Genomic DNA, 219,165 nt, shown 5'->3' on the forward strand with positions numbered 1-219,165 from the left:
TATATATACAATGGAATATTACTCAGCTCTAAAAAGGGATGAGATGGAGCTATATGTAATGAGGTTGATAGACCTAGGGTCTGTCATACAGAGTGAAGTAAGTCAGAAAGAGAAGGACAAGTATTGTATGCTAACTCATATATATGGAATCTAAAAATGGTACTGATGAACTCAGTGACAAGACAAGAAGAAGGACGCAGATGCAGAGAATGGACTGGAGAACTTGAGGTTTTGGAGTGCGGGAGGTGAAGAGGAAGCTGAGACGAAGTGAGAGAGTAGCATAGACATATATATACTACCAACTGTAAAATAGATAGCCATTGGGAAGTTGCTGTATAATAAAGGGAGTTCTACTCGAGGATGGATGATGCCTTAGAGGACTGGGTCAGGGAGTGTGAGGGGAGTCGAGGGAGGTAGGGAATACAGGGATATGTGTATAAAAACAGTTGATTGAACTTGGTGTACCTCAAAAAAATAATAAATAAAAATAAATAAATAAAAAATGAAATAAAATACAGGTGACTATAAAGTCTGGGAATCCTGACAATGTTTTCAAAATAGGTGGAATCTCCTTGATAGTTTCATCTAATGCAAACATGCACATTTATGCCATGGAAATTGGACACACATATCATCTGAGGCAACATATGACAGATGCACGTGCAATTACCAGGGGGAATGCTGCTGTACTGCACATTGTTTATTGCAGTTTTGCACAGTTTATTGAACAATGAATTGCTCATGAGGGACAATCACATTCACACATCACAATAAACTATCATGGAAATTTGTCTATGTTTTCAGTTTTTAAGTTTGTTCAACTTAAATTCAAAGGACTGAATAACAATCAGTCTAATACTGTTAAGATAGTCAACTTGAAAAGGAAATAATACACTTTGTAAATACTTCCCATGTGGAATTTTTCCTGATTGGTCCCATTTTGTTATGATCATGAAACGTACCTGCATAGCTTTCACTACAAACAAATACCCCCCAATAGAACACTATAGGGCACCCATGACCACATTCCATCATGGTGTCATTCAGTGGTAATTGCAAGGAAGATTGTAAGGAATTAAGGTAGAAACTTAGTTATAACGTTGTAAATCATGGAGAATACAAGAAGGGGATGTTTTTTGTTGTTGAAATAAATAGGCCAAAAGAGCCCTCATGTCTTCTCTGCTTCTCTTAGAGGAAGGATCATGATACTGTTATCCTAATGGATAATCTGACTTAACCAATGATAAACAGTTGACAGCCATCATTAAAGTAGCTTTTAACAAGGCAAGGAAAACTAGTTGTTATGAGCAATGAGAAATACGCATGTAGTATCAGGAAAGCTCCCCTTTGGAAAGGGCAGATTCTACAATGTGAGGAGTATGATGGTGAATGTACACTTTGTGTATGTTAATGTGCACTTTGATCAAGGAATCTTCCTAAATAGCTCATCACTTTAAGCTATGTTACCTAGACATTAAGATTTTGACATATCATGGAAATATGTATAATACCATTTGAGGGCCTTACCACAGAGGACAAAAAAGGAATATTTCCAGATATATGATTCATTTGAAACATCTTCACATACTTTAAGCCTGTTTCATTTAAAAACAAAGCAAAACCCACACATCTGACCCAAGCTGTGATGTGCAATACAATGTGTCAGTTGCACAGCCCCCTGGGAGGTGGGTGAGACCCAACATGCCTTTTTGCTGGTTTATTTTATTCCTAGAGCCCATTTGCTGCCGGCCTTTACCTTGTTTCCAAAGTAAAGAAAAATACCATCTTGAGGTCAGATAGTTTCCCCAAGGAAATAAAAACAGTATAATAGTGACACCTTCTGACTGGAAGAGGACTAAAATGGCACAAATAAGATATATTCTCCCATTAGAGGTTGGCAGCATTTTACTCATATTTAAAGTTTGTATTCTCTAAGGCCTGGGTCAGAGCTCAAGCTAATGAAGACCTGGGGAGGAAAGACCTTTTCAGGTCTGCACTTGGAATGCTGTAATTCTTCGGTTCAGAGGCAAGGGTTAGAAAAGGACAAAGTTTCATGAGCACTTCTCCAAACAAAGAACCCCGTTTGGGGCAAAGCTGACAATGTCTGGGGGCCTTGGAGTTCTGGGGCATCAGGGAACGGTCACTGGTCCTTCTCTTGTGTAGCCAGTGTGTTAAGTGACATCAGACCTACCATGAAGGACCTATCAATGGGTGTTTACTCATAACCTACAGAATGCCTGTGACGTCTCTGCGGGTGGTCACAGGGAGAGGTCTCCGTGGGATGATCTAGAGGTCTCTGGGTGAGATGACTCAGTGTGTGTGTGAGGAGATGCCTGTGTGGGTTGAGTGTGAGTATGTGGGGGGTCCCTGGGTGGGGTCAGAGTGTGGATCTGTCAGAGGGTCTCTGTGGGGTGAGTGTGGGTCTGTAGGAGGTCCCCCTGTGGGGTCACGGTGACACACTCAGAGATCACTGTGTGGATTCCCTGTGGGTCTGCAGAAGGCAGCTGGGTAAGTTCAGTGTGTGTCTGTCAGAGGTTGTGTGTGGGGTCACTGTGTTTATGTCTGTTATCCTGTCTAGGGTCGGTGTGGGTCAGTGGGTGGTCCCTGTGTGGGTAAGAGAGGGTCTGAGGATCATCTCTGTGTGGGGTCAGTGTTGGGTGGTGAGAGGTCCATGTGGGGGTTAAGTGTGGGTCTATCACAGTTTCTATGTGGGGTCAATGTGGGTCTGTGGGAGGTTGCCGGGGGGGGTCAGTGTGGGCCCCTGTGTGGGGACTTAGTGGGGGGCCCTCCATTGATGGCCTTACTGCCCCTCATGGCAGGAGAAGAGCAAAGGGACTTGCCCCTTGCTGTTCCTTGCTGTTCTGTCAGGTCCCTTCTCTGTCACTTCCCCTGACAGATACCATAGGGGTCCAGCTCCCCCCACCCCAGTCCTCCCCTCTTGGTGCCCCTGAGAGGACCAGGCAGCAGCCAGGCTTAGGGTTTCTGCTCTGTGCTAGCCTCTACTGAGCTCTGGAGGGCGCTCTGTGCCCTGGGTCCCACCCCTCCCAGGGGCCCTGGCTGTGCCCCCACTGCTGTGCCCACCCTGGAGGATGGGGCCCAGAGAGGGGACCTGGCTCCAGGGAGAAACTGCAGCAGGAGCAGACCTCTGTCCAGTGCCCCCCCAAACCCAGGTCCTGGTCCTCCATGTTTGGGTCCTGACAGGCATGGGGGCAGGGCCATTAATGCTGCCCCTGGATCAGGGCCCCTCCTGGAGCAGGACTCTCCCCCTCGGGACTGACTGGTGCACAGAGGCCCGCATCTCTCTAGAGAATTGCTCCTATCTACCCACTTTCCCACGTGGATGGGGCCATGGAGGAAAGCTGACAGCACCCTCATTCCCTACAGGTCACTTCCCGGCCTCTGGGTGACACAGCCTGTCTGCTGGCCTCTTTCCTCGCTGGGCTCTGGGGTGAGCAACGCTGCTAGCAGGTGAGATGTGCTATGACCCCAGCACAGTCCCTGGGCCTGTGATGTCCCACCTGTCCCCTGGGATCTCCAGATAGCCTCCACCTGTCTGGGCTCTGGGAGCTGGAGTGGGGGAGACTCTGGGGTGGAGCCACCAGGCCCGAACTTCTTTCCTCTGAGCCTGTAGATGGTGGTGGGACCCCAGGGGCTTCTTGGTCACTGCACCACTTATGGGCACCCCTGCCACTTGCCTTCTTCCCCTGCATCCCACCCTAGGGGCACATGTCAGACAGTGAGGTGACTGCACACACAGCCACGCCCCTGCTCAGCCCCCAGGCGGGAAGTGGGTGCTGTGAACAGCGCTCTCTTCTCCTCCGGAGTAGGGATAGACCGGCCCTTGGGGGCCTGTATACTCCTCACCTCACACCCTCAGCGCTGGGACTGCATGGTCCCCATCCTCCCCACTGCTCCAGGGAGAGAGAGGCAGAGGGAGGGTGACATTCCCGGCCCATCTCAATCCCAGCTCCATGGGGAGAGGAGGGGCTTTCAGGGCAGACATCAGCTATCCCCACTGAGACATGGGGGCAGGGTTTCTCCCACCACTGGACTTGGGGTCAGCACTGCCCCCAAACTCCCCTCCTTGTTCTGACAGATGAACTTGTCTCTGACACTTTCTGGAGCCTGAGGGCCATGTCAGCCTCTGCAAAGCCCTCCCCTAGCAGCCACACAAGTTCAAGGTAGAGAGAGAGCAGGAGAGGACTGAGCCAGATCCTGAGAGGGGAGGTCATTAGGGTTAGTTCACCTTGACACATCCTGAATGCTGTTACTTGTTTTTGTAGTGCTGCTATGATAGATACTTAAGGTACAGTTAGGGAATTGGCGTGAGGCTTAGTATTCCATGCTGGGCTCAAATTCCCTCCCATCCCACCTGGAAGCCAAAGCAGGCACCTGGGAAGAGTGGACCCTGATCCCATCCCCTCCCCCCAGCGGGGAACAGACAGAGGTCACCATGTCTCATGAGAAAGAACATGTATTTCAGGAAACAATAAAGATTGTGCTGGGAAGAACCCATTAGCACAGAGAGGATGTGCTAACATGAGAGAACAAAGCCTTTTTCTGCACGGTATGCATTTTTTTTGGAGAAGCATTTTCCTACCAGGAAAGCTGTGACAGGCATGTTCTGTTTGAGCAGAAGAGGTGTATTTGTCAAGGATACAGTGCCCTGGACAGTACATGGGATGGCCTGGGACACGTGCCGCTCTTGCTCCATGCTGGCAGGCCCTCCCACGGGGGGGACCTGGCTCCCTGGGTGGGAAGGCCCACTTGCTCTCCCTGGGACGGGTCCACTCCCTCTTTTGAGGACAGCTGTGGCCCATGGGGGTAGCTTGGTGTTCATGGGCTCTGTCTCTCATCACTCTCCTTTGCTCTTGCCAGGAGAGAAACCTATGGTAGCAGGAGTGTGGACCTAATCGGTCCCAGAGTTCCCCTTTGCACCAATGTAACTGGGAGGCATGAAGTCCATGGTGAAGTGCCACCGTCTCCCCTGCCATCTGTCCAACAGCTGTCATGAGAGCCTGGGCCTCAGCAGCCCTGCTGTCCTTAGACAACCTGCTTTTGACGGGTGCCTGGCTCTGGGCAGCGGCTGCTGCAGGCTTGCCCTTTTGCAGGGGTGCATCTGGTCCTTTGCCTTGACTGGGGAACATCCACTGCAGAAGGTGCTTAATCCTTTGTCTGAAGTGGCTTTCTGAAGGAACCTGGCCGTTCTTCATGATTAACTGGTGGAAGTTGCTTCCTAGGGACTCTGCGGATTCCTTTTTCTGGCCAGGGTGGATCATCCCATGGGCCCGGTAGGCCCTTCGTTCTGCCGACCCCTTTTTTGTGCCGTCCTAGTTTGGGCTTCCTCTAATTCTCTATCCCATTAATGGGGGCAGATTTCCTGCTCTGGTTTTTATGTTGGGGCTGCCGTCTCAGGTCCTCCTGCTGCCCCTGGCTGCTCTCTCCACTGGTTGTAAGAGCAGAGACTATCTGGGAAATGGACATGTCTTCACTGGAGCAGGTCTGGGAACAGGACCGAGTTTCCTGAGAAGCCAAGATGTCTGCGGCAGTGAATATGTTTGAGCACCAGTCTTTGAGAACCATGTCTGTGGCACAGTTGTGAAGCAGCATGCTGGTGGCCCAGCCTGGGGCTTGTTTCTGCTGGTCTGTGAACCCTTGGACCTCAAGTTTATGAAACGGTGCCTCAGAGTATGAATTCTCTGGATTTGAGCCAAAAATCTTTATATTTGATGAGAGGCTTATATTGGCCCTTGGAGATCGTGAGCTCCTCAAATCCTTAATGATTTGGGATTTGATGAGTGTACTCAGTCCAAAGGTGACTTTAGAAGCAGGGTCCCCCTCCATGGAGGGCCTCTTGGGCCCTGGCAGATTGGGACCCTGCATCGAGATCCACCACAGTCACGCTAGAGCAAGAGTCTGGGGAGGCCTGTCCCCCAGCCTCCTCCTGTGGCTCCTTCCTGGCCATTGCTGCACGTGCACTGGGCTCCAGGCTGCCTTTGTCAGCCCCCACAACAAACCCATCATGCCAGATTCTGCCCACAAAGTTGTAGGAGGGGGTCTGAGATAGTGGCTTCTCCTCCTGTTGAGTCACAGGGGCCTCTGAGGGTTTATGGACGTTGCCAGGTGGAGGTCCTCCCAGGCCCACCTGGGTTTCCTCACTTGCCTGTGAGGGGACAGGGAAGGGACTCTCCCGGGGGGGGACTGCCTCTATTGTTATCACTTTCTCTCCCAGTTGGGGCTGAGGAGGTTTTTCTAAGTCCTCAGTTAACCGGGCTGTTGAGTGGTCCACAGATTCCAGTGTGGCCCCTGGAAGGGGTATGGGGTGAGCCTTTTCCAACTTCAAGGTACATATGAACTTGAGGACCTTGAGGGTTAGGCTCCACCTGTGCCTCACCCAAACTTTACAATATGTGCTTCCAGCTCCTGTTGCATATAAGGACTGAGGACAAGAGACCCGTGGGAGGTGTCCATGGAGGCTCCGCCATCCTGAGAGGACTCTTCTGTTTGCTTATGAGCATGTGACTCTCCAAGAAAGTCTAAGACATGGGAGGCAGCAAGCTCCGGATGGTGGACATGCATACGGATCTGACTCTCCTGGGTCTGCTCTGCCTTCCTGCCCACAGGGCCTCCCGAGCCTTCTTCTGGAGGCGTCCTGCCTGGGCCCAATTCTCTTTCTGACTCAGGCTTCACTCTTGGAACCTTTTCTGGGGGGCTGGCTGAGGCCATGTACAGATCTTTTAGGATCCTCCCCACACTCTACCCTACAGCCTGGTTCAGGTCTTTCCCTCCCGGGATCCTTGCTGGGCACCTGGCCCCCATCTTCTGTGCATCCTGGCTGCTTTTGCCTGTGCCTGCCAAGGGCCTTGAGGGCTCCTTTTTGTCCTGTGCCTGACAAGGCTTTGGGAATTCATCCTGAGGCTGCATCAGTGTCTGAGATGCTTGAATTCTGTGAGGCAGGCCACTTTGTTGCTGCATGAACCTTTTTGAAGTGTGGTGCTCCAATTTCTCCCGAACCTCAGGGCTGATCAAATCCCCAGGAAGGACGGAGATAGAATTCTGGGCCTGGGAAGACCTGCTGTTCTGGGGAAGGTTGGGAGTGATTTGGCTAAAGACTTCCTGAGATCTTTTCACCATAGAAGGTAAAGTTCTCCCACTTTCTATTTTCTTTTTCAAGAAGTGATTTTCCAGATCATGAAATGTTTTGGGGAAGCAAGATTGTGCCTTATTTTGAACGGTAGGGCAAGATATGTCACGGGACCCAATCTGAGGTTGAGACAAAAATGGACTGATTGGGAAACAGAGTGTGAGATGGGCAGTGGTCTCCAACTGAGCCACAGGTGTGAGCTGACACTGAGGCATGGTTGGCATCAAGGGTTGGGGTCGGGCCTCGGTTTCCATGTGAGCCTGAGGTGGTGGTTGACATTGGGGAATTGTTGGAGTCAAAGATTGAGATGGAGCCTGGGCACCAGGGTGGTTCAAGGGCTGAGCCAATGACAGTCGTGATGTTACTTTATCTTGAAAATGGAATGGTACTGCATTAGTGTCTTCATTGAAAGCAACAGAGCGTAACTCTAGAGGGGAACCAGCTACCGTGGCTGTAGCCACCAGAGACTCGCTGTGCAGAAAGGGGAGACCCCAGAAGAGCTGGATGCATGTCTTCTGTAGATGGTCCCCCAAAGGGTCAGGGTATGGGGGCTTCCTGGGACCAAGCAGCTGTTCTGGTTTGCTGTTTATGCTCCAGAAGTGTCCTGCTTGTCACCCAGAGATTTGATGCTCTTCCCCAAAGAATTAAGGTGGTAGCCTGACTCCTCCTCCTTTTCCTTCTCCTTCCAAAGCTTCAGTTCCAACCTCTTGCTGATGAGTATCTCCAGCAGCTTGTGCACCTCTGGGTTGGCAAAAGAGAGGCTACCAGGCTCTCCCTGCCTGTTTGTGGGGTCTCTCAAAAAAGAGGCCTCTGGTGGGTGGTGGGGAAGGTGCTCTTGCCAGGACTCGAAGTGTGTCAAGGTGGCAGGGCTCCAGGATTTTGCAGCCACCTGCCCCCGAGATGGGGCTGAAGTGGGACAGCTTGAACGGACAAGGCCTGAGATGGCCGGTCTTGGAGGGGAGTGTGGAGATGAGGTGGGTGGGATGGTGCCCAGGGGGAGTGTTGTGGAGTCACCCCGAGTGAGGCTCAGCATGGAGCCTGGTGGGGGTGGGGCAGAGGAGGCTGTGGGAAGTGGAGGGCAGGGCCCTGCATCTGGGGGGCATGGCGGGGAAGGGGAAAGAGCCAGTGGCCGGGGTGAAAGGCCATCCAGGGGAAGGAAAGACTCAGGTGGATGAGAGGTTCTCAGGGATAAGTGTTTATGAACAGAACCTGAGGAGGTCACTGAGCCTAGAGAAAGAGTGGAGGCCCGAGGTAGAGGCCACTCAGTCAGAGGAGCTGTCTCTCCCCTGCATGGCTGGTGGGCTGCAGTGGCCGCTGCTTTGCACACCTTGCTGGGATTCTTGACAGGAGAGCTGTTGAAAGCGGCCCTTGTCCGGGAGCCTCCCCATGTGGCTGCAGGAGACACGAGGCACAAGCTGCAGCCAGGAGGGCTGGGCCGGCCAGGCAGGGGTGGACACCTTCAGCCCACCGCCCTCCAGGGCCCCCATGCTGACTTCACAGTGCTCCTGCGGTCCCTATCCCCAGGGCTTTAGCCATACCCTGCCCCCAGGGCTCCCCTCCCAGCTCAGCCCCAGGCTGCCTGCAGCCCTGGGTGACATCATAGGCTCTGGGAGGAAGAAGAACCCAGGAGAGGAGGAGAAGATTCTTTACCTTTGCAGAAGTGCCATGAGGTCCAGAAGCGCCTCGAACTCCTCCAGCTCCTCCAGGCAATCTCTGCAAGCTGGAAATCAGCAGACTGGGTCATGGTGGGGAAGGCAGGCGCCTAGGGGTCTTAACAGGAGGCTGAGTGCAGGGTCCCTTTAGGGGACACCATTGGGAGTTTGGAGGCCAACCACCAGCTTCCAGGTCCATATGGTCCCTGACAGTGATGGCCAAGCTCATGAAAGGATTTCTCATTTACAAAGTGCTTCCTTATCCATTACCCCTTGCTGCGCTCACATCCTCACTGTGGGAGAGAGTGGGCAGGGCTCACCTCACGGAGGTATCTCGGTAAAGCTACGCAACTTGTCCGTGGTCAGACCTGGAGGTCCCACCTCCCAGTCCAGGAGCTTTGGGTCCATTGCAGCCCACATGCCTCTGCTGGGCCTCACCCTTTTCCAGGCCCCTCGTGGCTTCACTCTGCACCTGAAATCTGGGATGTATCTGGGTTCTGCTCTCCTTCCCAGGAGCCTCCCTGGGGTTCTGTTTCCTGAGGGACAGGCCCTGCCACTGGAGCCCATAGAGCTGGGCCCTCAGGGCCGGGAGAGGTGGGCACACGCTCGGGGCACACAGGGCTGAACGGCAGAACTTCCCTTTCAAAGATCCATTTTTCTTTCTGTGCCTGCTTCTCACCCTCAGCTCAATTTGATGCTGCGAGAGAGAAAAAAATGAGGACCTGGGACCCTATTCTCACTGTGCCCTGTCTAAAGAAGCATCAGACACTCTGTCCATATATAGTATGACTTTCTACATTTAACTAATAGAGTTCCATATTTTTTGTTTCCTTTCACTCATTTTTAAAGCAGATAAAAATATTGTCTGTTTTCCTCTTTGAAGAACATAAAGAAGGATTTTCAAAGTGAGATTCACCCTGGATTTCTTTCATCACTGTTCATCTGCTCAAGAAGCACACATTCTCAGACCTATGGGCTCATCTCATTACCAAAACAACAGTTCGTGTACCCATCGCCCAGTGAGGCCCAACAATACCAGAGCATTGCAGTTCGGAACAGAGAAAGTTTTACTACAGTGCCATGCAAGGTGGGTGGCTCATGCCTGAAAAACCCCAAACTCCCTGAAAGCTTTCAGCAAAGCCTACTTACAAGAAAAGTGAGGGAGGGATGTGGTTAGTGGTTGCAGACTTCTTGGTGTCAGATCCTTTGTTGTTAAACTCAGGTCATGGTCAGGTAAGATGTTCCTATAAATCTCCAACAGACAAATGGTATTCTCTGTTCTGACAAGAAAGGGCAAGGTCCCAAGGCACAACTCTCAGCCTCCAAGGTCCAGGTCCTGGCTGGAGAGGCAGATCTCAGTTGGCAGCTCCCTCAGGGCCAGGTCCCCACAACCTACCCCCTGTCACTGCTGAGGGAGCTGGGTACCCAGGACCCAACTGTCCCTCAGGTTCCTCAGGCCACCCAAATGGCGGGGTCAGATCCTGCAGCTTGGGTGTCAGGCAGACAGCCGCTGCCATCAGGTCACAGAGGCGGGGAGAGGGGAGAGGTTCCCTGTCGCCTCCAGGCCTGGGCCTGGCCAGGGGGGTGGCTTTGGCAAGGGCTCTGGAGCCCTGCTGGACACAACACCCAGCCTGTTTGCTGGGCAGCCCAGCTCACCTCGCAGGTGGCCGGGTGAGCTATAGGGCCCGGGTGGAGCAGGCCGCGGTCTCCTCTTACCTCGCTCTCCCCCTGAAGACCACCTCCCTGGGGACCATTGGCTGAATCTGCCAAGTAACAGCTGTTCATTGAGAGTTGCTTGCTGGGGGAGGGGCCCACTATGGCACTGAGCAGTGGCTGAGCAGGACCTCTAACAAGCTCTAACCCTCCTGCATTAATAGTCTCCCAGCAACCATTGCCTGGTACCTGGGTGCAGGGGAACAGGGAGCAGCAATGGCCAGGGCTAAGGGCTGCCCATGCAGTGCTCTGTTACAATGTGAGCTCCATCAGGTCGGTCTCTGCTTCTGGAAGCCAGGGCCCCCCTCCAGCCCCCGCACGAGGCTCTCATGGCCTCAGCACTGCCAGCAGATCAGCCCTCATCCAAGACCCCTGTTCGTGGCTGGTGACCCAGTGCTCAGGGGCCTGTCCTCTGGCTGAGATTGAACTCAGTGTCCAGTCCTGGGCCTCTGGTCACTGAGTTTGGGACTTGCCCTGGAGTCCTCGGCCACACCTGGACAAATGGTCTGAGATTTTTGGATGGAAATCCTAGTGTTTCCTCTGTCCCTGCCCAGGCTGGCTTGTCCATAGAGGGGAGATGTTCTGTTCTTTCTTGACAATAGGTGTCCTATTCTTTCCCATCACAGGAGTCTCTCTAGTTGATTCAGAGAAGTGGAAATAATAATAGAAAAGAAGAGGGAGTCATGTGCTCGTGGTCCTGGGACAAATGTTCCTAACCTTCCTGATGTTTCCATGTTTCCTAGGAGGTGGTAGGGAGGTAGGGAGGGAAGGTAGGGAAGTAACAGGAAAAAGAGCCCCAGTCCACACAGCAAGGCAAGGATGATGTCAGTTGCCCAAGAAGTGGAACTAGAGTTCATCCAAGTATCAAAAGTGCTTTTCAGGGAAAAGAGAAGATTCTCCATCCTGTGAATCACACTGCTGCTCTCAGGCAACTGAGCACAGCGTGTATACTTGGGGACTAAAGTCCTAGGCCCACATCACAGAGCTGTGGTCTGGTCACAAAGGGCTCCTGAGGGTGGGGAGGGAGTATTAGAGGAGAAGCCTGGACCCTGGCCCCTCCCCAACCTTCCAGCCCCACAGCTCCATTCATCTACCTTCTCTGAGCCTTCCCCAACTACCTCCTCATCCTGCTAGACATAGACTTAGTTAAGCTTTGATTCATTCCACCTGGAACTCAGATAATACTTGGTTCCTTTGAGATTTCTACTTGACCCCCATCAATACCTTTTACAATTCTGGAGTTGTCCCTGGAATTTCAGTGAATCCCAGGAATTTGTATTCACAGGATGCCCTTGTCTGTAGCTCTAAGGTTTACACAAAGTGTGTTTCTGCATTGCATTAGCCCAGACACAGAATTTAAACTTCTCGCATACTTCTTTAGCTATGTGAGTTTCAAAATATTTAAGAAATTAAAAAAATTAATTTTCACTCTATTCAGCTGCAGGGACTTAAACGTTAAATCAATAGTTATTCAAATTTTTCAAAGCTATGAAATATAAATCATATTGAAATAGTGAAACCTCCAGAGTAAATTTTTCATGTTTGCAGCATCCTTGCTTCTGAAATCAATAAACTGGACAAAAACTTTTGGAACATTCTGTACAGATAAACACATCTTTTAACAAATGATTCCAGCATTTTCAAATCTAGGAAGGAAGTTTTTTGTTTTTGTTTTTGTTTTTTCAGTTCAGAAGTCTTCCTTCAGTAATTGCTGTAAGTTGGACTTCTAGCAGCCAATTCTCCCGGTCTTTGTTTATCTGGGAATATTTTTATTTTGCTTTCTTTTTTGGAGGATAGGATTTCTAGACATTGAATCCTTGATTGACAGTTTTATTTCTTTCAGCTCTCTGAATATGTCACCTCACAGCCTTCCCTCTACTGTTTCTGATTGGAAGTCAGTGACTAATCTTACTGTGGTCCCCTCATACATGGAGAAAGTTTCTCTCTTGCCATTTTCAAGATTTTTCCTTGGATTTTCCACACTTTGACTCTGATGTGTCTTAAAGTGGATCTGCTTGCTTTCATTTTACTAGAGGTATTCACTAAATCTGTAATGTTTCCCATCAAATTTGGTAAGTTTTCAGCCATTATGCCTACAGTTATTTTTTTTTCCTCTCCTTTCTCTCCCTTGTTTCTGAGACTCACTCCACACATGCTGTTGTACTTAATGGGGGCCATAACTCACACTCCTCCAAATCTTTTGTCTTTGTTTTTACATTAAAATCTATTAATCCACCTTCAAGTTTACGGATTCTTCCTTCTTCCATCTCAAATATACTGTTGAACCCCTCTAACCAATTTTTCATTTTCTTTATTGTAGTTTTCAATTTCAGAATTTATATTTGCGTTCTTATTTCACAATTTGTAGCTCTTTATTGAGTTTCTCTGTTGACTTATATTTTCATCTAATTCTTCAAACATGGCTCCCTTAGTTCTTTTGTAGTTATAGTTATTTTTAATACTTTTATCTTTTGGCCTAACACTGGAATTATAATTGATATACTATATGAGTTTTAAGGGATATGTTATATAAATGCCTTACTCACCACCGTTACAACATCAGAGTACTCTGAATTTAACTGTATACTTACCTGTCCCAGGGAGTTGTTTTATACTTTGGTATATTTTCCTTTTACTAGTTAGCATCTCTTCATTTCAGCTTGTAGAGCTCCCTTGAATATTTCTTGTAAGACTGATCGAGTGGTGATGAACTCCTTCAGCTTTTGCTTCTCTGGAAAACTCTCTCTTCCCTTCCAGTTCTGAAGGACAAATTTGCTGGGTATTATTTCTTTGATAAACTTTCTGTCCCCTTCTCTGCCTCTTCTCCTGGGACCACTATATTGCATATTGTTGATCCACTCGACGGTGTCCCTTAAGGCTGCTTTGAATTCTTTGTTTGAAAAATACAATATCTGAGAATACTTAAAGACAATTTCTATTGTTTTATTTTCACCCTAGTATGAACACATTTTTATGTTTCTTTTCACGTCTTATAACTTACTATTGAACACTAGACTTGAAATTATATACCATAGATATCTCTGCCCAAATAATTTATTTCTTTTTATTTTTATGTATTGAATTCCAGGCATAACCCATCTTTCTTTTTTCTTTTTTTAGAGTTCCATCCATTTTTTTCCTTTTTTTCTTCCAGTTTTATTGGGATATAGTTGACATACAGCACTGTATAAGTTTAAGCTGTACAACATAATGGTTTGATTTACATACATCATGAAATGATGACCATAAATTTTAGTGACCATCCATCACCTCATATATTATAGATAATAACTAAACAAATAGATAATTTTTTCCTTTGTGACGAGAACTCAAGACTACTCTCTCTCTTTTTTAAAATAAATTTATTTATTTATTTATTTATTTATTGACTGCTTTGGGTCTTCGTTATTGCGCACAGGCTTTCTCTAGTCGCAGTGAGCATGGGCTACTCTTCGTTGCAGTGCGCGGGCTTCTTTTTGCGGGGGCTTCTCTTGCTGCAGAGCATGGGCTCTAGGCTTGCAGGCTTCAGTGGTTGTGGCACATGGGCTCAATAGTTGTGGCTCACGGGCTCTAGAGTACATGTTCAGTAGTTTTGGTGCATGGGCTTAGTTGCTCCACAGCATGTGGGATCTTCGTGGAGCCTGGAGCGGGCATTGGACCTGTGTCCCCTGCATTGGCAAGTGGATTCTTAACCACAGTGCCACCAGGGAAGTCCCTCTTAAGACTGCTCTCTTAATAACTTTCATATACAATATGCAGCAGTGTTAATTATATTTATCATATTATAATTACATCCATACTACTTACTTATCTTGTAACTGGAAGTTTGTACCTATTAACTGCCTTCATCCAACTCCCCCTCCACCCACTGCCCACCTCTGGTAATTGCAAATCTGATCTCTTTTTCTATGAGATTTTAATGTTTGTTTCTTGAAGTATGAGTTGACCTGAACACTATGTTAGTTCCTGTTACACGAAACAGTGTTTTGATACATCTGCATATTTCAAAATGATCTCAATGATAAGTCTAGTTACAACCTGTCACCATACAGAGATATCACCTAGTTATTAACTGTATTCCCCCCAGTGTACATTTCATACCTATGACTTTTTTTTTGCAACTGGAAGTTTGTACCCTCACCTAGTTCTCCCCTTTCCCAACCCTCTTCCCCTCTGGCAACCAGCTCTTTGTTCTCTGTACCTATAACCGTGTTTCTATTTTGTGATGTTTGTTTTTTAGATTCCATGTATAAATGAGAGCATAAACTATTGTCTTTCTCTCTTTGACTTATTTCACTTAGCATAATACCCCCTAGGTCCATCCATGTTGTTGCAATATGTGTGGAATTGCAATATATATATATATATATATACACATACCACAACTTCTTTATTCATTCATCTATTGGTGGGCACTTAGGTTGCTTCCATATCTCAGCTATTGTAAATACTGCTGCAATGAACATAGAGGTGCACATAACTTTTTGAATTAGTGTTTTTTGTTTTCTTCAGGTAAATGCCCAGGAATGAAATTGCTGGATCATATGGTAGTTATGTTTTAAATTTTTTGAGGAATCTCCATACCCTTCTGCATAGTGGCTGCACTGATTGACATTACAATTTACGTTGTTTGATAGAATTCCCTGTGAAGCCATCTGGTCCTGGACTTTTGTTTCATGGGAGTGTTTTGATTACTATTTCAATTACACTACTAGTGATCAGTGTGTTCAAGTTGTCCCTTTCTTCCTGATTCAGTCTTGGAAGATTGTATGTTTCTAGAAATTTATCCATTTTTTCTCACCGTCTGATTTGTTGGCACATAGCTGTTTGTAGTATTGTCTAGGATATTTTAAGCTCTGTGATATCGGTTATAATTTCTCTTCTTTCATTTCTTATTTTGTTCATTTGTGTCCTTTCTCGTTTTTTCTTGATGAGCCTGGCATATGAGTTATGTGTATCTTTACAAAAACCTAGCTCTTAATTTCCTTGATCTTTTCTATCAAATTTTTGGTCTCTCTCATTTCTTTCCTCTCTGATCTTTATTTTTAACTTTTTTTTTCTCTCTAATGTCCATAAAGGGTAGGATAGGTTGTTTATTTGACATTTTTCTTGTTTCTTGAGAAGGCCTGAATTCCTATAATCTTCCCTCTAAATACTGCCTTTGCTGCGTCCCATAGGTTTTGGGAGGTTTGGCCTTATTTACATTTGTCTCAAGTTATTTTCTGATTTCCTCTTTGATTTCTTCATTGACCCGTTGGTTTCAAAGTAGCGTGTTGTTTAGTCTCCATGTGTTTGTTTTTTCTATTTTTTCTTGTAATTAATTTCTAGTTGTATACTGCTATGGTAAAAAAAAGATATAATTTCAATCTTGAAATTGAAATCTTGTGCACTTGAAAAGAATGTTCTGCTGTTTTGGATGGAATGTTCTACAGCTATCAAGTCCAGGTGGTATATGTGGTTTAAGACCACAATTTCCCTACTGATTTTCTGTCTGAATTATCTGTCCATTCATGTGAGTGGGGTGTTAAAGTCCTCTGCTGTTATTCCATTACTATCAATTTCTTTTTCTATGTCCGTTAATATTTGCTGTATATATTTAGGTCCTCTTATGTTCGGTGCATGTATGTTAACAAATGCTATATCCTCTTTTAGTATTGATCTTTTTATCATTATATAATACAATTATTTGGCTTTTGTTTCAGACTTTATTTTAAAGGCTATTTTGATTCTTCTGTTTGATGTGAGTATTGCAACCCCAGCTTTCCTGTTGTTTCCATTTGCATGAAACATTTTTTCCATCTCTTTAGCTCTGAAGTAAGTCAACGGCAAGCAGCATATAGATCGGTCTTTTTTGAAATACAGGCACCCTAAATCTTTTGATTGGAACATTTACTCTATTTACATTTAAAATGATTATTAATAGGTACGTACTTATTGTGATTTTATTACTTGTTTTCTGGTCGTTTTGTAAATCTTCTCTGTTCTTTTCTTTTTCTTTGAGCTTCTTCACTGTGATTTGATCATTTTCTTTAATGGGATACTTGCATTCCTTTTTCTCTGGTTTTTGTGTCTACTGTCAGTTTTTGATTTGTAATTGCTATGGAATTACCATGTTCACCTATACCTACATCTTCCTGTTTTAATCTGGTAGTCATTTAAGTTCAAATACATTCTAAAAGATCTGCATTATTTTCCTTCCCTCCCCTGGTTTGTTTTGTTCCTTTACTATATGATTTATGTAAAGAAAAGTGTTAATCCATGATAATATTTGTGAAAATATTAAACTTTCTTTTAATGATATTGCTTGAAATAGTTATTCCATTAGATGCACAGCAGTGAATTTATAATTCAGTCATTGTTTCTAGTTTTAGATTTTATGTATACAAAAGAGCAGTTATTCATCAATTTGATCTCTGTAGTTACTCTCTTATACAGTTATTAATAGCTATAATTAATATATATAATTCTATTAATATATTAATATGTTAACATTAAAACAATGTTCTATATATATTAACACATTGACATATATTAACATATTATATACTAATAATATATCAATTATATATTTATTAACATATCAACAGCCAATAATAATCACTATATTAATAATTAATTATTAATAATTACTAAATTAATTATATATAATTAATAATATTATATTATTAAAATTATTAATATATATTAAATTTATATGTAAATATATGTTATATATACATTAAAATTAAATATATTAATACATGATATATTATTATTATAAATATAATGTATATTTTTATATATTAATCATATATAATAATTTATATATTAATAATAGTAATTATATATGATAATAATATAATAAAATATATTATATTATATATAGATAACTAATAATATGTGAAATATATAATATAATATATATTCTATAACTATATAATTGTAATTATATAATTATATAATTACAATTATAATTAATAGGTATAAAAGCTTAATAATTCCCTTAACATTTTGTGGGGAACAATTTTAGATTCATAGAAAAGTTGCACAGATAGTACAAAGTGTTCCCTTCATGCAGTTACCCCTAAAGTTAGCATCTTTCATAGCTAGGGTACATTTGTCAAAACTATGAAATTAACCTTGGTGCAATGTTGTTAAGTAAAGTATAGGTTTTATTTAGGTTTCACAATTTTTTCACTGATGTCCTTTTTCTGTTTCAGGATTCTATCCAGTACACCACAATATATTTAGTCACCATATTTCTTTAGCCTCCTCTGATCTGTAACATTGTTCCAGTCTTTCCTTTTTTTCTCATAAACTTTAGACTCCACCTTGAAGAGTACTAATGACGTATTTTGTAGAAAGTCCTTAAATTTGGGTTTGCATGGTACTTTATTATGATTATATTTGAGTTATGAGCTTGGCAGAAGAATTCCACAGAAGTATAGTCCCCTTTTAATCACACATGAGGAATACGTGATAGCAACATGCCATTGCTGGTGATGTTAACTTTGATCATTTGGGTAAGCTTTCTCCCACCAAGTTTCTCCACTGTAAATTTGCTATTTTCCTCTTTCCATACTCTCTGGAATTGAGTTACTAAGTCAAACCTACACATAAGGGGAAGGGAATTAAATTCCATCTCCTAGACATAGGAATATCCATCCATTATTTGGAATCCTTTTTTAAGGAAAATTGGCCCCTTCTCACACGTTGAACTCTAACCATCTCATTGTGACATATTTAAAATTAGGCTTAGGGCTGGACTTAGGCTTAGAGTTAGGTATGTGTTTGAAGTTAAGGTTATGGTTAAGGTTAAGATAAGGTCTGAGGCTAAACCTAGCGCTAGGATAGAAGCCAATGTTAGGGTTAAGGTTAACATTAGTGTTATTGGTAGCGCTGGGACTAGGGCTAGAGTTAGGGTTATTTGAACCTCAAGTTTGGAAGTTCAAGATCTAGATCTATATGGCTGACCAGTTTTGTTTTGTTTTTTTTTTGGGGGGGGGTACACCAGGTTCAATCATCTGTTTTTATACACATATCCCCGTATTCCCTCCCTTCCTTGACTCCCCCCTCCTCGAGTCCCCCCCACCCTCCCCGCCCCAGTCCTCTAAGGCATCTTCCATCCGCGAGTTGGAATCCCTTTGTTATACAACAACTTCCCACTGACTATTTTACAGTTGGTAGTATATATATGTCTGTGCTACTCTCTCACTTCGTCTCATGGCTGACCAGTTTTTGAGGTACACCAGACTCACTCAGTTCTATTTATATATATATCACCATATCCCCTTCCTCCCATGACTCCCTCCCTCCCTCCCCATCCCGGCCCTCTAAGTCATCATCCATCATCAAGTTGATCTCACTTTCTTATATAGCAACTTCCCAATGGCTATCTAATTTACAGTTGGTAGTATATATATGTCTATGCTACTTTATCACTTCATCCCAGCTTCCCCTTCACCCCCTCCCCCCCCCAAACTCATGTCCTCCAGTCCATTCTCTGCATCTGCATCCTTATTCTTGTCTTGTCACTGGGTTCATCACTACCATTTTTTTTCTTTTTTTTAGATTCCGTATATATGAGTTAGCAAGCAATGTTTGTTTTTCTCTTTCTGGCTTACTTTACTCTGTGTGACAGACTCTAGGTCTATCCACCTCATTACATAGAGCTCCATCTCATTCTCTTTTATAGCTGAGTAATATTCCATTGTGTATATATGACACATCTTCTTCATCCATTCATTTGTTGATGGGCATTTAAGCTGCTTCCATGTCCTGGCTATTGTAAATAGTGCTGCAATGAACATTATGGTAGATGTTTCTTTTTGGATTATGGTTTTCTCTGGGTATATGCCCAATAGTGGGATTACTGGGTCATATGGTAGTTCTATTTTTATTTTTTTAAGGAATCTCCAAACTGTTTTCCATAGTGGCTGTGCCAACTTACATTCCCACCAACAGTGCAAGAGAGTTCCCTTTTCTCCACATCCTCTCTAGCATTTTTTGTTTCTAGATTTTTGATGATGGTCATTCTGACCGGTGTGAGGTGATACCTCAAGTGACTTTGACTTGCATTTCTCTGATGATTAGTGATGTTGAGCATCTGTTCATGTGTTTGTTGGCCATCTGTATGTCTTCTTTGGAGAAATGTCTATTTAGGTCTTCTGCCCATTTGTGGATTGGGTTATTTGCTTTTTTGGTATTAAGCTGCATGAGCTGCTTGTATATTTTGGAGGTTAATCCTTTGTCCGTTGCTTCGATGGCAACCGTTTTCTCCCATTCTGAGGGTTGCCTTCTTGTCTTGTTTATGGTTTCTTTGGCTGTGCAAAAGATTTCAAGTTTCCTGAGGTCCCATTTGTTTATTCTTGATTTTATTTCTGTTATTCTAGGAGGTGGGTCAAAGAGGATCTTGCTTTGATGGATGTCATAGAGTGTTCTGCCTATGTTTTCCTCTAGGAGTTTGATAGTGTCTGGCCTTCCATGTAGGTCTTTAATCCATTTGGAGTTTATTTTTGTGTATGGTGTTACGAAGTGTTCTAATTGCATTCTTTTCCATGTAGCTGCCCAATATTCCCAGCACCACTTATTGAAGAGGCTGTCTTTTTTCCATTATATATTCTTGCCTCCTTTGTCAAAGATAAGGTGCCCATATGTGTTTGGGGTTACCTCTGAGATGTCTATTCTGTTCCATTGATCTTCCTTTCTATTTTTCTGCCAATACCATACACTCTTGTTCACTATGGACTTGTAGTATAGTTTGAAGTCAGGAAGCCTAATTCCACCAACTCCATCTTTCCTTCTCAAGATCGCTTTGGCTATTTGGGGTCTGTTGCATTTCCATACAAATCATAAGATTTCCTGCTCTAGTTCTGTGAAAAATGCCATTGGTAATTTGATCAGGATTGCATTGAATCTGTAAATTGCTTTGGGTAGTACAGTCATTTTCACGATGTTGATTCTTCCAATCCAGAACATGTTATGTCCCTCCATCTGTTTGTGTCATCTTTGATTTCTTTCACCAATGTCTTAAAGATTTCTGCATACAGATCTTTTGCCTTCTTAGGCAGGTTTATTCCTAGGTATTTTATTCTTTTTGTTGCAATGGTGAATGGGAGAGTTTCCTTAATTTCTCTTTCTGCTCTTTTGTTGTTAGTGTGTAGTAGTGCAAGAGATTTCTGCGCATTAATTTTCTATCCTGCTACTTTATTAAACTCATCAATTAGTGCTAGCAGTTTTCTGGTGGAGTCTTTCGGGTTTTCTATGTAAAATATAATGTCACCTGCAAAGAGTGACAGTTTTACTTCTTTTCCAATTTGGATTCCTTTTATTTCTTTTTCTTCTCTGATTGTTGTGGCTAAAACTTCCAAAATTATGTTGAATAATAATGGTGAGAGTGGACACCCTTGTCTTGTTCCTGTTCTTAGAGGGAATTCTTTCAGTTTTTCCCCATTTAGAATGATGTTGGATTTTGGTTTCTCATATATAGCTTTCATTATTTTGAGGTAATTTCCTTCTATGCCCAATTTCTGGAGAGTTTTTATCATAAATGGATGTTGAATTTTGTCAAAAGCTTTTTCTGCATCTATTGAGATGATCATATGTTTTTTATCCTTCAATTTGTTGATATGATGTATCACATTGATTGATTTGTGTATACTGAAGAATCCTTGCATCCCAGGGATAAACCCCACTTGATCATGGTGTATGATCTTTTTAATGTGCTTTTGGATTCTGTTAGCTAGTATTTTGTTGAGGACTTTTGCATCTATATTCATCAGTGGTATTGGTCTGTAATTTTCTTTTTTTGTGACATCTTTGCCTGGTTTTGGTATCAGGGTGATGGTGGCTTCATAGAATGAGTTTGGGGGTGTTCCTCCTTCTGCTATACTCTGGAAGAATTTGAGAAGGATAGGTGTTAGCTCTTCTCTAAATGTTTGATAGAATTCGCCCATGATTCCATCTGGCCCTGGGCTTTTTTTTGTTGGGAGATTGTTAATCACAGCCTCAATTTCCGTACTTGTCATTGGTCTGTTCATAGTTTATATTTCTTCCTGGTTCAGTCTTGGAAGATTGTATTTTTCTAAGAATGTATCCATTTCTTCCAGGTTATCCAATTTATTGTCATATAGTTGCTTGTAGTAGTCTCTCATGATGTTTTGTATTTCTGCAGTGTCTGTTACTTCTCTCTTTTCATTTCTAATTCTGTTGATTTGCATCTTCTCCCTTTTTTACTTGATAAGTCTGGCTAATGGTTTATCAATTTTGTTTATCTTCTCAAAGAAACACATTTTAGTTTCATTAATTTTTGCTATTTGTTTCCTTCCATTATTTTTCATTTATTTCTGATCTGATCTTTACAATTTCTTTCCTTCTGCTCACTTTGGGGTTTCTTTATTCTTCTTTCTCTGATTGTTTTAGGTGTAAGGTTAGGTTGTTTATTTGATATTTTTCTTGTTTCTTAAGGTAGAACTGTATTGCTATAAACTTCCCTCTTAGAACTGCTTTTGCTGCATCCCATAGGTTTTGGGTTGTTGTGTTTTCACTGTCATTTGTTTCTAGATATTTTTTGATTTCCTCCTTGATTTCTTTAATGATTTCTTGGTTGTTTAATAGTGAATTGTTTAGCCTCCATGTGTTTGTATTTTTTGCAGTTTTTTCCTGTCATTGATATCTAGTCTCATGGTGTTGTGGTCTGAGAAGATGCATGATATAATTTCAATTTTCTTGAATTTGCCTAGGTTTGATTTGTGACCCAAGAAGTGATCTCTCCTAGAAAATGTTGTGTGTGCACTTGAGAAGAAAGTGTATTCTGTCATTTTTGGATGGAATATGCTATAAATATCCATTAAGTTGAGATGGTCTAATGTGTCATTTAAAGCTTGTGTGTCTTTATTTTCTGTTTGGATGATCTGTCCATTGATGTACGTGGGGTGTTCAAGTCTCCCACTGTTATTGTGTTACTGTCGATTTCCCATTTTATGGCTGTTAGCATTCGCCTTATGTATTGAGGTGTTCCTGTGTTGGGTGCATAGATATTTTCCATTGTGATAAGTTCTTCTTGCATGGATCCCTTGATCATTATGTAGTGTCCTTCCTTGTCTCTTGTAATAGTCTTTACTTTAAAGTCTAATTTGTCTGATATGAGTAGTGCTATGCCAGCTTTCTTTTGGCTTCCATTTGCATGGAATATCTTTTTCCATCCCTTTACTTTCAGTCTATATGTGTTGCTTGGTCTGAAGTGGGTTTCTTGTAGGCAGCATATAGAAGGGTCTTGTTTTTGTATCCATTCAGCCAGTCTGTGTCTTTTGGTTGGAGCATTTCATCCATTTACATTTAAGGTGATTATTGACATGTGTGTTCCTATTACCATTTTCTTAATTGTTTTGGGTTTTTATTTGTAAGTGTTTTCCTTCTCTTGTGTTTCCTACTTAGAGAAGTTCCTTTAGCACTTGCTGTAAGGCTGGTTTGGTGGTGCTGAATTCTCTTAACTTTTGCTTGTCTGGAAAGCTTTTGATATCTCCGTTGAATCTGAATGAGATTCTTGCTGGGTAGAGTCTTCTTGGCTGTAGGTTTTTCTCTTTCAGGACTTTCAGTATATCCTGCCATTATCTTCTGTCCTGCAGAGTTTCTGCATAAAGGTCGGCTGTTATCCTTATGGGTTTTCCCTTATATGTTATTTGTTCCTTTTCTCTTGCTGCTCTTAATATTTTTTCTTTGTGTTTAATTGTCATTAGTTTGATTAATATGCGATTCGGTGTATTTCTCTTTGGGTTTGTTCTGTGTGGGACTCTCTGTTCTTCTTGCACTTGGTTAACTATTTCCTTTCCCACATTAGGGAAGTTTTCCACTATAACCTCTTCAAATATTTTCTCAGACCCTTTCTTTTGTTATTCTTCTTCTGGGATGCCTATGATTCAAATGTTGTTGGGCTTAATGTTATCACTGAGGTCTCTGAGACTGTCTTATATTCTTTTTATTCTTTTTTTCTTGTTCCTGCTCTGTGACAGTATCTTCCCCCATTCTATCTTCCAACTCACTTATTCTTCTGCCTCAGTTATTCTGCTGTTTATACCATCTAGAGTGTTTTTAATTTGTTATTTTGTTTTGCATTGCTGTTTGTTTGTTCTTTAGTTTTTTTGAGTCCTTATTAACTGTTTCTTTTGTTTTCTGTATTTTGTTATCAGGATTTTATATCATTTTTACTATCATTACTCTGAATTCTTTTTCAGGCATTATTCCTCTTTCCTGTTCATTTATTTCGTCTTGTGGATTCTTTTCCTGCTCCTTTGCCTGCATGGTGTTTCTTTGTTATCTCATGGTAGTCCAAACTTCAGGGCTTGCTTGTCCTGGCAATAGAATTGTTTAGAGAAGACTGTCCAAGCCCCAGACTAATGGCAGAGTGTTGAGTCATACAAATACTAAGTCTAGGAAACCCATGCATGTATAAGACACACAAATACTGAATCCAATAGAACATAAGGCACTAGAAAGACCTGACAGTAGAACCCCAGTATGCTATCAGACATTCAAAGAAGAAACCAACTGAAATTCTAAACCAGAACAGAACAAAACAGAAACAAAAGAAAAAACAAACAAACAAACAAACAAATAACACCACACAAACACAAATCCAGAGAGATACTGAAAGCTAGGATCAAATATAAAGAAGAGCTAGAGTACCACCAGACAGACTGGAGATTCTCAGAATGAAAATAGACAATTATATTAAGAACTAAGATAAAGACAAAAACCTAATAATAAATACCAAGACAGTGTGTCATCTGGAGATTAAAGCAAGGAGACTGAACACATCAATAATGTTGCTTATAAGTATGTTAAGATAAAATAAACTAAAAAAAGATAGAAGACAGGGCAACAGAAGAGCATATTGTGACTGGAAATATGAAAATAAAAAGAAAGAAATAGCAATGTATGAAAGAGAGAGATGAAAGAAGGTAGGAGAGATTTACAGTCTGCACTACAGAAAACAGCTAGAGATAGAAATATATAAAAAGCCTAAAAATAAAAATAGAATAAAAAATAGAATAAAAAATTTTTTATAAAACTTGTAGATCCCTTAAGACTAAGATCATAATTAATTAAGAAGAAAAAAAAAGACAAATAGAACTGACCCCAGAATGGACCAGAATAGCATTAATGGCCCAGAATGGACCCAGAATAGCATTAATACTAATATTTCTGTTTCCTTGTGGTCTCATCTGTAAGTGTCCTTCTACCCATCTTGGGTTTTTGTATTATTCTGTGACCAGCAGAGCTTCCTTTATTGTTTGTCTGTAAGCGCTGGTGTGTGGGAAGAGAGAGGGTACAATAGTGGTTCCTTCCCCTGGGAGTGAGTGAGCAGTGGCACACTGTCTGGGTCACGGCGGTTCAGTTGGACATGGAGGTGCCTGTTGCAGAGGGACGCTGGTGGCTCAGGTGTAAACAGAATGTCTCAGAGTTGGGCCTCTCTCGGCTTTTTTGCTCTCAGCTGCCGGGGCTCTAAGCCAGCCCCTCTCGGGGGCCTGAGGGCCTTTGTTATCCCTGAGTGCCTCAGCTTGGCCCACAGCGGTCCTTACTCCGCCTGTTGCAGGCGCCAAGAGAGAAAGGCTAGGCCCGCGGCCCCTCCCCTCAGCCCGTGAGCCAGGAGCATCCAGCTGCCACCATGGCCCTGCAGCTCTCCGGGGCAGGCACTTCTCACTGTGGACCTCTTCCTTCCTGTCCCCTCAGTCCGTATACCCACTGCCAACAATATTTCTCACCCTGAACCAGTTCTCCAGTTCCCACACTCCCACTCCCAGACCCCCTGTTCAGCTGTGAATCAATGTCTCAGTCCAGGAACACTGAGCCGTGTTGCAGACCCTCCATGTGTTTCTCACTCCCTCCTGTCTGCCACAGCTCAGCCGCTTCACCTTCTTTGAGCCATTGTAGATGCCTCCCTACTGGTTATGTCGGGATCCTTGCAGTCCTTTCTTGTGTCCGAGGTCATCTGCTGGTGTTCAGTTGGTTCTCTGTGGGAATTATTGCATCTTTTGGTGCATTCCCAATGCATCTGTGGAGAGGGATGCATTCCACATCCCTCTGCTTCACCGCCATCTTTTATTCCTATGTCAGGTTTAATGTTTGCTCTTTCTCTGCAAATTTTAATTTTTGCCTTTTTATATGCCTTTTAACATTTTTTTCTTGATAGCTGGACATGACTTACTGGGTAAGAGGAACTGCTCTAAATAGTCCATTTGTAATGTGATGGTAAGTTGTGGGAGGAGGGGAGGTGTTCTATAGTCTTATGATGAGGTCTCAGTCTTTCTCTGAGCCTTTGTTTCTGCTGTGAATTTCACAAGTGTTTCTCAGGGTTTTTACTCCCCCTTAACTGGGAAAGGATAAATAGAGTGAGCTGGAATAGGGTTATTTCCCTTCCTTTGGATCAGTCAGGCTGGTAATACCCCAGAAGTTCAGGCTCTGGTTAACTGATTTCTTCTAAGGGCAGAGCAGAATGCTGTGGTGTATTTTAAAATGTTTCCTTCTCCACCTCTCCCTCCTATTCTCTGGGCCAGAAACACAATGCTTTCCCCCAGTATTTACCATGAGAACCTGTTCAAGCTCCTGGTGGTAAATCTCATGAAAGTGTGAGGACCCTCCTAAGACTGGGTCTTCCTGCGGTTTTTAACTCTCAAAGTTGTTCATGCTGAGCTTCCAGCAATTCATCGACTACAATTCAGTGCTTCCTCTCCCAGCACTGGTTCCTAGGGCAGTTTCTGCTCATGAGTATCTGCTCCCATAAGCTGTGACTTCCTGTATTTATCTGTCTGTGTCTCCAATCTTGAAGGTAGCAATTTGTTTTCCCATCTCTTATGGATCCAAGAACAGTTTTTGAGTTTTCAGCCTCTTCAGCTTTTTACTTGTTAGGATGGAGCTCCTTACATGCAGAAGTAGAAACTGGAATTTTAGTTTGTTCCTTTTTAACCTATGAGTGGTGCTTTTGGTATAGAGTAACAGTTTACCTATTGAAGAACATCTGGATTAATTCCAGTTTTGGCTCTTACAAATAAAACTGCTATGAACATTCATGTACAGGGGTTTGTGTGAATATAAGTTCTCATTTCTCTGGGATAAACATCCAAGAGTGTAATTGCATGTTCAGTTTTATAAGAAAGTGCCAAACTGTTTTCCAGAGTAACAGTAATCTTTAACGTATGTGTGTGTATTTATTATAAAATGATCAGCTACCTAAGTACATCCATCACCACACAGTAAATTTTTTCTTGTGATGAGAACGTTTAAGCTTTACTCTCTTAGCGACTTTCAGATATACAACAAAGTATTATTAACAGTTGTCATCATGCTCTACATTACATCCCCATGACTTTTTATTTATTTTATAACTGGAGTTTGTACCTTCTGACCACCTTTACCCATTGTTTTGCCACCCCTACCTCTGAAAACCACCAACCTGATGATGATATATGATCCTTTTAATGTATGGCTGAATTCAGTTTGCTAATATTTTGTTGAGGATTTTTGCATCTATGTTTATCAACAGGGTTATTGGCTTGTAATTTGTTTCTTCTTGTGGCATCCTTGTATGGTTTTGGTAACAGGGTAATGCTGCCCTTATAAAATGAGTTTGGAAGTGGTGTCTCCTCTTCTATTTTTTTTTTTTTTTGGAAGAGTTTGAGAAGGATTTGTATTCTTCAAGTGTTTTGTAGAATTCACCAGTGAAGTCACCTGGTCCTGAATTTTTGTTTGTTGTATAATCTCTATATTTGGAGTGTTTAATCCATTCATACTACATGTAACTGATATAGTGGAAATTATGTTTGCCACTTTGCTATTTATTTTCCTTTTTAAAAGAATATTTATTTATTTATTTATTTATTTATTTATTTACTTTTGGCTTGCATCAGGTGTTAGTTGTGGCATACAGGATCTTTTCATTGTGGCATGTGGGTTCTTCATTGTAGGTGTGTGGGCTTCTCTCTAGCTGTGGTGTGCAGGCAGCAGAGTGTGTTGGTTCTGTAGTTGCAGCACACAGGCCCTCTAGCTGTGGCATGCGGGATCAGCTGCCCTGCAGCCTGTGGGATCTTAGTTCCCTGACCAGGGATGGAACCTGTGTCCCCTGCATTGGAAGGCAGATTCTTGACCGCTGGACCACCAGGGAAGTCCTGCTAGTTATTTTCTATAAGCCTTATGTCTCTTTTGTTCTTCTTTTCTTTCTTTCTTTTTTTTAAGAACTTTTATTGAGGTATAGTTAACATACAATAAACTGCATATATTTAGAGTGTACAGTTTGGTATCCCAATCTCCCAATTCATTCCCCCTCAACCCTCCCTGCTTTCCCCACTTGGTGTCCAAATGTTTGTTCTCTACATCTGGGTCTCTATTTCTGCCTTGCAAACTGGTTGATTTGTAACATTTTTCTATATTCCGCATGTATGTGCTAATATACGATATTTGGTTTTCTCTTTCTGAGTCACTTCACTCTGTATGACACTCTCTAGGTCCATGCATGTCTCTACAAATGTCTCAGTTTCATTCCTTTTTAAGGCTGAGTAATATTCCATTGTGTATATGTACCACATCTTTTTTATCCATTCATCTGTTGATGGACATTTAGGTAGCTTCCATGCCCTGGCTATTGTAAATAGTGCTGTAATGAACTTTGGAGTGCATGTGTCTTTTTGAATTATGGTGTTCTCTGGGTATATGCCCAGCAGTGGGATTGCTGGGTCATAAGGTAACTCTATTTTCAGTTTTTTAAGGAACCTCCATACTGTTCTCCATAGTGGCTGTACCAATTTACATTCCCACCAACAGTGCAAGAGCATTCCCTCTTCTCCACTCTCTCTCCAGCATTTACTGTTTGTAGATTTTATGATGATGCCCATTCTGACCAGTGTGAGATGATACCTCATTGTAGCTTTGATTTGCATTTCTCTAATGCTTAGTGATGTTGAGCAGCTTTTCATGTGCCTCTTGGCCATCCATATGTCTTCTTTGGAGAAATGCCTATTTAGGTCTTCTGCCCATGTTTTGATTGTGTTGTTTGTTTCTTTGATATTGAGCTGGATGAAATATTTATATATTTTGGAGATTAATCCCTTGTCTGTTGATTTGGTTGCAAACATTTTCTCCCATTCTGAGGGTTGTCTTTTCGTCTTGCTTGTAAGTTCCTTTGCTGTGCAGAAGCTTTGAAGTTTCATTAGGTCCCACTTATTTATTTTTGTCTTTTTTCCATTACTCTAGGGGGTGGATCTTGCTCTGATTTATGTTGAAGAGTGTTCTTCTTGTGTTTTCCTCTAGGAATTTTATAGCGTCTGCCCTTACATTTAGGTCTTTAATCCATTTGGAGTTTATTTTTGTGTATAGTGTTAGGGAGTATTCTAATTTCATTCTTTTCTATGTAGCTGTCCAGTTTTCCCAACACCACTTATTGAAGAGGCTGCCTTTTCTCCATTGTATATCCTTGCCTCCTTTGTCATAGATTAGTTGACCTTAGTTTATCTCTGGGCTTTCTATCCTGTTCCACTGATCTATATTTCCATGTTTTTGCCAGACCATACTGTCTTGATCAATGTAGCCTTGTAGTATAGTTTGAAGTCAGGAAGCCTGATTCCACCAACTCTGTCTTTCCTTCTCAAGATTGCTTTGGCTCTTTGGGGTCTTTTTGCATTTCCATACAAATCATAAAATTTCTTGTTCTAGTTCTGTGAAAAATGGCATTGGTAATTTGATAAGGATTGCATTGAATCTGTAAATTGCTTTTGGTAGTATAGTCATTTCCACAATGTTGATTCTTCCCATCCAAGAACATGGTATATTTCTCCATCTGTTTGTGTCACCTTTGATTTCTTTCATTAGTGTCTTGTAGTTTTCTGAGTACAGGTCTTTTACCTCCTTAGTTAGGTTTATTCCTAGGTATTTTACTCTTTTTGTTGCAATGGTGAATGGGATTGTTTCCTTAATTTCTCTTTCTGATCTTTCATTGTTAGTGTATAGAAATGCAAGGTATTTCTGTGTGTTTATTTTATATCCTGCAACTTTACCAAATTCATTGATTATCTCAAGTAGTTTTCTGGTGGCATCTTTAGGATTTTCTATGTATAGTACCATGTCATCTGCGAACAGTGACAGTTTTACTTCTTCTTTTCCAATTGGGATTCCTTTTATTTCTTTTTCTTCTCTGATTGCTGTGGTAAGGACTTCCAAAATTATGCTGAATAGTAGTGGTGAGAGTGGACATCCTTGTCTTGTTCCTGATCTTAGAGGGAATGCTTTCAGTTTTTCACCATTGAAAATGATGTTTGCTGTGGGTTTGCATTCTTTCTTTACTAATTTTAAAAACAGGATTTTACAGTTTACCATTTTAATCCCAGTGTTGATTTTTAAACAATTTTTGTTATTTGCTTAGTGGTTGGTTGCTCTATGGATTGCAACATGCATCTTAATTTATACAACAATCCACTTCATGTTAATGCTAACTTAATTTCAACAGAATGTAGAAACTTTACTCCAGCTTAGCTTCATTTCTGTCCTCCTCCTTTGTGCTATTGTCAGCATATTACATTCATATATGTTATAAGCCAAATGACGATGTTATAATTATTGTTTTATATCCCATGGATTTTAGCTCTTAAATATCTCCTGAATCCATTCACACCTCTGTATCCATTCACATCTCCACTACTACTGTTTTTCTCTCTCAACTGATCTCCCCACATTCATTCTCCTCATTCCAGCCAGGTGTATCCACTTAAAATGCAAATCTGGCTAAGTTGTTCCCATCTTAAAACACTTTCATTACCACTCATGGTGGTTTTCAAACCAGTTGCAAATTCTTTGATACATTTTTCATGACCTCTCCCTTGAATCTAGGTGGGCTTGTAACTACTTCAAACAATATATATGGCAGACATGATGCCTTGTGTTTTAAAGGCTGCATCTTCAAAGACCATTGGCCTTGTTCCTGGGAACACTCTTCTTAAGTCATGAGCAACCATATAAGCTGATTGTGCTGGAGAGTCCATTGGTAGTCACCCTGGTTGACAGTCTCATATGACATTATTAGTTTCAAGTATCTGAAGCAGAGTACATTAAACTATACTGAAATAGTTATAAAATACTGTAAAAATTATATTCCAGTGGATAAGCAAAACTAAGACCTTAGATCAGAAAGATAAATCAAAACATGAAAATAGTCCCTTCTATATGAGACTGACACCTCTTAGAGAAGATCAAATGCCTTTGCCTGATGCCTCTGGAAAAATCTATTAAGAAGCATTCTATTCAGCCTTACTGTGCTGAACAAATATCCTCTTTTGACATTTATTTTTTCCAGCTTTATGGACATATAACATTGTATAAGTTTAAGATGTATTGCATGATAACTTGATATATGTAAATAATGTAAAATTATTACCATGATAAAGTTAGTTAACACATCCATCACCTCACATAGTTAATTTATGTGTGTGGTGAGAACTTTTAAGATCTACTCTATTAGCAACTTTTAAGTACACAATAAAGTATTGTTAAGTATAATCACCATGCTATACATTAGATCCCCAGAATTTATTCATCTTATAACTGGAAGTTTGTACCCTCTGACTCCCTTCACATATTCCACCCCCCCATACTCCCTCCACTCCTGGTAACCACAAATCTGGGGGTTTTTTGTTTGTTTTTTGAGTTCTTTTTGTTTTATTCTGTTTTTGTTTGTTTTTAGATTCCACATATAAGTGAGGTCATATAGTTTTTGTCTTTCTCTGTGTAACTTACTTCACTAAGCCTAATGCCCTCAAGATCCATCCATGTTGTCCCAAATGGCAGAATTTCCTTCTTTTTTATGGCTGAGTAGTATTCCATTGTACATATGTACCACTGCATCTTTATCCATTCATCCATTGAAAAACGCTTAGGTTAATGCTGCAATGAACATGAGGGTGCAGCTATCTCTTCAAGACAGTGATCTCATTTCCTTTATTTTTTATAAAGATTTTTTAAAATTAATTAATTTATTTATTTATTTAATTGGCTGTGTTGGGTCTTTTTTGCTGTGCGTGGGCTTTCCTTAGTTGTGGTGAGTGGGGGCTATTCTTGGTTGTGGTGCATGGGCTCCTCATTGATGTGGCTTCTCTTTTTGCAGAGCATGGGCTCTAGGCACATGGCCTTCAGTAGTTGCAGCACATGGGCTCAATAGTTGTGGCTCACAGGCTCTAAAGTGCAGGCTCAATAGTTGTGGCACATGGGCTTAGTTGCTCCGTGGCATGTGGGATCTTCCTAGAGCAGGGATCAAACCCGTGTCCCCTGCATTGGCAGGTGAATTCTAAACCACTGCACCACCTAGGAAGCCCTCATTTACTTTAGATACATACCTTGAAGTGGGGTTGCTGGATGGTATGGTAGCTCTATTTTTAATTTACAAAGGAAGCTTCATATAGTTTTTCACAGTGGCTGTATCAATTTACATTTCCACCAACAGTGCAAGAGGGTTTTCTTTTCTCCACATCCTTATCAACATTTGTAATCACCTGCCTTGTTGATAATAGCCATTCTAACAGGTGTGGGGTGATAGCTCATGGTGGGTTTTTTTGTTTTGTTTTGTTTTTACCTTGAAGGTTAAGTTTCAGATTAATTTAAAGAAGTAGTGACAGAATCATGATTTCAGTGAAAACCAACACAAATTTTACCTTAAAAACAGTTTAGAAATACCAAGTCAGGAAAGCATGTAAAATTCAGAGTGTTAAAAAATGCAAGAGTGGTTGTGCAAACAGATAGATCCCTCAGAAGAAGGTGGATTTGAAGATACTGAACTCAACCAAAGGAATTAGAAGCTGAAAGAGAGGCTTCTCTGAATTAACAGACTGATTCTCTCATTTTATAGATGAGACAAGTGGGCAGACATTAACTGCTGAAGCTCACTCAGCTGGATTAGGGACGCACATAGATATAATTCCCAGTGCACTGTATCTAAAATACAAGGAGATAACTATGCAGAACACATTAAGCCCACTATTTAAACAAAACATATCAAGACTAATACACATAGTAGGGGTGAAATTGTTAGTACAGCACAGCAGCACATCTCACGTATTTAAGAGATTAAATGGAAAGAAATAAGCTCTTAAAGATTTTAATGCTTACTGTTGATAAACACAGTCAATTTTCCATCTAATTTTCTGATGTAAAGCAAAATGTACTCACTTTAAAAATTGCATTTTTCAGCTTCTTCTATACTTTTTTGGCCTACGTTTCAAAATTGAACACAGTATTTTTAAGGTAAACAGTATGATGTTATATATATATTTTTAATTGCATGTTTAGGAATAAAGAAAATCTAAATTTCAGTAACATACTGTTATTTATAAAATGAAATGCTCTCTCTTGAAATATGCTTTTTGCTGGGAAAAAAAATAAAACAGACAAAATGGCTCTACACAAAGTAAAAACTAACTTTGGTAGATTTCAGTGTAGGACAGTCCCAAACAAGCATATTTTTCCTTATTCTCCCAGAGCTGCGCATCTCCTGAGTTAAGATTTTTAAAATATTTTAATTGAGACAATTATGTTGACATTTGTTTCTCATTCCACTTCATCTTCAGTCAAGCTCTGAGCATTTATAATTCTCTAATTGCTAGAAGCTTAGTCAGAAGCATCTGGAACACTGGTGGAGTTGTGAGCCACACACATCAGTAACTGCTATTTGTCAGATGGTCTGTACCTTTCTCATATTCACCTTGGGCTAGTAACGCTTCACCAAGCTGTGTTTCTTGGAGGAAAAAATTCTGAACAGCTTCAGCATCTTTAAGGTCAGGTAACTGGGAAAGCCTGGCTCTCTCTTTGGCAGACGTTTATTTCCTTCTTCATTCTCACAGCCTGTTCTTCAAGTTGGGGTCACTCTGTCTTTTGAAGTCAAAGTAAATGTAGTACCTGATGAAAAGGGTCCCGCCTGAGATGGTGCTGTTCTGGCCCACTGTCTTCTCTCTGTGGGGGAGTGGGGTGGTGGCAGTGGGGTCCCCAAAAAAAGCGTTTGGCCTAGAACCTTCAGCACAAGGTCAGCACCTTCAGATCTGCTGCCCACTGTGAAGGACACGGGAAAAAGCCCCATGGTGGTTTTGATTGGTATTTCCCTGATGATTAGTGATGTCAGCCACCTTTTCATGTACTTTCTGGCCAAGACGTCTGTGGGTCTTCTTTGGAAAAATGTCTAATCAAATACTCTGCCCATTTTTAAATCAGATTTGGGGTTTCTAATTTTTATTTTTTTAAATGTGTTTTGCTTCATCTTTTTAAAAAATATGTATTTATGTATTTATTTATTTGGTTGCACCAGGTCTTAGTTGCAGCAGGCAGGCTTCTTAGTTGTGGTGTGCATGGGGGATCTAGTTCCCTGACCAGGGATTGAACCTGGGTCCCCCTGCATTGGGAGCATGTAGTCTTAACCACTGTGCCACCTGGGGTTTTTTAGTGTGATGTAGACCCACTTGTTAATTTTTGCTTTTGTTACCATACCCAAAAAATTCATTTCCAAGACTAATGACAAGGAGCTTTCCCATTTCCTTCTAGGTGTTTTATGGTTTCGTGTTTTATATTCAAATCTTCAATGTAATTTGAGTTAATTTTTATAAGTCCTATAAGGGAGGGAGGGGTCCAGTTTCATTCTTTTGTGTGTGAATATCCAGTTTTCCCAACACCATTTATTGAAGAGACTATCCTTTCCCCATTGTATATCCTTGGCTCCTTAATTTCTGGGCTCTTGAATCTGTTCCATTGGTCTATGTGTTAGTTTTTATGCCAATGTTATACTGCTTTGTAAATTACTATAGCTTTGTAGTATAGTTTGAAATCAATAATTATAGTGCCTCCAGCTTTGTTCTTTCTCAGGATTACTTTGGCTACTTGAGGTCTTTGGTAGTTCCATACAAATTTTAGGATGGTTTGTTCTATCATTGTGAAAAATGCCTTAGAATTTTGATTGGGAATGCATCAAATCTGTAGATTGCTTTGATGGTATGGACATTTTAACAACACTAATTCTTCTGACCCATGAACATGGGATAACTTTCCATTTATTTGTGTTTTCTTCAATTTCTTTCACCTAAGTCTTATAGTTTTAATTGTGCAGATGTCACTTCCTTAGTAAAATTTATTTCTAAGTATTTGATTGTTTTTGATGCTATTGTGAATGGGATTTTATTTCTTTCCTTTTCAAATAGTTTGTCATTATTGTTTAGAAATGCAACTAAATTTTTGCATTGATTTTGTATCCTGCAACTGTGCTGAATTTTTTTGTTAGTTCTAACAGTTTTTTCTTTCTTTTTTTGGTTGAGTCTTTGGGATTTTCTATATTAAGATCATGTTATTTATAAAGACAGTTTTACTTCTTCCTTTCCAATATAGATGTCTTGTCTTTTCTGATTGCTCTAGCTAGGAATTTCAGTACAATATTCAAAAGGAGTGGTGAGGGTGGACACACTTGTGATGTTTCTAACCTTAGAAGAGAAACTTTCAACATTTTATCATTGAATAATGTTTGCTGTGGGATTGGGCTTGGGCTTGTTATATATGGCTTTTTTTATATTGAGGTTCATTCTTCCTATACCCAATTTGTTGAGAGCTTTTTTTTTCCCCATGAAGAGATGTTGAATTTTCTCAAGTTCTGTTTCTGCACCTATTGAAATGAACATATGATTTTATCTTTTATTCTATTTATGTATCACATTGATTGCTTTGTGTATGTTGAAAAGTCCTTGCATCCCAGGGATAAATCCCACTTGATCATGGTGAATGATCCTTTTAATGCACTGCTAAATTTGGTTTACTAGTATCTTGTTGAGAATTTTTGCATCTATATTTATCAGGGATATTGACCTATAGTTTTCTTTTCTAGTAGTATCCTTATTTGGCTTTGGTATCAGGATAATGTTGGCCTTGTAAAATAAGTTTGGAAGTGTTCTCTCCTCTTTGATATTTTGGTAGAATTTGAGAATCATTGGTGTTAATTCTTTAAATATTTGATAACCAATTAAGTCATCTAGTCCTGGGCTTTTCTTCATTGGTAGAGTTTTGACTTCTGATTCAATATCCTTCTAGTAGTTGCTCTCTTCAGATTTTCTATTTCTTTCTAATGCAGTCTTGGTAATTTGTAATGTTTCTAAGACTATTTCCATTTTTTTCTAGGTTGTCCAGTTTGTTGACAAATGGTTTTTCAGAGTAGCCTCTTATGATTTTTTGTAATTCTGTGATATTAGTTGTAATGTCTCCTTTTTCATTTATAACTTTATTGATTTGGGTCTTTTCTCTTTTTTCCTTGGTTAGTCTAGGTAAGTGTTTGTCAATTTCATTTATCTTTTCAAAGAAACAACTCTCAGTTTGATTAACATTTTCTATTGTTTTTCTGTTCTCTATTTCATTTACTTCTACTCTAATCTTTATTATGTTCTCCCTTCTGCTAACCTTGGGATTAATTTCTTACTTTTTTTTCTAGCTCTTTGCGGTATAATGTTTGGTTGTTTTCTTGAGATTTTCCTCCCTCGATGTGCGTGTTTATAGCTATAAACTTTCCTCCAGAAGTGCTTTTGCTGCATCCCATAAGTTTTGGTACTGTGTCTCCATTTCATTTGTCTCAAGATGTTTTAAAATTTCTCTTTCGGTTTCTTCTTTAATCAACTGGCTATTCAGGAGTGTGTTGGAACAAATATCTTTTCAGCTTTGTCTGCTCTAATACTTTCACAGAACTTTTGTAAAGATTAAGTGAATAATGACTGAATGTAGAAAATGCCAAATGGAAGCTGCTTTTTGTAATCATCATCATCACTCACTGTACCCATCAAAGTTAAGCTTAGCTTGGGTCTGTTCAGTGACAGGTATTTCAGAAGATGCTGGAACAGTCAGGAGTGATGCATAGAGACAGAGCATCAGGAGTTGCTTTTTTTCCCCCCATTAGGGTCCCTGTCCTAGTCATCCTGTGCCCCTATTCCTTAGAGCAATGCCTAACACATACTGAACCCTCAATAACAGAGTCAAGTGAATAAATGACTGAGTGAGTTCCCTGGGAAGGGTTGAATCACTATAGCATTACGGGTAGTTTCTTGGGAGCCCACGTACTCTGATAATAGCTAAGGAGTCTAGGGGACATTTATGTTTGCAGGGCTATTCAGTTGGTTTTGCAACCTGTTGGCCTCCATGGAATGATTATGAAAGTGTTTTTCTTTCTGGGATTGGGGAGTTGACTTTTTTCCCCTGGAGGTTTTCTTTTATCTGAAAATTACCAGAGACAGCCCCACCTTTTGCCCAGCCTGTGCTCTTCATCTTTAGGTAAACTGGTAAGATGTTCAAGGATTTCTTTTTCCTGGGGAGCCCATACTTCCTGGGCAATGCAATGGGTTGGAGTCATTTTCTCCCTAGTCCCCTTCTTCAGTATGGGAATAATCTAATTTTTCCTTGAATTGCTGTTGTTAGGTTCACTTTTCCCCACAAAATTATGAGAGCTTATCAGTGCTACACAAAGAATAAGGGGAGAACATGGGATTCACATCCAACTGAAAGATGAAGTATATTCATTCATCCAGTATTCAAGCAAATGGTGTCAGAGAACCTAATTAAAACTAATTTAAAAAAATGATAATAAATTAGCTGAATTTTGGTCAATTCTGAGGGAAAGAATATTTCCTTTCTTGTTTTTAACTGCAGGAAAGTAGATTCTAAGTCTATTTAGACAAAAGGCTTTTGGATTCTTATATAATTACAAAGCAATAGCCATACAACAGAAAATTCACAAGCAATTTTGGTATTTAAGTATCCTTGCTTACATCCTAATGTCTCAATTTTGAAACCAGCAATTGGCCAGACTTAGAACTCCCCTAAGTGGACTTTTGACAGCTTGGCACACTGGTAGAAAAACCAGATGAGAAAATGGAAGATTCAAGTGCTCTTACATGATAGACAAGGACAATGCTTTCTTCTAGAATCACCATAGTCAGAAAAGAAAATAGATGAGTGTACTTTTTATGTTATTAACACTCTTCCCTTTTACTCTTTTTAGGTACTATATACATTTAATACGAAATCATGACTGATGCTAAATACAGGTAAGAACAATGAAAATTTAGAAGTACAACTTTGTAGTGTCTGAATATTACTGCTTAAGAATTTTGATATGCAGATATTTAAAAATGCCCATCTTCACAAAATTCCTTTTTTAAAAAAAAATTTTTGAGAGTAAAAGTTCTTTGTTGTACAGCAGAAACAAGCACAACATTGTAAAGCAATTATACTCCAATAAAGATGTATTAAATTTAAAAATTAATTAATTAATTAATTAAAAGAAAAAAGAAAAAGAGTAAAGGCTCCAACAGAACCTAGCAATGCTCTGCATTGGCCCTAACTTTGAAAACTGCTGTCTAACCACTGCCATCTAGTGGTCAGTGTACTGTAGAACACAATGACTAATCATTACGCTCTTTTGAGACAAGGAACAGCTTTAAAAAAAAATGGTCATGACAGTTAAAGCAACTATAAATGTATAATCCATAAACAAAATCAAAATTGCTGCTATAACGAAGTACTCTAATACATCTAATGCGTTTTAGTATCTTGTAATACAATTATCTTTACATGCTCACATACTTGAGCATTCTAAATGACTCAATTTATTGAAGTTAATCTCAGGCGGAGGTGAAACAATTCATACTTAAGAATGAAGGGACTAATAACCTCCATAGCATTCACCTCCAGCCCCCCAAATCTCATGGGGTTTTTCATAACATTTTTTTCAAGTGATGTACCTTTTTTTTTTTAAGCTCTTTATTGGAATATAATTGCTTTACCCTCTTCTACCAGCTTATGAAGTACACCGAAGTGAATCAGCTGTATTTACACATATATCTCCATACCCCTTCCCTCCCGCGACTCCCCCCTACCCTCCCCGTCCCAGCCCTCTAAGTCATCACCCATCATCGAGTTGATTTCCCTTTGTTATACAGCAACTTCTCACTAGCTATCTATTTTACAGTTGGTAATATATATATGTCTATGCTACTCTCTCACCTCATCCCAGCTTCCCCTCACCAAAGCCCCCCCCCCAACCCTGTGTCCTCCAGTCCATTCTCTGCATCTGCATCTTTATTCTTGTCCTGTTACTGGGTTCATCAGTACCATTTTTTTTAATTCCATATTAATGAGTTACCATACAATATTTGTTTTTCTTTCTCTGGCTTACTTCATTCTGTATGACAGACTCTAGGTATATCCACCTCATTACATAGAGATCCATTTCATTCCTTTTTATTATTTATTTATTTATTTATTTGGGGGTACACCAAGTTCAATCATCTGTTTTTATACACATATCCCCGTATTCCCTACCTCCCTTGGCTCCCCGCCAACCTCCCTGTCCCAGTCCTCTAAGACATCATCCATCCTCGAGTTGAACTCCCTTTGTTCTACAGCAACTTCGCACTGGCTATCTATTTTACAGTTGGTAGTATATATATGTCTATGCTACTCTCTCACTTCATCTCAGCTTCCTCTTCACACCCTGCCCCCACAAACCTCAAGTTCTCCAGTCCATTCTCTGCATCTGCGTCCTTCTTCTTGTCTTGTCACTGAGTTCATCAATACCATTTTTAGATTCCGTACATGTGAGTTAGCATACAATATTTGTCTTTCTCTTTCTGACTTACTTCACTCTGTATGACAGACTCTAGTAGGTCTATCCACCTCATTGCATAGAGCTCAATCTCATCCCTTTTTAGAGCTGAGTAATATTCCATTGTATATATATGCCACATCTTATTCATCCATTCATTTGATGATGGGCATTTCGGTTGCTTCCATGTCCTGGCTATTGTAAATAGTGCTGCAATAAACATTATGGTACATGTTTCTTTTGGGATTATGGTTTTCTTTGGGTATATGCCCAGGAGTGGGATTACTGGATCATATGGTAGTTCTATTTTTATTTTATTAAGGAACTTCCAAACTGTTTTCCATAGCAACTGTACCAACTTACATTCCCACCAACAGTGCAGGAGAGTTCCCTTTTCTCCACATCGTCTCCAACATTTGTTTTTTCCAGGTTTGTGATGATGGCCATTCTGATCGGTATGAGGTGATACTTCACTGTGGCTTTGACTTGCATTTCTCCGATGCCTAGTGATGTTGAGCATCTTTTCATGTGTTTGTTACCCATCTGTTTGTCTTCTTTGGAGAAATGTCTATTTAGGTCTTCAGCCCATTTGTGGATTGGGTTATTTGCTTTTTTGGTATGAAGCTGCATGAGCTGCTTCTATATTTTGGAGGTTAATCTTTGGCCGTTGCTTCGTTGGCAACTATTTTCTCCCATTCTGAGGGTTGCCTTCTTGTCTTGTTTATGGTTTCTTTGGCTGTGCAAAAGATTTTGTTTCCTGAGGTCCCATTTGTTTATTCTTGATTTTATTTCCATGATTCTAGGAGGTGGGTCAAAGAGGATCTTGCTTTGATGGATGTCATAGAGTGTTCTGCCTATGTTTTCCTCTAGGAGTTTGATAGTGTCTGGCCTTCCATGTAGGTCTTTAATCCATTTGGAGTTTATTTTTGTGTATGGTGTTACGAAGTGTTCTAATTGCATTCTTTTCCATGTAGCTGCCCAATTTTCCCAGCACCACTTATTGAAGAGGCTGTCTTTTTTCCATTATATATTCTTGCCTCCTTTGTCAAAGATAAGCTGCCCATATGTGTTTGGGGTTACCTCTGAGATGTCTATTCTGTTCCATTGATCTTCCTTTCTATTTTTGTGCCAGTACCATACTGTCTTGATCACTATGGCCTTGTAGTATAGCTTGAAGTCAGGAAGCCTGATTCCACCAACTCCATTTTTCCTTCTCAAGATTGCTTTGGCTATTCGGGGTCTTCTGCATTTCCATACAAATCGTAAGATTTCTTGCTCTAGTTCTGTGAAAAATGCCATTGGTAATTTGATCGGGATTGCATTGAATCTGTAAATTGCTTTGGGTAGTACAGTCATTTTCACGATGTTGATTCTTCCAATCCAGAACATGGTATGTCCCTCCATCTGTTTGTGTCATCTTTGATTTCTTCCATCAGTGTCTTAAAGTTTTCTGCATACAGATATTTTGCCTCTTTAGGCAGGTTTATTCCTAGGTGTTTTATTCTTTTTGTTGCAATGGTTAATGGGAGAGTTTCCTTAATTTCTCTTTCTGCTCTTGCATTGTTAGTGTATAGGAATGCAAGAGATTTCTGTGCATTAATTTTGTATCCTGCTACTTTACTAAACTCATCAATTAGTGCTAGCAGTTTTCTACTAGAGTCTTTAGGGTTTTCTATATATAATATCATGTCATCTGTAAAGAGTGAAAATTTTGCTTCTTCTTTTCCAATTTGGATTCCTTTTATTTCTTTTTCTTCTCTGATTGCTGTGGCTAAAACTTCCAAAACCATGTTGAATAATAATGGTGAGAGTGGACACCCTTGTCTTGTTCCTGTTCTTAGAGGGAATTCTTTCAGTTTTTCCCCATTGAGAACGATGTTGGCTTTTGGTTTCTCACATATGGCTTTTATTATGTTGAGGTAATTTTCTTCTATGCCCATTTTCTGGAGAGCTTTTATCATAAATGGTGTTGAATATTGTCAAAAGCTTTTTCTGCATCTATTGAGATGATCATATGTTTTTTATCCTTCAATTTGTTGATATGATGTATCATGTTGATTGATTTGCATATATTGAAGAATCCTTGCATCCCAGGGATAAACCCCACTTGATCATGGTGTATGATTTTTTTAATGTGCTTTTGGATTCTGTTAGCTAGTATTTTGTTGAGGATTTTTGCATCTATATTCATCAGTGGTATTGGTCTGTAATTTTCTTTTTTTGTGACATCTTTGCCTGGTTTTGGTATCAGGGTGATGGTGGCTTCATAGAATGAGTTTGGGGGTGTTCCTCCTTCTGCTATATTTTGCAAGAGTTTGAGAAGGATAGGTGTTAGCTCTTCTTGAAATGTTTGATAGAACTCGCCTGTGAATCCCTCTGGCCCTGGGCTTTTGTGTGTTGGGAGATTTTTAATCACTGCCTCAATTTCCGTACTTGTCATTGGTCTGTTCATAGTTTCTATTTCTTCCTGGTTCAGTCTTGGAAGATTGTATTTTTCTAAGACTATCCATTTCTTCCAGGTTATGCAATTTATTGTCATATAGTTGCTTGTAGTAGTCTCTCATGATCTTTTGTATTTCTGAGGTGTCTGTTGTGACTTCTCCTTTTTCATTTCTAATTCTGTTGATTTGCATCTTCTCCCTTTTTTTTCTTGCTGAGTCTGGCTAATGCTTTATCAATTTATTTATCTTCTCAAAGAACCAGTTTTTAGTTTTATTAATTTTTGCTATTGCTTCCGTCTTTTCTTTTTCATTTATTTCTGCCCTGATCTTTATGATTTCTTTCCTTCTGCTCACTTTGGGATTTCTTTCTTCTTCTTTTTCTAATTGTTTTAGGTGTAAGGTTAGGTTGTTTATTCGATATTTTTCTTGTTTCTTAAGGTAGGACTGTATTGTGATAAACCTCCCTCTTAGAACTGCTTTTGCTGCATCCCATAGGTTTTGGGTTGTTGTGTATTCATTGTCGTTTGTTTCTAGATATTTTTTGATTTCCTCTTTGATTTCTTTAATGATGTCTTGGTTGTTTAATCGTGAATTATTTAGCCTCCATGTGTTTGTATTTTTTGCAGTTGTTTTTCCCTGTAATTGATATCTAGTCTCATGGTGTTGTGGTCTGAGAGGATGCTTGATATGATTTCAATTTTCTTGAATTTGCTGAGGTTTGATTTATCACCCAAGATGTGATCTATCCTAGAAAATGTTCCGTGTGCACTTGAGAAGAAAGTGTATTCTGTCAGTTTTGCATGGAATGTCCTATAAATATCAATGAAGTCGAGATGGTCTAATGTGTCATTTAAAGCTTGTGTGTCTTTATTTATTTTCTGTTTGGATGATCTGTCCATTGATGTAAGTGGGGTGTTCAAGTCTCCCACTATTATTGTGTTACTGTTGATTTTCCCTTTTATGGCTGTTAGCATTAGCCTTATGTATTGAGGTGCTCCTATGTTGGGGGCATAGATATTTACCATTGTGATATGTTCTTCTTGCATGGATCCCTTGATCATTATACAGTGTCCTTCCTTGTCTCTTGTAATAGTCTTTACTTTAAAGTCTAATTTGTCTGATATGAGTATTTCTACTCCAGTTATCTTTTGACTTCCATTTACATGGAATATCTTTTTCCATCCCTTTACTTTCAGTCTATATGTGTTGCTTGGTCTGAAGTGGGTTTCTTGTAGGCAGCATATAGAAGGGTCTTGTTTTTGTATCCATTCAGCCAGTCTGTGTCTTTTGGTTGGAGCATTTCATCCATTTACATTTAAGGTGATTATTGACACATGTGTTCCTATTACCATTTTCTTAATTGTTTTGGGTTTTTATTTGTAAGTGTTTTCCTTTTCTTGTGTTTCCTACTTAGAGAAGTTCTTTTAGCACTTGTTGTAAGGCTGGTTTGATGGTGCTGAATTCTCTTAACTTTTGCTTGTCTGGAAAGCATTTGATTTCTCCATCGAATATGAATGAGATTCTTGCTGGGTAGATTCTTCTTGGCTGTAGGTTTTTCTCTTTCAGGACTTTCAGTATATCCTGCCATTCCCTTCTGGCCTGCAGAGTTTCTGTAGAAAGGTCAGCTCTCATCCTTATGGGTTTCCCCTTATATGTTGTTTGTTGCTTTTCTCTTGCTGCTTTCAATATTTTTTCTTTGTGTTTAATTGTCGTTAGTTTGGTTAATATGTGTCTTGGTGTATTTCTCCTTGGGTTTATTCTGTATGGGACTCTCTGTGCTTCTTGGACTTGGTTAATTATTTCCTTTCCCATGTTGGGGAAGTTTTCCACTATAACCTCTTGAAATATTTTCTCAGACCCTTTCTTTTGTTCTTCTTCTTCTGGGGTGCCTATAATTCAAATGTTGGTACACTTAATGTTATCACTGAGGTCTTGGAGACTGTCCTCTATTCTTTTTATTCTATTTTTTTTTTCCTGCTCTGTGGCACTTATTTCCCCCATTCTATCTTCCAACTCACTTATTCGTTCTTCTGCCTCAGTCATTCTGCTGGTTATAGCACCTAGAGTATTTTTAATTTCAGTTATTTTCTTATCCATTGCTGTTTGTTTTTCTGAGTTCTTATGAACTGTTCTTGTATTTTATTTTGTTATCAAGATTTTGTATCATTTTTACTATCATCACTCTGAATTCTTTTACAGGCATTTTTCCTATTTCCTCTTGATTTATTTGGTCTTGTGTGTTTTTTTCCTGCTCCTTTGCCTGCATGGTGTTTCTTTGTTTCCTCATGGTTGTCCAAACTTTTGGGGTTGCTTGTCCCATTGATAGAGGTGTTTATAGAAGACTGTCCAAGCCTCAGACTAATGTCCGAGTGTTGGGTTAAACAAATACTAAGACTAGAAAACACATACATGTATAAGACACACAATTACTGAATCCATTAGGACATAAGTCTCTGGAAAGACCTGACAGAAGAACCCAAATATGTTATCAGATATTCAAAGAGAAACCCAACAGAAATTGACAACCCCAACAGAACAAAACAGAAACAAAAGCAAAAACAAACAAACAAACAAATACCACCTTACACATACAAAGATTAATCCAGGGAGATTTTGTAAGCTAGGATCAAATATATAAAAGAGCTAGAGTACCACCAGACAGAATGGAGATTCTCAGAATGAAATTAGACAGTTGTACTAAGAACTAAGATAAAGACAGAAACCTAATATTAAATACCAAGGCAATGCATCATCTGGAGAATAGAGCAAGGAATCTGAGCAGATCGATAGTGTTGCTTATAAGTATGTTAAGATAAAATAAACTAAAAATGGATGGAGACAGGGGAACAGAAGAGCATAGTGTGATTGGAAATATACCTATAAAGAGAAAGGAAGAGAAATGTATGAAAGATAGGGATGAAAGGAATGTATGAGAGATATATTGTCCGTACTACCAAAAACTTAGCTAGAAATAGAAGTATATAAAAAGGCAAAAAAATAAAAATAGAATAAAAAATAGAAATAAAAAATGTTATAAAACTTATAGATCCCTTAGGACTAAGATCGTAATTAATAAAGGAAAAAAAATCCAGAACTGATCCCAGAATGGACCAGTTCAATAGAATTGATATTAAGATTCCTGTTTCCTTAGAGTCTCAGCTGTAAGTGTCCTTCTACTCACCTTGGGTTTTTTTATATTATTCTGTGACCAGCAGAGCTTCTTTTATTGTTCGTCTGTAAGCATTGGTGTGTGGGGAGGGAAAAGGTAGAATAGTGGCTCCTTCCCCTGGGAGTGAGTGAGCAGTGGTGCACTGTTGTTTCAGTCAGGCTTGGAGGTGCCTGTTGCAGAAGGATGCTGGTGGCTCAGGGTAAACAGAAAGTCTCAGAGTTGGGCCTCTCTCGGGTTTTTTTTTTTTTTTTTTTCTCGGCAATCTCCCTGTTACCGGTGTTCCAAGGAGTTTTAAGCTAGCCCAACCTGAGGGCCTGAGGGTAATTGTTATCCCTGAGCGCCTTAGGTGGCCCACAGGGTGTCTCTCCACTTCCTGCTGCAGGCACAGAAAGAGAGAGAGGCTATGCCTGCAGCTCCTCCTCTCCACCTATGTGCCTGCAGCATCCAGCTGTCATCATGGCTGGGCAGATCTCAGGGGCAGGCACTACTCGCTGGGGCCCTTTTCCCTCCTGTCCTCTCGGTCCGTCACCTTTCTGGCAACAATTTTTCTCACCCTGAACCAGCTCTCTGGTCCTGATGCTCCCACTCTGGGACCCACTGTTCAGCTGTGAATCGATGTCTCATTCCGGGAATGCTGAGCTGCAGTGCGGACCCTCCGTATGTTTCTCACTCCCTCCCTTCTGCCACAGCTCTGCAGTTTCACCCTCTTTGAGCCATAGTAGATGCCTCCCTGCCAGTTATGTTGGGATCCTTGTGGTCCTTTCTGGTGTCCAAGGCCCTCTGGTGGTGTTCAGTTGGTTCTCTGTGAGAATTATTGCGTCTTTTGGTGCATTCTCAGTGCATCTGTGGAGAGGGATGCATTGTACGTCCCTCTATTTTGCCGTGATCTTTTTCTCCCCTTTCATTCCTTTTTATAGCAGAGTAATATTCCACTGTATGTACATGCCACATCTTCTTTATCCACTCATTTGTTAATGGGCATTTAAGTTGCTTCCATGTCCTGGATACTGTAAATAGTGCTGCAATAAACATTATGGTACATGTTTATTTTTGGATTATGGTTTTCTCTGGGTATTTGCCCAGAATTCGGATTGCTGGATCATATGGTAGTTCTAATTTTTAGTTTTTTAAGGAACCTCTAAACTGTTTTGCATAGTGGCTGTACCAACTTACATTCCCACCAGCAGTGCAGGAGGGTTCCCTCTTCTCCACACCCTCTCCAACATTTATTTTTTCTAGATTTTTTAATGATGGCCATTCTGACTGGTGTGAGGTGATACCTCATTGTGGTTTTGTCTTGCATTTCTCTGATGATCAGTGATGTTGACCATCTTTTCATGTGGTTGTTGACCATCTGTATGTCTTCTTTGGAGAAATGTCTATTTAGGTCTTCTGCCCATTTGTGGATTGGGTTATTTGCTTTTTTGGTATTAAGCTACATGAGCTGCTTGTATATTTTGGAAGTTAATCCTTTGTCCATTGCTTCGTTGGCAACTGTTTTCTCCCATTCTGAGGGTTGCCTTCTAGTCTTGTTTATGGTTTCTTTATCTGTGCAAAAGATTTTAAGTTTCATTGGGTCCCATTTGTTTATTCCTGATTTTATTTCCATTATTTTAGGAGGTGGGTCAAAGAGGATCTTGCTTTGATGGATGTCATAGAGTGTTCTGCCTATGTTTTCCTCTAGGAGTTTGATAGTGTCTGGCCTTCCATGTAGGTCTTTAATCCATTTGGAGTTTATTTTTGTGTCTGGTGTGAGGAAATGTTCTAATTGCATTCTTTTCCATGTAGCTGTCCAATTTTCCCAGCACCACTTATTGAAGAGGCTGTCTTTTTTCCATTGTATATTCTTGCCTCCTTTGTCAAAAACATATGTGCTTGGGTTTACCTCTGAGTTCTCTATTCTATTCCATTGATCTTCCTTTCTATTTTTGTGCCAGTACCATACTGTCTTAACCACTGTGGCCTTGTAGTTTAGTTTCAAGTTTGGAAGCCTGATTCCACCAACTCCATCTTTCCTTCTCAAGATTGCCCTGGCTATTCAGGGTTTTTTTTGTTTCCATACAAATCATAAGATTTCTTGTTCTAGTCCTGTGAAAAATGCCATTGGTAATTTGATAGGGATTGCGTTGAATCTGTATCCTGGAAAGTGTTCCATGTGCACTTGAGAAGAAAGTGTATTTTGTAGTTTTTGGATGGAATGTCCTATAAATATCAATGAAGTCAAGATGGTCTAATGTGTCATTTAAAGCTTGTGTGTCTTTATTTATTTTCCATTTGTGTGATCTGTCCATGATGTAAGTGGTGTGTTAAAGTCTCCTACTATTATTGTGTTACTGTCAATTTCCCCTTTTTTTGCTGTTAGCATTTGCCTTATGTATTGAGGTGCTCCTATGTTGTAGGCATAGATATTTACCTTTGTGATATGTTCTTCTTGGATGGATCCCTTGATCATTATGTAGTGTCCTTCCTTGTCTCTTGTAATAGTCTTTGAAGTATAAGCTGTCTGATATGAGTATTGCTACTCCAGCTTTCTTTTGACTTCCATTTGCATGGAATATCATTTTCCATCCCTTTACTTTCAGTCTATATGTATCCCTTGGTCTGAAGTGGGTTTCTTGTAGGCAGCATATAGAAGGGTCTTGTTTTTGTATCCATTCAGCCAGTCTGTGTCTTTTGGTTGGAGCATTTCATCCATTTACATTTAACGTGATTATTGACATGTGTGTTCCTATTACCATTTTCTTCATTGCTTTGGGTTTGTTTTGTGGGTGTTTTCCTTTCCTTGTGTTTCCTACTTAGAAAAGTTCCTTTAGCAATTGTTGTAAGGCTGATTTGGTGGTGCTGAATTCTCTTAACTTTTGCTTTTCTGTAAAGCTTTTGATTTCTCCATTGAATCTGAATGAGGTTCTTGCTGGGTAGAGTATTCTTGGCTGTAGGTTTCTCACTTTTAGGACTTTCAGTATATCCTTCCATTCCCTCTGGCCTGTAGAGCTTCTGCAGAAAGATCAGCTGTTATTCTTATGGGTTTTCCCTTATATGTTGTTTGTTGCTTTTCTCTTGCTGCTTTTAACAGTTTTTCTTTGTGTTTAATTGTCATTAGTTTGATTAATATGTGCCTCAGTGTGTTTCTCCTTGGGTTTATTCTGTATGAGACTCTCTGCGCTTCTTGGATTTGGTTCATTATTTCCTTTCCCATGTTGGGGAAGTTTTCCACTATAACCTCTTGAAATATTTTCTCAGACCCTTTCTTTTGTTCTTCTTCTGGGATGCCTATGATTTGAATGTTGGTGCACTTAATGTTGTCACCAAGGTCTCGGAGACTGTCTTCCATTCTTTTGCTTCCTTTTTCTGTTTCCTGTTCTGTGGCAGTTATTTCCCTCATTCTATCTTCCAACTCACTTATTCATTCTTCTACCTCAGTTATTCTGCTTTCTATACCATCTAGAGTGCTTTTAATTTCTGTTATTTTGCTGTGCATTAGTGTTTGTTTGCTCTTTAGTTCTTCTGAGTCCTTATTAACTGTTTCTTGTATTTTCTATATTTTGTTATCAAGATTTTGTATCATCTTTACTATCATTACTCTGAATTCTTTTTCAGGTAATTTTCCTATTTCCTCTTCATTTATTTGGTGTTGTGGGTTTTTTCCTGCTCCTTTGCCTGCATGATGTTTCTTTGTCTTCTCATAGTAATCCAAACTTCTGAGGTTGCTTGTCCCAGCAATAATGGGGTTTCATGAAGACTGTCGAAGCCCCAGACTAATAGCAGAGTGTTGAGTCAAACAAATACTAAGTCAAGGAAAGACACACATGCATAAGACACACAAATACTGAATCCAATAGAACATAAGGCACTAGAAAGACCTGACAGAAGATCCACATTATGCAATCACACAAAGAGAAAACCAACAGAAATTCAAAACCAAAACAGAACAAAATAAAAACAAACAAACAAAGAAAAAAACAAACAAAATAACGCCACATACACAAACACAAATCCAGTGAAATTTTGAAAGCTAACATCAAAAATAAAAAACAGCAAGAGTACCACCAGTCAGACTGAATATTCTCAGAATGAAATCAGACAATTATACTTAGTACTAAGATTAAGACAAAACTTAATAATAAAAACCAAAGCAGTGTGTCATCTGGAGAATAAAAAAGCAAGGAAACAGAGCAGATCGATAATATTGCTTATAAGTATATTAAGATAAAATAAACTAAAAACGGATAGAAGACAGTGCAAGAGAAGAGCATAGTGTGACTGGAAATATGAAAAGAAAAAAAAGAAATAGAAATGTATAAAAGAGATGAAAAGAGGGTAGGAGAGATGCAGTCATCACTACAAATCTTAGCTAGAAATAGAAATATATAAAAAGGCTAAAAATAAAAATAGAATAAAAAATATTATCAAATGTGTAGATCCCTTAGGACTCAGATCCTAATTAAAAAAAACAAAAACAAGCAAACAAAAAAACTAAAACTGACCCCAGAATGGACCAGATCAATAGCATTAATACTAATATTTCTGTTTCCTTGGGGCCTCAGCTGTAAGTGTCCTTCTACCCGCCTTGGGCTTTTTGTATTATTCTGCAACCAGCAGAGCTTCCTTTATCATTTGTCTGTAAGTGCTGGTGTATGGGGAGAAAGAGGGTACAATAGTGTCTCCTTCCCCTGGGAGTGAGTGAACAGTGGTGCCCTGCCTGGATCATGGCAGCATGGACGGCTCAGGCCGAGAGAGTGACTCCAACCATGGCTCCTCCCCTCTGCTACAACTCTGCCAGGGTGTACTGCCTGGGTTACGGTGGCTCAGTCAGCCATGGCGGTGTCTGTTGCAGAGGGATGCCGGCGGCTCAGGTGTAAACAGAATGTCTCCAGAGCTGTGCCACTCTGCAGGCTTTTGGCTCTTGGCTGCAGGCACTCTAGGCCAGTCCCACCTGGGGGCCTTTGTTATCCCTGAGTACATTAGCTAGGCCCACAAGGATCCTTCCTTTGTCTGTCGCAGGTACTGAGAGAGAGGCTACACCCACAGCTCCTCCCCGCTGCTTGTGAGTCAGCGGTATTGAGCCACCACTATGGCTGCACAGCTTTCTGCAGTAGACCCTCTCCACTGTGGATTTCTTCTCTACTGTCCTCTCAGTCCGTCTCCCCACTGTCAACAATGTTTCTCACCCTGAAACAGTTCTCTGGTTCCCACATTCCAGCTCCCAGACTCCCTGTTCAGCTTTGAATTGACGTCTCAGTCTGGACACACTGAGCTGTGGTGTGGACCCTCCATGTGTTTCTCACTCTTTCCCATTTGCCACAGCTCAGCCACTTCACCCTCTTTGAACAGTCCTAAATGTCTCCCCCTGACCCAGGGAAGTTCCCAGGTGGAGAAGTGGTTTCCCCATCAGATAAGGGACGTTTCCTCAAATTCAGCAATCTCCCCTCTGTTTCAGATCCCCCCACCCCAGGGTGTGGGACCCATCCCTTTCCTTTCTTCTCCTCCTCTTTCTTTTTTTCTTCCCCTCTGTCAGGATCTTTGCAGTCTTTTCTGGTGTCTGAGGTCATTTGCTGGTGTTCAGCTGGTTCTGTGTGGGGATTTTTGTGTCTTTTAGTGTATTCCTGATGCATCTGTGGAGAGGGATGCATTCCACATCCTTCTACTTTGCCGTCATCTTTCTTCCCCCTATGTTCCTTTTAAAATTTTAGAAAATGTAAGCCTTTTTATTCTTCTTACCCCAAATGACCAAAATATAAAAATCAAGTTATTGGAACTAAAACCATAACAGCCAGTATTAGATACCCAAGTATTTTAGTTTTCCAAAGACCTACATGTGCAGTTGGGGCCATGAGAGAGTCATTGCAGAGAAGCTCACAGCTCAGGACACCCCAATGCAGGTGTGCTGATAGTAGGAGTGAATTGTGAGATAGGAGATTTCTGGGCCCAACATTAAGGAAGATCAGGTAAACACATAAAAATTAAAAATAAAAAGAAAGGAGGAAAAAGAAGAAGGTTTCAAACACAAGCAAGCTAGAAAGCGATAGGGAGACCTAGTCAAGATGCTCACTCCTTCTGCCTCAATCACAGAACTGAGAAAGAAAAAAGAAAACATAGAAAGAGATCCAAGCTCCATAGTTTTGCATGAGAAACAATATAGGGTACTGTCTCTCAGAGCCGGGATACAGCATTAACCCATCTTTGCAACTCTGAGAGCTGCCGGTGGGAGATAATGGGATAATGCTGCCACCAGGTGACACGACTATGCTTCCATTGCACTGGAAGATGAGACTGCCACCTGTCCTCCTTGTGCCATGAGGCAGGAGACAAATGGGTTGTGCTGCCAATGGGGGAAAGGAGAGCCCACGGGGTTCTCTGAGGTGTCTCTTAGTGCTCCATGCCTAGTAGAAAGGTTAGTGGATAATTACAGATTACAGCTACAAAATAAACAAACAAACAAACAAACATAAATAAATAATAAAAGGCACAACTGCTGAGGGTGCAGATTCTTTAGTACTGAAGATCTTGGTCACCTGTCAGGTAGAAAACCCCAATGAGCTGAAGTTCTAGTGAAGGTCAAAGAAATATGGAATGGGTAGAAGCAGAAGTTATAAATGCTAGGAAGCCCATGTGACCAGTCACAGAAAAGAGGACAGAACAGCTGAATATGTCATCTCCTTCCTTTTGCTGGTATGTGTCTATATAGAGAGAGTAAGCATTTTCTTTTCTTTCCCTCCTTATTTTATACAAGTTTTATTGGAGGCTAATTATACCTTTTTGTAAGAGAATTTTCAAATGGGACTCTGATTGATTAGGGGGAGTAATCTACATAGCCCAGTGAAAGGGAACTGTTAAGACTTTGTGTCTCCTAATTTTGTGGAGAGGGTGGGTACATCATTTGCAAATAATATAGTTACATCGCATTAAATACAAAAATGGAGTTGGTTAGTGGTCACATAGGAGCACACACAGGTGTAGCAGGTATATTGAAGGTGCCAATGATTCAGTTATTGACTCTCAGTTCCAACTAGCACTTTAGTTGGCATACCCCCTCTGTTTTTGCCAGCTGGCTGTTAGCTGTGCCAATGAAGGATGCTAGAAGGAAACTGCAGACTGAAGAAGAAGAGGGGCCAACTACTCCTTCCTATGCTCTTCTCATTTCTCACAGCTTCATTCCAACAGTTTCTTTACCCTGACAGTGGCAGTTCCTTCCCATAGCAGCAGCTGAACCCAGCTTGCAGTTTTCCCATCATGTTCAGAACCCCAGGTACACTGTGCCAGCCCCATATGCTGCCCCACAGGCCTAGAAACACCACTGCTGATCATTTGGCAATCCCTCTTTGGAAATCTGAGACCCAACCACACCAGGACCCTTCCCAAAGATTCTGTTTTCATAATTCAAACTTGTACTCTTTGTTCCTTTAGCCTGGGGAAACAACAGTTGTTACTCCCATGATACTTGAAACAGCAGTTCTCAAACTGTGGTCCCAGGGTCAGCAACATCAGCATCTCCTGGGAACTGGTTAGAAATGCAGATTCCCAAGCACTGCCCAACCAGCTGAGTCAGGGGCTCAGGTGGTGTGAGCAGCAATGTGTTTAACAAGCACTCCAATTGACCCTGACACATGCTGAAATTTGAGAGCCTGAGAACGACTGCCCACTGCTTTAGAGTTCTCACTTCACTCTTTTGGTTGCCTGGGTAACAGTATAGTTAAATATTCCTTATATTAAATTCCATTTAAATAACTGGTGTGGGGGACCCTAATACTGTAGCATTCTACCAAATGTTTAAAGCAGTTATCAACACTAATCCTTCTTAAACTCTTCCAAAAAATAGAAGAGAAGGGAATATTTCCCAATTCATTTCTATGAGGCCAGGATTACTGAAGCCAGAGAGAGATGTCACAAGAAAACAGCAATATTCCTTATGAATATTGGACCCTTCTTTGTCTTACACTGGCCTGGTTCTGGGGTAGGATGAGAAGCATGACCTCACCTTTTACTGACCTGCCTGCTCATTCCAATCCAGGGCCAGCTCTTCCAGGGCTGCAGCCTGCTTTTCCACCAGGTGTCATCAGGATTGTGCTTTGCTCTGGAGTAACCTGAGTCACCTAAAACAAAACAAAACAAAACAAAACATGCTGTCTCAGCCTGTGCAGTTGTGAACACCCAGATGTTAGGCAGATCAGTGTCTCTAGTCCTGTACAGTTTAAAGTTCCTAATAAGATTTAACCCTTTCACCCTGAAATAAATGTATTAGTGGTGATTTGGAGTTTTGTGGGGAGTCTCTTATTTTTATGAGCATAGATATCTGCTGGATCTTTCTCAGTCCTTTGTGGTTGTGTGAGAAGGGGCTGTAAGGGGCAGCCTGGCCTGGACATGAGAAGTGCCTGGGCTTGGTGTAGATTGGCCAGGCAGGGTGGGGTGGGGGAGCTGATGGTGGCTCATGTTGTTGGGCAGTTTTCTGAATTAGGCTGAGATGCCAGTTCACAGAGCAACAGCTAGTGCATAGGTCTCTTCTCAGGGAGACAGGCCCTTTAAAGGTCCTCCCAGCTTCAGAAAGTGTTCCACCTAAACCCCAGCTGTCCTTTCAGAACCGTTAGCAGGTGACATTGTTGGGTTTTACATAGTCCGTTGGTCACAGCAGAAGGGTAGACTAGGCTCCCTCTGTTGAAGCACCAAGCTTGGCCTTCTCTGGAAAAGCCAAAGCTCCCTTCATTTGCTTCTGCCCAACATTTGCTTTTGCCTATAAATAGGCGAAACTTAGAAATGGAAAATACTGGCCCCTGAAGACCATGAGCTTCCAGCTGATGGGGTTTTCATACCAGTTGAGGGCCAGCTGGCTTCCCCAAGTGTTTCTCTGCCCTTGCTCTAGGGGAGCTAGCTTTGGAGCGCTGGTTTGGGACTTTGGTGATACTTCCTCACAGATATAGGCTGGATCACGCCCAGGGAAGGCCCTGGGATGCTTTTGCAGAACTGGTTTTCCCCAGTGGCCTAGGAACAGTTGCCCTAGTTTACCTCATGTATCCTTGTTCCCCAGGAACACAGGGTGTGCCTGTGCAGGTAGCCTGTAAATGTACGTTGGTGGGGGTCACTAAGATGTCACACTCAATCCAGATGGCTGAAGTGGCAGGGAGGGAAAGCACATGGTACGGTGAGCAGGCTAGGCCTCGCTGACACCAGTTCTGTAGAGGAGGAAGGCCCCAGAGAGGCGTATCTGCCACCTGGCACCTGACATTTCTCTAGCCCCGTGTGGTTTCCCATGGCACTAACTGCTGCCCTAGGGTAACTGTTCTTCCCAATGCTCCACTCTCAAGTCCTGTTTTTCCACTTCTTGTGGTCCCCCAGATTCAGGAGTCTAAGCTGAGCTGGTCCTGAAGAGCCCCTCTCTCTGACAGCCACCTCCTCCTAGGTGTTTGGAGAAGCCACCAAGGTAAAGAGCCAGCCTGGGTGGGCCTGTCGAGTCACTCTGAGGAGAGGCAGTGCCATTCCCAGGTGATACCCTGGGATTTCTGAATTTCAGGGTCTTGACTGCATTTCCCAGGTTATATTCCACTCAGAAACAGCAAGAAAATCAGCTTTGATGCTCTGTCTTGGTTTTTAGTTGAGCAGAGTACAGGTTTCATTCCTAACCATTTTCAGTTCAGTATCCAGGTACATGTGTTATGTATGGTAAATGCTCCCTTTGTTTCCTGGACCTTTCATTCTTTGAGGGCTGAAGCCTCATCTGCACCCCCCCACCCCCCCCCAGCACCTGGCATGTTTCCTCTCAGTCCTAGAAACTAGAGTTACAAGGTCCCTATCTGAGAAAGGAGATTGGGTTGAATCAGAGGGGGGCAGGGAGGGATGGAGGGTTTGTGGGGTAAGGCGTGGGGAGCTGAGCTGTCAGCAAAGGGAGGGCTGACAGGAGTGGGAATGACCTTGTGGGGAGCCAGTCACCTCCCTCCCCTCCTAGAAAACCTAGAAAACTTAATCCCAGTGGATAAAGCTGGAAAGTCCTCTGACAGGACTTTTGGGACCTCTGTGATGAAGCCGAGGTGGCAGTGGTGGTCTGTGCAGGGCCCTACTGCAGCCCTTGTTGCTGTGCCAGTGCCCAGATGCCTGGCAGTCATGCAGCAGAGTGCAGGAGCAGACCTGCCCCACTCTGGTCCCCGAGGCCTCAGAGCACCAGCCCCCTGCCCTCCTTTTGGACATGCCCTCCCATTCTCATTGCTTCCCTGCCCATTTCCCACAGCCCTGCCTAAAATGGGGTACCATGTCTTGGCTTCTATTTCCCCCCCAAAATTTCCAAAGAGATCCCTGCTGCTGGTCTTAGATAGATTTTCTCATATGACAGTTTCCTTGAGGGCTGGACATAGGTGTTCTTGCTTTGCAGGAGGCCAGCAGGTCCCACCCCAAAACTGAGAAAGATGAGTTAGGGCCTCCACAGTCTGGCTCTGCCCAGAGACTACCTCACCTGACCACCTCATAGGACTTGGGACTAGCTTGAAAAGACAGGCTCACAAAGGGAGGGGCACCCTTCCCCCCTCAGGAAGGCAAGCAGGGTCAGCATCTGAAAATCAACTAATGGAATACATTCTGTCCATAGAAGGAACAAAACCACATGATCATCTCAATAGAGAGAGGAATAAAATTCAACATCCCTTCATGATGAAAACATTCAGAAACCTAAAGAGAGAAGAACGTTCTCTCCACCTGAATAAATGGCATCTATGAAAAACCCATAATTAATATTATACCAAATGGTGAAACACCATTCCCCCCCTGTACCCCCACGCCACAAGGTCAGGAACAAGAAAAGGCTCTGCTCTTTCCATTACTCAACATTGCACTGGAGGGTCTAGCCAGGGCAATTAGGCAAGAAAATGAAATATTATCTGGGTTAGAAAGGCAGAAGCAAAACTGTCTCTGAAGATGATGTGATCTTGTGTTGAAAAACCTAAGGAATCCACTAAAAATACTGTTATGACTAATAAATGAATTCACCAAGGTTGTGGGATATAAAATTGATGTACAAAAGTCAATTGTATTTCCATACACTTGCAATCAAACTGAAAATGAAATTAATGAAACAATTTCATCTACAGTAGTATAAAAATTAATAAAATACTTATGAACAAATTTAGCAAAAGAATTACAAAACATATTTTGAAAACTATAATACATTGTTGAAAGAAAGTAAAGAAGACCTAAATAAGTGGAACGATACCCCATGTTCATGGGTCGGCAGCCTTAACATTGTTAAAATGGTGGGTCACATAATCCCTATCAAGATCTCAGCTGACTTCTCTGCAGAAATCTGACAAGCTGATCCTAAAATTTATATGGAAATTCTAGGGACCTAGAATAGCCTAAACAACCTTGAAAAAAAAAGTTGGAGGACTTGCATTTCCCAGTTTCAAAACTTGTTACAGTGCTACAGTAATCAAGATGGTGTGGTATTAACATAAAGATAGATACATAATCAATGGAATGTGATTGAAAGTCCAGAAATAAACATTCACATTTTAATTCACACAATTAACTATAAAACTCTTAAAAATAGGCATAAATCTTCTTGACCTCAGATTAGACAATGGTTTCTTAGACATAACACCAAAAGCACAAGCAACAACAAAACAATAATAATAAGTTGGAAGTCATCAAAGTTAACAGCTTTTGTGTTTGAAGGATATCATCAAGAAAAACTGAAAAGACAACACATAGAATGAGAGAATATGTTTGCAAATCATATATCTGATAAAGGGGCTGTATCTAGAATATGTAAAGAACTCCTACAACTCAATAAAGAAAAGACACATACCCCAATTAAAAAATGGGCAAAAGACTTGAGTAGATATTTCTCCAAAGAAGATAAACAGATGACCACTAGGCACATGGAAGGATGCTCAACGTCATTAGCCATCAGGGAAATGAAAGTCAAAACCACAGCAAGATGCTACTTCTCACTCACTAGAATGACTATAATCAAAGAAGACAGACAATAACAAGTGTTGGTAATGTGGAGAAATTGAAACCCTTGTTGGTTGTTTGTGGGAATGTAAAATGGTGCAGCCACTTTGGAAAGTGGTCTGGCAGTTCCTGAAAAAGTTAAACATAGAGTTACTATGTAACCAGAGTTGCCATATGATACCACTCATAGTATGTACCCCAAAGAAATGAAGACATATGGCCACACAAAAACTTCTCATGAATGTTTATAGCAGCATTATTTATAATAGTCAAAATGTTGGAAACAACCCGGGCCCACCAATTGATGAATGGATAAATAAAATATATTCCATACCAAGGAATATTACTTGGTAATAAAAAGGAATGAAGTACTGTTTCATACCACAACATGGATGAACCTTGAACATACTATGCTAAGTGAAAGAAGCCAGACAAAAAAGGCCACATATATTATATGATTCTATTTATACAAAATGGCAGAATAGACAAATCCATAGAGACAATAGATTAGCTGTTGCTTAGGGTGGGGGCTGTGGAGTGGAGGGAAAATGGGAAGTGACTGCTGACGGGTATGGGGTTTCTGTTTGGGGTGATAAAATTGTTAAAAAATTGTGATGGCTGCACAACCCTGTGAATGTACTAAAAACCACTGAGCGGTATACTTTAAGTGGATGAATTTATGTTATAGGAGTTATACCTTAAAAGAGATACATTATATCACACACGCAGCACTCAGCCCTGGACTGATTTGGATGCTTCCTGTTTAACTGCCCCTCCCCACCAGCCCCAGCTGCATCCCAAGCTGCCCTCATCACCTACCATTGCTAACCCTACACACACACTTGTGCTTTCCCGCCCCACAGTGCTTCGGGACAATCCTGTGCTTCCCTGGGGGGTATCTGGGACTCAAGGGTCCTTTCTCAGGACTCCTCTAAGCATCACGGTTTGGCAAAGCCATGCCTAACATACATTTCTGACCTTGTGTCCCGGCTGGGTGTGGGCAGTAGCGCCCCTGTGAGTAGGTTGTATGCCACTCCTTGATTCTGGATCATCAACCCAGAAAGGCTCCACTGGTCACTCACAGAGCTGGGAGGGTCAGCCCAGCACCCTTGGCCTCACCTTGGACCTATCCCCTTCCCACCAGCGACCTGAAGATTTGGGGGTGGGTTAGGAAGGAAAGGAAAAGTGCCTCAAAGAACTAAATGGAGTGTTTGGGGGATCGGGGGTGTGAAGGAGAGGGAACAGTTGCCATGGGTCCGTAGGGGAAGAGGTGAGCCTCTCAGGGCCCCCCTCAAAGAGCCCTCCCTTGCCCCTCGACCCCTCACAAGCACGGAGACTGGTCCTCTTACACAGGCTTTTACTCAGGAGTCAGGGGCTGCCTCCCTTCTCTGGTCCCTGACTGCCCCACCCACAGAAGGCCTCTTGGATGGGGCTTGTCCTTCATCCGCCTCACAACATGGCCTTCCAGCTAAGCAGGCAAGTTGGGGGGGGGGCACTCAGGGAGAACCATTACCTTGCCTAGGCAGACAACCAAAGGCCAGACAGGCAGGGACCCACCCAGGGTCCTCACCCATCCCCCACCCCCAGACTGAGATGGGAGGAGCAGGAGGGGTCCAGACACATGTGCAGTCAGTGGGCAGCAACCTGAGCTCTCAGCAGCCAGGCCCCGTGCTCCCAGGGACGTGTGTGGATGAGACATGTGCCCTGCAGCCTTTCCCTTCCAGAGAGACTTCAGCCAAGAAACGTCTTGTTTTGGGGGCTGGGGACAGGGTGGGGGGGATGGCAGGAGGACAGCTGACCTCTTCACCCTGGGAAGGCAGGAAGCACTCCTGGAAACAGCCCCAGACTCCAATGGCTCAAGGAAGAGGCCAGGGGACTGGAAGGGGCAGAGGGGTTCTTGGGAAGCCCTGAGATCTGTCTGTGGAAGAGCAGGACCACAGGACAACTGGAGAGTGGGCACATGAGGCCACAGGAACACTGCTCAGAACAATGTGCAGCTGGCTGAGGGGTGGACCTCCCCGAAGGCAGAGGCACAGTTGGGGCAGTGCCATGGGTTGGCCCTGTCGAGGCCTCCTGAGGGCACAAGGCCTCTGGCCTGGAGTCTGGCTAGGATGAAGGGAGCTGCTGGGCCACAGAGAGGACCTTCCAGGAAACTGTGGTCTCTTATTGGAGAAAGGCAATCCACAGTGGGCATGAGGTCAGGAGATTCCAGTCAGCACCAGGGGAGGCAGTAGTAGCAGCAGTCCCAAGAGGAGGCCTCAGACGTACCCAGGGCTCACGTTCAACCCTGACTTGATGCAATGCTTTCCAGGGCCCTCTGCACCTGCAGGAAGGGAGAGGCTTTGCCTCAGCCTGGAGACAGCTCTACTTGGCCTCCCACCCACCCTTCTAGGCATGCACATGGGGGCCCAGCAGCCAGGGAGGAAGCTCCCACTCGGAGGGTGCATGCCCTGCCCTGCCCATACCATCTATGCTAGAGGTAAGGTGCTGACATTCTGGAGCCAGGAAGGAAGGTAGGATGGGCACTACAGGCCTTACCTGGCAAGGAGGACTGCAGGGCCAGGGTACGCCCACCCATGGCATTAGCGGTGGCAGAGGCATTGGGGGAGCTGGACAGGGACGTGGAGGAGGTGTGCCCCTTGTGCTTCAGTGTGGCCTGTGGCTCACATGGCTTCTCCTGGGCTGGAAAAACTGAGGCCAAGATCTCACTGAAATGAGGCAACTCGGCCTCAGCCTCACCCTCCTCCTGGGAGTGGGGTGGTGGCTCTCATGTCCCCGTCAGGGACATCTTGGGATGCAGAGTACTCTCTGGGCTCCTGGAGGGCATTCTTGTACTGCTGGCCTCTTTGTCTGCTGATTTGGGGGTAGGATCATGGGTTGATTTGAGGAGGGTAGCTGGCTCATCCAAGGAGAGCAGGCCATGAATTGCCAAAAAGGAAGGGAGGTGCTGCCCCTGTTGCCATGGAAGTGGAGTCTTCTGTTACTAAGGAAGATGGGGCCTTGCTTTCTACATCAGGTAGAGCCTTTGTTGCCAGGGAGCCTGAGACCTCTGTTACCAATAGGATGGAGGTTCCGTTGCTGAGGAAGAAGTGATCACCTCTATGGGTCCTCAGTTACCAGGTAAAGCAAATCCTGTGCCTCTTCTGGGCCTCTGATGGGTTTTGATAAGAGGGACAAGGCCTGGCATTAGTGCTGCAAGCAAGACCTGCATCCCTTATCCCACCACAATCAAAGTGAGGTGACCAAATGTCCTACAAAGACACACAAACACACATGCACACACCCTCTCCAATGAACATCCCTCACTAATAATACATGTTATTTCTTGTGACTGACATTTGACCCTCCATCCACCTCCTTGTCCAAGTCTTCCCATCTCTACACAAACTTTTTCGAGGGATTTCTGCCACCGGATTCCTGTTCCTAACCACCCATCAAGTTGCAGGCTCAGCCATTGGAGTCCCACTGACCACACATCTGGCCACGACCCCCACCTCCACCCCCAACCCCCATGCTCAGGAGCCCCCAACTCTCCTCCACCTTCCGCTTGGTGGGTAGAAAGCTGGTAACTTGGAGTGCCAGGGCGCCAAAGGTGGTGTACAAGGAGGGCAAAGTGGGCAAAGCGGGCTTTGGAACCTGGGTGGGGTGGGGCTGCTGAGGGTTCCCCCCCAGCCCATGCACAGCTCTGGAGCCACGGAAGGCTCTAGACTATACAGTAGGCATCTCCTGCCTCCCCCTCTTTCCCCCACCCCACCCCACCCCGGACTCACTACACGGAGTTTTCACAGCTGTAGCCCAAGGGACATTGGGAGCATGGAGTCCCCTCCTGGTAAGGCCTCTGCCCCTTCACATTCCACCTGCAGGAGGTGAGGAGGATGCTTGGGGGAGGAGTGGTCCCTGCCAACCCCTGTCCCTATTCCTCATACACACACCTAGTCCAGAAGCACTCCCAGGGTCTTACTTGCCCTAAACTAACTTGCTGGGCCAATGAGAGCAGACTTCCGTGGGCACCCTCACAGCTCCCCCAAGGGTATAGGGTATGGACCCAGATTGGCCCCCTTCCTCTTTCTTAGACTGTGTCCAGCTCAGCCCACCCCTTGGCTCTGCCCACCCCCTTGCCCCAGGGCTCCCTCCCCACTCATGGGGGCTCATGGTTGCAAACCAGCAAGTGGATATTGGTCTCCTCAACACCCTGGAGCTTCTCACAGAAGTGGGCACCACAGCCAATCCTCTCTGTCTTGGCCTGGACCACCTGAAGGAGGGCAAACCCAACAGTTTAGCCTGGGCAAGATGGCTCCTAGCTAGTGCCTCTCTACATCAGTGAGTGAGGAGAGAAGGAAACTTATATGTAAATCCAAGTTCCTGAGGATACACAGCTTCAGGACAAAACTCTGAACAGGGGGTTTGGGGGGAAATTTGTCCCAAGCAGCCTACTCTCCTCTACCGACCACACACACTATTTCACAGGACTCCCTCTGAAAAACTTCCCCTTTGGTAGACCCTAATGAATTCTTCCTGTGGGCTCTTCCTACAGGCTCCTGCATTTTAAACAAGGGATGTAAGAAAGGAATGAATCTCAAATGATAGACTCTTAAACATCAGCAACAAGCAAAGGCCAAGGAAGGGAACAGGAGGAGCTATTTGGGAAGTAAAACTTCCCCCAAAATCACAAGTAAGCAGAGACCTGACCTGCCGTTTCTAAGTGTGGGTCTCCTAACCAGTAGGAGTTCTGTCTTAAGTACAAATTTTAAAAAGTCAAAACAACTTTTGCACACTGCCAATGGCTGGGACAAGTCAATGCAGCCTCCCTTTGCTATTTCTAGGCCCAGTCTGCCCAGGAGTCACTCAAACTGAGGCCAGTTTTTTGTTGTGAGATCAGGCTTTCACTGTTAATTCTGCACAACTCCCCAGGATTGGGGTCTTGATGCTTGAATCAGCTGAGGATTCCCTTTGATAACCCCACCTCCCCAGTGCATGGGAGGGAGGAAATCCACAACTGGGAATGCTTGTAGAGGAAACCCTGACTGCCATAGAAGCAAGGTGCCACTGTTGAGTGACATGCAGGGGGTGGAGCCAACATCACAGCCTCTCTCTCCCCGTGCACTGGCCCCCTGCCCTGCCAGGTGTTAAGAAAAACCCCCACCAGGGTTGGTCTTCTTGCGCCTGCTGCCAGACACCAAGAAAAGCCCCCAACAGGGCTGACCTTCTTGCACTGGCTGCCAGGTGGTAGGGCCTAATGTCTTGTGCCTGTGGCCGCTGGCTTTCCCATGCACCTATCACCACCAGGGCCTCTGAGGCCCAGGCAGTTGTGCCACCTCTGCTCCCTGTCCTCACTGGGGCAGACCCAAGTGCTCCGGGGCAGCCTTGGGAGCAGACTCCTGTGGGTGGCCCACATGCAGAGGTGGGGATAAAACCACAGTCACGCCCCAGGGTTGGGGCGACTAAGCAAGAGGAACAAAAATCTTTCTGAGCAGCTGCACAAGCCAGATTAAATTCCCGCAATTGGCTTGGTAAACTCTGCATCTATGGAATACATGAATGGACAATGATTGTTCCCACAAATGAAACTGGTCTAGCTCTAGCAGCTGTGGACCTTGGGGACTAGCAGACACAGGAGTTGGGCCAGATAAGGGTCAGAGGTGCCCCTACAGTGCCCACAGAGGGACCAGAGACCTACCTAGAGGTTTCAGAGGGCCTCCTGGGGAGGCAGAAGATGGCGGGGACTCATGGTGGGGGCAAGGACACTGACAGCTGAGGCCATAGGAAATATTATTATTACTATGTTTTTAATGTTTTGTTCTGTTCTTTTTTTATAGTTTTTTTAAATTTTATTTATTCTTTAAAACATTTAAAATATATTTTTCATTTTCTACCTTTTTGTTATTTTCTCCTTGTTTTTTTCTTTCCTTCATTTTGTCTTTACCATTTTTACCTTTATTTGTGCTTATTTTTTAAAAACTGTTTTTGCATGCTGTTTTATTTCCTTCACTTTTTCCTTCAGTTTCATTCTTCTTTTGTTTTGTTTTTTATCTTTTGGTTTTGTTGATTTTCTTTTTAACTGTTTGATTTCGTTTTGGGGTTCTTTTGTTTCTCTGGTTGTTCTCTTGGGTTTTGTTTTCTCTGTTTTTGTTTTTCCTTTTTTGTATGTAGGTTTCTTTGTTTTTTGTTTTTGTTTGGTTTTGCTTTTACCATTTCTCTGGGGTTTTTTTCTTTTGTTTTTAATTGATGTTATTGCTGTTTGGTTGTTATTGTCTGCTGTTGTGGGTTTTTTTGTCTGTTTTCATCCTGCCCCTGTTTTCCCCCTTCTGTTTCTTTTTCCTCCCTTATTCTGCTGAGCTATGTGGCTTGAGGGATCTTGGTTCCCAGGCTGGGGGTCGGGCCTGAGCTGCTGGGGTGGGACCACCAAGTCCAGGATGCTGGAAAGCCAGAGAATTCTGGGCCAGAGAGAATATTTAACAGCAAGAGCTCTCTCAGAGGTCTCCATTTCAACTCCAAAACCCAGCTCCATACAGCTGCCTGCAGGCTCCAGTGCTGGATGCCTCATGCCACATAACAAACAAGACAGGAAAACAGCCCCACCCATCAGCAGACAGGCTACCCAAAGTTGTACTAAGCCCACAGACACCTCAAAACACACCACCTGCTGTAGCCCTGCTCATCAAAGGGAAAAGATGCAGCTCTATCCACCAGAACGCAGATACCAGTCCCCCCACCAGGAAGCCTACACAAGCCACTGGACCAACCTCACCCCCTGGGGGCAGACCCCAGTAGCATAAAGAACTATGACACTGTAGTCTGAGGGAAGGAGACCCCAAACACAGTAAGTTAGACAAAACGAGATGACAGAGAAATATCTTGCAGACGAAGGAGCAAGATTAAAAACCCACAGAGGAAATAGGTAAACTACCTGAAAAAGAATTCAGAGTAATGATAGTAAAGATGATCCAAAATCTTGAGAACAGAATGGAAAAACTACAAGAAACATTTAACAAGGACCTAGAAGAACTAAAGAACAAACAAAGAAACAGTGATGAACAACATAACTGAAATTAAAAATACAGTAGAAGGAATCAATAGCAGAATTACTGAGTCATAGGAATGGATAAGTGAGCTAGAAGATAGAATGGTGGAAATAATTGCCATGGAGCAGAATGAAAAAAAAAAAAAAAAAGAATAGAAAGAACTGAGGACAGTCTCAGAGACCTCTGGGACAACTTTAAGTGCACAAACATTTGAATTATAGGGGTCCCAGAAAATGAAGAGAAAGAGTAAGGGTCTGAGAAAATATTTGAAGAGATTATAGTCAAAAACTTCCCTAACATGGGAAAAGAAAATAGTCAATCATGTCCAGGAAGTGCAGAGTCACACATAGGATAAACCCAAGGAAAAATACATCAAGACACTTATTAATCAAACTAACAAAAATTAAATACAAAGAATAAATATTAAAAGCATCAAGGGAAATACAACAAATAACATACAAGGGAATCCCCTGAAGGTTATCAGTTCATATTGCAGCAGAAACTCTGCAGGCCAGAAAGGAGTGGGAGGATATATTTAAAGTGATGAAAGGGAAAAACCTGCAGCCAAGATTGCTCTACCTAGCAAGGATCTCATTCAGATTTGATGGAGAAGTCAAAAGGTTTACAGATGAGCAAAAGTGAAGAGAATTCAGCACCACTAAACCAGCTTTACAACAAATGCCAAAGGAACTTCTCTAGGTGGAAAACAAGAGACAAAAAAAGACCTACAAAAACAAACCCAAAACAATTAAGAAAATGGTAATAGAAAAATACATATTGATAATTACCTTAAGTATAAATGGATTAAATGCTCCAACCAAAAAGACAGAGACTGGCTGAATGGATACAAAAACAAGATCCTTACATGTGCTGTCTACAAGAAATCCACTTCAGACCAAAGGACACATAATAGATTAAAAGTAAGGGGATGGAAAAAGATATTCCATGCAAATGGAAGTCAAAAGAAAGCTGGAGTGGCAATACGCATATCAGACAAATTAGACTTTAAAGTAAAGACTATTACAAGAGACAAGAAAGGACATTACATAAAGATCAAGGGATCAATCCAAGAAGAAATAACAATTACAAATATATACACACCCAATATAGGAGCACCTCAATACATAAGGTAAATGCTAACAACTATAAAAGAGGACACTGACAGTACCACAATAACAGTGGGGGACTCTAACAGCGCTTTACAACAATAGACAAATCATCCAGACAGAAATTAATAAGGAAACACAAACCTTAAATGATACATTAGATCAGATAGATATAATTGATATTTATAGGACATTTCATCTGAAAGCAGCAGAATATACTTTCTTCTCAAGTGCACACAGAATATTCTCCAGGATAGATCACATCTTGGGACACAAATCATGTCTTGGTAAATTTAAGAAAATTGAAATCATTATCAAGCACCTTTTCTGACCACAACACTATGAGATTAGAAATCAATTATAGGAAAAAACTGTAAAAAAACACAAACACATGGATGCTAAATAATATGCTACTAAATAACCAAGAAATCACTGAAGAAATCAAAGAGGAAATAAAAACATATCTAGAAACAAATGACAATGAAAACACGACGACCCAAAACCTGTGGGATGCAGCGAAAGCAGTTCTAAGAGGGAAGTTTATAGCAATACAATGCTATCCCAAGAAACAAAAAATCTCAAATCAACAAGCTAAAGCAACTAGAGAAAGAAAAACAAACAAAACCCAAAGTTAGTAGAAGGAAAGAAATCATAAATATCAAAGCAGAAATAAATGAAATAGAAACAAAGAAAACAACAGCAAAGATCAATGAAATTAAAAGCTGGTTTTTTGAGAAGATAACGAAAATAGAAAAACCTTTAGCCAGACTCATCAGGAGAAAGAGGGAGAGGGATCAAATCAATAAAATTAGAAATGAAAAAGAAGTTACAACTGACACTGCAGAAATACAAAGCATCATAAGAGACTACTAGAAGCAATTATATACCAATAAATGGACAATCTGGAAGAAATGGACAAATTCTTAGAAAGGTATAACCTTCCAAGACTGAACCAGGAAGAAATATAAAATATGAACAGACCAATCACAAGTAATGAAATTGAATCTGTCATTAAAAATCTTCCAACAAACAAAACTCCAGGGCCAGATAGCTTCACAGGCAAATTCTATCAAACATTTAGAGAAGAGCTAACACCCATCCTTCTCAAACTCTTCCAAAAAATTGCAGAGGAAGGAACACTATCAAGATCATTCTACAAGGCCACCATCACCCTGATACCTAAACCAGACAAAGATATCACAAAAAAAGAAAGTTACAGGCCAATATCACTGATGAACATAGATGCAAAAACTCTCAACATAATACTAGCAAACTGAATGCAACAACACACTAAAACATCATACACCATGATCAAGTGGGATTTATTCCAGGGATGCAAGGATTCTTCAATATATGGAAATCAATCAATGTGATACATCATATTAACAAAGTGAAGAATAGAAACCATATGATCATCTCCACAGTTGCAGGAAAAGCTTTCAACAAAATCCAACACACATTTATGATGAAAGTTGGCATAGAGGTAACCTACCTCAACATAATAAAGGCCATATACAACAAACACACAGCAAACATTCTCAATGGTGAAAAACTGGAAGCATTCCCTCTAAGATCAGGAACAAGACAAGCATGTCCACTCTTACCACTACTATTCAACATAGTTTTGGAAGTCCTTGCCACAGCAATCAGAGAAGAAAAAGAAATAAAAGGAATCCAAATTGGAAAAGAAGAAGTAACACTGTCACTGTTCGCAGATGACATGATACTATACATAGAAAATCCTAAAGATGCCACCAGAAAACTACTTGAGCTAATAATGAATTTGGTAAAGTTGCAGGATATAAAATTAACACACAGAAATCTCTTGCATTTCTATACACTAACAGTGAAAGATCAGAAAGAGAAATTAAGGAAACAATCCCATTTACCATTGCAACAAAAAGAATACTTAGGAATAAACCTACCTAAGGAGGCAAAAGACCTGTACTCAGAAAACTATAAGACACTGATGAAAGTGTCTTATGAAAGACACACAAACAGATGTAGAGATATACTATGTTCTTGGGTTGGAAGAATCAATATTGTGAAAATGACTATCCTACCCAAAGAAATCTACAGACTCAATGCAATCCCTAGCAAATTACCAATGGCATTTTTCACAGAACTAGAACAAAAAAGTTTACAATTTGTATAGAGACACAAAAGACCTTCAATAGCAAAAGCAATCTTGAAGAAAAAATATTGAGCTGGATGAATCAGGCTCCCTGACTTCAGAGTATAATACTGGGCTACAGTAATCAAGACAGTACGGTCCTGGCACAAAAACAGAAATATAGCTCAATGGTACAGGTTAGAAAGCCCAGAAATAAACCCGTACACCTATGGTCACCTAATCTATGACAAAGGAGGCCAGAATATACAATAGAGCAAAGACAGCCTCTTCAATAAGTGATGCTGGGAAAACTGGACAGCTACATGTAAAGGAATGAAGTTAAAACACTTCCTAATGCCATACACAAAACTAAATTCAAAATGGATTAAAGACCTAAATGTAAGACCAGACACTATAAAACTCTTAGAGGAAAACATAAGCAGAACACTCTTTGACATAATTCACAGCAAGGTCTTTCTGACCCACCTCCTAGAGTAATGAAATAAAACCAAAAGTAAACAAATGAGATCTAATTAAACTTCAAAGCTTTGTACAGCAAAGGAAACCATAAACAAGATGAAAAGACAACCTCATAATGGGAGAAAATACTTGCAAATGAAGCAACTGACAAGGGATTAATCTGCAAATAATACAAACAGCTAAGGCAACTCAGTATCAAAAAAACAACCCAATCAAAAAATGGGCAGAAGACCTAAATAGGCATTTCCCCAAAGAGGACATACAGAGGGCCAACAAATGCATGAAAAGCTGCACAACATCACTAATCATTAGAGAAATGCAAGTCAAACCACAATGAGGTATCACCTCACGTCAGTCAGAATGGCCATCATCCAAAAATCCACAAACAATAAATGCTGGAGAGGGTGCAGAGAAAAGGAAACCCTCTTGCACTATTGATGGGAATGTAAATTGGTACAGCCACTATGGAGAACAGTATGGAGGGTCCTTAAAAAACTAAAAATAGAACTACCATATGAATCAGCAATCCTACTACTGGGCTTATACCCAAAGAAAATAATAAATCAAAAATACACATGCACCTAAATGTTCACTGCAGCACTATTCACAATACTCATGACATGGAAACAACCTAAATGTCCATCAACAGAGGAATGGATAAAGATGTGGGGGAAAAAAAAAGGTGTGGCACATATATACAATGGAATATTACTCAGCCATTAAAAGGAATGAAATTGTGCCATTTGCAGCGATGTGGATGGACCTAGAGACTGTCATACAGAGTGAAGTCAGAAAGAGAAAAACAAATATTGTATATTAACACATATATGTGAAATCTATAAAAATGGTACAGATGAACTGGTTTGCAAGGCAGAAATAGAGACACAGATGTAGAGAACAAATGTATGGACACTAAGAGGGGAGAGTGAGGGGTGCAGGGGTGGGATGAATTGGGAGATTGGGATTGACATATATACCCGATTGATGCTATGTATAAAATAGATAACTAATGAGAACCTACTGCATAGCACAGGGAACTCTACTCAATGCTGTGGTTACCTAAATGGGAAGGAAATCCAAAAAAGAGGAGATATCTGTATACGTATTGCTGATTCACTTTGCTGTAGAGTAGAACACAATACTGTAAAGCAACTACACTCCAATGAAAAAATTTTTAAAAACGCTCACTGAAACATAAAACAGAATAAAAACCCAAAAAAACAAAAACCACAGAAAACACAAAAAACCACGAGATACCACTGTAAACCCACTAGAAGGTCTATAAAGAACAAAACAGAAAATAACAAGTATTTGCAAGGATATACAGAAATTGAAACCTTCCTACATTACTGATGGGAATGTAAAATGTACAGCTGCTGTGTCAGTTCCTCAAATGTTTAAACTTAGTTACTACATGACGTAGCAACTCTACATGCTGCTACATATCCAGGAGGACGTGTTCACATAAAAACTTGGGCAAGAATGTTCATAGCAGCATTATTCATAATAATCTAAAAGTGAAAACTATCCAAATGCCAGCTGACATTAGATACATTGCCAATTGATAAATGAATAAAGAAAATGTGGTATATGCACACAATGGAATATTAAGCCTTAAAAAGTAATAAAATTTGACACATGCTATAACATGGATGAATCTTGAAACATGCTATGTGAAAGAAGCCAGACACACATATTGTATGGTTCCATTTATATGAAATGTCCAAAACAGCAAATCTATAGACACAGACAGAAAGTGTATTACTGGTTTCCAGGGGATGAGGATGGGGGAATTGGGAGTGACTGCCAATGGGTATGGGGTTTCTCTTTTGGGATGATGGAAATGTTCTGAAATTACATAGTGCTAACAGCTGTACAACCTTGTGAATAAACTAGAAACCACAGAATTGTACACTTTGGAATGGTTAAAATGGTGAATTTTATCTCAATTTTAAAAATCTACCTAATTAAAAAATTGACATTTATTATACTGGGTAAAGAAACTACAATTTTGATAAGCAGTGGTAAAGAACAAAGACTCCATGAGAGCAACTTTTAAAAATTGTGGCAAAATATACCTAACATAAAATGGATCATTTTAACCATTTTAAAGTAGTTCAGTGGCATTGAGTATATTTACACTGTTGTGCAACCATCCTCACCATCCATCTCCAGAACTTTTCTTGCAAAATTGAAACTACCTGTTAAATAACCTCCCACTACCCTCTCCCCCTACTGCTGACAACCACTATTCTACTTTCTGTATCAATTTGACTAGATATTTCATGTAAGTGGAATCATACCGTACTTGTGACTGCCTTATTTCACTTAGCATAACATCTTCAAGGTTCATCCACGTTATATCGTGTCAGAATTTCCTTCCTTTTAAAGGCTGGATAATATTCCATTTATGTATAATATATTCCATATTTTCTTTATCCATTCATCCAACAATGAGCACTTGGTTTGCTTCCACCTTCTGGCTGCTGTGAATAACACTAATAAATATGGGTGTACAAGTATCTATATCACTGCTTTTCTTAAAAAAATAAAAATCGCTGTGCTCTCTTTTTGAAGAGAAATTCTGAAATGAAACTTCTTTTGAAACTACACATATCTTTTGCATGAGCTTAAGGACTAAACTTATTTTAGTTGAAAATCACCCAACAGAGAACCCAAAGATCCATGGTACTGTTTGCTTTAAAGGAACACAAAAGACATAACAGTATCCATTGCAAATTTATTATGCATTAGGAAGCTTAACTTAAAAACCAACAGCATAGTAAAAAGATATGTTATCTTTGTTCATAGCAGAACAGGTTTCAAAATATATTTTCTTTTAAATGTGTTCAGTCAGTACACAATCCTTTATAAAAGTTGTATATATATTTTTTGTCAATACCTTTATTACATTTATAAATACAAGATTTACACAGCACCCCAACAAAAAAAATTAAAACTCCTTATGAATATCTACATATATTTCATACCTATAAAACTTTCAAAGGAGTGCTATGTTAAAGATAGGCCCTAGTTAATGGTCCACCTCCTGGTGCAGCAAAATACATGTAAATCTGTAAAGTTTTCTTTGTCCATAAAACAGCTCAAAAAATTAGCAAGACACTTATTTTGAAACTGAGCTTCTTAAACCATCATATTTTAGAAATGAATCTGCTGTGCATATTCCCATGAGACTCAAATGGCAGACAAACAGATGCAAATAAAGTCTGACTGAAGACACGTCTACGTAGAGCAGTTAAGGCAGGGGTGTGATGAGTGAGAAACATGGAACAACAGGCACAGGAGACAGGGGCGGGAGTACACAGCACTAATGCGTCACATGAGCCTCAGCCTGGATATAAACCCCACTGGTACTCAGTTACTACCTCTCATCCTCACTTAGGAATGCTTACACACTGTGGAAAACCTTATCATAAGCACCCTCCAATTTCTACGTTGCCACCAGAATGCTTGATGTGTTTTTCTTCTGTAAAATAACCTTGGATGTAATCAAGACTTCAGGTCCAGGAATCTGAATTGTTAGTCCTTCATGATTTAAATTTATTAAAAAATTTTTCTTCACCTGGTAAAGGTTATCACTAATCAATATTATTACTGTCCAGAGGTGTATATGCTTAATTTCATTCTAGCCAAGAATAGAAGGAGAGTAAGACTAGATTTTTGCTTGACCTTTGAAAAAAGGTAAAAGATCCCTGATACTGAGTGACTCTTGGAGTGGCCACTTATAAACACCTATGGGCTAAACGGGCACAGTTCAGAGAAACAGGAGGGAGGAAAATATGGGATTCTTTAAGTCAAATTTTGCCAGAGATGGCAGTTGTACTACAATCTTGCACCTTCTACTGAAAACGGCATGATCACTTCTACTCTGCAGTTATTAGAGTCATTCTTTCTACCAGAGATGACTTTTTCTATCTGAGTTTCAAAGTGTGAACTCCAGATAACTTTGAGAGTTGCATACTATTTGCAAAAAAGTATTTCAAATCTTTTGTTCTAACGTATGAACAGAGAGAAAAAGAATGGTAGAAAGGAAGAGGAGGAAGAAGGGGAGGGAGACAGAGGGATGGAGGTGGTTACATCCCAAGCGCAGCCCTGAAGGAGTCCACTTGTATCTCCCCTCCAGCACCATGAAGTCTCTATGTGGAGTGGCTCCCCCATGGCTCTCAGAGATGGCGTCTACAGAACCCTCTTCTGCAGAGTCATAGCTCAGGGCACTGGTTCCCAGGCTCCTCAAAGGAAGAGGACTCCCAGATGCTTCCGTCCCGCAGCAGCGGCTCAACGTCCTCATCATTGCCTCGTGCTGCAGGGTTGGTCAGGCTGCTGCTGCTGCTATGGTTTTGAATTCCACGGCCTTTACTGTATTCAGGGATGAATAAGGCAACCAGAAAAGACATGAGAACTATACACGCCCCAAATAAAAACGGTGGGCCTGGGATGGCAGCTCCCTGTGGGTGTGGGAAACAAATGATGAAGAACTTGGTTAGTCTTTCAAATCAAAATTAGTCCTGGGTGACCGCCCCCCCCCCCCAAAAAAAAAAAAACACACCACTGAAAACTGAGTTATTTTCTCATAAGCAAATGTTCACTAAGTGTCACAGCAAATTCTAACAAAGCCTGGTGTCTGGAATACAATGGAGGGCAATTAATCAATGCTTTGTGTACCACTTTCCAACAGCTTAATCAAATACATAAGCAAAACTGTGTATCTCTAATCCTGCCCTGTGACCTGGAATCACACACTCTGTACATGAACATTAATTCCAGTTTTATACAGAAATCTATATTAATATAGCTTGGAAGGAGGGAAATAATAGCAAATAAATAGTGGAAAAAGCACTCTTGCTCAATTTCTAGCTGGAATTATAGGTCATTTCATCCTTTATTTGGCCTGAGCTTCACCAGAGGACAGCATTCTGATCAGAGTAATTATATAGGTGAAAACGGAATCTAAACAAAGTTAAGACAAATCTTTTATGTAAGATATTAAATCACTGAAATGATCCCTCCCTAATTCCAAGAAGCAATGAACATAGCGGTTATTACTGTGAAATACAATAGTAGTATAAATATAAGAACACTTTTCAAATTTAAGGTCAGAAGATTTTGCTATAATCGACACAACTGCTGTTATAAAACTAGACTTATTATCAAATTACCTGCAGGGCAGCAGGGTTAGAATTCAACTGTGGTTCCAACTCAGTCAGCTCCACGTGGAACATGTAGAATATGAAGCCATACAGGGCTGGCCCCAGGCCATTACACAGTCCTCTTATTCCAGTTATGATACCCTGGGCAACACCTAAGTCAGAAAAAAGAGATGGGAGCCAGTCTTCTCAGAAAAGTATCTCAAGAGTGGAGACTTAAAAGCACTTTTTTTTATAAACTACAAAATAATTGCTTCAGCTGGACTGAGTAGTCTGGGCTGTGGAAAGTAGATTTTAGGGACTTTACCCATCATATTTTCCTTCATTGCACGAATGTTTCCTTTGTTTCCTATGTCCTTTGAATGCTGTCTTCACTCCCTGCCCTGAGATCTATAAGGACAGGAAACGACAGTAATGTTTCTAAAATCCTTATGAGGCTGAATCCCCCCTAACAGCAGATCTTCCTATAAACAGGGAATAAAAAAACGAAAAATTTTTATATTCTCCATTTATAGGCAATTTCCACTCTTCTGTGGATTGAGATTTTCCTCTTCTACTCATTTAATGGTACTTTTACAATAAAAATCTGCCCTTTGCCTCTTGTATCCCTGCCCATGTGTGAGTCCACTGTGGTCCCAATGTTGTGTGCTCCCAGCACCTTCAGATTCTGTTCCGCAGTGACCTCCATACTCCAGCTCCATCTCCGCATACATCTGCACTGAAAAACCCCAGAGGTGCCAGTTTCTAGATATCTCTGCTATCTAATGTGGCAGGTAAATAATCAGCTTGAATCATGAGATGGATACTTCTGTAAGTCAAAAATGGTCAAATATAATTCAACCTAATACAGTGTGTTCTAATAAGTTTATATGCTGACATTTAGAAACACCTATATCAATACATGTGAGCATAAAAAAGCCAAAGAAAATTCATGCCCTGAGAGACAGGATAGTGTCTCTTAGATGCCAAGGCAATGCTCATCCTTCACAGACAGCTCATGCCTTTACTTCCATAACAACACCTCCCCAAGGATGCACATTCAGCTAAGTTACCATAACCAGGGTAACACACCAAATTTTCAGTCTCCAAATGATACTGCTATATTTAAAATAGATAACCAAGGACCTACTGTTTAAAAAAAAAAAAAAAGATTAAAAAAAAGTAGATATGAATAAGATGGCTAATTTCTGATGTGGAAAAATAGGTGTAATAAATAAACTATCTAATCTAATTTTTTATCGAAACTTTTTAAAGATCTCTAAGGCATTAAAATTTTTTCCTTCTAAAATTCACTACTTCCTGAATTACAGTCAGGCAAGCCATTAAGTGATGGAGAAGGGCAAGGATTAATTTTGGCAGCAGGAACTGCCTGACAGGGAAGCCAGAGGCACAAGGAAGAGAAGAGTCTAAACAGAGTGCTACTCAACACAGGCATCTTAATTTTGTCTCTCACTCTGCATACAATTATCAAGAACTACTCAGATTTACGTTTTCTTTATCTGCTCAAAGAATCATTTCCTAAATTGAGTAATGGACTTTGAGTGATTCCAAATTAAAAAAATTTCGGTGATCACATTGATTAAATAAAGAACTCACTGTTTTACTAACTAGCCTATCATTATCAGCAGACTATCATTATCAGCAGACATCTGTTAAAATACGATTATAGTCCAGTAAATTCTGATGCTAACACATAAAAGAGGAATCAAAACTGAAGAGAGAAAGCGGATGGTTGTATTTCTAACTCTTAGTATTCTGACCTGCTGAGTCCAGATTTCAAAAATATGAGTATAAGATCAAAGAAGGAAGGAAAACAGAATTTTCCTATCTGCCAAAGAAAACAGGTATGATTGCTGAGCAGGGACCACATGGCTATAACCTCTTCTCTGCGGATGTGGATGGAGAGAGGCTCAGAGTTGCTCATGCTTCTGGCAGGTGTGTCTCTGCTGAAGGGGAAACCAGTGAGGGGCAGTGACCTCACCTTGCTGATCTGACTCTGCATTCCGAGAGACGAGGGCACTGATCGCTGGAAATGTGATGCTGGACATGGCAGCCACAGTCCCTGCTGCCCACATCATCCTGCAAAGACAGGACAGGCTATAGTCAGGGGACAGGCCAGCCCCAATGCACTTGCTGTTCGGAGTACAAGCAATGGCAAAAACACAAAATGCTTTCCGTTTTCTTGTGTTAAGTTGTACTTATTTCTTTCCTCTTTAAAAATGCATTTTTTTTTTTTTAACCTAGAAGGTTATACATCACACTGTTAACACTAATCACTTCACGGGCTGGGAAAGTTTTATTTCTTTATTTTACCTGTCAAAATCTGTTCTTCTTCCTGGTTTCCCTATTACCATCTTTAGATGCAAGCTCAATGAATGCAAAAGGATTTCTTGCTTCTATAAATACCACATTTCCCCCACCAATTTTCCATTTTTTTCTTTGTACTTCTCAAAGGCTCACCTCCATACTGCTCTGAGCTGCTCAGTTTTCTATCCCTTGATAAAGTGTTGTGTGCCCCCAAGAGAAAAAAGTTGGTGGCATACAACACTTCAGAGACCTGAAGTTCAGGATGACATCCTGCAGACTTCCAAGCCTGCTTCCTGTAGATCTTTGCCTTTTTCTCAATGAAAGGGACCTATGTGTGTGTCAGTATCAAGCGTGAGGAAAGCGAGGCCCCAACTGGGCTTAAAACCTGCTTGGCCAGACTGTCTTGGGGATGACATGCACATCCTTACTTAGAGGGAAAAACCATTAGGTCAACAGAATCTTTCTAAGGTAGCATGAGTTTAACTGAATCATCTACTGAACCAAAGTTCATAGGACTGAAATTAAGATTTTCAAGAATAAGAAGAATCAATCACTGGACCACCTAAAGCATTTCTAGTTCTTCTAAATTGTGTCATCCATTTATGATTGCAAAATGGGGACCAACTCAAATGAAAATATGAACTCTAGTATTCGGTAACCAGGCACATGGGGAGACTTGTCCCACAACAAAACAGCATTTAACATTCTTTTCATTTCCTCTTATTCCACAGGACTTAATCTGACCTTCCTTCCTATTAATGGGAATCTAATATGTCAGGAGTAATAGCTGCCTCAGGGTATACAAAGTTTTGGAGGAGATCTTAGTGTTCACCTAACTCATATGCTATATATTATAAAGGTTACGTCACTGTCCAAAGTCACTCAGCTAATTACAGCAGTAAATCCCACCATAATCAGTCATTTTTTCCTTTTCTTGTTTTGTTTTTGACTATAATGTGCTTTCTCCAAAAACTGGCAAATGTGTTTAAAAATTAGGTATAAAACTTTTTTTTGAGGGTCGGAGGAAGAGATACACACATTCAATTAAGTAACAACTCACTGAAAGCCTGCTGAGGTAAAAGCAATCTATCCAAATAATCCTAAATTACTTAGCTCTACCCTTCCCCAAATTAAGTCTAAACAGTTTTTGAAATGTTGAATACACTTTGCCAGTAAAATAACTCCTGCCTCTTTCCACCACACTTGACTAATTTGAGCTCCTCTGAAAGATACATCTGTAGTAGCTCATGAGAATCCATGGGAGAGGCTTACCATGCCTGAGATCCAAAACCGTACCAGGCTAACTGGAACATCTGGAAGCCCAAACCAAGGAGAATGGTGTTCTTATTCCCTAGGGATCTCATCAGGATGGTGAGAAAGACTGTCTGCAAAGCAAAGGGGACAATCCTGAGAAATGATATGAACACAGAGATTTGATGCAAGCTCTGTGGGGAAGCCCATCAATGTTGACCAAGAACTTCAAATGGTAGACTGCCTGACCTGAGACCTTGGAGACCATGCAGTACCGACATAGCTCTAAACAGATGAAGCTTCAGGGACTTCCCAGACCTGGGCTCAGGGCCTTCAGCTCCCACCCCAGAAACCTATCATCTGGTGCTTAGTACTTCCCAAAAGGTCACTGCAACTGTTCAACAGTTGTGAAGAGATTACTGTGATTGAGAAGAACATGCCTCTGTCTCTCTGGAGAAATGACAATCATTTAACCATCAGTGAATAACAAACCCCTGTGGAACATTTACAGAATATATAGGATTTTGGTGGGGTTAACAGTTTCACAAAGTTGGACTGATACAAATGTGATTTTAACAAATATATACTCTGCTAAAAAATTAGGTGAGATAGTCTGGAAAGGAATAGGATAAAAGATGAATCTGGGCTGACTAAAGAGTTAATATAAAAAACAAACCAAAAACATAAGCAACTTGAAAGCTTAACATAATTTACATTTGCTGATACAGTTAAAAAAAATAAAAGGCCTTTGGCACGATGCATTCCTATGAGCCTCGCCAATTCCAATAATTGGGCAAAACAATTCTGCAGGCTTCTCATTTCTCTTTGAGAGAAAGTGATCACAGGAGAGTGCTCTACCTGACCTACCATGATTTACAGCAGCACATGGCTGTTTCAGGGAAACAGCCTTTCAACAGTCCCATATGATATAGTGAATGCACCCAAGCATATCAATGAATTAATTTAAGCACATATGCTCTGCCTTTTGTGGTCCTATATTTATAATAGATGGGGAAACATTTAATAAATACTTTTTACTCACTGCATATATCCTAATGTACTGACTTACCACATTTCTTCAGTCCCGGGAAAAGCAAGGACTGTAATAGTTACAAGTTTCGATTTCTGCTTTTCACTTTCATTACTTTTGTTTTTGTGTGTCTGTGTGTCCCCATCTCTCTCTCTCTTTTTTTTAAGAACTTTTATTGAGATACAGTTAACACATAATAAATTACATACATTTAGAATGTACTATTTGGTATCCCAATCTCCCAATTCATTCCCCCTCAACCCTCCCTGCTTTCCCCACTTGGTGTCCATATGTTTGTTCTCTACATGTGTAACTCTATTTCTGCCTTGCAAACTGGTTGATTTGTTAACACTTTTCTATACTCTGCATATGTATTAATATATGATATTTGTTTTTTTCTTTCTGACTCACTTCACTCTGTATGACAGTCTCTAGGTCCATCCATGTCTCTACAAATGTCCCAGTTTCGCTGCTTTTTACAGCTGAGTAATATTCCACTGTAAATATGTACCACATCTTCTTTACCCATTCATCTGTTGATGGACATTTAGGTTGCTTCCATGTGCTGGCTATTGTAAACAGTACTGCAATGAACACTGGAATGCATGTATCTTTTTGAATTACGGTGTTCTCTGGGTATATGCCCAGGAGAGGGATTGAGGGGTCATATGGTAGTTCTATTTTTAGTTTTGCAAGGAACCTCCATACTGTTCTCCATAGTGGCTGTATCAATTTACATTCCCACCAACAGAGCAGGACGATTCCCTTTTCTCCACACCTTCTCCAGCATTTATTGTTTGTAGATTTTCTGATGATGCCCATTCTAACTGGTGTGAGGTGATACCTCATTGTAGTTTTGATTTGCATTCCTCTAATAACTAGTGATGTTGAGCAGCTTTTCATGTGCCTCTTGGCCATCCGTACGTCTTCTTTGGAGAAATGCCTATTTAGGTCGTCTGCCCTTGTTTGGATTGGGTTGTTTGTTTTTTTGATATTGAGCTGGATGAAATGTTTATATATTTTGGAGATTAATCCTTTCTCTGTTGATTTGGTTGCAGATATTGTCTCCCATTTTGAGGGCTGTCTTTTCATCTTGCATATAAGTTTCTTTGCTGTGCAGAAGCTTTGAAGTTTCATTAGGTCCCACTTATTTATTTTTGTTTTTATTTCCATTACACGAGGGGGTGAATCAAAAAAGATCTTGCTGTTATTTACCTCGAAGAGTGTTCTTCCTATGTTTTCCTCCAGGAGTTTTATAGTGTCTGGCCTTACATTTAGGTCTTTAATCCATTTGGAGTTTATTTTTGTGTATAGTGTTAGGAAGTGTTCTAATTTCATTCTTTTACATGTAGCTGTCTAATTTTCCCAGCACCACTTATTGAAGAGGCTGCCTTTTCTCCATTGTATATCCTTGGCTGCTTTGTCATAGATTAGTTGACCATAGTTTATCACTGGGCTTTCTATCCTGTTCCATTGATCTATATTTCTGTTTTTGTACCAGTACCATACTGTCTTGATCACTGTAGTCCTGTAGTATAGTTTGAAGTCAAGAAGCCTGATTCCATCAACTCCATCTTTCCTTCTCAAGATTGCTTTGTCTATTCGGGGTCTTTTGCATTTCCATACAAATCGTAAAATTTCTTGTTCTAGTTCTGTGAAAAATGGCATTGGTAATTTGATAGGGATTGCATTGAATCTGTAAATTGCTTCAGTAGTATAGTCATTTTCACAATGTTGATTCTTCCAATCCAAGAACATGTTTGTGTTGTCTTTGATTTCTTTCATTAGTGTCTAATAGATTTCTGAGTACAGGTCTTTTACCTCCTTGCTTAGATTTATTCCTAGATACTTTATTTTTTGTGTTGCAATGGTAAATGGGATTGTTTCCTTAATTTCTCTTTCTGATCTTTCACTGTTAGTGTATAGAAATGCAAGTGATATCTGTGTGTTAATTTTGGATCCTGCAACTTTACCAAATTCATTATTAGCTCAAGTAGTTTTCTGGTGGCATCTTTAGGATTTTCTATGTATAGTATCATGTCATCTGCAAACAGTGACAGTGTTACTTCTTCTTTCCCAATTGGGATTCCTTTTATTTCTTTTTCTTCTCTGATTGCTGTGGCAAGGACTTCCAAAACTATGTTGAATAGTAGTGGCAAGAGTGGACATCCTTGTCTTGTTCCTGATCTTAGAGGGAATGCTACCAGTTTTTCAACATTGAGAATGATGTTTGCTGTGGGTTTGTCATACATGGCCTTTATTATGTTGAGGTAGGTTCCCTCTATGCCCACCATCTGGAGAGTTTTTATCATAAATGGGTGTTGAATTTTGTGAAAAGCTTTTTCTGCATCTATTGAGATGATCATGTGGTTTTTATCCTTCAATTTGTTAATATAATGTATCACACTGATTGATTTGCATATATTGAAGAATTCTTGCATTCCAGGGATAAACCCCACTTGATCATGGTGGATGATCCTTCTAATGTGTTGTTGGATTCTGCTGACTAGTATCTTGTTGAGCATTTTGGCATCTACATTCATCAATGATACTGGTCTCTAATTTTCTTCTTTTGCAGTATCTTTGTCTGGTTTTGGTATCAGGGTGATGGTGATCTCATAAAATGAGTTTGGGAGTGTTCCTTCCTCTGAAATTTTTTGGAAGAGTTTGAGAAGCATGCATGTTAGCTCTTCTGTAAATGTTTGATAAAATTCACCTGTAAATCCATCTGGTCCTGGACTTTTGTTTGTTGGGAGATTTTTAATGACAGATTCAATTTCATTACTTGTGATTGGTCTGTTCATATTTTCTATTTCTTTCTGATTCAGTCTTGGAAGGTTATATCTTTCCAAGAAACTGTCCATTTCATCCAGGTTGTCCATTTTATTCGCACATAGTTGCTTGTAGTAGTTGCTTATGGTGCTCTTTATTTCTGTGGTGTCTGTTGTAACTTCTCCTGTTGCATTTCTAATTTTATTGATTTGAGTCCTCTCCCTCTTTTTCTTCATGCGTCCTGCTAGAGCTTTATAAATTTTATTTATCTTCTCAAAGAACCAGCTTTTAGTTTTATTGATTTTTGCTACTGTTTTCTTTGTTTCTATTTCATTTATTTCTGCTCTGATCTTTATGATTTCACTGCATCTCCTAACTTTGGGTTTTGTTTGCTCTTTGTTCTCTAGTTTCTTTAGGTGTAAGGTTAGATTGTTTATTTGGGATTTTTCTTGTTTCTTGAGGTAGGATTGCATTGCTATAAACTTCCCTCTTAGAACTGCCTTTGCTGCATCCCATAGGTTTTGGATCATTGTGTTTTCATTGTCATTTGTCTCTAGGTATTTTTTGATTTCCTCTTTGATTTCTTTGGTGATCTCTTGGTTATTTAGTTGCAAATTGTTTAGCCTGCATGTGTTTGTGTTTTTTACAGTTCTTTTCCTGTAATTGATTTCTATTCTCATAGCGTTGTGGTCAGAAAAGATGCTTGATATGATTTCAATTTTCTTGAATTTACCACGGCTTGATTTATGACTGAAAATGTGATCTATCCTGGAGAATGTCCCATGTGCACTTGAGAAGAATGTGTAATCTGCTGTTTTTGGATGTAATGTCCTGTAGATATCTATTAAATCCAGCTGATTTATTGTGTCATTTAAAGCTTGTGTTTCCTTATTAATTTTCTGTCTGGATGATCTGTCCATTGGTGTAAGTGGGGTGTTAAAGCCCCACACTATTATTGTGTTACTGTCGAGTTCCTCTTTCATATTTGTTAGCATTGGCCTTATGTATTGAGGTGCTCCTATACTGGGTGCATATATATTTATAATTGTTATCTCTCCTTCTTGGGTTGATCCCTTGATCTTTATGTAGTGTCCTTTCCTGTCTCTTGTAACATTTGTTATTTTAAAGTCTATTTTATCTGATATGAGTATTGCTACTCTAGCTTTCTTTTAATTTCCATTTACATGGAATATCTTTTTCCATCCCCTCACTTTCAGTCTGTATGTGTGCCTAGGTCTGAGGTGGGTCTCCTGTAGAAAGCATATATATGGGTCTTGTTTTTGTATCCATTCAGCCAGTCTGTGTCTTTTGGTTGGGGCATTTAGTCCATTTACATTCAAGGTAATTATCGATATGTATGTTCCTATTACCATTTTCTTAATAGTTTTGTTTGTTTTTGAAGGTCCTTTTTTTCTCTTATGTTTCCCACTCAGAGAAGTCCCTTTAGCATTTGTTGTAGGGCTGGTTTGGTGGTACGGAATTCTCTTAGCTGTTGCTTGTCTGTAAAGCTTTTGATTTCTCTGTCGAATCTGAATGAGATCCTTGCTGGGTAGAGTATTCTTGGCTGCAGGTTCTTCCCTTTCATCACTTTAAATATATCATGCCACTCTCTTCTGGCTTGCAGAGTTTCTGCTGAGAAATCCGCTGTTAACCTGATGGGAGTTCCCTTGTATGCTACTTGTCATTTTTCCCTTGTTTTTAATAACTTTTCTCTGTCTTTAATTTTTGTCAGTTTGACTACTATATGTCTTGGCATGTTTCTCCTTGGGTTTATCCTGCCTGGGACTCTCTGCGCTTCCTGGACATGGGTAGCTTTTTCCTTTCCCATGGTAGGAAAATTTTCTACTATAATCTCTTCCAATATTTTCTCGGGTTGTTTCTCTCTCTTTTCTCCTTCTGGGACCCCTATAATGTGAATGTTGGTGTGTTTAACGTTGTCCCAGCAGTCTCTTAGGCTGTCTTCAGTCCTTTTCATTCTTTTTTCTTTATTCTTTTCTGCATCAGTGATTATCACCATTCTGTCTTCCAGCTCACTTATTCGCCTTTCTGCCTCAGTTAATCTGCTATTGGTTCCTTCTAGTGTATTTCTCATTTCAGTTATTGTATTGCATATCTCTGTTTGTTTGTTCTTTAATTCTTCTAGGTCTTTGGTAAACTTCTCTTGCAACTTTCGATCTTTGCATCCAGTCTTTTTTCAAAGTCCTGGATCATCTTCACTATCATTATTCTGAATTCTTTTTCTGTAAGGGTGCCTTTCTCCTCTTTATTTTGCTGTTTTATCTTGTGCCTTCCTCTGGTACAAAGTCTTTTGCCTCTTCATTTTCTCTACCTTTCTGTGGTTGTGGTTTTCAGTTCCACAAGATGAAATAGTGCCGATACTGCTTGATTCTGCTGTCTGCCCTCTTGTGGAGGAAGCTATCTAGGAGGCTCCTGCGTGCTTCCTGATGGGAGGGACTGATGGTGGGTTGGGCTGGGTGGGCAGAGCTCAGTAAGACTTTAATCCGATTTGGTGGGCGGAGCTCAGTGACACTTTAATCTGCTTGTCTGACAATGGGTAGGGCTGTGTTCCCACCTTGTGTGATGTTTGGCCTGAGGCCACCCAGCACTGGAGCTTACAGGCTCTTTGGTGCAGCTAATGGCAGACTCTGAGAGGGCTCATGCCAATGAGCACTTCCCAGAACTCCTGCCGCCAGTGCCCGTCTCCTCGGTGAGCCACAGCTGCCCCCCACCTCTGCAGGCAACACTCCAACACCAGCAGGTAGGTCTGGTTCAGTCTCCTGTGGGGTCACTGCTCCTTCCCCCTGGGTCCTGGTGAGCACACTTTTTTGTGTGCCCTCCAAGAGTGGAGTCTGCGTTTCCCCCAGTCCTGTGGAGGTCCTGCAGTCAAATCCTGCTGGCTTTCAAAGTCTGATTCTCTGGGGATTCCTCCTCCCGTTGCTGGACCCCCAGGTTAGGAAGCCTGACTTGGGGCTCAGAACCCTCACTTTGGTGGGTGGACTTCTGTGGTATAACTGTTCTCCAGTTTGTGAGTCACCCACCCAGCATTTATGGGATTTGATTTTAACGCAATTGCACCCCTCCTACTGTCTCACTGTGGCTTCTCCTTTGTCGCTCATTACTTTTCAATATTAAAATAATACTGAAACATTCTTCTGGTTAATTTTGCAATACTGGAGTTAGACTGTGGTTGGTGGTTGTAAAAGCAACTTTTCATCTGCTGAATTTACCCATTAGAGGTAACAACATGTATTCTACAAAGTATTGAAAAGTTGTATTAAATTCCTCCTAATTCACAACCTTAAGATTCTATTAAAAATGGAATAATTCCATGGTCTGTATCCATGTCAGTTTACTGGGTCTGATATTGTACCACAGCTACACAAGATGTTACCATAGCAGGGGAGGAGAGGAACTGAGGTAGGGGTGCAGGAGATCTCCATGAATATTTCTTTGGAGCTTATGAATCTACAATTATTTCAGATTGAAAGCATTAGGAAAAAAAAAAGGGAGATGGGTAAAATAACACTCACCTGAGCCACAACAGACAGAATTCCTACCATAGCTATGAATGCTGCGATTTTGACAGATCCAAAACCTATGACCTGTGGAAATGAAAACACTCTGTAATATAGATACTATAGAAATAAGGAATGTTGTCCCATTAAAGCCATAGAATACAATAGTTGAGGAAAGTTCATAAAACCTTGACACTGGCAAATTTAGGCAGTGCTGAAAGTTGAACCTATTTAACCAGTAATTAATATCTAAATCTGTCATAAGAAATCATTATAAGAGGCACAACTTAATTTAACAAATATTAAATATTAAGATAATATTTTCTATTATTTTCACATCCATCCCCATCTGCAACCCACCAAGAGACAAATATAACTTTATCAAGCATTAGAGAGAACATAAAGAAAATGATCTGATTTTTGATGCTGTAAACAGAATATGTTCAGTAGCAAAGTCAGTGGTTCTCAGCTCTGGCTGCACATTAAAATCACGTTGGCAACAGAGAAGGGGAGAGGAGAAAAGGGGAGAGGGGGAGAGACGAGATGCTGGAACCCACTTGAGACGAATTAAATCAGACTCTCTAGGCCCAGACTCAGGTATGTTTTACAAAGCTTCCATGGGGATTCTAATGAGTGGCCAGAGTTCACTGGCAATGATTCCTAAGCCTCTGAATCTTAAGAGCAGCTCTGAAATGCCTACAACTTTCAAGTTTTAAATTTCAAGTTTTTAATTTGCCCTAGCTACTGAAATTTTATAAAAGTCAGGAAAAAAAAGTTTAAAAATTATTGTATATAATCTTCATATTTCATAAATGACTGTCTTGCTTCAAGTTACACAACTAGCTAATGAAAGTGTTAGAGCGGGAACCTCTGGTTCCCAAACCAGTACTGCTGACATTAACAATATCCTATTACTCTCTAATCAAATGCAATTTTAAAAAATTGGAATCTATCTCAGTCTAATTTGTAAATAAATATTTTTTAATTGAAGTATAGTTGATTTACGTGTCAATTTCCACTGTACAGCAAAGTGACTCAGTTATACATATTATACATTCTTTTTATATTCTTTTCCATTGTGGTTTATCCCAGGACATTGAATGTAGTTTCCTGTGCTATAGGGTAGGACCTCGTTGTCCATCCATTCTATATGTAATAATTTGCATCTACTAACCCCAGACTCCCAGTCCATCCCTCTCCCAACCCCCATAAATATATTTTAAAACAGCTTTATTGAGATAGAATTAAAATACCATACAATTTACTCAAGTGTACAATTCAGTGGTTTTCGTATATTCACAGAGTTGGGAAATGACCAGCAAGACCGATTTTAGGAGATCTCATCTCTGCTCAAAGAGACATGGTACCCTGTTAGGAGCCCTAGTCCCCCAGCCTACCCCACCATCCAACCAGTACCCTACTTCCTATCTCTATGGATTTATTTATTCTGAGCATTTCACACAATTGGAATCATACTATATACAGTTCTGGCTTTTTTCACGTAGAATAATGTTTTCAAAGTTCACCCATGCTGTAGTGTGTATCAGTGCTTTGTTGCTTTTAATTGCCAAATAATACCATGCCATTGCATAGACATATCACATTTGCTGGTCCATTTCATCAGTTAGTAGGCCTTGGGGTTGTTTCCATTTCTTGGCTACTATGAACAACAATCTGTGTAAGAGTTTCTGTATAGATATGTTTTCCATTCTCTTGGCTTTATACCTAGAAACAGATTTGCTGGGAACTCTGTGTTTAACACTTTGAGGAACCATCAGACTCTTCCCCACAGTGGCTACCATTTTACATCCCCACCAGCATGTAAGAGGGTTCTCACAACTTAGCAGGTGCGAAGTGTGGTTTTGATTTGCATGTCCTTGATGGCTAATGATGTGAAACATCTTTTCATGTGCTTATTGTCCATTTGTATATCTTCCTTGGAGAAATATGTATTAAAAAATCCTTTGCCTACTTTTTTAGTTATCTGTCTTTTTATTGTTGAGTAAAGTTCTACATATATACTGGATACAAGCTCCTTATCAAATATGTGATTTACAAATAAACACGATTTTAACTAAAACATATGTGTGTGTGTTAATTATATGCGAGCTCTAAAAAGTGAGCATAAATACAAAATAACAGAATGATTCTGGTTTGTTGTTAACTGTTGTTGCTGATGGTGTTATAAGCACATGTATAGAAAAAAGCGTAGAAAAGAAAATATTCACAGTTGTTAATTATCTGTGTGAAGGAAAGAGACATGGTTTTTCACTTTCTTCCTTGGGTTTTCCCATTTTTCCTACATTATTTTCTACATTAAATGCAAATTTAATGTAATTTAATGTATGCACATATAATTTTCTACATTAAGCACACTATCTCACCACTCTTTCTGCTAAATCTCCAGTAGCCACCCACCAAAAATGGAACTGCTTGAAAACAAGTTTTAAACATGCCACCATATAAAATATTATAGTCTCATGCTCTCACGAAAACTATGAGAATGGCGAATTTAACAAATTTTATTTAAAAGTATCTCTAAAAATTGAGGAATTTATCTTAGGAGGGGGCTTGCTCTGACACAGTGGAGTAAACCATTAGGAGAAAGACTTCCAGTGAAACCAGTGGAAGACCAAGGCAGGACTGCAATGGAGGCAACAGAGTTTCACAGCAGCCCCAGAGACCTGAGACAACTGCTGGAAAAGGGATCTATTTTTTTATTTTAATTGCCATGCCAATTGCCTTTTGCAGAGAACAAAGTAAATTTTTAAAGAGAGAAAAACCAGAAGAGAGAAAAGCTTATTTCGGTTACTGTCTGTGAGCCACCTTGAAGTCTACAGTGGTGCTCAGCTACAGCCTACTGCAGATAGTGAAGCAAGCTGGCTATGATCAGACCCAGGGGTCAGAGCACTTCTGAAAGAAACTTTACCTATCTGTGAAATTTAATGGGTATTACTAAAGATTTAATAAATTCTGTTTCTACTAATTCTCTTTCTGTGTATTTCTCAAGGAAATTTTTTCCACAGTAAACATTTTATTGTATTTTTAAAACATTATTGCACTAAAGGTCTCCTGACTACTAATTCTATGTCAGCATCTACATTTGTAACTAGAAGCAAGTTAACACATTTTTTTCCTCTACAGTGTTTTCCCACAAAATACCTCTAGACAGATCCCAATCTTTGATTTTCCTCATGTTCCAAAGGTACTAGGCACTCACTACTCACCTGCCTGAGATAGAGAAAAAAACTTGAATACTGTCCAGCTTCAGGAAGGTATGAAAGAAAAACAGTGATGGAGATTAGTAAGACGGTAGAATCTTTTCCAACTTTCTTCAGTGACTAGGAATAAGCAGAAACAGAACCATATAAAAAGCAAATAGATACTGATGTCACTGATATTCTGGGATACTGGCTTTACTGTTTTGATCTATTAAGGTGGATATAACAAACGATGACTGGATTATAAAAGGAACTGAGCCTTAACATTAAATCTATCATGATCTCTCTAAGGAGGTTACAAGTCCTAATTTCAGAGGTATATGTTTCAAATATTACAGCTTTCTTTCTCTTTTTTAAAAAGAAAATTTGCTCATCTTTGTTAATAATACTGGTTCACATCCTGAAACAGACCCTGAATGTCCTATGAACAGACTCTGAAAACACATTGCCCTGGAAGCTTTTAAGAAAATCTCCTCTCTCTCATTCATAATACAACTCCTTTAAAGTCATAAACAGTGCAGTGTTTTCATTCCACATAAATTTATTCTTTGAAATATTAGTATTAAATTTGCTTGTAAAATTGGTAGACAAATATACTCCAGCCATGGGGTCAGTGACAAGATTCTCTAACCAGTAACAACTTTTTGAATGTTACAACCTTATCCAAAACCCTTATACTCCTCTCTACAAAGCACGTTTGAGTAGACCAAAGGTGCACCAAAAGTTGTCTACAGAGTGTACAGTTCTGCAGTGCATTCTATGTCATCATAACTGTAACCTTCATATAATTAGAAGCAAAAGCAGCTAATGTCTACTGGGATCTTGCTATACACCAGACACTACATTGGTTAATTTACACACGTTCACTGCAATCCTCACAACAGCCCTGAAAAGTAAGTTATGAGAGTTCCACTTCATACAGGAGCTTCTGTTTGTAGCTTGACCACTACATGACAAGGTGGAAGGTCTGACTTCACTCCTGGTTTCCTTCTCTACACACCTACTTCTTGATATCTGACATTACAGCATAAACAGTATGAGAAGGGTCCCCAGGTCATACACTGAGGGAGTTTTTTTGAAAAGAATTTCTCATGTGTTAGTATTCTTACACTTATTTTTCCTAAAAGATAAACTTAAGGGAAAAAAGCAAAAATCAAATCTCTGGTTATTTTTTTCCACACATATTTTCTTCAAGAACAATTTCAAACCAGAGAAGGGGGGAGAGAAGATTCTTCTTCCCAGCACCTTTTCTAGTTGTTAATGGGATTTCCCCCCATGCCAAAAAAAAAAAAAAAACCCCAAAACCAAAACAAACAAAAACAAACAAACAAAAAAAAACCCAAAGCAAAACAAACCAAAAACCAAAAAAAAAAAAAAACCCACCAAAAAACCAGGAAAAAACCCAAAAAATGAGAGAGAGAGAGAGAGAGAGAGAGAGAGAGAGAGAGAGAACAAAGAGTCCATTCAGTCTGCAAAAGACAAGTTCAAAGCCTCTGTTCAAAGTTTCTAACAACTTAGAAAAAAAAAACTTTGGTCAATCCAAATGCATTTAGCCTTTCTGAATTTAAGTGAATGAAAACAACCACTTCAAATGGCCACTTCATTTATTTTTTTAAAAAAGCATGAAAACAACTATGCAAAAAGAAAAAAACCTTCCTTCCCAAGTCTCTGTCAGGGATAAACTAGACATTTCTTGTCTCTTCCCTTGAGATAACCACCTGTTTGACTTAAGGAGTATCAATTCTGTATATTCCTTGGTGCAGTCTACCTCAGTCCCTTATTTGCAATTAAATTTTTTCTATTTTTACTGGAAGAAAAAAATAGATCAACAACTGCTACAATGCTTGAGGCTGCAGGAATGTTCTCTTATTTGCATGGCTTAGAAAGATATATAGGAAAGTAAATGTTTTCATGTTTTTATTTACCGCAAAAGGGTCTGCTTGTTTCCAAGAAATACGAGCTTCCCAGGAGAGAGGTCTCATTTTCTCCGGCAAAGATTCTGGAACAGCCAGTAAGATGAAGCAGATGTCCAGGAGAGCCACCACTGTGGCCACCAGCACAACAAGGCTGTCTCCATAACTAGCGGAGAGGTATGCTCCGATGGCTGGGCTGATGACCAGACTGGCTGCAAATGTGGCTGAGACCTACGGAAAAAGCACACTCTCACCCAGGGTCCCATCTGCTGCAGTTGCACATCTACATTCCTGTTCCCATCCAGGTTCCCAGAGGTGCATACCTAAAGCCATCCTTCCTTCCCTGGCTTTAAAAAGACAAAAGGATTGTGTTGCATACAACTTTTAAGAATGAAAAAGAATGAAAGTAATTTTAAGAATTTGTTCACAAGCTATTAACTAATTGCAGTTATTCTAGAAAGCTACAAGAATAAAAAAATAATCATTTATTAGAAATAAAAATTGTAAAACCTTCCCCATAAGTAAAACATACACGTTTTAATCTTTAATTGGGGAATAAGGATGTAGAGAGAAAGGTATGAAAAAAATTTCTGCAGGGTTGATGATAAAATGTACAAAATTACTCGGAGACTCGGCTTGATTTCATCTTCTAAAAACATGTAGTGTTTCACCATTTCATTAGCACTGAGAGGGGGAAAAATCCCTAGTAGTCTTTTAGAAAAAGCTATAACAACAAAGAATTCAAAAAAATTTGCTGCGTGAAACGTCAAAGCTTTTTAACTGGAGAAATCCCTGAGCTAGGGATTTTTGTCATGCTGTCACCCCCAACCTCCAGCTAATACCAGAGACCACTGAGTCAACGGATCACACCTGCAACTTGAATCCATGTGAAGTTTCTTCACAATGCTTTCCGAGAAGTATGTAGAAATGTAATCTGAATGTTCAGAAGCTTAAATGGGCAGTCTCCAAATTATAACCAGACTAAGTGTCAAAAGCACACTTATAATAAGTTGGTTATCTAAACTTCTAATGGATTTTAATAGAAACTAAAGAAATAATTATGTATGATTGAAATTATGACTCCTGGGTAGCCAATAACATTCTTCCTTCATCCTTCACCGCCTAAATGAATGTAAAAATACAACGTATAGGAAATTAGTATCATACTAAAAATATTATGACAGCTAAAAGTAAAAACAATTCTGGAGGAAAAAGGGGGGTATAGAGAATTCCAGTTTGGGGAACAGGAATTCCCTGTTTCAGTATTTATTGAGCATCTACTATGTGCCAGACAAATAGGAGGACAGAGCTCCTGCCCTTCAGGTTTTTTCATGTTATTTAAGAAGATCAAGGCAGTCACCTAACTTTACATTATAAATTGCAATGACATGCAAACAGCTATGGAAGCACTGCTGCAGCATCCTCAGGTGCTAATTCTAACAACATCATATCTGCACAAAGTGAGTCACTCACTCATTTACTGTTAAAAGTTTTCCATTACTTAATTCTTATCAAATTATTGGATGTAAATGGAGAAGACATTCTACAACTCAGTGTACAGAGAAACACTAGATGTCTTAAGTTCACACAGATGAGCAAGAACTAGAAGCCATTTTCCAATCTCTCAAATTAATCTTTCTCACTAAAATGCAGTCAGACTTAGAGTTAATTTCAGCTAAAACTGCTTTTATAATTCCACACAATTCCAAGTGTAAATCTAAAGATCATGGAGAGTATACAGAAGAAAACAGTCATATATTTCATTAATGACAAAGACATTTCTAATTCTACTCTCATAATTCTATTCTAGCCTATTGGATATTTCCTAAGATAAAGACTGTTCAATAACTCAAGATTTGGTCATTAAGAACAATGGAGTTAAATTATCATCTATATATCAATAACTTAATATATGAATACAGCTGACACATCAGTTTTGAATAGAAAAAGACTACCTTCTCCTAAGCTCCCCCACAAATTTGAAGGGGATATGGTAACTATTTCAGATATAAAGAAGGAAAAGAAGGATAAAGAATGTTTTATTATGAGATTAATGCTCATTATTAATAAACGATGCATTCCAAACCATGGTAAGCTTTTAAATTCATCTTTCCCATCCATGTGATGTATCCTGCAACATTGCTCTGAGGAAGAAGTGTTCAATTTTCTGGTATTTCCATAATTCAAATATTTGTAAACTGCCATGGAGAAATTACCAAAGGCAGGAATCTTGAGGAGAATCTTTAAATAAGAGTCATAACTTGACTTAGATGGTACTGTGAGGCAAACGCCCTAAGACCCAGAGGGGCAGGCCTAGCTCCTCCTCCTAACACAGCCCAATTTGGTTAGGTCCTACCAGGCTCAGGATTTCCTCCTTCCATCTCTCCCTCTACTCATGCCCACCTATTATAACCTCGTCTTCCTCCCTCCATTCCCTAGTGGTACACTGAAGCAGGTTCAGCCCTTGAAGATCAGTTTAATTTCCTCCAGTATGCACAAGGTAAAACATAATTATTATATACATGTAGTCATAGTGAGAAACAATAGGAATTTAGTGGGAAAAATCTGTTATTAAAATATATAAAAATGAATATTCTGGGAGCCAATTTAATCTTATGGAATATGGAAATGAAAGTAAAAAGGTTAGTCACTGAATTTCAAATATCAGAAGTGGACAGGGAGCTGCAGTGGTTTCCTAACTGTTCTATTTGATCAGCTACATTTCGAACAGCTGGTGCTCAATAAATACTTGCTTTCTGAGAATCTATGGCCCCATGAAATTCTATGTAAAATGCTGCATCTTTCTTAAAGCTTAAGTCTACTTGCTTAGTTTGTGTATTTATCTAAAATCCCTCTTTGATTTAACAGTCAATATGACGCTGGTAAATAAATTTAAAAGATGACTTCACCAAAAGTTTCTCAATGAGCATTAACTTAAATTCATTAGTGCAGCCACTGAAAGAACTGCCACTTTTCTTGGTTTACTGGAGGAGTTTTAGTAAAGAAGATGTGCATGTACATTCTTTAACAGATCACAAAATGCTCCTTAGAATTTCGGCTAGACTTCACTGACAATCCTGTAGTTAACCGGCAATAAGTCCTCCTATCTGTAAGGCAGCCTGCAACCTTTCTTTCTTTTACTTTTTTCAGGTTTGTCATCTCAACATCTGACATGTAGAAGTAAACGTAAAGGTTAGTTACTGGCCAAATCCTGAGTCCTGTGGCCACGTCCAGGCAGCCTCACATGCTGGCTGAGGGCACGCCTCAGTAGGGCACTCCTCTCACCACCTTCTCTGAACCTACCTATGAACAGGCATGATTATAACTGCCATTTCACAGATGAAGAACTGAACTAGAGATAAGGGAGCTAAGTCATGATCACTTTGGTTCCAGAACTCTCTCTCTGAAATCTTTCCTTAAGTACTACTGCTTAGCACAACAGTTTTGTGAGGGGTTTTTCTGGTGGAAGCAAGGAACAAAAGTCTAATGAAATTGGAGGGAAATGAGTGTTTCCTGCAATGCTGAGAAAAGCTGCACAAGTGTGATAAATGAGGCTTCTGGCACCCTTCAACTCTGCTGACCAGCCCTTAAGAGCTCACCTTGAACACCCTGCCTTCTTTAAAGCCTTCCTGCCTGCCTCTCCCTTTGTCCTCCGCCACAGCACTCTGGAGATGCCTGTTTTAGGACATGACAGGAGAACCATTCAGGGGAGGAGGGAAGAAGGAAAGAAGGAGAGAGCAAGTAGTAGCTAGATGGCAAGTGGCGGCGAAGGAGAAGGTTTTAAACTACTGACGTCTAAAGCCAACAAAGTAAAAACTGCTGTTGCGTTTTGTGGAACAGCAGTAACTGACTTATATGTCCACCACTGACCCATACAATCCTTCATTCAGTCATCACTGAATGACGACGTACTACCTTCCAGGAAGTGGGATCTAAAAGAAAGAGTAAGACTCAGCAGAGAAGTAACCTGAGTACCTGGCATTCAATCTCCCTCCAACCATTCAACAACCCAGTCAGATCACCTTTCTTCTTCCATCTTCTTACTGTGAACACTTCAAACACAAGAAAGTTGAGAGAAGAGCACGATGCACACTGACGGGGTGCAGAATAAGCCGCCCCAACACGTGCCACTCTGGCATGTGGACTGTTTTGAGCTGAAGGCAGTTAAGACCCAGGAGACTCAGGAAAAGCTTTTTACCTTTCCCTTAACAGCCTGAAAGAATTTCGATAGGAGGCCTATACCAGGAAGAGAGCAAATACTACAGATAACTTTTTACATCATAAAGACTTGGAATGGCAAACACTTATTTACCAGATATGTGCTCTCACCTTCCTGTGAATTGTCTTCCTCCCTTTGAAGCCCCAGACCCCTACCCTCTTTCTCCTTAGCTCTGGATGGTATATAAACCTCAACTGCCTGACTGTCCTTGAGTCGTTCACATCTTTGTGGAACTCCCATACATACGAAATTAAATTTGTTTTTCTCCTGTTGATCTGTCTTATGTCAATTTAAGTATTATGACAGCCAAAAAACCTAAAAAAGAAAGAAGGGAAAAGTTTTCCTGTCCATACTCACATACCACAGAGGTTCACACACTGAACACATGCCCACAAATGCTCACCCGTCATCTTTTCCCCGTGGACCACTAAGTAATTCTGAGTTGTGACACTCTGACCCAAATGGCTTCAGCCTGCTGTCTTCTACAGGTCTTTCCTCTCCTACATAATCATAATGCCATTATCTTGCCTAAGAAAATTAGAAATTATTGTCTAATACTCAATTATCCAAAAAAGTCTCCTATAACTTTTGTTATACACTCAATAATTATTTACTGAATGAATGCAGTCCTTTTTCTATAGTATGATGTCACAAATAAGTGCCTTAGTCACACAACAGGCACTACAATAACAATGGATTAACATGGCTGAGGTTCTATCACCTTTCCAATTCTAATTAGGTGCACAGAGACCTATGATCATAGCAGCTGTTTACTGTTCATGGTTCCTCAAGAGATTAGCTAACAAGGAACAAATCAAACCAACTTTAAAAAAACTTTGCAACTGACAATTCACACATTCTGCCAATATTCCAACACTAAAACCAGAGAATAAGTTACTAGCAATTTCTATCTTGCTATTTTTAACTTCACATAAGTCTCCTTTTTACTTCAATGGCTTTGGATTTTCTTTTACATAAATCAATATTTAACACTATTTTAATAAAATCTCACTTTCCAGTGAATTTTTAGTAGAATGTTCATTATCTCTCTGGTTAAAAGCATAATCTATTATCTTACCCATCCATAAGCAGTACTTCGCTCATGCTCCTGAGTGACATCAGCTACATAGGCAAATATCACAGAGAAAGTGACTGAGAAGACGCCAGATATGGAGATCATTGCAAAATACCACCTATAAAAAGACAATTTTAAGCACCCATGAGAGACATAGTGTACACACACTTTTATAACCAAAGCCAAAAATAGCATGTAAAGATTATAAACCAAAAAATAAATTTTAAAAAATACATGTATATTTAAAGATATAAAGGACAACTAATAAAATTATAATCAACATGCAGAGAAGTAGAAACATACTAATTTTGTCATTGCTCAAGGGGTGTCAGTATATGCAGTTTAAAAACATGAAAGAGTAAGGGTATGCAGTAAAGTTATAGTTTTAAAGGTAGCCAGAACAGAAATTAAAACTTTCTAAATTTCCTAGCTTTAGCTAAGAAAAGTACATATACACAAAAGCAGAAAGCATTTTAAAAATTAATGTAATTAAGACAAAAAATTTCTATCCTATACATAGATGCTTAAAAAAATCTAGTTAAAATATTAGCAAACACAATCTCAAAGAACAAAAAGTAGGGTCTAATTCTAGGATGTAAGGATGTTTCAATATTAGAAACCTATTAATATAATTCATCATCGTGACAGGTCTAAGGAGAAAATTCAAATGATCTCCACCGATGCAAAAGGCATCAAATAAAATTTGACATTCACCCTTGATTTTAAAAAAGAAAATCCCGAAATAAAATAGGAACAAGTATTTTTCAACCCAAAAGCAAGCTCAACACTCAATGATGAAACACATTTCCTTTACATACATGTGGAAGACAGGTCCATGATCATCACTTTTATTTAACATTATTTATTAATCTACACAAGTAGCAGAAGCAGCAGCATGAAAACTGGAAGTGAAGAGGTGAAATCATTTAAAGATCTAAAGAAAAAAATTTTAAGGTATTGAGAGGACATTAAAAAAAAATCCTAATTCAGAAAAATATGACTTGTTCTTGGACAGAAAGACTCGATACAAAAAAAGCATTTTATAAAAATTCATCTGGTAGGAAATAAAATGATTAATTATAGGTACCCAACACATTTAGAACATGACAAATGTTGACATAAAATTCCTATCAGATAATCAAATGAGAGTATTTTCACATAAGCACCCCCTCAATCTATTCATTGCATTAAAAACAAACAAACAAAAAGCCTGAAAAACTAAAACACAAAAAACCCTTCCATTCTAAAGTGTGTTCTTCACATAGGAATAGCATCTCAGCAACAGGAAATTTGGCCAAAATACCATCCTCCGTACTCCAGAAAAACTAAGTACAGCTCAGGTGCAAATTCCAAGCCATTTTTATTAACTAAATAGCCGTGGTTACATGCTAACTATTCCCTTTCTATTTACTGTGGAAAAAATGAGATCAAATTAAAACTCACATTATGATTCAGAATAGGCTATTGGCCTTAATACAGTATACACGAAAGTGATCCTGCGTTTTGATATAAACTATGCTCATGTCAGTGCCCTAGAGCAATGAGCTGACAAAAACAACACATTTGCAAAGTCAAAACGAGCCATAGTTGAGTGAGTATAGTAATGTCTGCCCCCCACCCCCGCCCCATTCTTGTAACCTACCTCACGGCAACAAAAGCTGCTCTTACAGAGATCTTTTCTTTCTATTTCTTCATCTTAGACTTAATTTTGTAATGTCTTCATTTCCTCATTTATAAAATGGGCATGATGGCAACTGCCTACTAGCTTTCAGTATTACAGAAGAGTTCAAATGAAAACACAGGTACAACTGCTTTGTAAAGATTAGAAAGCACACTGTCCACATGTGACCCAAAACAGACAGTCATGATGGAGGATCTAGCCACTCACCACGGACTGACCCTCATCAGTGGAATCGGAAAGCAGGTGAAGAAGACGGTGGCGAGGAGAAAGGGCTTCCTTCCCCACACATCAGACAGCGCGCCTATGAGTGGTGCACTCAGAAAAGACAGCAGGCCCTGGAGATGAAAGCAGAAGCAAAAGTCAGATTTATAATGTGATCCCCCAATTACTTGTAATTCTTATTTTCTAAATGCATTTCTAAGTGCTCCAATTCTTTTTAGTGGCTCCAAAACAGAGTAATTTAAAACATTCAGTACAGCCTGTCATTAAAAAAAATCCTAATAAAATTTTTAAGTGTGCGGTTTGAGAGAGAAGAAAGGGATAAGGGCTTGTTTTCTGGTAGAAGCTGGAAAAGAGAGGTGATGTGAAATATGTATACCCACAGTTGGCCTGTAACATGAAAACACACCACGGCTATGGGAAGAAGCCAGACATTTAACTCATTTTAATAAGTATTACAGCGTATCTATCATGTGCAAAGCTCTGAACTAACTGGTGAAATGAAGACACCTTCTGCTCTCAATGGAGTAAGCTAATAGGGATAGCAGGATGGGGACACATATACTAAATGTCCATAAGAAAAGTAGATTTTCGGGGCTTCCTAGGTGGCGCAGTGGTTAAGAATCCGCTTGCCAATGCAGGGGACACGGGTTCAATCCCTGCTCCAGGAAGATCCCACATGCCGCGGAGCAACTAAGCCCGTGTGCCAATTAAAAAAAAAAAAAAAAAAAAAAAAGAAAAGTAGATTTTCATCCCATCAAAGTTAAAGTTCCATTTGCCTGGTGAACTTAGGACAGAGATAATGTGTGTTGCACAAGAGTTGAGGCTAAGGGGAAGCAAGAACACCACACATAAGCAAAGGAAGTAAAGAAACTCAAATTTACCACTTCCTCACAATTTGCCACTCACTCTGCTGGCTGGCCACTTCCATGTCAAATTTCTTTTTGACATCAGGGCCCTCTGAGGTGGCCACAGGCCTGCCTCTCAGACCTGTTGGTGCCACTGTTCTTTTACATGCTCTGTCTGCAACGTGGCCACCACCACCTACATTATGAACAGCTTTTCAATCTCTTTTCTGTGCTCTGTGCCTACAGCCAAATACACTTCCCTGCTTGGACATTTAACATGCACACTGCTCCCTATAATCCTGACCGAACACACCCACCCTTCTCACCTTGGCTAAGAAGCTGTCCAAAGCTTTTCCACTATCCCTCCACTTGCCAAGGCGATTTTTCAGACTATGCTCTTGTAATAATTTCTCTTTATCCATCCCCTGCTGTGTGACACACTTCAGCATTTCTGGCCTAGATTTAAATAAAACCACCTTCTAACTGCCTCCTGCCCCTGGTCCTACTTCCTTCCAATCTGTCTTCCACATACCCCCAAGAGCAACCTTGATGAGCTGCAGACTTCAGTTCTTTGATTCCCTTGTTTAAAACTCTCCACTGTGCAGAGCTGAAATTCTTCAGCAGATATTTATAGGTGAAATAATAAGTGTCTGAGCTTTGCTTTTAAATACTACAAATAAAAACGAGTGATGGAAGGCTAGGATAGATGAGACAAGAGGGGGGAATGCTGATAAATAATGAAAACTAGGTGATGAGTACAGGGGCGTTTATTACATTATTTTCTCCTTCTGTGTATCTGAATTTTCATAATACGTTAAAAAAAATTCCTCAGCATAGCATACAGACAGAATCTTCCAAAATCTAGCAACTAACACACATCCTATGCTCTGGCTATATGCAATACTTCATAGTTTTCTGAACACATACAATACCATATTCCTTTGTGCCAATGGGCATTTGCAAAGTCCCTTGCTGTGCCTGTACGCATTTCCCACACTTGGACCTGGTAAACTAGTAGTCATTCTTCTTAGCTCTGGGCAAGGAGTACCTCTTCCTCTATGTATTTTCTTAGCTACTCAAATAGAATTAATCACAGTGGTTTTTGAGGAGTACACCCCTCCCCGCTCCCGGTACATATCTCTCCTATTGTAATGGTAACACTCTATTACAATTACTTGTTATTTGTCTATCTTCTCAATTACATTAGAAATTGAGATTAAGGTCAGAACGGTTTCTTTTCTTCTCTGTACTCTTCGTGCCTATAACAGGGTCTGATAAAAAGCGCTTTCAAAGAAGTTTGGTAAACTGAATAGAACTTTTAAGAGCAAATCAACTCACAGTAGTTTCCAAGGTCACACAGCTGAGAAGAAAAAGAATAGGATTCTAATCTCCTATCAACCACCAGTAAACCTAGAGCCAATGGACCAAGGGACAGGTAAACTGAAGTAAGGGGAGGTGAGAGGAAGAGTCAATGCAGGGCAAGCAAGTTGAGGAGAAAAGCATCTTGACTCCTCTGAAATAAAATATTAATCCATACCCAGGCATCAATCCTTGTAATTTATAAGCCACAGTGAATTTCCAGGGCATTCAGTTTGTTCTTGCATCAAGAGAGTTAAACCACTGCAGAAGCAGGGCTTAAATTCTCGGCTTGCAACTTATCAGTTTCATAAATTTCAGGAAACAAAATCTTTTACGTTGCTTTAAAATTCTCCAAAAATATCAAATACCTGAGTTCTTAGGTAGTATAGAACTGGTCAAGAAGAATATGTAAAGAAATTTAGAGGACAAGGCAGTAGAAGTAACAGCCACCACAAAAACAGTAACAAAAACTCCAAACACAAAGAACTCTGGAAAAGTTTTTGGACAGTCTGATTTTAGATTTCATACAATGCTTTAAGATATGGAACGCATGCCATTTAAACAAAAGATATGAGAAGACCAAGCACTAAAGTTTTATTTAAAATAATGCAGCTTTTGGACTTCCCTGGTGGAGCAATGGTTGAGAATCTGCCTGCCAATGCAGGGGACACAGGTTTGATCCCTGGTCTGGGAAGATCCACATGCCACAGAGCAGCTAAGCCCACGAGCCACAACTACTGAGGCCATGTGCTGCAACTACTGAACCCGCAAGCTCTAGGGCCTGCGTGCCACAACTACTGAGCCCACTCGCCTAAAGCCCATTCTATGCAACAAGAGAAGCCACTGCAATGAGAAGCCAGCACACTGCAATGAAGAGTAGCCCCTGCTCACCACAACTAGAGAAAGCTTATGCTCAGCAATGAAGACCCATTTGCAGCTAAAATAAAATAAAATAAAGGTAAAGTTAGATAAAGCAGCTTTTACAGATAAAAGATACTGCTATCTAGATTCTGGATTTAAGTTGTAATTTAATCTATTCATTAAATAACTATTATTTAAATCAAATTCTCAGTGACAACAGATACTGAAAATATCCTCTGAGAGAACCTATATTTTTATTAAGATGCTAAAATACAATCTAATAAATACTTGCCTGGAAAACATGTATTTCTTAAAAAAATAAAAGACTTTCTTCTATCCCAGACTTATTTCTTCACTACCCAATCTAGCCCTAGATTCTATCAGCCACACTATCAGAACAGTAGACTGAGAAGGATATGTGTACCTTGATTAGGCAAGTACTTCATCAGTCCTAAAGATGCAGAGCACAATCTGCAAATGAAAACAAAATCTTTAAAAATTAAAACCAGACATCAAAGCCCTAGCCTTTAACACATATACGGTTGATTCTCATTATTCACACCGGTTATGTTCTACAAGTTTCCCAGGAACACTGAATTAGAGAATATGAAACCACTGCTGCTAGAGGAAACACAAGGTTGGGTTCCCACAAGCCTCTGGTCACACAGTTCCATTAACTGATCAATACATAACCTTGATTTATGTGTGTTTCTGTTTAACAATGCCTTATTTAATATGTATATTGTTGACTTATTAACACTGAAGTCTCAGCCAACAGCACTAAAGCCCATGTCTGAATGAGGCTTATCTAACACAGTATTTCCTCCATAAGGTACGTCAAGGGCCCCCTGCACTTGGAAATAGCTGACAACACTTTTGGCACTATACTTGGGGCCATTTTAGAGAAATCGTTAACAAAAGGAACAAAAATGCAAAATATATGGCACTAAATGGACTGCAAAAAGGACATGTTTACAGTATGAGACTGAATTAAGAGCAAATGTCACCTTGTTTAACCTCAGCTGGAAACACCTAGTCGGGCAACTCAAATTCCCTCCTTATGCCACACATGAATGCACACAAAAGCACTCTGTTGAGCTGGGGTTACAAATATATTCAGCAAGCAAGCAGATCTGCAAACATGAAATCCTTGAATAATGAGGACCGAGGGTCCTAAGCCATGCTATCATGTCCCAACGAGTACTGGATAAAACATGGTGTATAGAAGTCTAGGTGTGGATGACAAAATTAACCAACAATTAATACATCACTTCTGTAAATTAGCTTCCCAGTCCAACAGGTTTTTAAGGTGGCATAATTAATTGGCCAATTATTCTGACATGGCCTTACAGGCTCTAATTTGACAAAAGAGCAATTAAAGCTTATTGTTCAATTAAATGCAACTATCCAATATACTTTTTAAAGGATACAAAGAATGGCAGATCCAACTCATCTGAAGCAAAAGTACATGAATTTTATACTTTATAGCCATCATGAAAGTTTTAAGCATAAGGTTTCCTTAACATATGGAATTGTTATATTTGACTAAAATAATTGGGTCAATACCCTTAAAGTTTTAAAACTAAAAATGTTCTTTTGGTTTTCCTTCAAATATTTTAATGAACTTTGCAACTGAGTATGAGGGAGCAATGGTACCAACGAAGAATAAAATGAAGTTATTTACTTCGGAACATTTTCATTTTTCCATGAAAAAGCTCGCATCTTATGACAACTTTATAAGCCACAAGAAACCTGCAACACATAGACAAGGTTACTCCAAAATCATATTCATTCACTTTGATTTTTCATACAGTATTTTACTAGTAATGACCTTTATCTTTCGTTTCTTTAAAGGAGATCAAAGAGAAAATTTCACACTAATTGAACTGTGGTTTTTATTATATAACTGACAAATGAAAATCTTTTCACATAAAAACAGTACTAAAACAGGGGTCACCTTTCAGACTAAGGACCCACTAAGACCCTGCACAGTACAGAGCTTCCCTGCCCCCAGGGTGCATAAAAATCAGTTTAACCAGTTTAACAGGGCAAATGAGAAATACGACACACAAAGCGACTTTAGTTCACTTGAAGTCCAGGAAAGGGCATTTGTGAAGCATGAGGAAGGTCAAAGAATAGCTGGTAATCCTGAGACTTCAAGAAAAAAACAAATATGTGCAAGAGGGCTAGAGTGTTTTCTTCTTTTTTTAATTTAATTTTACTTATTTCTTTATTATTTTTGGGGGGGTACACCAAGTTCAATCATCTGTTTTTATATACATATCCCCATATTTCCTCCCTCGACTCCCCGCCACCCTCCCTGTTCCTGTCCCTAAGGCATCATCCATCCTCGAGTTGAATTCCCTTTGTTATACAGCAACTTCCCAATGGCTATCTATTTTACAGTTGGTAGTATATATGTCTATGCTACTCTCTCACTTCATCTCAGCTTCCCCTTCACTCCCCACCCACCCAAACCTCGAGTTCTCCAGTGCATTCTCTGCATCTGCATCCTTGTTCTTGTCTTGCCACTGAGTTCATCAATACCATTTTTAGATTCCGTATATGTGAGTTAGCATACAATATTTGTCTTTCTCTTTCTGACTTCACTCTCTATGACAGACTCTAGGTCTACCCACCTCATTACATATAGCTCCATCTCATCCCTTTTTAGAGCTGAGTAATATTCTATTGTATATATATATGCCACATCTTCTTTATCCATTCATTTGTTGATGGGCATTTAGGTTGCTTCCATGTTCTGGCTATTGGAAATAGTGCTGCAATAAACATTATGGTACATGTTTCTTTTGGGATTATGGTTTTCTTTGGGTATATGCCCAGGAGTGGGATTACTGGATCATATGGTAGTTCTATTTTTAGTTTTTTAAAGAACCTCCAAATTGTTTTCCATAGTGGCTGTACCAACTTACAATCCCACCAACAGTGCAGGAGAGTTCCCTTTTCTCCACACCCTCTCCAACATTTGTTGTTTCCAGATTTTGTGATGATGGCCATTCTGATCGGTGTGAGGTGATACCTCATTGTTGCTTTGACTTGCATTTCTCTGATGATTAGTGATGTTGAGCATCTTTTCATGTGTTTGTTGGCCATCTGTATGTCTTCTTTGGAGAAATGTCTCTTTAGGTCTTCTGCCCCTTTGTGGATTGGGTTATTTGCTTTTTTGGTATTAAGCTGCATGAGCTGCTTGTATATTTTGGAGGTTAATCCTTTGTCCGTTCTTTCATAGGCAACTATTTTTTCCCATTCTGAGGGCTGCCTTCTAGTCTTGTTTATGGTTTCTCTTGCTGTGCAAAAGCTTTTAAGTTTCATGAGATCCCATTTGTTTATTCTTGATTTTATTTCCATGATTCTAGGAGGTGGGTCAAAGAGGATCTTGCTTTGATGGATGTCATAGAGTGTTCTGCCTATGTTTTCCTCTAGGAGTTTGATAGTGCCTGGCCTTCCATGTAGGTCTTTAATCCATTTGGAGTTTATTTTTGTGTATAGTGTTAGGAAGTGTTCTAATTGCATTCTTTTCCATGTAGCTGCCCAATTTTCCCAGCACCACTTATTGAAGAGGCTGTCTTTTTTCCATTGTATATTCGTGCCTCCTTTGTCAAAGGTAAGGTGCCCATATGTGTTTGGGCTTACTTCTGAGTTCTCTATTCTATTCCATTGATCTTCCTTTCTATTTTTGTGCCAGTACCATGCTGTCTTGATCACTATGGCCTTGTAGTATAGCTTGAAGTCAGGAAGCCTGATTCCACCAACTCCATTTTTCCTTCTCAAGATTGCTTTGGCTATTCGGGGTCTTTTGTGTTTCCACACAAATCGTAAGATTTCTTGCTCTAGTTCTGTGAAAAATGCCATTGGTAATTTGATCGGGATTGCATTGAATCTGTAAATTGCTTTGGGTAGTACAGTCATTTTCACGATGTTGATTCTTCCAATCTAGGAACATGGTATGTCCCTCCATCTGTTTGTGTCGTCTTTGATTTCTTTCATCAGTGTCTTAAAGTTTTCTGCATACAGATCTTTTGCCTTCTTAGGCAGGTTTATTCCTAGGTATTTTATTCTTTTTGTTGCAATGGTGAATGGGAGAGTTTCCTTAATTTCTCTTTCTGCTCTTCTGTTGTTAGTGTATAGGAATGCAAGAGATTTCTGTGCATTAATTTTCTATCCCGCTACTTTATTAAACTCATCAATTAGTGCTAGCAGTTTTCTGGTAGTTTTTCGGGTTTTCTATATACAATATCATGTCATCTGCAAAGAGTGAAAATTTTACTTCTTCTTTTCCGATTTGGATTCCTTTTATTTCTTTTTCTTCTCTGATTGCTGTGCTAAAACTTCCAAAACCATGTTGAATAATAATGGTGAGAGTGGACACCCTTGTCTTGTTCCTGGTCTTAGAGGGAATTCTTTCAGTTTTTCCCCATTCAGAACGATGCTGGCTTTTGGTTTCTCATATATGGCTTTTATTATGTTGAGGTAATTTCCTTCTATGCCCATTTTCTGGAGAGCTTTTATCATAAGTGGATGCTGAACTTCGTCAAAAGCTTTTTCTGCATCTTTTGAGATTATCGTATGGTTTTTATCCTTCAATTTGTTGATATGATGTATCACGTTGATTGATTTGCGTATATTGAAGAATTCTTGCACCCAAGGGATAAACCCCACTTGATCATACTGTATGATTTTTTTAATGTGCTGTTGGATTCTGTTAGCTAGTATTTTGTTGAGGATTTTTGCATCTATATTCATCAGTGATACTGGCCTGTAATTTTCTCTTTTTGTGACATCTTTGCCTGGTTTTGGTATCAGGGTGACGGTGGCCTCGTACAATGAGTTTGGGAGTGTTCCTCCTTCTGCAATGTTTTGGAAGAGTTTGAGAAGGATAGGTGTTAACTCTTCTTGAAATGTTTGATAGAATTTGCCTGTGAATCCATCTGGCCCTGGGCTTTTGTGTGTTGGGAGATTTTTAATCACTGCCTTAATTTCCTCACTTGTCATTGGTCTGTTCATAGTTTCTGTTACTTCCTGGTTCAGTCTTGGAAGATTGTCTTTTTCTAAGACTATCCATTTCTTCCAGGTTATCCAATTTATTGGCATATAGTTGCCTGTAGTAGTCTCTCACGATCTTTTGTATTTCTGAGGTGTCTGTTGTTACTTCTCCCTTTTCATTTCTAATTCTGTTGATTTGCATCTTCTCCCTTTTTTTCTTGATGAGTCTGGCTAATGCTTCATCAATTTGTTTATCTTCTCAAAGAACCAGCTTTTAGTTTTATTAATTTTTGCTATTGCTTCCTTCCTTTCTTTTTCATTTATTTCTGCTCTGATCTTTATGATTTCTTTCCTTCTGCTCACTTTGGGGTTTCTTTGTTCTTCTTTTTCTAATTGTTTTAGGTGTAAGGTTAGGTTGTTTATTCGATAATTTTCTTGTTTCTTAAGGTAGGACTGTATTGCAATAAACTTCCCTCTTAGAACTGCTTTTACTGCATCCCATAGGTTTTGGGTTGTTGTGTTTTCATTGTCGTTTGTTTCTAGATATTTTTTGATTTCCTCTTTGATTTCTCTAATGATGTCTTGGTTGTTTAATCGTGAATTATTTAGCCTCCATGTGTTTGTATTTTTTGCAGTTTTTTTTCCCTGTAATGGATATCTAGTCTCATGGCGTTGTGGTCTGAGAAGATGCTTGATATGATTTCAATTTTCTTGAATTTGCTGAGGTTTGATTTGTGACCCAAGATGTGATCTATCCTGGAAAATGTTCCGTGTGCACTTGAGAAGAAAGTGTATTCTGTCGGTTTTGGATGGAATGTCCTATAAATATCAATGAAGTCGAGATGGTCTAATGTGTCATTTAAAGCTTGTGTGTCTTTATTTATTTTCTGTTTGGATGATCTGTCCATTGATGTAAGTGGGGTGTTCAAGTCTTCCACTGTTATTGTGTTACTGTCGATTTCCCCTTTCATGGCTGTTAGCATTTGCCTTATGTATTGAGGTTCACCTATGTTGGGGGCATAGATATTTACCATTGTGATATGTTCTTCTTTGATGGATCCCTTGATCATTATGGAGTGTCCTTCCTTGTCTCTTGTAACAGTTTTTACTTTAAAGTCTAATTTGTCTGATATGAGTATTGCTACTCCAGTTATCTTTTGACTTCCATTTGCATGGAATATCTTTTTCCATCCCTTTACTTTCAGTCTATATGTATCCCTTGGTCTGAAGTGGGTTTCTTGTAGGCAGCATATAGAAGGGTCTTGTTTTTGTATCCATTCACCAGTCTGTGTCTTTTGGTTGGAGCATTTCATCCATTTACATTTAAGGTGATGATTGACATGTGTGTTCCAATTACCATTTTCTTAATTGTTTTGGGTTTGTATTTATAAGTGTTTTCCTTTTCTTGTGTTTCCTACTTAGAGAAGTTCCTTTAGCACTTGTTGTAAGGCTGGTTTGGTGGTGCTGAATTCTCTTAACTTTTGCTTGTCTGGAAAGCTTTCTCCATCAAATCTGAATGAGATTCTTGCTGGGTAGTCTTCTTGGCTGTAGGTTCCTCTCTTTCAGGGCTTTCAGTATATCCTGTCGTTCCCTTCTGGCCTGCAGAGTTTCTGTAGAAAGGTCAGCTGTTATCCTTATGGGTTTTCCCTTATATGTTATTTGTTGCTTTTCTCTTGCTGCTTTCAACATTTTTTCTTTGTGTTTAATTGTCGTTAGTTTGGTTAATATGTGTCTTGGTGTATTTCTCCTTAGGTTTATTCTGTATGGGACTCTCTGTGCTTCTTGGACTTGGTTAATTATTTCCTTTCCCGTGTTGGGGAAGTTTTCGACTATAACCTCTTGAAATATTTTCTCAGACCCTTTCTTGTTTTCTTCTTCTTCTGGGATGCCTATAATTCGAATGTTGGTATGCTTAATGTTATCACTGAGGTCTCTAAGACTTTCTTGTATTCTTTTTATTGTTTTTTCTTTTTCCGCTCTGTGGCAGTTATTTCCCCCATTCTATCTTCCAACTCACTTATTCGTTCCTCTGCCTCAGTCATTCTGCTGGTTATAGCATCTAGAGTATTTTTAATTTCAGTTATTTTCGTATCCATTGCTGTTTGTTTTTCTGAGTTCTTATGAACTGTTTCTTGTACTTTATTTTGTTATTGAGATTTTGTATCATTTTTACTATCATTACTCTGAATTCTTTTTCAGGCATTTTTCCTATTTCCTCCTCATTTGTTTGGTCTTGTGGGTTTTTTTCCTGCTCTTTTGCCTGCATGGTGTTTCTTTGTTTCCTCATGGTTGTCCAAACTTTGGGGGTTGCTTGTCCTTGCAATAGAGGTGTTTATAGAAGACTGTCCAAGCCTCAGACTAATGTCCGAACGTTGGGTTAAACAAATACTGAGTCTAGGAAACACATACATGTATAAGACACACAATTACTGAATCCATTAGGACATATGTCTCTGGAAAGACCTGACAAAAGAACCACAGTATGCTCTCAGATATTCAAAGAGAAACCCAACAGAAATTGACAACTGAAACAGAACAAATCAGAAACAAAGGAAAAACAAACAAATAACACCTTACACATACAAATACTAACCCAGGGAGATTTTGTAAGCTAAGATCAAATATAAAAAAGAGCTAGAGTACCACCAGACAGAATGGAGATTCTCAGAATGAAATTAAACAATTGTACTAAGAACTAAGATAAAGACAAAAACCTAATATTAAATACCAAGGCAGTGCATCATCTGGAGAATAGAGCAAGGAGTTTGAGCAGACCGATAGTGTTGTGTATAAGTATGTTAAGATAAAATAAACTAAAAATGTATGGAAGAAAGGGGAACAGAAGAGCGTAGTGTGATTGGAAATATGCAAATAAAAGGAAAGGAATAGAAATGTATAAAAGATAGGGATGAAAGGAAGGTATGAGAGATATATTGTCTATACTACCAAAAACTTAGCTAGAAATAGAAGTATATAAAAAGGCAAAAAATAAATGAAAATAGAATAAAAAATAGAAATAAAAAAATTCTGTTATAAAATTTGTAGATCCCTTAGGACTAAGCTCATAATTAAGAAAGGAAAAAAAGAAATCCAGAACTGATCCCAGAATGGACCAGTTCAATAGGATTGATATTAATATTTCTGTTTCCTTAGAGTCTCAGCTGTAAGTGTCCTTCTACTCGCCTTGGGTTTTTTTGCATTATTCTTTGACCAGCAGAGCTTCCTTTATTATTGTTTTGTAAGCATTGGTGTGTGGGGAGGGAGAGGGTACAATAGTGGCTCTTTTCCCTGGGAGTGAGTGAGCAGTGGCGCACTGTTGTTTCAGTCGGGCTTGGAGGTGCCTGTTGCACAGGGACACTGGTGGCTCAGGTGTAAACAGAAAGTCTCAGAGTTGGGCCTCTCTCGGGTTTTTTGTTTGTTTGTTTTTCTCGGGAGTCTCCCTGCTGCCAGAGTTCCAAGGCGTTTTAATCTAGCCCCGCCCGAGTGCCTGAGGGTAGTTGTTATCCCTGAGCTCCTTAGGTGGCCCACAGGGCATCTCTCCACTGCCTGTTGCAGAGGCACCGAAAGAGAGAGAGAGGCTATGGCCACAGGTCCTCCCCCCAGCCCGTAAGCCTGCAGCATCCAGCTGTCATCATGGCAGGGCAGCTCTCAGGGGCGGGCACTCCTCGCCGCGGACCTCTTCCCTCCTGTCCTCTCGGTCCATCACCTTTCTGGCAACAGTTTCTCTCACCCTCAACCAGCTCTCTGGTTCCCAAGCTCCCACTCCCAGACCCTCTGTTCCGTTGTGAATCAACGTCTTACTCCGGGAACGCTGAGCTGCACTGCGGACCCTCCGTATGCTTCTCACTCCCTCCCGTTTGCCACAGCTCCACCGCTTCACCCACTTTGAGCCATCGCAGATGCCTCCCTACCGGTTATGTCAGGATCCTTGCAGTCCTTTCTGGTGTCCAAGGCTGTCTGCTGGTGTTCAGTTTGTTTTTTCTGTGGGAATTATTGCGTTTTTTGGTGCATTCCCAATGCATCTGTGGTGAGTGATGCATTCCACGTCCCTCTACTTCGCCGCCATCTTTTTTTCCTCTCAATAAGACACACTATCATTTGAAATTTGACTTTCAGTCAGTTGTCTTTCTTTTCACGGGAAAAAACATTTCATACACAGCACCAACTTCAGATTCCTCCACAAACTAGTGTGAAAGATGATGGAAACTTGCATGGCATTTCTTACAGGTTGGCTATTCTGTTCCATAGGTCTTCTTACTCTCTGGGGTCCCAGAGTCAAAGAGAAGCTTCTTTGGGGGACATGCAACTCTTGAGGCAGAAGGAAAACAGCAGAATCTTTATTTTTCCTGCTTCGTACTTCATCTGGTTTCACTCGCCCATAGGGTGCCACACGCAGAAGCCTCACCACCTACCCTTCAAACCAGAATCCCTCAGGCAAAATGTAGAGTGTTTTTTTTTTTGATCATGGGAGAAAGAGGATGGACATAGGGAAGATTCACTCAAAGCAGATACAAAAGCATATGAAACTGCAATTAGGGACATTGGTTCAAGATGGCGGACTAGAAGGATGTGCGCTTACTCCCTCTTGCAAGAGCACCAGAATCACAACTAACTGCTGAACAATCATTAACAGGAAGACACTGGAACTCACCAAGGGGGATGAACCACACTCAAAGACAAAGGAGAAGCTGCAATGAGACTGCAGGAGGGGCACAATCATGATAAAATCAAATCCCATAACTGCAGGGTGGGCGGCTCACAAACTGGAGAACAGTTATACCACAGAAGTCCACCCACTAAAGTGAGGGTTCTGAGCCCTACGTCAGGCTTTCCAACCTGGGGGTTTGGCAACAGGAGGAGGAACCCAAGAGAATCAGACTTTGAAAGCCAGTGAGATTTGATTGCAGGACCTCCACAGGACTGGGGGAAACAGACTCCACTCTTGGAGGGCACACAAAAAGTAGTATGCACACCAGGACCCAGGAGGATGGAGCAGTGACCCCCATAGGAGACAGAACCAGACCAACCTGGCAGTGTTGGAGGGTCTCCTGCAGAGGTGGGGGGGTGGCTGTGGCTCACTGTGGGGACAAGGACACTGGCAGCAGAAGTTCTAGGAAGTACTCATTGGCTTGAGCCCTCCTGGAGTCCATCATTAGCCCCACCAAAGAGCCTGTAAGCTCCAGTGCTGGGTCGCCTCAGGCCAAATAACCAACAGGGAGGGAACTCAGCCCTACCTATTAGCAGACATGCAGATTAAAGTTTTAAAGTTTTACTGAGCTCTACCCACCAGATCAACACCCACATCTACCCACCACCAGTCCCTCCCATCAGGAAGCTTCCACAAGCCTCTTAGATAGCCTCACTTACCACAGGGCAGACAGCAGTAGCAAGAAGAACTATAATTCTACAGCCTGAAGATGAAAACCACAGCCACAGAAAGACAGAGAAAATGGAAAGATAGAGGAGTTTGTACCAGATGAGGGAACAAAGAACAAACAGAGATAAACAATACAATAACTGACATTAAAAATACAGTAGAAGGGAGAAGAATCAAGATGGCGGAGCAGGAGGACGTGTGCTCACTCCCTCTTGCAAGAGCACCGGAATTAAAACTAACTGATGAACAACCATCGACAGAAAGACACTGGAACTCACCAAAAAAACCGACCCCACATCCAGAGACAAAGAAGAAGCTGCAATGAGATGGTAGGAGGGGCGCAATCGCGTTAAAATCAAATCCCATAAATGCTGGGTGGGTGACTCACAAGCTGGAGAACAGTTATACCGCAGAAGTCCTGAGGGTTCTGAGCCCCACATCAGGCTTCCTAACCTGGTGGTCCAGAAACAGGAGAAGGAAACCCCAGAGAATCAGACTTTGAAAGCCAGCGGGATTTGATTGCAGGACCTCCACAGGACTGGGGGAAACGGAGACTCCACTCTTGCAGGGCACACAAAAAAGTGTGCTCACCAGGACTCAGAGGGAAGGAGCAGTGACCCCATAGGAGACTGAATCAGACCCACATGCTGGTGTTTGAGGGTTGCCTGCAGAGGTGGGGGGCAGCTGTGGCTCACCGAGAAGACAGGGGAACTAGCAGCAGGGGTTCTGAGAAGAGCTCATTGGCATGAGACCTTCCAGAGTCCACCATTAGCTAGCTCCACCAAAGAGCCTGTAAGCTCCAGGGCTGGGTTGCCTCAGGCCAAACGACCACCAGGGTGGGAACACAGCCCCACCCACTGGCAGACAAGCAGATTAAAGTGTCACTGAGCTCCACCCACCCAGCCAAACCCACCATCAGTCCCTCCCATCAGGAAGCACCCACAAGCCTCCTAGACAGCTTCCTTCACAAGAGGGAAGACAGCAGAATCAAGCAGTATCAGCACTATTTCATCTTGTGGAACTGAAAATCACAGCCACAGAAAGACAGAGAAAATGGAAAGGCTAAAGACTTTGTACCAGTTGAAGGGACAAGATAAAACCCCAGAAAAACAACTAAATGAAGAGGAGATAGGAACTCTTCCGGAAAAATTCAGAATAATGATGGTGAAGATGATCCAGGACTTTGAAAAAAGATTGGAGGCAAAGATCGAAAAGTTGCAAGAGAAGTTTACCAAAGACCTAGAAGAATTAAAGAACAAACAAACAGAGATATGCAACACAATAACTGAAATGAAAAATACACTGGAAGGAACCAATAGCAGATTAACTGAGGCAGAAGGACAACTAAGTGACCTGGAAGACAGAATGGTGATAATCACGGATGCAGAAAAGAATAAAGAAAAAAGAATGAAAAGGACTGAAGACAGCCTAAGAGACCTCTGGGACAATGTTAAACACACCAACATTCGCATTATAGGGGTCCCAGAAGGAGATGAGAGAGAGAAAGGACCTGAGAAAATACTGGAAGAGATTATACTTGAAAACTTCCCTAACATGGGAAAGGAAATAGCTACCCAAGTCCAGGAAGCACAGAGAGTCCCAGGCAGGATAAACCCAAGGAGAAACATGCCAAGACATACAGTAGTCAAACTGACAAAAATTAAAGACAGAGAAAAGTTTTTAAAAGCAACAAGGGAAAAATGACAAATAATATACAAGGGAACTCCCATCAGGTTAACAGCTGATTTCTCAGTAGAAACTCTGCAAGCCAGAAGGGAGTGGCACGATATATTTAAAGTGATGGCAGGAAAGAACCTACAACCAAGAATACTCTACCCAGCAAGGATCTCATTCAGATTCGACAGAGAAATCAAAAGCTTTACAGACAAGCAACAGCTAAGAGAATTCCGTACCAAAAAACCAGCCCTACAACAAATGCTAAAGGAACTTCTCTAAGCGGGAAACATAAGAGAAGGAAAAGACCTACTGAAACAAACCAAAAAACAATTAAGAAAATGGTAATAGGAACACAGATATCAATAATCACCTTGAATGTAAATGGACTAAATGCACCAACCAAAAGACACAGACTGGCTGAATGCGTACAAAACAAGACCCTTCTATATGCTGCCTACAAGAAACCCACTTCAGACCAAGCCACACATACAGACTGAAAGTGAGGGGATGGAAAAAGATATTCCATGCAAATTGAAATCAAAAGAAAGCTGGAGTAGTGATACTCATATCAGATTAAATAGACTTTAAAATAACAAATGTTACAAGAGACAAGAAAGGACACTACATAAAGATTGAGGGATCAATCCAAGAAGAAGAGATAACAATTATAAATATACACACACCCAATATAGGAGCACCTCAATACATAAGGCAAATGCTAACAAATATGAAAGCGGAAATCGACAGTAACACAATCATAGTGGGGGACTTTAACACCCCACTTACACCAATGGACAGATCATCCAGACAGAAAATTAATAAGGAAACACAAGCTTTAAATGACACAATAAATCAGCTGGATTTAATAGATATCTACAGGACATTACATCCAAAAACAGCAGATTACACATTCTTCTCAAGTGCACATGGGACATTCTCCAGGATAGATCACATTTTCAGTCATAAATCAAGCCGTGGTAAATTCAAGAAAATTGAAATCATATCAAGCATCTTTTCTGACCACAACGCTATGAGAATAGAAATCAATTACAGGAAAAGAACTGTAAAAAACACAAACACATGCAGGCTAAACAATTTGCAACTAAATAACCAAGAGATCACCAAAGAAATCAAAGAGGAAATCAAAAAATACCTAGAGACAAATGACAATGAAAACACAATGATCCAAAACCTATGGGATGCAGCAAAGGCAGTTCTAAGAGGGAAGTTTATAGCGATACAATCCTACCTCAAGAAACAAGGAAAATCCCAAATAAACAATCTAACCTTACACCTAAAGAAACTAGAGAAAGGAGAGCAAACACAATCCCAAGGTAGTAGATGGAGACAAATCATAAAGATCAGAGCAGAAATAAATGAAATAGAGACACAGAAAGCAAGAGCAAAAATCAATAAAACTAAAAGCTGGTTCTTTGAGAAGATAAAATTGATAAAGCTCTAGCAAGGCTCATCAAGACAAGAGAGGGAGAGGACTCAAATCAATAAAATTAGAAATGAAACAGGAGAAGTTATAACAGACACCGCAAAAATAAGAAGCACCATAAGAGAGTACTACAAGCAACTATATGCCAATAAAATGGACAACCTGGATGAAATGGACAGATTGTTAGAAAAGTATAACCTTCCAAGACTGAATCAGGAAGAAATAGAAAATATGAACAGACCAATCACAAGTAATGAAATTAAAACTGTGATTAAAAATCTCCCAACAAACCAAAGTCCAGGACCAGATGGATTCACAGGTGAATTTTATCAAACATTTACAGAAGAGCTAACACCCATCCTTCTCAAACTCTTCCTAAACATTGCAGAGGAAGGAACACTCCCAAACTCATTTTATGAAGCCACCATCACCCTGATACCAAAACCAGGCAAAGATACCACAAAAAAAGAAAACTACAGACCAATATCACTGATGAATATAGATGCAAAAATCCTCAACAAAATACTAGCCAACAGAATCCAACAACACATTAGAAGGATCATCCACCATGATCAAGTGGGGTTTATCCCTGGAATGCAAGGATTCTTCAATATGTGCAAATTAATCAATATGATACACCACATTAACAAATTGAAGGATAAAAATCACATGATCATCTCAATAGATGCAGAAAAAGCTTTTCACAAAATTCAACACCCATTTATGATAAAAACTCTCCAGAAGGTGGGCATAGAGGGAACCTACCTCAACATAAATAAAGGCCACATATGACAAACCCACAGGAAACATCATTCTCAATGTTGAAAAACTGGTAGCATTCCCTCTAAGATCAGGAACAAGACAAGGATGTCCACTCTCACCACTACTATTCAACATAGTTTTGGAAGTCCTGCCACAGCATTCAGAGAAGAAAAACAAATAAAAGGAATCCCAACTGGGAAAGAAGAAGTAACACTGTCACTGTTCGCAGATGACATGATACTATACATAGAAAATCCTAAAGGTGCCACCACAAAACTACTCGAGCTAATGAATGAATCTGGTAAATTTGCAGGATACAAAATTAACACACAGAAATCTCTTGTATTTCTATACACCAACAATGAAAGATCAGAAAGAGAAATTAAAGAAACAATCCCATTCACCATTTCAACACAAAGAAGAAAATACCTAGGAATAAACCTAACCAAGGAGGTAAGAGACCTGGACTCAGAAAACTATAAGACACTCATGAAAGAAATCAAAGAAGACACAAACAGATGGAGGGACATACCATGTTCTTGGATGGGAAGAATCAACATTGTGAAAATGACTATACTACTGAAAGCAATTTACAGATTCAATGCAATCCCTATCAAATTACCAATGCCATTTTTTCACAGAACTAGAACAAGAAATTTTACGATTTGTATGGAAATGCAAAAGACCCCGAATAGACAAAGCAATCTTGAGAAGGAAAGATGGAGTTGGGGGAATCAGGCTTCCTGATTTCAGGCTATACTACAAGGCTACAGTGATCAAGAAAGTATGGTGCTGGCACAAAAACAGAAATACAGATCAGTGGAACAGGATAGAAAGCCCAGAGATAAACTACGGTCAACTAATCTATGACAAAGCAGCCAAGGATATACAATGGAGAAAAGGCAGTCTCTTCAATAAGTGGTGCTGGGAAAATTAGACAGCTACATGTAAAAGAATGAAATTAGAACACTTCCTAACACTATACACAAAAATAAACTCCAAATGGATTAAAGACCTAAATGTAAGGCCAGACACTATAAAACTCCTGGAGGAAAACATAGGAAGAACACTCTTCGAGGTAAATAACAGCAATATCTTTTTTAATCCACCCCCTAGAATAATGGAAATAAAAACAAAAATAAATAAGTGAGACCTAATGAAACTTCAAAGCTTCTGCACAGCAAAGGAAACTACAAGCAAGATGAAAAGACAACCCTCAGAATGGGAAAATATATTTGCAAATGAATCAACAGACAAAGGGTGAATCTCCAAAATATATAAACAGTTCATCCAGCTCAACATCAAAAAAATAAACAACCCAATCAAAAAATGGGCAGAAGACCTAAACAGGCATTTCTCCAAAGACATACGGATGGCCAAGAAGCATATGAAAAGCTGCTCAACATCACTAATTATTAGAGAAATGCAAATCAAAATGACAATGAGGTATCACCTCACACCAGTGAGAATGGGCATCATCAGAAAATCTACACACAGTAAATGCTGGAGAGGGTGTGGAGAAAAAGGAACGCTCTTGCATTGCTGGTGGGAATGTAAATTGATACAGCCACTGTGGAAAACAATATGGAGGTTCTTTGCAAAACTAAAAATAGAACTACCATATGACCCAGCAATCCCATTACTGGGCATATACCCAGAGAACACCATAATTCAAAAAGACACATGCACTCCAATGTTTATTGCAGCACTATTTACAATAGCCAGGACATGGAAGCAACCTAAATGTCCATCAACAGATGAATGGATAAAGAAGATGTGGTACATACATACAATGGAATATTACTCAGCTGTAAAAAGCAAGGAAACTGGGACATTTTTAGAGACATGGATGGACCTAGAGACTGTCATACAGAGTGAAGTGAGTCAGAAAGAGAAAAACAAATATTGTATATTAACACATATATGTGGACTATAGAAAAATGGTGGAAATCAACCAGTTTGCAAGGCAGAAATAGAGACACAGATGTAGAGAACAAACATATGGACACCAAAGGGGAAAGCAGGGAGGGTTGGGGGTGGGAACGAATTGGGAGACTGGGATACCAAATTGTACACTCTAAATATATGCAGTTTATTGTAAAAAATAAACAAATAAAAAGTTTAAAAAAATACAGTAGAAGGAATTAACAGCAGAATAACCGAGGCAGAAGAGCGGATAAGTGACCTGAAGACAGAATGGTGGAAATCACTGCTGCAGAATAGAATAAGGAAAAAGAATGAAAAGAAATGAAGACACCCTAAGAGACCTCTAGGACCACAGTAAGCGCACCAACATTTACAGTATAGGGGTCCCAGAAGGAGAAGAAAGAGAGAAAGGACACGAGAAAATATTTGAAGAGATTTTAGTCCAAAAGTTTCCTAACATGGGAAAGGAAACAGTCAAGTCCAGGAAGCACAGAGAGTTCCAGGCAGGATAAACCCAAGGAGAAACACTCTGAGATACCTATTAATCAAATGAACAAAAACTAAATTCATGGAAAAAATATTAAAAGCAGCAAGGGAGGGAAAAGCAACAAATAACATACAAGGGAACTCCCATAAGGTTAACAGCTGATTTCTCAGCAGAAACTCTGCAATCCAGTACAGAGTGGAACAATGTATTTAAAGTGATGAAAGGGAAGAAACTAAAACTAAAAGTACTCTAACCAGCAAGGATCTCATTCAGATTCGACAGAGAAATCAAGAGCTTTACAGACAAGCAACAGCTAAGAGCATTAAGCACCTCCAAATCAGCCCTACAACAAATGCTAAAGGAACTTCTCTAAGTGATAAACACCAGAAGGACATACAAAAAGAAACCCCAAACAATTAAGGCAATGGTAATAGGAACATACATATTGGAACATACATTTTGGATGGATTAAATGCTCCAGCCAAAAGACACAGACTGGCTGAATGGATACAGAAACAAGATCCATATATATGCTGTCTACAAGAGACCCACTTCAGATCTAGGGACACATACAGACTGAAAGTGAGGGGATGGTAAAAGATATTCCATGCAAATGGAAATCAAAAGAAAGCTGTAGTAGCAATACTCATATCAGATTAAATAGACTTTAAAATAAAAAATGTTGCAAGAGACAAGAAAGGATATAATGATCAAGGGATCAATCCAAGAAGAAGAGATAACAATTATAAATATATATACACCCAATATAGGAGCACCTCAATACGTAAGGCAAATGCTAACAACTATAAAAGAGGAAACTGACAGTAATGCAATAATAGTGGGGGACTTTAACACCCCACTTACATCAATGGACAAATCATCTAGACAGAAAATTAATAATGAAACACAAGATTTAAATGATGCAATAAACCAGATAGATTTAATTGATATTCATAGGACATTCCATCCGAAAACAACAGAATACACTTTCTTCTCAAGTGCACATGGAACATTCTCTAGGATATATCACATCTTTGGTCACAAATCAAGCCTCAGTAAATGTAAGAAAACTGAAATTGTATCAAGCATCTTTTCTGACCACAACGTTATGAGATTAGAAATAAATTACAGGAGAAAAACTCTAAAAAACACAAACACATGGAGGCTAAACAATACACTAAGAGATCACTGAAGAAATAAAAGAGGAAATTAAAAAAATCTACAGACAAATGACAACGAAAACACAACGATCCAAAACCTATGGGATGTAGCAAAAGCAGTTTTAAGAGGGAAGGTTATAGCAATACAATCCGACCTCAAGAAACAAGGAAAATCCCAAATAAACAATCTAACATTACATCTAAAGAAACTAGAGAAAGAAGAACAAGGAAAACACAAAGTTAGTAGGAAAGAAATCATAAAGTACAGAGCAGAATAAATAAAATAGAAACAAATAAAACAATAGGAAAGATCACTAAAACTAAAAGCTGGTTCTTTGAGAAGACAAAATTGATAAACCTTTAGCAAGACTCATCAAGAAAAAGAGAGGACTCAAATCAATAAAATTAGAAATGAAATAGAAGTTACAATAGACAGCACAGAAATAAAAAGCATCATAAGAAACTGCTACAAGCAAGTATATGCCAATAAAATGGACAACTTGGAAGAAATGGACAAATTTTTAGAAAGGTATAACCTTCCAAGACTGAATCAGGAAGAAATAGAAAATATGAACAGACCAATCACAAGTAATGAAATTGAAACTGTGACTAAAAATCCTCCAACAAACAAAAACCCATGGCCAGGTGGCTTCACAGGCGAATTCCATCAAACATTCAGAGAAGAGCTAACACCCATCCTTTTCAAACTCTTCCAAAAAATTGCAGAGGAAGGAACACTCCCAAACTCATTCTATGAGGCCACCATCACCCTGATACCAATACCAGAGAAAGAAACTCCAAAAAAAAAAAAAAAAAAAAGGAAATTAGAGACCAATATCACTGATGAATATAGATGCAAAAATCCTCAGCAAAATACTAGCAAACAGAATACAACAACATGTTAACAGGATCATACACCATGATTAAGTGGGATTTATCCCTGGAATGCAAGAATTCCTCAATATACACAATCAATGTGATATACCATATTCACAAATTGAAGGATAAAAGCCATATGATCATCTTGATAAATGCAGAAAAAGCTTTTGACAAAATTCAACACCCATTTATGATAAAAGCTCTGCAGAAAGTGGACGTGGAGGGAATCTACGTCAACAGAATAAAGTCCATATACGACAAACCCACAGCCAACATCATTCTCAAGGGTGAAAAACTGAAAGCATTTCCCCTAAGACTAGGAACAAGACAAGGAGGTCCACTCTCGCCTCTACTATTCAACACAGTTTTGGAAGTCCTTGCAACAGCAATCAGAGAAGAATAAAAATTCAAAGGAATCCAAATTGGAAAAGAAGAAGTAAAACTGTCACTGTTTGGAGATGACATAATACTATACATAAAAAATCCTAAAGATGCCACCAGAAAACTACTAGAGCTAATCAGTGAATTTGGTAAAGCAGCAGGATACTAAATTAATGCACAGAATCTCTTGCATTCCTATACACTAACAACAGAAGATCAGAAAAAGAAATTAAGGGAACACTCCCATTTATCATTGCAACAAGAATAAAATACCTAGGAATGAACCTACCTAAGGAGACAACAGACCAATATGCAGAAAACTGTAAGACACTGATGAAAGAAATCAAAGATGGCACAAAAAGATGGCAAGATATACCATGTTCTTGGATTGGAAGAATCAATATTGTGAGAATGACTATCCTACCCAAAGCAATCTACAGATTTAATGCAATCCCTATCAAATTACCAATGGCATTTTTCACAGAACTAGAACAAAAAATCCTAAAATTTGTATGGAGACACAAAAGACCCCAAAGAGCCAAAGCAATCTTGAGAAAGAAAAACGGAACTGGAGGAATCAGACTCCCTGACTTCAGACTGTACTACGAAGCTACAGTAATCAAGACAATATTGTACTGGCACAAAAACAGAAATATAGATCAATGGAACAGGACAGAAAGCCCAGAGATAAAGCCACGCACGTATGGTCACGTTATCTTTGACAAAGGAAGCCAGAACATACAATGGACAAACAGTCTCTTCAATAGGTGATGCTGGGAAAATTGGACAGCTACATGTAGAAAAATGAAATTAGAACACTCCCTAACATCATACACAAAAATAAACTCAAAATGGATAAAGACCTAAATGTAAGGCCTGACACTATAAAATTCTTAGAGGAAAACATAGGCAGAACACTCTATTACATAAATCACAGCAAGGTATTTCTTGACCTACCTCCTACAGTAACAGAAATAAAATAAAAAATTAACAAATGGACCGAATGAAACCTAAAAGCTTTTACACAGCATAGGAAACAAGATGAAAACCCCCAGAATCACAGAAAATATTTGCAAGTGAATCAACAAAGGATTAATGTCCAAAATATATAAACACTTCATGCTGCTCAATATCAAAAAAGAAACAACCCAATCAAAAGATGGGTGGAAGACCTATACAGAAATTTCTCCAAAGAAGACATACAGATGGCCAAGAGGCATATGAAAAGCTGCTCAACATCACTAATTATTGGAGAAATGCAAATCAAAACTACAACAAGGTATCATCTCACACCGGTCAGAATGGCCATCATCAGAAAATCTACATACAACAGAAACTAAAAAACAGAATTATCATATGACCCAGCAATCCCCTACTGGGCATATACCCAGAGAAAACCATAATTCAAAGACACATGCACCCCAATGTTCATTGCAGCACTATTTACAATAGGACATGGAAGCAACCTAAATACCCATTGACAGATGAATGGATAAAGGTGTGGTACATATATACAATGGAATATGACTCAGCCATAAAAAGGAACGAAATTGGGACATCTGTAGAGACATGGATGGACCCAGAGACTGTCATACAGAATGAGGTCAGAAAGAGAAAAACAAGTATCGTATATTATATATGTGGAATCTAGAAAAATGATACAGGTCAACCGGTTTTCAAGGCAGAAACAGAGACACAGATGTAGAGAACAAACATGTGGACACCAAAGGGGAGAGTGGGGGGGAGTGGGGATGAACTGGGAGATTGGGATTGCCATTTATATATTAATATGTATAAAACAGATGACTAATTAAAAAATATCAAACTGTAGACTTTAAATATATGCAGTTTATTGTATGTCAAAAAAAGTGCAATTAAATTCAGTTAAAATATAAAGAAACAGACTGTTTTCACAGAATTTCCCTTAATCTTAGAAGTAGTAGGGCCATTACTTCAAATTGAGTCCAAGAAAGAATAACAGCTAGCATTCCTATATGCCAAACGGTTGTATGCCTTTCACACAAATGTCTTACCTTGTGAGATGGGTACTATTAGGGTAACTAATTAGCTTAAGGCTCAGGGCTCTTGAGCAGTAGAAGCAGGATTCAGCTCAGGTGTGAGGTGTCTCTAGGACCTAAGACTAACGCATGGCCCATAATTCAAACCAATTATCACACGATTTTCTTTACTGACATTTTAGTTTCCATCCTGAAGCACATAAAGTACTAGGCTTATCTACTTGTGAATTCTCTTAAACATGTTTTAATAAATAGATGAATCAGCGGTCTGTTATAAAAAAAAAAAAACTATTCAAAATTTGTCATCGCTCTCAAGTATGTTTTAACAATTTTACTTAGAGATAATTAAAAGGATAGTCTTTATCCAAGTTCCTGTCCAAATTCAGAAAGCAAGAATTACTGTGTGTGTGTGTGTGTGTGTATGAAAAGCACTTCAGTACTTAGTAATCCTAAAGAGTAGCTAGCTATAAGACTACTTTAAAGGTATCTTGGTTTTTAATTCTTAAAACCAGCAGCCAACAGTTCCTCTGTGTGCTTATGCTATGCACTGCTTCATGATTTAATTCATTAAATAGCAAAATGAGACAGTTCAGCAACAATTCCTAGGATTAGAGAAACTCTTGCTATGTTGAATGTCCCTGGATGAGTGTTCTGGCAGAGGATCTACATGGCCAGCTCCTTGATCAGACTTGACCGTCGAGTATAGACTAAAAAGAAGCACTGCATGTAAACCTCCACGGCCAAGCCCTGGGATGGACTGCTGGGTCTTCTACTTTTCCCCTTTCCAACCCCTTGCTGTGATGTCAAAGCTAGACAAGATTAAAGCTGCATGCTATAGAGCCAACTTCTTCATAGCAATCGATCCAGGTATAAATCAACCCTGGGCATCTGGCCCACTTGGTTTTAATTAGTTTGGAACACTGATGAAGATATCTAGTTTTGTAAGAAATATAAAACATGCTAAAGAAGGAAGCTCCAAGAAGTTTCAAGGTAGACATTGGGCAATCAGACCAGCTAGTCTTCATGAAGAAAATGATTACAGTCACTCGGTCTGCTCAGGTTAACCAGCAGTAACACCTAGACTTCATCTACTAAGTCAAAGCACAGCATCTCAGTCTGGTTATACTTCCAATGAAGAGTAGCCAAAACTATTGGGTTGTACAAAAGGTTTGTTCATTTTTTTCTGTAAGATGGTTCTAATAGCACTTAGTTGTTTTTAACTTCACTCAAAATGATTTTGTTAGATTGTATGTGATAGCTGCCATATCAGCATGCATTTAAAAAAAGACATCAAAATTGGTGAATTTCTGTGTAGCCATTTTAATATTGAAGACGGAAGAAAAAAGGCAACATTTTCAGCATATTATGCTTTAATATTTCAAGAAAGGTAAAAACACAACTGAAATGCAAAAAAAGATTTGTGCAGTATACGGAGAAGGTGCTGTGACTGATCGAAGGTGTCAAAAGTGTTTTGCAAAGTTTTGTGCTGAAGATTTCTCACTGGACGATGTTCCACGGTTAGGTAGACTAGTTGAAGTTGACAGTGATCAAACTGAGACGTTAATTGAGAACAATCAATGTTATACCACGTGGAAGATGGCTGACATACTCAAAATAGCCAGATCAAGCACTGAAAATCACTTGCACCAGCTTGGTTACGTTAATCACTTTGATGTTTGGGTTCCACTAAGTTAAGCAAAAAAACCTTCCTGACCACATTTCCACATGTGATTCTCTACTTATACATAATGAAAACGTTCCAATTTTAAAACAAATTGTGATAGGAGATGAAAAGTGGATACTGCACAATAACGTGAGATGAAAGAGATCACGGGGCAAGTGAAATGAACCACCACCAACCACATCAAAGGCCAGTCTTCATCCAAACAAGATGATGTTGTGTATATGGTGGGACTGGAAGGGAGTCCTCTACTATGAGCTCCTTCTGGAAAACCAAACTATTAATTCCAACAAGTACTGCTTCCAAGTAGACCAAACTGAAAGCAGCACTTGATGAAAAGCGTCCAGAATTAGTCAACAGAAAACATATAATCTGCCAATAGGATAACGCAGGACTGCATGTTTCTTTGATGACCAAGCAAAAACTGTTACAGCTTGGCTGGGAAGTTCTGATTCATCTGCTGTATTCACCAGACACTGCAGCTTCAGATTTCCATTTATTCAGGCCTTTACAAAATTCTTTTAGTGGAAAAAATTTCAATTCCCTGGAAGACTGTAAAATGCACCTGGAACAGTTCTTTGCGCAAAAAGATAAAAAGTTTTGGGAAGATGGAATTATGAAGTTGCCTGAAAAATGGCAGAAGGTAGTAGAACAAAAGGGTGAATATGTTGTTCAATAAAGTTCTTGGTGAAAATGAAAAATGTGTCGTTTATTTTTACTTAAAAACCAAAGGCACTTTTTGACCAACCCATATTTAGTGTTTAAATTTATGTGTCAGTTTGGCTAGGCTATAGCACCGAGTTATTTAATCAAACACTAGTGTGGGTGTTGCTGTGAAGGTATTTTGTAGATGTGGTCTAACATCTACAATCAGTTGGCTTTAAAGTAAAAGGTATTACTCTCAATAATAGGGGAGTCTCATTTAATCAGCTGAAGGCCTTAGAGCAAAATCTGAGGTTTCCAGTAGAAGAATTCTACCTCAGGACTGTAGCATCAACTCCTGCCTGAGTTTCCAGCCTGCCCTACATTATTTCAGACTTGCCAGTCCCACAATAATGTGAGCCAATTCTTTAAAATAAACCACTTTATATATATTCTATTGGTCTTGTTTCTCTGGAGAACACTAACACAACTTCTTATTGCCAGTCACATAACTTATTGCCAGTCACATAACAAGGTCTGCCACGTTTCAATTTCATAAAAATGAAAACGGCTATTGAAAAATGTCTGGATAGCAGGATTTTCAAAATCTGAGAAGAGGGATCAAATGTGAGTTTTTCCCTTAATAACTGTTAAGATGAACAGGTACTAAACTAACAGTCATTAAAATGAGGGGATTATCATAAAATAAATACATCATTTAAAAATAAAGAATTAAACAACCCTCAATAGAAAAATAAAGAACTTGAAAGCACTTCATAAAAGTAGCCAGCAAATAATGTAAAAATACCCAACCTCACTTGTAATCAAAGAAATACAAATAAAATCACAGTGAGACATCATTTTCTAGCTATCAGACTGGTGAAGATCTGAAAAGTAATACTTGTATTAGAGCATGGTGAAACAGATACACACACCGCTGATGGGAGTGTGAAATGGCACAATTGCTCTAGTAGATAATGTGGTACTACATAATCAAAATCTTTTAAAATGCTCAAACTTCTCTACTTACTAGTTATACCTTAACAACTCTTTTTAAGGAAACAATAAAAAATACAAACATTTATTTTTAAAAATTTGTTACAGAATTATCTTCAATAGTTTGAAATTAGAAACCATTTATACAAGGAAATGGATAAATTATGGTATATCCATACAGTGGAATAGTAAATGTGTACAACCATTTCAAACACAGGCAGTTCTTGCTTTGCATGGTAGTAGAGGACTGAAAAAAACGTGCAGGCTGAAACCGTGTAAAGTGATTTTAATCAATGGAAAAAACTGATTTATTCTACGACCTTTAGAAATTTTTGTCAGGACACTGAAAATTCTTTTACTATCAATTATACATGTTTAGGGAAATGAAAGACATAGTAAAACTACCAACAGTATTTATTTAGTACACTGTAATTTAAAACATTAAGAATTAAAATGTTTTCTTTGTAAAAAACTTATCAAAAGTCACTTGAACAGTGCTTGTCTTCTTTGTAAGTCATATAATGTGTGATGCACAGTATCTTCTATGCATTGGAAAATTGTCATATGCATTTCTAAGTCTGGATCAGCTTTCAACATTTTATCCTTTGTGCTTTCAATGTCATGCGATGTCATCTCTGAGAGCTCTTTTAATGTGAAGCTTTTTGCTGCCATCACTTCCTCTGGGACACCTTTACCCTTTTCATCACAACCATTTTCTTCATTTATGCTGATAAGTTTATCTTCACTAAGTTCCTTTGGCTACACATCTAGAGTCTCTCCAACCAGCTGGTTCTTCTCTAATTCCTCTGAGGTTCTATATGAATCTCACTTCCAGCTTTACTGTTACTGAAATGCAAGTCCATGTGCCTGATGCACAGTGAGGCCAAACACCACCATAATATTGGCGTTTGGAACAGAGAAAGGTTTATTGCAGGGCCATGCAAGGAGATGGGTGGCTCATGCCTTAACAACCCCAAACTCCCCCAAAACTTTGAACAAAGTCCTTTTATAGGAAAGGTGGGGAGGGGCCTGGTTAGTTGTTGCAAACTTCTTGGTGTCAGATCCTTTGTTCTTAAGGTCAGGTCACGGTCAGGTAAAAATGTTCCTGTAAATCTCCATCAAACAAATGCTATGCTTTGTTCTGACAGGAAAGGGCAAGGTCCCAAGCACAACTTTCACCCTCTGAGGTCCAGGCCTGGCTAAGAGAAAGGGGTCCCTGTATGGAGTGGGAGAGGAAGGAGGGCGGTTATCCTGCCCCAGACCGTTCGTCCAGCACCCAGTCTGGGTCCTCCTGCCAGTGCCCAGGCCTGGCTGAAGAGGCAGACCTCAGCTGGCGGCTCCCTCAGGGCCACGTTCCCAGCCCGTGCCCCCCTGTCACCAGAGGGAGCCAGGCGCCCAGGACCCAACTGGCCCTCAGGTTCCTCAGGCTGCCCAAATGACAGGGGCCAGGTCCCCCAGACTGCATCCCATGCAGACTGCTACTGCCATTAGATCACAGAGGCAGGGACTGCAAAGAGGTTCACCACCACCTCAGGTCCAGTGGGCGGTCTTGGCAAGGGCTCTGGACCCCTGAAGGACACATTCCAGCTTGTTACATGCCCCCCACCCCAGCTCACCCACCAGCCCAAGGCCGGGTGAGCTGGAGGGCTCCAGGGAGAAGGCTGGGATCCGCCTCTTACGTCACTCTCCGGCTAACCACCACCACTCTACCAACTGTTCGGTCAATGGCCCTCTAAGGGTCCTTCATTGACAGTTGCTCACTTGGGGGCAGGGTCCAGTGCAGCACTGACCAATGGCTGAGTGGGACCTCTTAGGTCACTCTAACCCTTCTGCATTAATAGTCTCCCAGCAACCGCTGCCTGGTAACGGGGTGCAGGGTAACAGCGCGCAGCGACAGCCAGTGCTAAGGGCTGCGCACTGCCGGCTCTATTATATTATCTATTTATTTCTTTACTGCATTCTCATCCTTGTTGGCCAATTCCTTCTTCTTCTTTTTTTTTTTTTTACTTTTCTGTTTTATTTTTATCACATACTACAAAACACACTGCATGTTACACAATGCACCGCATAACCTTCTAGCAGGCGCAGACGAGCAGAATTGAGTTATTTTTCATCAATCAGGAAAATGCTTCCTTAATCAATGTTCTCCAAACCCTCTGACACATGGTAACGATTAACTCCAGAGATGCACTTATCTCTTTCCATCAAATTCCACTGATATGAATGATAGGCGACCCTCTTTTCCTTGCCCCCGTTAATGAACCTGTGGAGGCGTGCAGTGGCCATTCCCGGGATCCAATTCCTTCTTTTGATGATCTGTTTTTATAAACTGTCATATGGGTTTATCAGTGGATCAAGGAGGCAACACAACTGCTCGTTTTGCTGTATGGGTGTGAACTAGGAGATGGACAGTGACTGGTCACCAACACTGCAGAATGTCGTGACTGGTTATGATGTGCACCTTTGTTTATGTAGTGTTCTGTAGACTGAGGAGTTAGCAGCAGTTTGTATTTTATGCAGCTACACACAGTTTAATATACCATGGTAACAGAACTCTGAACTGTGCTGTTGGGAGACTCAGGTTAACTGACCTGTGGTAACTGAAATTTGTGCATAATGGAACATGCAAAGAGATGGCTGCCTGTATTTCGTGTACTTTTAATGTCATGGGGAAATTACTATCATATAATTAGTGACTGCTGACACAGGAAAAAAAAAGATATACAGTTATAGTCTCTGTGTATGCTGGATCTTGATTATATAAAAATGCATAGAAAAAGACTGGAAAGAAATGTGAATTCAACGATATTTACTTAGTGCCTATCATGTGCCAAGAACTATTCTAGGTGCTTGGGACAGCAGTGAGCAAAGTGGACAAAAATCCACGTCTTTAAGAAACGTCCCATCTAAAAGAGGAGGGGCCATAACACAAAATAACAAGATAAAGATAAAGCAAAATATACAGCATGTCAGAGGTGAGATAATGCTTTGAAGAAAAAGCAGAGAAGGGGGATTTGGGGTGATGAGAATTGGATACATTATTTGAGATGGCAGTCAGTGAAGGCTTCACTTAAAAATGACACCTGGGTGAGGAGCTGAGGGTTAGGGAGTGAAGCCTGACAAAATCTGGAAAAAGCAAGCAGAAAAAAACAGTACTGCAAAGCCCTCAGGCAAGCACTGGCTGAGGAAGTTGCGGCTGGAGTGAGGTCAGCAGGAAGTAGAGGAGAGAACAGGGATGCTGCCAAAGGAGAAAACGGGGTGTTGGTGGGGTTGGTTAAGAAGAGTGCCACAAACTGGCTTATATTTTATCACCATCTCTACTGAAAGGGGACCAGGTAGTATTTTGATTACAGTTCTATTTTGAAGGTAGAATCACAGAATTTGCTGATGGCTTGGGTTTGGGATATGGAAGAGAAAGAAGAATGACTCTAGGAATTTGGGGGTGAGCAAGAATGGCATAACCAATAACTGATACGAGGAAGACTTGTGAGTTGGTCAGGCTCGAGGGAAAGATCTGGATCTTAGTTTTGGAGCTGTTAACTTCAAGATACTTATTAGGCAAGGAAATAGAGATGTCAATTAGGCAACTGGTTATACATTTCTGAAATTCCCACCCAAGGTCTAGGAAGGTATTTATTTGGGAGTTGAAAGTGATAAGTCTCAAAATATCATCAAGGGAGTAAGTGTAGAGATAAAAGAGACTGCTGTCCATGGCTTGAGCCACTCATCTGTAAGAAATCTAGGAGATAAGGAACATAAATTACTTGACAGAAATAGGGTTAAGAAAGAAGTTAATTTGAAAACAATTTAAAAAAACTCAAGTTGTCACATGACCCAGCAATTCTACTCCTAGGTGTGTACCTAGGATGAAGTGACAATATATATCCACATAAAAACCTGTACACAAATGTTCACAGCAACATCATTCACAATAACCAAAAACTAGAAACAACCTCAAATGTCTATCAACTGATAAATGGATAAACTGTGGTATATACATACAGTAAAATATTATTTGGCTATAAAAAGAGTGAAGTACTAACACGTGCTACAACACAGGTGAACCTTGAAAACATTTATAAGTGAGGGAAGAAGCCAGTCACAAAAGACCATATTGTATGATTCCATTTACATGAAATGTTAAGAACAGACAAATCTATTGAGACAGAAAACAGATTTGTGCTTGTTTAATGCTGAAAATGGGGGAAGTGAGGAGTGATTACTAATGGGTAAAGGATTTCTTTCTGGAGCAATGAAAACGTTCTAAAATTGACTGTGTGCTGATGGCTGCACAACTCTCTGACTATATTAAAAACCACTTATTCAAGTGTACATTTGTGCACTTTAAATGGATGACCTGCAGGGTAGGTGAATTCTATCTCAATAAAGCTGCTGCAATAACCAAAACCAAAACCAAGCAAACAAAACACTCCAGAACTAAAACTGGAGAATTCACAGAACAGGACTGGTTCCTCTCTCTCCTTTACTGACGCTCACCCCTAACCTAAACCTCCTCTTCCATGCAATATGACAGTAAACTTCCAAAGCAGAAGTTAACTGTAGAAAATCTACAAAGATGAACAAAACACATAAAGAAGAAAATTAAAAATCATCCATAAATACACATAATTCAAACTTCAGGGGACTCCTTTTTTAATCATTTTCCCACTGCTTATTTACATTTATTTTGGTCAAAACAAAACAGAAACCATACCGTAGAGCTGTACATCCTTTTGGTTTCACACATTACTTGGTGTTCTCCAAAAACATGTTCTTTATATGCCTGTACTACATTACATGGCTACACCACAACATACATACTCTTTTAATTTTAAGGCATTTAAAAACTTTCCATGTTTACTATTACAAATAGCCCTTTACCCGAATCTCTAAATAACTTCATTTGACAAGAACAACTTTCTAGAAATGGAGTTACTTTGTTAAAATATGTGAATATTTTCAACTCTTAAAATACTGCCTTCCAGAAAAGCTATACCAATTTATCCTGTCATCTACAGTGCATGACTGAACTAATTCTTCTCGTCAGTTTAAAATTTTTTACCAATGTGTATCTAGAAATATTACTTCATTTAATTCGGGGCTTACTGCTTATTAGTGATAAACTTATTTTCACACTGACATCTTTGGTAAACTGCCAGCTCACATCCTTCTTTGCCCTTCTGGGATATCAGTCATTCTCCCATGGCATTACTTGGAGAGTGCTTTTACGTATTCCTCCTTCTATTACAAATAGTATTTTGTCATTTGTATTTCAAGTTTGATGATGGTGGCTTTGACTTATCTAAGTTAAAATATCGATGTAAAATGACTCAATCTTTTCCTTTATGAATTCTTTTTCTAAAAAAAGAAAATCTTTCCCCAAACTGGTAAGAAAAATGGCCACCAAGATTTCCTTCTAATATTTTTGCTTTTTACATACTTTTCTTTGCAACATTTACTAGGTATTTAGCACATGAATGAATGTACTACTCAAATAGTGTTACAAATACTAGCTCATTTAATCCTCATAATCACCCTAACTAGAGATCTTTTATCCTCCTCATTACTTCATAATGAAGGGGAGAGTAAATTATATGACTAAGGTGACACAGTTAATAAGATGCAGAACAGAGACTTAAAGCTAAAGCAATCTAAAGCCATATTCACTCCACTGTGCTCATATCCATACTAAGATATCTTAATAGAGTTATGCTTCACTATAGGGTTCTCTCATTATATCCCCACCCCAGAGACAACAGCCAACTATTAAAATATTGGGTTGGCCAAAAAGTTCGTTTGGGTTTTTCCATAAGATGTTACGGAAAAACCCAAATGAACTTTTTGGCTAACCCAATATATAACTCCTTATTTAAATTCAATAAGTTGAGGGACTTCCCTGGTGGTCTAGTGGTTGAGAATCCATCTTCCAATGCAGGGAATGCAGGTTCAATCCATGGTCAGGGAACTAAGATTCCACATGCCACGGGGCAATTAAGCCCTCATGCTGTAACTACTGAGCATGTGAGCCACAACTAGAGAGCATGCATGCTGCAAACTACAAAGCCCACATGCTCTGGAGCCTGCACAACACAACTAGAAAGAGAAGCCCACATGCTGCAATGAAAGCCCATGCACCACAACTTAAGATCCCATGTGCCACAACTAAAACCCAACAAGCCAAAAATAAACAAATAAATATTTTTTAAAAGTTCAATAAACTGAAGTTCAATAGTTGTTCAAGTTAATAAGTTCTTGTCCACACTCTTGAATCAATCCAAATACTTTCTGTTCTATGTTTTTTTAGAATATTGTAGGTATCTCTAAGTGAAAGTGTAATAAGCATGCCACTTGGCTTCAAGGTGCAGACCTAGTTGGTTTTATTTTGCAGAACCAGACCAAAACACATTTTATTAGCTCCACAAGACAAAAGAAAAAGATCTATGGAGCAACTGCCACAAGAATCTACTGTAAGGATAAACTTATATTGTATTTTTAATCAATGCTCTCATTTCATTTTTCTTTTTATCACGTAGATAAAAACTGCTCACAAACTAGTGCTTAAATGAACACACACAAGATTCTTGATAATATTCCTCTCCTCAATGAATATTAAAAACTTCTTGTTTTACTTTATTTAAATTGCCCTGATTTACTTATGTTATTATTGTAAGCATTCTCAAAATTCTTTTGAAAACAGGCAAAGAATAAATAGTATTCATCACAATTAATGCTGCTCAAAGCTATGAATTCAGCAAATTCCTATGGCTGAATTCAGCAAACTGCTAGGGCAGGGGTCCCCAGCTGCCAGGCCGCAAAGGTCCATGGCCTGTTAGGAACTGGGCCACACAGCAGGAGGTGAATGGTGGGCAAGCAAAGCTTCATCTACCGCTTCACTCCCCATCTCTCACATCCCTCCCTGCCCCTACCACCCCAAGTCTGTGGAAAAATTGTCTTCCATGAAACTGGTCCCTGGTGCCAAAAAGATTGGGGACCATTGTACTCGGGTATAATTTTAAGTGTGTTATTCAGCACAAAGTGAAAGTATGTAGACTGCTATTACCTTAGTTGAAAAGGAAAAAGGAAAATTAAATGCCATACCTATATACTTTACTACAAATTGGCACTGGAACATAAAATTATATTTTAACCCCTTATTTATAAGCTTTTCTGACAAATATCACATTAAAATTTAAACAATGAATTAAGGCTAATTAAGTCAAGTAGTCAAGAGAAAGTTGTGGCTAGAATACCAGCCTTGCCAAAAGACTACACATCCAACTAAATCTTGACGACTCCTTCTTCTTCAATCTCAAAGTCTATCTCAAAAGAAGATATTAATACTTTCCCATTTTATTCTTTTGCTAGAGCAAATAAAAGTTCACATAATTATACCCTTCATATACTGCTCTGTACATGTTAATAAAAATAAGGTACTGTTTTTACCAGTGCCTTATGGATGTGGCTTCTATTTTATTTTGGCTTTGATATTCCAGCTAAAAATTTGATTTACAAAATTTACAGATGGTAACTGTTTCCCTAAGTCCCATTTAAACTTCCAGAGTTAAAATACTAAGGATTCCTGGCTTTGGTTCATTGTGAAACACACAAAAATTGTTCCTTACCTTTACGCCTTGAATGAGACCATTCATGAGAAATGTGTGTTGAGGAAACGTTTCATGTAGAACCTACAAAAAGCAAACAAATATCAAGACAAATTCAAAAGCAAATTAAAGGGAAAGATTTCTGCCTCTGTTAATGACAGGCTAGGTAAATAAAATAAACCCTGGAATTGAAAAATTTTTTAAGCAACAATGAAATATGGAAAATGTCCTAAAAGTATGAAAAAGTAACAAGATACTGAGCCATAAATCTAAATTAAGCAATAACCTAAAAAGGTACACCCAGCATTCAGTTGCTTTTGCTACAAAAGGATTTGTAGCAAAAATAAATTGTTAAATTGCCTACCCCCTCAACCACCAAAAATTTTAAGTATGTACAACAAAGTTATACAAACTCTGCTATGAACATGCAGCCCAGCTTAATGTCACCTAGGAAGTCCAGGAGACGTCAAGCATTAAATTTGGATCACAGTGATCAAGACTGGTAGCACCTCCAGGTGTCTAGAAGAAAAAAATCTAAAATCATTTCTGAAAAGGCTATCCCCTAGGCTTCAAATCAACCAAACATGTATTTTTTTCAAATCTAATGACTAGCAAAGGTAATCAGATACAAAAGTAAACAAGACATCAGGAACAAGAGAAGAGCCACAAACAAGCAAACAAAACTACAAAGCAGAAAGACTCTCAAAGACCTCACATTTTGGGATTTCTCAACACAGACTTTAAATTAGCATGCTTACTTTGTTGCAAGATATATAAAATAGGCTTGAAACTCTGTAGTAGATTAAAAGAACAAAAAGAAATTCTAGAACAGAAAATATACATTAACTTTAAATTAGAAACTCAATGCATATGTTTAACAAGATTAAACACAGTTTAAGAGAGAATAACTGAATCGAAAAGCAGGTCAAAAGAAGTCACCCAGAGCGCAGTATAGAGACAAGAAGACAGAATATAAGATAGAAAATAAGAGACACAGAGGGTCCAATAAGAAAGTCAGACAATTAAATCTGTCCAATAAGGAGAGTGAGGCAGAGACCATATTTCAGAATCCAATGAGAATGTACTAGAACCAATGACAGACATCAATGCAGAGATTAAAGCAGCCTAACAAATGTTAAGCAGTATTAAAAAAAATCCACATACATAATCAAATTAGAATTACAGAGAACCAAAGAAAAATTCCTAAAAACAGCCAGAGAAATACAGACAGACTGCCTTCAAAGGAACAACAGTTAGACTGTTTCAAAATAGTAACAACTGAACCCAGACAAGGAGCATGCTCTTCTATCATCAATATAATGAGAAAAAGAATAAAATGCCAACCTAAAATTCTATACCCAGTTAAAATGTCCCTTGAGGACAAAGGCAAACATACACATTTTTTGACCTATCAAAACCTAGTTTACTAACTTACAGTAATGATTTTACTAACTTATAGACTCCAACAAATAAAATATAAAAAATATACTTCCAGGAAAAGGAAAATAATCCAGATGTAATTAAGGTTCAAGATGCAAGATAAAGAGCAAAGAAAACAGAAAATATAAATGAACAGGGATGCTACAGAACAAAAATAATGGGTCATAGGTTTTATTTTCAATTATACAGAATTAAAATATTTAATGATATTAGCATAAATGAGGTAAATGACTATAAAGTGTTAAACTCATTCACCTCGTTATTATCCTAGATGAGAGAAAAGATATTAATATTAGACTTTAATAAGTTTCTATGTAATTCCACAGTAACCACAAAAATGACAGGAAAAGAGTAGAATACTTCTAATATAATAGGAGGAAAATCAGCCTAACTATTCAATGCAAAAGAAGGCAAAAAGGAACAAAATGGCAACTTGGAACATGTACCAAAATAATGAAGTAACTGAATTCATGCAGACTTAATACACCAGTTAAAAGGCAAAAAAGTGTACTCTAAAGCCAAATTTTAGACAGAATCTGAACCACAGGATTTGGAACCACAGGATCTCTTAGACATGGCTGGTAGAAATCTAAATTAGTATAATCACTTTGAAAAACAATTTAGCAAAATCTGGTTAAACTGAACTTTCACATAATTACAATCCAGAAAAGTCACCAAAGAAAATCAAGCACGTGAACACCAGGACATGTACAAGAATGTTTATAGCAGCACTGTATACATAATGAAAAAACTGGAAACAAATGCTCACCACCAGGAGAACAGAAAGATAACTTGTGTTAAAAGCGCACAATAGAAAAAACAAAACAAACCAAAAAAAGAAAGCCTGAGAAGACAACATGAACATTATACGTCATATCCTTTTCATAAGTTCAAAAATAACCAGAATTAAATAATATAGATATATCTGTGTGTTTATATATATAAAATAATGTGAGCTAAAACTAGAAAATAATCAAGTAAATGATAAATAAAAAATTCAAAACTATGGTTACTTTTGTGGTGGAGGTAGGGAAAGAGGCAAAGAGGACACAGACAGAAATAAATTGTTGGATTATGCATGGGTTCACAGGTATTCAACACATCCTGAAAAATTATATTATAGAAATAAATCTTAAAAACAATATAAGGAGGCTAAAACGTAAAATAAGGGGGAATGAATGTGTCATTTCATGAATGAAACAATGAAATCTGTGTCATGAACGAAGAGTTATGATTAATCTAATTCTATGCACCTGAAGTCCTACGAATTATAAAAAGGGGGGCAGGAAAGACCTACTGTCTTCTAACTTTAGACAGTTATCTCCACAGATTTTTCAAAAAATGATATTAAAATTAAAATTAAATTAAAATTATTTCCAATCTATCTCCTAACATATAATTTTTAAGGTTCAGAAAAAATTTGTCATCTAAGCTAGTGGCATTTGAACTCTACTTGTTGTGCTGAAAAAATAGAAAAGCAAATGAAGGATACCAAATATCTACAGTGGAAAATCATCAAAGTTTTCAGAAAAATCTTCCTTAAATAACAAATTTCATAGGATACAGAGATAAAGAAATTTTCTTTAAAGGAATACAAATCAATATCAGAACTGTTTATTTGTCATAGTACCAAGAAATATGGTAAAATAGCAAAACACAAGAGTCAGTATATTTTAAAAAACATTTCTCTGATCTTGGGTGTGCCAGTTATTTATCCATTGTCTTTTAGCCCCACTTTTTCCCTATTATACTCTGTCAGGCCAAGGCTGAGAGCTTACAGATATTTTTCAAACTTCCCTTACCCATGGGTTTCCTCACAGTTTCTGCTAGTGGGAAACAACAGAGTTGGGTTAGTTCTGGTGAACACGAAACCAATAACTCCAGAGCTGCCTTCACTCTGTCAAAGGGGCAGCAAAGCTGCTCCTCTGCTGCACCCAGCTTCATCCTCACTATCCAGACCTCTGACCTCCTCTCAAACAATTCTACACTCAACACAATCCAAACATGCATTCACTTATGCAGGTGATGCAATCTAGGAATAAGAGATAACCTTTTTAATCTGGCAAAACTATATCCATATATGAATGACAAAACATGGGTTTATTGAGCTGCACATTAAAATAAATAGATCTAACGGAATTTCTGGCAGTTTCTGAGTAACAGAGCCATGACACAGGGAGTTCCTCTAAAAATTTTCAATCTGTGCTTTTTAAAACTTTTCTACTTTTTCCCATTTAAAAAAAGACAAAGAAATAGTGAAGTTTTATTAAAGAAAAGTAAAACAATTTTTAAGTATGGAGATGACATTCAGAAGCCTCTCAAATGACTTATGACTTAAAACTTATGTTTAATAAGAAACATCTGACAAAATTCAACATCCATTCATGGTAAAAACCCTTATGAAAGTGGGTACAGAGGGAACATATCTCAACATAAGAAAAGCTATTTATGATAAACTGACAGCCAACATAATACTCAAAGGTGAAAGGCTGAAAGCCTTCCTGCTAAAATCAGGACCAAGAGAAGGATGCCCAACCTCATCACTTTTCAATTGAGATAGTATTGGAAGTTATTGTCTTTTACTTGTTACCATAACAAAGTAAACCTAGTGATAAGGCTTTCTCTAGTTGTAGCAAGTGGGGGCTACTCTTCATTGTGACACGAGGGCTTCTCATTGCAGTGGCTTCTCTTGTTGAGGAGCACGGGCTCTAGGCACATGGGCTTCAGTAGTTGCAGCACACAGGCTCAGTAGTTATGGCTCAAGGGCTCTAGAGCACAGGCTCAGTAATTGTGGCACATGGGCTTAGTTGTTCTGCAGCATGTGGGATCTTCCCGGAGCAGGGATTGAACCCATGTCCCCTGCACTGGCAGCAGGATTCTTAACCACTGCACCATCAGGGAACTCCTTGCCTTAATTCTTGAGAAGGAATAGAGTAAATATAAAATACAATGGCATTTACTTATCACTTAAATAAAAACTTTAGAAACTTTAGAGAACTGAATTGACTTCCAGTATAATGAAGCTAATAAATACCTGCGTGTGTATGTATATACACATACACACACATTATATTCAAACATATAGACACACATAGAGCTGTTCTTCTCCCCTTCCACATAAAGTGTCATTGATATGACAGAAAATATATGAAACTAATCTACAGCATTCACTATTTACTTAGAAGAACAGTGAAACACTTCTGGATGATATAGAGCAGATGGGAAAACACTGACAATGAACCCTAAATGAGCTGAATAAATAGTTACATGTTGAGGTGAAGAAGATCTCTGAAGTAAATTTTTCAGAATAGGTGCGGGGTGGGGGGAAACACACAGAACTGGAGGAGAAGGAAGAACATCCATTACTGAATAGGTTATTAAAAAGTTACAAAATAAGCCCCTGGTATCTTGCTCTCAAAGCTGCTGACCTCTATATTTGTCCCCAAGATAACAATCACAGGCATAGTTCTCTGAAGTGGGACTTGAAAATGGGATACTTGCAGAATTGAATAGGTGTGGGATTCAAAACTTATAGTTTCCCAGGTCACTTATGGCTGCCAAGAGTGGCATAAAGCCCTACAATTGCGCTCAAGACACTACTTCAGCACTATAAAGGAAACCCCAGAGCACCCACACTCTCAGAGCTGTTGCAAGCAGTGCTTGCATTTGGTGCCAAAGAACAGGGATTTCCACCTGGGCCGAAGGACAACACTCTAGCCACCTGAGGTGTCTAGACCATGGGTGGCAAACTGGCAAACTGATGTGTTTTTTGACTCATAATGGATTTTCCAAAATAAGTTGGTTGTCAATGGGTAAATTTCAGGAAATTTCACCAAACTCCATATGATTTTCTAGCATTTCATAGAAAGTGAGAAGATTTCAAAACATGGGACCTGAACTTCCATGTCACAGATTTGCTAAGTAGATAGTGGCTGCCACCTTGGAAAGAGCATGTGTTCCACTGAGAACATCAACCCATTCTTACCCTCACATTTACAACACTTGCGTAGGCCCAGAAGACATCTGTTCTCACAATCCCTGACCTATCCCCTCATTTGTAAATATAAACATATATAAAATTCAACAAAAGAATTTGAGGAAAACCACTGGAAGGCACAAAAAAGAACAGAGAAAGGAAAAGATAATCTACCTCATTGCCAAATAACCAAATTGTGGTAGGAAATAGAAGAAAGCTTTAAAATAAGTGTCCTCCAGAAGATTCAAGAGGATGCCACATGCATGAAAAACATGTTGCACAAGGACCGGCACCAAATAAAGCAAAGCAAAACAAAGCAAGTAAGGAAAGTCTTCAAGAATTGATTACAGAAAATAATACAGAAAGAGGAAGAAGAGCACCAGAATGGAAATATATCAGGGTAAATCTAACTGAATATTGAGTGTATAAAATATAACAATGTATTATATTGTTAAAATATAGAATTTAATTGCACAATAATGAAAGAGGTAGAAGAGAAACATCTCTCTCAATAGATGACAGAACAGGTAGACAAAAACTTCAGTGATTATATAAAAGGCATCAAACATAATTAACTCAAAATAGTTAACATATATAAAACACTATTTCAACCATAGAATACTTGTTCTCTTCAGATCATACAGAACATTTATCAGAATTAACCATACACCAGGATATAAAGCAAACTTCAACAAATTTCAAAGAACTGAAACAATTCATCACAATAGGTTCTCTGATAACACAAGCCAGAAAAATCCCCAAATGTTTAGAAATTAAACAATACACTTCCAATAATCCATGATTCAAAGAAGTTATAAGAAATATGAGAAAAAAGAATGAACCAAATGGTAATAAAGATATAACAAATCAAACCTCATAAGTTACAGCTATATTAATGCTTGACAGGAATTTAACGTTTTAAATACATATAACTGAAAACCAAAAAAGGGCTGAAATCAATGTTCTAAGCTTCTTTATAAAGATGCTAGAAAAAGAACAGCAAATTCAACCCAAAGAAATAAGGAAATGAGGTAATTAAAAAAAATCAATGAAATAAAACCCAAACATTCAACATTAGAAATCAACAAAGCCAAAAATAACTTCTTTGAAAACTGAGTAAAACTAATAAACTATTAATAAGATTAGCCAAGGAAAAAAACGCAAATTACTAATATCAAGAATGAAGATTATAGGGACTTTCCTGGTGGTGCAGTGGTTAAGAATATTGCCTGCCAATGCAGGGGACATGGGTTCGATCCCTGGTCCAGGAAGATCCCACATGCTATAGAACAACTAAGCCTGTGCACCACAACTACTGAGCTTGCACTCTGGAGCCTGCCTGCCACAACTACTGTGCCAGCTACTGTGCCAGCGTGCCACAATTACTGAAACCAGCATGCCTAGAGACCATGCTCCAAAACAAGAGAAGCCACTGCAATGGAAGCCTGCACACTGCAAAGAAGAGTAGCCCCTGCTCTCCAAAACTAGAGAAAGCCTGCATGTAGCAACAAAAACCCAATGCAGCCAAAATAAATAAATGAAGATTAAATTTTAAAAAAATTTAAAAAAAAGAAAGAAGATTACGTACAGCAAAGGAAACCATTAACAAAATGAAAAGGCAACCTAATAACTGGGAGAAAATATGTATCTGATAATAGGTTAATATCTAAAATATATAAAGAACTCATACTACTCAACAGCAAAAAACAGAACAAACAGTTCGATTAAAAAATGGGCAGAAGATATACTGATGGCCAACAGGTACATAAAAGATGCTTAGTATCACTAATCATCAGGGAAAGGCAAATCAAAACCACAATGAGATGTATCATCTAACATCTGTTAGAATGGTTATTATCAAAAAGACAAGAAATAACAAGTGTTGGTGAGGATGTAGGAAAAGGGGAACCCTTGTGCACTGCTGGTGAGAATGTAAATTGGTGCAGCAACTACCAGAGAACAGTATGGAGGTTCCTCAAAAAATTTAAAAAATAACTACCATACAATCCACTTCTGGGTATTTATCTAAAGAAAATAAAAACAGTAATTTGAAAAGATATAGGCACCTCTATGTTCATCATGTCATTATTTACAGTGGGCAAAATATATAAGCAATTGAAATGTTCATCAATGGATGCATGGATGAAGAAGATGTCAGGGGGTCTGTGTGTACACATATACATGAATACTACTCGGCTGTGAAAAAAGAATTCAATCTTGCCATTGGTGACAACATGGAAGGAACTTGAGGACATTATGCTAAGTGAAATAAGTCAGACAGTGAAAGACAAGTAGTGTATAATCTCACTTATATGTAGAATCTAAAAAAACAAAAACAAAAAACCAAGCTCATAGATTGGTGGCTGCCAGAGGCAAGGGGGTAGGGAATAGGCAAATTAGTGAAGGGGGGTCAAAAGGTACAAAAGTCCTATTATAAAACAAATAAATCATGGACCTTGAGATTGGCGTACACAGTGAAGTAAGTCAGAAAGAGAAAGACAAATATCATATGATATCGCTTATATGTGGAATCAAAAAAATGGTACAGATGAACTTATCTGCAAAGCAGAAACAGAGACACAGATGTAGAGAACAAACATATAGATACCAAGGGGAGAAGTGGGGGGAGAGGGGGTGGGATGAATTGGGAGACTGAGATTGACATATATACACTAACATGTATAAAATAGGTAACTAATGAGAACCTACTGTATAGCACAGAGAACTCTATTCAATGTTCTGTGGTGACCTAAATGGGAAGGAAATCCAAAAAAGAGGGGATATATGTATACGTATTGCTGATTCACTTTGCTGTACAGCAGAAACTAACACAACATTGTAAAGCAACTATATTCCAATAAAAATTAATTAAAAAAAATAAAAACACACACACACACAAAAACCCAAAACAAATAACAGAGATGTTGTGTACAGCATACTGCTTACAGTTAGTAATGCCACACTGCATATTTGAAAGCTGCTAAGTGGGTATATCTTTTTTTTTTTTTTTAAATAAGTTTATTTACTTGCTGTGTTGGGTGTTTGTTGCTGTGCATGGGCTTTCTCTACTTGCAGAGAGTGGGGGCTACTCTTCATTGTGGTGCATGGGGTTCTCAATGCAGTGGCTTCTCCTGTTGTGGAGCATGGGCTCTAGGTGTGCGGACTCAGTAGTTATGGCTCACGGGCTTAGTTGCTCCTTGGCATGTGGGATCTTCCCGGACCAGGGATCGAACCTGTGTCCCCTGCATTGGCAGGTGGATTCTAAACCACTGTGCCACCAGGGAAGTCCCTAAGTGGGTATATCTTAAAATTAAGTTCTCATCACACACATACAAAATTTGTTAACTATGTACAGGAGATGGAAGTTAACTAGATTTACTGTGGTGATCATTTTGCAGTATATATGAACATCAAATCATTATGTTGTAAACCTGAAACTAATGTTATACGTCAATTAGACCTCAATGAAAAAAAAAAGAAAACATATTATGAACATTTTGCCAATAAAGCAGACTCTTATACATTTAGTAAAAAAATTCTTTGAAAAACACAACTCACCAAAACAGACACTAGAAGAAATATAGTCACATCTCATTATTAAATGGTATTAAAAATCTTTGCTAAAATAAACGAAAGAACAAAAAACTTCATCCTCAGCAAATTCTTCCAAAACTTTAAAGAAGAAATAACAGCAATCTCACTCAAATTTTCCCAGAGAATGAGGAGATCCTTTCCAAATTAATTTTAATAAGGCCAACAAAACCTTACTACTAAAACATAATGAGGACATTACAAGAAATTTACACTCCAATCTCTATTGTGACCATAGAAGCAAAGACACAAACAAAACACTAGTAAATCATATCCAGTGATATTTTTAAAAATTAAACATTTCTCACAATATTTGAGGGGAATTTATGACAAGAATACAAGAGTGGCTTAATACTCAAAAATCAACATAACTGACCACATTACCAGAATAAAGGGGAAAATCTAATTATTATCTGGTTATATGCAGAAATTTCATTGGATAAAATTTTACAGCCATTCATGACAACAATAAGCAAAATAGGAACAGAGGGGAATATCCTTTCTCTGATAAAGAGTGCCTATAAAAACAATCTACAGCAAACATCATACTTAGTCATCAATTTCAGATTGCCTTCCACCAGAGATCATTTATGAGATAAGGAAACTTGCTATGACTGCTTCTATTCAACTTTGTACTGTTACAAGAGACATGGAAGGACACTACATAATCAATTCAAGAAGATATAAAAACTGTAAATATCTATGCACCCACATAGGAGCACCTCAATACATAAGGCAAATGCTAACAGCAATAAAAAGGGAAATCAATAGTAACACAACAGTAGAAGACTTTAACACCCCACTTTCACCAATGGACAGATCATCCAAACATAAAATAAATAAGAAAACACAAGCTTTAAATGAGACATTAGACCATCTTGAGTTAATTGATATTTATAGGACATTCCATCCAAAAAGGACAGAATACACTTTCTTCTCAAGTGCACACAGAACATTCTCCAGGACTGAACACATCGTGGGGTAAAAGTCAAGCCTCAGTAAATTCAAAAAAATTGAAATCGTATCAAGCATCTTCTCTGACTACAACACCATAAGACTAGATAGGAATTACAGGAAAAAAACTGTAAAAAATATAAACACGAGGAGGCTAAACAATACGCTATTAAACAACCCAGAAGTCACTGCAGAAATCAAAGAGGAAATCCAAAAATATCTAGAAACAAATGACAATGAAAACATGACAACCCAAAACCTATAAGATGCAGCAAAAGGAGTTCTATGAGGGAAGTTTATAGCAATAAAATCCTACCTCAAGAAACAAGAAAAATATCGAATAAACAAGCTAACCTTACACCTAAAACAATCAGAGAAAGAACAAAAAAAACCCCAAAGTGAGCAGAAGGAAAGAAATCATAAACATCAGATCAGAAATAAATGAAAAAGAAAGGAAGGAAACAATAGCAAAGATCAATGAAACTAAAAGCTGGTTCTTTGAGAAGACAGAGAAAATTGATAAACCATTAGTCAGACTCATCAGAAGAAAAAAGGCAAAAGACGCAAAGCAACAGAATTAGAAATGAAAAAGGAATACGGGGATATGTGTATAAAAACAGATGATTGAACCTGGTGTACCCCCCCAAAAAAATTTAAAAAAATAAAAAAATAAATGAAAAAGGAGAAGTAACAATGAACACTGCAGAAATACAAAAGATCATGAGAGACTACTACAAGCACTATAGGCAAATAAATTAGGAAACGTGGAAGAAATGAATTCTTAGAAAAGTACAATCTTCCAAGACTGCACCAGGAAGAAATAGAAATTATGAACAGACCAATCACAAGTAATGAAATTAAGACTGTGATTAAAAATCTCCAACAAACAAAAGCCCAGGACCAGATGGCTTCACAGGCGATTTTCTATCAAACATTTAGAGAAGGGCTAACACCTAACCTTCTCAAACTCTTCCAAAATAAAGCAGAAGGAGGAACACTCCCAAACTCATTCTACAAGGCCACCATTACCCTGATACCAAAACCAGGCAAAGATGTCACAAAAAAAGAAAATTACAGACCAATATCACAGATGAATATAGATGTAAAAATCCTCAACAAAGTGCCAGCTAACAGAATCCAACAGCACATTAAAAAGATCATCCACCATGATCAAGTGGGGTTTATCCCTGCAATGCAAGGATTCTTAAATATGTGCTAATCAATCATATTAACAGACTGAAAGATAAAAACCATATGATCATCTCAATAGATGCAGAGAAAGCTTTTGACAAAGTTCAACATTCATTTATGATAAACACTCTCCAGAAAGTGGGCAGAGAAGAAAGTTACTTCAACATGATAAAAGCCATATATGACAAACCAACAGCCAACATCATTCTAAATGGTGAAAAACTGAATGCATTCCCTCTAAGAACAGGAACAAGACAAAGATGCCCACTCTCACCATTATTATTCAACATAGTTTTGGAAGTTTTAGCCACAGCAATCAGAGAAGAAAATGAAATAAAAGGAATCCCAACTGGAAATGAAGAAGTAAAAGAGTCACTCTTTGCAGATGACATGGTACACATAGAAAACCCTAAAGATGCTACCAGAAAACTGCTAGCACTAATTGATGAATTTAGTAAAGTAGCAGGATACAAAATTAATGCACAGAAATCTCTTGCATTTCTATACACTAACAACAAAAGAGCAGAAAGAGATATTAAGGAAACACTCCAACTCACTGATGCAACAAAAAGAATAAAATACCTAGGAATAAACCTGCCTGAGGAGGCAAAAGATCTGTATGCAGAAAACTATAAGACACTGATGAAAGAAATCAAAGATGATACAAACAGAGAGACATACCATGTTCTTGGATTGGAAGAATCAACATTGTGAAAATGATGATTCTACCCAAAGCAATTTACACATTCAGCACAATCCCTATCAAATTACCAATGGCATTTTTCACAGAACTAGAACAAGAAATTTTAAGATTTGTATGGAAATGCAAAAGACCCCGAATAGCCAAAGCAATCTTGAGAAGGAAAGATGGAGCTGGAGGAATCAGTCTCCCTAACTTTAAACTATACTACAAGGTGGCATTGATCAAGACAGTATGGTACTGGTACAGAAACAGAAACACAGATCAATGGAACAGAATAGAGAGCCCAGAGAGAAATCCACGCACATATAGGCACCTTATCTTTGACAAAGGAGGCAAGAATATACAATGGAAAAAAGAAAGCCTCTTCAATAAGTAGTGCTGGGAAAATTGGGCAGCTACATCTAAAAGAATGAAATTAGAACACTTCCTGACACCATATACAAAAATAAATTCAAAATGGATTAAAGACCTACAGGTAAGTCCAGACGCTATAAAACTCTTAAGAGGAAAACACAGGCAGCACACTCTATGACATACATCAAAGTAAGATTCTTTTTGACCCACCTCCTAGAATAACGGAAATAAAATCAAGAATAAACAAATGGGACCTAATAAAACTGAAAAGCTTTTGCACAGCAAAAGAAACCATAAACAAGACAAGAAGACAACCCTCAGAATGGGAGAAAACACTTGCCTACGAAGCAACTGACAAAGGATTAACCTCCAAAATATACAAGCAGCTTATGCAGCTGAATACCAAAAAAGCAAATAACCCAACGGGTGGAAGACCTAAATAGACACTTCTCCAAAGAAGGCATGCAGATGGTTAACAAACCCATGAAAAGATGCTCAACATCACTAAATCATTAGAGAAATGCAAGTCAAAGCTACAATGAGGTACCATCTCACACTGGTCAGAATGGCCATTATCAAAAAAACTAGAAACAATAAATGCTGGAGAGGGTGTGAAGAAAAGGGAACCCTCCTGCACTGTTGGTTGGAATGTGAGTTGGTACAGCCACTGTGGAAAACAGTTTGGAGGTTCCTTAAAAAACTAAAAATGGAAGTACCATATGACCCAGCAATCCCACTCCTGGGCATATACCTGAGAAAACCATAATCCAAAAAGAAACATGTATCATACTGTTCATTGCAGCGCTATTTACAATAGCCAGGACATGGAATCATCCTAAATGCCCATCAACAGATGAATGGATAAAGAAGATGTGGCACATATATACAATGGAATATTACTCAGCCATAAAAAGGAATGAAATTGAACTATATGTCATGAGGTGGATAGACCTAGAGTCTGTCATACAGAGTGAAGTAAGCCAGAAAGAGAAAAACAAATACCATATGCTAACTCATATATAGAGAATCTAAAAAAAATGGTACTAATGAACCCAGTGACAGGGCAAGCATAAAGACACAGATGTAGAGAATGGACTTGAGGAAACAGGGTGGGGTGGGGGGGCAGGCAAAGGGGAAGGTGGGACGAAGCGAGAGAGTAGCACTGACATATATACACCACCAAATATAATATAGATAGCTCGTGGGAAGTTCCTCTATAACATAGAGAGAGAAACTTGATAATGGATGATGACTTAGAGGGCAAGGATAGGGAGGCTGGGGATATGGGGATATATGTATAAATACAGCTGATTCACTTTGGTGTACCTCAAAAATTGGCACAACAGTGTAAAGCAACTATATTCCAATAAAAAGCTGTAAAAAAAAAACAAAAAACAAACATTGTACTGGATGCCATAATCAATGCAACAAAGAAAGAAAATAAAATAAAAAGGATTGGAATGAGTTAAAAACTGTCATTATTCACAAAAGATATGAATGTGTAGAAAACCTATGGATAAACCATAAGGATTAATAAGTGAATATAGCAAAGTTACTAGACAAAAGGTCAAGACCCAGAAGCAAACTGTTTTATGTACCATCAACCAACAAATAGAAAATTAAACCTTTAAAACCACATTATTTATAATAGCATCAATACCCAAATACTCAGGAATAAACAGCGAAAAATTCATTCACTGACAAATGTAAAACATTATTCAGAGAAAGTTCTAAAGACTGGATAAAAGCAGAATATACCACATAGATCAGAAGACTCAATAGTGTAAATATGTCAGTTCTCCCTCAATTAATCTACAGTAATGCAATTACAATCAAAATTCCCAGCAAGTAATACTGTGAATATTGAAAAGCTGATTACAAAATGTATATGGCTATAGAAAAGACCTACAGTAGCCAAGGCACTCTTGAAACAGAAGTTACATAAGATATCAAAATACTGCTATAGAAATCCACACAGCATAGTACAATACAAAGAAAGATACTGCTACAGAAGTTACATAACATATTAAGATACTGCTACAGAAATCCACACAGCATACATAAATACAATACAAAGCCTAGAAATAAATCCACATGAATATGACTGCCTGCTTTAGGACAAAGCTGACACAGCCAGTGGGAAAAGAAACATTTTTTAAATAAATGATGCTGGTTCAACTATACATTAATATGAACCAAAATGAATCTTGACCCCTATCAAATACAATGATTCTTTTTCTAGATGTATGGTAGATCTATGTGTGAAAAATAAACCAATAAAGCTTTGGGGAAGAAGCAAATTTCTTAAACAAGATTTTAAGAAAGCAACTAAACATAAGAAAACATCAGTAACTATGTAAAGATTATGAACTTCTATTCATCAAAGACTATTAAGAGTGAAAAGGCAATTCAAAAGGAGGGGAAAAAAGACACCATCAATAAATACATGTGTGTTCAAAAACACACAGACATACGTACATGTAAAAAAAGAACTTGTATCCAGAATATAAAGAAATGCTACAAATATTAAGGACAGACAACCCAATTATTTACAATGGGTGAAACATTTGAGCTGACACTTCACAAAGATATTCACATAGCAAATAAATATACATAAAGGGGATTAACTTTATTGATCATTAGGAAGGTGCAAATTAAGCCCACACTGTACCCATCAGAATAACTAGATGAAATACCAACTGTGGGTGAAGATGTACAGCCTGGCTTGTTGGAGGTGCATTGATTCAACCACTCTGGAAAACTTTTGGCAGTATATACCCAAATTGAACAAAACCCTACAATTTTACTCCTAGGTATATATTACAAGAAACAAGAAAAAAAATGTATACATATTCACCAAAAGGCATATATAAAAAACATCACAAAAGCAACAGTTTAATAGGCAAATACAGGAAACCCAAATGTCCATCAACAATAGAATGGATTTCAGTGGTATGTAAAAATGATTCAAAGGACTCAGAAAGTGTTATACTCACAGTTACAATTACAGCAAAAGGATATAGTTCAGAACTGCAAACTCACTACTCTCACCTGAAGTTCAGTAGCTTAATAAATAAATGCTTCTCAGTTTGTTACGTGCCTTTGGTTGAATTCCAGAGCACGGAAATGGTTGTTTTTGACTGTTCTGTCCACCTTTATTAGGACATCAAAAGTCAAAAGGCTGACAGTAACTTTTAGGGGAAAAAAAATGAACTTTGCCTCCAAGATCTGTGAAACATTATCAAGTGTAATGAGAGTCCCAAAAGGAAAGGAGAGAAAGGGCAACAAAAATATTTGAAAAACTAATGGCCCAAAACGTCCCCAATTTTTTTTCATAAATTTATTCATTTATTTTATTTATTTATTGGCTGTGTTAGGTCTTCGTTGCTGCACACGGGCTTTCTCTAGCTGCTGTGAGCAGGGGCTACTCTTCACTGTGGTGCGTGGGTTCCTCATTGTAGTGGCTTCTCTTGTTGTGGAGCCCGGCCCTAGGCATGTGGGCTTCAATAGTTGTGGCTCACGGGCTCTAGAGCACAGGCTCAATAGTTGTGGCACACGGGCTTAGTTGCTCTGTGGCATGTGGAATCTTCCTGGAGCAGGGCTGGAACCCGTGTCTCCCGCTTTGGCAGGCGGATTCTTAACCACTGCGCCACCTAGGAAGTCCAGAACTTCCCAAATTTGATAAAAAAAAATATTAATCTACAGACCCCAGAAGCTAAACAAACTCCAAGTAAAAGTAATACAAAAAGGGAATTCCCTGGCTGTGCAGTGGTTAGCGCTCTGAGCTTTCACTGCCAAGGGTAAAGGTTCAATCCCTGGTCAGAAACTAAGATCCCACAAACTGCGGGACATGCTCCCCCACTTCCCCCCTGCAAATCAAAAAGAAAAAACAAAAAAAGATCCGCACCTAGACACATTATAGTATAGTTAAATGGTTGAAAGACAAAGAGAAAATCTTTAAAGCAGCAAGAAAAAGGAAATGAATTACCACTTATAGCAGGGACTGACAAACTTACTCCATAAAGGAATATACAGGACCCACAGTAAATATGTTAGGCAAGATGGTCTGTGCTGGAACTACTCAACTCTGCCATTGTAGAACAAAAGTTGTCACATTCAATGGGCATTGCTGTGGTCCAACAAAATTTTACGTTTGAATTTCATATAATTTTCATGTGTTACCAAATACCTTCTTCTGATATTATCTAAGCATTTAAGAATGTAAAAAACATTCTTAGTGCACAGACCACATAAAACCAGGCATGGGCCAGATAAGGCCTATGGGCCAGTCTGCAGACCCCCTGACATCAAGAGAATAACAATACTTACTAACAGCTGCCTTCCCATCAGATACAATGGACACCAGACAATATAATGATGTATTAAAAGGGCTTAAAACTCTATACAAAACCATAATGCACACTAAATATTTTATACACCAAATTTTAAGACAGAGACCCCAGCAACAGTTACCTTGTATTTCTATGACAACTCTTCTTATAATTGAATTAATTAGGTAAGTTGGAAATCAGCATTGTTTTTTTTATTTCAAACAATCACAAGTTTATAGACATAAAAGCATGCAACAGATTACAACATACAACACACAATAATAGGACAGAAATAAATGCCAAACAAAGGTCACTGTGTCTGATTAGCTAATACTCATTATATCATAACAATCAGCTGTGTAAAAGAACAAAGATTTAACATACTGTCATCAGATATTATAGACAATTTTAGTGAATGCTACTTATTTTAATAATTATATGACACATAAGAGGGTGGGTTCTGGGTACTTTACTCAAAACAGCATTAGGAAACTGTCAAAACCATAAAATGAGACTGCAACATCTTATGAACCCAGAAAGCAAACAGTGTCCATGTGACTATAGTTAGAACTTACTTCCTTTTCATGTGGAGAGCAAATCATGCCTCAAAGTGCCTGTGTATTATGCCAAAAATGCCCAACAAACAGCCCTCTCCATTCCCTCCACCTCAACTTCCAAGAGGAAACGCTGATTAAAGCAAAGGAAGCAGAAGCACTGGACTGTGGAGCAAATGAGGGGCTGATGAGATAGAATACGTTTGTTAAATGAACACATATTTTGAGAGTAAGTAAGAAGGGACAGGAAAACTGATTGTGGCAGGAAACTGTTTCAAGAGCATTTGTTGGATTATTAGGTCACCACACAGAGAGAAGATGGGGGTAGCAGGGAATATTGAGTCCTTGAATCTCTAACCAGGATTCCATGAAGGGGAGCTTACAAAAGAAAACCTGCAAATTGCGAAAACAAAATTCTTCACTCACATGAACTAATATTAAGTACATCTTTATTGAAATAAGTGCTCTATTTAAATATATGAAGACTTTTAAGTAAATTTAATCAGATTATTTTATTTACATTAAAATGAAATCAGCACACATTTTGACTAGAGGGTAGAATATCAGGCAGGGATGTTAAGACAAGAGAGGGGTCATTTTTACGTACGAACAACTAGTAGTACTAGTAGAAGGTTAAATAAGGCCACTATGTAAGGACATCTTTGCACTTTTGCTTCAGTGTATTAGGAGTGGAGACCTTTCTGATGGTGCTTAACTAACAAATTAAAGTTATAATCTAGGACATGGCCACATGAGACAGGCAACACATCTCACAGAGAAAATGACTAAGAAGAAGTAAATTGTTCTATACTACTTCAAACAGAGGGTCTTAATGAATGCTACCAGGATGCAGAGATAGTCAAATTGGACAAAATATGAATATGCATATGCTGTTCTATATCTCCAAATCCTGCTCTCAAGACTGTTTTTCTTGCTTTGGATACAGGACAGAGTGCTGTCCATTAGCTACAGCAAGGGGGAAAAAACGAGAACACACATGAACCATCATCCTTAAGTTACACCAAGGTGGGTGATAGAATCGAGTTTCCAAGAACTGGAAATTGGATAATAGTAAACCCAAGCATAAAGGAAGAGAATAACAAACTCCAGCTGTCACAAAATAAACCCTATATTTGTCCCTTCCTTATCAAACAACCTAACATTATCACTTCTCTGTCCAACCAGAAAAGGCAGAGAGTGGAGGGTATATGCCAGAGAAAATCTTTCTTTTCAAGAGGAGGAATAAAGCAGTCTCCCCACATCAAAAAAGAAACAGAGTTATCTGTGGCATAAAGTCTGGGGGAGATAGGAAAGTAAATGATATTTAGCTTAATTTAGCAACACCAAGAGTTTAGACAAAGAATAAGCACATCTACTAACTCTGCAACACTTCCTCTATGACATTGTAGAGTGATGCTAGCAACTCTGTACTCCTCACATAAATGTTCATTTTAACCAAATCTTTGCAAGCAACACAACTGCTCAGAAACTGCAAAGAGGCAGTAGAGCAGCATTTTAGCTGGCTTCTAAGATTGCATTCCAGCCAGGGTCTAACAGGGACACAGAAACCATAAGAAAATTATCTGCTCTGGGAAGTAGGAAGGTGCTTTAGTTCCTGGGGCATATTAATCAATTAATTAAATTTAAAAGGGATCTTATAATCTGGTCTAGGATCAAAAAAGCCCAAGGATTTTAACTGTCCAGAAGGAGGTTTCAGAATTTCTTACAGGGTATCAAAAACACTAAGGTATTCTTCATTTCAATTTGAATTCTTACCAAATAAAGAATGATTACAGGATTACTTCTACATTGAGCAGCTGGTTGCATCAGAAAACTACTATTTTGAAACTCTTAACTTTGCAACCTAAAGAAATTGTGGGGAAAAAAAATCAGAGAATTAGGGCCAAAAATTAAAAAATAATTAAAAATTATTATTATAACACAGTTTGTTAAAATGAGTGGCCTGGTGTGTCTATATTTATACTAAAAATATGTCTTGGAGAAGCAGTCACTGGAGGATGCATATGTGTGTGCCTGCAACACATACATTTGTCAAAGAAAATACACATTGAGCATCAACTCTGTCCCAGGCAGCTCTAGGCACTAGGACACAGTGATGAACATGGCAGGCAGATCTCATGAGACTTAAAATGGGGACCACTTCTCCCCCATTAACTAGTGACCAACTACCTTCAGCAGTAAAGCATTATGAAGAAAAAGGCAATACAATGAAAAAGAATAAAACAGAGGATTAAAAACACAGGCAGTTTTTAATCTGACTGTTCCATGCAAGATATAATCTGAAATGTGCCAAAAGAATTAAAAAACTTTAATAAGTGTATAGCAAAGCCATACTTAAGGTGAACAGCCAGCCTCTAAAGTTCTCTATTTTCTAAACCTAATTTAGGAACAAAGTTTATCTGAATCCAAAGGGATTCTCTGGTAAAGCAAAATGGTGACTGGGATGGGTTAACCAACAATGATTTTTAAAAAACAATTTAGGACTTCCTAGGTGGCGCAGTGGTAAAGAATCCGCCTGCCAATGCAGGGGACGTGGGTTCGAGCCCTGCCCTGGAAAGATTCCACATACCACGGAGCAACTAAGCCCATGCACCTAAAAAATAAATAAGTAAATAAATAAATAAAAATAAAAAACAATTTAAGACAACTGAACTGTAAGGCCAATTAAAAAATACTTTTATTAAAACTAAGTGTTAAGTAGTTACTAGGCACCTAAAATCTGCACCCTAATTTTTTCTTCAGCATCTCCCTTCCCTCTAACCACACTACATATCAAACATCCATGTCCTTGCTAAGAAATTCAATGGTCTCCCTAAAGAAACGCTGTAGGGCAGCTACCAAAAATGGAAATTGGGACATTCTTACATTCATCACTGTCACTATTACACAGTACTTACCAATTTCCTATTACTATGTTCTAAGTCAAAGGCCATTATACCATACAAAGTAAGTTACAAACCTCAACAAAGCTTTGCAATTATTTCCTCTAGGACTTCTTAAAGATTTTCCTAAATATGCAGACTGTAGTTTATTCACAGCACTCCTAAGATTTTGGTTCAATGGGAGCAGCCCTGCTACCCAGGAATATTTAATAAGCGAGTATTTTGTTGCAGGTGGTCCACAGTCTACACAGTGGAAACAACCCAAAGGTAAACAGTCTTAAATTATTGTCAAGAGCTACTCTCAAACACTACCTAGAAATATAGCTCTGGGGACATATACTTAAGAATGTCTCTATTCTTATAAATGAGTACCTAGTTCAGCAATACTTACAGTTAACATTGGAGTTGTCAGTAGGCCCCATGCAAAGAATTCAAGGAAGATGACAACAGCTGCATGGTATACACTTGGTCGGCCAAAGCCTTGTAGCTAAAAAAGGAAGAAAATTATTATGAAAAATAGTAAACAGCTATAAAAAAACCCATTATTCTAAAATGGTACCTCACACATACACACACACACAAACTGTATAAAATAAACTTAGGACCTATCTATATTATTTAAGATAAGACTTCATTCTGTGGTATTCCTGATTTCATTTTCCCTAATCCCGGAAGGTGCCAAGATTATAAACTTTCTACTTGTCACATCAATGCAAATCACTGTAACTTTGGTAGAAAATCAACTGGATCTTAAAGAGACAGGGGTTCCAGGAGCTAAATACTCTGTCTGAACACACTAATTATGTGTTCCTTAGCAATCTGGCCTAAGTGTGAAATGTCCCTTGCTACATGAGAGAGGTAGCCAGGGGGTCATATGCTCAAGAGCTTCAGGGGCAGCACAGGTGATTTCAAATGATAGGAGGTGGGGGAAGAACAATAAGGACTAGGTCAAATCTGAAAACACACTTTGATTCCTCAAGGTATTAAAATCCAGCTTTCTGTTTCTGTTTTGTTTTAAAACTGTACCTATTCTGCTAGTTTTCTGCAGTTTATAACTTCTGGAGATAAAAGCTAAAAGTCCACTCAATTTAATGTTCTTTGACTCTGTGACAATGGTTATTACAAGATCAAGTGCTTTACTAGCATTTTGTAACAACTGGAAGTGATACTTACAAAAGACTTTGTAAAATCCCCATTATTCTTAAGCTTTTATTTTTAAGACTTCAATAGGTAAAAGCACATCTGCATGGTTTAATTAGAATCTAATCATGAGGAAATGATCAAATTCAGACTGTGGGACATTATGCAAGACAACTGGCCTGGTCTCCCTAAAAATGTCAATGTCATAAAAGACCAAAGTAAAGGTAGGAGACTTGTACAGATTAAAGGAGACAATAGTCTTAAAAACCAAATGGAGGATCCTTGACTAGATCCTAGATAAAAAGGAGATGAGGAAAAAATCTAAATATGTACTATATATTAGATAATCATTTGGCACTGAGACAGGAAGGGGGCAGAGAACAACCTTTAAAAGAATGACATAGCCCAAGGACATAATAAACTGGTTAGAACCAGCTAGGCTCAAGATAGCTGACAAGTCAACTTTCATTAGACCTGGAGCCTCAGTAACACATCAGCACGCTAAGTGACATACCCACAGGCTCCTGGCCTGACAGTTCCTAGGCGACCATAAAAGGTCAACAAGTGGGCAGTGGCCCAATTCCTAGAAATCCCCACCCCTTCCTGAAATAGCCAGAATAATCCTCCCACTCATTGGCCTATGAAATTACCCACTCTTACAAAAACTGACTATCCCGTACCCTGGTGCCTTGCTCACCTTCAAGATGGCCCACAGTTTGTCTGTGGAGTGTATTTCTCCCTGAATAAACCTTCTCTCACTTTACTATGTCTCGCTCTTGAATTCTTTCCCGTGAGAAGCCAAGAACCCACACTTGGAGGCCATCCCAGGAACTCCCCTGAGGCCTTGGACGTGACCATCTTCTAGTGCCCCACTCTCGTTTTTGCAACAGCATTAACGTTACGGCAACTCACTGTCAAATGATTTGGCAAAAAAAAAAAAAAAAGGCACATACATACTTTCTAAAGCAAATGTCACAAAATTTAATTTTGTTAATTGCTGAATTTAGATGAAGGGAATGAATATTCATTTCACTATTCTTTTAACTTTTTGTAGTTCTGAAATTTTTCAAAACAGGCCAAGAACAATTGTTATTAAAAATCCAAAGTCGTAAATTTCTAGATTTTTGCAATGTCTAATAAGTAGTTTCAATGTCATTCAATAAGACATTTGCAACACAGAAAGCATCTTACAAAATTTAAAAGAAAAAGAAGAACCAATTAAGCATCTGTCAACTATAAATTGGAACTTGCCATCTGCCTGTACAAGAATTAAATCAATTTGAGCTGCTGTAGCTACTCACCTTCCACATTGCCTGAAGGGAATTCAGGGTGGAGACCAGGAATGAGGCACTCTGTGCTTTGGAGGATGGGTGGAACAGGTCTTTAAATAGTTAGATGTTTTCAGGAGCTGATTTTATGAGCCCAACCCTTGCATCCCCTCATATCTAGAAAAGCACTAAATCCCTACACCGTGAAGTCTGCTCCTCGTGACTAGCAGAAACCCCCTACAAAAATATATGTTTGGTTACATGTACTTCTCCTTTACCAAGAATACACTTAATCTCCCCCCACCACCTCTTTGGAACAGTTTCTCAGAGCTACCTGGGATGCTGTCTCCTGGGTTGCAGTCCTAATTTTGCCCCAAATAAACTCAACTCACAACTCTTACCTTGTGCATTTCTTTTAAGTCGACACATCAAACAATCAAAAAAAAGACTTTTAATATAACACAACCTTCAAATCAGGTTTTGAAACAGGAGGGAAGGGAACAGGGAACAACCTTTAAAAGAATGACATAGCCTTGGATACAACATAAACCGGTTAGAAACCAACTGGTTAGGTCTAAGATGGAGGGAGATTCGACTTCCACTAGACCTTGAGCCTCATTATACGCTCATTATAATACATTAGCACGTTAAATGTGACAGTTCCGAGGCCAACCACAAAAGGCCTAAAAGTGAGTGGTGGTCCAATTTCTGGAAATCCCCATCACTTCCCCAAAATAGTGGGAATAATCTTCCCCCTCATTAGCCTCTGAAATTACCCAGCCCATAAAAGCTAACCATGCCATATTTCAGGGCCTCTGGCCTGCTGAGATGGCCCCCATTCTACCTGTGGAGGGTGTTCTTTCCTAGTGTCTCTTTCACTTTCTGAGACAACCCCATGCCCTGTGGCCACTCTCACCTTTTGAGACAACTGTATTCTGTCTATGGAATGTATATCTCTCTAAATAAATCCATTTCTTACCTATCACTTTGTCTCCCACTGAATTCTTTCTGTGATGAGACATAAAGAACCTGAGCATCATTAAATCCTGAGACCAAGTGTGTGATCTCAATTAAAAGACAGTGCATTTAAGTCCCAATCTGTGTTCTGGCTGGGTTCAACCCAGCCTGTGGGTTCAAGTCCCATCTGAGTCGTGCACTTTCAGTTTCATCAGTCTTTTCTCCATAGACTAGAGAATGGAAATGGTAGCAACTCATCAGCCTCTGCCTGTGATGAGATCTTCTGCATCAGTTGCCACTTGGAGTCAGAAACCCTGCCATTATAATTGTGCCAATTACAGAGTAGCTTTCCATCCTAGCTCCTTCACCACCTGCAGGGCAGCCACAGCAACCATTTAAGTGTAAATCAGCTGTTACTCCTCTGCTCCCCTCCCTGGCCCCTACTGCACTCAGCCACACATCTAACAGGTCCTGGTCCTACACCTCCCTATTCCCTTGTTATGCTCTATTGATTTCTAGAAGATGTCTAACAAACTTCATTTTTGTTTACTACCTACCTCCCCTGGAATGGGAATGTAAATGCCACAAAGGAAAAGGATTTTTTGTCTGTTCTGTTCAGAGGTGTATCCCAAATAGCCCTTCTCTCTATATAACAAGCACTCAACAAAAAACACATGAGATGGAAGAAGGCACTCTTCTGAGACTAATGTCTTTTCTGTCGTCTTTCAAACAGCAAAGCCCATAACATAGAACAAAATGACACATATTGCTCAAAGAAATAGTATGGGGGGAGAAAAAGAAGAACCACATACTACATTACTATATAGTATATAGTCCACATATTGGTTTTGGGTAAGAAATATTAACCAGGAGGAGAAAGATGCTGGTGAAGTAGTGGGATGTGGAATGCAACCCTCTCCACAGATGCATTGGGAGTGCACCAAAAGACACAATAATTCCCACAGAGAACCAACTGAACACCAACAGACAACCTCGGACACCAAAAGGAACTGCAAGGATCCCAACATAACCGGTAGGGAGGCATATACAACAACTCAAAGAGGGTGAAGCGGCTGAGCTGTGGCAGATGGGAGGGAGTGAGAAACACATGGAGGGTCCGCACCATGGCTCAGTGTTCCCGGACTGAGACGTCAGTTCACAGCTGAACAGGGGGTCTGGGAGCGGGAGCATGGGAACCAGAGAACTGGTTCAGGGTGAGAAACATTTTTGGCAGTAGGGAGACAGACAGAGAGGACAGGAGGGAAGAGGTCCACAGTGAGGAGTGTCTGCCCCGGAGAGCTGCAGGGCCATGATGGCAGCTGGATGCTCCTGGCTCACAGGCTGGGGGTAGGAGCCACAGGCATAGCATCTCTCTCTCTCAGCGCCTGCAACAGGCAGAGGAAGGACCTCTGTGGGGCCAAGCTAAGGCACTCAGGGATAACAAAGGCCCTGGGGTGGGACTGGCTTAGAGTGCCGGCAGCAGAAAGCAAAAAGCCCAGAGAGAGGCCCAACTCTGAGACATTCTGTTTATACCTGAGCCACCGGCATCCCTCTGCAACAGGCACCTCCACGCCCAACTGAACCACCATGACCCAGAGAGTGTGCCACTGCTCACTCACTCCCAGGGGAAGGAGCCACTACTGTACCCTCTCCCTCCCAACAAAGAAACACCATGAAGGCAAAGGAGGAGGAAAAAAACCCCACAAGACCAAATAAATGAAGAGGAAATAGGAAAAATGCCTGAAAAAGAATTCAGAGTAATGATAGTAAAGATGCTCCCAAATCTCAATAACAAAACACATAAAACACAAGAAACAGTTAATAAGGACTCAAAAGAACTAAAGAACAAATGAACAGCAATGCAAAACAAAATAACTGAAATTAAAAACACTCTTGATGGTATAAACAGCAGAATAACTAAGGCAGAAGGATGAATAAGTGAGCTGGAAGACAGAAGGGGGGAAAAACTGCCATAGAGCAGGGAAAAGAAAAAAGAATAAAAAGAATAGAAGACAGTCTCAGACACCTCATTGATAACATTAAGCGCACCAACATTTGAATCACAAGCATCCCAGAAGTAGAAGAAAAAAAGAAAGGGTCTGAGAAAATATATGAAGAGGTTGTAGTGGAAAACTTCCCCAACATGGGAAAGGAAATGATTAACCAAGTGCAAGAAGCACAGAGAGTCCCATACAGAACAAACCCAAAGAGAAATACACCAAGGCACATATTAATCAAACTAACGACAATTAAACACACACACAAAAATATTACAAACAGCAAGAGAAAAGCAACAAATAACATGTAAGGGAGAACCCATAAGGATAACAGCTGACCTTTCTGCAGAAACTCTGCAGGACAGAAGATAATGGTAGGATATACTGAAAGTCCTGAAAGAGAAAAACCTACAGCCAAGAAGAATCTACCCAGCAAGAATCTCATTCAGATTCAACGGAGATATCAAAAGCTTTCCAGACAAGCAAAAGTTAAGACAATTCAGCACCTCCAAACCAACCTTACAACAATTGCTTAAGGAACTTCTCTAAGTAGGAAACACAAGAGAAGGAAAACACCTACAAAAACAAACCCAAAACAATTAAGAAAATGGTAATAGGAACACACATGTCAATCATCACCTTAAATGTAAATGGATGAAATGCTCCAACCAAAAGACACAGACTGGCTGAATGGATACAAAAACAAGACCCTTCTATATGTTGCCTACAAGAAACCCACTCCAGACCAAGCAATATATATAGACTGAAAATAAAGGGATGGAAAAAGATATTCCATGCAAATGGAAGTCAAAAGAAAGCTGGAGTAGCAATACTCATATCAGACAAATTAGACTTTAAAGTAAAGACTATTACAAGGGACAAGGAAGGACACTACATAATGATCAAGGGATCCATCCAAGAACATATCACAATGGTAAATATCTATGCCCCCAACATAGGAGAATCTCAATACATAAGGCAAATGTTAACAGCCATAAAAGGGGAAATCAACAGTAACACAATAATAGTGGGAGACTTGAACACCCCACTTACATCAATGGACAGATCATCCAAACAGAAAATAAATAAAGACACACAAGCTTTAAATGACACATTAGACCATCTCGACTTCATGGATATTTATAGCACATTCCATCCAAAAATGACAGAATACACTTTCTTCTCAAGTGCACACAGAACATTTTCCAGGATAGATCACATCTTGGGTCACAAATCAAACCTCAGTAAATTCAAGAAAACTGAAACCATCTCAAGCATCATCTCTGGCCACAACACCATGAGACTAGATATCAGTTACAGGAAAAAAACTGCAAAAAAGACAAACACATGGAGGCTAAACAATACACTATTAAATAACCCAGAAATCACTAAACAAACCAATGAGGAAATCAAAAAATATCTAGAAACAACTGACAATGAAAACACAACAACCCAAAACCCATGGGATGCAGCAAAAGCAGTTCTAAGAGGGAAGTTTATAGCAATGCAATCCTACCTCAAGAAACAAGGAAAATATTGAATAAACAACCTAATCTTACACCTAAAACAATTAGAAAAAGAAGAACAAAGAAACCCCAAAGTGAGCAGAAGGAAAGAAATTGTAAAGATCAGATCAGAAATAAATGAAAAAGAAAAGAAGGAAACAATAGCAAAGAGCAATAAAACTAAAAGCTGGTTCTTTGAGAAGATAAACAAAATTGATAAACCATTAGCCAGACTCATCAGGAAAAAAGGGAGAAGATGCAAATCAACAGAATTAGAAATGAAAAGGGAGAAGTAACAGACACTGCAGAAATACAAAAGATCATGAGAGACTACTACAAGCAACTATATGCCAAACAATTGGATAACCTGGAAGAAATGGATACATTCTTAGAAAAACACAATCTTCCAAGACTGAACCAGGAAGAAATAGAAACTATGAACAGACCAATGACAAATACAGAAATTGAGGCAGTGATTAAAAATCTCCCAACCCACAAAAGCCCAGGGCCAGATGGATTCACAGGCGATTTTCTATCAAACATTTCAAGAAGAGCTAATACCTATCCTTCTCAAACTCGTCCAAAATAAAGCAGAAGGAGGAACACTCCCAAACTCATTGTACGAGGCCACCGTCACCCTGATACCAAAACCAGGCAAAGATGTCACAAAAAGAGAAAATTACAGGCCAGTATCACTGATGAATATAGATGCAAAGGTCCTCAACAAAATACTAGCTAACAGAATACAACAGCACATTAAAAAAAATCACACACCATGATCAAGTGGGGTTTATCCCTGGGATGCAAGGATTCTTCAATATATGAAAATCAATCAACATGATACATTATATTAACAAACAAAAGGATAAAAAACATATGATCATCTCAACAGATGCAGAAACAGCTTTTGACAAATTTCAACATCTATTTATGATAAAAACTCTCCAGAAAATGGGCATAGAAAGAAATTACCTCAACATAATAAAAGCCGTATCTGAGAAACCAAAAGCCAACATCATTCTAAATGTTGAAAAACTGAAAGAATTCTCTCTTAGGACAGGAACAAGACAAGGATGTCCACTCTTACCATTATTATTCAACATGGTTTTGGACATTTTAGCCACAGCAATCACAGAAGAAAAAGAAATAAAACGAATCCAAATTGGAAAAGAAGAAGCAAAATGTCACTCTTTGCAGATGACATAATATTATACATAGAAAACTCGAAAGACTCTACCAGAAAACTGCTAGCACTAATTGATTAGTTTAATAAAGTAGCAGGATAGAAAATTAATGTGCAGAAATCTCTTGCACTCCTATACACTAACAATGAAAGAGCAAAAAGAGAAATTAAGGAAACTCTCCCATTTACCATTGCAACAAAAAGAATAAAATACCTAGGAATAAACCTGCCTAAGAAGGCAAAAGATCTGTATGCAGAAATCTTTAAGACATTGGTGAAAGAAATCAAAGATGACACAAACAGATGGAGGGACATACCATGTTCCTGGACTGGAAGAATCAACATAGTGAAAATGAATGTACTACCCAAAGCAATTTACAGATTCAACGCAATCCCTATCAAATTACCAGCGGCATTTTTCACAGAACTAGAGCAAGAAATCTTACAATTTGTGTGGAAACACAAAAGACTCCAAATAGCCAAAGCAATCTTGAGAAGGAAAGATGGAGTTGGTGGAATTAGGCTTCCTGGCTTCAAACTATACTACAGGGCCATTGTGATGAAGACAGTATGCTACTGGCACAAAAGTAGAAAAGAAGATCAATGGAACCGAATAGAGAACTCAGAGTTAAGCCCAAGCACATATGGGCAACTTATCTTTGACAAAGGAGGCAAGAATATACAATGGAAAAAAAGACAGCCTCTTCAATAAGCGGTGCTGGGAAAACAGAACACTTCCTAACACCAGACACAAAGATAAACTCAAAATAGATGAGAGACCTAAATGTAAGGCCAGACACTATAAAACTCCTAGAGGAAAACATATGCAGAACACTCTATGACATCCATCCAAGCAAGATCCTTTGTGACCTACCTCCTAGAATCATGGAAATAAAATCAAGAATAAACAAATGGGACCTCATGAATCTGAATAGCTTTTGCACAGTGAAAGAAACCATAAACAAGACAAGAAGGCAACCCTCAGAAATGGGAATAAATAGTTGCCAAAGAAGCAACGGACAAAGGATTAATCTCCAAAATATACAAGCAGCTCATGAAGCTTAATACCAAAAAAGCAAATAACCCAATCCACAAATGGATGCAAGAGCTAAATAGACATTTCTCCAAAGAAGACATACAGATGGCCAACAAACACATGAAGATGCTCAGCATCACTAATCATCAGAGAAATGCAAGTCAAAGCCACTTGAGGTATCACCTCACACCGATCAGAATGGCCATCATCACAAAATCTAGAAACAACAAATGTTGGAGAGGGTGTGGAGAAAAGGGAACTCTCCTGCACTGTTGGTGGGAATGTAAGTTGGTACAGCCACTATGGAAAACCGTTTGGAGGTTCCTTAAAAAACTAAAAATAGAACTACCATATGATCTGGTAATCCCACTACTGGGCATATACCCAGGAAAACCATAATCCAAAAAGAAACATGTGCCATAATGTTTATTGCAGCATTATTTACAATAACCAGGACATGGAAACAACCTAAATTCTCATCAACAAATAAATGGATAAAGAAGATGTGGCATATATATACAATGGAATATTACTCAGCTATAAAAAGGAATGAGATGGAGCTCTATGTAATGAGGTGGATAGACCTAGAGTCTGTCACACAGAGTGAAGTAAGCCAGAAAGTGAAAAACAAATATTTTATGCTAACTCATATATACGGAATGTATAAAAAAATTAAAAAATGGTACTGATAAACCCAATGCCAAGACAAGAATAAAGATGCAGATGCAGAGAATGGACTGGAGGACAGCGAGGTTGGGAGGGGTGGGGGTGAAGGGGAAGCTGGGACGAAGTGAGAGAGTAGCATAGACATATATATACTACCAACTGTAAACTAGATTGCCAGTGGGAAGTTGCTGTAGAACAAAGGGAGATCAACTCAATGAAGGATGATGCCTTAGAGGGCTGGGACGGGGAGGGTAGGGGGGAGTCGAGGGAGGGAGGGAATGTGGGGATAGGTGTATACATACAGCTGATTGACTTTGGTGTACCTCAAAAACTGGTACAAGAGTCTAAAGCAATTATATTCCAAAAAAAAAAAGAAAGAAAGAATGAAATATTAAGCAAAAGCAATATGTGGACTTTGGGTTTTGACTCTGAGAAAAAAAAAAACCTAAGTTAATTGTGAAATGAAATTCATATTTTATGCCAAGAGAAGAAAAGTTTAAACCTAAAAACTTTCCTCTGCCCTTTGGCCTCTTCTTTCTCCCCACTGTGAACTGTGTAACTGCATTCTGCATCAGCCAAACCTTTCCCATCAGTAGAAATTTCCCCTCAACCATAAAGAACAACATTCTCCTAAGACAACTCCTTAAAGATAACACTCTTTCTTGATAAGGGGTCACTTGGCACTCAGATGTGCATTATATAAACTGCCAAGAATGTCATTTGATGTACAGCCCTCTTGTCTCAAAAAAGCTTAACACAACTGTCTTGACTTCTGACGGGCCAAACAGTTCTCAGAGCTTTCTGAGGTGCTCTTTCAGGTTATACTCCTAAAATTTGGCTCAAACAAAATTTTCCATTTCTTTCTTAGATCGACTGGTTAATTTTTAATCAACATAATCAGGCAAATTTGAAAATGGAAAAGGTATTAAATGATACTCAACACTTGTACTCGTAATAAGGTACTGAAGATTTTTAAAGAAATCCTCACACCTTAGCATCACATATTAATGTATTAAATTTTGAAATGAGAAGATATCTGTAATCTGTTTTAAAATCTACAGCATGAAAACAAAAGCAGAAGTGGTGCCAAAAATAAATTTTATAAAAGTAAACAGCTTATATGCACTTACTAATAATTTCCAAATTATTTGGGTGGAAATTCTGATAGTTACCCCACACTGAGAAGAAACTGCTCTCAAACTGTGCGTGAATATGCCAACAAATAGCCTAACTGTTCCTTTTAAATCATTCATTTTATTTATCAAGCATCATGCACACAAGAATAAAACAAAGAAAAAACAAACAACCTCTGAAAACCGCTCAGGGCCACCCTATTTCTCATTCGCAATTTCCGTGGTTTAGTGCTTCTTCCCCAGGCAAGCTCTATTTATGAAGGCCACTGGAAGAGAGATCTGCGTGGCTGCAATACTGATTAAACATACAAACAGGTACACACTTTACTGTGTGTGTACATCATGATATAATTACACTATCTTTAACACCTTGCCAAAAATAGACAATCCACTTTTTACTCAAACATTAAAGCTTACATCTGCCAGTTAGAAATTGTTTAAATTAACAAACATCTTTCTAAAATGCAAACCCTTTCTTTCACCTCTACATAAACTACTTTAATTGAATTACCATTCATCCCTAGCAAATACCAACATGCACGACAGCCAGGCCTTGGTATGGTGGGAACTTTGTGTGAGGAACTGAATATGAGATCGTGACAAAAATAAATCTGCTCTCCTTCCAGTTCTTCCTAAGCTCTTAGTGGCTAGTGTGCTGATGAAAAAAGTGTCACAGGCTTCTCCTTTAAATTATGAGCTAATTAGAAAGTATTTATCAAAACTTAACCAATTATTTCCAGTTGAACATTACCTAGTGCAGCATCTCTGGATCAGTCCAACATCTCCCCTCTCCATTTCGCCTCTTTAGAAATCAGTATGGAACATGTTGAGATGTTAAGAAGCAGAGGATGAAGTGTGTGACAATGTTGTTACACACCCACATTACCATCTCTCCCACAGATAATGACCCTACCTTGACTCCTCTTCATTGCCCCCTCCAAATCTTTCCTGACACTACACTCAGAGTGATCATTCTAAAACACAAATTTCATCCTAGTGCTCCTGTAGAAGACTGCAAAAATTGAGCTACAGATTCCTCCCATTTCGGTACACAAAATCTTTTTACAACATGACTATCCTGTCAGTTCCATCAAAAGGTAGAGTCTATTTCTCCACTTCCCCACATATGGGGTCACTTAACAACTTGATCTAACAACAGATATCAGGTAAAGTAACAACACAGACTTCTGACATAGGCCTCCAGAGGCCTTCAAGACCACATGAAGAAATCCAATCTAGGCATAGGAGGATAAGAGAGTATGAGGCCTTTCAGACCAACCAGTGAACAGCCACTGCCAAATGCCTGATACACAGGCAAGGCCAGTTGAGATCATCCAACTCCAATCAAGCCTGCAGATGACTGAAGAACTTATGAGTAACTCCAAAAAAATTCAGTGAAGGAACCCCACACTGAGCTTAGCCCAAACTGCTAACCCAAAGGATACTTGTTTTAAGTCACTAAATTTAGGGGTAGTACCTTATGTAGCAAATAGTAACTGATACAACCCCCAACCCCTTGCCCTCATAACTAATTTTAAACTTTTAACACTATTTTTGAGTCTCTTTTGTAGCTCTCCAATCTCATTCTTAGTCCAAACATAACTCAATGAAAAATGTATGAGATTAAAGAATAACCTTCACCACAAACATCACTTTCCACGATTTTATTTTAGAGTAGATTGCGTAGTCACTGTATATATGATAGACATTTGTGATTATAAAGAGCAACCACAAATGTCTGAGAAATCATTTTTTGAATGCTAGACTACAAAAAAACCCTAATAGTTCACAGTATCAGTGGTGTTGGGAGGCAGGGGAATGTGGGTGACATGTTAATGATGACATCTTAGTGACTTAAAATATAAGCATGTGAAACATGCTATAACATGAATGAACCTTGAGGACACGATACTAAGTGAAATAAAACAGTCACAAAAAGACAAATACTTTATGAGTCCACTTATATGAGGTATCTAGAGCAGTCGAATGCACAGAAACAAAACAGAGAACGGTGGATGCTGATGCCAGAGGCTGGGGAGGGAGAAAGAGAAAATTGTTGTTCAATGAGTATACAATTGTTTTGTAAGATGAAAATATCTTCTTGTTTAACACTGCAAATGTACTTCATACTACTGAATCATACACTTAAAATTTACCATCTTAATCACTTTTACATTATGTGTATTTTTCCACAATTAAAGAAAATGTATATATATACATTTACGTATATATGCATGTGGAATATTCAAAATCACCTGAGGGACACCAAAAGAGCATTCTTCACCTTTAGAGAAAATATCTTCAAAAGCAGCTGAAATAGAAGGAAAGGAAGCCTGTGTGATTAAAGATGATGAGGCATCCATATGCATTAAGACCTATTTCTTTCGAACATAAACCTCAGACAGAAAGAGCCAAGGGATGTAAAAAGACATTCCATGCAAATGGAAATCAAAAGAAAGCTGGAGTAGCAATACTCATATCAGATAAAACAGACTTTAAAATAACGACTGTTATAAGAGACAAGGAAGGACTACATAAGGATCAAGGGATCAATCCAAGAAGAAGATATAACAATTGTAAATATCTATGCACTCAACATAGGAGCACCTCAATACATAAGCAAATGCTAACAGCCATAAAAAGGGAAATCAACAGTAACACAACAATAGTAGGGGACTTTAACACCCCCCCTTATAACAATGGACAGATTATCCAAACAGAAAATAAATAAGGAAACAGAAGCTCTAAATGGCACATTAGACCAGACAGACTTAATTGATATTTATAGGACATTCTATCCAAAAACTACAAAATACACTTTCTTCTCAAGTGCACACAGAACATTCTCCAGGAGAGATCACATCTCAGGCTGCAAATCAGCCTCGGTAAATTTAAGAAAATTGAAACTGTATCAAGCATCTTTTCCAACAACAACACTATTACAGGAAACTGTAAAAAACACAAACAGATGGAGACTACACAATATGCTACTAAATAACCAAGAGATCGCGGAAGAAATCAGAGGAAATCAAAAAATACCTAGAGACAAATGACAATGAAAACACAATGATCCAAAACCTATGGGATGCAACAAAAGCCACTCTAAGAGGGAAATTTATAGCAATACAATCTTACCTCAAGAAAAAGAAAAATCTCAAATACACAACCTAATTTTATAACTAAAGCAATTAGAGAAAGAACAAAAATCCCCTCAAAGTTAGCAGAAGGAAAGAAATTATAAAGATCAGAGTAGGGGGGACTTCCTAGGTGGTGCAGTGGTTAAGAATCCACCTGCCAAAGCAGGGGACATGGGTTCGAGCCATGTTCCAGAAAGATCCCACACGCCTCTGAGCAGCTAAGCCAGTGTGCCACAAATATTGAGCCTGCTCTCTACAACCCGCAAGGCACAAGTAGTGAGCCCACACACCACAACCACTGAAGCCCGTGCACCTAGAGTCTGTGCTCTGCAACAAGAGAAGCTGCCACAATCATAAGCCCACACACCATAATGAAGAGTAGCCCCCGCTCGCTGCAACTAAGAAAAGCCTGTGAGCAGCAATGAAGACCCAACACAGCCAATAAATAAATAAATAAATAAATAAACAAATAAACAAACATAAAAAAAAAGATCAGAGCAGAAATAAATGAAATAGAAGCAAAGAAAACAACAGTAAAGATCAATACAACTAAAAGCCGGTTCTTTGAGAAGATAAACAAAATTGATAAACATTTAGCCAGACTCATCAAGAAAAAGAGGGAGAACACTCAAATCAATAAAATTAGAAATGAAACAGGAGAAGTATAGACACCACAGAAATAAAAAGCATCATAAGAGACTATACAAGCAACTATATGCCAATTAAATGGACAACTTGGAAGAAGCAAATTCTTAGAAAAGTATATACTTCCAAGACTGAAACAGGAAGAAACAGAAAATAAGAACAGACTAATCACAAGTAATGAAATTGAAACTGTCATTAAAAATCTTCCAACGGGGTGGCACCAAGATGGCAGCGTGGGAAGACACGGAGGTCATGTCTCCCCACAAATAGATCAGTTGCCAGAGGCTGGTGGGGGACCTGAGGCCCAAGGAGACTGTTGGAACCCCAGAGCAACTGGGTAGGACCTGGAGGAAGTCAGGGGGGCAGTGAAGGGGAAGCCGGATGGAACCAGCGCCCCTGGGGGGTGGCTGGCCAAGGGGGGAGGCTCCTGCCTGGAAAGACCCCTGGGGTCTGGGGAGATCACGAAACCACATCTGGGTTTCTGCCACCCAGGAGGCCAAGAGGCCTGCTGAGCTCCTGGGCCTGGAAGCCTGCTGGGTTCCCCAGTGGGGTCCTCCACCCTCCAAGGCCCCCTCCAGGCTGCCTGGGTCCTGGGGGTGTGGGAGGGAGGAGGAGAGAGGAGGTGGAGAGGCGGACTTGTGGGGGTGGGGGCTTTGAGATCAGGGGATGGAGAAGCGACAGGGCGTTTCGCCTGCCTTCTTGGCCAGGAAGGCCAACTGGGCTCCCAGGCCTGGTCCTTCACTCTCCAGGCCCTGCTCCAGCACGTGGGTCCTGGGGGCATGGGGGGGAGGGGGAATGCAGGGAAGGAGAGAGGCAGAAAGCGGGGGTGGGAAGGGATTTCTCCACATCAGAAGAATATGGGAGGTACCCCCAGGGATTTCTTCCAGGTGGTTCCTCCAACTTCCAAGGCCCCTCCAGGCCGTTGGTCCTAGGAGTACAGGAGGGAAGCGGGGGGGAGGGGGGGTGAGGCAGAAGGGGTGAGGGATCCTCTGCGATCAGAGAATCTAGGGAGGAGTGGAAGGCATTTCCGCTGCCCACTGGCCCAGGAAGCCTGCTGGCCTCCCAGGCCTGGTCTCCAACTCAACAGGGTCCCCTCCCAGACTCGTTGGTCCCAGGGACGTAGGAGTGTGGCAGGGGAAGAGGAAGAGAGGCAGGAGAGGTGCAGAGGATCTTTCCCCTGCCCACTTGGGCCCGGAAGGCCTACTGGGCTCCCAAGTCTGGTCCCTCGGTCTCTGGGGCCCTCTCAGGCTGAGTGGGTCATACAGGTGTGGGAGGGAGGGAGCAAAGGGGAAAAGTAAGAGAGGCAGATAGTGGTTGTAGGGACCTTGCAGGACCAGAGGACTGGGGGGACACTGAGGGAAATCTCCCTACCCACTTGGCATTGGGAGGCCTGTTGTGCTGCCAGGCCTGGTCTTTGGTCCTCCAGGGGCCCCTCTAGGTCTCACTGGTCCTAGGGGTGTAAGAGGAAAGCAGGGGAGAAGACGAGAGGTGGGCAGGGGAGGGGGCCTTCTAGGATTGGAGGATTAAGGGAGGCAGAGAAAGTATTTCCCCTGCCCACTAGCCCTGGGAAACCTGCTAGGCTCATGGACCTGGTCTTTCACACTCTAGGGCCCTGTCCAGCTGCTTGGGACCTAGGAGAGTGGGGGGGGTGGGGGTGGGAAGAGAGGTAGACAGGGACCCTACAAGACTGGGAGATCCGGGGAAGTGTCACAGGCATTACCCTAACCCAGCTGGCCCTAGGAAGCCTGTTGGACGTCAGAGTCTGTTCTCCTGCCTTCCAGTGCCCCCCCGCCCCGCCCAGCTGTGAGGGTCCTAGGGAAATAGGAGGGAGGGAACGGGGAAGAAGAGAACCCAAGAGAGAGAGACCCTCCGAGACTGGAGGACTAGAGGAAGTGCCTAGCATTTCTCCCACCAACTCGGGCCCAGGGAGCCTGCTGGGTACCTGGACCTGGTCCTTTGCCCCCAAGACCAGAGGCATTCCTGGGGCCCTCTGCCTCACTGGGCCTAAGCCCCATCCCCCACCACCCCCAAAGCCTTTTCTAAGCGTAGGCCCTGCCCACTGCCTAACCACCCCCACCCCCACCTTCGTCTAAGCCCCCTCTCCACAGCCAAGGCCTTCTCTGGCTTTTTTTTTCCTTTTTTCTTTTTCCCACCGCCTCATTTCACCTATTGCAGTTGTTTTACCTTCCAGTTGTTGCCCCATCTTTTTTTTTTTTTTTTGTGAAGAATAATGTTCGCTTTATTAAAAACATAATCCAGCAAAGGAAGCAGAGACAACCACACTCACTTGTCCACCCTGGTCAGACAGGGGAGGTGGCAGGGCTAGTGTCAGGATCCTCACCTCCTCAATAATCCTTGTTTTTGTCAGTAATGGAAAATTGGAGTGTCACTCATTGGGGAGACAGAGCCATCATGGAGGTTGGCTTCTTGTTGTCTTTGCTAAAGTAACTACTGTGGGTCACGTTTCCCAATCATCTTGTTTCTACACTCACAGCCCCTTTTCGTGGCCCATCCCCATTCCTACATTTAATCACATACATCTCAGTGAGAACACTAGGGCTTTATTACAAATGGAGTTGACCCCTTAGGAACCCCTCTCCAATCTTTCTTTTCTACCCTCTTCCTCTCAATACATCCCTCCAGGACAGCTCACTAGGCTATTAGGGAAGAGGAATTTGGGGAGAGTGAAAAGGAGTAGCGCTTTCTCTGAAGTCCTCTGGAACAACCATTGAGTCCTCCTGGCTCCAGCTGAGAATCTTCTGGTGGAAAAGGTGTGAGACTTAGCTCTTATCTTCAAGGTCCTCCATGTCTACATCCTGGGGGGGTTTTGTCTTCTTTTTCGATTTGGGCTGTGGTTCACTAATCCTGGCTGGCTTGGAGGGGGCTTCCACTTCCATGGCTGCTTTCTCTTTCTGGGCAAGCCGGATCTGCTGGAGGAGTTTTCTGCACTTCTTCCCAGACAGAGTAATGTTGGCACGTGCACTGGACGCCCGCTTCTTGAGGTGGTGCCGAGTGATCAGCCCTTCGTCTATCACAGCCCCGACCACCCGATGCTTCAGTCGCCGCTCCTGGTTCAACACACGCCGTCGCTTGAACAGCTTCTTCTTCAGCTCCGTCCGCGGTCGGTTGATCTTTCCACCCGGAGCACCCATGGCCGCGCTGCGAGGCGGTCCGCCCCATCTATTTTTTAAAAACTGTTTCTAACACATCTTTTAGTTCCCTATTCTTATCACATATTTATCTTGCTATTATTCTGCTGTTCTCCTACTTTTTTTTTTTTTCCTGCCCCACATGGCTTGTAGGATCTTGATTCACAAGCCCAGGGTCAGGCCTGAGCTCCTGAGGTGGGAGTTCTGAATCCAAAACATTGGATTAACAGGGAAGCCCAGTCCCCAGGGAATAATCATCAGAGTGAGGTCTCCCAGAGGTTCTCACCTCAACACCAAGACCCAGCTATACTCAACAGCCTACAAACTCCAGTGTTTGAAACCTCAGGCTAAATACCCAGTGGGACAGGAACACAATCCCACTCATTCAAGGGACGGGGTGGGGGGATGATATGACAAAAAAATATGTCATAGATGAAGGAACAAGGTAAAAACACACAAGACCAAATAAATGAAGAAGAAATAGGAAAAATGCCTGGAAAAGAATTCAAAGTAATGATAGTAAAGATGATCCCAAATCTCGATGACAAAATAGAGAAAATACAAGAATCAGTTAAAAAGGACTCAGAAGAACTAAAGAGCAAACAAACAGTAATGGACAACAAAATAACCGAAATTAAAAATACCATAGATGGTACAAACAGCAGAATAACTGAGGCAGAAGAACGAGTAAGTGAGTTGGAAGATAGAATGGAGGATATAAATGCCAGAGCAGGAAAAAGAAAAAAAGAATAAAAAGAATGGAAAACAGTCTCAGAGAACTTGGTGACAACATTAAGCACACCAACATTCAAATCATAGGCATCCCAGTAGAAGAAACAAAGGAAGCGTCTGAGAAAATATTTAAAGAGGTTATAGTGAAAAACTTCCCCAACATGGGAAAGGAAATAATCAATCAAGTCCAAAAAGCGTAGAGAGTCCCATACAGAATAAACCCAAGGAGAAATACACCAAGGCACATATTAATCAAACTACCGACAATTAAACACACACACAAAATATTACAAACAACAAGAGAAAAGCAGCAAATAACATATAAGTGAAAACCCATAAGGATAACAGCTGACCTTTCTACAGAAACTCTGCCCAGGCCAGAAGGGAATGTCAGGATATACTCAAAGTCTTGAAAGAGAAAAACCTACAGCCAAGAATACTCTACCCAGCAAGAATCTCATTCAGATTCGATGGAGAAATCAAAAGCATTCCAGACAAGCAAAAGTTAAGACAATTCAGCACCTCCAAACCAGCCTTACAACAATTGCTTAAGGAACTTCTCTAAGTAGGAAACACAAGAGAAGGAAAACACCTACAAAAACAAACCCAAAACAATTAAGAAAATGATAATAGGAATACACATGTCAATCATCACCTTAAATGTAAATGGATTAAATGCTCCAACCAAAAGACACCAACTGGCTGAATGGATACTAAAACAAGACCCTTACATATGCTGTCTATGAGAAACCCACTTTAGACCAAGTGATTTATAAGAGACTGAAAGTAAAGGGATGGAAAAAGATATTCCACACAAATGGAAGTCAAAAGAAAGCCAGAGCAGCAATACTCATATCAGACAAATTAGACTTTAAAGTAAAGACTATTAAAAGAGACAAGGAAGGGGACTTCCTAGGTGGCGCAGTGGGTAAGAATCTGCCTGCCAATTCAGGGGACACAGGTTTGAGCCTGGCCCCAGGAAGATCCCACATGCCATGGAGCAAATAAGCCCCTGCATCACAACTATTGAGCCTGCACTCTAGAGCCCATGAGCCACAACTACTGAGCCCATGTGCCCCAACTACTGAAGCCCATGCACCTAGAGCCTGTACTCTGCAACAAGAAAGGCCACTGCAATGAGAAGCCCACGCACCACAAAGAAGAGCAGCCCCTGCTCACCGCAACTAGAGAAAGCCTGTGTGCAGCAACGAAGACCCAACACAGCCAATAAAATAAATAAGTAAATAAATTTATTAAAAAAAAGAGAGAGAGAGAGAGACAAGAAAGGACACTATATAATGATCAAGGGATCCATCCAAGAAGAACACATCACAATGGAAAATATCTATGCACCCAACATAGGAGCACCTCAATACATAAGGCAAATGCTAACAGCCATAAGAGGGGACATCAACAGCAACACAATAATAGCAGGAGACTTTAACAACCCACTTACATCAATGGAGAGATGAACCAAAGAGAAAATAAATAAGGACAAACAAGCTTTAAATGACACATTAGACCATCTCGACTTAAATGATATTTATAGGACATTCCATCCAAAAACAACATAATACACTTTCTTCTCAAGTGCACACGGAACATTCTCCAAGATAGATCACATCTTGGGTCACAAATCAAGCTTCGGGAAATTCAAGAAAATTGAGATCGTATCAAGCATTTTCTCTGACCACAACACCATGAGACCTGATATCAATTACAGGAAAAAAACTGTAAAAAATACAAACACATGAAGGCTAAGCAATACGCTACTAAACAACCAAGAAATCAACTGAAGAAATCAAAGAGGAAACCAAAAAATATCTAGAAACAACTGACAATGAAAACACAACAACCCAAAACCCATGGGATGCAGCAAAAGCAGTTCTATGAGGGAAGTTTATAGCAATGCAATCCTACCTCAAGAAACAAGAAGACTATCAAACAAACAACCTAATCTCACACCTAAAGCAATTAGAGAAAGAAGAACAACAACAACAAAAAAAACTCAAAGTGAGCAGAAGGAAAGAAATCATAAAGATCAGAGCAGAAATAAATGAAAAAGAAAGGAAGGAAACCATAGCAAAGAGCAATGAAACTAAAAGCTGGTTCTTTGAGAAGATAAACAAAATTGATAAACCATTAGCCAGACTCATCAAGAAAAAAGGGGGGGAAGATGCAAATCAACAGAATTAGAAATGAAAAAGAAGTAAAAACTGACACTGCAGAAATACAAAAGATCATGAGAGCATACTACAAGCAACTATAGGCAAATAAACTGGATAATCTGGAAGAAATGGATAATGGATTTTTAGAAAAGTACAATCTTCCAAGACTGAACTAGGAAAAAATAGAAAATAGGAACAGACCAACCACAAGCACTGAAATCGACTGTGATTAAAAGTCTCCCAACAAACAAAAGCCCAGGCCATCAGATGGATTCACAGGCGATTTTCTATCAAACATTTAGAGAAGAACTAATACCTAACCTTCTCAAACTCTTCCAAAATAAAGCAGAAGGAGGAACACTCTAAAACTCATTCTACAAGGCCACCATCACCCTGATACCAAAACCAGGCAAAGATGTCACAAAAAAAGAAAATTACAGACCAATATCACTGATGAATATAGATGCAAAAATCCTCAACAAAATACTAGCTAACAGAATCCAACAGTGCACTGAAAAGATCATATACCATGATCAAGAGGGATTTACCCCTGGAATGCAAGGATCCTTCAATATATGCAAATCAAACAATGTGATACAGCATACCAACAAACTGAAGGATAAAAACCATATGACCATCTCAATAGATGCAGAAACAGCTTCTGACAAATTTCAACATCCATTTATGATAAAACCTCTCCAGAAAATGGGCATAGAAAGAGATTACCTCAACATAATAAAAGCCATATCTGAGAAACCAAAAGTCAACATTGTTCTAAATGGTGAAAAACTGAAAGTATTCCCTCTAAGAACAGGAACAAGACAAGGGTGCCCACTCAACATTATTATTCAACATAGTTTTGGAAGTTTCAGCCACAACAATCAGAGAAGAAAATGAAATAAAAGGAATCCAAATTGGAAAAGAAGAAGTAAAACAGTCAGCTTTTGCAGATGACATGATATTACACATAGAAGACCCTAAAGATGCTACCAGAAAACTGCTAGCACTAATCAATCAATTTAGTAAATTAGCAGGATACAAAATTAATGCACAGAAATCTCTTGCATTCCTATACACTAACAATGAAAGAGCAGCAAGAGAAATTAAGGAAAGTCTCTGATTTACCATTGCAACAAAAAGAATAAAATACCTAGCAATAAACCTGCCTAAGGAAAAAAAAAGACCTGTATGCAGAAAAGCATAAGACACTGATGAAAGAAATCAAAGACGATACAAATAGAAGGAAAAACATACCATGTTCTTGGATTGAAAGAATCAACACTGTGAAAATGACTATACTACTGAAAACAATTTACAGATTCAATGCAACCCCTATTAAATTACCAACGACATTTTTCACAGAACTAGAAGAAGAAATCCTATGATTGCTATTCAGCCAAAGCAATCTTGAGAAGGAAAGACAGAGTTGGTGGAATTAGGCTTCCTGACTTCAAACTATATGACAAGGCTACAGTGATCAAGACAGTATGGTACTGGCACAAAAACAGAAAGGTAGATCAATGGAACAGAATAGAGAAGCCAGAGATAAACCCACACACATATGGGCACCTTATCTGTGACAAAGGAGTCAAGAATATACAATGGAAAAAAGAGAGCTTCTTCAATAAGTGGTGCTCGGAAAATTGGACAGCTACATGTAAAAGAATGAAATTAGAACACTTCCTAACACCATACAAAAGAAGAAACTCAAAATGGATTAAAGATCTAAATGTAAGGCCAGACATTATAAAACTCCTAGAGGAAAACATAGGCAGAACACTCATGACATATATCAAAGCAAGATCCTTTTTGACCCACCTCCTGGAATGATGGAAATAAAATCAAGAATAAACAAATGGTTCCACCTCTGAATATGATTCTCTCTTATTTTGTCTCTTCCATTAAAAATACAAACATTAAAAAAAAAAAGAATAAACAAATGGGATCTCATGAAACTTAAAAGCTTTGCACAGCAAAAGAAACCATAAACAACACAAGAAGACAACCCTCAGAATGGGAGAAAATACTTGCCAATGAAGCAACGGACAAAGGATTAATCTCCAAAATATACAAGCAGCTCATGCAGCTTAATACCAAGAAAGCAAATAACCCAATCCACAAATGGGCAGAAGACCTAAACAGACACTTCTCTAAAGAAGACATGCAGATGGCTAAGAGGCACATGAAAAGATGCTCAACATCACTACTCATTAGAGAAATACAAGTCAAAACCACAATGAGGTATCACCTTACACCAGTCAGAATGGCCATCATCAAAAAATCTAGAAATCATAAATGTTGGAGAGGGTGTGAAGAAAAGAGAACTTTCCTGCACTGTTGGTGGGAATGTAAGCTAGTACAGGCACTATGGAAAAGTCTGCAAGTACCTTACAAAGCTAAAAAAGGAACTATCATATGACCCAGTAATCCCACTCCTGGGCATATACCCAGAGAAAACCATAATCCAAAAAGAAACATGTACATATTGTTCATTGCAGCAATGTTTACAATAGCAAGGACATGGAAGCAACCTAAATGCCCATCAACAAATGGATGGATAAAGAAGGTGTGGCACATATGTACAATGCAATATTACTCAGCCATAAAAATGAATGAAACTCAACTATACATAATGAGGTGGATAGACCTAGAGACTGTCATACAGAGAGACATAAGCCAGAAAGAGAAAAACAAATACCATATGTTAAGTCATATATATGGAATCTAAAAAAATAGTACTGATGAACCCAGTGACAAGGCAACAATAAAGATGCAGATGGAGAGAATGGACTTGAGGACACGGGGTTGGATGGGGGGAACGGGAAGCTGGGACAAAGTGAGAGAGTAGCATGGCCACAGATACACTACCAAATGTAAAATAGGTAGCTAGTGGGAAGTTGCTATATAATAAAGGGAGATCAAGTTGATGATGGGTGCTGCTTTAGAGGGCCAGGACAGGGAGGGTGGGAGGGTATTGTGGGAGGGAGGGGATATGGGTATATATGTATAAATACAGCTGATTCAGTTTGGTGTACCTCAAAAACTGGTACAAGAGTGTAAAGCAATTATATTCCAATGAAGAGCTTTAAAAAAAAATATTTTAAAGAGGGGAAAAATAAAATCTTCCAAGAAACAGAAGTCCAGAACCAGATGGCTTCACAGGTGAATTCTATCACACATTTAGAGAAGAGCTCACACCCATCCTTCTCAAACTCTTCCAAAAAATTGCAGAGGAAGGAACATTCCCAAGTTCATTCTACAAGGCCACCATCACCCAGATATCAAAACCAGACAGAGCACTCACAAAAAAAGAAAGTTACAGGCCATTATCACTGATGAACATAGACGCAAAAACCCTCAACAAAATACTAGCAAACTGAATCCAACAATACATTAAAAGGATCATACACCATAATCAAGTGGGATGTATCCCAGGGATGCAAGGGTTCTTCAATATACACAAATTAATCAATGTGATACAACATATTAACAAATTGAAGGATAAAAACCATATGAACCTTTGATTCCTGCCCTCAGGTGTGCAAGAGGAGCATGTTTCTTTCCAATAAAGACCAATACATCATGTCAAAATAAAGAAATAACAATATAAAAAAGCATGATCATCTCAATAGATGCAGAAAAAGCTTTCGACAAATTCAGCACCCGTTTATGATAAAAACTCTCCAGAAAAGTGGACACTGACGGGACCTACCACAACATAATAAAAGCCATCTATGACAAATCCAAAGCAAACATCCTTCTCAATGGTGGAAAACCAAAAGTATTTCCTCTAAGATCAGGAACAAGACATGGGTGTCCACTCTCACCACTACTATTCAACATAGTTTTGGAAGTTCTAGGCAGAGCAATCAGCGAAGAAAAAGAAATAAAAGGAATCCAAATTGGAAAAGAGAAGTAAAACTGTCACTGTTTGCAGATGACATGATACTATACATAGAAAATCCTAAAGATGCCACCAGAAAACTACCAGAGCTAATCAATCAATTTAGTAAATTAGCAGGATACAAAATTAATGCACAGAAATCTCTTGCATTCCTATACACTAACAATGAAAGATCAGAAAGTGAGATTAAGGAAACAATCCCATTCACCACTGCAACAAAAAGAATAAAATACCTACCAGGGAAAAACCTACCTAAGAGGATAAAAGACCTGTACTCAGAAAACTATAAGACACTGCTCAAAGAAATCAAAGATGACCCAAATAGATTAAGAGATACACCATGTTTTTGGATTGGAAGAGTCAATGTTGTGAAAATGACTATACTATCCAAAGCAATCTACAGATTCAATGCAATCCCTATCAAATTACCAATAGAATTTTTCACAGAACTAGAACAAAAAAGTTTATAGTTAGTATGGAAACAAAGAAACAATCTTGAGAAAAAAATATTGAGCTGGAAGAATCAGGCTCCCTGACTTCAGACTATATACTACAGGGCTATAGTAATCAAGACAGTATGGTACAAAAACAGAAATACAGATCAATGGAACAGAATAAAAAGCCCAGAGATAAACCCATGCACCCATGGTACCTAATCTATGACAAAAAAGGCCAGAATATACAGTGGAGCAAAGACAGCCTCTTCAATAAGTGGTGCTGGGAAAACTGGACAGCTACATGTAAAAGAATGAAATTAGAACACCCCCTAACACCATACACAAAATAAATTCAAAATAGATTAAAGACCTAAATGTAAGGCCAGACACTATAAAACTCTTAGAGAAATACATAGGAAGAACACTCTTTGACATAAATCACAGGAAGATCTTTCTTGACCCACCTCCTAGAGTACTGGAAATAAAAACAAAAATAAACAAATGAGACCTAATGACACTTAAAAGCTTTTGCACAGCAAAGGAAACCATAAACAAGACGAAAATACAGCCCTCAGAATGGGAGAAAATATTTGCAAATGAATTAACAAAGGATTATTCTCCAAAATATACAAACAGCTCATGCAGCTCAATATCAAAAAAACCCAAACAAACCAATCCAAAAATGGGCAGAAGACCTAAACAGACACTTCTCCAAAGAAGACATGCAGATGGCTAAGAGGCACATGAAACGATGCTCAACATCACTAACTATTAGAGAAACACAAATCAAAACTACAGTGAAGTATCACTGCACACCAGTAGGAATGGCCTTCATCAAAAAAAATCTAAAAATAATAAATGCTGGAGAGGGTGGGGAGAAAAGGGAATCCTCCTGCACTCTTGGTGGGAATGTAAATTGATACAGCCACTATGGAGAATAGTATGGAAGTTCTTTAAAAAACTAAAAATAGAACTACCATGTGACCCAGAAATCTCACTACCAGGAATACACACAGAGAAAACTATAATTCAAAAAGACACATGCACCCCAATGTTCACTGCAGTGCTATTTACAACAGCCAGGTCATGGAAGCAACCTAAACGTCCATCAACAGATGAATGGATAAAGATGTGGTACATATACACAATGGAATATTACTCAGCCATAAAAAGGAATGAAATTGGGACATTTGTAGCAACATGGATGGACCTAGAGACTGTCATACAGAGTGAAGTAAGTCAGAAAGAGAAAAATATTGTATATCAACGCATATATGCAGAGTCTAGAAAAATGGTATAAATGAACCGGCCTGCACAGCAGAAATAACAAACATACGGACACCAAGGTGGGAAAGGGAGGGAAGGATGAATGAGGAGATTGGGACTGACATATATACACTACTATGTATAAAACAGGTAACTAAATGAGAACCTGCTGTATAGCACAGGGAATTCTACTTAGTGTTCTGTGGTGACGTAAATGTGAAGGAAATCCAAAATAGAGGGGATATATGTATACATATGGCTGATTCACTTCGCTGTACAGTAGCAACTAACACAATGTTGTAAAACAACTATATCCCAACTGAAAAAAAAAAAAAAAAAGAAAAGAAAAGAAAAAGAAAGAGCCAAGCATACCTGTAGGTCTAGACTTGTCTTTGAGCTTCCTCTCTTACATGGGATGCTCCAGGGTGCTAAATGCATGGATATATTTTTTAATTTAGTGATGATTTTCCTAGTATATTGAAAGTTAGCTTAAAGGTAAATAAAAAGCATGGTCCATAGCATTCTGTTTAAAAAACTGTATACAACCCACCATAGGAAACAGTGAGTACTGATTTTTGTTTTTTTATGTGAGGAATTAACATCGCATTGCTTAATTAAGAAGGAAAACAGCTTCTCATCGCAGCTCTCTTAATTAAGCCTACTGTGATTCTCTCCTAAAGAGACATGGCTAGAGGTTTAACATCACTGGATATAGTACACAAGTTTGTACCTAATCATCAAAACAAGACAGTGCAAAAGAAGTACTTCCTGGATTTCTCTCAAAGTAGGACTCAGCAACTAACCAATGAATCACTGCACATATATTTCTATAAGTTAGCTGATGAGCTTAAATACAAAGAACCAAAATATCAAATACATGAAAGGCAGTATTAAGGGAACTACTTACTTGGACTTACATTTCTCTTCCACCTAATGTTTTACATAACAGTAGAGACTAATGAGTTTATTATCTTTCTGCATTTCTTTTTATAGAATATACATACTTGAAAACAGTACAACTGTTACATGAACATATGAAAGTCATATAACCTTAAAGTAAAGGAATACACTCCCCATAGGCAATCACAATGCTAGAAATCTGTCATATATTTTTATGCACGTACAGGGAAAAACATTCTTTTACATAAATGGTAACCGAATGTACACACTACCTTTTTTTAACCTTGATCTATCTCTTTCCATGTCACTGTATACAAATCCTCATTCTTTGTAATAGCTACATGGTATTCCATTGTGTCAATATACCATTATCTTAACCATTCCATATTGATGGATATCAGTGGAGTTTCTACTTTTTTAATGTTGCAATTAATAATTTTTATTTTAAAACTTTTTATTTTGAGATAATTTTAAACCTACAGAAAGTTGTAAAACCAGTAGAGTTCTTGTATATCCCTTACCACCTTGCCCAAATGTTAACATCTTAAATAACTATTGTACAATTACTCAAAGCTGGAAACTAATATTACTGTACTACTTTAGCTAATCTACAAATCTTATTTGAATTCACTGTTTTCCCCACTAATTTTTTCTTTTTCCTAATTTAGGACCTAATTCAGGATTTCACATTGCATTCAGTTCTCATGTTTCATTAGGCTTTTCCAATCATAGATGATATCTAAGATTTTTTTTTATTTTCATGACCTTGACACTTTTGAGGAGTACTGATATATACTTTACCAGTTGTTTTGTAGAATGTCCTTTAATTTGAATTTGTCTAATGTCATCTCACAATTAGGTTGGTGATATTCATTAAAATAATTTTATTGAGGTAAAATTTATATCCCAAAAAATTCACCATTTTTAAGTATACAATTCAGTGGTTTTTCATATATTCACAAAGTTCTAAAACTATCACCCAAAAAGAAATCCCATATCCATTAGAAGTCACTTCCCAATTTCCCCTCACCCCATCCCTGGGTAGACACTAATCTACCTTCTGTCTCTATGGATTTGCCTATTCTAGAATCATATATAAATAGAATTCGCAAATGGAATCACACAACATGTGGCTTATTGTGTCTTGCTGCTTCCATTCAGAATAATATTTCAAAGTTCATCCATGTCCATTATTCAATTCTATGGCTAAATAATATTCCATTGTGTGGTTATATTGCATTTTGTTTATTCATTCATCAGTTTAATAGACATGAGTTTTTTTCTACCTTTGGCTATTATGAATAAAGCTGCTATCAATGCTGATGTACAAGTTTTTGTAGAAACAGATTTCTAATTCCCTTGGCTATATACCAAGGAATGGAATTGTTGGGACAATTAATATCCTTTTATATATATAAATGTACAGCATTCTAGGACAAATCCCTAGAAGTGGAATTGTAGGGCCAAATGTTATGCACACTTTAAATTAAAATCAATAAGAACCAATTGTAAACAAAAAAAACCACTTCAACTTACATGAGCTAATCAACTAATATCTCTAACATATAAAATGCTTCTAAAAAAAAAAAATCAAGAAGAAAAAAGACTAACAACCCAATAGTAAGATGAGCAAAAGATATGAACAAACAGTTCATAGAATAAGGTATCAAATAGCCCTTCAACAACTTCATTTGTAATAAGAAAAATGCAAAATTGAGCTTTACTCAGATAATTTCTCACTTTAGGAACAGCGAAACTTCCAAAGTTTGACAATATTCTCTTACACAGCTAATCAGATGAAAACGGTACAATGTGACAACATTTAGCAAAATTACTTACATATTTATCCTCCAAAGCAACATTCCCACTTTAGTGATTTGTCCCAAAGACAAAATGGTAAAAATATGAGGTTTCATATGCACAAGGCTTTGGGAACACTTTAATAGAGCTTCCCCGCCCCTCCACCCCCCTGCAAGGGACTCAGTTCATTCAGTAAAGCACTGACAGAATAGACTACAGTAAATCCACACACTAGAGTATTATGCAGTAGTAAAAAGGAGATGTCTACACATTGCTTTGGAGCAATGATCAGAATATGTTACTAAGTAAAAAAAGCAAGGCACACAATACTGTTCAGAGTACAGTACTTTTTAACCTAAAAGAAGATCAAATAATATGAATACCTATACACACACATATATTTGCTTATATTAAAAAACAAAACACAGATGGAGGGAAAAATAAGCATCCAAAGAAAAGCAGTTACATACAGGAGGAAGAAGGGAGAGAAATGGAGGTGGACAGAGACGGAAGCAAGATTTCATACCTTATTTTATACATTTGACTTTGAAACCATGTAAACGCTTTAGCTAATTCTAAAACAAAATTAAGTCCAAATGGAAGAAATCAATCTGTGTATCAAGGTGTTGTTTAGTTGCTTTAAGACACAGAATTTGAATGCACATCCTTAAAGACTATATTCTAAGGGTCAAAAAATCTTAAAATGCTTTAAAGTAATCACGTTGGTACTAACGACATAGTTTTTATTTCCTGAAACTTTCAAATGTAACTAGCAGAATATACTAAATAAGTTACTATGCTATTGTCTCTAGGAACCAAGATTTTCACTTTAAGAGAAAAAGATACAAACATAAAATCAAAGAAGTAAAAACCTGAAATCCTAAATTTGGTTTAAAAATATCAATATAGATTATGATATACATTACCTTAAAGGAAAACAGTTAGGATTTCCTAATTCTATTCACTGAAAAGACCTAGAAAAAATGAGCAAAACAACAGGAGTGAACATCTCCTAGAGCCTAGACTGTGGTCTTGAAATGTCATTTCCCACTAAAAGAAAATTGAACTTTTTGGACAATGACCTGATTCCAGGTTTGGAGCAAAAAATGCACATAATCCTGGAACATATCTTGTCAAAAGCAAAGATGCTATCAAAGACCACAGTCATATCAAAAGGATTCAGGAGCCAACCAGATGGAACCCCCACTGGGCAAAGACTAAGTGAAAAGAGTAATATCTGCTATAGATTGAAACATACATTCAAATCTGTAAGTCCATCAATCTTTGGTGGATGCTAGAAAACTAAGCCATTATTCCAAAAACTGGTAAATGTGGAGAACAAAAAAAAGAGAGAGAGAAAGAGAACCTTTTCTCTTATTCTGCTTTTCTGTATCTCAGGGTAACCAAATACTGGTTAGCTAACATTTACCTTAAGAATTTCAATAATGAATGAAGGAATGAGTAACATATAATCCTCACTTTGTAAGCTCACTGAAATAATTAATATAGGCAATAACCATTAGTGGCCATTAAAGTCATCAGATAAAAGGGAATGAAGTACTTCATGAGGAAATAATCAGACTAACACCTAAAACCTGATCATTCAGAACATCACTAAGAGAGTCAAAGATTATTTCTTGCATGATGTGTTACAACAAGAAATAACACCACTTATAAATCATTCTTGCAAAAATAAAATAAAAGAAACAAAAGCTCATATTCAGCTCAGCTGATACTTAAGGACCAGTTTACACAAAATGCAGGTGAAATAAGATTGCATTTCAACTGTTGGACTAGGGTGATGAATATATGGGTGTATTCATAACAAAATATAACAAAAAAAAAACACACTTTTTAAGTTACCAAAATTTTAAAAAGAACAACTTACGTCATTAACAATGTTTGAGGATACCTATTTCCGTGTATTCGAAGACTACAAATAATTTTTAAATTTTTGTTAGATTTTTTAAATGGTTATCTCATTTTATTTTGTATTTATCTGGTTACAAGTGAAGTTGAGATTCTTTGCTATGGTTATTAGGAATTTATATTTCTTTTTCTATGAATTGTCTGTTCATCCTTTGCACACTTTTTTCATTAAGAGTGTAATCTTTCATATTTATTTTTAGGACCTCTTTATAATCAATATCAATGATATTTATCTTGTGCAACATTAAATCATTCTCCCTCATTCACTGGCACCCATACCCTTTAAAAATAAAAGGCACAAACAGACAATTCAACAATAGTTGGAGACTTCAATACCCACTTCCAATAATAGAACAATTAGACAAGATCAACAAGGGAACAGAAGATTTCAGTAACACTGTACACTAACTACAAGGGTGAGTCAAAAATTATCCGCACTCTGGTTATATTAAAACTTCTGTTGGCCACAACATCTTATCAGCACTTTCCTTTCAAGGCTACTGTCTCCCCAGTCACTGCTGTGCAGGTGTGAATGTGTTATAACAGTTCATTTGAAACTGCGATGCAAGCAAAAATAGATGCCCCACTTGTGATTTGCACAGAAGAAGAGCAGCGTGCAGTGATTTGTTTTTTGTGGTCTGAGGATGTACACACCCACACACTTCTGCCCACACTGTCAACATACTGCAAAAACTTCATTTTGAGGTGTTAAAACATCCTCTCTATAGTCCTGATCTTGCTCCATCGGACCTTCACCTGTTTGGTCCTCTGAAAGCAGCCCTACAAGGATGAAGATTCACTTCTGATGAAGAAGTGAAGACAGTGGTGCATTTGTGGCTTGCAGCTCAGCCTAAAACATTTTTTAATGAGGGAATATGAAAGCTTGTTGACAGATGGATAAAGTGTATTGAAAAGCAAGGGGATCATGTCAAAAAATGATGTATTTGTCTTTTCTAAAAGTTAATTAAAATAAATTTTACAGCTAGAGTGTGGGTAATTTTTGACTCACCCTCATAGATGTAACAGACATTGAACACTCCATCCAACTATAGCAGAACACACATTCTTCTCACATGCACATGGAAAGACCATAAAACAAGTCTGAATAAATTTAAAATTAAAAATCATGCTATGTTCTTGACCATAATGAAATAAAACTAGAAATCAGTAATGTAAGGAAATTTGGAAAATTCATAAATATGTGAATAGTAATCAACACACTCCTAAATAACCATGGGTCAAAGAAGAAATCACAAGGAAAGTTACAAAACTTTCAGAGGAAGGAAAATACAAGGTATCAAAGCTTGCTGAATGCAGCTAAAGCAGTGCTCAGAGGGAAACTTACAGCTGTAAATGCCAGATTATAACAGAAGATCTGAGATCAGTAATCTAACTTTTCACTGTAAGAAACTAGAAAAGAGCAAACTAAACACAAAGCAAGGAAAAGGAAATAAAGAATAGATTACAGCAGAAATAAATGTAATACAGAAAAGGAACAGAGAAAATCAACAAAATCAAAAGTTGATATTTATGAAAATATCAAAAAATTGACAAATCTTTAGCAAAACTAACCAAGAAAAAGAGAGGGAAGACTTAAATGGCTAAAATCAGAAAAGAAAGAAAGGTTGTGAATACCTGGGCATGTGTAAGCCAACAAATTGGATTAACTAGATGAAAGGGACAAATTCCTAGAAACACAAAATCTACTATGGTTGAATCATGAAGAAACAGGACACACGAATAGACGTGGAACTAATAAGGAGACTGAATCAGTGATCAAAAACCTCCTGACAAAGAAAAGCCTTGAACCTGATGGTTTCACTTTAAACCAAACATTTAAAGAATACCAATCCCTCTCAAACTCTTCTCGCAAATGAACACATTTTATCAACACTCTCTATGAAGACAGCATTACCTGTATAAAGCCAAAGACACTATAAGAAAATACAACTAGAGACTGATTTTCCTTATGCTATTGATGAAACAGTTCTTAACAAAATACTAGCAAACCAAATGAAGCAGCATATTAAAAGGATTATACACCATGACCAAGTGAGATTTATTCCTAGAATGTAAGAACAGTTCACATATGAAAATCAACCAGTGGAATATACCACATTAAAATGAAAGGGGAAAAACCCCATATGCTCCATCTCAACTGATGCAGAAAAAGCATTTGACAAAATTAACACCTGTTTATGATAAAAAAAAAATTCCAAAAAACTAGCTTCAAAGGGAATTATCTCAATATAACAAAGGCCACATGAAAAATCCACACCTCACATCAAAATAGTCAAAGGCTGAAAAAACTTTTCCTCTAAGACCAGGAAGAGGAAAAAGATGCTTGCTTTCACAGCTTCTATTCAACACAGCAGTGGAAGTTCTAGCCAGAGTAATTAGGGAAGAAAAAGAAAAGACATCCAAACAGGAAAGGAAGGAGTAAAGTTATTTCTGTTTGAGGATGTTATGATCTTATATGGAATCTCAAGGAACCCTGAATAGCCAAAATAATCTTAAGAAGAACAAAACTGTAGTTCTCACACTTCCTGATTTCAAAACATACTACAAAGCCAACCAAAACGTGTGGTACTGGCATAAGGAAAGACATACAGACCAAAGGAGTATGATAGAATTCAGAAATAAACACTTGGATAATGGTCAAATGATTTGCAACAAGGGTGCGAAGACCATTCAATGGAAAAACTACAGTCTCTTCAACAAATGGTGCTAGGGAAGTCAGATAGTCACATGGAAAAGAATGAAGTAGACCTTTTAACCTTACATTATGTACAAAAAAATTAACTCAAAATGCATCAAAGCCCTGCACATAAGAGCTAAAACTATAAACCTCTTAGATGACAACATAGGGAAAAAGCTTCATGACACTGGACTTGGCAATGATTTCTTGGATATAACACCAAAAGAAAAAGCAACAAAAGAAAAAAGTAGATAAACTGGACTTGATCAAAATAAAAAAAAAAAATAAAAAAAAAAAAAAACTTGTGCACCAGAGGACATTATCAACAGAGTGAAAAGACAATCCATAGGACAAAACATTTGCAAATCACATATCTGATGAGATTAATATCCAGAGTATATTAAAAAAAAAAGTCCTACAAATCAAGGACAAAAAAAATCACAAACTGGGCAAAAATAAATACATGAAAAAGATACTCAACATCACTAATCATCAGGGAAATGAAAATCAAAAGCGAAATGAGATATTACCTTGTGCTCATTAGGATGGCTATGACTAAAAACAAAAATTAAAACCAGAAAATCACAATTGCTGACCAGGATGTAGAGAAATTGGAACCCTGGTGCACTGCTGGTGGGAATGTAATATGCTATAACCACTGTGAAAAACAGTATGGGGTTCCTAAAAGAATTAAAACAGAATTAGTAAATAACTATATAATATCTTTGTATGGTGACATATTTTAACTAGACTTATTGTGGTGATCATTTTGAAATGTACAGAAATGCCAAATGACTACACTGTGTGACACAGTGTTGTAGGTCACTTTTACTTCAAAAACAAAGAAACAAACTTAAAGAAAAAGAGATCGGATCTGTGGTTACCACAGGGTTGGGGAGGGTGGGGCGGGGGCATGACTGCATGAAGGTGTCAAAAGGTACAAACTTCCAGCTATAAGGATGTACCAGGGATGTGATATACAATATGATACATACAGTGAACACAACTGTATGTTACATATGAAAGCTGTTGAGAGAGTAAATCCTAAGAGTTCTCACCACAAGAAAAAAAAATTTTCTTTAATTTTGTATCTATGGATGGATATTCACTAAACTTACTGTGATAACCATTTCATGATATATGTAAGTCAAATCATTATGCTGTACATATTAAACTTATAGACAATTATATCTCAATAGAATTGGAAGGAAAAAAAGTTAAGCAAAAAAAAAAATTAAAACATGCTCTGTGAAATAAAAAGACAAGTCATGGACTGGAAGAAAATATTTGCAAAAGTCATATCTGATAGGGTCTCTCTCATAAGGGACCTTTATATATTCTGAAATAAGAATACATAAAGAGCTCTTAGAGCTCACTAATAAAATGACAACCCAATTCAAAAATGGGCAAAGGACTTGCATAAACGTTTCTGTAAAGAAGAGAAACAAGTGGTAAATAAGCACATGAAAAGATGTTCAACATCATTAGCCAACAGGGACATGCAAATATGCAAATCAAAACCACAGTGAGATGCCACTGCACACCCGGTTTAGGGGCACTACTGTGTAAGGATGTGAGACAGCGTTGTTAGCCATCATGAGACCACAGGGGTCAATCCTAAAGACCAAAAGCCAACACACTGTGAAGAACAAAGCTTATGAATGTAATGAGCCCACCAGGTCCTTGGTGATATTAAATTCTAAGTACACTATTCCTGGACTTCTTATATACAATAATAAATCCCCTTACCAAATACATTACTAAATCATGCACAATGTTAAAATGAAATATTTGAGGTTGACATTTTAAGGAACCAAGTCTATATGTAAACTATTGGCTCTATTATACTTCTAAACAGAAATTATTTTAAAATATATTCTAACTGAAAATTGGTACTCCATATTTGGAAAGTACTGCCACAAGATTCAGTCAGTACTGCACTAGTATAAAAGACATGCATGAAAAGTATGTTTCACTATTACCCCTCAATACTTTAATAATTCATACATATGCTACTTTTTGCTTATATCATTAATATCTACCTGGTTAGTAAAATGCTCCATCAAAAATAAATTCTATGTTAGAAAGCTTTTTAAACATAAAGGAGAACACAAATGGTTTTTTAAAAAAATAAATAAATCACTATATCTAAAAGCTTTGCTTTTCTTCCTCCTACCTAATAATACTGGAATGCAAGTCAGGAAAACAATTTTACTGCTTATTCCTCCAGATGAGATAAGTTATCCACAAAAATTGTACAAATTTTCTCAGTCTTATATTAAATAGTTGAATAAATGACATGGCTTGATAGACATGTTGGATTGACCAAGCACTCACTAAATATTTATAAAGTAACTTTTTCCTCACTCAAGTTTTCAACCTTAATTTATCAACTACAGGCTTCTCTTTTGGTGCAGTGGTTAAGAATCTGCCTGCGAGTGCAGGGGACAAGGGTTCGAGCCTTGGTCCGGGAAGATCCCACATGCTGCGGAGCAACTAAGCTTGTGCCACAACTACTGAAGCCCACGCATCCGGAGCCCATTCTCCGCAACAAGAGAAGCCACCACAATGAGAAGCCCGCACACCACAAGAGTAGCCCCCACTCTCCACAACTACAGAAAGCCCATGTGCAGCAACGAAGACTCAATGCAGTCAAAAAAATAAGCAAAAACACATGATTAAAAAAAAAAAATCAACTACCACCCAACTTAAAGCAAACTAAGATCCCGAGAACTGTTTTTATAAATATTCCTATCTCTATCAACATTCTTTAACAATAAAAATATTCAACTCCAGGGCATTACCTCGTGGTCCAGTGGTTAGGACTCGGCTCTTTCACTGGGTTCAATCCCTGGTCAGGGAACTAAGATCCAGCAAGCCATGTGGTGCAGCCCAAAAGAAAAAAAAATCAATTCCAAGTGATCAATTCATTCAACACACACTTGTTGAGCTCTACTATATGTCGGCTAGATCTGGGAACAATGGTAACAACTAGGCCTGCTCCCATTTCACATAATGTAAAATTTAAAACTGAAATAAACACTCCGAAGAACAAGAACACAGGTAAGGGACAATCTATTACAAAAGATCCTGAGACATACACAGGCAAAAATTATCCTTTCACAGCAGCAGCAACAGACACCATGTCAAGCCCTGATCAAAGCACATTACTATCATTTTATCCTCACTACAATCTTTTGAGATGGGAACTATTAATATCCCCATTTTATAGATGACAAAACAGATGCACAGAACTTAAGTACATGTCCAATTCTTAGTAAGTGCCAAAGCTGGTCTTACATCCAGGGAGTCATATACCTCCAGAGTGCGTGCTACTAACCACTTGTATTACTTACAATACCTTTCTCAGAGAGCCTGAGTTTCTCCACAAACAGAACCAGCACATACATATGGTAGGTAGCCTGGACTACAGCAACCTGAGTTAAGTAGTAATAGGAGTCAAATGCAGACAGTTCCCCAGGCAAAGTAAAGCAAAGACCTTTACTTACCCACCCATCCCTTTCTCCACACTAAGAAGTCTGGCCTAGAGAGCGTGTACTTGGGCAAAGGACAATCTCCACCAACCCCCTCCTTTCTCAACATGACCTGAAAAGTTCAGATGAACTAGGACATCTGGCTTTTGTCAATCAGGTCATCTGCTGCCAGTTGGAAAAAGATAAGGTTGAAAACTACCCCTAAACTGAAAGTGGGATCTCAAAGAAATATTGGGTTGGCCAAAAAGTTTGTTTGGGTTTTTCCATAAGATGTTAACATTTTGGCCAATCCATTATTTGTACACTCATGTTCACAGTGGCATTATTCACAATAGCCAAAACATAGAAACAATCCAAGTACTCATCAACAGATAAATGGAGAAACAAAATGTGGCATATAAAGAAAATGGAATATTATTCAGTCTTGAAGGAAATCCTGACACATGCCTTCAACCATCTTGAAGACAATCTCTTGAGGACATTATGCTAAGTGAAATAAGCCAGTCAGAAAAAGACAAGCAGTGTACATTATTCCACTTACATGAGGTATCTAGAGTAGTTAATATTCAGAAACTGAAGGCAGAATGGTGGTGGTCAGGAGCTGGGGTAAATGGGAAGTCACTGTTTAATGGATACAGTTTCAGCTTTAGAAGATGACAAAGTTCTGGAGACGGGCTGCACAATGTGAATATACTTACTACTAAACTATACACTTAAAAATAATTAAATTGTAAATTTTGTTACAATTTACAGTTTTGTATATTACATCACAATTTTTTTTCTTAAATCAACTGTATTTCTATATATTGGCAACAAACAGTTGTGAATTTCTTTATAATCTACATTTATATTACATTTACATTACATGTTCAATAGCACCAAAACGGTACGATATAGGGAAAATGTGACAAGTGATGCTAAGGACCTGTCGAACATCATAAAGCACAGCTGACAGAAATTAAAGATCGAAAATAAATGGAGAAACACTTCGCTTGTGGATCAGAAGCCTCTATAATGTTTTCAGCTCTTCCTAAACTGATCTTGTGGATCAACACAAATCCAATGAAAATACCAGCAGGCTTTTTTTGTAGAAATTGACAAACTGAATCTGTAATTCTAAAATTCAAAGGACCCAGAATAGCCAAAACAGTTTTAAAACAAAAGAACAAGGTTGTAGGACAAACTCTACTTGTTTCACATCTTATTATGAATGTCCAGTAATAGAGATTAAATGGTACTGATGTAAAGATAAACAAATAGATCAATGAAACAAAACAGAGAATCCAGAAGAGACTGACACATATATGGATAATGGAATTTTGACGAAGGAAATTCAGTAAATAAGTCTTTTCAACAGATGATGCAACAATTTGTTACCATATGCAAAAAAAGAACTCCCATCCATACTTTATACCATACAAAAAATTAATTCAAAATGGGTCATAAAACTAATTGCAAAATTTTTAAAAATACTAAAAATATAAAAGGAAATTACTGTGATACTGAGTTAGGATTTCTTAGCCATGAAACCTAAAACACAATCGCTAAAGGAACATATTGATAAGATTAAATTTCATTAAAACTTATGCTCAGAAGAAAATATTTGCAAACACATATCTGATAAAATAATTGCAACCCAAATATATAAAGAACTCTTAAAACTCAATCATAAGATAACACACAACCCAACAACAACAAAAATAGGCAAAAGATGTGAACGGACACTACCCCAAGAGGATATACAGATGGCAAGTGAGTGTATGGAAAGATGTTGGACCTAATTAGCCATAGCGAGATGCAACATAAAAGCACAGAAAGATACTACTACAGATCTATTAGAATGGCTAAAACTGACTGACCAAGTGTTGATGAGGATGCAGACGAACTCTCGTAGTGCTAGTGCCAACGTAAAGTTTAAAATTAAAATTTTAAAATTTTAAAAAGTGGCCGTTTCTTAAAAAGTTAAACAACACACGTACCATATGATCCAGCCATTCCACTCCTAAGTGTTTACTTGAAAAATAAAGTATACTCTGTACAAAGACTGGTTCTTGAATGCTCATCACAGCTTTATTTGTAACTGCCAAAAACTGATGATAAACCAAGTGTCCAAGGGATGAATGGATAAACAAACTGTGATACATCCATACAACTGAACACTACTCATCAATAAAAAGGAATGCACTACTGATTTATAGAACTATATGAATAAATCTCAAGATAATTTATCTGAGTTGAAAAAAGCCAGACAAAAAAGAATATATTCTGTATGAGTCCATTTATATAAAGCTTTAGAAAATGAAAACTACTATACAGTGACAGAAAGCAGATAAATGCTTGCCTGGGAAGATGGAGGTGGAGAGAGGATGTACAAATGGGCACAAGGAATCTTTTGGGTTGATGGATATGTTCACTATCATGATTGCGGTAATGATTTTGCAAGTGTATACACATGTCAAAACATAAATCTGTATGCTCTAAACATATATAGTTTTTATAATTATATTTCAATAAAGCTGTTTTTAAAAGACAAGCAAATACAAAGCTACACATAAAAAAGTCAGGCATCAGGACTTCCCTGGTGGTGCAGTGGTTAAGAATCCGCCTGCCAATGCAGGGGACATAGGTTCGAGCCCTGGTCCAGGAAGATCCCACATGCAACTAAGCCCGTGCACCACAACCACTGAGCCTACACTCTAAAGCCTGGAGGCACAAATACTGAGCCCGAGTGCCACAACTACTGAAGCCCGCTTGCCTAGAGCCTGTGCTCTGCAACAGGAGAAGCCACTACAATGAGGAGCCCATGCATCATAACAAACAGTAGCCCCCACTCGCCACAACTAGAGAAAGCCTGCACGCAGCAACGAAGACCCAACACAGCCATAAATAAATAAATTTTTAAGAAGCCAGGCATCTAGATAGGATCAGATATATGTTTCTGCAGGGTTAAAACTGTTATTTGTTATAGTTGATTACAGGTATTAAGGACAAATTTCTAATTTTCATAAAACAATGCCCTTGCTATGCCATAACGTCTTTCTCCAGGGCACATCGCAGAGTTCATAAACCACCTGTGAAGGTTCTATGAGATGCTGAATTAGAAGGAAGGAGAGAGGGAAGGAAGGAGGGAGGGAGGGAGGGAGGGAGGGAGGGAAGGAAGGAAGGAAGGAAGGAAGGAAGGAAGGGGAAAGAAGGGGCAAAGCAAAGAGAAGACACTAGCAAGGAGAATGGGGAATAAAAAGATGCTTCCACAGTGTAATAAAGCATGTTTATCTCATCTATACATCTAACATCATTCTTAACAGTGGGAAAATATATATATTCCTATTATGCAGAGAAGACTGCACAATTTCCTGAATAGTCTAGTTCATATAATACAGACATACGGAAATAAGACATGAAATTATTGCCACTTGAAAAATTTGTGAATATTTATCCAGAAGACCCTAGAGAATTAATATTTTTTTGAGAACTTTTATTGAGATACAGTTAACAGACAATAAACAGCATATATGTAGAGTGTACAATGTGGTATCCCAATCTCCCAATTCATTCCCCCCCAACCCTCCCTGCTTTCCCCACTTGGTGTCCATGTGTTTGCTCTTTACACCTGTGTCTCTATTTCTGCCTTGCATTTCCTCTTTCATAGTTGTTAGCATTTGCCTTATGTATTGAGGTGCTCCTATATTGGGTTCATATATATTTACAATTGTCATCTCCTCTTCTTGGATTGATCCCTTGATCTTTATGTAATATCCTTTCTTGTCTCATAACATTTTTTATTTTAAAGTCTATTTTATCTGATATGAGTAATGCTACTCCAGCTTTCTTTTGATTTTCATCTGCTTAGAATATCTTCTTCCATCCCCTCACTTTCAGTCTGTATGTGTCCCTAGGTCTGAATTCCATCTCTTGTAGACAGAATATCTATGGGTCTTCTTTTTGTATCCATTCAGCCAGTCTGTGTCTTTTGGTTGGTACATTTAGTCCATTTCCATTCAAGGTAATTATTGATATGTATGTTCCTATTATGATTTTCTTAATTGTTTTGTTTTTGTTTCTGTAGGTCCGTTTCTTCTTTTATGTTTCCCGCTTAGAGAAGTTCCTTTAGCATTTGTTGTAGGGCTGGTTTGGTGGTGCTGAATTCTCTTAGCTGTTGCTTGTCTGTAAAGCTTTTGACTTCGCCGTTGAATCTGAATAAGATCCTTGCTGGGTAGAGTATTCTTGGTTGCAGGTTCTTCCCTTTCATCACTTGAAATATATCATGCCTCTCCCTTCTGGCTTGCATAGTTTCTGCTGAGAAATCAGCTGTTACCCTTATGGGAGTTCCCGTGCATGTTATCTGTCGTTTTTCCCTTGTTGCTTTTAATAACATTTCTCTGTCTTTAATTTTTGTCAGTTTGACTACTATAAGTCTTGGCATGTTTCTCCTTGGGTTTATCCTGCCTGGGACTCTCTGTGCTGCCTGGACTTAGGTAGCTATTTCCTTTCCCATGTTAGGGAAGTTTTCTACTATAATCTATTCCAGTATTTTCTCAGGTCCTCTCTCTCTCTCATCTCCTTCTGGGACCCCTATAATGCGAATGTTGGTGCATTTAACATTGTCCCAGAGGTATCTTAGGCTGTCTTCAGTTCTTTTCATTCTTTTTTCTTTATTCTTTACCACATCAGTGATGATCACCATTCTGTCTTCCAGCTCACTTTTTCGCCCTTCTGCCTCCGTTAATCTGCTATTGGTTCCTTCTAGTGTATTTTTCATTTCTGTTATTGTGTTGCATATCTCTGTTTGTTTGCTCTTTAATTCTTCTAGGTCTTTGGTAAACTTTTCGATCTTTGCATCCAGTCTTTTTTCAAAGTCCTGGATCATCTTCACTATCATTATTCTGAATTCTTTTTCTGTAAGGGTGCTATCTCCTCTTCATTTAGTTGTTCTTCTGGGGCTTTACCCTGTCCCTTCATCTGGTACAAAGTCCTCTGCTTTTTCATTTTCTCTATCTTTCTGTGGCTGTGGTTTTCAGTTCTGTAAGACGAAATACTGCTGATACTGCTTGATACTGCTGTCTGCCCTCTTGTGGAGGAAGCTATCTGGGAGCCTCCTGTGTGCTTCCTGATGGGAGGGACTGAGGGTGGGTAGGGCTGGGTGGGCGGAGCTCAGTAAAACTTTAATCTGATTTGGTGGGCGGAGCTCAGTAAAACTTTAATCTGCTTGTCTGCTAATGGGTAGGGCTGTGTTCACACATTGTTGGTTGTTTGGCCTGAGGCCACCTAATGCTGGAGCCCATAGGCTCTTTGGTGGGGCTAATGGTGGACTCTGGGAGGGCTCACACCAATAAGCACTTCCCAAAACCCCTGCTGCCAGTGCCCCTGCCTCCTCGGTGAGCCACAGCTGCCCCCCAACTCTGCAGGCAACACTCCAACACCAGCAGGTGGGTCTGGTTCAGTCTCCTATGGGGTCACTGCTCCTTCCCCCTGGGTCCTGGTGAGCACATATTTTTGTGTGCCCTGCAAGAGTGGAGTCTGTTTCCCCCAGTCCTGTGGAGGTCCTGCAATCAAATCCCGCTGGCTTTCAGGGTCTGATTCTCTGGGGATTCCTCTTCCCGTTGCTGGACTCCCAGGTTGCGAAGCCTGACGTGGGGCTCAGAACCCTCATTTTAGTGAGTGGACTTCTGCAGTATAACTGTTCTCCAGTTTGTGAGTCACCCACCCAGCATTTATGGGATTTGATTTTAATGCAATTGTGCCCCTCCTACTGTCTCACTGTGGCTTCTCCTTTGCCTCTGGATGTGGGGTGTCTTTTTTTTGGTGAGTTCCAGTGTCTTTCTGTCGATGATTGTTTAGCAGTTAGTTGTAATTCCAGTGCTCTTGCAAGAGGGAGTGAGCACACGTCCTCTGACTCTGCCATCTTAATCCTATCTCCGAGAATTAATATTTTTTTAAAGATAAGGTTGGGATTTTCCTGGTGGTCCAGTGGTAAAGAATCCGTCCTGCAAAGCAGGGGATGTGGGATCTATCCCTGGTAGGGGAATCAAGATCCCATATGCCATGGGGCAGGTAAGCCCTCACTCCACAACTACTGAGCCCACATGTCTCAATTAGAAAGCCTGCATGCCACAAACTAAAGAGCCCACACGCTCTGGAAAAACCCTCACACCACAACTAGAGAGAAGCCCATGTGCCGCAAGGAAGAACAGATGCAGCCAAAAATAATAAATGAATGAATGAATGAAAGATAATGTAAAAGTTACCAATGTCAGCAACAAAAAAAGACGATCCTACAGTAATTAAAAAAGAGCCTAAGAGGCTGTTAGGAACAACTTTATGACAATTAATTTGAAATTTTAGATGAAATGGACAAATTCCTAGCAAAATACAACTTACTAAAACTGACAGAAAAAAACAGAAAATCAAACGGGAAATTTAAACAGTTCTAGAACTACATTAGCCCAAAAAAGTGAAGAACTATAAAGTTCTAGAACTATAGTACCAAACTTACATAAACTCTTCAGAGAATAAAAGAAAACAGAACTCTTCAATTTGATTTATAAAGCCAACCAAAACATTATATAAAAGCAACAAGCCAATTTAACTGATAAGCATAATTACTGGTTTCAACTAGACTGATTTACTTCTCTAACATACATTTACTGATGATCTCCTAAAGGACTATTTCAGATTAAACAGTCCCTATCTTCAAAGAAAAACTGTGGGAAAGGATGCTCTGATATCCTAAGAAGCAAGTTTTACAAAATCCTGTCTATATCAGGCCTAAGAACAATACAACAACAGCAGTAAATCTGTGTTCTGATAAAGCCTTGAAAGTTGTCTAGAGATCTGCATAATTCTAAATATGAAATATAAATGTTTCTGCTATGAGAGCATGACGCATTTACTTTTATAAATTGCAACAGATCAACTGCTCACAAATGCTCATTTTTCTCTTTACCTGCTACACTTAACAGACTCTGGCTGTGAAATGTTGCAGTACTATTTTATTACTAAAATGATCAAACTGATTCCTAACAGTATTAAGAACTGAAGGCTAATTAAAAAAAAAAAAAATTCCCCTAAAATGTCCCTAGGTCCTGTGCTGCCTGTGGCACATGGGATGTGGGATCTTAGTTCCCCGACCAGGGATCGAACCCGTGTACCCCTGCAGTGGAAGCGTGGAGTCTTAACCACTAGAAGGCCAGGGAAGCCCCCTCTTTCACCTTTTTTACAAACAAAACATATAGAGTCATTTTAACCTTTTTTTTGGGCTAACAAGCTGCTCTTCAGTATTATTTCCTTTTGCCTACGTAATATATAATATTCTTGTTCTTATAAATCAAAATTGGTCTTTACAGGGGCCCCTCTGAAACAGTCTGAGGAAAATCAACTAAAAAGACATCAAATGTCACCAGAATGGCATTGATCCTGAGAGGCCCTACATCAGGGATCTTAACTGGTATCCAAGTAATGGCTTTTTGGAGTCCATGAACATTCTGAAATACATACTAAACTCAGTTGTGTTTTCTCTGCAGAAAATCCTTAATTCTCTTCAGATGCTCAAAGGTTAATGATTCCAAAAGGACTTTTCCTTTACCTGGTTATGGGAAATATGCATTCAATGATAATACAAATAATTCTGATACAACATTTCAAGGTATGTGTACATGCACAATTAGGGAGGGATAGAGCAAAGAAAGGACAGTAAAACAAGGACTTATTTGCTACACACACCTCCCTTCTCTAGAATGTAATGATCTCTTAGAATAAATATGTGATTCCCTTCTATTATTCAGGTCAATATATCTCTTTGCCAAACAAGGCAGAAAAATTTTAGCTGATTCCCTGTACGGAGGCAGTTTTGCTTGTGATTATTAGTAGCATCTAAGAACCTGAAACCATGAATACACTAGAATCAAGGTATAAGGAAATTTCAATACATTAAAATGAAGTCAAGTCTTGGGGGCCAAAGAAGGTAGCACCTGGAAGTAATACTAGAAAGAAACTTCAAACAGGAAAGGTGCATAATTTGGGGGTACTGGCCTATGACACAAACATATATGATTAAAGGCATTTATTGCTTTCACAGGCCACATACATTACAAAAAGCACCAGTGGCTGAACTCTGCTAGTGCCCATGCCAGTCATCTCACTAAGTAGAGCAGGCACCAAAACTCAGTGTCAGAATTGACTGCAATTTATCAATATTGACTAGATGCACACTCAAAGACAAGGAAAGACTGGACAGAAATCTATTTGTGCCTATATTAGCATTAGGATTCATAGGAAAAGGAATCAGGGAGTAAACTGTCTCAGTTTTTTTGAGTACACATCCCTCAAAAGTTCCTGCTCTAAGCACATAAAATTAGCAACTTTAATTTTTAGGTTGGGGTCTAATTCCTGTATAGACTAGTAAATGGGAGAGAACTGAATGCTTTTTATCAGACAGGGATCACCTATACATTCTGAACATTCATGCCCAAAATATTGAGAAAGACTAACAATAACAGCTAATATTTATTGAGGACTTGCTAGGTGCCAGGTTGTAGTAACCCTCACAATTCTCTGAGGTAAAAACTATCATTAATTTGGAGAAGTTACATAACTTGCCCAAAATTATACAGGTATTCAAAGGTGGGAACTGGGATTCCAAGCATGCTCACCTAATCATTATGCTACAATGCTTCAAACTGCCAGGTGACTTTTTTATCCTGTAAGCCAAAGAGAATCAATGAAAATATTTAAGGACAGCAGTAAGGATCACACCTACACATTAGATTACACTAATCAACACTGTGGAGAAAAGCCCAATGGTGAAATAAGCAAGGGTCTCAAGAGATAGTCAAAATCTAGGTCAAAAATGCTGAGGAACTGAACCACAGGAATGCAGAAAGAATAAAAAAGCTAAAATCTTTACCTGGTAAATTTAGCTAGACTTATTAATGTACTGGATGAAGGGATGGAAAAGGATGAAGAAGACTACCTCTCAGGTTACTAGCTTGGCCACTGGTCAGTAATTATGGTCTACCAATTCAAAGACAGGAGGAGGAGCTGGCAGTTTGGTTTCCTTTAGGAGGCAGAAAGATGACAAGTCTACTTTGCATGCAATCGAAAACAAAACGAGAAAAACCAATTCTAAAGAATCCCCCTCCTCCTACCAAAAAAACCTTCCCACTATCCAGAATCTTCACCTTTGAAATGGGGAACCCAACCCACCCCCTTTTTTCTTTTTTCAAAAATAAGAAGTCACTTGGGCAAGAAGGGGCCTTCAACACCATCTAGCATTCTTTAAAAGCAAACTAAACCTGAAGCCGATTGCATATAATTTAACTTTCCTAAAATTTCTATTTTTCTTTGGAAAAAGTCTCCTTGGCATTAGTTTCTATTTATTGTACCGTTTCCATATTTTCTGTCCTAAATAGAGCAAAAAAAAAAAAAAAAAAAAAAGAGAGAGAGAGAAAGAAAGAAAAAAAAAACCTTTAAGAAATGACACTATGCTTAGAGTTCCAACGTCAGATACCTAATCGCCACTGACAGAGCCTGTTCTGCAGAATCCAGGCCAATTAAACCAGAAGACATCTGAATCTCACGTAAAACTGTTAAAAGAGATTGGCCTGAATAGGCTCCTGAGCCGGGCCCTGGGATCCGCAGCTTCCTCTGAAATCGTGCTCACCAACAGCTTCCCCAACGGCCTAGAGAAGAAGGAACAGGAAGGCACGGCCCAGCCTCCACCGCCAACTTCCTGGTCCAGGGCCCGGTGCCGGTTCTAAAGGCTCTCCACACGTCTTCTAAGTAGGCACAAGCCAGAAACCGCACAAGGAACACAGTATCGACTGTCACGTGTATGGAGAACTCTGAAAGAACCAAGTGACTTATATCCACAGACCCACGTCGGGCGTCTCCTGAAACAATAACCAAGTCGCCTAAATTTCTGTCTAGCAAGCGCAGCGCTAGCAAAGCCTGGCAGTGATGAATTCGGCCGGCTGACCCGGAAAAGGACAGGCTTTCCGAGAGCCAGAGCCCCTGCCCCTAGCCGACGCAGAGGGTCAGCGTCTCCGCATCCCCAGGGGACCTGGGCCCCAGCCCCACATCAGGCGTCCCCGGGCTCCGGCCGAGACACCGCCCAACCTCCCCTGGCTCGCGGGACTCCCAGCCCGCGCTCACCGAGCTGCCGCTCGCGGCCCGCGAGCCCGCGCGCTTCTCCGGCATGGCTCCCGCCTCGGGCTCCGACACCGCCTTCTTCTCCGGCTCTGGCGGAGGTTCCGTGTTCATGCCACCGCCATGCCCCCGCCGGCTCGGGGCGCCCCGGGACGACAGCTACGCCGCAAATGCGGCGGCGGGGCCCGCGCTCTCATGGGCTCCGCGGCCCAAAGCGGCCTAGGGGTTAGGCGGCAGCGCCGCCTCTGGAGACGCCGAGGGCTACGAAAGCTGCCTAGGCCGCAGCCACGCAAAGACAAGGCTAGGAGCGCAGCTACAGGCGCCCGAAGCCACAGCAGCCGAACCGAACCCAACTCAGGTAGCTCCCAATCGCGTCAGCTGCAGCGGAGGCACTCGGGAAGCCGCCCGCCGGCACGGCCCCGCCCCGCCCCGCCCCGCCCCGCCCCTCTAGCTCAGGGGCCGGCACCGAGCAGCAGGCCCCGCCCCGGACCGATCCCAGCTCCCGCCACAAGCTCTGCGCCTGCGCCCAAAGTCGCAGCAGCGCCCGCCCACCTCAGGCCCCGCCTCCACGTCGCCGGGGCTTCCTTGTCGTCCGGACCCGCAGCGCGCCGGAAATGCGTCATCTCCCAAAGCCCCCAATCGTAGTTTCTTTTTCCTGAGATGGAACTGGCCGAGTCTGGCGAACTGGGAGCGTCACGTGCTGGGGGTTCTGTTAGTCACTGCATTTCTGGTCTTGGTTTGGTGCCAAACCGCCAAACGAATTTTTCCTGGTGCACCTAACAAGTATGTAGATGGGCACGTTCTGACACGGAAACAGAGCCCCCGGATCTGGAGTCCCGAAGTGGGGAAGTGCCATCACATTATAGCTACGATGTTCTGTTCCTCTTCAAATGTAAAAAGAAGCTGACGAAGAGCTTACCTGGACTGTGGGATTCATGGGAAGGACAGTCTTAGAAAACATACAGGTCCCAGTTCCAGTCGAGAGCTACCTGATGTTACCAACACGGTGAATATGAACTGACTACTCAAAGTCTCGGATCCTCTTTGGGTAAAGTGCTAATGTACAGAAATCAGCTAACACTAGTTGTGGCTCTGTAAATGTTAATTGTTGTGATTACTGGCTGGAAAGGACCTTGTGAGATAAAACATCCTACTTTGCAGATGCTAGCCCAAGCTTCAAAAGTAAAGTGGCTTGGCTAGTTAAAGAGCTAATGTGACAGATAGGACCTAATCCACAAATTTGGGGTGCAGATATAGTCAGAATATTTTTAATTACATGTTTGAGCATTAAATGCCTCCTTGAAAGATGACAAACACTTTGAAACTCTGAAGAGCTTATTCCTTCTTCCTTATTAAAGAGCCCCAGGTGGACTTAATTGGGGAATGGAATGAGTTCAGTCATTCACTATTGATTTGATCTTGTATTGTTTCAGATGGGTCTTGTACAATGCTAAAGATTTTTGTTTGATTTGCTATCGTGTATCCATTGGCTTAGGTCCCTTCCAGGGCTTGGGCTGGGGTCGGGCTGCCATTAAAAAAATACCATAGGCTGGGTGGCTTAAACAACAGAAAGTTATTTCTTACATTTCTGGAGGCTGGAAGTCTCAGCTCAGGGTGTTAGCTGGTCAGATTTTAATGAGATCTTTCTTCCTGGGATGGCCACCTCACTATGTCCTCATGTGAGAGAAAGCAAGCTCTCTGGTGTCTCTTACAAGGGCACTAATCTCATCAAGAGGATCCCTGCTCTCATGACCTCATCCAAACCTAATTACCTCCCAAAGGCCCCAGCTCCAGATTCCATTATGTTGAGGGTTAACGGCTTCAACTGTGTGAATTTGGGGAAGACACAACTGAGTCCACAGTACTTGGTGTACTGAGTTAATGCTTCATTTACACTCACTGATCAGACATTGCTTCCGAAAGCATTGATGTCCAAAATCAGCTTTTGCTGAAAGAACATAGAAGTTCTTTTATGGAGCTCAGGTCACCTACCTAGACTGCCCCTTCTATCAGGGACTTTACTGCTACTTGGCCTTGACTGAAGACTTTTTAGTAGGCACTAGGAAACTGACAGGATTTTAGAAGCCACCACCCTTGAATTGAGAGTAGGAAATTCCCCCAACAATACCTCAGACCTGCCGAGACCAGCTCGGGGACTCGAGGTGAGTGACGGGTGCCGCAAGCTTAAAGAAAACACAGACACAGATTTAAGAGAAAAATGGGACCGGGGGACTCAAGACCTCTAGGATCAAGAGCCTTGCTGATTTATCACAGGTTGCTTTTATTGAGTTCTTGGCATAGCCTAAGGGTCTGACACTCCCAGTTTAGTCCCACAAACAAGGTTATCTTTGAAATAAACAAACAAAGGCCTCACATGACTGGGGCAATGATCTTTGTTTGCCTCCTGGGTCCGATTTGAGCAGGGTGTGGATCTGAGCAGGGTGTGGGTTTGAGCTGGGCGTGGAGAGCAAGCAGCCCTGGGGGCAGGAGACCTCTCAGAAGGATTAAGGGTCTGTGCCCCACCCCTGTTGGCCCCTCTGCAACTGTGCCTGTCTTAGGTTGTTCCTCCCCTGAGGAATCTTACCCGTCTCTGGCTAACCAGCCATCCTCCAGGGCCAAACAGAGTGATATGAAGTGTGCAAGTGAGAAAGGGGCTGCGCCCCCAGAGAGAGTCAATATTCTGTTTCCACGGTAGCCTATGCCCCCATGGTCTCCACGCCCAGCACCCTTAGTTCCTCCGCTGCTCAAGCAGGACATTCTGCATCCAGTCGCTCGGCCCACATACTTTAATTACTTTTAGTAACATTTACAAGGTTTCAGAAAGACTTCTGAATGTCTTCCCACACAGACCAGCTGTCCTCTACCCTGTTCTTAAGTATAGCCAGAGAAGAGGGTATGTTAAATAGACCCAATTCATTTATGGATAGCTGTCATATTTTGGAATTATGTCCTTTTGTTAAGCCAAAACTGCATGCCTATTTCAGCAATGCTTTGATTCTGGTTCTGCCTTCTATATCTATGCAAAAATGTCTAATTCCATTTGTTTGAAATGCCAAGATAAATCTGTCATCTTTCTTGACTATCTTCCAAATACATACCAGTCCGTGAAAATCCTGGTTAAAATGCATTGCCAAAAATATAACACTGTAATATTTGATGATGGCACTGTGAGGTCTGTTCCCTTGACTTGCAGAGTCATAAAAGTAATTTTTAGGAGATGAATTGTTTACTGCATTATATTGACAGTTATACCATAGGAATTAAATAGATCCTTATTCTTACCTTCTAATTAATTCTGCATTAATCAAGGCCAAAGACCTGGAATTCCACATAATTTAGTTCAACATCCTAGGCTGTAGGAAAATAATGGCACTCACTGAAAGATATGTGTGTTATGGTATTTGGAAAACTGGATATTCACATGCAAACCATGAAATTGGACCATTGTCTTACACCAGACATAAAAATTAACTTAAAGTGGATGAAATTTTTTAACATAAAACCCAAAACTCTAAAACTACTGAAAGAAAACGGAAAAAATCTGACTGGACAAATATTTTTTTTGATATGACACCAAAAGCATAGGCCACAGAGCAAAATTAGACAAGTGAGATTGCATATAAAGCTTTTGTACAGCAAAGGAAATACTCAACAAAATGAAAAAGCAATCTACTGGATGGTAGAAAATATTTGCAAGTTATATATCCAATAAGAGGTTAATATCCAAAATATATATAGAACTCATGCAACTTAATAGCAAATAAATAAATAAATAACCTGATTAAAACATGGGTGGAAGACCTAAATAGACATTTCTCGAAAGAAGACATTCAAATGACCAACAGGTATATGAAAACACACTCGACTTCATTCATCATCAAGGAAATGCAAATCAAAACCACGAGTTGCCACCTCAAACCTGTTAGAATGGCTGTTATAAAAGACAAAAAATAAGAAGTGTTGCAAGAACGTGAATAAAAGTGAACCTTTGTACCCTGCTGGTGGGAATGTAAATTGCTACAGATAATGTGGAAAACAGTATAGAGTTTCCCCCAAAAAACAAAGTAAAAAACAAAACTCCCATATGATCCAGTAATCCCACTTCTGGGTATATGTCCAAAAGAAATAAAATCAGAATTGCAAAGAGATATCTGCACTCCAGTGTTTATTGCAGCATTATTCACAGTAGGCAACATATGGAAACAACCTAAATATTTAGATGATTGTTTAAAGAAAATGCAATATTATGCAATATTATTCATCATTTTAAAAGATGTAAATGTGGCCATTTGTGACAACATGGATGAACCTGGAGGACATTATGCTAAGTCAAATAAGCCAAACACAGAAAGACAGGTACTGCATGATCTTGCTTATATGTGAAATCTAAAATAGCCAAGCTGCTAGAAGCAGTGAGTAGAATGGTGGTTTCCAGCAGTTTGTGGGAGAGAGAAATGGGAGATGTTTGTCAATGAGTATATAATTTCAGTTATGCAAAATATGTTCTGAAGACCCAATGTACAACAGTGTGACTGTAATTATCAGTACTGTATTGTATTCTCAGAATTTGCTAAGAGGGTTGATCCTAAGTGTTCTCATCACAAAAAGAAAAGAAAAAGAAGAAAAGAAAATGGCAACTGTGAAGTGACAGATATGTTAATAGCTTGGTTGGGGTGACTATTTCATAATTTATATGAATATCAAAGCATCAATTGGACACCATAAATTTTTGTAGTTCTTATTCATCAATTATGCCTCAATAAAGCTGCAGCAAAAATTAATAAAATTAATAAACATTTTTAATTAAAAAAGGAAAAGCTGTTAAACTCATTGTATGGCTTATTACAGCGAATGGATGCAGATTTAAATCAGAAAAAGTAAAAGGCACATAGGCCAGAGTCCAGAAGGACCATGCAACAAGTTTCCAGTTGTCTTCTCTGAGTGGAGTCTATAGACACCATCTAATTACCCCAGCAGTGATGTGTGACAATGCACATGAAGTCCTGGTAACCAGGAAGCTTACCTAAACCTTGGCATCCAGGGTTTTATTGGGGGTCAGTCACATAGCATGGGACACCAAGTGACTGACCTTAGGCACACAGTCCTCAGCCCCTCCAGAGATGAAACTGACACCAAGTGGCCCAAAGCCCACATCATAAATCACATTGTCAGCATAAACTTCCTAGCATAGCCCAAGGCCCCAGGTAAACAGAGCCATTATTATCAGGGATGATATTACAGGGCTAGCCCAAGGGCTTAGAGGTTATCTCCCAGAAGCCAGTCAAGGGCCAAACCTTTGTTTGGAATATGTAGGCTTTGGGCAAGCCAGGCCTGCTGTGTTAGTCCTTTACTGCACAGAATCTAGTAAAATTAGCAATTTAAATGTGATTTCTCCATACCAAAATGTTTTACAATGTGTGCTAGAATCAAGACTCTTGCTACTCAGTTTGTGACTTCTAGAAGTAAATTGTCAGGTTAATAAGGATACCCCAATGACAATTAGTAACTCAGAGAGTTAGGAATGGAAGAAGATAGGCAGAAGTAGGTGAGGACTTAAACGCATGCCATCAACAAGTGGACAACCTAATAGGAGAGACATGATAATAACACTGGCTACCATTTAGTAAGTGTTTGGTGCTGTGACTTACATGTTATGTTTCCTTTAATCTCCATCTCAACATTATAAGGTAGGCATTTTAATCTTCATTTATATATGGATAAAACCAAGGGAGATATATTTAGAAATTTACCTTTGCTTTGCTGCCAGTAAAGGGTCAAACAAGATACAAGTCTTGGTAGTCTACTGCTGGTGGGAATTTAGGCTGGTAAGGCCTTTCTGGAAAGAAATCAGGTAGTTCTTATTGATATAAGTATGCATTGTTCAGCAATTCAACAAACTATGCTTATGTATCTCAGAGAAATTCTCACATCAACCCATAGAAGGATATAGGCAGGAATTTGTATTGTGCCATTATTTATGGAAGGAGGGTGAGGAGACAACCTAGGCCTCCGTGGATGCATACATCAGTGTGACAGATGCACACCATGGAACACTGTGCAACAGTGAGAAGTAAAACTATAAGCATACAAAAGCTTTTGAGTGACTGTTCTGTATTAAAAAGAAACTAAAGGTACCTAACAACCAAATATAAACAACCTTTATTGGATCCTTGGTTAAAAAATAAAAATAAAGGCAGCAATAAAATACATTTGGGGGAGAAAATATGTAATATATAGGGCAGTGAAAAGGTTAGTATCTATATTTTACAAAGAGTTCTATATATCAATTTTAAAAAGACAAGTAATCTTCTCTTCCCCTCAAATGAGCAAAGAATCATGAACAGGGCAATTTCAAAATAAGAAATACAAATTGCCAAAAAACATAGACAGATATATTCAGTCCGATTAGTAACCAAAGAAATGTAAATTAGAATAATGAAACATCCCTTTCCACTTTAAGAATAGCAAAGAATTAAACAGAATAATAATATTCATAGTTGATGAAGGTGTAAATACTGGTGAGGTGCAAATTATTTCAACTTTTTGGAGGTAATGAATTAGATAATAACTATAAGCAAATTTTTACATAAATATTGCTTTTGACCTGCCTGTTAAACTTGTAGAATCTGCCCAAAGGCAATAATTAAACAAATGGACAAAAAAATCATTTAGTAGCTTTGTAGGGCAAGAACAGAAGGAAGAGAACGAGGTACAGGGCTACTTCAATGGTCCAGGTAAGATATGTTGGTGATTTGAATAGGGTGATGGCAATGGGGATGGAGAGAAAAGGACAGATTGGAAACAGAACCAAAAGGGCTTGCTTATAGACTGGATGTGGGAGCAGTTAATAACGTACACTTACCACAGCCAGATTGCTCAGCTCCCATGTAGAAATGGAATAGCTAGAATGATGAAATTTTCACTAAGGCTAAAGTCTGTGAACTGCTTCCTAAAAACACTGGTTCTTCTGGTAGATTCATGGGGCTTGAAAGAGAAATAGAGAAATTGTTTGGGTCCCGTGAGTGAAGTGCCATGGCAGACATTAAGAAAACAAAATGTAAAAGGAACTGTACTTGGAAGTGCAGCAGTGAAACATACTAGGATTCCACCACTAGTGCAAGTCTCACTTCCTTTGATATCCCAGAATTCCTTCCCACTCCCCATCACTTTCTCCTTAACACACACATAAATGCACACATGCTCGAACTTCTTCAACCACATACACAGACCCTCAGTATTCCTTCTAGGAAGCTCCTAGAAGAGCTATTCAAAGTCAAGGGTCCTGGTAAAACATCAGTGCTAAAGAAATTTGTCATACCTACCATATCTCTTCTAAGAAGAATTACAGAATCAACCATTCAAGTTACACAAAGAAATCCTGCTGTAGTTTTTATTGGACTTAGTAATATATAATACAATATCTAAGATAAAAAGTTCACCGGATGGGATTAATGATAACTTAGACCTGGTGGAAAAGATTAGTGAACTTGAAAACAGCAATAGAAGCTATGCAAAATGAAATACAGAGTGAAAAAATAAAGCTGGAAAAAAGTCGAGTGCCTCAGTGTGTGACAACTTCACACACAATGGTCTAATTTATAGTTTGAGTCCCCAAAGGAGAATAGGGAGGAGCACATAAAGTATTTGAAAAAATAATGGCCAAAATTTTATACATTTAATGAACCATATAAATCCATAGATCCAAGTTCGATAATCCATAAGCACAAGAAACATTAAGAAAACTACACCAAAGCACATCGTAACCACATTGCTTAAAACTAATTGTAAACAGAAAATCTTAAAATCAGCCCAAGTGAAAAGACACATTATGTACAGAGAAACAAAGTTAAGAATGAGACCATATTTTTCACTGGAAACACAGTGGAGCAACATCTTTACAGTATTGAAAGAAGAAAAAAGGTCAACCTCACCCTAGAATTCTATCATTATTTATTTTGTTATTCACATTGCTCCATCTTTGGCTATTGGGCTCTCTCTCAGATTTTCTCCTGTGTCCTTTTGAGAAATCACTTTTTTTTCTTTAGAACTTTGTAACTTTCTGACACGATGCTCCAGGTGCACTTTGTATTTTCTCAGCTCAGCCCTAGGATCAGCCATTTCTGGGTTCTTTTCTTACAGAATGATTCTTAGAAACCAAGATTTGGGTGGTGGATGTGCTTATTGCCACTTAGGTATCAGTGCTTTTAGGCCTTTTTATGTGTACACAAATCTGTATTTTTATATTTGTCTGTTGTTTGAAAGGATTCACTTTAGTTGGCTTTTTTTTTTCCCTTGGAGAACTATCCTTACTTAATCTTTTCAATTCCTTACACTCCATGCAGCAAAGCATTTGATCCAGCAAATTTGGCTAAAAGGCAAATATGATTTACCTTCTGGAAAAAAAGTATGTTCAGCTGTTGTGCCTACTAGGATGATTCAGAATCAGATCAAGTGAGCAAACATTCCATAAGGAAGGATGGGATTTTGAGTAATCCAGGCAAAGAGTTTATGCTACAATGTATGTGAACTGATGTGAAAAGTTAGGAATTTAAAGCCTTTTTCCTGTGCCCTGCTTCTTTCTGTTTCACATGCTGGATATTTGTGTTGCTGCCACCTGATACAATTCTGTGTTTCAAGCAGTAATTATTGCTGATATGGGTCAGCTCCTCCTTCTCCTTGCCAGCCCTCATAATTAATTATCAAATGTTACTTACGTGTTTTCTTTTTTAATTAATTACATTATTGGCTGCATTGGGTCTTTGTTGCTGTACATGGGCTTTCTCTAGTTGCGGAGAGCGCGGGCTACTCTTCGTCTCAGTGCGCAGGCTTCTCACTGCAGTGGCTTCTCTTGTTGTGGAACATGGGCTTTTGGCGCGTTGGCTTCAGTAGTTGTGGCATGCAGGCTCAGTCATTGTGACTCACAGGCTCTAGAGCACAGGCTCAGTAGTTGTGGCACATGGGCTTAGTTGCTCCATGGCATGTGGGATCTTCCTGGACAAGGGATAGAACCCATGTCCCCTGCATTGGCAGGCAGATTTTTAACCACTGCGCCACCAGGGAAGTCCCACTTATGTGTTTTCTTATCTCCTATCTCTCTTTCCCCACCCCCACACTGAAGCAACCATCATGTCCTAATTATTCTATATCTCAAGTCATTCTGCACCTGCTTTTTCCTACTGACACTGCCGTAGTTTATACCCTTCTCATCTCTCAGTAGCTTAGTGTCTTTCTCTTTGGGTTTACTTCCACCTGTGCATGCCCACCTCAAATAAAATTGGTCTTTATAGTACAAATCCATCATATTATGTCACTTCCTTGCTAAAAACTCTTCAAGGTCTCCTGTTTTTATGCAAGACAAGTCTCCAACCCATTAGCATGATATGCATGGCACAGGATAGCTTTTGCCCACCTCTTAGTCTCATTTGTTTGTTTGTTTTTTCAGTGATGTCTTTTAGTTTCTAACTGGGATCAAGTCCTCTTCCCTACCTCTCACTCATTCAGATACATACAATTATTTTTTTTTTCACCTATTATGTGCCATATAGTGTTCTCAGCACTAGGAACACTGCCATAACAAAGCCAATGACCTACCCACATGGATTCTGTGTTTCATGTATCTCCCCAACTGTGCTTTGCAGTCATCATCAAAAGTCCTGGGCATGTTGTCAAACCCAAGTTTGCATGCCCCATGCAGAGTGAGACCAAACTGAAACATCAGAGTTTGGAGCAGAGAAAGTTTTATTGCAAGAGCCAAGCAAGGAAAATGGGCACCTCATGCTCAAGAAGCCCAAACTCCCCTAACTGGTAACTGTTTGAATCTTCCCTTTGGAAATCAGGGAAAGTCTAGGAGGCTGACAGAACTTTTGCTACAAACAAGAAATGGGGGAAACGTTCAGGATTTTGTACCCATGAGGGACCCACAGTGTCCTGCTTGGTTTCAAGCACTGGAGAGTTTCTTGTCCCTGGTGCTAGGGCAAGCTGTCATCCCACACTTGCCTACAACCAGAACAAATGACAGTTTATACCAAGCTCCAACCTTCCCAGGAAACTCCTGTTGTGTCACTTTTTGTACCATCTCCTCTGCAACTTTTAGGATTTCACCCTGTACCCACAAGTACCAACAATAGACAAGGATGGTGAGCTGGATTTGGAGAAGCTGGTCTGACTTTGCTGTCAATTCCCTTCCCTCAGTGTTATGCAAGAGTCCTTGCCTAGATGGAAAACTGATGCACTTTCAAGATTGGCAGGTGCTTTGCTGGGGAGCAAGCGTGATCCTTTCCAGAATTCCACTTCACAGGAGAACTTCTGTATGTGTGTTCCTCAGTGTAAAAACCAGATGTCCTCAACTTCTCTAGTTTTTAATTTCCATATAATAGGAGTCTACGTGCCCCCCACCCACCAGTGAATGCTGGAAGCTGCTAGCCCTTTATTCTTACTCTTAACTCTTGCTCCCTTTGCTGCATATCACTTCTTGCTCCCTATTCTCCAGTCTGATGCTATTTGCAACACACAGTTCCTTGCTGTGGTTTTCTAAGCATCTTGGTTCTGAAGGTAAGATATTAGTCACAATACTTAAGAAAACATTAGCATAGGCTTGGGGATAACACTAGGTACTCATGACAAGAAGATAACAAAATAAAACCTGGGTATTGGTTAAGGATGATGTGGTCAATATCTGTGCAATTAAGGGAGGCTGTCTGTGCACACATTATACACATGAGATATCGCTACCTCTGAAAAGTGTTATCAAAAGTGTTATAAAGTGCTCAATTTAATTTAAAAGTAAGTGCTTACAAATTAAATATAAAAGAAACCAGCCAAAATGACTTTCAGGTTCACATTAACTGGAAAATATTCAATATTAAGTTGACACCTGGTATTAAAGTCAGTTTGTTGATGTAATTAATGTAGCCATGTCTTTAGAGTCTAGTTAAAATTATCTCCCCAGATATTTGGTAACTTAAAGTTCTAGAGTTGTGCTAATTTAAGTGATGGAAGTTTATTGAATAGCTAGGTCATTCCCAAATTAAGTAAGATACTGAGACATCAATTACTAAACAGAGAAACTAAAGTTATTTAGGACTATCAAAGAATATGTTTGGTGCCACTCTGAGATGTACTCTTTAAGAAAGCAAATATTTTTTAGAAGTTATCACTATATTTATGGTCATCAATCTGCAGAAAGCGGATGTAAAAGACAGTTCATAATTGTTTATTTCTTAGTTTTCACTAGAAATTATGGTTTTTAAAAGTTGAGGATTCTAATTTAAACATGAAATTAAAGCTAAAAATAAAGAAATAATAAGGAAGAATGTCAGTATATAGTAGGAAAGTAGAATGTGTGTTTTCGTAAAGAAGGTGTGAGGAATGGAATCACATTTTATTCAGGGAAAAGAAACAATGTCTTAGAGCTGGTAGTTTTTGGATGGCAAAATGAGGGACAAAAGAATGTGGACTGAGAAGATGATGAAATGTTTTGGAAAGGAACCCTGAGTGGGGTAAGTTTTTATTCATGGTTAGCGTTAACTAAATTTAGACTGAGGTTAAGTTAGTGAATGAGATTTGTTGTTGAGCAGGCTAGTACAGGACTGGAATTTGATTTCTCTCTGTTAAGAGAAATTTCTCAGAGTGCTCCTTTTGGATAACATTGTGTGAGTTTCTGTGTCCTTAAGTAATCTGTATTTGTTTATTTGTTTTTTGAAATCTTTTCATGACTTTGGCTAAGTGAATAAGTATTTTTTCACCATGCCTAAATATCAAAATCTAACTAAAGTTCTTCCTTTTTTTTTTTTTTTTTGGCCCCACCATGTGGCATGCAGGATCTAAGTTTCCCAATCAGGTATTGAATCTGTACCCCCTGCAGTGGAAGTGCAGAGTCCTAACCAATGGACTGCCAGGGAATTCTCTAAATAAATTTCTTTTAGCCTCCAGCTAACTCTGGGATGCTTCAAAGGAACTCTGAGACACCTTGGAGAGGGATGTTAAACTAATTAGGTTTATTTGGTATGTTAAATTGCTTGAGAAACATTGTCAAATGATTGGAGATGAACCTTAGGTTATAGTGTATGGATAAATGTCATTAATATAAAAATTCCAAAATTTATATGGAATTACTGATATCACGGCATAATATCTGATATGCCCTGATATAATGTTGTCATACATAATTCTAGTTATTATCTTAAAATGTTAATGTGTCAAAGAAATATCTAAGTTTCATGCCAATTGCATTGTACTCAAAACTTTAACTATGATTTTTAAGTTTTATTCATTATAGAAAATTATTATTTTATACTGATGCTTTTACAAAATGAAGATCTTCAAGAAGACTCATAAAAAAGACTTTTTAAAAAAACAAACATACGTCTCTGATGGTCTTTAGATAATACCACTGAACTGGGTAACACATTACAAAACTCTAATGGAAAACCTGATGACAATCAAAATCAACAGGAATTAATTACATGGGACAGAATGAACTGATAAATAAAATTTATAACTTTATGAATTTTGGGGAAATATACTGGCTTTTTTTTAAGAATTTTTATTGAGAACAGTTAACAGACAATAAACAGCATATATTTAGAGTGTACAATTTGGTATCCCAATCTCCCAATTCATTCCCCCCCAACCCTCCCTGCTTTCCCCACTTGGTGTCCATGTGTTTGTTCTTTACACCTGTGTCTCTATTTCTGCCTTGCATTTCCTCTTTCATAGTTGCTAGCATTTGCCTTACGTATTGAGGTGCTCCTATACTGGGTGCATATATATTTATAATTGTTATCTCCTCTTCTTGGATTGATCCCTTGATCTTTATGTAATGTCCTTTCTTGTCTCTTGTAACATTTTTTGTTTTAAAATCTATTTTATCTCATGTGACTATTGCTACTCCAGCTTTCTTTTGATTTCCATTTGCATGGAATATCTTTTTCCATCCCCTCACTTTCAGTCTGTATATGTGGCTTGGTCTGAAGTGGGTCTCTTGTAGACAGCATATATATGGGTCTTGTTTTTGTATCCATTCAGCCAGTCTGTGTCTTTTCATCGGTGCATTTCGTCCATTTACATTCAAGGTAATTATCGATATGTGTGTTCCTATTACCATTTTCTTAACTGTTTTGTTGTTGTTTTTGTAGGTCCTTTTCTTCTCTTATGTTTCCTGCTTAGAGAAGTTCCTTTAGCATTTGTTGTAGGGCTGGTTTGGTGGTGCTGAATTCTCCTAGCTGTTGCTTGTCTGTAAAGCTTTTGATTTCTCTGTCGAATCCGAATGAGATCCTTGCTGGGTAGAGTATTCTTGGCTGTAGGTTCTTCCCTTTCATCACTTTAAATATATCATGCCACTCCCTTCTGGCTTGCAGAGTTTCTACTGAGAAATCAGCTGTTAACCTGATGGGATTTCCCTGTATGATATTTGTCGTTTTTCCCTTGTTGCTTTTAATAACATTTCTCTGTCTTTAATTTTTGTCAGTTTGACTACTATAAGTCTTGGCATGTTTCTCCTTGGGTTTATCCTGCCTGGGACTCTCTGTGCTGCCTGGACTTAGGTAGCTATTTCCTTTCCCATGTTAGGGAAGTTTTCTACTATAATCTATTCCAGTATTTTCTCAGGTCCTTTCTCTCTCTCATCTCCTTCTGGGACCCCTATAATGTGAATGTTGGTGTGTTTAACATTGTCCCAGAGGTCTCTTAGGCTGTCTTCAGTTCTTTTCATTCTTTTTTCTTTATTCTTTACCACATCAGTGATGATCACCATTCTGTCTTCCAGCTCACTTTTTTGCCCTTCTGCCTCAGTTAATCTGCTGTTGGTTCCTTCTAGTGTATTTTTCATTTCTGTTATTGTGTTGCATATCTCTGTTTGTTTGCTCTTTAATTCTCCTAGGTCTTTGGTAAACTTTTCGATCTTTGCATCCAGTCTTTTTTCAAAGTCCTGGATCATCTTCACTATCATTATTCTGAATTCTTTTTCTGTAAGGGTGCTATCTCCTCTTCATGTAGTTGTTCTTCTGCGGTTTTATCCTGTCCCTTCATCTGGTACAGAGTCCTCTTCTTTTTCATTTTCTCTATCTTTCTGTGCCTGTGGTTTTCAGTTCCACAAGATGAAATACTGCTGATACTGCTTGATACTGCTGTCTGCAAGACAGCATGGTACAGCCACAAGAATAGAAAGGAAGATCAATGGAATAGAATAGAGAACTCAGAAGTAAGCCCAAATACATATGGGCACCTTATCTTTGACAAAGGAGGCAAGAATATACAATGGAAAAAAGACAGCCTCTTCAATAAGTGATGCTGGGAAAATTGGACAGCTACATGGAAAAGAATGAACTTAGAACACTTCCTAACACCATACACAAAAATAAACTCAAAATGGATTAAAGACCTACATGGAAGGCCAGACACTATCAAACTCCTAGAGGAAAACATAGGCAGAACACTCTATGACATCCATCAAAGCAAGATCCTTTGTGACCCACCTCCTAGAATCATGGAAATAAAATCAAGAATAAACAAATGGGACCTCATGAAACTTAAAAGCTTTTGCACAGTGAAAGAAACCATAAACAAGACTAGAAGGCAACCCTCAGAATGGGAAAAAATAATTGCCTATGAAAGAATGGACAAAGGATTAACCTCCAAAATATACAAGCAGCTCATGCAGCTTAATACCAAAAAAGCAAATAACCCAATCCACAAATGGGCGGAAGACCTAAATAGACATTTCTCCAAAGAAGACATACAGATGGGTAACAAACACATGAAAAGATGCTCAGCATCACTAATCATCAGAGAAATGCAAGTCAAAGCCACAATGAGGTATCACCTCACACCGATCAGAACGGCCATCATCACAAAATCTAGAAACAGCAAATGTTGGAGAGGGTGTGGAGAAAAGGGAACTCTTCTGCACTGTTGGTGGGAACGTAAGTTGGTACAGCCACTATGGAAAACCATTTGGACGTTCCTTAAAAAACTAAAAATAGGACTACCATATGATCCAGTAATCCCACTCCTGGGCATATACCCAAAGAAAACCATAATCCCAAAAGAAACATGTACCATAATGTTTAATGCAGCACTCTTTACAATAGCCAGGACATGGAAGCAACCTAAATGCCCATCAACAAATGAATGGATAAAGAAGATGTGGCATATATATATATATATACAATGGAATATTACTCAGCTATAAAAAGGGATGAGTTGGAGCTCTATGTAATGAGGTGGATAGACCTAGAGTCTGTCATACAGAGTGAAGTAAGTCAGAAAGAGAAAGACAAATATTGTATGCTAACTCACATATACGGAATCTAAAAATGGTATTGATGAACTCAGTGACAAGACAAGAACAAGGACGCAGATGCAGAGAATGGACTGGAGAACTCGAGGTTTGGGTGGGTGGGGGGTGAAGGGGAAGCTTAGATGAAGTGAGAGAGTAGCATAGACATATATATATACTACCAACTGTAAAATAGATAGCCATTGAGAAGTTGCTGTATAACAAAGGGAGTTCAACTTGAGGTTGGAAGATGCCTTAGAGGACTGGGATGGGGAGGGTGGGGGGAGTTGAATGAGGGAGGGAATATGGGGATATGTGTATTAAAACAGATGATTGAACTTGGTGTACCCCCCAAAAATAATAAATAAATAAAATTAAAATATAATAACACATTAGACCATATAGATTTAATTGATATTTATAGGACATTCCATCCAAAAACAGCAGAATACACTTTCTTCTCAAGTGTACATGGAACATTCTCCAGGATAGATCACATTGGGTCGCAAATCAAACCTCAGTAAATTTAAGAAAATTGAAATCATATCAAGCATCTTTCCCGATAACAATGCTATGAGATTAGAAATCAGTTACAGGGAATAAAACTGTAAGAAATGCAAATGCATGCAGGCTTAGCAATATGCTACTAAATAACCAATGAATCACTGAAGAAATCAAAGGGAAAATAAAAAAATACCTAGAAACAATTGACAATGAAAACACAATGACCCCAAACCTGTGGGATACAGCAAAATTAGCTTGAAGAGGGAACTTCATAGCAACACAATCCTACCTCAAGAAACAAGAAAAATCTCAAATAAGCAACCTAACTTTAAACCTAAAGCAACTAGAGAAAGAAGAACAAACAAAACCCAAAGTTAATAGAATGAAAGAAATAACAATGATCAGAGCAGAAAAGAAAAAAAAAATAGCAACAAAGAAAACAGTAGGAAAGATAAATGAAATTAAAAGCTTGTTCTTTGAAAAGATAAACAAAATTGATAAACCTTTAGCCAGATTCATAAAGAAAAAAAAAAAAAAGAGGACTCAAATCAATAGAATTAGAAATGAAAAAGAAGTTACACCTGACACTGCAGAAATACAAAGGATCATAAGAGACTGCTACAGGCAACTATATGCCAATAAAATAGATGACCTGGAAGAAATGGACAAATTCTTAGAAAGGTACAACCTTCAAAGACTGAACCAGGAAGAAATAAAAAATGTGAACAGACCAATCACAAGTATTAAAATTAAAACTGTGATTTAAAATCTTCCAACAACCAAAAGTCCAGGACCAGATGACTTTACAGGTGAATTCTATCAAACATTTAGAAACGATCTAAGACTTGCTCTTCTCAAACTCTTCCAAAAAATTGCAGAGGGAGGAACACCCCCAAGCCCATCACCTTGATACGAAAATCAGACAAAGATCCCACAAAAAAAGAAAATTGCAGGCCAATATCACTGATGAACATAAATACAAAATTCTTAACAAAATACTAGCAAACAGAATCCAACAACACATTAAAAGGATCACACACCATGATTAAGTGGAATTTATCCCAGGAATGCAAGGATTCTTCAATATATGCAAATCAATCAGTGTGATACATCATATTAACAAATTGAAGAATAAAAACCATATGGTCTATGATCCAGTAATCCCACTACTGGGCATATACCCAAAGAAAACCATAATCCCAAAAGAAACATGTACCATCATGTTTATTGCAGCACTATTTACAATAGCCAGGACATGGAAGCAACCGAAATGCCCATCAACAAATGAATGGATAAAGTAGATGTGGCATATATATATATACAATGGAATATTACTCAGCTATAAAAAGGAATGAGATGGAGCTATATGTAATGAGGTGGATAGAACTACAGTCTGTCATACATAGTGAAGTAAGTCAGAAAGAGAAGGATAAATATTGTATGGTAACTCACATATACAGAATCTAAAAATGGTACTGATGAACTCAGTGACAAGAACAAGGATGCAGATACAGAGAATGGACTGGAGAACTCGAGGTATGGGAGGGGGCGGGGGGTGAAGGGGAAGCTGAGACGAAGCGAGAGAGTAGCACAGACATATGTATATTACCAACTGTAAAATAGTCAGAGGGAAGTTGTTGTATAACAAAGGGAGTCCAACTCGAGGATGGAAGATGCCTTAGAGGACTGGGGCGGGGAGGGTGGGGGGGGACTTGAGAGGGGGGGAGTCAAGGAAGGGAGGGAATACAGGGATATGTGTATAAAAATAGATGATTGAACCTGGTGTACCCCCAAAAAAATAAAAAAAAATTAAAAAAAACAAAAACAAACAAACAAAAAAACCATATGGCCATCTCAATAGATGCAGAAAAAGCTTTTTGACAAAATTAAAGACTATTTATGATAAAAACTCTTCAGAAAGTGGGCACTGAGGGAACCTACCTCAACATAATAAAGGCCATATACAACAAACCCACAGCAAACATCATTCTCAATGGTGGAAAACTGAAAGCATTTCCTCTAAGATCAGGAACAAGACACAGATATCCACTCTTGCCACTATTACTCAGTATAGTTTTGGAAGTCCTATCCAGGGCAATCAGAGAAGCAAAGCAAATGAAAATAATCCGAATTGGAAAAGAAGAAGTAAAACTGTCACTGTTTGCAGATGGCATGATACTATACATAGAAAATCCTAAAGATGCCACCAGAAAATTAGTAGAGCTAATCAATGAATTTGGTAAAGTTGCAGGATACAAAATTAATACACAGAAATCTCTTGCATTCCTGTACTCTAACAATGAAAGATCAGAAAGAGAAATTAAGGATTTTTGTGGTCTTTTTGATGATAGCCATTCTGACTTGTGTGATTCTCAATGTTGTTTTGATTTTCATTTCCCTAATAATTAGCAATGTTGAGCATCTTTTCATGTGCCTATTAGACATCTGTTTTTCTTTGGAGAAATATCTCTTTAGGTCTGCCCATTTTTGATTGGGTTGTTTTTTCTTTTTATTATTGAATTCAATGAGCTGTTTATGTAGTTTGTACATTAACACCTTGTTGGTTGCATCATTTGCAAATGTTTTCCCCCCTTCCATAGGTTGTCTTTTTGTCTTGATGATGGTTTCCTTTGCTGTGCAAATTGATTTTAGATTTGATTAGGACCCATTTGCTTACTTTGCTTTGGTTTCTTTTGCCTTAGGAGACAGAGCCAAAAATATTACTAAGGTTTATGTCAAAGAGTGTTCTGCCTATGTTCTCTCATAGGAGTTTTATGGCTTCAGATTTTACATTTAGGCCTATAAACGATTTTGGCTTTATGTTTGTATATGATGTGAAGGAATGTTCTAACCTCATTGTTCTATATGTAGCTGTCCAGTTTCCCCAACACCACTTTATTGGAGAGACTGTCTTTTCTCCATGGTATAGACTTGCCTCCTTTGTTGTAGATTAATTAACCATAGATGTGTGGATTTATTTCTGGGGTCTCCCTTCTAGTCTACTGATCTGTAAGTCTGTTTTTGTGCCAATACTATGCTGTTTTGATTAGTGTTGCTTTGTATAATATTCTGAAATCTGGAAGAGTAATACCTCCAGATTTATTCTTTTTCTCAAGATTGCTTTGGCAATTCTGGGTCTTTGTGGTTCCATATAAATTTTAGAATTATTATTTGTTCTAGTTTTGTGAAAAATGTCATGAGTATTTTCATAGGGATTGCATTAAATCTGAAGATTGCTTTGAGTGGTATGGCCATTTTAACAATATTAATTCTTCCAATCCAAGAGCACAGGATATTTTTCCATTTCTTTGAGTCCCCTTCAGTTTCCTTCATAAATGTTTTATAGTTTTCAGAGTATAGGTATTTCATCTCCTTGGTTGAGTTTATTCCTAGGTATTTTATTATTTTTATGATGTGATTTTAAAAGGTATTATTTTTAACTTTTTCTTTCTGATATTTCATTATTAGTATAAGGAAACACAACAGATTTCTCAATATTAATCTTGTATCCTGCTACCTTGCTGAATTCATTTATTAGTTCTAATAGTATTTGTGTGGTGACTTTAGAGTTCTCTGTATAGAGTGCCATGTCATACTCATATAGTGACAGTTTTAACTCTTCCCTTCCAATTTGAAAATGTTTAATTTCTCTTTCCTGTCTGATTGCTGTGGCTAGGACTTCTAATACTATGCTGAATAGAAGCAGCAAGAGTGGGCATCTGTGTCTTGTTCCTGAATTTACTGGGAAGGTTTTCATCTTTTCACCATTGAGTATTATGTTGGCTGTGAATTTGTTATAAATGGCCTTTATTGTGTTGAGATATAGTCCCCCTATACCCACTTTGGTGAAAGCTTTTATCATAAGTGGATGTTGTATTTTTTCAAATGCTTTTCCTGTGTCTACTGAGACAATCATGTGCTTTTTGTCTTTTGTTTGTTAATGTGGTGTATCACATTGATTGATTTGCATATGTTGAACCATCCTTGTGACCCTGGAATGAATTCAACTTAACCATAGTTTGTGATTTTTTTAATGTATTGTTGGATTTGGTTTGGTAATATTTTGTTGAGGATTTTTGCATCTATATCTGTCAGTGACATGGGCCTGAAATTTTCTTTTTTGGTGTGGTATCTTTGTTTGGTTTTGGTATCAGGGTAATGGTGGACTTGTAGAATGAATTTGGGAGTGTTCTAGCCTCTTCAATTTTTTGGAGTAATTTGAAAAGAATATGTATAAGTTCTTTAAGTATTTGGTAGAATTTCCCAGTGAAGTTATCTCATCCTGGACTTTTGTTTACAAGCAGTTTTGTTTTGTTTTGTTTTTAGGTTACAGATTCGATTTCACTTCTAGTGCTTGGTCCATTTAAGTTATCTGTTTCTTCTTGACAGTCTCAGCAGGCTGTATGTTTCTACAAACTGTGCATTTTCTCTAGGTTGTCTAATTTTTGGCATATAAATATTCATAGTATTCTTATGATTTTTTGTATTTCTGTAGTGTTGGTTGTTATTTTTCCTCTTTTATTTCTTATTTTGTTTATTTGAGTTCTCTTTCTTTTCTTCTTGATGAGTCTGGCTAGAGGTTTCTCAATTTTGCTTATCTCTTTGAAAAACTAGCTCTTGATTTTTTGATCTTTTCTACTTTTTAATCTCTAATTAATTTCCTCTTTAGTCTTTATGGTTTCCTTCTTCCTGCTGACTTGGGGCTTTGTTTGTTTTTCCTTTTCTAATTATTTTAGGTGGTAGGTTATGATCTCTATTTGAGATTTTTGTTGTTTCCTGAGGAAGGCCTGTATTGCTATGAACTTCCCTCTTAGAACTGCGTTTGCTGTATTCCATAGATTTTTGGAGAGTTGCATCTCCATTTTCATTTGTCTTGAGGCATTTTCTGATTGCTTCTTTGATTTCTTCCTTGACCCATTGGTTTTTTAAGAAGCATGCTGTTTCATCTCTCTGTGTTTATACTTTCTCCATTTTTCTTTTGGTAATTGATTTCTTGTTTCATACCATTGTGGTCAGAAAAGATACTTGAAATAATGTCTATCCTCTTACATTTGTTAAGGCTTGATTTGTGGTCTAGTATGCGGTCTACCTCTATCCTAGAGAACTGTCCATGTGTGCTTGAAAACAATGTATATTTTGGGGTTGTTGTTGTTGTTGTTGTTGATATAGTGTCCTGTAGATATCAATTAAGTCCAACTGAACTATTGTGTCATTGAAGACTTCTGTTGTCTTAT

The 219,165-nt window shown here is 39.2% G+C and overlaps 2 protein-coding genes and 2 pseudogenes across 3 annotated transcripts; all 4 read right to left on the reverse strand.

Moving 5' to 3' along the window:
• Positions 1-33,066: 33,066 nt before the first annotated feature.
• On the reverse strand, positions 33,067-36,880 carry LOC130844441 (mitochondrial import receptor subunit TOM20 homolog; annotated as a pseudogene).
• Positions 36,881-58,872: 21,992 nt separating this feature from the next.
• LOC130844442 (peptidase inhibitor 16-like) lies at positions 58,873-62,197 on the reverse strand (annotated as a pseudogene).
• A 7,918-nt stretch (positions 62,198-70,115) lies between these two features.
• Positions 70,116-198,562, reverse strand: MFSD14B (major facilitator superfamily domain containing 14B). 2 transcript variants are annotated; one of them, XM_057720525.1, is made up of 12 exons: positions 198,157-198,562; positions 151,255-151,350; positions 130,888-130,950; positions 95,752-95,879; positions 93,867-93,981; positions 88,582-88,800; positions 86,663-86,776; positions 83,451-83,522; positions 76,140-76,252; positions 74,542-74,639; positions 72,573-72,715; positions 70,116-71,861 (listed from the first exon to the last, which is right to left on the reverse strand). In XM_057720525.1, exons 1-12 carry the CDS (start codon positions 198,262-198,264, stop codon positions 71,616-71,618), a joined length of 1,515 nt encoding a protein of 504 aa, XP_057576508.1. In that variant the 5' UTR covers positions 198,265-198,562; the 3' UTR covers positions 70,116-71,615. The 2 variants fall into 2 exon arrangements, with proteins under 2 accessions (XP_057576508.1, XP_057576509.1); XM_057720526.1 differs by lacking the exon at positions 198,157-198,562 and adding an exon at positions 149,737-149,824 and having other exon boundaries at positions 151,255-151,342.
• LOC130844240 (uncharacterized protein C11orf98-like) lies at positions 167,734-168,771 on the reverse strand. The gene has a single exon (XM_057720527.1). The coding sequence runs from the start codon at positions 168,680-168,682 to the stop codon at positions 168,311-168,313; it is 372 nt and encodes a 123-aa protein (XP_057576510.1). The 5' UTR covers positions 168,683-168,771; the 3' UTR covers positions 167,734-168,310.
• Positions 198,563-219,165: the final 20,603 nt, after the last annotated feature.

Source organism: Hippopotamus amphibius, chromosome 2 (genome assembly GCF_030028045.1).
Source record: "Hippopotamus amphibius kiboko isolate mHipAmp2 chromosome 2, mHipAmp2.hap2, whole genome shotgun sequence".
Classification (NCBI taxonomy): Eukaryota; Metazoa; Chordata; class Mammalia; order Artiodactyla; family Hippopotamidae; genus Hippopotamus; species Hippopotamus amphibius.

Excerpts from the sequence above, each read along its gene's own strand:
- LOC130844240 (XM_057720527.1), bottom strand. The coding sequence starts at position 168,682 with ATGGGTGCTCCGGGTGGAAAGATCAACCGACCGCGGACGGAGCTGAAG.
- MFSD14B (XM_057720525.1), bottom strand. The coding sequence starts at position 198,264 with ATGAACACGGAACCTCCGCCAGAGCCGGAGAAGAAGGCGGTGTCGGAG. Across the intron at positions 86,777-88,581 it reads AACAAGCAGACCCTTTTGCG|TCACTGAAGAAAGTTGGAAA; the intron begins GTAAATAAAAAC and ends GCTTATTCCTAG. Across the intron at positions 74,640-76,139 it reads GGTTTTGGATCTCAGGCATG|GATGATGTGGGCAGCAGGGA; the intron begins GTAAGCCTCTCC and ends CTGTCTTTGCAG.